Source organism: Thalassophryne amazonica, chromosome 7 (assembly GCF_902500255.1).
Source record: "Thalassophryne amazonica chromosome 7, fThaAma1.1, whole genome shotgun sequence".
Classification (NCBI taxonomy): domain Eukaryota; kingdom Metazoa; phylum Chordata; class Actinopteri; order Batrachoidiformes; family Batrachoididae; genus Thalassophryne; species Thalassophryne amazonica.
In genome coordinates this window covers 87,974,123-88,214,014 of record NC_047109.1, presented here as the reverse complement: position 1 = coordinate 88,214,014, position 239,892 = coordinate 87,974,123, and the positions used below count along the sequence as shown (strand labels likewise).

General features: G+C 42.2%; 4 protein-coding genes across 5 annotated transcripts; 2 read left to right on the top strand and 2 right to left on the bottom strand.

Moving 5' to 3' along the window:
- Positions 1–15,600: 15,600 nt before the first annotated feature.
- nkd2b (NKD inhibitor of WNT signaling pathway 2b) lies at positions 15,601–143,844 on the bottom strand. Of its 2 annotated transcripts, none has more exons than XM_034174964.1 (10): positions 143,520–143,844; positions 143,385–143,411; positions 143,205–143,296; positions 29,174–29,234; positions 26,110–26,237; positions 22,491–22,586; positions 22,260–22,407; positions 17,256–17,313; positions 17,042–17,166; positions 15,601–16,959 (listed from the first exon to the last, which is right to left on the bottom strand). In XM_034174964.1, exons 1-10 carry the CDS (start codon positions 143,542–143,544, stop codon positions 16,337–16,339), a joined length of 1,383 nt encoding a protein of 460 aa, XP_034030855.1. In that variant the 5' UTR covers positions 143,545–143,844; the 3' UTR covers positions 15,601–16,336. The 2 variants fall into 2 exon arrangements, with proteins under 2 accessions (XP_034030855.1, XP_034030856.1); XM_034174965.1 differs by having other exon boundaries at positions 22,266–22,407.
- Positions 143,845–171,632: 27,788 nt separating this feature from the next.
- Positions 171,633–196,679, bottom strand: trip13 (thyroid hormone receptor interactor 13). The gene is made up of 13 exons (XM_034174963.1): positions 196,385–196,679; positions 177,750–177,900; positions 177,538–177,664; positions 176,957–177,012; positions 176,791–176,881; positions 176,617–176,689; positions 176,475–176,538; positions 176,313–176,399; positions 174,701–174,807; positions 172,862–173,015; positions 172,178–172,290; positions 171,994–172,063; positions 171,633–171,917 (listed from the first exon to the last, which is right to left on the bottom strand). The coding sequence occupies exons 1-13, from the start codon at positions 196,456–196,458 to the stop codon at positions 171,822–171,824; spliced, it is 1,263 nt and encodes a 420-aa protein (XP_034030854.1). The 5' UTR covers positions 196,459–196,679; the 3' UTR covers positions 171,633–171,821.
- A 142-nt stretch (positions 196,680–196,821) lies between these two features.
- brd9 (bromodomain containing 9) lies at positions 196,822–211,480 on the top strand. Its single transcript, XM_034174962.1, has 17 exons — positions 196,822–196,952; positions 197,470–197,690; positions 197,772–197,891; positions 197,988–198,117; positions 198,260–198,317; positions 202,616–202,760; positions 202,864–202,974; positions 204,086–204,261; positions 204,388–204,520; positions 206,685–206,760; positions 206,886–206,981; positions 207,070–207,202; positions 207,308–207,419; positions 208,331–208,387; positions 208,484–208,589; positions 210,677–210,847; positions 211,182–211,480. The coding sequence occupies exons 1-17, from the start codon at positions 196,904–196,906 to the stop codon at positions 211,280–211,282; spliced, it is 1,995 nt and encodes a 664-aa protein (XP_034030853.1). The 5' UTR covers positions 196,822–196,903; the 3' UTR covers positions 211,283–211,480.
- A 3,565-nt stretch (positions 211,481–215,045) lies between these two features.
- Positions 215,046–234,236, top strand: zdhhc11 (zinc finger DHHC-type containing 11). The gene is made up of 11 exons (XM_034174961.1): positions 215,046–215,277; positions 219,472–219,690; positions 224,907–225,085; positions 225,476–225,577; positions 225,666–225,790; positions 231,651–231,806; positions 231,901–232,019; positions 232,094–232,143; positions 232,229–232,280; positions 232,358–232,436; positions 233,507–234,236. Exons 2-11 carry the CDS (start codon positions 219,472–219,474, stop codon positions 233,650–233,652), a joined length of 1,227 nt encoding a protein of 408 aa, XP_034030852.1. The 5' UTR covers positions 215,046–215,277; the 3' UTR covers positions 233,653–234,236.
- Positions 234,237–239,892: the final 5,656 nt, after the last annotated feature.

Sequence of the window (239,892 nt, the reverse complement as noted above, 5' to 3'; positions counted from 1 at the left end):
TTTTACGGCAGAGAAAACGCTTTTCAAGTTACTGAACGCGACTCAAATTAGAGCAGGGAGAGAAATGCTGGCCTCTTTTGTGTCAAGACTTGAGAGTGAGAATTAGTGAACCATTTTCCCTCCAGATTCGCTCAGTTTAGGGCTTAATCAAGCGGAAATTGGGACTAGAGGGCCAATGGGGGTGGTCAGGGTTGGGGTGCAGGGCCAGAATGGAGCAATTGTTCAGATAAAAGCCTCAAGTTGAGTCCGCTTTGATGTTCCTGGGGGGAATATGCTGGGATTTTACAGTAGCGGCTCACTCCATTACATTTTTGGTCGAAAAAAAAAGTGCAGGGATGACACTCCCACCTGTCATACTTCTGCAAATATAGATGAATTTTCCCTGTCTTTTCTCGCTTTGCATTCAAAAATTCTAAAACGTTTTTAATTATTAACAAATTCTTTAATGCAGGGAAAAAGTCAAATCGTCTCTGCGTTAAAGTTCTCACATTGACAAAGTGACTGCTTTTCTTACATTTATGTACTTGCAAATTAAGCATTTTTGGGTTTGGATGAAATATCTAAAGAAATCTCCAAGAAGTAAATAGATATTATTTCCAGATGCTTAGTTTAAACTAAACAATATAATAAAAAAATCTTAAATATTTAGCTGACAGTGACTGTATTCATAGTTACAGGCCAAAATATGTGTGATTTAATATTTTTTCAAACTGTATTCTTGTTCATTCACAGTGTGTCCACATTAAAGTGAGACCCCCCTCTGCAGACAGGCTCCCACTGATCTATTATGTTGCAAAGCCTTTCTCATGCATGCGCTGAATGAAAACAGTGAATTAAAGGGCTGAAGATAATCACATTGTACTGAAACTGCTGCACTCATGAAAATAAGTGGGACCAAAAAAAAAAAAAAGCCCAACTGTTGAATGTTAGGCTAAAATAGTCAGATCCATAAGTATTTCAACAGTTTTTGTCTGTTTTTTGTTATTTTCCTTCTGTATTTGTGGACTTCATATGTAGCAATCATAAAAAGTACAAACAATATGGTACTATGTGGTAAATGTGCCAGCAGCAAGCAGTTCAAAATCCAAGTGACCGTACAAGAAGGAGACTAGTGAGGGAAGCCACCAAGACATACTTACAACAACTCTGAAGAAGATATAGGCTTCTGTGATTGGAGGTAGTGCGCAGAGTACAACTTGTCTGTTGCATCATAAGTTAGAAAGTTTCAGGGTGGAGGGGCATGGACACACATGAACACATGAAATATCAGTTTGACAGAAGGCACATTGAAGCCTCCAGCTCTTGAATGAAAATCCTTCTTTGTTCGGCAGCACCGTGAAGCTGCCACTCGTGGTGCAACAGACACAAGTACCATGCACAGTTTGTCCAATACATGTCACAGAAGCCTGTATTGAGACTTGTGATGGGTGGCTTCCCTCACGAGTGATGATTTGTATTAAAATTAATCCTTATACCTAGTTTGCCTAATTATATACGGCTTTTAAAAAATATATTAAAAAAAATCTGTAATTCCTAAATGATTAATGCCATATTTTTGTTAAACCCCCTTGAATTAGAGTTGATGGTCTACACTACAAACACATCTTCGTTGTGCCATTCCAGCTCCAGGGGGAGGGTCCACTGGTCCTAGGGTCCACTGGTCCTAGCCTCTTTATATTATTTGATAGTGTATATTCCAACCCTAAACTTTTAAAGCTCACAAATAAATGTAATACTTTCAAATGGCTAACAAATCAGATACAGTTTTGTTCAGTTTACAAAAAATAAACCTGTGATTCTGTTGGCATACACCATTAATGACCTTTAATTGTGCTGTTGTCTATAAATCTGGTGAATTGAAAATCAACAAATAATGGTAATTCACCACAATTAAATAGGTTTTCTTTAATTGTCACACTTTGGTAACATTATTTAACCTACTTCAGCGCAACATATAGCATACTATAAATGTAAAAACAACTTCAATATGCTCTCCTTAGTACTAGGATTAGTCAACCTTAGGACTAGTGGGAAGTTCCCCAGCTCCAGTGGTGGTGCACAGGGGAAAAAAATTCAAAAACTTGCCTATGAACATGTCTGTATCCTCAATAAAATGAGGCAACACAAAGAAAAATGTGCAGAGCAATACTAAAAAAAAGAAGAGTATTTGTCGGGTTAAGAGGATAAAGTGTTACCTTTTCTGATTTTTATCCTGGACCAGGTGCACTCATCATGCGTCATGACGTCAAAGTTCCCACTTGCTGCTAAATCCTTGAGCCTCCCGCTCAATAAAATGTGGATAAACAATAATATTCTGAAAGCTAAAGTGTTTCATGCTTCCCCAGACTAAGTTTGGGTAGAAGCTGCTAGTTGTCAGTGCCAGTATAAAGTGGTTATTTGCATCAGGCCGACCCTCCCCTCGCCTTTCATAGCTAGCTGCTATTGTTTGTCTCAGTCGGAGCTCGGATTCAGTCTTTGCCTAAATCCCTGACGACCGGAGCAGGCAGGGAATGCTGCTTTTTCTGAGCCCTGCTGCCAATTAACAAAAGCATGCAGATATGAATCACAACAAAGAAACTATTATTTCCATCCCTTTTATTAAAATAAGCTAGCAACAAAGTGAAACAACATAACTATGAGTACAAACGTACAGGTTTCAGTCAGACAGGTGCATCTGAACCACAGTACAGTTAAACCAGTAGTACAGATGCAGTATAGTATAGCATGACGTGGTGTAAAAATATTATGGCAATTTTATTCTTTAATAGTTACATTTTCTTTTTCTTATGCTAGCTTGTCTTTCTATTGTGACCTCAATAAAACTACTGTGCCTTCGCGTGCTAAAAAAGTGCTGATAAACCAGTATTGAGACGGGATGTGAAAACATGTTTTTCTGATGATTCATGTAACTGAGACAAGGCCAAGTTTGTTTGTCTTATTGGGCAATCAGGAGACGAGGTCAAGTTGTTTTTCTCATTGAGGCAGGAGTGACACGTGTAGCTCAATCGGGGGGGTTTGTATGATATTTCCTTTTTAGGTCATGATCAGCTCTGGGATACAAGAAAAAACAAGACTGCAGGACGCAGGACAAGAAGTGGACCAATCAAGAAAGAATACTCGTACAACATCTTAGTGTAGTGATGCAATGTTTAGACAGAAACACAGATAGTATTTATCAATCAATCAATCAATTTTTTTATATAGCGCCAAATCACAACAAACAGTTGCCCCAAGGCGCTTTATATTGTAAGGCAAGGCCATACAATAATTATGTAAAACCCCAACGGTCAAAACGACCCCCTGTGAGCAAGCACTTGGCTACAGTGGGAAGGAAAAACTCCCTTTTAACAGGAAGAAACCTCCAGCAGAACCAGGCTCAGGGAGGGGCAGTCTTCTGCTGGGACTGGTTGGGGCTGAGGGAGAGAACCAGGAAAAAGACATGCTGTGGAGGGGAGCAGAGATCAATCACTAATGATTAAATGCAGAGTGGTGTATACAGAGCAAAAAGAGAAAGAAACACTCAGTGCATCATGGGAACCCCCCAGCAGTCTAAGTCTATAGCAGCATAACTAAGGGATGGTTCAGGGTCACCTGATCCAGCCCTAACTATAAGCTTTAGCAAAAAGGAAAGTTTTAAGCCTAATCTTAAAAGTAGAGAGGGTGTCTGTCTCCCTGATCTGAATTGGGAGCTGGTTCCACAGGAGAGGAGCCTGAAAGCTGAAGGCTCTGCCTCCCATTCTACTCTTACAAACCCTAGGAACTACAAGTAAGCCTGCAGTCTGAGAGCGAAGCGCTCTATTGGGGTGATATGGTACTATGAGGTCCCTAAGATAAGATATTTATGGGTTCAGGGAGGGTAGACAGGGTTCCTGCTCAGAGCCTGGTTGCTAGGGCAAACTAAGCGTGAACCCAGAGACTCTGTGTTATTGTTACTTTGGCTCATTCTCAGTATTAAAGGCGAGGTCAATCTGAGAACTGGACTGAGTCCTGGTCATCTTTCCCTCTCTCATCAATGGACGTGTGGGGTGTGACCGAGGTAAACTGTTAAACAATTTCATGTTGATGTTTTGGGTTTACAGTTGTGTGATGCTGTAGTAAAAAGATCAGCTCCAACAGTGTCTTGTAGTGCTGTACTTTATAGTAAAATGCATAATGTATATAATGAATGTTTTTTTCATTCGTGCAATGGAAAGAATATTTAATTTGGTGAAAGATGGAATGTTCCATTCAACAAGGCGAAATGCACTCATAAACATTTGTTATTTGTATTATCAAATGCCTAAAATAGATTCTTGTCACTTGATATTTTATTCATTTTAAACAAGAGAAAGGGATTTACATTTTGGTGTGCGTCACTGATCCCTTGACGTCAGCAGGTTCCAAACAGTCCAACATTAATTTTAAATAGAAGTCTAGTCAGGGGTCGAAATACATTTTTTAACCTACTTGCACTGGTGCTGGTAACAAAAAAATTACTTGCACCAAAAAAAAGTTACTTGCACAACCACAAGTCAGTCTTACATCAACCCTAAAACTCCTCCTCTGATGTGTCAGACTCTTTCTATCTGGGGAGAGTTTGAGGGGAGAGCAGCGGCAGCAGCAGTTTTTTTTTTCACGTGCGCGTGTGAACGAATCGTCCGTGAAGATTATTTTATTTATTAACTACACAGATGTATAATAAAACAAATGGTGACTGGTTTATAACACAATTATGACAGAGTTTCAGGGGAGAGAGAGCGAGGAACTACGGAGCCCTGGAAGTGTCATTGCAAAATGTTTTGCATGTGGAGAGAATGTGCGGACGATTTATTATATTGTGCGCTCGTTTTATGATATTGTGCGCACGTTTTATAATATTAAGCACTCGTTTTATTATATTGTGCACTCATTTTATTATATTGTGAGCACGTTTTAAGCATCGTTTGAGTAAAACAAGGGCACGATCTACTTAAACATGGCCACAATTTGTAAAAAGTGCACTCAACACTGTCTTGACACATAAATGTTGGGTATTAGCCAACAAACCAGGAGACAGTGTAATACATTTCCCCATTAGAAATGGATCTGGTCAGAGTGTATCATCATGGTTTGGGCACACAAGGACATATAGAGAACTCCAGCAGCTCAGTATGACATCATCTGGAGTTTAAGCACATTCAAAAGGATGCTGAGGGCAAAGCGTCTCCCAGTCATGAGGGAGACAATGTAGGTCATATTATGGAGTTCATTTTGAACGAAAGGAAAATGTGCACACATTTATTAATTATTGGGCTCAATTAACCCTCTGGGGTCTGAGGGCATTTTTTGGACAGTTCATTCGCCTGGCATAAATGTTTTATTATTGCTGTTAACAGCTCTCCCTGCATCCCACAATCAAGTTTTATGTCTCTTTTTTTCAGGACAACCGGTGCTTTCAGAATATATATTTTTGTTGTGTTTATAATAAAGGTTTACAATCAAAAAATAGGCAAGGAAAAAATAAAGCAAAAAATAATTTCCACACACATTTATTCAAAACACACAGCAAACTATAATAAACAACTGTTTTGACACTTTATAAAGGTAATTTGAGGTCTTGTGTGAAAGACTGGACAACAAAAAGGTTCAAACAATAAACACAAATGCACATTCTGAACAATATATACAAAATGGTCTATATGTTTTTTTGTCCATTGATATGGTAAACAGTGCTTTACACAGAGAAAGCAACAGAGTTATGCAGTAACATTCACATGCAAATTAGTGGAGCAATCCTGATAGTTACACACTCTTTGTTTGAGCAAACGTGAGATTGTCATCAGAGGCTCTCTGTCTGCTCCTGCTTTCACTGATCGCTGTGCGTAATGGTGCAGGGCGTAGTGAGTATGAACTAATAGTACGTACTCACTGGAGCACCCAGGGGGTTATTCAAACGGGCCAACTAGTAACATATCACTTCTGAAAACGATCTTTGGCTTTTCACGTGAGGTAAATCTGCCCTACGATTGGATTTTGGAAAACCATGTGACGGTGAACCAATTCCGATTGGACACTCACATTGCACACGTCATCACACAGCTTCTATGAGGAGTACAAAGATGGCCGATGGCTGGCTCGAACGTCTGCGGAGTTAACGTTTCAGCAAAAAAAAGAGTAAGTTTCTATCTCATATCATTCAAAAGTTATTTATAAGTTAGTAAAGCTTGACCTCTCCCAGGTTCTGTAAAGGAACCGCAGCGGCAGCCAATTTTTTTTTTCACGTGTGTGCACGAGCTAATCGTCCGTGAAGATAATTTTATTAACTACACAGATGTATAATAAAACAAATGGTGACTGGTTTATAACACAATGATGACAGAGTTTGAGGGGGAGAGAGAGGAACCGCAGCGAGCCAGTTTTTTTCTTTTCTTTGTTTACATGTGCGCGCGCAAACACAACAAATAGAGCACAGCAACTCTCTCCGTGTGTGAGAGTCATAAAACGCAGGAAAGACGAAGACAACACACTGGAAAATTTTTTTTTCCTTATTTATTCCTTTATTGGTTCATTCTACTGGTGCTTATAGTTGATAAAACTTGGATAAGTTACTTGCACCAGTGCAAGTGGAGTATAAATTACATGCACCGCTCGACTATATGTGCACAAACTAGCACATGCACGTACCATTTCGAGCCCTGCCAGTCCAATCCAAATTGTTCTCATTCAACTTGCAAAAAGTCAGATAGTTCAAAAAACAATCCTGACAATGTAGTCCATAGTTGCACAGTCTGCTTTTCTCAGTCCAGTGAAAAACTGCAACAGAATGTGTCGAGCTCTTCAGTGAAAAACTGCAACAGAAATGTGTCGAGCTCTCATCTGACAGCAGTTCCACTTCAGAGATGTACCAGCAAATAGTGAAAATGCCTCCAGATGGATTACTGCGTACTGTATTAGGGTTTGTATTTGTGTTAGAAGAATATACAGCTCCCGCCATGTTTGTTTTTCAGATAAGCGCCATCGCTGCTAGGGTGAGCACATTATAGCACGAATTGTATAGTACCAAATGTGCCCGCTAAACAGCTCTCTTGCACGGAAAGTGGAACCCATGGCAAAATGTATGAATAAGATTAGAGAATGGATTAGACAGAACTGTCTAATCTAATCAGAACTATACAGAACTAATTACTTGGAAGACTCCCTCAGGGAAACTGAGGTTCCAGTAGCATTGTACAGCAGCACACAGGGTAAGAAGCACACAGAGTAGCAAATGTAAAAGTAAAACTATAAAGGCATTTGCAAAATGTAATACAAATATATAAATACCAGAAATATTGCTCACAACTGGCTACTGTTTACTGGCTACTACTATTCCTCTCATTCCTGTCACCTGTCTTCCTGTTGCTCCTCCTCCCCCCGAGTGAGGAGTTGTACAGTTTGATGGGCCTGAGGGACAAAGGTGTTTTTCAGTCTGCTGGCCCTGCACTTGGTCACATGACATACAATCAACCAATCAAATGACAAGGATCTATTTCAGGCCGTTATATAAACTGTCTTATACTGTACTATAGTAAACTTTGCTATACAGCAGTGTATAGCATACTAGAGCAAAGGATAGAGTCCAGCATAGCATAGTATAGTATAAATGTTTTTTCATTTGTGAAATGGTAATAATATTTCATGAGGTGAAAGACAGAATGTTCCATCTTTCACCTCATAAAATATTCTTTCCATTAAATGAATGAAAAAAAAAATCATTTGTTTTATATAACGCCTGAAATAGATCCTTGTCATTTGATATTTTATTCATTTATAAACAAGAGGAAAGAGACCTACATTTTGTGTGTGTCACTGGTCCTTTGACACATGAAGAGGTTCCAAAACAGTCCAATATGAACTTTAAAATAGTAGTTCAATCCAGTCCAAAATTGTTCCCAGTCAACTTGCAAAAACATTCAGATAGTTCAAAAACAATCCTGATGATGTAGTCCGTACCTGCTACTGTGCGTTTTAAAACTAAGCGTTAGTGTGCGAGCGCTGTGGCCGCGGCTTGCAACAGCACAAAACGTATAGAACCAAAATTGCATGCTAAATATAACCAGAATTGCACGCTAAATGGAACATAATGGCAAATGGTATGAATAATCCATATCACGTGACATACAAACCACCAATCAAATGACAAGGATCTATTTAGGCATTATATGAAAAGCATAGCATGACTGATGTATGCAAGTGTTGTACTTTATAGTAAAATCCATATAAATGCTATAGGCTATACTAGTGTATAGTTGTATATCATACGGCAGTAAAATGCGCGATCACAAATGAGCACACCAGTGTAAAGTATACTGAAGCAGAGGATCAGTGGAGCAGTAGTAAAATATACTATCACATAGAGTAGAGTACTGTATACTGGAACTGAAGATACTGTATAGTATAGTATATCATCTTATGTCTTCTTATATCTTTGTATGAAAGTAGTATAGTATAGCATGACATGGTACAGTGCAGTGACCCACTTTATAGTATAGCAAAATACATAATAAATACTGTATTATACTATAATGTAGTAACATATACTATGACATACAGCAGGGTATCATATAATGATGCAGCGAACATCCGAGTATAGGAATATAATAGCAAAGTAGTCTTAGTATAGAGGCAGTATAATGGAGCATATGACATGGTATAATATGTCTCATACGACTAACACATTGTACTTTAATGCTATACTATGTTACACTACACAATGGTAAAAAATACTATCACATACAGTAGAGTACAGTATAGAGAGCAGAGGATAGTGGTATAGTGTCGCTAGTATTGTCTGTGGTGTCAAATACTATGGTATACAAATAATGAATGTTTATGAGTTAATGGTACAAATACGAGGTCTGTCATAAAGTAAGGGTCCTTTTTATTTTTTTCAAAAACTATATGGATTTCATTCATATGTTTTTTACGTCAGACATGCATGAACCCTCGTGCGCATGCGTGAGTTTTTCCACGCCTGTCGGTGACGTTATTCGCCTGTGAGCACTCCTTGTGGGAGGAGTCGTCCAGCCCCTCATCGGAATTTCCTTTGTCTGAGAAGTTGCTGAGAGACTGGCGCTTTGTTTGATCAAATTTTTTCTAAACCTGTGAGACACATCGAAGTGGCTGATGAGAGATTTTGAGGGTGATACTGTCGCTTTAAGGACTTCCCACAGTGCGAGACGTCGCGCAGCGCTCTCAGGCGCCGTCATCAGCCTGTTTCAAGCTGAAAAACCTCCACATTTCAGGATTTTTTTAAATGAAAGATGTGCGGACGGGTCCGCGCGTCGGGACGCAGCCGGCGCGGTGCGGCGGCACAGGAAAAACACCTCCGTGTTGATATACCATTTGTAAAATCCAGGCGGCTTTTGATGGCTTTCAGTGGAGTGAGTATATGAGAAATTGTTTAACAGCTGGACATGTTCCAACTTGTCCTTAAGGCTTCCAACAGAGGTGTTTTTTCAAACCATGTCCACTTCGATGTGTCTCACAGGTTTAGAAAAAATTTTGATCAAACAAAGCGCCAGTTCTCTCAGCAAACTTCTCAGACAAAGGAATTCCGATGAGGGCTGGGACGACTCCTCCCACAAGGAGTGGCTACAGGCGAATGACGTCACCGACAGGCGTGGAAAAACTCACGCATGCGCACGAGGGTTCAAGCATGTCTGACGTAAAAAACATATGAATGAAATCCCATATAGTTTTTTGAAAAAAATAAAAAGGACCTATACTTTATGGACAGACCTCGTATTTCATGAGGTGAAAGCTGGAACGTACCATTCAATGGGCTTCCACTGAAAGAATGTAAAAGAAATGTAATGAAAGAATGTAAAAACATTCATTATTTGTTTTATATAATGGCTAAAAATAGATTTTTGTCATTTTATATTTATATTTATTAATTTACAAACAACAGAATAGGACTTACAACTTTGGTGCGTCACTGCACTGACCATGTGTACTTCCAAAAAAAAACTACCTCCTCAGTGCAGCGAAAAAAAGCACATTAGAAATTAGTCCAGCTTTCCTTCTAACTTCCGCCTAACACTCTCATTGCCTCCATACTGCTTACAGCGCAGTTGTGTGTGTGTGTGTGTGTGTGCGTGTGTGTGTGTGTGTGGGTGTGCGCACATGCGCACATGTTCGAAGAAATTAGCACTGTCAATTAGCTTCCTGAAATCGTCATTCATCGCAAAAAAACCTCCACATGTTCAGCTAAACGCTGCTCCCACTAGTGGGCGAGGTTTGCAGCGTGCAATGGTACCAAACGTATGGAACCAAATTGCACTCTAAATGGAACTAAATTTGCACTCTAAATCGAACTAAACTTGCACTCTAAATGGAACCAAATTGCACTCTAAATGCAATGCAACACAAATGGGACGAATAAACCATGTCACGTGACATACAAAGCACCAATCAAATGACAAGGATCCACTCAGCTGTTACATAATAACTGCTATTTTATACTGCTATACTATATTATGCTATCGCACATTGCCCAGTGTGACTACATACTGTAGCATAGTATGCTATCCTGTACTAGTACAACTCCAATTCCAATGAAGTTGGGACATTGTGTGAAATGTAAATAAAAACAGAATACAATGATTTGCAAATCCTCTTCAACCTCAACCTCTTCTTGACTTTTTGTTTTTGTGAAAATATTTGCTCATTTTGAAATGGATGCCTGCAACACATTTCAAAAAAGCTGGGACAGTGGCAACAAAAGACTGGGAAAGTTGATGAATGCTCAAAGAACACCTGTTTGGAACATTCCACAGGCAAACAGATTAATTGGAAACAGGTGAGTGTCATAGTTGGGTATAAAAGTGGCATCTCCAAAAGGCTCAGCCGTTCACAAGCAAGATGGGGTGAGGCGTACCACTTTGTGAACAACTGCGTGAAAAAATAGTCCAACAGTTTAAGAACAATGTTTCTCAACAATTCAACTGCAAGGCATTTAGGGATTCCATCATCTACAGTTCATAATATAATCAGAAGATTCAGAGAATCTGGAGAACTTTCTACACGTAAGCGGCAAGGCTGAAAACCAACACTGAATGCCCGTGACCTTTGATCCCTCAGGCGGCAGCACTGCATTAAAAACTGACATCATTGTGTAAAGGATCTTACCGCGTGGGCTCAGGAACACTTCAGAAAACCATTGTCAGTGAACACAGTTCGTCGCTACATCTACAAGTGCAAGTTAAAACTCTACCATGCAAAGCGAAAGCCGTACATCAACAACATCCAGACACGCTGCCGCCTTCTCTGGCCCGAGCTCATTTGAAATGGACAGATGCAAAGTGTAAAAGTGTGCTGTGGTCTGATGAGTCCACATTTCAAATTGTTTTTGGAAATCATGGACGTCATGTCCTCTGAACAAAAGAGAAAAAAGACCGTCCAGATTGTTACCAGCGCAACGTTCAAAAGCCAGCATCTGTGATGGTATGGGGGTGTGTTAGTGCCCATGACATGGACAACTTACACATCTGTGATGGCATCATCAATGCTGAAAGGTACATCCAGGTTTTGGAGCAACACATGCTGCCATCCAAGCAACGTCTTTTTCAGGGACGTCCCTGCTAATTTCAGCAAGACAATGCCAAGCCACATTCTGCACGTGTTACAACAGTGTGGCTTCGTAGTAAAAGAGTGCAGGTACTAGACTGGCCTGCCTGCAGTCCAGACCTGTCGCCCATTGAAAATGTGTGGTGCCTTATGAAGCGCAAAATATGACAACGGAGACAGTGGACTGTTGAACAACTGAAGTCGTACATCAAGCAAGAATGGGAAAGAATTCCACCTACAAAGCTTCAACAATTAGTGTCCTCAGTTCCCAAACGCTTATTGAGTGTTGTTAGAAGGAAAGGTCATGTAACACAGTGGTAAACATACCACTGTCCCAGCTTTTTTGAAACATCTTGCAGGCATCCATTTCAAAATGAGCAAATACGAGTATTTGCACAAAAACAATAAAGTTTATCAGTTTGAATATTAAATATCTTGTCTTTGTGGTGTATTCAATTGAATATAGGTTGAAGAGGATTTGTAAATCATTGTATTCTGTTTTTATTTACATTATACACAACGTCCCAACTTCACTGGAATTGGGGTTGTACATAGTACAATATAGTACTGGATAGATGTCCTTGTACAGCTCTTGTGTTTGTTCTCAGAGAGGAAAGCGGTCCACTTATACTATGCTATGCTAACATCATGCGGTCAGTATAACCTTATGTGGTGCATGTTCTCATTTTTGCTGAGGGTCACTAACCACAGCAGATCAACTGTAGCTCCTCAGGTTGATTTGGTGCTGGTTTTGTGCAGGATGCCCTTTCAGACACAACTCTAGATGTGCAGGAAGACTGGAGCACAGGTGGGCCTTGAACCTCAGACCTTCTGGCTGTGAGACAGCAGCGCTCATACATTCTACCTCACAATACAGAATTCAATCCAGCTACAGGGGTTCCCTGATTTGCCCTCACCACGTGCACAAAGAAGAAAGTTCATTTCAAATACATTTCTTACTTTTGCTAAAAAGCCAAGTTGCTCTGAAAGAAAATAAAATGTCTACTTGTCGCCACCTAGTGGACAACTGATTCACCAGAAGCGACTCTTCTCATGTACAACCTTTGTTATTGGTCATTTTAAGCTACATTTAACTTCAACATCGCCTGCTCCTAATTTCCAACATAAATGTGGCGATTATCACCTGCAACAATCCAGACATGTCCAGCAGGTGGCAGTGTTTAGCAGGCAGCAGACAGGCCTGACATCTTAAACAAAAAAAAACTTTAATTTTGCATTGATGTGGTACATCAAAGTTAACACTGAATTCATTCATTCTTATTATATGTGCTTTTAATTTAGTAAATTAGAAGATGATAGCATTTTATGGATTTATTTATCTGTTCATTCACTCACTCTTTTTACAAGGTACAGTACACCACACCACACACACACACACACACACACACACACACACACACACACACACACACACACACACACACACACACACCCTTACACTTTTACTTTCCGGAAGCCTCCAAATAAATACAGCTTTAACTGACACACAACAACTGGCCAAGTATGGCATACATCAGGAATTGACTAGATGAGTAACAGGCTAATATTGACTGTAAAAATCCAACCCTTCATCTGCGTCATAACACCTGGGTAACAGATCAAGTAAAGGATTGCCTTTTGGGGTGAAATATGGTGGAGACCTTGTGTGCCTCATGGCCACATGACCAGAGTGTGTCAAGTTTGGTGATCTCAGAGTTGCTTCTCTGCTTTTTGCAGATGATGTGGTTCTGTTGGCTTCATCAGGCGGTGACCTCTGATGTGCACTGAGTAGGCTTAAGGTTGAGTGTGAAGCAACTGGGATGAGAGTCAACACCTCCAAATCTGAGACCATGGTCCTCTGTTGGATTGTCCCCTTTGGGTCAGGAGAGAGTTATTGCCTCAAGTGGAGGAGTTTAAGTATCTCGGGGTCTTGTTCATGAATGGGGGTAAGTCGGAGTGTGAGATCGACAGAGGGATTGGGACGGTGTCTGATGTTTTTCAGACGCTGTCCCGAACACTTGTGATGAAGAAGGACAAGGCTCTTAATTTAGAAGGGCAAGGCTCTTAATTTACCAGATGATTTACACTTTGATCCTCACCTATGGTCATGAACTTTGGGCAATGACTGAAAAAATAAGATCACAGATACAAGTGGCAGAAATGAGATTCCTCTGTCGCTTATCTGGGCTTACACGCCTGGACAGGGTGTGAAGCTCAACTGTTCAGGAGTCGAAAGGAGCCAGTAAGGACGCCCCCCTGGTCACCTCCCTAGGAAGGTCTTCTAGGCACATCCAACTGGGAGGAGGCCCCAGGGAAGACTAGGGATGGGTATCGAGAACCGGTTCCTTTCGGGTATCGTTAAGAAATGATTCGATCCACCGACATCAATAAGCTTTGTGCTTAACGATTCTGTTATCGGTCCTTCAGAGTGGCCGTTGTTTTGGGGGGTGTTTGTCAGGAAAATGATAATTTCTCTACATTGATTACATACCCTGCAGCGACTCCGTAATCAACTTTTCTGCAGCGCGGCTTTGCTTTGAACCTTGAACCAATCGAAGCAGTGGTTCGCAGATTGAAGCAATGCTTCGATCTATTGCTTCGTTTATTCTTTCTTTCTTTCGCTTAATTTTCTCCTGCTAAAACCCTAAAAAGCATACGTCTGTGAGTATTATTTACCTTTTCTATGTTAAACCGACCTGTTATGGTCTTCTGAAACAGTTGATAGATGTATTTTATAACTTAAAAACGGGAGCGACGCTAACGCGTTAGCATGTCTGTGGCATTTTCAATGTTAAAAGTTATTTAGCAGTTGCAGCTGTCATCACGTTCGGGTGCATTTGTTTTCAAATTGTAATATTTCTTAAATTTATTTTTGTTTATATATTAATAATCTAATGATTATTATATACAATTTTAGAGAAAGACAAAATGAACCTGAATAGAAACACAACAGAAAATATAAAAGCAACTAACAATGAACATACATAAATAAATACATACATACAGAAATAAATGTTTCCTGTGAACACCTAGTGACTCTTACTCCTCGAATTCATCCCTGTTTTATTTAAGTTGAATGATGACTTGTTTCGGTCAAACCATATTTTCAGTTTGTTAATTTCTTCAGTGATTTCCTCCAGAACTATCTGCCAAACTAGAAAACTGCTGCATCCTAGTAAGAGCAGAATACTACTGGAATGAATTTGAATAAGGAAAGTTGGGGGTTTTTTTCTCACTAAATGGATGCTGCACTCACTCCAGTTTATTGTCTGGAATAGTCCCAGATTGCATTTCAGAGCTTCTAGAATTGAAACATTTTCATGCAGGTTGTGTTGGGGAGTAATTTTGGATTTCAGCTTTTTTTTTGTTTTTCACCACTTTCATCCCTGAATATGATTTGTGATTCACTTTTGAGCGGATTAAAGTTACTAACTGGGACTCCTGTCTTGTTGCGAGAAAGAAATGAGAATCGTCCTCCGTTCTGTTCACACAGCTCCAAACGCTGCGCGACTCTCTGCCAAGTCAAAAGATAGAGTCCAGTCGGAATTAATAACTTCAAAGCGAAACACCGTTTTGTTTATTTTTATTTATGTCGAGAGATCAAGGATACAGTGACCAATTTCATATTTATTTACTTTAAGACTCAATGAAATACATAGAAAACCTGTAAAGCCTACTTTTAGTACAAAATTCACGAGGTATCGATAAGGGAATCGATAAGGAATCAGATCGATAAGCAGAATTGATAATGGCATCGATATCGATAAAATCTTATCAATACCCATCCCAAGGGAAGACTCAGGACACACTGGAGGGATAATATTTCCCATCTGGCTTGGGAACACCTCAAGATTCCCCAAGAAAAGTTGCAAGTCTTGGCTGAGGACAGGGAAGTGCGGGATGAGCTGCTTGATCTACTGCCATGGCGACCCGGACGCAGATAAGTGGCAGAAAATGACCTATGAAATGAACTGTGGCAGCAGTAGTGCGTTATGATAACTGAAATAAACAAACTAGCAGAAATAATGTGAATGAACTATATAATGTTTATTAAAATATATAAAAGACAAAATACATATATGCATAATTATATCCAAGATGAAATATGCATATACAGTGTAATAATTATACAGTAAAATGTGTTTACATATATAGAATTATACATATAGTGAGATATTTTTGCAATAAAACTGGCAGTGGTGATTTCAGACCCCCCAATAAACCCAAACAAAAAAAACAACTAAGCCCTCAGTCCACAGCAGGCCACCCCGAGGAAATAGCCTCCGTGAAAAGCTTGAGAGCAGCAGCACCGTTACACCTGAGATCCATGATTTGGAAAGGTCAAACAAAAAAACAACATGCCGACTCTGACACGTATAGCTTCAACAAACAGCATCACGAGGGGCGAGATGTTACCACAAAAGGATTCAGATCTGCTCCTTTCTTGTACCTGTGCCTTTCCATTGCTGCTGTCCGAGCAGAACATCGACAAAAACTTCAAAACTGTGTCATATATCTTTTGTTATTACACAGAAACTTCAGAAAAACATCCTTCCAATCCAGCGCGATCCGCCATCACACTACATGATTCCTTAGTACGTCTAATCTCAGGATATATTTGTATAGCTTGCAAGAGAGATTAAAAAAAGATCCTGGTCAGATGCTGTCCCCGCAAGTCACGTGGGGACTGTTGTAGGTCCTTGAGACTGGTGTGGTGGTGGTGGTGGTGGTTGGTCCTGTACTGGGTCAGTCTGTGCTCTGGAGATGGTCATGTCTGATGGTAATGATGGTAGTGGTGGTGGTGGTGGTGTTCGTGGTGATGGTGGTGCTCATGGCGTTGGACCACAGGAACCACAAACCCAGGGCTTCCAGGTGGGCCAGATGCCTGCTCTCGATCCAAGCTTGGTAGTACAGAGGGCAGCGGGGGTTGTTGCTGGAGGTGGGAGGGAGGGGACAGTGGGGTTTTGGATGGGGACACAGCCTCCCTGGATTTGGCTCTCAGGCGTTTGCTGTGGCTGTATTGAAGCGGGTGCTGGTGGTGGCCGGATGTTTGTGCCTGGTGAGGTAAATGGTACACGTCCTGACCGCCATGGTTTGTTGCATTGCCACTCTGCAGAATGGACTGCACTGGGGGGTGGTACCAGTGGCATTTAGTGGATTTGCCACCCGCACTGCCTCCATTATTACCTCCACTTCCTTTATAGGTTCCTTTGGGGGATTTGAGGAACTGTGCGCTCTTGTTTCGGGACTCTGTGGGGTTGCAGCTATCGCTGATGACCTGTGAGCGTCGCTGGTGAACCACTTGAGGTTCTGGCTCCTGGGAGCGGGAGCGGCTTTGGCTGTGGGAACTTCGAACATGAGTCTCCGGAGGAGGGCAGGAGGGAGTAGTTCCTGAAGGACAGGCAAGACACACAGGTCAGCATTTCATGTGCCATCTGTAATTCCACAGCGAAAGACAAGAAGAGACGCTAACCTTCAAATCTGGAGGTGTAGTTCTCTATACCAGCCAGGTCCAGGTAGTGATTCCTCCTCTCTGTGTTCTCATCCACACAGTAATGTTGACCTTCAGTGACTGGTACCTCATTGCTCTGGCCTTTGCTACCAAAAATGAGAAAAACTATCACAATTATTGATGGAAGGAGACGAATGGGAACACTGTTATCGATTCACACAAGGTGTGCATGAACCTGATATAAGAGGAGAGGCGTTTGTCAGCTGAGCGCACGTCCTCCTGGTGACAGCGTTCTGCAAGGGAATGTACAAAAACTGAGAACAGCAAACAGGAGCAAAATCCACAGATCGACGGCTGCTTCATTATATTCAGCAAACCAGCATCGTACAAACACTACTGGCCCAATGTGCAGCTCCAGTGGACCCTTTCAGAAGAAGGTTCTCACTAAAGGTGATAATGAATGTAGGAAAACTACTGCTGTTCCACATTTCCTACCTAAATTTGTTCTGCCATTCATGGGATTTGAACCTAAACCATCCAGCCATGAGGCTGTTTCTCTCATCTTTGAAATGCTTGTTATCTTTGAGCAAATCACAAAATTGGTCAACTTTAGGGTGTGTTGCCCACACATATCAACCCAGATAAAGATGTAAAGAATTTCCCTACCAGTGGCTAAGCTGTAATTCCATTTCCAGACCACTGGGGGGGGTGTTATCCATTTAACCAGAGGAGATGGGTTGTGGGTGCCAAAGCACAGTAAATGTATCCAAAAAACATGAATAAATTGTAGTTTTAAAAGATTGTGGTAACCCCCCCCCCCCCCCAAAAAAAAAACATCAACAACAACTAAAGCTTTTTAATAATTAATTTTCCACCATAGAATTTGGATGGAAATGAATTCTGCATTCATTCATTCTTTGCAGTGAAGTTTCAGATACAGTGTGTAACAAAGGCAGAGGATATACACATGATGTCATCACTGCCTGCATTTATTCATGCAAATGGTAAAATAGAAATGGTAATAGGGCTGAACGATTTTGGAAAATAATCTAATTGCGATTTTTCTCCTCAATATTGCGATTGCGATTTAATATGCGATTATTTTTCCCCTTCTTGTGCATTAAAAAAACCACACACACGCACACACAATAGAATTAATGAATCCGTTCATAATAAACAATTTTTTTTTTAAAGTGCAAACAACACAATGCAACACAACAACAATGCAAACAAACTGACTTTACTTGTTCAACTTTAGTTTTATGTAAGCCTATGTAGACCTACTCTTTTTAAACACTGAACTTTAAACACTGAACCTTATAGATTTATAACAATCTATAAATAAATACAATTACAGGTATAAAACAAATAAAGCTTACTGATCTCAACGTGGTGTTGCCTCGTGAGGTAGCAACTGTAGCAAGGCAGGTTCTGCACAATACCTGACACTGCGCTGCATCTTCATTTTTAAAGCCAAAATAATTTCACACAACTGACATGCTGCCCGTCTTTGGTACCAAACTTTGAGCTGTGTCCACTTCTGTCGAGCCTGAAGCCATTGTACAACAGGTTAGCGCAGTGCTACTGCTAACTACGCGTTGTGGCTGCTTTCTTTGCTCGGCTTGCACTTAAATCTCGTGCGTTACGAGATCACGTTTCAAATCGCGTCCTTTGCAATTAGGAAATCTCGTTCTATGATATCGCGATATTATCGTAAATGCGATTAATCGTTCAGCCCTAAATGGTAAATGGACTGCATTTATATATTGCTTTTCCATCTGCATCAGACGCTCAAAGCACTTTACAATAATGCCTCACATTCACTCCGATGTCAGGGTGCTGCCATACAAAGCGCTCACTACACACCGGGAGCAATAGGGGATTAAAGACCTTGCCCAAGGGCCCTTAGTGATTTTCCAGTCAGGCTGGGATTTGAACCGAGGATCTTTGGTCTCAAGCCCATTGCCTTAACCACTAGACCATCACCTAGTCTAGTAACACACATTCCTTTCATAATATAAAAGGAATGAGCGTTACACCAGGATCAAAGAGAGACAACATACTGTAGTATGTGTGTAGTGATGGCATTACAGTCAGACCGCAATGCAGCATGTCAGAGCATATAGTAATATAAGCAACAGGTTGGCTGTCATCGTGTCCCACATGTGATCATATTTACCATTATCTGAACAATATGCTAACACATGATAATGGAAAACAGGATGTGTGCACGCTATGATCCCTTGAGGGAATTAAACACAAAGATCAGAGACCTGTAGCAACAAAATAAGATCTGAATATATCCTGACCGGGGTAGTTGGGGGGTAGTTGTAAAACAGCTAACTGATCATCTGCAGATGAATGGTCTATTTGAAGAGTTTCAGTCAGGTTTTAGAATTCATCATAGTACAGAAACAGCATTAGTGAAGGTTACAAATGATCTTCTTATGGCCTCAGACAGTGGACTTATCTCTGTGCTTGTCCTGTTAGACCTCAGTGCTGCTTTTGATACTGTTGACCATAAAATTTTATTACAGAGATTAGAGCATGCCATAGGTATTAAATGCACTGCGCTGTGGTGGTTTGAATCATATTTATCTAATAGATTACAATTTGTTCATGTAAATGGGGAGTCTTCTTCACAGACTAAGGTTAATTATGGAGTTCCACAAGGTTCTGTGCTAGGACCAATTTTATTCACTTTATACATGCTTCCTTTAGGCAGTATTATTAGAAAGCATTGCTTAAATTTTCATTGTTACGCAGATGATACCCAGCTTTTTCTATCCATGAAGCCAGAGGACACACACCAATTAGTTAAACTGCAGGAATGTCTTACAGACATAAAGACATGGATGACCTCTAATTTCCTGCTTTTAAATTCAGATAAAACTGAAGTTATTGTGCTTGGCCCCACAAATCTTAGAAACATTGTGTCTAACCAGATCCTTACTCTGGATGGCATTACCCTGACCTCCAGTAATACTGTGAGAAATCTTGGAGTCATTTTTGATCAGGATATGTCCTTCAATGCGCATATTAAGCAAATATGTAGGACTGCTTTTTTGCATTTGCGCAATATCTCTAAAATTAGAAAGGTCTTGTCTCAGAGTGATGCTGAAAAACTAATTCATACATTTATTTCCTCTAGGCTGGACTATTGTAATTCATTATTATCAGGTTGTCCTAAAAGTTCCCTGAAAAGCCTTCAGTTAATTCAAAATGCTGCAGCTAGAGTACTGACGGGGACTAGAAGGAGAGAGCATATTTCACCCATATTGGCCTCTCTTCATTGGCTTCCTGTTAATTCTAGAATAGAATTTAAAATTCTTCTTCTTACTTATAAGGTTTTGAATAATCACATCTCATCTTATCTTAGGGACCTCATAGTACCATATCACTCCAATAGAGTGCTTCACTCTCAGACTGCAGGCTTACTTGTAGTTCCTAGGGTTTTTAAGAGTAGAATGGGAGGCAGAGCCTTCAGCTTTCAGGCTCCTCTCCTGTGGAACCAGCTCCCAATTCGGATCAGGGAGACAGACACCCTCACTACTTTTAAGATTAGGCTTTAAACTTTCCTTTTTGCTAAAACGTATAGTTAGGGCTGGATCAGGTGACCCTGAACCATCCCTTAGTTATGCTGCTATAGACTTAGACTGCTGGGGGGTTCCCATGATGCACTGAGTGTTTCTTTCTCTTTTTGCTCTGTATGCACCACTCTGCATTTAATCATTAGTGATTGATCTCTGCTCTCTTCCACAGCATGTCTTTTTCCTGATTCTCCTCCCTCAGCCCCAACCAGTCCCAGCAGAAGACTGCCCCTCCCTGAGCCTGGTTCTGCTGGAGGTTTCTTCTTGTTAAAAGGGAGTTTTCCCTTCCCACTGTCGCCAAGTGCTTGCTCACAGGGGGTTGTTTTGACCGTTGGGGTTTTTCTGTAATTATTGTATGGCTTTTGCCTTACAATATAAAGCGCCTTGGGGCAACTGTTTGTTGGGATTTGGCGCTATATAAATAAAATTGATTAGATTTGATTTGATTTGACTTGACCGATATTTGGGCTTGTTCCATAATTGGACGGGGACTACGATCATTAAAATTAATATGATTATGAAGTTCTCCAGTTTGCACATCCAACAGCAAAACGTAATGTCTCACAATGTGCATCATGTACAGATTAGCAAACAGAGAGCCATAAATTGTTATCTTCAATAACATGTAATCAGGATTCTGTGCTGTTAAGCATGGGGTTCCTCAAAGATTGTTTCTTGGCCTATTACAGTTTGGCTTGGAGGAAGCACATATTTGTAGCTATGGAATTTATTTTTGTTGCTATGCTGATGATCAGCAGATGTATATACCAGTACTTGCGTGAAAGATGATCAGGATAGCTCTTTTCATTTGCAAAATAAGATCAGACCATCTTTGTCTATGGTGGTAAGGTTTTGATTCATGCTTTTTCATCATCCAGAACTGATTACTGTAATGTTTTTGTTTCCAAGCCTACCACATAAAAGCATTTGAGGTCTTCAGATGATTCAGAGCATGACAGCTTTTTGACTGGAACACAAAAATTTGATGACATTACGCCATCTTCTCTGGCTACCTGTTCATGTGAGGGCTGATTTTAAAGTTTGGTTAATGACTGATTTAAATAATGAATGAGTGCACAGTTGAGCTGGGTGCCAATAATAATTCTCGATAGGTAACTTGTGTCTTATTGTTTTAATTTTGCTCCCATGTATGTACCATTTTTCTTTCCTGTATTTAAATACTATTTTAACAATTTGTGAGTTTTGTCCTTTTATTGCTTTTAATATTATGAAGCAGTTTGTATGATTGTGGAGAAAGCATTCTATAAATATAATTATATACTACTACATCATGGTATTGTTCTTTGCTGTCAGTAGTAGCTCCAAAGTGACATTTTAGACCACATTATTGTGTACCGTCTTGGTTTTAGGGATTATTTTGCCTCATCTAGGTAGTTTTTCAGAATTGTATTTGCTATTTGTGGAGACAAAGCAGCATTCAACAAGGAAATGAAAAATCACTGCATCAAAGCATCTGTAATGTTGATTTTATGCCTGACTGAGAACACGTGTAGCAAAGCAGAAATCTATTTTAATCCCATAAGGGGTTTAATATCAAAACTGCAACTCCAAGAAATAACACCATCTCCTGTGTCAGAGTATTCTAGTCACAATCAACATCTAGTATATAATGCATTTTTTTTAATTACCTTTACCTGTCCCTGTTTCTCGCCTGTGGCACTTTGGCTCTGGGGTGACGGTCAGCTTGACCCGCAGAGTTTTGCTCTTATTACTGCAGGAGTGATTGACAGAGGCGTCCACCACATCGTAGATGGTATGCATCAGACTGGACATGTCCTACAGTAATATGAAAATCAGTATTTACTGTAGGATATTTGACATTAGCTATAGGGAGAGAAAAAGGCAGATACGGCACACACCTCTTTAGTAACTTTCCCACTGTTGTCAAAATCGTAAAGGGTGAAGATCCACTCCTGACGATTATCATCTTCCACAGAAACATCACACTCCAAGTCCTGTGGAAGAAAAACCTGATGAAAACCACACTTTCATTCAGTGCAGTATGTGCTGATTTTGATGAATGCATAAAGGTCTAACTCCTAGGTTTGGTTTCATACAGTACAATTAAAGCAGGCTTTACACGCCACCATAATACGAAAGGAATGTGCGTTATGCCAGGATCAAAGAGCGACAACATACTGTAGTATGTGTGTAGTGATGGCATTATAGTCAGACCGCAATGCAGCATGTCAGAGCATCTAGTAATATAAGCAACAGGTTGGCTGTCATTGTGTCCCACAGCAGCATGTACTCAAGGTTCTGGAAATGGAGCAATATCTCCATCTCGTGGACATTAACTACAACCCCTGGCAATAATTATGGAATCACCGGCCTCGGAGGATGTTCATTCAGTTGTTTAATTTTGTAGAAGAAAAGCAGATCACAGACATGACACAAAACTAAAGTCATTTCAAATGGCAACTTTCTGGCTTTAAGAAACACTATAAGAAATCAGGAAAAATAATTGTGGCAGTCAGTAACGGTTACTTTTTTAGACCAAGCAGAGGGAAAAAAAATATGGACTCACTCAATTCTGAAGAATAAATTATGGTATCACCCTGTAAATTTTCATCCCCAAAACTAACACCTGCATCAAATCAGATCTGCTGATTAGTCTGCATCTAAAAAGGAGTGATCACACCTTTGAGAGCTGTTGCACCAAGTGGACTGACATGAATCATGGCTCCAACACGAGAGATGTCAATCGAAACAAAGGAGAGGATTATCAAACTCTTAAAAGAGGGTAAATCATCACGCAATGTTGCAAAAGATGTTGGTTGTTCACAGTCAGCTGTTTCTAAACTCTGAACCAAATACAAACAACATGGGAAGGTTGTTAAAGGCAAACATACTGGTAGACCAAGGAAGACATCAAAGCGTCAAGACAGAAAACTTAAAGCAATATGTCTCAAAAATCGAAACTGCACAACAAAACAAATGAGGAACGAATGGGAGGAAACTGGAGTCAACGTCTGTGACCTAACTGTAAGAAACCGCTTAAAGGAAATAGGATTTACATACAGAAAAGCTAAACAAAAGCCATCATTAACACCTAAACAGAAAAAAACAAGGTTACAATGGGGTAAGGAAAAGCAATCGTGGACTGTGGATGACTGGATGAAAGTCATATTCAGTGATGAATCTCGAGTCTGCATTGGGCAAGGTGATGATGCTGGAACTTTTGTTTGGTGCCATTCCAATGAGATTTATAAAGATGACTGCCTGAAGAGAACATGTAAATTTCCACAGTCATTGATGATATGGGGCTGCATGTCAGGTAAAGGCACTGGGGAGATGGCTGTCATTACATCATCAATAAATGCACAAGTTTATGTTGATATTTTGGACACTTTTCTTATCCCATCAATTGAAAGGATGTTTGGGGATGATGAAATCATTTTTCAAGATGATAATGCATCTTGCCATAGAGCGAAAACTGTGAAACATTCCTTGCAAAAAGACACATAGGGTCAATGTCATGGCCTGCAAATAGTCCGGATCTTAATCCAATTGAAAATCTTTGGTGGAAGTTGAAGAAAATGGTCCATGACAAGGCTCCAACCTGCAAAGCTGATCTGGCAACAGCAATCAGAGAAAGTTGGAGCCAGATTGAAGAGTACTGTTTGTCACTCATTAAGTCCATGCCTCAGAGACTGCAAGCTGTTATAAAAGCCAGAGGTGGTGCAACAAAATACTAGTGATGTGTTGGAGCGTTCTTTTGTTTTTCATGATTCCATAATTTTTTCCTCAGAATTGAGTGATTCCATATTTTTTTCCCTCTGCTTGGTCTAAAAAAGTAACCATTACTGACTGCCACAATTTTTTTTTCCTGATTTCTTATAGTGTTTCTTAAAGCCAGAAAGTTGCCATTTGAAATGACTTTAGTTTTGTGACATGTCTGTGATCTGCTTTTTTTTCTACAAAATTAAACAACTGAATGAACATCCTCCGAGGCCGGTGATTCCATAATTTTTGCCAGGGGTTGTATTAATGTACATACAACATAATTATGCCAAGAGCTCTAGTACTCAAAAATCCTCAGATGCAACTGGTGTTGCATTTCCCGTATTACATCGTAACTCCTTTTGCACAGCATCACATATATGTCATTGCATGGCAGAACAGCACAAAAGTAGGAACACACTGGAAGGCAAACACACACCTAAACTACACATGTGGTGGACACATAACGACACATTCACCCTTGCTAAAGTCCACCAGAATGCCACAAGTAATTTGTGCAAGGTGAAGGTTCCATGTTCGAAACCCCAAACAAGAGCAGCTAAAAGAAAGAAAACTGCCATGTGCCTTTAGATGACCATGTTGCTCCAGTGGTTGCTCCTAAATGGCTTCCAAGGTGCTCACAGGAAGCCATGTGTGAGCCAGAGAGAAGACAAAATAGGAAGAAAAAAAAAGTGTAGCGCTATCATAGTGTACTAAATATAAATGTACCAGAAGAATCTGAAAAACACTAATAGCCCCTTCAAACATAACACGAAGCTGGGCGAAAGAAGCAGGAACCAGCCGAAAAACACACTCGTGGGGCACTTAGAAAAAGTGGGGCCATTCGCACAGCCAGCTTGAATGTGGTAACCTGCTCTGTACTCTGATGCAGACTACGCGAATAGCCCTGCCTTTTCTAAGTGCCCCACGAGTGGTACTGGATGTTCGTAAGTGTCACCTGGACTTTGGCTGAGTCCGGCCGAGAGTGGGTCGAATGGCCATTTGTCCAGGATTCGATGACAATTGGCCACTGGTGTGAAGGTTGTCTCGATTGTGCCATTCAGCCACAGTTGGACATGGCTGATGATTTCATCCAGCTTCTCGGCTGTTTTATGATATGTCCGACCTGCGTTCGATACGCTGTGCAAATGCTGCGAACACTATCAGATGGCAGTGCGACCTCTTCTTGCACAACGTTTGAATAGGTTTCCGCCACGAGCATGTAGAGTGCATGTGTTGTGCCCGAACGGTTGTGGCGACTCCTGTACGAGGTGTTCAAGGTGGCTCCGATTTCTCACGAGTGGAATACGATTCCTCCTTCGTGCGCCAGCCAGCTTCATACGCGTTGTATGTGAAGGGGCCCTAACTCCAGTATAACCCGGCCAAATTCACTCACAACACTCGAGGATGTGTTCATGGTGTTTCAATGTGTTCAAAAGAACAAAAATGTTAAAACATAGTTTTATTTGTATCAGCAAAATGACCTCTGACCTCTGCACTCGTAGGAAGTAAGCTAAGAACAGCAGCATGGTCTTGCAGTGCTACAGACTCTTTTTATCTGAAGCTGCTTCAAACTGAGTGATGAGAACAATGAAGTACAGACAAAAGAATGGACTGAAACACACCCTTTAAGTGGTTGAGGGTGAACAACCACTCGAACAACATGAGCTGCAAATCAAAATTGAGACTACATTGTGACAGCTAACTCAACCACCTCACAACAATACATTACTGAGGTATCACACAACTGCTTACATCCAGACTGATGCGTTTCTTCCCTGGACCTTTGCTGGCATCTCTCAGTAGCTCCCGATCTCCATCCTCTGGGTGTACATACTGTAGGTAGCTCTCACAGCCCTCTGCCTTCTCCGGAGGAAGAACCACTGTCAACACAAAAGCGCGCACACACACACACACACACACACACACATGGTAAACAAACACACATCTCAGGTTCATGGTAAGTCCTTAAAAAAAGCCCACTCATTGGTGTTGCGCTGCATGACAGAAAAGGAGTTGAAAGACATCGCCTTAATAATAATGGGCATGTTGTAGCAGTAACATACTAAAATAAACCAATCAGAGTGGCACCCGCCATTACCTTTTAGACACTAGTGTGCCAAGTGATTGCACATTAATATTAAGAGAACACACTCAGAAGTAAGAAGTTTTTTGTTTGTTTCTTATCAAGGATGTAAGCAGAATCAGCAGGCAAAAGAGACATAAAGCTGGAAGTGTAGTGACTGCTGTGTCAGTTGGATTATTAAGGTAAGTTGAAAACTTCACTCTGACTAGAAATGTGCTGTTGTGTGCACATCACACATCATGAGACATGAACTTCTTTGACACACATTACCTATACCACTCACTCACTCACTCACTCACTCACTCACTCACTCACTCACTCACTCACTCACTCACTCACTCACTCACTCACTCACTCACTCATTCACTCACTCATTCATCTTCAACCACTTACTCCAATTAAGGGTCATGGGGAGAGGGGTTTGGAGCCTATCCCTGCATTCATAGGGCATGAGGCAGGGTACACCTTGAACAGGACGCCAGTCTGTCGCAGTGCCCATTATCTATACCAGTCAAGTAAAAATCATTGGCCTTTGAATTAGTTTAATATAAAACCCCAAACATATCTATCTGTAATAAATTTGGGGAAATATGACACCTTTAATGAACCAGACATATGCCTTAGTTTTATCCTGTGTAGCCATAATGCATGTGTTACACTCTTTAGCACTATTTGGATGGGGTTAATTTTATATGGGGAGGTGGAATAATGTAATATTACCATAAGACGTCTGTAATATTTGTGGCCAATTCATACAAGATAAGAATGCTCAGTATAAATGATAGAGATGGGAAAGGCTACTCAATAAACAAGCCTGACACACCTCTGTCTGTCTGCACATATATATATGTTATAGGACACGTTTTGACTGTAGTTCTGTTTTTGTCTAATGTTATCACTAAATAACACTAAATAAATAAACCTACCATCCCTGGTTCTCAACACCAGGCACCTAAGTGCCTCTACTCTACTCTATTCTACTCTTCTATTCTACTCTTCTTCTTCTTTCTTTTTTTTTTAGATATTTAGATATACCTTAGTATACACTAGAGTTCTACCTTAGAATTGGAATGTATTATAGAAGATATACCTTACTGAATTTTCATGGAGGGAAATGACCAGAAATAACTAGTTATTTCTGGTAATTTCACTAAAATGACATGGAGGTTATTTCTGGTAATATCCCTCCATGCTATTTAGTGATGTTCATCAGTTGTGCTTTGATTCTGACGTTTTGACTTCCACATTGTTGACCGCCACGCTTCACGCACTTCCTCTGTGTTAGCACATCTCATAGTCGCCAAATTGTACTTGTTGATAGTCGGTAGATAAGAATTTTATTTAAGTTGCGGAATTGACAACACTGTAGCTGACTTAAAGTTAGGGGAGCTATATTTAGCGGAAAGCATTTGGCCCACTAATGGTTTTTAAAGTTAGCTGAAAAGCTACAGAACAGTTACCTTTACTAATCAGCTGTTAGCTGAACTGTGCTCACCACTGCCTTAAACCTCTGCACAGTACTGCATGTTCCAACCTGATCTCATGGCAAGTTCCTGATGACGTCACAGAAAGTTATCTAATCTATTCGTTTGTGGTAACGTCACAAAAATGTAAAACATTTGTGATGGTATCACGAAATTATTTTGTGATGGTATCACAATATTTGGGGTGATGCTTAAGGTTAAAAATTGTGAATTAAACTAAACAAAATGAAACAAAACACTTGACTGTGCCATGAAAATGTAATGTATTTTGTGACGGCATCATAAAAACAAACAAACAAACAAAAAAAACAAACAAACCGTAATACTGGGCTGTATATTCTGTTTCTGTTCATACAAGTCAAGGTTGGCCTTGAACTTTTTAAATTTTAATGAAAAGAAAACAGAGGTGATTCTGTTTGGACCCAGTTGCCCCGGTGAGTCCTCCTCCGGTGCCTTAGGACCCTTGGAGGTTTATTATTGAGCTTGGTTTTAAGGTGGACAGTGATTTTAAGTTGGACAGCCAAATTAAAGCTGTGGTTAAGTCTGGTTTTTTATCATCTACAGCAGTTAGCAACTGTGAAATCTTTTCTGTCTAGGCAGCACTTTGAAACAGTGATCCATGCTTTTATTTCATCTTGTCTGGATTATTGTAATTCACTTTATGTGGGAGTCAATCAGTCGCTACCTTGAGTCTGCAGTTGGTTCAAAATGCCGCTGCATGACTTTTGACAGGAACTCGAAATGGAGATCCCATATCTCCTGTATTGGCCTCACTTCATTGGCTGCCTGTATATTTTAGGGTACATTTTAAAATTCTTATGTTCGTTTTTAAATCTCTTCACAGTGTTACCCCACCTTACCCCTCTGAGCTTCTCCATCCTGATGGACCGTGTCGGTCTCTCAGGTCAGCTGACCAGCTGCTCCTAGAAATACCGAGATCCAGAAGGAAGCTCAGAGGGGACAGGACCTTCTCTGTGACTGCTCCTAAATTATGGAACAGCTTGTTCTTATCTGTTAAAGAGGCCCCTTCAATGCCCATTTTCAAAATTCGTTTAAAAACCTATTTTTTTCTCCTTGGCTTTCGACCCCAGCAAGACTTAGTTTTAAATTGTATTTCTTATTAATTTATTTAAATGTATGTTTTAATGGATGTTTTAGTGTACAGCACTTTGTGTCAGCAGTGGTTGTGTTAAAGTGTTTTATAAATAAAGTTGGTATGGTATGGTAACAGACATGCTTCTCATCTTACCCTCTAGGGGGCAATGCTGATCCTCAAATTGTCCTTCATTCTGCTCGCCAGTTGGAAACTCCTGAGGAAGAAGGGGGTGGGGGTGCAAGATGTTAGTGGATCCAGAGTTCAGACCACAGACACACAGAAAATGGTTCCAGCTCAAGCATTTCCTCCTTAGAAGACTAGAATGGAGGCTCCACTTCACGCTGAACATCTACACACTTATTGTGTTTCACTGCACAGGACTCAGTCAAACATGGAAGAGTTTTCCTCAAACAGACCCTCAAAAAAAAAGAAAACAAACTCATAATGCACCTTATTAGCCAAGCCAACCTGTTTGTTGGTGTCATGGAGTTTTTGCTGCATTTCTAATTGAAAGCTCACTTCAGATGTTTTACATTTGGTTTACGTATAAAACAAACGCCACAATCAGCACTAAGCAACATGTGTGTATTTACTTTGTACTGAGTATAACTGCCAGATGGAAAATTCCACGCAGATAGGATGGAACTGATTAAACACATAACCATAGCCGGAAAACAAAAGGAGGGTGAAGAGGGGTAAAACAGCCAAAACGCTGCTGTCATATGAAAATAATCTATATGCTGCATAAAACCCAACTGCACTGCATTAATAACCGTCACACACGTGCTAATGCAGACACGCTTTAAGGCGAAGGGTCTGTCTCTCTCAGACGCACAATGATTTTTTAATTACAACTGGATTGTGGAAACAATGAAAATTAAGTACAGCACAGGCCCGACACCGCAAGAATTTAAACAACAAAATGATTCATTTTGTTTACGTCAGTCCTCCGAGCTGCTACACACACTGAAATAAAATCGCCCCGGGTTGAATCGAGGAGGCGTGTTCGAAACGGCACAAATAAAAAACAGATACACACTAGAAAGCTGAAGAACTCGGTATACCTTTTGCCATAGCTGAGGTTTGAGCAGCCTGAACATCTGCAGGCATTTAGGTGGACAAGCCCCTTCCCCTCCTGCCCCGTCCTCCCTCCCTCAGAGTAATGACAGCGCCAGGGCCTGTGGTTCTGTTTAACGATGATTACTCCTCACTTCAGAGGATGATACCTCCAGCCTGTAATCTGTACCTGACCTTCACCACTGGAGGGGGGAGTCGGTTGTATCCAAGGGGTCAAAGCTCGGACACCGGAGACAACGAGAGAATAAGAGCTTTGAGGGGAGGAGGCGATGCAATAAAGGCACAAAGGAAAGAGGGCACACACACGACAGGGAAGGAGAAAGAGGAAGAAATAAGCAGATAAGAGTGAGCAAGGGGAGAGGATTCAGCATATTAAAGGGGAGATTGGGCCTCACTAGAGGTGGTCGATACCGGGAATTTTGGTATTGATCCGATACCAAGTAAATACAGGCCCAGTATCGCCGATATCGATACCGATACTTTTTCATATTTAAGCTTCATAGATCCAAAGGATCCAAAAGACGTAGGATAGAATTTCGCCAAACATTGTACATGACAACAAAATACTTTATTATCACAATCAACATTTTTGTTTAAAAAAATATCACTCAACACAACTTAAAACAAAATCTCCTGAGGTAGAGGGCTGACAAACCACAATACAAGGGTGCGCTGCTCCGTGTTGTGTGACACAGCGCAGCGCTGCTCTTACAGACAGAGAGTAGACTTTGATGAATCTGCGTGTGCAGCAGTCAGTGCGTGTGGGAGAGAATAAAAGCTTGAGTATCGATCTTTTTACACGAGGATCGTTCAACATCAATACCAGCGTTGATATTGATATTATCGATATTAGGATCGATCCGCCCACCTCTAGGCACTGGGGTGGGGCTCAATGCCCCCCCCCAAAACTTCACTATTCACAGGTTTAGAGTATCCCAGAATCCTTTGCGTGCTGGGGAGGGAGGCTTAATAATGGCTCAGCTTAATGCTAACTTTAACACTGAAAATGCCATAGACATGCTAATGCGTTAGCATCAGTCCCATTTTAAAGTTATAAAATACATCTATCAACTGTTTCAGAAGACCATAACAGGTTGGTTTAACATTAAAAAAAAGTAAATATTACTCAGACATGTGCTCTTTAGGGTTTTAGCAGGGAAAAATTAAGATAAAGCGAAATAAAACAAAGAACCAACGAAGCAGCAGATCCAAGATCGAAGCAATGCTTCATTGGTTCAAGGTTCAAAGCAAAGCCGCGCTGCGGAAACGGTTGATTATACAGACCCGCTGCAGGGTCTGTAATCAATGTAGAGAAATGATCATTTTACTGACAAACATCCCCAAAAACAACGCCCACTCTGAAGGACCAATAAGGGAATCGTTAAGCAAAAAGGCCATTGATGTAGAAGGATCGAATCATCTCTTAATGATACCCGAAAAGAACCAGTTCATGACACATAACCCTAACAGCAACATTTTTTTATTTTTTTTAATAAAACTCACATTAAAGACTCACGATTATCTTATCAATGTCGGACTCTGTAGTTTTCTCTGGGCCCCTCCCCAATTGGACTGGGAGTGACATGTTTAGCCGCATGTTCTCCTTGAATTGCTGGCTGTCTGAGTGGTGTCCAAAAATGAGGTGGGCTTCATAGATAATTGGCAAAGCTTCTGGGGAAAACCTGGTCTTGTTAGGAGAGACGGCATCCATCCCACTTTGGATGGAGCAGCTCTCATTTCTAGAAATCTGGCCAATTTTCTTAAATCCTCCAAACCGTGACTATCCAGGGTTGGGACCAGGAAGCAGAGTTGTAGTCTTACACACCTCTCTGCAGCTTCTCTCCCCCTGCCATCCCCTTATTACCCCATCCCCGTAGAGACGGTGCCTGCTCCCAGACCACCAATAACCAGTAAAAATCTATTTAAGCATAAAAATTCAAAAAGAAAAAATAATATAGCACCTTCAACTGCACCACAGACTAAAACAGTTAAATGTGGTCTATTAAACATTAGGTCTCTCTCTTCTAAGTCCCTGTTAGTAAATGATATAATAATTGCTCAACATATTGATTTATTCTGCCTTACAGAAACCTGGTTACAGCAGAATGAATATGTTAGTTTAAATGAGTCAACACCCCCAAGTCACACTAACTGCCAGAATGCTCGTAGCACAGGCGGAGGCGGAGGATTAGCAGCAATCTTCCATTCCAGCTTATTAATTAATCCAACCTTCCTTTTCTCTCAAAAATTCTTGAAAGGGTAGTTGTAAAACAGCTAACTGATCATCTGCAGAGGAATGGTCTATTTGAAGAGTTTCAGTCAGGTTTTAGAATTCATCATAGTACAGAAACAGCATTAGTGAAGGTCACAAATGATTTTATGGCCTCAGACAGTGGACTCATCTCTGTGCTTGTTCTGTTAGACGTCAGTGCTGCTTTTGATACTGTTGACCATAAAATTTTATTACAGAGATTAGAGCATGCCATAGGTATTAAAGGCACTGCGCTGCGGTGGTTTGAATCATATTTATCTAATAGATTACAATTTGTTCATGTAAATGGGGAATCTTCTTCACAGACTAAGGTTAATTATGGAGTTCCACAAGGTTCTGTGCTAGGACCAATTTTATTCACTTTATACATGTTTCCCTTAGGCATTGCTTAAATTTTCATTGTTACGCAGATGATACCCAGCTTTATCTATCCATGAAGCCAGAGCGCACACACCAATTAGCTAAACTGCAGGATTGTCTTACAGACATAAAGACATGGATGACCTCTAATTTCCTGCTTTTAAACTCAGATAAAACTGAAGTTATTGTACTTGGCCCCACAAATCTTAGAAACATGGTGTCTAACCAGATCCTTACTCTGGATGGCATTACCCTGACCTCTAGTAATACTGTGAGAAATCTTGGAGTCATTTTTGATCAGGATATGTCATCCAATGTGCATATTAAACAAATATGTAGGACTGCTTTTTTGCATTTGCGCAATATCTCTAAGATTAGAAAGGTCTTGTCTCAGTGATGCTGAAAAACTAATTCATGCATTTATTTCCTCTAGGCTGGACTATTGTAATTCATTATTATCAGGTTGTCCTAAAAGTTCCCTGAAAAGCCTTCAGTTAATTTAAAATGCTGCAGCTAGAGTGCTAACAGGGACTAGAAGGAGAGAGCATATCTCACCCATATTGGCCTCTCTTCATTGGCTTCCTGTTAATTCTAGAATATAATTTAAAATTCTTCTTCTTACTTATAAGGTTTTGAATAATCAGGTCCCATCTTATCTTAGGGACCTCATAGTACCATATCACCCCAACAGAGCGCTTCGCTCTCAGACTGCAGGCTTACTTGTAGTTCCTAGGGTTTGTAAGAGTAGAATGGGAGGCAGAGCCTTCAGCTTTCAGGCTCCTCTCCTGTGGAACCAGCTCCCAATTCAGATCAGGGAGACAGACACCCTCTCTACTTTTAAGATTAGGCTTAAAACTTTCCTTTTTGCTAAAGTTTATAGTTAGGGCTGGATCAGGTGACCCTGAACCATCCCTTAGTTATGCTGCTATAGACTTAGACTGCTGGGGGGTTCCCATGATGCACTGAGTGTTTCTTTCTCTTTTTGCTCTGTATGCACCACTCTGCATTTAATCATTAGTGATTGATCTCTGCTCCCCTCCACAGCATGTCTTTTTCCTGGTTCTCTCCCTCAGCCCCAACCAGTCCCAGCAGAAGACTGCCCCTCCCTGAGCCTGGTTCTGCTGGAGGTTTCTTCCTGTTAAAAGGGAGTTTTTCCTTCCCACTGTTGCCAAGTGCTTGCTCACAGGGGGTCGTTTTGACCGTTAGGATTTTTCCGTAATTATTGTATGGCCTTGCCTTACAATATAAAGCGCCTTGGGGCAACTGTTTGTTGTGATTTGGCGCTATATAAATAAAATTGATTTGATTTGATCTTAGTTCGACACCTAAATACATATTTTGGTTGAACTCACCTCCATAACAATGCAATGTTGCAAACAAGTTGCCGCAAACGCTTGTTTACACTGACAACAAAATCTTGGCCTCCCCAGCGAGAACGTAATTACACGCAAGATTTGACACCATAAAAGTGTCAATTCTCACCAAAGCACCTTCAGAAAATTTGCATTTGGATTCAAAATCACAGCCTCTTTCAAATTCTGAAAATTCATGGGCATGCATGAGTAGATTTTGCTGCACTATCAAACAACAACGTTGGATTGTGCTTATTTTAATTGGAATTGGAAGTTGGAACAATAAGCTTCCCTGACAACAGACAGCCCATGTTCATATTCAATTAAACTATCATACCATAGAAGATATGCAACCTCCAGGCTTGTGTGACATCATCTGTAAATGTTCAAACATCCAAAGCATGATTCCTCAAGAGATGTTTGTCTACAGTTGCTCTAAAGGTAGCAAGAAAAATTCTGATTGGTTAATATTCAGCATGCAAGGTCCTAATAATGCCTGCAGTTGCCCAGCTGTTAATGGATAAAACCCTAAGTTGTACATTTCGCACTCATCACGATAGGATTAAGACAGATTAAGACAGAACACTAAAAATTAAACTTAAACAAAACAGTAATAATACCACACTCATTTTGCACTCATCATAAGGTTAGAATACAGTGCCCTCCTAACTTAGTATTTCACACATTTTAATTTGTTTATGCCATTTCAAATATAATACAAAAAATTTAAAGAATAAAATTTCTAAAATTATTTTCCTCTAACTCAAACTGAAAGCAAATCTCTAAAACTTGATAAACCCTATAAATAGTAATCAGTTTTATTGCCAGTTTTCTTTAGACAAGTTAGGGGATGGAAATATTAACATTTCCAACTCACTGAATACGTCTTAGACTTTATTTGCATCAATTATGAAGAAATACAAATGTTTCTTTCACCAAAACATCAAATCTAGGCTTTCACCTCACATGTACTTTCTGGCACATTGTAATCGATGTCGATTATTATTATTATGATTACAACTTCTACTATGCCCCTAGCCAGCGGCCCCCCCCCCCGCCAAAAAAAAAACAATATCTGGAGCCGCCACTGAAGCTCAGTTGGAGAAGTGGAGGTGGGTTTTTCCAAATTCTGAGAGGGCTTCTGGGAAAAAGGTAGAGACAACTGCTCCAAGTGTTTCCAACAAGTAGCAGCAGCCTTTAATGACAGAATACACACTAAATACCACATTGAATGTACTGCATATGTGTCCACATGCAGCCAGTTTCATCTTTTTGTGGTTTCTGTTGCCACGCTCTTTCTTTGCTAGATGCTTTTATATCCATCCATTGCACCACAGTCCCTTAATGAAGGAAAAATGAGCTCACAGACACTTTGTCTGGAAGCTCGTCTGGAGAAGCATCACCACTGGGGTGCAGTGTGACGTATGAGCATCTCCAAAGGAGAGACAGGACTCACTGCTGTTAAATATATTAAACAAGTCAATCAACCAACTGCCAACCAACTAAGAAAGAGGTCATGCTGGGCATGTGAGGAAGAGGGGGCACATGGCTGCACCCCCCCCCCCCCCCCCATTTGCTCATTACATCCACTGGCGCAACTAATGAGAGAGCAGCCTGCATCTGACCGCAGTCTGCACATGGCATCTACATCCACATCGCCCATCGCCCACGGTGTCAGCCTCAAATCTGCGTACCACATGTGTAATTAACTGCGTTCTGGCATCTCGACACGCTCATTCTTTTGCTATCAGATCACAAACTGCTCTGAAGCCTGTGCACAATGTGTTCGCGTTTTTGGCGCAAACACTTGGTGGTTGTTTTTCCCACCGGCGGTACACACCTGAATCCCATCAGACGTACCGTTCATCTCTGCAGTGCGTGATACTAATTAGGGGTGGAAGAGAAAGAAAAGCACACGTTTGAGGCAGTCATCTCGACAAGAATGAAACGGGAGATGATGAAGGTATTAGATCTCCATTGTGTGAAGAGCAGCGTGTTTGAAATCTGGCGTGTAAACAGCTTCTAACTCCCAGACACCTTGACATAAGAGAGAAAGACAGAGAGGGCTGCGATGTTTGTTCCTGTTTAATGCAGCACTTCTGCCAAGCTTCCCTAAAGCCTCAGTCTGCTGCCAGACTTTTATGTGGCATAAGGTAACCAGAGGAAGTTTTCATAGCTCTCTACCAGGTGACATCAGACATGCCCTTGCAGTCTCTCTCTCTCTCTCTGCATGCCTACCACTCATCCTCCTTCTGGAAAACACTGCACATCTTTGTTGTCATACCCCCCCCGCACCCATAAATATAAGCACACACACACACACACACACACACACATAGACACGCATGCACACATGCTGCTTTTAGTCTATTCTTCAAAATACTACATGCACCACTGATTGTGCAAGATGCATCCTTCGAAAAACAAGGAGGTTAAAATAGAGATTTGTTACACAGTACCCCCCCCGGCCTCCGGCTATGAAATATGGCAACTTGATCACACGTTTGGATCTGTATCCAACATACGCTGGGAAAAATAATACAAAAACAGGATGCCACCTGGAAGCAGGTGCGTATAATTATGAAGCTGCGTGGCTTTTTAAAAATATATCAGATTACTTCACTTTTATATAAAGATGTAATTAAAAACAATTTACTTTGGCACCGTCGAGGAAAAGCCACGTTACTTTTGTATGTTTAAGTATATGTTTAAATGTATGTATTTGTTATGTATTTGTTTGCGTGGGTTTCCTCCAGGTGCTCTGATTTTCTCCCACATCCAAAGACATGCAGGTTAGGCTAATAGGACAACGCAGTTTCGTTTGAACCCATGTGGGATTTGACCACTTCCGGGGACTCCTGTTGCGCAATACAAACACAGCATCACTTCACATGGATAAATGGTGTACTGTTTTGTTTTCGGCTGCAATCACTGAAGCAGTCACAAAAATGGGCAGGTTTTTTTTGGTTCCCAGTGGAGAAGGGAAGACGAGGCAAATGGAACACGTCATGTCAGTAAATAGCCTACAAAGGTAACTAGAATAGCTGCATTCTCTCACCTGCACAACCGCTTCGATGTGTTTGAGTTCCGGGTCATAAACAAACAGCAACACATGTCCGCTTTCCACCGCATGTTCACTTTTTCTTTGTATTTTCACTTTGTTTGCCCTGTAATTTGCCCAAAAACTCAAATCAGTCAATAATTTCACCTCCTTGGGAAGCATGATATCTTCCGATAATTCCATCAATTTAGAGATAAGGCGCATTCAGAGTGCTGCATATGCTTTTGGAGCTCTTGAGGAATGGGTGTGAAACCAAATGCAAGCTTTATAGAGTCTCTGTTCTTCCCTGTCTTCTTTACTCCACTGAGACATACACTCTATACAGAAGACATGTAAAGAAACTTACAACTGCCCAGCTCTGTCACTTGAGAAACATCATGGTTCTATCCTGGCAAGATCGTATCTGCAACGGCGAAGTTCCCGAAAGAGCTAATATGCAGAGTGTGGAGGCCTTGTTAGTCAAGAATCAGCTGCACTGGGCTGGTCATGTAGTGAGCATGTCAGATGATCGACTACCAAAAGCTGTCCTGTATGGTGAATTGACATCAGGTAAAAGGAAACGTGGCAGACAAAAACTTCGCTACAAAGATGTCCTGAAGCGCCACCTAAAGACAGCAGAAATAGATGAAGGAACTTGGGAGAAGATGCTGGTATCACTGTTGAATGGAAAAGAAAGGATGGAGAAAAAGGCACCTTGCAACTCCAACATAAACTTAGCCCTCATTGGGAACGATGGGCAGCCGAGAGAAAGAGAGAGAGAGAATTTGCCCAAAAACTCAGAGAGGGCTGTCCCCGGATGTAGGATTATTGCGTCATATGCGTCATATTTTAACCCTTTAGCGCCAACCCTCAAACAAGACTGCGCTGCCCAATTTGTGATTGTAATTTGACCACCGATGTGCATGTGAGTTTAAATGGACTGCATTTATATAGCGCTTTTCCATCTGCATCAGACACTCAAAGTGCTTTACAGTAATGCCTCACATTCACTGATGTCAGGGTGCTTCCACACAAGGTACTCACTACACACCGGGAGCAACTAGGGGATCAAGGACCTTGCCCAAGGGCCCTTAGTGATTTTCCGGCCAGGCTGGGATTTGAACCAAGGATCCTCTGGTCTTAAGCCCAACGCTTAACCACGAGACCATCACCTCTCCAGTTTGTCTGTCTTAATGTGGCCCTGCAATAGGGTGTACCCCACCCCACGCCCTATGACTGCTGGGATAGGCTCCAGTGCTCCCCGTGACCTTTGACTGGTGTAAGTGGGTGTACATCCATTCCTGCACTTGAGGCCAGCAACACATTCCAAAAAAAGTTGGTATGGAGGCAATTTATACTACAGCCAGTTTTCTTGAGACAAGTCAGGGGATGGATACATGATCATTTCTAATTCACTGAATTTGTCTTGGACGTCCTTTACATCAATCATTAAGAAAGCAGTATGTAAATCTGTGTGGTAAATCTGGGTCAAATAGGCACTATGGTTTATTTTAAAGGAGAGATGCACACCCCTAGCAGTCACCCTCAATGGAAATGTATAAAGTTTGTCTAACCTGGTACTAAAAATGACCTTCTTTTGATCTCAGTTGTGATAGATTTATAGTCAGGGTGACAGGTTTTGCCCGTTTCTGATTGGTTGTGTGAAAAGTCACTGCAGTGATGATATCAGTGTATTTCTGAAAGTTTCAGAGATTTTTAACTTAAAACGCTCAGTGCAGCAACACAAAAAAGACACTGGTGCAAAACTAGACCGGACTACTGCAATGTCCTATTCTCTGGCTTACTGGAGTCCAGCATTAGGGGTCTCCACATGGTTCAAAATGCTGCTACCAGAATTTTGACAAGAAGCAGAAAGTTTGACCAAATTACACAGATGATTTTGGTGTCCCTTCATTGGCGTCCTGTCTCTGTGAGGTCTGATTTTAAGGTTTTGTTACTAACTTGTAAAATTACTCATGGATTAGCGCCTCCCTAATAATCTGACCTAATTACACCCTGAGATGAGTTCATCAGTGAAATTACCTGCTGGAGTCAGTGGCTCCAAAGTAAACCTGCACCCTCTTGGCTCTTTCTGGAATACTTTGGACACCACTGTTCTATGACTTGCATCTTGACCATGATTCTGTAGGTGTTATACCGTAGAATCTACATATCAAATTTGCTGAGATCTCAGTCTGTTGGAGCCACAGGTTCTTTCCTACATTTAATGCATGAAATGCCTTTGGAGACAAATACTATTTATATTTATGGAAATACTGGAGGAGTGGGGTACAATTAGTTATACCTAACAGCTAACGTTAGCTTATCTAGCTGGCTGTAGCACCGTTTATCGTAGCTTACAAAATAATTGGTTCTTCTCTATTTGATAACCCACATTAATTCATACTTTTGTCCACATTTATTTTTATATGTATTTGTTAATACCGTTATTGTATGTTTAATTACGCTATTATACTTTATATACTAATTACTGTTTTTGTTTATCTTGTTAACTTGCTAGGTACCATTGGCTTATTAACGGCTAATTTAGCTCTTCTAAATAGAACTAGCTTATTTTTGTTATTTACAATTTTATTTTACATGGTGTAGATTTTTAATGATTCATCAGCTTATGTGTTCTTTTTAAAGATATAAATATACCTTAGTTCTTAGGTTTCCATTTGATAGCATATAGATTATGCTTTTTATTTTCCTACAGTATGCTAGCAGAGTTACTTTAGATAGATAGCAATACACATTACATCATAGCTTCTGTTTCTATAATAAAATACCATAACCATCACCAAATCTTCCCCTGTATTAATATTTAGGTTTCAGTACCTACTCCCGTATATTATATAGTACCATATTTATTGTATATGTTGTTTATTACCCTTAATATTTAAATTTAGTTATATATATATATATATATGATGTCTTTCTTATGTCTTATTATTTATTATTTTATATACTTTTTCTTGAGCCGCTTGGGTGGGTAGGGACAGTTCCCATGGGATACAAAAGCTTTTCAACCTGCCATCCCTGTTCTCAAGACCAGGCACCTAAGTGGCTCTACTCTACTCTTTTCTACTCTTCTATTTTACTCTTCCTTTTTAGATATTTAGATATACCTTAGTATACTAGCATAGTTCCACCTTAGAATTGGAATATAATATATAAGATATACCTTAATATATAAGATATACCTTACTGAATTTTTAGGACTTTCATGGGATTTATGTTGCAGAAAAGAATCAGATGGAAGTTTCTGTTCAGAGAACAGGAGGTCTTGTTTAATGGATATTGTACCTGAATGTCCGCCTTCACCTACTCTTGCTCCTTTCAAATTACATCCTGCTATTCACTTTTTTGGATAATGATGTATCTTGATGCCACAAATTTTTTTTTAAACATTCCAAAATTTCCCAATCAAAGTTCTACCACGCTACTTTTACCACCGCTTACACCCAATGTCAAGCTATGATTGGGTATACAGTTATGTTTTGCACCAAAAAAATGCCAGTCCGGCATCATAAATCGGCAATGGGAGACCACCTTAGAAAGCCTCAATGACCACCATGTAACTAATACTGCCACTTCTGCTGACAATTAATTGGGGGTTATTGTGGGGTTCCCCAGCGGTTAAAACGAGGACTGAGAAGTATCAATGCAAAGAAAAGAACACTTTGAAAAACAAACTGTATTCTCTTTGCCGCAGAATGAAACTGGAGAAGGAGTGGGGCCATTGAGAAATAAAAAGCTCCATTCCACAACAAACCAACTTGGCCTTGTCTCAAAACCAGATGTGAGCAGTTATGCTGGAGAGAGAGAGAGAGAGAGAGACTGATGATGAGGAGTGGAGAGAGGGGGAAGGGGCTGTGGCTGAAACATGAGGCCTAAAGAGAGAAGTCTGTTGCACAATGTTTGTCTCCACTATAAAAAAAAATTTAAAATAACGATGCTAGAAATGTAAGATACCTCCAACTCCATCTCTCTCTCTCTCTCTCTCTCTCTCTCTCTCTCTCTCTCTCTCTCTCTCTCTCGTTGATCATGCATCATCCTTTGGTACAAGAAGTGATAATAACTATTGTGTTTCCCGCGAACAACACAAACTGTTCAAACAATTCAACAATTCAAACACTGATGATGACTGGAGTGCAGTTTGAAGGCAAAATGAGGGTGGCGCGTGACATTCATGGCAGATTTTTTGACAGCCAAAAACATGCTCCATGAAAGTCACAAATATCACACACTAGCACATACTATTAAGAAACCTATTCAGATGCGTTGTCACGTTAAGAATGTCAGGAATGTGCCAAGAATGATGCAAATATGACATTAATAACACATCTTGCCTATGTGTAAACGCACATTTAAATAAATCACCAAGGATAAAAGCTTTATTCATTATAGAGGGAGTATTCAGCAGGGTGTGTTGTGTGGGCCGCTGAAGAGGAGGTACTGCTGGCCCACCACCACCAGAGGGCGCCCTGTCTGGAGTGCGGGCTCCAGGCACCAGAGGGCGCTGCCGCCTCACAGGAGCAGCCGGGGTGACAGCTGTCACTTATCGCCTACGACAGCTGTCACCAATCATCTGATCAGCAGGGGTATATCAGCAGGACGACACCTCCACCTCTTTGCTGAGATATCGCTCTACCTAGAAGGTACCGTACTCAGCCGACTGTGTTTTTTGACATTAACCCTTTGTTACTTTTGTGCATTAAATAGCAGACATTCTTCCAACGAGAGGTGGAGGTGGTTTTCCCGCCATACGGGTTGCTGGGTGCAAACGCACCCACATTTAACTGTTTTGTTCCTCGCCAGCAGTACCAGATCCGACACGCGGAGGCAGTGGCCACCTGGGAGTTCGGGACTTGGCGGCTCCAGTATTCCCGGGGTTCGGTGGCGGAGGAAATCGTGTGGTTCCGGTTCTGCTTTGGACAGACGTCTCTTATCTTCGAGCCTGCCCACGTGACACATTTTTGTGAATTGACTTCTTTGTCTATTGTTGTTATCCGTTGTGTTTGTTGTGCTTATTCACAACAGTAAAGTGTTGTTATTTGACTTCCTCCATTGTCCGTTCATTTGCGCCCCCTGTTGTGGGTCCGTGTTCCTACACTTTCACAACAGGGTGATCCGTATTGGCTTTGCGCACTCAGCCACAGATGCGCACTGAACAGCTGGACATCACGGCGGAGACGGGGTACTATTCACACGCCTCTCCAGACAGGTGACAGCCTGCAGGATCCTCTCACCCGGCGTGGGAAGTCGGGCTCGTTGAGTCGGGACGGTCTGGTCGGAGTGCCACGGAAGTGGTGATGCACAGGACAGTGGTGACGCATGGGCCAGGTCCCATCCTAGCTCACACGAAGGCACCACTCGCCCACAGCAAATCCGGGCCCGCATAACAATGATCTTTCCCTCTGCTGTTTCCTCAGTCTGGCCTGGACACCAGCTCTGGATCCACGCTTCCTTCTCCAGCCACGGTGCTTTGCTAGCAGCAGGTACTCAGGGGATGATGTGGCGCATACAAAATTTGGAGGGAAAAACTCTGCGTACCTGGCCCAGGTAACACAAACATTCTCCATATGCTCCTTTATGCGGAATAATGTGTGCCGATCATGACAGCTGAGACACAGTTAGTTGACATGCTTGATAAGGCAAAATAAAATATAAGACAGATCACAAAGATGCGAGAGAGTGGAAATGGAGCAGAGGCCAAGCAAACCACAGGTGCCATTTTAGTTGGATGTGAGGCCTTCATTCAAAGTATCAGCTATTGCCAACCAAACGATTCCCCCTAAAAACTGGTCCCCCTTGCCTTCACTGCGGATGCGTCATTTCAGGGCGTCAGCAGCGATTCACCAATTATCACTTTGTTTCTGCTTAAAACTGCACTCCAGTCATCATCTGTCTCAGTGACAGATATCTGAAGCTTTTGTACAACAATCATTTCCAGATAAATTCGGCATTATTTCATAATAAAAGATGGGGGGAGCAATCAGAGTGCGACAGCAGCATGTCTGAGTCTGACTCTCTGAGTCTGACTCTTTACATCCAAAGCGATCAAAGGGAATCATGTGATTATTAACCATCAGATGACAAAGTAAAACCTCTTAAATCATTCTAAAGTCAGTTTTAAGCAGAAACGAGGTGATAATCGGTGAATCGCTGCTGACGCTCTGAAATAACGCATGTGCAGCGAAGGCAGGGGGGGATTTTTGAGGGGGGAGCCATTTGGTCTGTGACACCGGGTCTCAATAGAAAACCTACGGATGATGTCTCGCAGGCTTTGTCCAGTAAATATACAGTCTGTGGCTGCGATAGACTCACCCACCCATTTGCATTTTTTCTGTTGAAGTCGGACACTCATTATGTGAGAAAATTGCACTTGGGAGTTGTAAATGTTCGGCCACAGACTTTTGTGTTTAATTAGTGTTAGATTAGTTTGTGTGATCTCATTACATTACAGATGCATCACGCAAGTTTGAAGCAGGAAAGAAGAGTCAGGTGCTGGTAAAACCACTCCACGTTTCTGATGTCAAACCTGTCAACTCCTCAACAATCACAACCTTGTCATTGCTCGACAGATAAGAATGTGCTTTTGTCTGCTAATTGGCTGTTTTATCTATGAATCAATCATTATACGTCTGTCCATGAATGGCAACGAGATCAGAACAGAATGCCATTCTGTCATCCGGACCGGCACCGTGTGGATAAGACGGCCCAGATACGATGGGTTCAGTGCAGTGAGATTCTCTCTGAGGTCAAACAGGAGGCAAAACCTCTCCCTTGGCAGAACATGAATCACGGCGTTGAAGCCCCTTTGGTTTTAGTTGAGTAACAGCTGTGGCGAGAGATGAGTATGCAGCATGTAAACCAGAGAAAGTCACCCGTCACCCCACCACTTATCTAACTCTCACTTTGATTGTGACCTGCTGAATGTCGTAAACAAAGATTAGCATCACTGCATGTGTCACCTGTGCTGTAATCAGATTGGCTTCATTATGGAGGGCTTTGACAGGGGGACAATGATGTAATGGAGGACCCACCTATCAGCTGTCACTGTGGCAGCTAAAGCAGGGAATGTGCTTCATACCACTGACCGGAATTACACTCATGAATCTGTGTTTGGCATATACACTCAACAAAAATATAAACGCAACACTTTTGGTTTTGCTCCCATTTTGTATGAGATGAACTCAAAGATCTAAAACTTTTTCCACATACACAATATCACCATTTCCCTCAAATATTGTTCACAAACCAGTCTAAATCTGTGATAGTGAGCACTTCTCCTTTGCTGAGATAATCCATCCCACCTCACAGGTGTGCCACACCAAGATGCTGATTAGACACCATGATTAGTGCACAGGTGTGCCTTAGACTGCCCACAATAAAAGGCCACTCTGAAAGGTGCAGTTTTGTTTTATTGGGGGGGGGATACCAGTCAGTATCTGGTGTGACCACCATTTGCCTCATGCAGTGCAACACATCTCCTTCGCATAGAGTTGATCAGGTTGTCAATTGTGGCCTGTGCAATGTTGGTCCACTCCTTTTCAATGGCTGTGCGAAGTTGCTGGATATTGGCAGGAACTGGTACACGCTATCGTATACGCCGGTCCAGAGCATCCCAAACATGCTCAATGTGTGACATGTCCGGTGAGTATGCCGGCCATGCAAGAACTGGGACATTTTCAGCTTCCAAGAATTGTGTACAGATCCTTGCAACATGGGGCCGTGCATTATCCTGCTGCAACATGAGGTGATGTTCTTGGATGTATGGCACAACAATGGGCCTCAGGATCTCGTCATGGTATCTCTGTGCATTCAAAATGCCATCAATAAAATGCACCTGTGTTCTTCGTCCATAACAGACGCCTGCCCATACCATAACCCCACCGTTGTGGGCCACTCGATCCACAACGACATCAGAAAACCGCTCACCCACACGACGCCACACACGCTGTCTGCCATCCGCCCTGGACAGTGTGAACCAGGATTCATCCGTGAAGAGAACACCTCTCCAACGTGCCAAACGCCAGCGAATGTGAGCATTTGCCCACTCAAGTCGGTTACAACGACGAACTGGAGTCAGGTCGAGACCCCGATGAGGACAACGAGCATGCAGATGAGCTTCCCTGAGACGGTTTCTGACAGTTTGTGCAGAAATTCTTTGGTTATGCAAACCGATTGTTTCAGCAGCTGTCCGAGTGGCTGGTCTCAGACGATCTTGGAGGTGAACATGCTGGATGTGGAGGTCCTGGGCTGGTGTGGTTACACGTGGACTGCGGTTGTGAGGTTGGTTGGATGTACTGCCAAATTCTCTGAAGCGTCTTTGGAGACGGCTTATGGTAGAGACATGAACATTCAATACACGAGCAACAGCTCTGGTTGACATTCCTGCTGTCAGCATGCCAACTGCATGCTCTGTTGTGTGGGCCGCTGAAGAGGAGGTACTGCTGGCCCACCACCACCAGAGGGCGCCCTGCCTGGAGTGCGGGCTCCAGGCACCAGAGGGCGCTGCCGCCGACGAAGGCTGTCAGGATGACAGCTGTCACCCATTACTGGACACAGCTGACTGCACTCAGGACGGAGTATATCAGCAGGACAGCGTCTCCACCTCAGTGCCGAGATATCGCCTTGAGCCTAAGGTAATCTTCTCTGCAGCTTATTTAAGTAAAATACTATAATACTTGTTAAACCTTTCAGGACAGCTGACTACCGAAAGCCGAGTGATCGGATAAGTACTCACCTTCCTGCTTATTGTGACAAGAGGTGGAGGCGGCTTGCCCCTCTCATCTACTGGGTGCGGTCGCATCCCAACCTGTGTGTTTGTGTTCTTTCCCGCCAGCAGTACCGGATCCGACGAGCGAAGGCAGTGGCCACCTGGGAATTCGGGACTTGGCGGTTCCAGTACTTCTGGGTTTCGGTGGCAGAGGAAATCTGGGTGGTTCCGGTTCGACTAGGACGGACGTCTCCTACCTCCGGCCTGCCCACAGGACACCAGCAGATTTCGGCTTACACCTCCAAATTGTGAATTATTGTATCAGTTGTGCTAATTTCACAACAGTAAAACTTGTTATTCACCTTTCTCCATTGTCCGTTCATTGCGCCCCCTGTTGTGGGTCCGTGTACCTACACTTTCACAACAGGGGGCGCAATGAACGGACAATGGAGAAAGGTGAATAACAAGTTTTACTGTTGTGAAATTAGCACAACTGATACAATAATTCACAATTTGGAGGTGTAAGCCGAAATCTGCTGGTGTCCTGTGGGCAGGCCCGAAGGTAGGAGACGTCCGTCCTAGTCGAACCGGAACCACCCAGATTTCCTCTGCCACCGAAACCCAGAAGTACTGGAACCGCCAAGTCCCGAATTCCCAGGTGGCCACTGCCTTCGCTCGTCGGATCCGGTACTGCTGGCGGGAAAGAACACAAACACACAGGTTGGGATGCGACCGCACCCAGTAGATGAGAGGGGCAAGCCGCCTCCACCTCTTGTCACAATAAGCAGGAAGGTGAGTACTTATCCGATCACTCGGCTTTCGGTAGTCAGCTGTCCTGAAAGGTTTAACAAGTATTATAGTATTTTACTTAAATAAGCTGCAGAGAAGATTACCTTAGGCTCAAGGCGATATCTCGGCACTGAGGTGGAGACGCTGTCCTGCTGATATACTCCGTCCTGAGTGCAGTCAGCTGTGTCCAGTAATGGGTGACAGCTGTCATCCTGACAGCCTTCGTCGGCGGCAGCGCCCTCTGGTGCCTGGAGCCCGCACTCCAGGCAGGGCGCCCTCTGGTGGTGGTGGGCCAGCAGTACCTCCTCTTCAGCGGCCCACACAACAGGACCCCCCCCTCAACGGGCGCCTCCTGGCGCACGACCGGGCTTGTCCGGATGGCGTCGGTAGAAGTCGGCCAGGAGGGCCGGGTCCAGGATGAAGCCCTTCTTCACCCAGGAGCGCTCCTCGGGGCCGTACCCCTCCCAGTCCACCAGGTACTGAAAACCCCGGCCCATTCGACGGACATCGAGGAGCCGGCGCACGGTCCAAGCCGGTTCCCCGTCGATGATCCGGGCAGGAGGTGGTGCCGGACCCGGGGTGCAGAGGGGTGAGGTGTGATGGGGTTTTATCCGGGAGACGTGAAACACTGGGTGAATCCGCAGTGAGGCCGGAAGCTGAAGCCTCACTGCGGCGGGATTGATGACTTTGACGACCTTGAAGGGACCGATGTATCGTTCTTGGAGCTTGGGGGAGTCCACTTGAAGGGGAATGTCCTTGGTGGACAACCACACTTCCTGCCCAGGACGGTACGTGGGGGCCGGGGCCCGCCGCCGGTCTGCATGTGTCTTCGCCCTCGTCCGGGCCTTCAACAAAGCAGAGCGGGCAGCACGCCACACCCGACGGCACTTCCGTAGGTGGGCCTGGACCGAGGGCACACCGACCTCTCCCTCGACCACCGGAAACAAGGGGGGCTGATACCCCAAGCACACCTCAAACGGGGAGAGGCCGGTGGCTGACGACACTTGGCTGTTGTGGGCGTACTCGATCCAGGCCAGGTGGGTACTCCAGGCCGTCGGGTGCGCGGCTGTCACACAGCGTAGTGTCTGCTCCAATTCTTGGTTGGCCCGCTCTGCTTGCCCGTTGGTCTGGGGGTGGTACCCGGACGAAAGGCTGACCGAGGCCCCCAGTTCCCGGCAGAAGCTCCTCCAGACATGTGAGGTGAACTGGGGACCGCGATCGGAGACGATGTCTGATGGTATGCCATGCAGACGGACGACGTGGTGGACCAGGAGGTCCGCTGTCTCCTGGGCCGTAGGGAGCTTCGGGAGGGCCACGAAGTGGGCCGCCTTGGAGAAACGGTCCACTATCGTGAAGACGACGGTGTTCCCTGGGACGGCGGGAGACCCGTGACGAAGTCCAGGCCGATGTGGGACCAGGGGCGATGAGGCACGGGCAGTGGCTGTAGCTGCCCTGAGGTCTTCTGGTGATTGGCCTTGCCCCTGGCGCAGGTGGTACAAGCCTGGACGTAGTCCCGGACGTCGGTCTCCAGGGATGCCCACCAGAAGCGTTGCCGGACGACTGCCACGGTCCTTCGCACCCCTGGGTGACAGGAGAGCTTAGAACCGTGACAGAAGTCTAGGACTGCGGCCCTGGCCTCTGGTGGGACGTATAGTTTGTTCTTTGGTCCGTTTCCGGGGTCCGGGACACGGGTCAGGGCCTCCCGGACGGTCTTCTCCACGTCCCAGGTGAGGGCGGCCACGATAGCGGACTCCGGGATGATGGGATCCGGGGGATCCGACGGTTCCGTTCTGACCTCCTCTTCGTGCACCCGGGACAATGCATCCGATCGCTGGTTCTTGGTCCCGGGGCGGTAGGTAATCCGGAAGTCAAAACGGCCAAAGAACAATGACCAGCGGGCTTGCCTGGGGTTCAGACGCTTAGCGGTCCTGATGTACTCCAGGTTCCGATGGTCAGTGAAAACCGTGAATGGCACGGCTGTTCCCTCCAACAGATGTCTCCACTCTTCGAGGGCCTCTTTCACAGCAAGGAGTTCCCGATTGCCGACGTCATAATTCCGTTCAGCGGGGGTCAACCTGCGAGAAAAATAGGCACACGGGTGAAGGACCTTATCGGTCTTCCCGCTCTGGGAGAGCACCGCTCCTATCCCTGAGTCCGAGGCATCCACTTCAACCACTAACTGGCGGCTAGGATCGGGCTGCACCAGAACTGGTGCAGACGAGAAGCGCCGTTTCAACTCCTTGAACGCGGCCTCGCACCGGTCCGACCAGGTGAAGGGAACTTTTGGAGAGGTCAGGGCTGTCAGGGGGCTAACTACCTGACTGTAGCCCTTAATGAACCTCCTGTAGAAATTAGCGAAGCCGAGGAACTGTTGCAGCTTCCTACGGCTAGTGGGTTGGGGCCAATCTCTCACCGCCGCAACCTTGGCCGGATCCGGGGCGACGGAGTTAGAGGAGATGATAAACCCCAGGAAGGACAAAGAAGTGCGGTGGAACTCACACTTCTCGCCCTTCACAAACAGACGGTTCTCCAACAACCGCTGCAGGACCTGACGGACATGCCGGACATGAGTCTCAGGATCCGGGGAAAAGATGAGTATATCGTCTAGATATACGAAGACAAACCGGTGCAGGAAGTCCCGCAAGACATCGTTTACCAACGCTTGGAAGGTCGCGGGAGCATTAGTGAGACCGAACGGCATGACCAGGTACTCAAATGACCTAAGGGGGTGTTGAATGCCGTCTTCCATTCGTCTCCCTTCCGAATCCGAACCAAATGATACGCATTCCTAAGATCCAGCTTGGTGAACATCTTGGCTCCATGCAGGGGGGTGAACACCGAATCTAACAAGGGCAACGGGTATCGATTGCGAACCGTGATCTCGTTCAACCCCCTATAATCAATGCATGGACGAAGCCCGCCATCCTTTTTACCCACAAAAAAGAAACCTGCGCCCATCGGTGAGGTGGAATTCCGGATCAACCCGGCAGCTAATGAGTCCCGGATGTAGGTCTCCATGGATTCGCGTTCCGGCCGTGAGAGGTTGTACAGCCTACTGGACGGAAACTCACTGCCTGGAACCAAATCAATGGCACAATCATACGGGCGGTGGGGTGGTAGCGTGAGGGCCAGATCCTTGCTGAACACGTCAGCGAGGTCATGGTACTCCGCTGGCACCGCCTTCAGATTGGGCGGGACTCGGACCTCCTCCTTAGCTTGGGAGCCAGGAGGAACCGAGGAACCGAGACACTCCCGATGGCAGGTTTCGCTCCACTGTACCACTACCCCGGACGGCCAATCAATCCGGGGATTGTGCTTCAGCATCCATGGAAACCCTAAAACCACACGGGAGGTGGCCTGAGTCACGAAGAACTCGATCACCTCCCGGTGGTTACCTGACACCACCAGAGTTACTGGAGGTGTCTTGTGCGTGATTGGTGGGAGTAGGGAGCCGTCTAGTGCCCGAACCTGCACAGGCGAGGTAAGAGCCACCAGAGGGAGCCCTATCTCCCTGGCCCATCTGCTGTCAAGCAGATTCCCCTCAGAGCCCGTGTCCACCAGTGCTGGGGCCTTCAGGGTTGAATCCTCATACAGGATCGTGACTGGGAGTCGTGTAGCAATGTGGGTGTGTCCCACGTGCATGTTTTGGCCCACCCCTGGCCCAGTCTCTAGGGGCGGGCGTTGGAGTTTAACCGCTCGGGGCAGTCGTTTGCCATATGCTCACTCGAGCCACAAACATAACAAGCTCCGTGGGCCCGCCTCCTTTGTGCTTCAGGTGCCCTAAATGTTGCCCTGCTCGTGTCCATAGCTTCGTCAGCAGGGGGAGCCGTAAGCGCACGGAGCGCCGGAACAGAGGAGCGTGGGGACGGCGGAACTCGACCGGACCCGGAAGGGAGAGGGACGACCCGTGCCTGGCCACGCCCTTCGCCTCGCTCCCGGCGACGTTCTTCTAACCGGTTGTCAAGCCGTATGACCAGATCAATGAGCCCATCTAAATCCCGCGGTTCGTCTTTAGCCACCAGGTGCTCTTTTAGGACCAGAGACAATCCATTTACAAAGGCAGCGCGGAGGGCAGTGCTATTCCAGCCGGATCTCGCTGCCGCGATGCGGAAGGCGACTGCATAGGCAGCTGCGCTCCGACGTCCCTGTCGTATGGACAGTAATGCGGTTGAAGCGGACTCTCCTCTGTTGGGATGATCGAACACCGTTCTGAGCTCCCGTACAAACCCGTCGTATGACTGAAGGAGCCGTGAGCTCTGTTCCCAGAGCGCTGTAGCCCAAGCGCGTGCCTCCCCGCGAAGCAGATTTATCACATAAGCTACCCTGCTAGCATCAGCTGCGTACATCACGGGACGCTGAGCGAAGACGAGCGAACATTGCATAAGGAAGTCCGCGCACGTCTCCACACAGCCGTCGTACGGTTCTGGAGGGCTTATGTATGCTTCAGGGGACGGAGGAAGGGACCGTTGAACGACCAGTGGAACGTCATTCTCACACGCAGGGTCCTCGGGAGGGAGAGCCGCAGCGGCGCCCGGAGGGCGCGCTTCCACTTGTGCGGCGAGAGCCTCCACCCTGCGGTTTAGGAGAACGTGCTGCTCGGTCATGAAATCGATCCGAGTGGTGAAAGCGGTGAGGATCCGCTGCAACTCACCGACTACCCCTCCCGAAGCCGCCGCTGCGCCCTGTTCTTCCATTGGCCGTTCAACAGCCGGTTGACGCCCCTCGGGATCCATGACGCTGGCCGAGATATCCTGTTGTGAAAGTGTAGGTACACGGACCCACAACAGGGGGCGCAATGAACGGACAATGGAGAAAGGTGAATAACAAGTTTTACTGTTGTGAAATTAGCACAACTGATACAATAATTCACAATTTGGAGGTGTAAGCCGAAATCTGCTGGTGTCCTGTGGGCAGGCCCGAAGGTAGGAGACGTCCGTCCTAGTCGAACCGGAACCACCCAGATTTCCTCTGCCACCGAAACCCAGAAGTACTGGAACCGCCAAGTCCCGAATTCCCAGGTGGCCACTGCCTTCGCTCGTCGGATCCGGTACTGCTGGCGGGAAAGAACACAAACACACAGGTTGGGATGCGACCGCACCCAGTAGATGAGAGGGGCAAGCCGCCTCCACCTCTTGTCACAATAAGCAGGAAGGTGAGTACTTATCCGATCACTCGGCTTTCGGTAGTCAGCTGTCCTGAAAGGTTTAACAAGTATTATAGTATTTTACTTAAATAAGCTGCAGAGAAGATTACCTTAGGCTCAAGGCGATATCTCGGCACTGAGGTGGAGACGCTGTCCTGCTGATATACTCCGTCCTGAGTGCAGTCAGCTGTGTCCAGTAATGGGTGACAGCTGTCATCCTGACAGCCTTCGTCGGCGGCAGCGCCCTCTGGTGCCTGGAGCCCGCACTCCAGGCAGGGCGCCCTCTGGTGGTGGTGGGCCAGCAGTACCTCCTCTTCAGCGGCCCACACAACATGCTCCCTCAAATCTTGCGACATCTGTGGCATTGTGCTGTGTGATAAAACTGCACCTTTCAGAGTGGCCTTTTATTGTGGGCAGTCTAAGGCACACCTGTGCACTAATCATGGTGTCTAATCAGCATCTTGATATGGCACACCTGTGAGGTGGAATGGATTATCTCAGCAAAGGAGAAGTGCTCACTATCACAGATTTAGACTGGTTTGTGAACAATATTTGAGGGAAATGGTGATATTGTGTATGTGGAAAACGTTTTAGATCTTTGAGTTCATCTCATACAAAATGAGAGCAAAACCAAAAGTGTTGCGTTTATATTTTGTTGAGTGTATATCATCCTAAACATATATGTTTGGTAGATGTCCCAACTGAAGGCGACAAAAATAAACTCCTTTTTGCATCATACCATATTATTTTGGCTACGAATTGTAGTTTGATATTGGGCCCATCTACACGGAGATGAGTTTAGGTGTAGGCTATCTGCAAAATTTTTGCATCCTAATGGCGTTTCATCCACACAGAAATACCATGTCCAGAGCCCAAAAACCACTAATTTTTGAAAACGGGTCCCAGGATGCATTATCTCAAAATGCTGCTTTTGCGTTTTCGTGTGTACAACCAATATGCAACCTTTGTGAAATGATGATGTCATAGCCCCACCTCTCTAACCTCAGCCTTAACCCCGGCCACACAGTCACAGTTCCACACACAGGTCTTGCATATATACTACAGCGATTTCAGTGATTTCGAGTGTATGCAGGTATTTCTTGAAACAGTGCTGTATTTACAGAACACTTTTTGAAAGTGACAAAGAATGTATCCATTTCCATGTTGACAAGGCCCTAGTATCAGGGATGTACAGGAAATGTGACATGTGTTTTTAAACAGTCAAGTTGACTAACAATAAAGGGCCTTTCACACCGAATCCGTCAGGCCAATGCGTCAATGGATCGGGATCCGTCGGATGACGTCAGATGTGTCGCTTTGGAAGCGGCAAAAAAAAAAAAAAAAAGTGGGGGGCGGAGATTGCCACATCACACTCTGGCTGTTTCCACAATCTGAAAAAGTTCAGCGATCGCCATCTTGAATTTGGGTCGCCTGAACCACAAAAAAGCTTTAAAAAACAGCAGTAGAACAATTCTCCCATCACCCTGCTGGGAGAAGCTTTTTTTTTCAGCTACTTTTCGGAGTGATGCCGACCGAGGAGGAGGATGGACGAGGAGGACCAACGATCGAACCGCGACAGCGGACCAAACCGCACGGAGAAGCTGGCCTTCAGGCATCATCACTGGGCAGACCGAGGCAGGCAGTCGGAGAGATGGAGCAGACCCACTCAGTTCGAAATCTTCCACTTTTTGGATATATACGAAGTCCCAGTTTGCCCAACGGAGTTTAGTTCTGCAGCTTTATCGAGGTGAGAATAATGTAAAAATAAAACGTGATGTTTACTGAACTGTGAAGGTTTAATGATCGGCTAAGGTTAGCTTAGCCTTTTAGCACAGTTGATCTGAGTGAACACTTTAATTTGTAAATGGTTCAGTCTTTTTATTTTTACCAAATAAAGCTACAGCTTTTTTCAGACACCACAAAAGCTCAACTTTAAATAACTTTTTTTTTCGGGCGTTTTTTTCCATCTTTTTTTCCCGTTTTTTTCTTTTATATATATATAAACTGTTTAGTGTTTCTTTATATTTAAAGAAATATTTTTATTTGTCCCAATCAGGGACATTTGCTGTGCAGACAACCAAACTTCCATTGATGAGCTGAACACCAAGAAGTCCAGTCGAAAGAAAACATCTCTGCTTTTCAGCAAAATCACCAGAGTTCAAACCTGCAGAAGAGACCTTCATCTGGTCCAGAGAATCCAGCAGAACATCACCTGCTTCTAAATAAAGGCTCTTTGAACAGCAACTATTTTATTATTTTTTAAAAAGCTGTTTCATTTTATATTTTAACAATAAATGAATGGATCATTAAAAAAATCAAAGTCAAAAGACATTTGCACAGGTAGAAGCTCTCCACTTATTGTGCTCAAATTCACATTTTAGAAATGACTGTCCTGATAGCAACATTAAAGGCAATTACATATTTTGGCGAAATTACAAGTTGAAATGACATATATATATAAATCATCATGAGGTTTGTCACAGAAATCCTACTTTACAATCACACTGCAGTCATTGTTATATTATTTCCTGTTGCATTTGTTGTGTGTTGGGGGCTTTGGCTGGATGTTTTTGTGTTGTTTTCTTTTCTTTGCTCTCCAGGTGGTATGCAAACTGGTTTTTGTCTGTGGAGAAGGTGCTGGCAGAAGAATCCTTCACCCTCATCAACATTATTGGCTGCACTTGTGGAGGATGTCCACGTGCAGGCCTAATGACTCGCAGCACCTGTGGATGACGCTCACGTGCAGACTTAAGGACCTTCAGCTGAAGCAGATAATTAGATGGCGTTCTGCATTTAAGCCATGAGTGGTTCAAGCAGAATTGCCGGGAACTCGACCTTTTGACGTTCGTTTGTGAGATGCTGAGGACCGCGCCTGGGTTTGACACATCGTGCCTGTGAAGGAGTACGGGTGAGGGACACATGCTGTCAGCACACATCAGAGGTGATTGATTGTCTGAATAAGTGTTAATAGTAATTTGGTATTTTGTTACGCAGTATATTTGAACATTGATGAGAATTGTGCAGCTCGCTTCTCACGGCCGTGGCGTGCGGACTGATGATCCTCCACCTGTTGTGAGAAGCTGCTCATTTACATAAAGCTTAAAGTCAGACCTGAATGTGTTGCTGATAGCGTGTGCCTTTGAAGGATATTAGTTGTAGCTGTTGACTTACCTCACCTCTTCTATCCTTCACAGAGTCAGTTTGTCGTGTCCACCTGGGGGGTGTTGGCGGTGAATTTGAGTCCAGAAGCGCCGAGCTTCGATCCCTTTGGGCGCTGGAGAGCGCGCCGTCCTTCACTCCGCCAGACAAGCCATATATTATGTTGTACACAATTATTGCACAGAAAGGGAAATAAATGTTTTGTTTTTGGAACCGCTTTCTGGTTATTTAGCGCTGGGTTCAGTCAGACGCAGGTCCGCTCCTCAACCCGCGTCGGCACATAACAGCATTTATAATAAACATTAGTATTTATTTACAGTGTCTGTTTTTCTGTTTGCTGTTCAGAACTAAAAAAAAATGTACAAATTTCCATGTTATTTTGTCTAAAAATAAATGTCTGAGGTTCCTTATGTTAAACAAGAAATGAAATAATCTGAAATAACAGGTGGTTTTAATTTACAGACGAAAGGTTTCTAAAGAACCATTTATTGATTTATTTAGCTATTTTAATTACAAGTGTTCTAAACTGTTTTTTAACAGTAATCAGAAATAATGAGGTAACAACAAAAAACATTTCGAAGGATTTTTCTTCAGAAAACTGCTTTATAAATGAGCAGTCCTGTGACACGTTTCTGTTTTGCACGGATCAGTGGTTTCTGCCATAGGTAGGACGCCCCTTCCAAGATGGCGGCCAATGCGGTTTCTGCCACCCGTCTTCCGTGTTTTGGCCCGACGCGTTGTTCCTATTGGACAACGCAAAGGTACGTCACAGCTCAGCAGGTCGGAAGTTGGACTGGCTTGAACTTTGACTCCGTCAGCCTGCTGACAAGCGGCAATGCACGCTCCCGTTAGATGCGTCGGTTTAGCTCGGCTTTTGACGTGACGCATCTGACGCATCTAAAACGCAACGTGTCTCATTGAAAATAATGCTTTTTAGACCGATTTTTGACGCATTTGATGCATCTGACGGATTCAGTGTGAAAGGCCCATAAAACATTTGAACTCATTTCGATAATCAAAATTCAGTGTGATCTTCCTCACGTACCACACCAGGTATCACTTTGAAATTTACATTTGCAAGTTATTATTATTATTATTATTATTATATCAGAGATTTCTCTTGTTTAAATAAATGCTCCAAAGGAGACACAGTGCTGAAATTTCCAAAAGCAGGCTTTAAAACTGGAAAAAAAAAATTACAACACAGACATGTGCACTGCTCCACCATTAGCATGATACTTCACATTTTTGGGCCACTGCTGCTACATTTATGCAGCACACACTGAACTAAATCTGTAAAGCTACAGATAGAAACTAATGTCTTCTACAAGTATGTCACCAGAAAATCTTAGTGTGAAGACAGCAGTCAGTCTTCTTCACATTGAAACCAGCTAGCGGCACCATTACTGGTTTGGCTAACCAGTGGCACACCAGATAAATTGCTAAGGTTTTTCCTAAAAACAGAGTAAAACATTATTAACATACTTTGTCTGGAAAGTCATTTTGAAAAATTTACATGTCTGAAATAACTTTTACATCATCTGCGTGCACTATAAAGAGGAGCACATCAAAGCAACAAAGACTTGTTAAGCTAGCGCTCTGTCCTCAAATCACATAAGCTACAGTTGGGCAGCAGCTCTTATTAGAGTTTTCAGAAGAAAAGACTGAGCCACACACAGATGAAGTGCTAGATGATGACAGACAGAAGCCAAACACCCAACTTTGAGTAGCTTTTTTTCATGTTCAATGGCTTTGAAGGCAAAAATGTACATGAATGGGTGAGTGAGTCAGTCCAACCTTATAATCCCATCACAGCCATATAATGAGGACAAACCCTATTTCATCTGGTGAACTTTGATGCACCAAATTGCTCAAAAAAGCAACTTTGTGTTGCCTATGGACCATCCATGGAGCTGTATATAAGAACTAGAGAGCGCAGTAGCGCTGAGCCGTGTGCCGACAAGGAAGCGTGATCGCCATTTTAATTCTGGGCAAGTTAGTGATTTGCGTGCATAGAAGTTCACTTAGTCTTGTCAAGAAACAGGTGGAATATGCCAGAAAGCTGCGCATGTTGGCAAAGCCACAAACAGAGGAATAAGGGAGACAATATTTCCTTCCATAAGTAAGTGGTTTTGGTTCTTCTTGTCACTTTGTGATATTTGAATGATAAACAGCTGTATGTCTCCTGGCGTACCTGTGTCGCCCGATGACATGGACCATTAACTCTTCACTTATGTCTAGTTGATATTTTCCACTGCTAGACCAATGTCTAGTTAAAATACTTGTCGTTAGTGATTAAAATTGTTCGACAAGACTGGGGATTTTTTTTAAATTTGCACCTTAAAATAATGAGATTATATTGACCCGCACTGTGCCGGTCACAGTCGCACCCACACCACTGACTTCATGAATAAAACTTGGTCAATAAAGGATAATTGTGTAAAAATATAATATATATATATAAATGTATTGTAATGGTTTTAGGAGCCGCGCTGCGTTGAACACAGCAGCTGCTCAGCCCAGCAGTGTAGCTTAACAGCACAGATCCGTGTAACTTTCAACACTAATATTTGGGAATGTGTGAGTATCAGAGTAAGTTTAATACTTTCCTGACATAATGTAATGTCATTTAATTTTACTGGCTCGATATCCAGGTCAAAATGGCATTTTAACATGTATTTTGCGAGCATTTTTCTGAGTGTGTTCAGTCGCGAATCTCCATTGAAAATGCATTAACATCCGGGTACTTCATCAGTATTTTGCCCGGTTAGGAGACGTTATGTCACTGTCCATGAAGGGATGTTTTCGTTTAGTGTGCAGCAATGGGACTGCGCTCTCTAGTTGTTATATGCAGCTCCATGGGACCATCCCATAGACATACTGCTGGACCACCTGCTGGATCATTTGTGGAAGCGCCTGTCTTCGTGAGTGTTGGTTACCAAGTTATGCAAAATTACTAGATGCTGATAAAAATTGTCAAAAATTACAATAAGCTGTGGTTAAAAACTCACATGTACGTACAACCCCATATCCGGTTGTTAAGTGTGATGTAACGCATCATGTGATTTTCAACTTCCGGCTCCAAACAAAAAAGGCGCGCTGTCATTAACATTGAGAACTGCACTGAGATGATCTGATCAGGCTGCACTTACACCGTTGCACACGGACAACAGCAATAACATCGCAACATAAAACTCTTTGTATATTGTGCCTAAAACTCTCCTGGATATATTAACTGGGTTTTTAGACGTTGTTACTTCGTTTATGTAAAAATGTCAGACGCTCAGGTTGTTCCTCCGTTATTTTCAATGGGAGTTGCTGTGAGCTGCGATCGCTTCCTGTTCATGTCGTTCGAGGAGAAAGTGAAGTTTGCACTTTAACATTCTGTTTATTGTAATAAATAATTTTTTATTAACAAACAGACATGTATATTTTACCTGTGCATAATAAAATATGTAAAGTAAAAGAAAAAAGGTTTTATTTAGTGTTCTGACCATAGAACCAGACAAATGCGGTTAACAGAGGTGGAGGCGGAGAAGGGAGGGACGGAGGTTTGTGCACAATGTAAACACAAACTAAACTGTAGATCCTTAAAAGGATCAAACAGACGTAACTTTAATTGTAAACTTCGAGGTCTTTGGACCCGGAAACAGATTTATCACGTGATGTCAGCGCTTAACAACTGGATAGGGACAATCTATCTATAAAGCAAGATGCGTCTGTGTGTGTCTGTGTGGCTCGCATATCTCTCTTGAGCATGGTACGATGATGTGCATCCTTTATTATGAAAATTTTGGGGATTAATTTTTAACACCTTCATTTTTAAGTCATCATTAACGCACCAGCTTTGATAAAGATCGTCGACAAAGTTGAGTCACCCACTGCCTTAAACAGATGCCTATCTCTAATGCATTCATGGGGTACAGTTGGAAGAAATAAATTAAAGAAATAAATGATACACAAATACTCTGAGAGATATGCGAGCCACAGACACACAGACAGACACACAGACGCTTCTTGATTTATTATCACAAGGCATAACGTTCTCATGCACCAACTTCGACAAAGATTGTCAACACCTTTCTATTGGAATACATACTTACTACGGGCACTGCACTAGCATGGAAAAATGTAAGGAAAAAAAAAGCAGTGGTCCTTACATTTACTTTGACTTCTGCTTTGTTGCAGACAGTATAAAAATATTTCATTTTCATTTTGTGTGAACATCTTCATTTCATTTGTTAATATTCATCCATTTCTGGCCTGCAGCACATTCTAAAAAATTTATGGGATTTATCACTTTGTAATGTTGCCATTCCTTCTCACAACACTTAAACAACATGTTAGCACCGAGGACACGGAGTGATAAAGTGTTCCAGGTGTCATACTGTTCACACCTCCTGCAAACATTTAAGGTGTGCAGCAGTACGGGCTCGTCGGTGTTAAATTTCCATTTCAAAATTCTCTACACTTTCTCGGTATTTTGCTTTGAATGGATGTTAATCTGGATTGCAATGTCAGAAAATGTCTTTCTTGAGCTTGTTTTCTTCTGGAGAAGGTAAAGTTGTAAAAGTAAAGTAGTAATAGTTCAGCATCATCCCTGGAAGTAAAGAAATCCAGCCAGCCATCTGAATCTAACACACAACTCACTGTACACTGTACTGCACATAAAACTGTACTGCACATAAGACCTTCCTGGGCACACGTATATTTTCAATGTTGAAAGTGGGGCATCTGAGATTCTGACTCACAGTTTGTCTGTCTGGTGGATTTGTAATGGCCTAAAGACGGCAGCAAAATTTGAGGAATGAACACTTTTGACCTTCTTTTTCAAATCTATTTTGTGTAGTGGCAGCAGTCGGCATTTCACTGAAATCCCTTCGGCTGCTTCCTTGTTTGCACTCGGGGTTGCCACAGCAAATCCAAGGTGGATCTGCATGTTGAATTGGCACAGGTTTTACGCCGGATGCCCTTCCTGACGCAACTCCACATTACATGGAGAAATGTGGCAGGGGTGGGATTTGAACCCGGAACCTTCTGCACTGAAACCAAGCGCATTAACCACTTGGCCACCACCCCTGCTGTACACTGCCCATAATACCTTCACTACCACCAGTCTGCTGTAAATTCCGAGTAGAAAGCACAACGAGCAGCTGCAGGTGCTGATGTGTGCTGAATGAAGGAGAACACCATCTGTTTTAGGGCTGTGATGCCAACGTGATGATAGAAGACCCAGAACAAGAAGAGTGAAATAGAGGAAATAGCTAACCAGGCAGATGACGCAAACAACCGCATTATTACACCCAAGAACTTTGGAAGCATAAATGGAATTGGTTAATTTTCCTTTTGCTTATGAAATATGAACCTAAAAGCAAAAGTGTACCGATCCACATTCGTGTTGAGTCACTGTGAATGAAATCAGACTGCAACCAAATTTAGACAGATGCCACCAACTTATGACAAAAGTTGATGTTTTATATGAATTAGTGTACAATTTCATGTATGTGATGGCTGCTGAATAACGACACTGCGTACAATGATTTTAGATCTGTGCAGTGAGGTTTTATGAGATGGTGCCATTTGCAACACCAATCAAACATAAAATGAACAAAGTATTGAAGGGAGTCTGGCTCAACACATCCTGCGACATAAACACAAACAAAAAACAAAACACAACGTGCTGCACAGTAAATTCATCCCAATGTGAATGACAAAAGAAATAAACCAATTCATTAAGGTTTAATGAAAAAAGTTTATATTTACACTTGTTTCACACTGCTGCTGGCAGCACAAAGATTACCGATTTGAAGAATTTCCATAAACCAAACTCAAACTGAATTGTGATGTCTAAAAATAGGTGTGATCCAAACCGTGACTTTGTAATATGACACCGCTGCTGTCCACATCTGAACACAGTTTTTATTCCAAAATTCATTCATTCATTCATTCATTCATCTTCTACCGCTTAGTCCATTTAAGGGTCGCGGGGGGCTGGAGACTATCCCAGCAGCCATAGAGTGCGAGTCGGGGTACACCCAGGACAGGACGCCAGTCTGTCGCAGGGCCACAAATAGACAAACACAGACACACCCACACACACACATACGGACAATTTAAAGATTCCAATCCACCTAACCCGCATGTCTTTGGATGTGGGAGGAAACCGGAGCACCCGGAGGAAACCAACGCAAACATGGGGAGAACATGCAAACTCCACACAGAAAGGCCACAGGAATTGAACCCACGACCTTCTCGCTGTGAGGCAACAGTGCTAACCACTAAGCCACCGTGCTGCCCTTATTCCAAAATTTCAGTATGAAAATTAACAAATAAATAAGAGATGGAGCACTTTTTGCACCAAACTCCACTTTAAAAAAAAAATCATCTTTCATCCTCCGCAAGCACGATGAAGGCTCAGGTAAAATCAAACAGACATTCTATTTTTTACAAATGGCTCACAAAGGTCATGGGTAGGGTTGGGTATCGGTTTGGTTTTATCCGATACCGGTGCCTACTCGGTATTTTTTAAACGATACCGGTGCTTAAACGGTTCTCGAACCGGTACTTTTAAAAAATACATAGCCAGGCGTTAGACACACGCTGTTAAAATGCAACAGTACTTGCTAATGCTAACCTAAGACACTTAATAATCAATATTTGTGGTTGGCATTAAACTAAACTTACCTGAAGAGGAACGGCTGCTGTCATCGTCATCATCGGTGATGTGCAACGCCACACCAGTAGGGCTGGGAGTGGGACTTTCTTCAATTTGCCCTGCAGCTCCTGCTACCGAAGTGCTGGGACGTGAAACGTCGCGCAGTTTATCAAACACCGTGCATTGTTCAGCTTTCAAATAAACTCCGTGACTAGCCAGATGCTTCATCAAATTTGATGTGTTACCCTCCCTTACATGCAATTGTTTTATGACATCTGTGGCCCGTCGCAGAGTCGTTGCCCTTGGGTGTGAAATGAAGCCAAACTTTGGAGCATTTCGCCTTCTGCATTTTTATTGATCCTCTCGCTATCAGTTCTCATCAGCTAATGCGGCGCTGACGTCACGCAGGTTGACGCCAGAACACCGTGGTCGGTCGCCCCCTTTCGGCTCATGAAAAAAAAAACGTCAGGCACCGAAATGAGGCACCGAAATTTTCATTCTTATTCGGTCTTGTTACTACCATTTACGTCGGAACCGGTGCTCTATTGGCACCGCGTTTCGATACCCAACCCTAGTCATGGGTGTCATTTAATGTTTGAGATCACATAAAATCATTCCACCTATTTTCCTTTTTAGTTACATATACAAGGTTCCCAGTTCGAATCCCACCCCTACCACATTTCTCCATGTAATGTGGAGTTGCGTCAGGAAGGCCATCAGGTGTAAAATTTGTGCCAATTCAACATGCAGATCCACCTTGGATTTGCTGTGGCGACCCCGAGTACAAAACAAGGGAGCAGCCGAAGGGACTTACTCTTTACATATAAAAGTCTTCCTTGCGCTGGTGCAAGGAGGACTTGGGAGCACCAGCACCCCTCCCCCGGTTGTAGAATTTTCATGAGACAACCTAGACTGGAAAGTTTGTTGTGCACAGAGAAGTTCTTCCCTGCAGTTTTTCCCACAAAATCCACATCCGTGCAAACATATACGAGGGCTGTCCGTAAAGTATAGGTCCTTTTTATTTTTTTCAAAAACTATATGGATTTCATTCATATGTTTTTACGTCAGACATGCTTGAACCCTCGTGCGCATGCGTGAGTTTTTCCATGCCTGTCGGTGACGTCATTCGCCTGTGAGCACTCCTTGTGGGAGGAGTCGTCCAGCCCCTCGTCGGAATTCCTTTGTCTGAGAAGTTGCTGAGAGACTGGCGCTTTGTTTGATCAAAATTTTTTCTAAACCTGTGAGACACATCGAAGTGGACATGGTTCGAAAAATTAAGCTGGTTTTCAGTGAAAATTTTAACAGCTGGTGAGAGATTTTGAGGTGATTCTGTCGCTTTAAGGACTTTTCACAGTGCGAGACGTCGCGCAGCGCTCTCAGGCAGCGTCATCAGCCTGTTTCAAGCTTAAAACCTCCACATTTCAGGCTCTATTGATCCAGGACGTCGTGAGAGAACAGAGAAGTTTCAGAAGAAGTCGGTTTCAGCATTTTATCCGGATATTCCACTGTTAAAGGAGATTTTTTTAATGAAAGACGGGTCCGCACGTCACAGGAAAAACACCTCTGTTGGAAGCCTTGAGGACAAGTTGGAACATCTCCAGCTGATAAACAATTTCTCATATACTCACTCCACTGAAAGCCATCAAAAGCCAACTGGATTTTAACAAATGGTTATCAACACGGAGGTGTTTTTCCTGTGCCGCCACGCCGCGTCGGCTGCGTCCCGACGCGCGGACCCGTCCGCACGTCTTTCATTAAAAAAATCTCCTTTAACAGTGGAATATCCGGATAAAATGCTGAAACCAATAAATGGTTAAACCAATAAGTTAATGTGAGGTGTGTCATGTGTTGGTATTTACAGATAAATGTGTTTTTGTAAAATATGCCATTTTTTTATTTGTAAAAAAAAGACATTTAAAAAAAAAACAAGTTGTAATTAGATAACCGTCTGATATAACCGGTGTCAAAATAAATAGAACACTGCCAACTACTGGACGCTCAGTACTAGGGCGAATACTGCCATGAACACTACTGGCCAGTAGATGGCAGTAGAGACCGTGAAAACTTGCCAAAACAAAATTCCAGATAATCCGTGTCTGCTATGTTTAAGATGCATGAAATTTAATACACGCAAACTGAATTTCAGACATCTTATATATATTACTCTGGAACAAAGACAACAGACAGTGTTTGACATAAGCAAAACATTAAAGAGCAAACAGGAATCGACTGCAATGATTCCAACTGAGAATAATGGATGAGCAACCTGAGCTTCTTCTGGCATTTTTACATAAAACAAACACAATAACAACATCTAGGCACAATATACAAAGAGTTTAATGATGTTGTCCATGTGGAGCCTGATCAGAGTGTCCCAAATGCATTTCTCCTGTCGTGACTGTACTGTGATTACCCATAATGCACCAGCAGCATATCCACACTAAAACCTTCAAAATTAGTGCATTACTAAAACTAAAACATATATCTGATATTTTCACTTTATAAAACTTCAGGCGTGATGTTAATTTAAATAACATGTCCGAAATTAGTTTGGTTAAAATTTGAACCATAAGTTAAAGCTGTATGGCTCTGGATGACTTGGGTGTATCAGTATGGGGTCAAAAGAAATGAGCCTTTTTTGTGATTTTAGATCTCATAGATGTTTGTAACTATTCAGCTTTGTTTACCACGTCTGCAAAAATATGTTGCCGGTCTAAAAATTATCGGACCAAAACTTATTGGAATATAATTAGTGTGATGATGGTTTTCAAATTTATCTAAAAAGCAAATTCGATAATGAAAACATTATCTCCGAAAATTATCGGTTAGCGGATTAGCGGAACTGTGCCCACCACTGCTTATATGCTACTTAACGCAATCTGGCCACGCAGTCGTAAAGTTGATCAAAACATCTTTCCAGCGCACTTAACAAACTTTCCAGACTGGATGACAACTGTGAGAAGACAACCCAGATCTATATAGAGCTGATGAATATATCTTGTATCTTGAATAATTTATTCAATTTTGTTTTGTTTTTTACTTTTACTGGATGTCAAATAGCAATTTTCACTTTTACTTGAGTAAATTTTTTTATGGTAATAACTTAGACTTTCAGTACTCTACTCACCACTGCAGAAAAGATATTGCTTTAATTCTGCAATAACAGTAACAAGACTTACACTGAAGAAATAGTTTAGCAATAGTAATAGTACAGTGGGCCTTTACGTGACCTGTTTCACAGACAAACATTTAATGGTCTAATCAAACAAAATTACAAACAGTCGGAACTGATAAGGAACACTGTAACACTGATTGATAAGAGCTAAAATAACTTGCCATAATAAATAAATGTGAATAAAATGTCACGTTAAAGATGCACACAGAAACTACACTGTACAGACTAAGAGTACAGATACACCAGATGACAAACAAGGCGAATGCATATCAAAGCCCATGTGGGATGGTGGTTAGACTCAAACAGGATGTTCCTCTGTTTCTGGCTTCCATGTGAAATTCTGTAAGCTCCCGCGCAGGCCACTGGCTCTGAAGACCGGCCAATGGAGTGCGCGCCCAGGCTGATAAAGTTGAGGGGATTTGTTCCACATTCCACAAGCTCTTTAAACAACACAGTGGACCTCAGAATGCCAGGTTGTTGGTGAGGTGGCTCGGATGCCAATCCCATTATGGTCCGAACAAGTTCCACCTCTCCTGCAGCTGCGTAGATGGTGTGTAACCGTCCAGCTGAACGGCATTTGAAGCAATCAGCTGCAATGACCTCACCGAGACGAGCGTTTGCACAAATCTACCCTTCAACAGGGTGTCTGTCAGCTCCAGCCAACAAGGCTTTGCAAGCATCTTTGCGCCTCAGCTGAGTGAAAGCGTTTTATCCCACACCGCCACTCTTGCATGCAAGGATACGTTGTGCACTGCGGTTAAGTGTCAGATTTCCAACTGTCTCCTAGGTACTGATATGTCACTTATAATTGCCCTCACCTGTGAGATAACCACCAACACCACTCTTTTCACTGCTCCTTTTGTTAAGCTGCGAGGTATTTGAGTCACGGCCTTGACAAGCAGGCCTGGCAGTTCATAGGGGCGAGGCTCTGCGGTAAGAAGCTGCTGGAGCTACAAGAGTTACAGTGCTCCTGCGGGTGACTGAGAAATGTAAACAAACCATGTTGGAAAGGACAGCTGCACACCAGTGTGGAAGAGCAACAACACCGCAGAGGCGGCGAGTGCAACCCAGAAACGACATCGTCCATCATGTCCGGCGCACACAATGACTTTTTGGTGGGATGTTTCACAGTCAGGTACATCAGTATTTAGAGAGTGACGCAACTGTTATACAACCCTAAATCAGACAAATATTTCACAGATATTTCATGTTCTGCGTGGTTAACTCCATTCCTTCATTGCAAGACTGAAACACATTGCAAAAAACACTTGTGACCGGGGCAATTTAGGGCTAGTAATGAAGTATTTAAAAAAATGTTATTTGAAACAGGTGATTGTAATCATGATTTGGTGCAAAAGCAGTATCCATAAGAGGCTGAGCTTCTGAGTATTTGGGGAACAACAAATGTGTGAGAAAATTATTGAAATCTTTAAAAACAATTTTCCTCAAAGAAAGATGGGGAGGAATTGGCATATGTCTCCCTCGATAGTGCATAATATCATTAAATGATTAATGGAATCTGGAGAAATTTCAGTGCATAAAGGACAAGAGTGTCTAAGCTGAACACCCGTGATCTCTGATCCTTTAGACAGCACGGCATCATTAACAGTCATTCATCAATAGCTGCTATAACCACATGGGCATGGGATTACCTTGGAAAAACTTTGTCAAGCACTACAACATGGAGTTACATTCATAAATGAAACTGAAATCTTTACTGTTCAAAAAGAAGCCTTATACTAACCTTGTCCAGAAGCTGCATCAATTCATGGTCAGATGTATCAGTATTGCAGGAATTTATTTTTATTAATAGATGTTATGTGTAGTAGGGGTGGTGGCCAAGTGGTTAATACACTTGGTTTCAGTGCGGAAGGTTCCCGGTTCGAATCCCACCCCTACCATATTTGTGTGGAGTTGTGTCAGGAAGGGCATCCGGCGTAAAATTTGTGCCAATTCAACATGCAGATCCACCTTGGATTTGCTGTGGCGACTCCGAGTACAAAACAAGGGAGCAGCCGAAGGGACTTACTTACTACAACCCCTGGCAATAATTATGGAATCACCGGCCTCGGAGGATGTTCATTCAGTTGTTTAATTTTGTAGAAAAAAAGCAGATCACAGACATGACACAAAACTAAAGTCATTTCAAATGGCAACTTTCTGGCTTTAAGAAACACTATAAGAAATCAAGAAAAAAAGATTGTGGCAGTCAGTAACGGTTACTTTTTTAGACCAAGCAGGGGAAAAAAATATGGAATCACTCAATTCTGAGGAAAAAATTATGGAATCACCCTGTAAATTTTCATCCCCAAAACTAACACCTGCATCATATCAGATCTGCTCGTTAGTCTGCATCTAAAAAGGAGTGAACACACCTTGGAGAGCTGTTGCACCAAGTGGACTGACATGAATCATGGCTCCAACACGAGAGATGTCAATTGAAACAAAGGAGAGGATTATTAAACTCTTAAAAGAGGGTAAATCATCACGCAATGTTGCAAAAGATGTTGGTTGTTCACAGTCAGCTGTGTCTAAACTCTGGACCAAATACAAACAACATGGGAAGGTTGTTAAAGGCAAACATACTGGTAGACCAAGGAAGACATCAAAGCGTCAAGACAGAAAACTTAAAGCAATATGTCTCAAAAATCGAAAATGCACAACAAAACAAATGAGGAACGAATGGGAGGAAACTGGAGTCAACGTCTGTGACCGAACTGTAAGAAACCGCCTAAAGGAAATGGGACTTACATACAGAAAAGCTAAACGAAAGCCATCATTAACACCTAAACAGAAAAAACAAGGTTACAATGGGCTAAGGAAAAGCAATCGTGGACTGTGGATGACTGGATGAAAGTCATATTCAGTGATGAATCTCGAATCTGCATTAGGCAAGGTGATGATGCTGGAACTTTTGTTTGGTGCCGTTCCAATGAGATTCATAAAGATGACTGCCTGAAGAGGACATGTAAATTTCCACAGTCATTGATGATATGGGGCTGCATGTCAGGTAAAGGCACTGGGGAGATGGCTGTCATTACATCATCAATAAATGCACAAGTTTACATTGATATTTTGGACACTTTTCTTATCCCATCAATTGAAAGGATGTTTGGGGATGATGAAATCATTTTTCAAGATGATAATGCATCTTGCCATACAGCAAAAACTGTGAAAACATTCCTCGCAAAAAGACACATAGGGTCAATGTCATGGCCTGCAAATAGTTCGGATCTTAATCCAATTGAAAATCTTTGGTGGAAGTTGAAGAAAATGGTCCATGACAAGGCTCCAACCTGCAAAGCTGATCTGGCAACAGCAATCAGAGAAAGTTGGAGCCAGATTGATAAAGAGTACTGTTTGTCACTCATTAAGTCCATGCCTCAGAGACTGCAAGCTGTTATAAAAGCCAGAGGTGGTGCAACAAAATACTAGTGATGTGTTGGAGCGTTCTTTTATTTTCATGATTCCATAATTTTTTCCTCAGAATTGAGTGATTCCATATTTTTTTCCCTCTGCTTGGTCTAAAAAAGTAACCGTTACTGACTGCCACAATTTTTTTTCCTGATTTCTTATAGTGTTTCTTAAAGCCAGAAAGTTGCCATTTGAAATGACTTTAGTTTTGTGTCATGTCTGTGATCTGCTTTTTTTCTACAAAATTAAACAACTGAATGAACATCCTCCGAGGCCGGTGATTCCATCATTTTTGCCAGGGGTTGTAATGGATGTTATGTGCACTGCACCAGGGACAAAAAGGACCATTCTTTTTTTTTTATCTGCAATAAGTCCAAAAGTCAGGGTCTATCATGGTAATGGAGGTGTGTCAGTGCTCTTGGGAAAGATTATTTATACTTCTGTGATGACAGCACTAATGCAGAAAAGTACACTAAGATTTTAGAGTAACATATGCAAATGATTGACTTAAGTTATGCACAAGACATATTGAGTGTCTTAGAAATGTTCATGTATCCACCCACCAACTGTCCAAAAAAAAAAAAAAAACTGGCTGTAAAAGTGATTATTTGTATTACGAATAATACTAATATTTACTTTGCGAAATTGATTTATTTTTGCTAAAGCACTTTTTTTTTCCCAAACTTTCTAAAACTGTTCAACTTTGTAAAAACCTTGTAACTGTTGAAATGGCAAAAGCATGGGTCACCCCTTTGAGTCTGGTCTGCTTCAGATTTCTTCCTCAATATCATCAGAGGTAGTTTTTCCTTACTCCTGTCACCTGTGTGCTTGCTCTAGGGCAGGGGTAGGCAACCTGTTCCAGAAAGAGCCATGAGGGTGCAGGTTTTCTTTGCAGCCGCTGACTCCACCAGGTGATTTTACTGATTAATATCACTTTGAGCAGATGGAATCAGTTAATCAGTGAAATCACCTGGTGGAGTCAGCGGCTGCAAAGAAAACCTGCACCCTCATGGCTCTTTCTGGAACAGGTTGCCTACCCCTGCTCTAGGGGTTGGCAAGGTTAGACCTTACCCATGTGAAGTGCCTTGAGGCAGCTTTGTTGTGATTTGGTGCTATATAAATGTCATAAATGTAAATAATACTTATGGCCTCTGAAAATGGAGGGGCTATGTATAAAAATTGCTGTCAATAATTAATTATTTTTAAAAATAAAATAAGCCCCTTCAGCTGCTCCCTTGTTTGCAGTCAGGGTCACCACAGCAAACCCGAGGTGGATCGGCATAAGTTTTACGCTGGATGCCCTTCCTAACGCAACTCCACATTACGTGGAGAAATATGGCAGGGTTTGAATCAGGAACCATCCGTATTGAAACCAATTGCACAAACCACTTGACCACCACCCCCGCCCCAATTTATTTTTTAAAGCCCTTTAACATAAAGCTGAAAAGCTGCACTTCAAACACATTGTGGTTGTTTTATTTCAGCTCCAGCGTGGTGGTGTACAGAGGCTAAACTACAAAAACAGACACCGTCCAAGTACTTACCGAGGTGTCTGTGTTTGTCTGTGATTAAAGTGAAGTCTAGGAAGGAGAGGATCAAGTTGCAAACGGGTATGATGCTTTGCAAATATGTTCTTCTTGCAGCAAAGCAAGTAAAACAAGAGTCTTGTTTGCACTCTACTACATACAACATCAGAAACTCAAACAGAAAACTGCAGATCCATATGACTGCCTCTGATAAATTGAGCTGACTGTATGCAGCCGTGACCAATCAGCCAGTAATGTAGCACGAACCTTCAACACATCCATCCGGGAGAGCAAACAAAGACGGATGGCTTTTGTGCTCCTGCTACTATTGCACTGAGTCCTCAGGGGAATCAGGCGTGCCAGCAGAGACAGCTAAAATACAGAGTACAGTGCAGCAGGATGCAGCGAACAACTAAGGTAGACAGACACGCAAGACTCTAATAACTCAACTACAACAGACTACCCTCTGGAAAACTTTCCAAACCACAGCTCCCATGTGACAACACTTCTTTGCATAATTGGCAGTGTTCCTGCTCAAAAGGACATATTTAAGGCTCCAGACCATCATACCGACATCGTATTGCTTGTCTCAGGCTGAAAAAAAAAATAGCTTGCCGTTGCAGATGGCAGTGGAGTTGTGACACTAAATATGCAACATGCTGCGAAAAAAAAGGTATAGTATATAAACACAGCACCTCTTTTTATCAGAGGCTGCGATGAGCCACTGATGTGACTGACCCACGCTGCCATTTGCACCAGCGTGTGTAGATCACTGTTCGCAACAACGATGAGAATTCTTGACATTTCAGGAACTGGCTCAGTTCTGAGTTGTGAAGTTCCTCACAGGGCTGGAACTGGACAATGTCTGGTGTTTTTTTCTGAGGATTTAAAAAATCCACTCCTGCTGGGTAGGAAGCAAAGGGGACTCCATGTTCTACAGACGACGTGAGGAAAAAAGCCCCAGTGAACAAAATGGGCAATGGCCAAATGGTCACTGGATGCAAAGTGTGAGTATATGACCTGCTGTTTCCCATGACAGAGACGATGAAGGTTAAAGCTACCGGGTGTAGGATTGCCAGGCAGCTACTATCAAATATACGATGTAGCATTCGTAATATCTGTTCATTAGTGGATAAATTACCTGCAACAACGAGTTGATTTGATTTTGTAAGCTTAGAATGAGACCTTCATATCTCTGTGGGAGCGGGCCTAGGGATGGGTATTGATAAGATTTTATCAATATCAGTGCCATCGATTATCGATTCCGCTTATCAATCCAATTCTTTTTCGATTCCCTTATCAATTCCTCTTGTGAATTTTCTGTGTACTAAAAGTAGGTTTTACAGGTTTCCTATGTCAACAACATGTTATTGAGTCTTAAAATAAATAAATATGAAATTGGTCACTGGATCCTTGATCTCTGGACATCAATAGAAATAAACAAAGTCTGTAGTTTTTGTCAAAAGCCTTTCTTTTCAGATATCAATGGGACAAATGTAACTCCATAGCCTCTGAACTGCGGTCTTGCAGCCGGCTGCACTGCACATCAACATCAATGCAATTCATAAAGAAAGGAGGACGTCTCATTTTGGGAGAAAAAAAAACGGTTTTGGTCGGTTGTAGTTTGTTGTCTGTATTACAACATTTGGAAAGAGGTGTCATTTGTTTTAACATGACGATTCGCTTTGAAGTTATTAATTCCGACTGAAATCATTTGGAGCTCTGCACTTAGTCCCACAAAGCAGGAACAGAACAGAGGACGATTCTCGTTTCTTGGCCGCAACAAGACAAGAGACCCAGTTAGTGACTTTAATCCACACAAAAATGACTCACGATTGACATCTTTAAATGGCTTTGAGAGGGGTTAATGAAGAAATTGCGGACCTGCCGCTTCTGAAAACCAGCTCGAAGCAGAGAACCAGCAGGTTGCAGCATTGCTTCATTGCTTCAAGCTTCAAGCAGAGCCGCTGCTTCATCAACGTAGAGAAATTATCATTTTCACAATAAACCTCCACAAAAACAACAGCTGCTCTGGCGCAATGTGAACTGAAGGGAATCGTTAAGCAAAAAGGCTAATGATGTCGGTGGATCGAATCATTTCTTAACGATTTCTTAAAAGGAACCAGTATTCGATACCCAACCATAAGTGGGCTCCACTCATGGAGACCGCCATGTTATGCCACCAATGTTGACACAGCAGCCCAGATGGGACATATTTACTCCACCTTTCGAACTTTGTAGCACGGCAGGAAAGTTTGACAAGACTAATTTTTTTGTGAAGTGGAGCATCATACATATTGCTTCTCACAAGCAAAGGCAAGGGAGCATGAATGCACTTGGTTTCAGTGCAGAAGGTTCCGGGTTCAAATCCCACCTCTGCCACATTTCTCCATGTAATGTGGAGTTGCGTCAGGAAGGGCATCCGGTGTAAAACCTGTGCCAATTCAACATGCAGATCCACCTTGGATTTGCTGTGGCAAAGGGAGCAGCCAAAGGGACTTACTAAACAAGCAAAAACGTAAAGAAGAAACAAAGTTCTGACTGACACTACAGGTTTTTGTCACACCTGAAAATCTGAAACACGATCGGCAGCAAGGTTCATGTTGTCATATGCTTACCCAGGTTTAGTTTGGCTTCACGTTGCAGTTTGGCGTTTACACAGAAGACATGCGAGGTCTATTAGATAATAAACCGACCCTTTTATTTTTATTTTTTAACTATATGGATTTGAATGACGTGCGATTACACCAATCATGCTTGAACCCTTGTGCGCATGCGTGAGTTTTTTCACGCGTCGGTGACGTCATTTCCCTGTGGGCAGGCCTTGAGTGAGATGTGGTCCCGCCCTCTCAGCTGAATTCCTTTGTTTCACATGCTGCTCGAGACGGCGCGCGTTGCTTTATCAAATTTTTTTCTGGACCTGTGAGGAATATCCGAGTGGACACTATTTGAGAAATTAAGCTGGTTTTCGGTGAAAAGTTTAACGGCTGATGAGAGATTATGGGGTGTTCCTGTCGGTGTAAGGACTTCCCACGCAGCGGGACGTCGTGCAGCACTTCCAGGCGCCGTCGTCGGCCTGTTTCGACCTGAAAACATCCTAATTTAAGGCTTAATTCACCCAGGACGTCGTGAGAGAACAGAGAAGATTCAGAAGAGGCCGGCATGAGGACTTTATGCGGACATTCCACTGTTTAAGGACATTTTGTAATGAAAGACGTGCGCGCAAATTCGCCAAGTCGTTTCCGTGATGACTCGGCAAATCTGTGTGTGCCGCGACAGGAAAAACACCTCCGTGTTGAAAACCATTTGTAAAATTCAGGCGGCTTTTGATGGCTTTCAACAAGTGAGTAACTGAGAAAATTGTTTAACAGCTTGGGCATGTTCCAACTTGCCCGTTAAGGTTTCCAACGGAGGTGTTTTTCCTGTCGCGACCCCCCGCGGTCGGGTCCAGCCCGACATGCGACTCTGCCCGCACGTTCTTTCATTACAAAATGTCCGTTAACAATGGAATGTCCGAATAAACTCCTCATGCCGACTTCTTCTGAAAGTTCTCTGTTCTCTGATGACTTCCTGGGTCAACAGAGCCTGAAATGTGGAAGTTTTCAACTTGAAACGGCGAGACGCTGCCGCCCTCGAAGCGCAGATCGCCGTCAGGCGCCGTGGGCCATCCTTACGGCGACACTACCAGACCAAAATCTCTCATCGGCCGTTAAAATTTTTACCAAAAACCAGCTGAATTTATCGAATGGTGTCCACTCAGTTGTGCCTTACAGTTTTGAAAAAATTTGATCAAACAAAGCAGCAGTCTCTGAGCCATTCCTAAACAATGAAAAAATCGACGAGAGGGTGGGCGACTCCTCACTCAAGACTGCCCACAGGGCGAATGACGTAACCGACAGGCGTGAAAAAACTCTTGCATGCCCACACGGGTTCAAGCATGTCTGCTGTAATCACACGTGATTCAAATCCATATGGTTTTGAAAAAAAATAATAAGGTCTGATACTTTCTAATAGACCTCGTACTTGGGTTGTGTCGTCATAAACTACGTAGCTGCATCTCTCAATATCTGATACTGACCGGTTCGTAGGCGTGCATCTGACATTGGCTTGTTGGCCATTTGGCGGAAAGTTACATTTGAATAGAGAACATCTGCATGCATCTTTTCAAAGTCGACTTTTACTTTGACTTCTGACCAAACTACAATTAAAAACTTTGTTTCCACCTCCCTCTTGTGCTTCTATGGATAATTTTTTATCACTGTTCAATTCTACTGCAATAGCATTATTACAATCAGAGAAAACTTTAATGGTGAGATAAAATATGACCACATTTTGCTGTCATTGTAATTCCATTGCCACAGAATTGCCCTTTTCTATTACAATCCGCCTAAGGACGTAATAAAATCATCAGTATTTATTTATTTGTCTGTCTGTTAGCAGGATTACGTCTAAACTACTGCACAGATTTTGACAAAATTTTCACCACAGACAGATATTAGACCATGGAAGACTCCCTTAAATTTTGAAGGTGATCCGGATCCCGATCCAGATTCTGGATCAAGTTTCACTTTATATAGGCTTTGAAGGATTACTGCTAGCAGGATTACGTCAAAACTACTTCACAGATTTTCACCAAATTTGCACTACAGATAGATATTAGGTCATGGAAGACTCCATTAAATTTTGAAGGTGATCTGGATCCAGATCCAGATTCTGGATCAAGTTTCACTTTATATAGGCTTTGAAGGATTACTGCTAGCAGGATTACGGCTAAACTACTACGCAGATTTTTGCGAAATTTTCACCACAGATAGATATTAGGCCATGGAAGACTCCATTAAATTTTGAAGGTGATCTGGATCCAGATCCAGATTCTGGATCAAGTTTCACTTTATATAGGCTTTGAAGGATTACTGCTAGCAGGATTACGTCAAAACTACTTCACAGATTCTCACCAAATTTGCACTACAGATAGATACTAGGGCATGGAAGATTCCACTGAATTTTGGAGGTGATTTGGATTCGGATTGGCAGACGTCAGAAATCTCTGATTGCTCTTGTTTTTTTCTTCTTCTACTGTTTAATGGGTGATGATAACCCACCTCACCTTCCTGTATTTGGTCCAAAAGTTCAAACTATCCAAAACATTTTCTCATACTGCAAACAGACCGAACTGTGCTTGAGCCTGATCCTGACTGAGACCACTGCTTTTGGTTGGGTCAAATGATGGGCTTTTAGTCCAGACCATGATCCGAGGTAGCTTTCACATCTACTATCTTGGTTCAGACCAAACTGAAAAGTCTGAACGTCTGGACCAACCAAGGTAGCTGTGAAAGCACCCTAAATCCTACCCTCTGGAGCATTAATGCTGCAGAAAGAGGGGAGAAAAAGAAAGTAGCACATGTGCTAATTTTTAATGCAGGACATTCTAAAATCATGCAAGTCTCATTCCTGTTTCTGTTGAATTATTCTCAAAGAAATTACAGTGCAAAAAAAAAAGGGTAGGGGGTGGTGGATACGGGCATGATGAATTACTTTTGAAAAGTTAGCTTGAAGACCAGAATTTTAAAAGCTCGTGGTGCAGAGCGTGAATTCTAATTCTCATTTGCAACACGTGACAGATTTGAGCAGAAACGACGTTTTGGAGGCCGCAGCCTGCCAGACGCCGGTAACATCTGTGCTTCCTCCTGCAGGGCCGGCCCTGCCATGTGTGCACTTTAGTGACCCGACAGACAAGCCATGTGTGTCTGAAACACTGTTCCCCAGTGTGAAATTCTGGAACGCAATTCATCCATGGCACAAGCAGAGATCAAAAGGCTACGGCGCAGAGGGCAGCTCGCCGTTTGCAGCATAGCAAAGAGCTGTGGCTTTCACAGCTGTAATTACCGGAAAGCAAGGCCGTGAGGCTGTGAAAGCGCACGGCGCTGACTTTCTTCAAACCCACTTTGCTTTGCTGCTTGCATATTCTTATCTTATCTTCGAGCGTCGGGGTACAAGTCTGCACACTGAAGCGGTTTTAGCCTCGCAATGAGGGCAGAAGCCCACTTAAAAGCACTCAGCGTGACACTTCATGTTTGATAAATGTTCTTGAAAGCAGGTTAACGTGTGACAAAGTGGAAGGTCTGATGTGTGGCAACAGTAAACGCTCTGAGATAATCAGGTGTTGCCAGGTTGGTGCAGGTTCAGGGCTGAGCAGATGAGGGATACCGGCATTCTTGGAGCGATCGTATCAGTCGGAGCTTCTATCAACGCGCAGAAGTAGGTGCTGGTGACAGAGAAAAGTCCCTGCTTTCATGTCGTCTAAACACACTGAGCTGAAACGCTTTCCAAAACCTACAAGGATCACTTTGCAGCAATAAGACAAACTAAAATCCAGGTTGAGGTGAACGTTGTTTCTATGTAAAACAAGTCTCGTCTGAGCAGATGGCGTCTCTGAAAGGCTCTCGGTAAGAGGTGAGGTGGGGGCGGCGCCTGAAGGAGAACTGCTGTTTGTTTGAAATGAGCCTTTAGGTAAACACGTTGCATGGCACACAGGGCCGGGTCATCTTTTGAAGTGGACGAGCTCGGGAAAGAAATGGGTGGGGGAAGAAAAGAAGGCTGCCTTCAGAGGAAATGAGAACACTGGCCTCTTTCAGCGCTGTTTCATCCTCTCCCTCCCTTTCTGTCACATATAGTGCACAAAAGGTGTGCGGGAATATAATACTCAGGATGTGAGAAGTTTTTGTTCTGCCATAGAGTCACGCCGCAATCTCACTTTACCCAATAAAAATGACCACAAAAATAAAGTGCCTGCTTTTAACGACGAGAGCCGCCAAGCGGGATTGATGATGATAACAGCAGGTTTGTGTAACAAAGGTGAATTTCCAGCGATATTCCCTGTCAGAGAGAGGAATGTGATGTGCAGAAGGAGGGCTGGATCTGTGTCTGCAGAACCCGATGCACGCTTTGAAGCCACTCGTGTGTTTCTAGAACTAACCACTTTCAGATGGGACTGCTGTGTTTTATGAGCTGATATGTACACATGTGCAGGCTGAGCTCAGAGTGAAAGCTCCCCACGATCTGGGTGTGTTTGATAAATCTCATGCTATATATGGGATACAAGACAAGACAGTTCAATGCGAACTTGGCACTAGGTGTGAACTGGGCTGGGGGGCAAACCCTGCCACTACCCCTAGCTCTAACCCCAAATCCACCCAACCTTAAATCCACCCCTAACCCTAATCCTAACCCTAAATCCAACCCTAACCCGAACTCTAAATCCACTCCTAACCCTAACTCTAAATCCAGTACCCCAACATTAACCCTAAATGCACCGCTACCCCTAACCATAAATCCACCCCTAACCCTAACTCTAAATCCACCCTAACCCTAAATCCACCCCAACCCTAACTCTAAATCCACCCCTTACCTTAACTCTAAATCCATCCCAACCCTTACACTAACCTTAACCCTAACCCTAACCCTAAATCCAGCCCTAACCCTAACTCTAAATCCATCCCAACCCTAACTTTAAATCCATCCTAACCCTAACTATAAATCCGTCGCTACCCCTACCCTAACTCTAAATCTACCTCTAACCCTAAATCCACCCCTTACCTTAAATCTAACTCCATCCCAACCCTTACTCTAAATCCACCCCTAACCCTAACTCTAAATCCATCCCAACCCTAACTCTAAATCCACCCTAACCCTAACTATAAATCCGTCCCTACCCCTACCCTAACTCTAAATCTACCTCTAACCCTAAATCCACCCCTACCCCTAACCCTAACCATAAATCCAACCCTAACCCTAAATCTACCCCAACCCTCTCTAACTCTGCTCCTAACCCTAACTATAAATCCGCCCCTACCCCTACCCCTAACTCTAAATCCACCCCTAACCATAACCCTAAATCCCCCCCTACCCTTAACCTTAACCATAAATCCAACCCTAACCCTAAATCTACCCCAACCCTAACTCTAAATCTGCCCCTAACCCTAATCATAAATCCACCCCAACCCTAACTCTAAATCCACCCCTTCCCCCAACCCTAACCATAAATCCACCATAACTCTAAATCCGCCCCTAACCTTAACCATAAATCCACCCCAACCCTAACTCTAAATCCACCCCTACCCCTAACCCTAACCCCACCCCAACCCTAACCCTAAATTCACCCCTACCCATCCCAAATTTGCATTTCTGTTTTCATCAGCAAAAATTTAATTCCAAGCCTTTAGACAAAGCCACCATAACGTCACCCATAGGTGTTCTATTAAGACCCGGAACAGCTGATCTGAAGCCCATATCTGGGAGTCACCAAAATGGCATGGCTACATCAAGACAAACCCAGAAATGCATAAGGAAGTGGACACTGCGCTCAGCAGTGTCACTCAAACAGACTACGCCCCTCATCATGCATAACTTTATGGCTTAAAACATTTTAAATTAAGAAGTTACAAAAACAGTCATCATCTGTACAGCTGTCATGGACAAAGAAACCACCTATGGAGACCAAAACCCTTTCTTGTACCAGGCTGTAAACATGTTTGTTTTTGCTCAACAGTTGGACATTTTAACATGGACATAAATGGAGCCAGCCTCAAGTGTCCAGACAGGGACAACTTTTCACCTTACGGGTGGGCTTCTTCTGAGACCAACAAAGCTTCCCGCTTGATCAGACGATAATCAAGGAAGCTATTAAAAAAGAAAAGGACTAAAAGAAAAAGGAAACAGAAAAAGAAATGGCCCTGTTAAATATCTAATTAAAATTTGGATTCTTAATTCAGTTTGTGAAAACAGTTATTTAATTCACTTTTTAAACTATGTTTTCAAATAGATATTCAAATCCAGTATTTATTTATGAACTGATTAATGTAAGTTTAATGAGGTTCAATGCTGTTTTTTTTTTACTTGAACTATTTACTGATTTGATTAGCAAATTCTTATTATTGCCCATTAAAATGTCAACTAATTAATTAATTTAGACTATTTATTTATAGATTATTTTTAATCAGGTGGTGGCCAAATGGTTAATGCGCTTGGTTTCAGTTCAGAAGGCTCCGGGTTCAAATCCCACCCCTGCCACATTTCTCCATGTAATGTGGAGTTGCGTCAGGAAGGCCAATTCAACATGTAGATCCAACTTGGATTTACTGTGGCGACCCCGAGTGCAAACAAGGGAGCAGCCGAAGGGACTTACTTACTATTTATAGATTATTTTTAGATAAACTCATTTGCAAATAAACGTTTTATGCCTATTATTAGTGTACAATTAGGTATTTATTAATTAATTAAAAGCTTTACTGCCATTTCAGTAACACTTGCGGCCATCCATAATACGTAACATTGCAGTGACTAAGTATCACAGGTGGCCTTTACTGGGTTTTTGGACCTTTTATTTTATTTATTTATTTTTGTTTTAAGCACACAGGAAGCCAGGGTTGGTGGTGGTGTGTGTGTGTGTGTGTGTGGCATTTCAGTCTGCAGCCTCAAACGTAGCAGGGCGTCAGGTTCAGGAATGTGGTGCAAGGATGAAGTTTCTAAGGATTTAGGAGTGACTCTGGAATTAATTCATACAAAAACACTGAGCAGAAAGTGAACGCAGCGTGCCAAATGGCCAAAGGAGGACACATTGAATCAGAATACAAACAACTGCAAAACCACACTTTACATTTAAATTTACAGTGACAATGACTGTATTTCAGTTCATCCCAGACTATTCATTCTATCATATATTCACTGGACTGTGCTGTTTAGCTTCCCGCAGCTTGTGATGTAGAATATGTCAGGTCAGTGTCTGACCTTTGTGGAGACAATCTCAAGTTTCCATGGGTTGAATTCAAGGATAATAAACTCACATCAAAAAAGAGGAATACCCTGTTCTGTTTAAGCAAACAAGTAAAAAACACAATTTACCTCTCCAGATGCACATACTTAAAGCAATGAGACATTGAACCAAAATCATCAGAGTTTCTTCTTATATGTTCATAGTAAAGTCACATACAAGGTCTGAAGCTATTTAATGTCACTGACTGCACCATCTGCAGTACGATCACCACGACTGATTGTGATTGATTTCAAATTATTACCAAAAAGGAGTATCCTGAAGCTACAGCTTATTATGCCAAAGTTTTACTAGTATTTTTTGTTTTACAAGGAGCAAAGACAAAACTAAGACAGTGACAGTTAAATAACTAAAATAACCTCCCCAAATACCATATGGTACCATTTGTAAATCAGGCTAAATAGTGCAGCGGATAACTGAAAACAAAATGTTCAAATGGTGATACAAAGCACCAGATTTGGCACAAATACACCTTAAACGTTACCATTTTGAAAAGTTCACTTGACTCTTCAATAGGCAGCCAGGTAGGGGTCAACTGAACAATTACACAGGGGCCAAAATTGAAAGGCTCCAATCATATTGAAAACTATACCACATTATTTGTCTGATCATAAACATTCCAAAAAGGTATAGTTTGTACTATCTATGACCAGTGTTGCCACAGTTACTTTGAAAAAGTAACTTAGTTACTTTACTGATTACTCAATTGTAAAAGTAACAAGTTACTTTACTGATTACTCAATTGTAAAAGTAACTAAGGTAGATTACTAGTTACTTTTTTAGTTACTTTTCCCAGCTGCCGACAACAACCCTCTGCCACCTCAACATGACAATGATACCTGTTTTGCCAAAACTCACTTTATAGTCACCCTTTCTTGACTTCAATGAAAATAAATACTTGTTTTATAAAAAGTAAAATAAAGACGTCTTTCTTGACCTCATATTTAACTGTTGACAGCACTGTAACAGTAAAACTTGCAATTTCGAGCCTACATTGTTTATAAAGGTAACTATTAAATTCTAACATTTTTCTAACATTTAAATTCTCTATAAACATTTTACTTGTTGAAATTATTATTATTTTAAGCAATATTAGTTGTAGTAAAAAACGGCTTCAAAATTGCACCTTTAATCTAGGGGTGTTGTGGAGGAGGGGGGCACATCCCTGTCCCACGCCCCCATTCCATCTAGATTCGCCCCTGCTTTGGCGTTTGAGCACAAAGAATGGATAACATTTATTTATGCAGAAAACATGACCAGATTTACAGGTAAGAAAGTTTTATTGCGTTTTCACATCATGTGGTCCTCAGAAAGAGTTTAGGTGCATTTCAGTGGAAAATAGTGTTAGTTGTTGACGCGTCGCGGAGGATCAGCTGTTTTTAACGAGACGATACAGAGCGGCTCAGCTCAGAATTCTAAATAAAGGAGGGAAAAAAGTATAAAAATGTCTTTGTAAAGCTCAGTGCAGGTGCTGATCACCGCGCTTTAAGAGGTGAGGACGAGTCGAGCAGCTGCAAAAAACCGCGGATTAAAAGCTCACAGCTCGCTTAAAGTGGGCAGTTCAGTCAAACCCCGACCTCCTGCCCACAGACCAAGTTTAATGCTGTTATCGACCCACAATGAAAAATAATAGTAACGCACAGTGTGGAGAAGTAACTTTAATCTGATTACTGATTTGGAAAGATTAACGCGTTAGATTACTCGTTACTAAAAAAAGTGGTCAGATTAGAGTAACGCGTTACCGGCATCACTGTCTATGACTAAATGTTATGGAGTTATGGGGTAAAAACAGCAAGATTGGTGACAAAGGTCAATTTCAGTTTGTACAGGGGTCAAAAGTTAAAGCAAATTATTGGTTGAGTTAATGGGGTTTTTAAAAAGAATAGTTTGCACCATGTGTCATGCTTAGTTATGTTACTGGGTAACAATGGACATCGACATTAACCATTACTTTGCAGACCTGTCAAAACTATTCCATTTATTCATCCTAATTAGCTCAACCAATAATTTGCACTACTTTTTACCAAAATTGGAGCAACTTTAGCTTATGACCCCTGTACAAACTGAAATTGACATTTCTCACCAATTTTTTTACCCCGTAACTCTATAGAAATCAGTCATACATGGTCCAAACTACAAACTTTTTGAAATTTTTTGATCAGATAAATAATATGGAATACTTTTCAATATGATTAGATCATTTTTAAGTTTTAATTCAAGTGGGCACTCCGCTTTTTCAAAAGAGTAATGTCTAAGGAGTATTTGTGCCACATTTGGTGCTTGCATCACAATTTGAATGATTCTTCTTTAAATATTCTCTTATCTGCTGCACTAAATCTAGGCAGCTCTCAAAAATCGAGTGACCATGTGAGGGAAGCCACCAACACAATCAATACAACTCTGACCGAGTTATAGGCTTAATTGGCTATGACTTGCTTTTTGCATCCTGAGTCACAGTTTGATGGTGGAGGAGAACAGAATGCAAGAAAAACAGATCAAATGTAGGCTCAAGTCTCGCTGTAGCTGAAATTTCACATCTTCTTTTGGAAAAAAAATCCTTCTCTTTTGCCCTCCTCTATGAAGCTGTATAACTGATAACACAATAGGCAAAAGTTGCACTATGTCCCGTTTCTCCAATCAGCCACAGAAGCCTATAATATGTTCAGAGTTGTTCTGGGTGTCTTGATGGCTTCCCTCACTCGTCCTCTTGCCATAAAATACCATACTGTTTGTATTTCTTTAACAGTGGATGTAAATGAGGTCTGAGACATTTTCAGTGACTTGGAAAATGCTCTGAAGAAAACTGGCTGTGAAAATGATGATTTACTGTAAATTCATTGAAGTGTTCCAACATATGTATCACAAGTACATTTTTATGTCTGTACTTTTTATTTTTACTGTTGCTGCGCAATAATTCGGAGAATGTATTCAGTTTCTAACTGTATATAATTGGTAAATTTTCATTTCTTTCTGAACACATTTTTAATTCTTGTCTTAAAATTCAAGAGTGCCAATACCTCTGACTATGACTCTACACAGATGAATGAAAACCTTCAGCCGCCTTGTTAAAACAACATAATCAATTAAGAAGTGAGCATCATAATGCCACCAACAAGCAGAATTGAAAAAATAGAATATTCCCTTGGCTCCTGTATGGCTTGAAAAATGAAGCCTGCTTGGAAAAGAGTTGAAGCTTTCTAAGGGGGGAAAGGGGTTTATGTGGACACATACCTTACGCACTAAAATGTAATAACCTTTGAGTCTCCCGGTGTTTTACTTGGCTGAGAGAAGCACAAGATCAAACACGGACTTGGATCCAGCAGCCGTTGCCAAAAATGTCATTCCTAAGCACTGGGCTCCAGCATCAGATATTTTCTTTCCTCTGGCAGACGCAGACCAGCGTTAACCCCCGGAGGAGCTGCCCCAAACATCCACCGGCTCACTTCTTCCCTAATCAGCAGAGGAAGTGAGGTCTCCCTGCTGTCATCAGTGACCACTCATGTCTAGGCCACGCGGGACAGGCAACATTTGGATGAAAATCACACAAGAAGGACAGATCTCCCCGTTCTGGACATGTCTTTCATTCTATTCTGTCCCATAATGCAGCAGAGCAACAGCGATCTGTCTCATAACCAGTGACATCAAACATCAGACAGCTCCAAAGGTTTCATCCATCTGTCTGCAAAGAACTCCAAAAATGAAGGAGGTGCAGTGACTGTCATTTCTCTTGTCTAAACACATACAATTCTTCCTTTGCGCTGCAAACATTTTTCTTTATGCAGCCGAATCGAGCCAAGCGTGCGTCATTTCTGAGGCTGAGGCAGCGTTTTGGGGTGACAGCAGTTGTCACCACATTGCTTCCTTAAACCCAAAAGAATCTGTCAGCCACCAATAGTTACTTTATATATATCAACACAATATGGCTTTTTTTATGACACTGTCTGCAGAATATCCTTATGACATGCTTTTTACAGGAAATATTTAAATATAACGCAATGCTAAAATACCCTCAGCTGTAATGAGCATTGTGTTCTTTATAATTTGCCATTGTTTAAGATCCTATTGTCTTATGTACAATTCTTTTGTACAAATACATGTTCAAATCAAGTCATCATTTGTTCATGTTGTGCAAATCAACTGTAAATCCCCATCTGTGCATTTGCAGCTAATAATAAGACAAATTTAACTCCATGGAAAGTTAGCTTTGAGTTAGCTTGCGAGCTAACATCTGCAAAATGTCTTGTAAATGACTTCAGGAGTGTTATCAGGTTGCAAAAACAGCATTTTCAGTTTTAGAAGTGTTTATTTCTCAATAGATTTTACATCATATGAGAACGAAGCTGTTAGCAAGTAGCTACACCAGGAAGTGACATCACCATGCTAACCTCGGCGAAATGTCTTGAAAATAAGTTCAGAGGTGTTATTAGGTTCCACAAACAGCGTTTTCAGTTTTAGAAGTGTTTATTTCTCAATAGCTTTTACATAATATATGAGAAACAAAGCTGTTAGCAATTTCCTACACCAGCAAGTGACATCACCATGCTAACCTCAGCGAAATGTCTTATAAATACGTTCAGAGGTGTTATTAGGTTACAAAAACAGAGTTTTCAATTTTAGAAGTGTTTATTTCTCACTAGTTTTACATAATATATGAGACGCATGTATACGAGGTCTGTTAGAAAAGTATCGGACCTTTTTATTTTTTGCAAAACCTGATGGATTTGAATCACGTGTGCTTGCATGAGCAACCTTGAACCTTCGTGCGCATGCATGAACTTTTTCACGCCTGTCGATTGCATAATTTTCTGGTAAGCAGCCTTTGTGTGAGGACATGTGTAGTGCGCTCGGTGGATTTTCATTTCTAGAAAAAAGACGGAACGACTGGAGCAGCGCCGCATCAAATTTTGCCAGAAACTGGGTGACAGCCAGGTGGAAACCATTCAGATGTCGTGTGACTATCCGGGAAATTGTGGAAGAGGTGGGCATGTCACAACATGTCCTGTGAGACTTCAACATGAAGGTGCTTTTGCTCCGCCGTCAGCTTCGGCACGAATTTCACCACCACTCTCTTCATGGCCAAATCTTCTGTCACAGTGGAATGTACCGAAAAAGTGCTGATGTCCACCTCTTCCGCAATTTCTCGGATAGTCACACGACAGTCCCACATCACCACAGTGTTCACTGTGGAAATGATCTGGTCATTTTAGCATGTTGATTGCCAACCGGAGCGTGGCTCACTCTCCACCGTTGTGCGGACGTCTTTAAACTGGTTGTACCGCTCCTTAATCTGTGTGATGCTCATAGCATCGTCACCGAAAGCCGTCTGAATCTTCCGAATGGTTTCCACCTGGCTGTCGCCCAGTTTCTGGCAAAATGTGATGCGGTGCTGCTCCAGTCGTTCCGTCTTTTTCCTTGAAATGAAAATCCACCGAGCGCACAACACATCCCACCCAAAGGCTGCTTACCAGGAAATGACGCAATCGACAGGCGTGAAAAAGTTCACGCATGCGCACGAAGGTTCAAGGTTGGCTCATGCAAGCATACGTGATTCAAATCCATCAGGTTTTTGCAAAAAATAAAAAGGTCCGATACTTTCTAACAGACCTCGTATGAACACACAAAACAAAGCGGTTTTGAAAAGAGAGCCACTGACGTCATGGTGCAGCTCTACTCTGATTGACTATCACCCGCGTCACTCAAAAACAAACGGATCAGATTGAAAGAGAATGTGTCTTTTTAACCTCTTAAAATACATCAAGGTTAGCCATCTTTGAACTTGTCTAAGGTCTGTGTCCCAAGAATGTTCCTTGTGAATTTCAAGAGTCTGGCAGTAATTAGACTGGACTTATGCTGAGCACAGACAGATGGACAGATGGATGGACAGACGGATGGACAGATGAACGAAAAGCCTTCGCAATACCTGATGGCCATATTTGATGGCCATTGGGTAAAAATGATAAATGGAGTGTGACAGCTCTTTGATGGCCAGTGAGGGTCCCCATTTTCTCAGATTGCATCCCAAAATATCCATGAAGTGATGTGTTGGACATATTGGACATATTGACCCTACCTTCTGTTTGTATGGATTATGTACAGTGATTTCTATGTGTAGTAAATTTTGACTAATTAACACAGGACTCAAAGGAGAACTTCCAGCAGAGCAGTAAGTAGAAGCTGAGTGAGGAATCGGAGTATCTGGGTTTGTGAATGTCATGGATCAAGACTATAATCCAGACATTCAATGACTTCCTGGACTCAACCATCAGAAGTGAGATGGTTGTGGTGTACGTGTTTAATTTGTAGAGATATTAACTTATCTCGGCAGTGGCATTCATAATTCCTCTGCCTTTGAGATTGGGAGATTCATGGGAACAGCTTATGGAGTCCTGAGGTTGGTGGACAGAGGTGTCCATATTTATACCATCCTGGTGCTTCCTGTCATACTGTACGGTTGTGAGACGTGGATGCAAACCAGTGACCTAAGGTACTAGGTCTCTCTGGAAGATCCTTGGAGTATTGCTGGAATGACATTTACTTAGGAAGACTCAGATTCTGAGTTTTACTTGCAAAATGAGAGAACATCAACTCCAACATTTTGGCTGTGTTGCACATTTCTCTGGACATGAGCCAGGAGGGAGGTGCTTTGATGCTGAGGACCCCAGTAGTTGTAGAAGACCAAGGGGATGGCCATTTTTCACCTGGCTCCCAAAGATGGATTGTTACTTTTTAGATGTGGGGTTGTCCGCCTGGATAGTTACTATCCAGGTCTCACAGTTTCACAGTATGGTGGGTGCAGGAGCACGTGGCACCCAGGCATGCTCCCAGACCTGACCTGACAGACATGCATCTGACATCAGAGTGTTGTCAATTCCAGCAACAGAGGAAAATTTTCATTTTGTTGCCAAATGGTGTCACACCCAGCAGCAACAACAAATCACCATCACCAAATGAACGTCCAGTATGGTGCATAATGTCAACCTACTTTGCTGGAACATTTTGATTCCAAAGTCCAAATTATATCATAAATAAATAAATAAAATAGCACTGTAAAGAAACCAAACTACGGTGGTGCAATTTGATCTTGACTACTACTTTAAGGAAGATCAGAAACTGGTTGTTTGGACAAAAATAACAAATCTAAATGGCCAATGTAAACTGAGCACTCTACTAGAGCACTGCGCGGGACTATATGCTTTGTCCCGCTTCCTCTGATATTCTGAGCATTCCCACCTGCACATACAGACCAACGTTTCGTTGGCCTGTATGTCTTTTGATGCACTGATCAGGAATAGCTTTACTATTTGGTTGTTTTCAGTTTAAAAACAGTTTCAGGTGACAGTTCAGTTGCTGTAAGCCCATATGTAGCAACTCGCTGCGCTGTGACACAAAGAGACGCAGACTCACTGCACCTCTCTGTTTGCTCTTGTAATGTTTGCTGCTCCTGTTAAATTATTTAATTTGAAAGTAGCGTGTGGACACGCATACTTTACACTATTCTCCTTTGTTGACTGAGTCATCTTGTCGCTTCTGTTCCCGCAGTGTTTATTTTTAACTGCCCAGTCCCGCCTGCAGCGAAGTTCTGACCGCCCACTCCCGCAAGATTTGCATTGGATCTCACCGAGAACCAATTGTAATGTAGCCGTGTCTACACTGTACTCAAAATGCCCCCTCTCCCCCCAACCAAGCAACTACATTTAAGCATTACCTGAGGTTGATGTACAATGATTCAATCTTGTACAAAAAGTTACACAATCTTAGAAATAATGGATTATTTTGCATTACACAAAAAGAATATGATAGTGCAGTTTACAAAATGTAAATTATCCAAAAAAATTATATACCTTCAAAGTACTTAAGGCATTTCCTCATAATCTGCCTGCAGTTTGTTCTAATGACTTTTGAGTCACAGGCAACACAAAGCACTCTTTGCCTCTCAGTCAGTCAGTCAGTCAGTCAGTCAGTCAGTCACTCACTCACTCACTCACTCACTCACTCACTCACTCACTCACTCACTCACTCACTCACTCACTCACTCACTCACTCACACAGATTAATGCGTGCAGAGAGAAAGTCCACCTCTGACTCAGAGGCAAAATCATGTGTCCAAAAACAAACACGCAAACATGGAAGAGCCTCTAAAACAAGCAGCTCGTACTTGTCACAAGTGTCGACGTGACCAGGTGATGGTGTTGACACGGACAGAGAACAGAACGTTCTCCTACTCCAAAGATAACCACTAAAGGTGTAACAATTAACCAATACAAATCAAACATTGAGTACGAAGTAAAAGATACGACTATATCGATATACGGATCTTGAACTGATCTAAATGGACTATGGACATGAAAAAATTAAAATGCACCACTAGATGGCGAAAACTTGTCCACAAGTAGTTTTGACCCCAACCATGGCCGAAAAAATTCACTTATGGACATAAATTTAAGTTTTTTGAAGCTTTAACATGCTCACTTCAACACCTACCATAAAATGTTACAATTAACAAAATAGGTAGCCAATTATTTATCATTAGAGTGATCCCACAATCTTTTGCTCTCCTGTGACATCACCATGCTGCCACTTCTATTATGATAAAATCTCTACTAATGAAATTTGACCAGTGAAAATAATGTAGGCCCATTTTTAAATATAAAATTGTAAGAACAAAGCTATTTTCTTCTTGTCTTGTAGTGATAGACAAAGAGTGAGGTGTGTTTTGATGATGAAGGTAAAAGTTTATATTTAAATGCTGAATTCAAAAGCTGTGTTTAATTCACACGTGCCTTTTGTAGGTTTTGACACCAAGGAGGCCACACGTCTGTTTCTAATGCAACATAATTACTAATGGATGATTTTCAGGTTGCGATAGAGCAGCCCCTACGTGCATGCGTGATGATGTCACAACCCTGTCCGGTTAGGGAGATGCAGTTTCGTTCAACAATAAAACTGTCAAGAAACTTTCTTGTGTGTGGGCGGAGTTGTGTGGAGGTAGGAATAGCCTTTTGAATGCTGGATTAACAATGTCAGTCGCACAAAGAAATCAAATAATAGTGAAAACATGTCCACTGCACCCAGAATGTTGATATTTTGGTGGTTGAACTTTCCTAGCAATGAATGTAAAGCCCTGGTCACACGGCACTAACAAAGGACACACAAGCCAAAAAGAAACAAGAAATCTGAAATTAAGTTGACTTCCCAAGACATCGTTTAACTGGCGTCCAGCTTTGATCAGTCAAGCGCTCTGTGAGGCATCATAACAACAGATCGGTCAGCTGCTCCGTGAGGCGTCATAACTTCCGATCCAGGGTTCTAGCTAGGATAAAATTTTAGCGTAGTGGTAATGTCAAGGGAGCGTAGCAACCAAGGGGGGTGGGGTTGCATGATGGTGTGGAAGGGGGGCTTTTGAAAATTTAAGCAAAAAATTGGTCATTCTAGGGGTACCCAAAGGGGAAAAGCCAGGTACGACAGTCCAAGTCCCTTCATCATGTCCAAAAGGCTGGGGAAGTTTGTTGACTGGGCACTCTCATTCTGGGTTAGGCAGTACATGGCCCTCAGTGAGGCAGTCGGAGTCTGTGGACATTTTTAAGTCAAGACTTAAAACCTATATTTATTCTCCTTCTTATGAGTAGTTTTTATTTTGTTATGTTTTATTCTTTTACTTCTATTTTTTGAATTTTTTTATTTTTATTTATTTATTTTAATTTTTTTATGTTGAACTGTTCTGTGTGAGGCACCTTGACACGGCTTTTGTTGTAATTTGGCGCTTTATAAGCTGATTAATTGAAAATGAACAACATTTTTATTGAGTCTAAAAGTAAATAAATATGAAATTGCTTACTGGATCCTTAAACTCTGGACATAATAAACTCTACATGGTGGATCCTTGATCCACCATGATCCTTGGATATAAACAGAAATAAAATCTGTTAGTTTTTGTCAAAAGCATTTCCTTTCAGACATTATTATTGGCATGAATGTCTTTCCATAACAATGAGCTGAGCTCTTGCAGCTGCACGTCAGGTTCATAAAGAATGCAGGACGTCTCATTTTGGGGAGGAAAAAAACGTTCAGGTCGATTGTAATTTATTGTCTGTAGTGCATCATTGTAAAGAGGTGTAGTCGTTTTTATTAAAGCGGCAATTCGTTTTGAAGTTATTAATTCCGAGCGGACTCTGTCTCAGCAGAGAGCCGCGCAGCTTTTGGAGCTGTGCCACGGAACGGAGGAACGATTCTCGTTTGTTGACTGCAACAAGACAAGAGTCCCAGTTAGTGACCTAATACACACAAAAGTGACTTGTGTGTGTATTTTATTGGCTTTGAGGGGGGTTAAGAAGCGGACTTACCGCTTCTGAAGAGCAGCGAATCAAAGAGCCACAAGCCATTGAATCGAAGCATTGCTTCATTGATTCATGCTTCAAACTGGAGTCACACTGCAGAAATGGTTGATTACAGAGCCGTTACGCTGTATTGACAATTGAAAATGATAGCGTAACGGGCCGTAACGCAAGTTTGCGCTAGCTAGAACACGGCAATCAGTTAGCTGCTCCATGAGGTGTCATAAGATTCGATCGGAGTCAGCTGCTCCGTGAGACGTCATAACAAGCTGTTGTTTCTAATGATGTCAAACACGCGACTGAGAGGCTCACTAACCAGAAGTCTCGGTTTCAAGATGGCAGCGCAACTTGAAATTGTCCATTGCTCACAATTCATTAATTTTCTATACCTGCTTAAACCAATCTAGGGTCACAGGGGGTTGGAGCTTATCCCACCAGTCACAACGTGAGAGGCAGGGTACAACCTGGACAGGACACCAGTCTACCACAAGATCCACATATACAACCCCTGGCAAAAATTATGGAATCACCAGCCTCAGAGGATGTTCATTCAGTTGGTTAATTTTGTAGAAAAAAAGCAGGTCACAGACATGACACAAAACTAAAGTCATTTCAAATGGGCAACTTTCTGGCTTTAAGAAACACTATAAGAAATCAAGAAAAAAAGATTGTGGCAGTCAGTAACGTTACTTTTTTAGACCAAGCAGAGGAAAAAATATGGAATCACTCAATTCTGAGGAAAAAAATTATGGAATCACCCTGTAAATTTTCATCCCCCAAATTAACACCTGCATCAAATCAGATCTGCTCATTGACATTGACCCTATGCCATGACATTGACCCTATGTGTCTTTTTGCAAGGAATGTTTTCGCAGTTTTTGCTCTATGGCAAGATGCATTATCATCTTGAAAATGATTTCATCATCCCCAAACATCCTTTCAATTGTCCAAAATATCAACATAAACTTGTGCATTTATTGATGATGTAATGACAGCCATCTCCCCAGTGCTTTACCTGACATGCAGCCCCATATCATCAATGACTGTGGAAATTTACATGTTCTCTTCATACAGTCATCTTTATAAATCTCATTGGAAAGGCACCAACAAAAGGTTCCAGCATCATCACCTTGCCCAATTGCAGATTCGAGATTCATGCACTGAATATGACTTTCATCCAGTCATCCACAATCCACAATTGCTTTTTCCTTAGCCCTTTAACCTTGTTTTTTCTGTTAAAGTGTTAATGATGCCGTTCGTTTAGCTTTCTGTATGTAAATCCCATTTCCTTTAGGCGGTTTCTTACAGTTCGGTCACAGACGTTGACTCCAGTTTTCCCTCCCATTCGTTCCTCATTTGTTTTGTTGTACATTTTTCGATTTTTGAGACATATTGCTTTAGGTTTTCTGTCTTGACGCTTTGATGTCTTCCTTGGTCTACAGTATGTTTGCCTTTAACACCTTCCCATGTTGTTTGTATTTGGTCCAGAGTTTAGACACAGCTGACTGTGAACCACCAACATCTTTTGCAACATTGCGTGATGATTTTACTCTCTTGTAAGAGTTTGATAATCCTCTCCTTTGTTTCAATTGACAGCTCTCATGTTGGAGCATGATTCATGTCAGTCCACTTGGTGCAACAGCTCTCCAAGGTGTGTTCACTCCTTTTTAGATGGCAGACTAACGAGCAGATCTGTATGATGCATGTGTTAGTTTGGGGAGTGAAAAATTTACAGGGGTGATTCCATAATTTGTTCCTCAGAATTGAGTGATTCCTATTTTTTCCTCTGCTTGGTCTAAAAAAAGTAACGTTACTGACTTACTTTTTTTTTCTTGATTTCTTATAGTGTTTCTTAAGCCAGAAAGTTGCCATTTGAAATGACTTTAGTTTTGTGTCAGTCTGTGATCTGACTTTTTCTACAAAATTAAACACTGAATGAACATCCTCCGAGGCCGGTGAGTCCATAATTTTTGCCAGGGGGTTGTAGACAGACAGTCCAGTTGAAGTTTCCATTTACCCTTACAAATCTAGTTGGCCTGAACCATCAAGTAACAGTAATGCAAAATTTATCATGTTGACCCAAGAAATTTACATTTAGCTCACTCAGCAAATTTTTTCTGGCCAAGTTAATGCATTTGCCTTGGTGGAAACACTTTCCATAATTTTATTATGTTCACGGAGCAAGTTAAATTTTAAGTTGTTGCATGTTATGTTAAAACTACATGATTTGAAAGTGTTCACCCATAAAACTTAGACTTATGTTCATGTAACAAAAAACCAACAACACCCATGGGTGGTTTTTGGAGTGCACACAGGAAGAAACAAGCGGGACGTGATCCCATGACCTTATTGCTGTGAGACAGCAGTGCTAACATGCTGCCATTGTTGACAATTAATAATTACTAACTGTGTACTCTACTAATACTTGATTTAAGGAAATACAGAATGTATGAGAAAGCTTTCTAGCTGTAATTTTCCTGTTCTACTGCTACATAATCTGCGTGCACAGTCAGAGATGTGCATGTATATTTACACACATTCCTCAGTCTAAGTACAAGTTGATAAATTCCATACTTTGCATAGAAACAGTTGATAAATGGGGCCCCTGGACTTCTTCTATGCTTTGCTTTTGGCTACTGTATGTGGTGCTGCCCCCCAGTGGTAGCACCAAAGTTATTGCAGCACAGTAGTAAAAATCTGAAGAAGACCCCTGATTTTTTCTGAAACACATATTGAAGGTAAGCAATGCAACTTTTTGCTTATTCTAATATATCACGGAAAATGAATGTCTACACTAAACAAAGCAGCATTTCATCAGATTTCATTGTTCTGAACCAAATGGAATAGTTCCATAATAAAAAGTATTGTTCCCAAATCATATCATAACCCATGTATCTAGCTACTAGTGTGTGTTGCCTGTGGGGTCCACGGGCTCTAGATTGAGTAATGTTTAAAAAATAGGTAGTTGACATTTTTCAAAGGTCGTAATAAATGATGCAAAATTTCAATGAGTTTAACTGAAACTGCAGGAAATTAAAATAAGAAAGTTCTGCGAATGCTTCTATTTATTATTTGGCACATTTAGTTGATGTCATGTTTTACAACTGGCAATTTTGAGATATTTCCTTTGTTCAGAGCGTGAGTGAGTACCAGGGATTGATTAATGGTGATATCAACATCCATTGTTCACTGTTGTTACTGATTTCTCCAAAAATATTAGTCCTATCAACTTTCCATTTTTGCGGCGTTCATCCTTGACCCAAAATACATAAGCAGAAGACACTTAATTTCTTTTCCTGATCAGGAGAGAACAAACGAGCGAGTCCCTTCGTCAAGAACCGTCATCTGCTCTGAAGGCCCCGCCCATTTGCTTCTCCTTTTTATTGAATATAGTTACATACAAGCATATACACTCAACAAAAATATAAACGCAACACTTTTGCTTTTGCTCCCATTTTGTATGAGATGAACTCAAAGATCTAAAACTTTTTCCACATACACAATATCACCATTTCCCTCAAATATTGTTCATAAACCAGTCTAACTCTGTGATAGTGAGCACTTCTCCTTTGCTGAGATAATCCATCCCACCTCCCAGGTGTGCCATATCAAGATGCTGATTAGACACCATGATTAGTGCACAGGTGTGCCTTAGACTGCCCACAATAAAAGGCCACTCTGAAAGGTGCAGTTTTGTTTCATGGGGGGGGGGGGGGGGTACCAGTCAGTATCTGGTGTGACCACAATTTGCCTCATGCAGTGCAACACATCTCCTTTGCATCATCCGTGAAGAGAACACCTCCCCAACGTGCCAAACACCAGCGAATGTGAGCATTTGCCCGGTTACGACGACGAACTGGAGTCAGGTGGAGACCCCGATGAGGACGACGAGCATGCAGATGAGCTTCCCTGAGACGGTTTCTGACAGTTTGTGTAGAAATTCTTTGGTTATGCAAACCAATTGTTTCAGCAGCTGTCCGAGTGGCTGGTCTCAGACGATCTTGGAGGTGAACATGCTGGATGTGGAGGTCCTGGTCTGGTGTGGTTACACGTGGTCTGCGGTTGTGAGGCTGGTTGTATGTACTGCCAAATTCTCTGAAACACCTTTGGAGACGGCTTATGGTAGAGAAATGAACATTCAATACACGAGCAACAGCTCTGGTTGACATTCCTGCTGTCAGCATGCCAATTGCATGCTCCCTCAAATCTTGCGACATCTGTGGCATTGTGCTGTGTGATAAAACTGCACCTTTCACAGTGGCCTTTTATTGTGGGCAGTCTAAGGCACACCTGTGCACTAATCATGGTGTCTAATCAGCATCTTGGTATGGCACACCTGTGAGGTGAGATGGATTATCTCAGCAAAGGAGAAGTGCTCACTATCACAGATTTGACTGGTTTGTGAAAAATATTTGAGGGAAATGGTGATATTGTGTATGTGGAAAACGTTTTAGATCTTTGAGTTCATCTCATACAAAATGGGAGCAAAACCAAAAGTGTTGCGTTTATATTTTTGTTGAGTATAGGAGTGACAATATCACAAAACAATGCAAAGACACAAAGTCTGGGCTCATGTTGATATGAAAACTGTTATGGCTTTGAGCCCTCAGTCTCCTAGGCTTCCCATAATAATGTCCAGCCCTGAACCAGTGTGCCGGTCACACCGCTCTTCCCTCAACGCTGAACCGTTAATTAAAGATGCACATCTGCGCTTAGCAAAAACATAACTCTAGCAAAACATTCTGTGCATTCTAGCAAAACAGTCTGCACATCCACTAAGCCGAAGATCATCTGCTCACTTTCTCGTGTGACAGTTTTAATGATTACTTGAACAGTTCAGTGTATATGATTGCTTTGACAATGAGTAATTATTTAAAAGAATAATGGTACATGAACTCTCACACATGCATATGTATATATGAAAAATAGAGAACAGAATCAAAGACAAGATCACAGAGAGTACATCAAAGACATTAATATTTGATAATCATATTGCTAATATATAGAAAACCCTGTCATTATTCCCCCCTGTTTATCGAATTTTAACGTCTACATTCACAACATCATCATCATAGAAACATCAAAAAGCTTACAGACAGTGTACTTAACCATCAGTTTTCCCCGTCTGGATGGGGTGACATAATCAATGTGCAGACTGTTTTGCTAGAATGTGCAGACTCTTTTGCTAGAGTTATTTTTTGCTAAGCACAGATGTGCATCTTTAATTAACGGTTCAGCCTTGAGGCACACTGGTTCAGGGCTGGACATTATTATGGGAAGCCTAGGAGACTGAGGGCTCAAAGCCATAACAGTTTTCATATCAACGTGAGACCAGACTTTGTGTCTTTACATTGTTTTGTGATATTGTCACTCCTATATGCTTGTATGTAACTATATTCAATAAAAAGGAGAAGAAAATGGGCTGGGCCTTCAGAGCAGACGACGGTTCTTGACGAAGGGACTCGCTCGTTTGTTCTCTCCTGATCAGGAAAAGAAATTCAGTGTCTTCTGCGTGATTATTTTCTGTCTGTTAACTGAGTTGTTCTTTTCAGGTCCAACTCTGAACAACTCTGACATCTCGGTCCTTTGAAAGCTGGGTGCCAATAGACCGGAAACTCGTCGGCCCGTGACAGAGGACACTCGCGCAAGAACGCGGCCACGGCCCAGGAACCAGTTCACACAGACCCTTTTCCGGGGGACGGGTCTCCTCCCTGACGGATCGACGCTTACCGGTGTGAAGGCATTCAAATTCAGCGGCAAAGTTTGAACACGGGTGAGAACTGAATTTCTTTACGTACACGTGGTGCGTGTGGCCGGGACCACCGCGAGGAAAAAACCCAGTAATGTCTTCTTGGTTCGTCTCTTTGCTTAAACACTGTAAGGTGTGAGGCAAAAGTCTGGCTGTAAAGCAAGATGCACATCTGCGCTTAGCAAAAGCATAACTCTAGCAAAACAGTCTGCACATTCTAGCAAAACAGTCTTCACATTGACTAAGCCAAAGATCATCTGCTCACTTTCTCGTGTGACAGTTTTAATGATTACTTAACAGTTCATGTATATGATTGCTCTGACAATGAGTAATTATTTAAAAGAATAATGGTACATGAACTCTCATACATGCATATATGTATATATGAAAAAGAGAGAACAGAATCAAAGACAAGATCACAGAGAGTACATCAAAGTGAAGACATTAACAATCAAAGTAAATACATTAATATTTGATAATCATATTGCTAATATATAGAAAACCCTGTCACATACCAAAGAGCAAATGTCAGCTCTCCCCAGTTTCTCCGTGATTGAAGATTAGATTATATTAGATGGAACTTTATTAATCTAATGGGTAAACTCCCTCAGGGAAATTGAGGTTCCAGAGCACTGTATAGAAGCACACAGCATCAAAAGTGAAAGAAAAAGGTAGACACACGCAGGTACACAGGGGCCAATTGGCTTTTAATACATAGATGCATTTTTTTTTTATGACAGATGGACTAATAAATAAATGTGAATAAAATGTCACGTTAAAGATGCACACAGAAACTACACTGTACAGACTAAGAGTACAGATACACCAGATGACAAACAAGGCGAATGCATATCAAAGCCCATGTGGGATGGTGGTTACTCAAACAGGATGTTCCTCTGTTTCTGGCTTCCATGTGAAATTCTGTAAGCTCCCGCGCAGGCCACTGGCTCTGAAGACCGGCCAATGGAGTGCGCGCCCAGGCTGATAAAGTTGAGGGATTTGTTCCACATTCCACAAGCTCTTTAAACACACAGTGGACCTCAGAATGCCAGGTTGTTGGTGAGGTGCTCGGATGCCAATCCCATTATGGTCCGAACAAGTTCCACCTCTCCTGCAGCTGCGTAGATGGTGTGTAACCGTCCAGCTGAACGGCATTTGAAGCAATCAGCTGCAATGACCTCACCGAGACGAGCGTTTGCACAAATCTACCCTTCAACAGGGTCTGTCAGCTCCAGCCAACAAGGCTTTGCAAGCATCTTTGCGCCTCAGCTGAGTGAAAGCGTTTTATCCCACACCGCCACTCTTGCATGCAAGGATACGTTGTGCACTGCGGTTAAGTGTCAGATTTCCAACTGTCTCCTAGGTACTGATATGTCACTTATAATTGCCCTCACCTGTGAGATAACCACCAACCCACTCTTTTCACTGCTCCTTTTGTTAAGCTGCGAGGTATTTGAGTCACGGCCTTGACAAGCAGGCCTGGCAGTTCATAGGGGCGAGGCTCTGCGGTAAGAAGCTGCTGGAGCTACAAGAGTTACAGTGCTCCTGCGGGTGACTGAGAAATGTAAACAAACCATGTTGGAAAGGACAGCTGCACACCAGTGTGGAAGAGCAACAACACCGCAGAGGCGGCGAGTGCAACCCAGAAACGACATCGTCCATCATGTCCGGCGCACACAATGACTTTTTGGTGGGATGTTTCACAGTCAGGTACATCAGTATTTAGAGAGTGACGCAACTGTTATACAACCCTAAATCAGACAAATATTTCACAGATATTTCATGTTCTGCGTGGTTAACTCCATTCCTTCATTGCAAGACTGAAACACATTGCAAAAAACACTTGTGACCGGGGCAATTTAGGGCTAGTAATGAAGTATTTAAAAAATGTTATTTGAAACAGGTGATTGTAATCATGATTTGGTGCAAAAGCAGTATCCATAAGAGCTGAGCTTCTGAGTATTTGGGGAACAACAAATGTGTGAGAAAATTATTGAAATCTTTAAAAACAATTTTCCTCAAAGAAAGATGGGGAGGAATTGGCATATGTCTCCCTCGATAGTGCATAAATATTAAATGATTAATGGAATCTGGAGAAATTTCAGTGCATAAAGGACAAGAGTGTCTAAGCTGAACACCCGTGATCTCTGATCCTTTAGACAGCACGGCATCATTAACAGTCATTCATCAATAGCTGCTATAACCACATGGGCATGGGATTACCTTGGAAAAACTTTGTCAAGCACTACAACATGGAGTTACATTCATAAATGAAACTGAAATCTTTACTGTTCAAAAAGAAGCCTTATACTAACCTTGTCCAGAAGCTGCATCAATTCATGGTCAGATGTATCAGTATTGCAGGAATTTATTTTTTAATAGATGTTATGTGTAGTAGGGGTGGTGGCCAAGTGGTTAATACACTTGGTTTCAGTGCGGAAGGTTCCCGTTCGAATCCCACCCCTACCATATTTGTGTGGAGTTGTGTCAGGAAGGGCATCCGGCGTAAAATTTGTGCCAATTCAACATGCAGATCCACCTTGGATTTGCTGTGGCGACTCCGAGTACAAAACAAGGGAGCAGCCGAAGGGACTTACTTACTACAACCCCTGGCAATAATTATGGAATCACCGGCCTCGGAGGATGTTCATTCAGTTGTTTAATTTTGTAGAAAAAAAGCAGATCACAGACATGACACAAAACTAAAGTCATTTCAAATGGCAACTTTCTGGCTTTAAGAAACACTATAAGAAATCAAGAAAAAAAGATTGTGGCAGTCAGTAACGGTTACTTTTTTAGACCAAGCAGGGGAAAAAAATATGGAATCACTCAATTCTGAGGAAAAAATTATGGAATCACCCTGTAATATTTTCATCCCCAAAACTACACCTGCATCATATCAGATCTGCTCGTTAGTCTGCATCTAAAAAGGAGTGAACACACCTTGGAGAGCTGTTGCACCAAGTGGACTGACATGAATCATGGCTCCAACACGAGAGATGTCAATTGAAACAAAGGAGAGGATTATTAAACTCTTAAAAGAGGGTAAATCATCACGCAATGTTGCAAAAGATGTTGGTTGTTCACAGTCAGCTGTGTCTAAACTCTGGACCAAATACAAACAACATGGGAAGGTTGTTAAAGGCAAACATACTGGTAGACCAAGGAAGACATCAAAGCGTCAAGACAGAAAACTTAAAGCAATATGTCTCAAAAATCGAAAATGCACAACAAAACAAATGAGGAACGAATGGGGAGGAAACTGGAGTCAACGTCTGTGACCGAACTGTAAGAAACCGCCTAAAGGAAATGGGACTTACATACAGAAAAGCTAAACGAAAGCCATCATTAACACCTAAACAGAAAAAACAAGGTTACAATGGGCTAAGGGAAAAGCAATCGTGGACTGTGGATGACTGGATGAAAGTCATATTCAGTGATGAATCTCGAATCTGCATTAGGCAAGGTGATGATGCTGGAACTTTTGTTTGGTGCCGTTCCAATGAGATTCATAAAGATGACTGCCTGAAGAGGACATGTAAATTTCCACAGTCATTGATGATATGGGGCTGCATGTCAGGTAAAGGCACTGGGGAGATGGCTGTCATTACATCATCAATAAATGCACAAGTTTACATTGATATTTTGGACACTTTTCTTATCCCATCAATTGAAAGGATGTTTGGGGATGATGAAATCATTTTTCAAGATGATAATGCATCTTGCCATACAGCAAAAAACTGTGAAAACATTCCTCGCAAAAAGACACATAGGGTCAATGTCATGGCCTGCAAATAGTTCGGATCTTAATCCAATTGAAAATCTTTGGTGGAAGTTGAAGAAAATGGTCCATGACAAGGCTCCAACCTGCAAAGCTGATCTGGCAACAGCAATCAGAGAAAGTTGGAGCCAGATTGATAAAGAGTACTGTTTGTCACTCATTAAGTCCATGCCTCAGAGACTGCAAGCTGTTATAAAGCCAGAGGTGGTGCAACAAAATACTAGTGATGTGTTGGAGCGTTCTTTTATTTTTCATGATTCCATAATTTTTTCCTCAGAATTGAGTGATTCCATATTTTTTTCCCTCTGCTTGGTCTAAAAAAGTAACCGTTACTGACTGCCACAATTTTTTTTTCCTGATTTCTTATAGTGTTTCTTAAAGCCAGAAAGTTGCCATTGAAATGACTTTAGTTTTGTGTCATGTCTGTGATCTGCTTTTTTTCTACAAAATTAAACAACTGAATGAACATCCTCCGAGGCCGGTGATTCCATCATTTTTGCCAGGGGTTGTAATGGATGTTATGTGCACTGCACCAGGGACAAAAAGGACCATTCTTTTTTTTTATCTGCAATAAGTCAAAAGTCAGGGTCTATCATGGTAATGGAGGTGTGTCAGTGCTCTTGGGAAAGATTATTTATACTTCTGTGATGACAGCACTAATGCAGAAAAGTACACTAAGATTTTAGAGTAACATATGCAAATGATTGACTTAAGTTATGCACAAGACATATTGAGTGTCTTAGAAATGTTCATGTATCCACCCACCAACTGTCCAAAAAAAAAAAAAAAACTGGCTGTAAAAGTGATTATTTGTATTACGAATAATACTAATATTTACTTTGCGAAATTGATTTATTTTGCTAAAGCACTTTTTTTTCCCAAACTTTCTAAAACTGTTCAACTTTGTAAAAACCTTGTAACTGTTGAAATGGCAAAAGCATGGGTCACCCCTTTGAGTCTGGTCTGCTTCAGATTTCTTCCTCAATATCATCAGAGGTAGTTTTTCCTTACTCCTGTCACCTGTGTGCTTGCTCTAGGGCAGGGGTAGGCAACCTGTTCCAGAAAGAGCCATGAGGGTGCAGGTTTTCTTTGCAGCCGCTGACTCCACCAGGTGATTTTACTGATTAATATCACTTTGAGCAGATGGAATCAGTTAATCAGTGAAATCACCTGGTGGAGTCAGCGGCTGCAAAGAAAACCTGCACCCTCATGGCTCTTTCTGGAACAGGTTGCCTACCCCTGCTCTAGGGGTTGGCAAGGTTAGACCTTACCCATGTGAAGTGCCTTGAGGCAGCTTTGTTGTGATTTGGTGCTATATAAATGTCATAAATGTAAATAATACTTATGGCCTCTGAAAATGGAGGGGCTATGTATAAAAATTGCTGTCAATAATTAATTATTTTTAAAATAAAATAAGCCCCTTCAGCTGCTCCCTTGTTTGCAGTCAGGGTCACCACAGCAAACCCGAGGTGGATCGGCATAAGTTTTACGCTGGATGCCCTTCCTAACGCAACTCCACATTACGTGGAGAAATATGGCAGGGTTTGAATCAGGAACCATCCGTATTGAAACCAATTGCACAAACCACTTGACCACCACCCCCCCCCAATTTATTTTTTAAAGCCCTTTAACATAAAGCTGAAAAGCTGCACTTCAAACACATTGTGGTTGTTTTATTTCAGCTCCAGCGTGGTGGTGTACAGAGGCTAAACTACAAAAACAGACACCGTCCAAGTACTTACCGAGGTGTCTGTGTTTGTCTGTGATTAAAGTGAAGTCTAGGAAGGAGAGGATCAAGTTGCAAACGGGTATGATGCTTGCAAATATGTTCTTCTTGCAGCAAAGCAAGTAAAACAAGAGTCTTGTTTGCACTCTACTACATACAACATCAGAAACTCAAACAGAAAACTGCAGATCCATATGACTGCCTCTGATAAATTGAGCTGACTGTATGCAGCCGTGACCAATCAGCCAGTAATGTAGCACGAACCTTCAACACATCCATCCGGGAGAGCAAACAAAGACGGATGGCTTTTGTGCTCCTGCTACTATTGCACTGAGTCCTCAGGGGGAATCAGGCGTGCCAGCAGAGACAGCTAAAATACAGAGTACAGTGCAGCAGGATGCAGCGAACAACTAAGGTAGACAGACACGCAAGACTCTAATAACTCAACTACAACAGACTACCCTCTGGAAAACTTTCCAAACCACAGCTCCCATGTGACAACACTTCTTTGCATAATTGGCAGTGTTCCTGCTCAAAAGGACATATTTAAGGCTCCAGACCATCATACCGACATCGTATTGCTTGTCTCAGGCTGAAAAAAAAAATAGCTTGCCGTTGCAGATGGCAGTGGAGTTGTGACACTAAAATATGCAACATGCTGCGAAAAAAAAGGTATAGTATATAAACACAGCACCTCTTTTTATCAGAGGCTGCGATGAGCCACTGATGTGACTGACCCACGCTGCCATTTGCACCAGCGTGTGTAGATCACTGTTCGCAACAACGATGAGAATTCTTGACATTTCAGGAACTGGCTCAGTTCTGAGTTGTGAAGTTCCTCACAGGGCTGGAACTGGACAATGTCTGGTGTTTTTTTTCTGAGGATTTAAAAAATCCACTCCTGCTGGGTAGGAAGCAAAGGGGACTCCATGTTCTACAGACGACGTGAGGAAAAAAGCCCCAGTGAACAAAATGGGCAATGGCCAAATGGTCACTGATGCAAAGTGTGAGTATATGACCTGCTGTTTCCCATGACAGAGACGATGAAGGTTAAAGCTACCGGGTGTAGGATTGCCAGGCAGCTACTATCAAATATACGATGTAGCATTCGTAAATATCTGTTCATTAGTGGATAAATTACCTGCAACAACGAGTTGATTTGATTTTGTAAGCTTAGAATGAGACCTTCATATCTCTGTGGGAGCGGGCCTAGGGATGGGTATTGATAAGATTTTATCAATATCAGTGCCATCGATTATCGATTCCGCTTATCAATCCAATTCTTTTTCGATTCCCTTATCAATTCCTCTTGTGAATTTTCTGTGTACTAAAAGTAGGTTTTACAGGTTTCCTATGTCAACAACATGTTATGAGTCTTAAAATAAATAAATATGAAATTGGTCACTGGATCCTTGATCTCTGGACATCAATAGAAATAAACAAAGTCTGTAGTTTTTGTCAAAAGCCTTTCTTTTCAGATATCAATGGGACAAATGTAACTCCATAGCCTCTGAACTGCGGTCTTGCAGCCGGCTGCACTGCACATCAACATCAATGCAATTCATAAAGAAAGGAGGACGTCTCATTTTGGGAGAAAAAAAAACGGTTTTGGTCGGTTGTAGTTTGTTGTCTGTATTACAACATTTGGAAAGAGGTGTCATTTGTTTTTAACATGACGATTCGCTTTGAAGTTAGTAATTCCGACTGAAATCATTTGGAGCTCTGCACTTAGTCCCACAAAGCAGGAACAGAACAGAGGACGATTCCGTTTCTTGGCCGCAACAAGACAAGAGACCCAGTTAGTGACTTTATCCACACAAAAATGACTCACGATTGACATCTTTAAATGGCTTTGAGAGGGGTTAATGAGAAATTGCGGACCTGCCGCTTCTGAAAACCAGCTCGAAGCAGAGAACCAGCAGGTTGCAGCATTGCTTCATTGCTTCAAGCTTCAAGCAGAGCCGCTGCTTCATCAACGTAGAGAAATTATCATTTCACAATAAACCTCCACAAAAACAACAGCTGCTCTGGCGCAATGTGAACTGAAGGGAATCGTTAAGCAAAAAGGCTAATGATGTCGGTGGATCGAATCATTTCTTAACGATTTCTTAAAAGGAACCAGTATTCGATACCCAACCATAAGTGGGCTCCACTCATGGAGACCGCCATGTTATGCCACCAATGTTGACACAGCAGCCCAGATGGGACATATTTACTCCACCTTTCGAACTTTGTAGCACGGCAGGAAAGTTTGACAAGACTAATTTTTTTGTGAAGTGGAGCATCATACATATTGCTTCTCACAAGCAAAGGCAAGGGAGATGAATGCACTTGGTTTCAGTGCAGAAGGTTCCGGGTTCAAATCCCACCCTCTGCCACATTTCTCCATGTAATGTGGAGTTGCGTCAGGAAGGGCATCCGGTGTAAAACCTGTGCCAATTCAACATGCAGATCCACCTTGGATTTGCTGTGGCAAAGGGAGCAGCCAACAGGGACTTACTAAACAAGCAAAAACGTAAAGAAGAAACAAAGTTCTGACTGACACTACAGGTTTTTGTCACACCTGAAAATCTGAAACACGATCGGCAGCAAGGTTCATGTTGTCATATGCTTACCAGGTTTAGTTTGGCTTCACGTTGCAGTTTGGGCGTTTACACAGAAGACATGCGAGGTCTATTAGATAATAAACGACCCTTTTATTTTTATTTTTAACTATAGGATTTGAATGACGTGCGATTACACCAATCATGCTTGAACCCTGTGCGCATGCGTGAGTTTTTTCACGCGTCGGTGACGTCATTCCCTGTGGGCAGCCTGAGTGAGATGTGGTCCCGCCCTCTCAGCTGAATTCCTTTGTTTCACATGCTGCTCGAGACGGCGCGCGTTGCTTTATCAATTTTTTCTGGACCTGTGAGGAATATCCGAGGGACACTATTTGAGAAATTAAGCTGGTTTTCGGTGAAAAGTTTAACGGCTGATGAGAGATTATGGGGTGTTCCTGTCGGTGTAAGGACTTCCCACGCAGCGGGACGTCGTGCCGCACTTCCAGGCGCCGTCGTCGGCCTGTTCGACCTGAAAACATCCTATTTAAGGCTTAATTCACCCAAGGACGCTCGTGAGAGAACAGAGAAGATTCAGAAGACGGCCGGCATGAGGACTTTATGCGGACATTCCACTGTTTAAGGACATTTTGTAATGAAAGACGTGCGCGCAAATTCGCCAAGTCGTTCCGTGATGACTCGGCAAATCTGTGTGTGCCGCGAACAGGAAAAAACACCTCCGTGTTGAAACCATTTGTAAAATTCAGGCGGCTTTTGATGGCTTTCAACAAGTGAGTAACTGAGAAATTGTTTAACAGCTTGGGCATGTTCCAACTTGCCCGTTAAGGTTTCCACGGAGGTGTTTTTCCTGTCGCGACCCCCCCGCGGTCGGGTCCAGCCCGACATGCGACTCTAGCCGCACGTTCTTTCATTACAAATGTCCGTTAACAATGGTAATGTCCGAATAAACTCCTCATGCCGACTTCTTCTGAAAGTTCTCTGTTCTCTGATGACTTCCTGGGTCAACAGAGCCTGAAATGTGGAAGTTTTCAACTTGAAACGGCGAGACGCTGCCGCCTCGAAGCGCAGATCGCCGTCAGGCGCCGTGGGCCATCCTTACGGCGACACTACCAGACCAAAATCTCTCATCGGCCGTTAAAATTTTTACCAAAAACCAGCTGAATTTATCGAATGGTGTCCACTCAGTTGTGCCTTACAGTTTTGAAAAAAATTTGATCAAACAAAGCAGCAGTCTCTGAGCCATTCCTAAACAATGAAAAAATCGACGAGAGGGTGGGCGACTCCTCACTCAAAGACTGCCCACAGGCGAATGACGTAACCGACAGGCGTGAAAAAACTCTTGCATGCCCACACGGGTTCAAGCATGTCTGCTGTAATCACACGTGATTCAAATCCATATGGTTTTTGAAAAAAATAATAAGGTCGGATACTTTTCTAATAGACCTCGTACTTGGGTTGTGTCGTCATAAACTACGTAAGCTGCATCTCTCAATATCTGATACTGACCGGTTCGTAGGCGTGCATCTGACATTGGCTTGTTGTCCATTTGGCGGAAAGTTACATTTGAATAGAGAACATCTGCATGCATCTTTTCAAGTCGACTTTTACTTTGACTTCTGACCAAACTACAATTTAAAAACTTTGTTTCCACCTCCCTCTTTGTGCTTCTATGGATAATTTTTTATCACTGTTCAATTCTACTGCAATCGCCATTATTACAATCAGAGGAAAACTTTTAATGGTGAGAGATAAAAATATGACACCTTTGCTGTCATGTAATTCCATTGCCACAGAATTGCCCTTTTTCTATTACATCCGCCAAGGACGTAATAAAATCATCAGTATTTATTTATTGTCTGTCTGTTAGCAGGATTACGTCTAAACTACTGCACAGATTTTGACAAAATTTCACCACAGACAGATATTAGACCATGGAAGACTCCCTAAATTTTGAAGGTGAATCCGGATCCCGTCCAGATTCTGGATCAAGTTTTCACTTATATAGGCTTGAAGGATTACTGCTAGCAGGATTACGTCAAAACTACTTCACAGATTTTCACCAAATTTGCACTACAGATAGATATTAGGTCATGGAAGACTCCATTAAATTTTGAAGGTGATCTGGATCCAGATCCAGATTCTGGATCAAGTTTTCACTTTATATAGGCTTTGAAGGATTACTGCTAGCAGGATTACGGCCTAAACTACTACGCAGATTTTGCGAAATTTTAACCACAGATAGATATTAGGCCATGGAAGACTCCATTAATTTTGAAGGTGATCTGGATCCAGATCCAGATCTGGATCAAGTTTCCACTTTATATAGGCTTTGAAGGATTACTGCTAGCAGGATTACGTCAAAACTACTTCACAGATTCTCCCCAAATTGGCACTACAGATAGATATAGGGCATGGAAGATTCCACTGAATTTTGGAGGTGATTTGGATTCGGATTGGCAGACGTCAGAAATCTCTGATTGCTCTTGTTTTTTTCTTCTTCTACTGTTTAATGGGGTGATGGAAACCCACCTCACCTTCCTGTATTTGGTCCAAAAGTTCAAACTATCCAAAACATTTTCTCATACTGCAAACGACCGAACTGTGCTTGAGCCTGATCCTGGACTGAGACCACTGCTTTTGGTTGGGTCAAATGATGGGCTTTTAGTCCAGACCATGATCCGAGGTAGCTTTCACATCTACTATCTTGGTTCAGACCAACTGAAAAGGTCTGAACGTCTGGACCAACCAAGGTAGCTGTGAAAGCACCCTAAATCCTACCCTCTGGAGCATTAATGCTGCAGAAAGAGGGGAGAAAAAGAAAGTAGCACATGTGCTAATTTTTAATGCAGGACATTCTAAAATCATGCAAGTCTCATTCCTGTTTCTGTTGAATTATTCTCAAAGAAAATTACAGTGCAAAAAAAAAGGGTAGGGGGGTGGTGGATACGGGCATGATGAATTACTTTTGAAAAGTTAGCTTGAAGACCAGAATTTTAAAAGCTCGTGGTGCAGAGCGTGAATTCTAATTCTCATTTGCAACACGTGACAGATTTGAGCAGAAACGACGTTTTGGAGGCCGCAGCCTGCCAGACGCCGGTAACATCTGTGCTTCCTCCTGCAGGGCCGGCCCTGCCAGTGTGCACTTTAGTGACCCGACAGACAAGCCATGTGTGTCTGAAACACTGTTCCCCAGTGGTGAAATTCTGGAACGCCAATTCATCCATGGCACAAGCAGAGATCAAAAGGCTACGGCGCAGAGGGCAGCTCGCCGTTTGCAGCATAGCAAAGAGCTGTGGCTTTCACAGCTGTAATTACCGGAAAGCAAGGCCGTGAGGCTGTGAAAGCGCACGGCGCTGACTTTCTTCAAACCCACTTTGCTTTGCTGCTTGCATATTCTTATCTTATCTTCGAGCGTCGGGGTACAAGTCTGCACACTGAAGCGGTTTTAGCCTCGCAATGAGGGCAGAAGCCCACTTAAAAGCACTCAGCGTGACACTTCATGTTTGATAAATGTTCTTGAAAGCAGGTTAACGTGTGACAAAGTGGAAGGTCTGATGTGTGGCAACAGTAAACGCTCTGAGATAATCAGGTGTTGCCAGGTTGGTGCAGGTTCAGGGCTGAGCAGATGAGGGATACCGGCATTCTTGGAGCGATCGTATCAGTCGGAGCTTCTATCAACGCGCAGAAGTAGGTGCTGGTGACAGAGAAAAGTCCCTGCTTTCATGTCGTCTAAACACACTGAGCTGAAACGCTTTCCAAAACCTACAAGGATCACTTTGCAGCAATACGACAAACTAAAATCCAGGTTGAGGTGAACGTTGTTTCTATGTAAAACAAGTCTCGTCTGAGCAGATGGCGTCTCTGAAAGGCTCTCGGTAAGAGGTGAGGTGGGGGCGGCGCCTGAAGGAGAACTGCTGTTTGTTTGAAATGAGCCTTTAGGTAAACACGTTGCATGGCACACAGGGCCGGGTCATCTTTTGAAGTGGACGAGCTCGGGAAAGAAATGGGTGGGGGAAGAAAAGAAGGCTGCCTTCAGAGGAAATGAGAACACTGGCCCTCTTTCAGCGCTGTTTCATCCTCTCCCTCCCTTTCTGTCACATATAGTGTGCACAAAGGTGTGCGGGAATATAAATACTCAGGATGTGAGAAGTTTTGTTCTGCCATAGAGTCACGCCGCAATCTCACTTTACCCCAATAAAAATGACCACAAAAATATAAAGTGCCTGCTTTTAACGACGAGAGCCGCCAAGCGGGATTGATGATGATAACAGCAGGTTTGTGTAACAAAGGTGAATTTCCAGCGATATTCCCTGTCAGAGAGAGGAATGTGATGTTGCAGAAGGAGGGCTGGATCTGTGTCTGCAGAACCCGATGCACGCTTTGAAGCCACTCGTGTGTTTCTAGAACTAACCACTTTCAGATGGGACTGCTGTGTTTTATGAGCTGATATGTACACATGTGCAGGCTGAGCTCAGAGTGAAAGCTCCCCACGATCTGGGTGTGTTTGATAAATCTCATGCTATATATGGGATACAAGACAAGACAGTTCAATGCGAACTTGGCACTAGTGTGAACTGGGCTGGGGGGCAAACCCTGCCACTACCCCTAGCTCTAACCCCAAATCCACCCAACCTTAAATCCACCCCTAACCCTAATCCTAACCCTAAATCCAACCCTAACCCGAACTCTAAATCCACTCCTAACCCTAACTCTAAATCCACCAGTACCCCAACATTAACCCTAAATGCACCGCTACCCCTAACCATAAATCCACCCCTAACCCTAACTCTAAATCCACCCTAACCCTAAATCCACCCCAACCCTAACTCTAAATCCACCCCTTACCTTAACTCTAAATCCATCCCAACCCTTACACTAACCTTAACCCTAACCCTAACCCTAAATCCAGCCCTAACCCTAACTCTAAATCCATCCCAACCCTAACTTTAAATCCATCCTAACCCTAACTATAAATCCGTCGCTACCCCTACCCTAACTCTAAATCTACCTCTAACCCTAAATCCACCCCTTACCTTAAATCTAACTCCATCCCAACCCTTACTCTAAATCCACCCCTAACCCTAACTCTAAATCCATCCCAACCCTAACTCTAAATCCACCCTAACCCTAACTATAAATCCGTCCCTACCCCTACCCTAACTCTAAATCTACCTCTAACCCTAAATCCACCCCTACCCCTAACCCTAACCATAAATCCAACCCTAACCCTAAATCTACCCCAACCCTCTCTAACTCTGCTCCTAACCCTAACTATAAATCCCCTACCCCTACCCCTAACTCTAAATCCACCCCTAACCCTAACCCTAAATCCCCCCCTACCCTTAACCTTAACCATAAATCCAACCCTAACCCTAAATCTACCCCAACCCTAACTCTAAATCTGCCCCTAACCCTAATCATAAATCCACCCCAACCCTAACTCTAAATCCACCCCTTCCCCCAACCCTAACCATAAATCCACCATAACTCTAAATCCGCCCCTAACCTTAACCATAAATCCACCCCAACCCTAACTCTAAATCCACCCCTACCCCTAACCCTAACCCCACCCCAACCCTAACCCTAAATTCACCCCTACCCATCCCAAATTTGCATTTCTGTTTTCATCAGCAAAAATTTAATTCCAAGCCTTTAGACAAAGCCACCATAACGTCACCCATAGGTGTTCTATTAAGACCCGGAACAGCTGATCTGAAGCCCATATCTGGGAGTCACCAAAATGGCATGGCTACATCAAGACAAACCCAGAAATGCATAAGGAAGTGGACACTGCGCTCAGCAGTGTCACTCAAACAGACTACGCCCCTCATCATGCATAACTTTATGGCTTAAAACATTTTAAATTAAGAAGTTACAAAAACAGTCATCATCTGTACAGCTGTCATGGACAAAGAAACCACCTATGGAGACCAAAACCCTTTCTTGTACCAGGCTGTAAACATGTTTGTTTTTGCTCAACAGTTGGACATTTTAACATGGACATAAATGGAGCCAGCCTCAAGTGTCCAGACAGGGACAACTTTTCACCTTACGGGTGGGGCTTCTTCTGAGACCACAAAGCTTCCCGCTTGATCAGACGATAATCAAGGAAGCTATTAAAAAGAAAAGGACTAAAAGAAAAAGGAAACAGAAAAGAAATGGCCCTGTTAAATATCTAATTAAAATTTGGATTCTTAATTCAGTTTGTGAAAACAGTTATTTAATTCACTTTTTAAACTATGTTTTCAAATAGATATTCAAATCCAGTATTTATTTATGAACTGATTAATGTAAGTTTAATGAGGTTCAATGCTGTTTTTTTTTTACTTGAACTATTTACTGATTTGATTAGCAAATTCTTATTATTGCCCATTAAAATGTCAACTAATTAATTAATTTAGACTATTTATTTATAGATTATTTTTAATCAGGTGGTGGCCAAATGGTTAATGCGCTTGGTTTCAGTTCAGAAGGCTCCGGGTTCAAATCCACCCCTGCCACATTTCTCCATGTAATGTGGAGTTGCGTCAGGAAGGCCAATTCAACATGTAGATCCAACTTGGATTTACTGTGGCGACCCCGAGTGCAAACAAGGGAGCAGCCGAAGGGACTTACTTACTATTTATAGATTATTTTTAGATAAACTCATTTGCAAATAAACGTTTTATGCCTATTATTAGTGTACAATTAGGTATTTATTAATTAATTAAAAGCTTTACTGCCATTTCAGTAACACTTGCGGCCATCCATAATACGTAACATTGCAGTGACTAAGTATCACAGGTGGCCTTTACTGGGTTTTTGGACCTTTTATTTTATTTATTTATTTTTGTTTTAAGCACACAGGAAGCCAGGGTTGGTGGTGGTGTGTGTGTGTGTGTGTGTGGCATTTCAGTCTGCAGCCTCAAACGTAGCAGGGCGTCAGGTTCAGGAATGTGGTGCAAGGATGAAGTTTCTAAGGATTTAGGAGTGACTCTGAATTAATTCATACAAAAACACTGAGCAGAAAGTGAACGCAGCGTGCCCAATGGCCAAAGGAGGACACATTGAATCAGAATACAAACAACTGCAAAACCACACTTTACATTTAAATTACAGTGACAATGACTGTATTTCAGTTCATCCCAGACTATTCATTCTATCATATATTCACTGGACTGTGCTGTTTTAGCTTCCCGCAGCTTGTGATGTAGAATATGTCAGGTCAGTGTCTGACCTTTGTGGAGACAATCTCAAGTTTCCATGGGTTGAATTCAAGGATAATAAACTCACATCAAAAAAGAGGAATACCCTGTTCTGTTTAAGCAAACAAGTAAAAAACACAATTTACCTCTCCAGATGCACATACTTAAAGCAATGAGACATTGAACCAAAATCATCAGAGTTTCTTCTTATATGTTCATAGTAAAGTCACATACAAGGTCTGAAGCTATTTAATGTCACTGACTGCACCATCTGCAGTACGATCACCACGACTGATTGTGATTGATTTCAAATTATTACCAAAAAGGAGTATCCTGAAGCTACAGCTTATTATGCCAAAGTTTTACTAGTATTTTTGTTTTACAAGGAGCAAAGACAAAACTAAGACAGTGACAGTTAAATAACTAAATAACCTCCCCAAATACCATATGGTACCATTTGTAAATCAGGCTAAATAGTGCAGCGGATAACTGAAAACAAAATGTTCAAATGGTGATACAAAGCACCAGATTTGGCACAAATACACCTTAAACGTTACCATTTTGAAAAGTTCACTTGACTCTTCAATAGGCAGCCAGGTAGGGGTCAACTGAACAATTACACAGGGGCCAAAATTGAAAGGCTCCAATCATATTGAAAACTATACCACATTATTTGTCTGATCATAAACATTCCAAAAAGGTATAGTTTGTACTATCTATGACCAGTGTTGCCACAGTTACTTTGAAAAAGTAACTTAGTTGCTTTACTGATTACTCAATTGTAAAAGTAACAAGTTACTTTACTGATTACTCAATTGTAAAAGTAACTAAGGTAGATTACTAGTTACTTTTTTAGTTACTTTTCCCAGCTGCCGACAACAACCCTCTGCCACCTCAACATGACAATGATACCTGTTTTGCCAAAAACTCACTTTATATTCACCCTTTCTTGACTTCAATGAAATAAATACTTGTTTTATAAAAAGTAAAATAAAGACGTCTTTCTTGACCTCATATTTAACTGTTGACAGCACTGTAACAGTAAAACTTGCAATTTCGAGCCTACATTGTTTATAAAGGTTAACTATTAAATTCTAACATTTTTCTAACATTTAAATTCTCTATAAACATTTTACTTGTTGAAATTATTATTATTTTAAGCAATAGTAGTTGTAGTAAAAAACGGCTTCAAAATTGCGACCTTTAATCTAGGGGTGTTGTGGAGGAGGGGGGCACATCCCTGTCCCACGCCCCCATTCCATCTAGATTCGCCCCTGCTTTGGCGTTTGAGCACAAGAATGGATAACATTGTATTTATGCAGAAAACATGACCAGATTTACAGGTAAGAAAGTTTTATTGCGTTTTCACATCATGTGGTCCTCAGAAAGAGAGTTAGGTGCATTTCAGTGGAAAATAGTGTTAGTTGTTGACGCGTCGCGGAGGATCAGCTGTTTTAACGAGACGATACAGAGCGGCTCAGCTCAGAATTCTAAATAAAGGAGGGAAAAAAGTATAAAAATGTCTTTGTAAAGCTCAGTGCAGGTGTGCTGATCACCGCGCTTTAAGAGGTGAGGACGAGTCGAGCAGCTGCAAAAACCGCGGATTAAAAGCTCACAGCTCGCTTAAAGTGGGCAGTTCAGTCAAACCCCGACCTCCTGCCCACAGACCAAGTTTAATGCTGTTATCGACCCACAATGAAAAAGAATAGTAACGCACAGTGTCATGGAGAAGTAACTTTAATCTGAGTTACTGATTTGGAAAGATTAACGCGTTAGATTACTCGTTACTAAAAAAAGTGGTCATATTAGAGTAACGCGTTACCGGCATCACTGTCTATGACTAAATGTTATGGAGTTATGGGGTAAAAACGCAAGATTGGTGACAAAGGTCAATTTCAGTTTGTACAGGGGTCAAAAGTTAAAGCAAATTAATTGGTTGATTTAATGGGGTTTTTAAAAAAGAATAGTTTTGCACCATGTGTCATGCTTATTATGTTACTGGGTAACAATGGACATCGACATTAACCATTACTTTGCAGACCTGTCAAAACTATTCCATTTATTCATCCTAATTAGCTCACCATAATTTGCACTACTTTTACCAAAATTGGAGCAACTTTAGCTTATGGACCCCTGTACAACTGAAATTGACATTTCTCACCAATTTTTTTACCCCGTAACTCTATAGAAATCAGTCATACATGGTCCAAACTACAAACTTTTTGAAATTTTTTGATCAGATAAATAATATGGAATACTTTTCAATATGATTAGATCATTTTTTAAGTTTTAATTCAAGTGGGCACTCCGCTTTTTCAAAAGAGTAATGTCTAAGGAGTATTTGTGCCACATTTGGTGCTTGCATCACAATTTGAATGATTCTTCTTTAAATATTCTCTTATCTGCTGCACTAATCTAGGCAGCTCTCAAAAATCGAGTGACCATGTGAGGGAAGCCACCACACAATCAATACAACTCTGACCGAGTTATAGGCTTAATTGGCTATGATTGCTTTTTGCATCCTGAGTCACAGTTTGATGGTGGAGGAGAACAGAATGCAAGAAAAACAGATCAAATGTAGGCTCAAGTCTCGCTGTAGCTGAAATTTCACATCTTCTTTTGGAAAAAAAAAATCCTTCTCTTTTGCCCTCCTCTATGGAAGCTGTATAACTGATAACACAATAGGCAAAAGTTGCACTATGTCCCGTTTCTCCCATCAGCCACAGAAGCCTATAATATGTTCAGAGTTTGTTCTGGGTGTCGTGATGGCTTCCCTCACTCGTCCTCCTTGCCATAAAATACCATACTGTTTGTATTTCTTTAACAGTGGATGTAAATGAGGTCTGAGACATTTTCAGTGACTTGGAAAATGCTCTGAAGAAAACTGGCTGTGAAAATGATGATTTACTGTAAATTCATTGAAGTGTTCCAACATATGTATCACAAGTACATTTTTATGTCTGTACTTTTTATTTTTACTGTTGCTGCGCAATAATTCGGAGAATGTATTCAGTTTCTAACTGTATATAATTGGTAAATTTTCATTCTTTCTGAACCATTTTTAATTCTTGTCTTAAAATTCAAGAGTGCCAATACCTCTGACTATGACTCTACACAGATGAATGAAAACCTTCAGCCGCCTTGTTAAAACAACATAATCAATTAAGAAGTGAGCATCATAATGCCACCAACAAGCAGAATTGAAAAATAGAATATTCCCTTGGCTCCTGTATGGCTTGAAAAATGAAGCCTGCTTGGAAAAGAGTGAAGCTTTCTAAGGGGGGAAAGGGGTTTATGTGGACACATACCTTACGCACTAAAATGTAATAACCTTTGAGTCTCCCGGTGTTTTACTTGGCTGAGAGAAGCACAAGATCAAACACGGACTTGGATCCAGCAGCCGTTGCCAAAATGTCATTCCTAAGCACTGGGCTCCAGCATCAGATATTTCTTTCCTCTGGCAGACGCAGACCAGCGTTAACCCCCGAGGAGCTGCCCCAAACATCCACCGGCTCACTTCTTCCCTAATCAGCAGAGGAAGGTGAGGTCTCCCTGCTGTCATCAGTGACCACTCATGTCTAGGCCACGCGGGACAGGCAACATTTGGATGAAAATCACACAGAAGGACAGATCTCCCCGTTCTGGACATGTCTTCATTCTATTCTGTCCATAATGCAGCAGAGCAACAGCGATCTGTCTCATAACCAGTGACATCAAACATCAGACAGCTCCAAAGGTTTCATCCATCTGTCTGCAAAGAACTCCAAAAATGAAGGAGGTGCAGTGACTGTCATTTCTCTTGTCTAAACACATACAATTCTTCCTTTGCGCTGCAAACATTTTCTTTATGCAGCCGAATCGAGCCAAGCGTGCGTCATTTCTGAGGCTGAGGCAGCGTTTTGGGGTGACAGCAGTTGTCACCACATTGCTTCCTTAAACCCAAAAGAATCTGTCAGCCACCAATAGTTTACTTTATATATATCAACACAATATGGCTTTTTTTATGACACTGTCTGCAGAATATCCTTATGACATGCTTTTTAACAGGAAATATTTAAATATAACGCAATGCTAAAATACCCTCAGCTGTAATGAGCATTGTGTTCTTTATAATTTGCCATTGTTTAAGATCCTATTGTCTTATGTACAATTCTTTTGTACAAATACATGTTCAAATCAAGTCATCATTTGTTCATGTTGTGCAAATCAAGGAATATCTGTAAATCCCCATCTGTGCATTTGCAGCTAATAATAAGACAAATTTAACTCCATGGAAAGTTAGCTTTGAGTTAGCTTGCGAGCTAACATCTGCAAAATGTCTTGTAAATGACTTCAGGAGTGTTATCAGGTTGCAAAAACAGCATTTTCAGTTTTAGAAGTGTTTATTTCTCAATAGATTTACATCATATATGAGAAACGAAGCTGTTAGCAAGTAGCTACACCAGGAAGTGACATCACCATGCTAACCTCGGCGAAATGTCTTGAAAATAAGTTCAGAGGTGTTATTAGGTTCCACAAACAGCGTTTTCAGTTTTAGAAGTGTTTATTTCTCAATAGCTTTACATAATATATGAGAAACAAAGCTGTTAGCAATTTCCTACACCAGCAAGTGACATCACCATGCTAACCTCAGCGAAATGTCTTATAAATACGTTCAGAGGTGTTATTAGGTTACAAAACAGAGTTTTCAATTTAGAAGTGTTTATTTCTCACTAGTTTTACATAATATATGAGACGCATGTATACGAGGTCTGTTAGAAAAGTATCGGACCTTTTTATTTTTTGCAAAAACCTGATGGATTTGAATCACGTGTGCTTGCATGAGCAAACCTTGAACCTTCGTGCGCATGCATGAACTTTTTCACGCCTGTCGATTGCATAATTTTCTGGTAAGCAGCCTTTGTGTGAGGACATGTGTAGTGCGCTCGGTGGATTTTCATTTCTAGAAAAAAGACGGAACGACTGGAGCAGCGCCGCATCAAATTTTGCCAGAAACTGGGTGACAGCCAGGTGGAAACCATTCAGATGTCGTGTGACTATCCGGGAAATTGTGGAAGAGGTGGGCATGTCACAACATGTCCTGTGAGACTTCAACATGAAGGTGCTTTTGCTCCGCCGTCAGCTTCGGCACGAATTTCACCACCACTCTCTTCATGGCCAAATCTTCTGTCACAGTGGAATGTACCGAAAAAGTGCTGATGTCCACCTCTTCCGCAATTTCTCGGATAGTCACACGACAGTCCCACATCACCACAGTGTTCACTGTGGAAATGATCTGGTCATTTTAGCATGTTGATTGCCAACCGGAGCGTGGCTCACTCTCCACCGTTGTGCGGACGTCTTTAAAACTGGTTGTACCGCTCCTTAATCTGTGTGATGCTCATAGCATCGTCACCGAAAGCCGTCTGAATCTTCGAATGGTTTCCACCTGGCTGTCGCCCAGTTTCTGGCAAAATGTGATGCGGTGCTGCTCCAGTCGTTCCGTCTTTTTCCTTGAAATGAAAATCCACCGAGCGCACAACACATCCCACCCAAAGGCTGCTTACCAGGAAATGACGCAATCGACAGGCGTGAAAAAGTTCACGCATGCGCACGAAGGTTCAAGGTTGGCTCATGCAAGCATACGTGATTCAAATCCATCAGGTTTTGCAAAAAATAAAAAGGTCCGATACTTTCTAACAGACCTCGTATGAACACACAAAACAAAGCGGTTTTGAAAAGAGAGCCACTGACGTCATGGTGCAGCTCTACTCTGATTGACTATCACCCGCGTCACTCAAAAACAAACGGATCAGATTGAAAGAGAATGTGTCTTTTTAACCTCTTAAAATACATCAAGGTTAGCCATCTTTGAACTTGTCTAAGGTCTGTGTCCCAAGAATGTTCCTTGTGAATTTCAAGAGTCTGGCAGTAATTAGACTGGACTTATGCTGAGCACAGACAGATGGACAGATGGATGGACAGATGGATGGACAGATGAACGAAAAGCCTTCGCAATACCTGATGGCCATATTTGATGGCCATTGGGTAAAAATGATAAATGGAGTGTGACAGCTCTTTGATGGCCAGTGAGGGTCCCCATTTTCTCAGATTGCATCCCAAAATATCCATGAAGTGATGTGTTGGACATATTGGACATATTGACCCTACCTTCTGTTTGTATGGATTATGTACAGTGATTTCTATGTGTAGTAAATTTTGACTAATTAACACAGGACTCAAAGGAGAACTTCCAGCAGAGCAGTAAGTAGAAGCTGAGTGAGGAATCGGAGTATCTGGGTTTGTGAATGTCATGGATCAAGACTATAATCCAGACATTCAATGACTTCCTGGACTCAACCATCAGAAGTGAGATGGTTGTGGTGTACGTGTTTAATTTGTAGAGATATTAACTTATCTCGGCAGTGGCATTCATAATTCCTCTGCCTTTGAGATTGGGAGATTCATGGGAACAGCTTATGGAGTCCTGAGGTTGGTGGACAGAGGTGTCCATATTTATACCATCCTGGTGCTTCCTGTCATACTGTACGGTTGTGAGACGTGGATGCAAACCAGTGACCTAAGGTACTAGGTCTCTCTGGAAGATCCTTGGAGTATTGCTGGAATGACATTTACTTAGGAAGACTCAGATTCTGAGTTTTACTTGCAAAATGAGAGAACATCAACTCCAACATTTGGCTGTGTTGCACATTTTCTCTGGACATGAGCCAGGAGGGAGGTGCTTTGATGCTGAGGACCCCAGTAGTTGTAGAAGACCAGGGGATGGCCATTTTTCACCTGGCTCCCAAAGATGGATTGTTACTTTTTAGATGTGGGGTTGTCCGCCTGGATAGTTACTATCCAGGTCTCACAGTTTCACAGTATGGTGGGTGCAGGAGCACGTGGCACCCAGGCATGCTCCCAGACCTGACCTGACAGACATGCATCTGACATCAGAGTGTTGTCAATTCCAGCAACAGAGGAAAATTTTCATTTTGTTGCCAATGGTGTCACACCCAGCAGCAACAACAAATCACCATCACCAAATGAACGTCCAGTATGGTGCATAATGTCAACCTACTTTGCTGGAACATTTTGATTCCAAAGTCCAAATTATATCATAAATAAATAAATAAAATAGCACTGTAAAGAACCAAACTACGGTGGTGCAATTTGATCTTGACTACTACTTTAAGGAAGATCAGAAACTGGTTGTTTGGACAAAAATAACAAATCTAAATGGCCAATGTAAACTGAGCACTCTACTAGAGCACTGCGCGGGACTATATGCTTTGTCCCGCTTCCTCTGATATTCTGAGCATTCCCACCTGCACATACAGACCAACGTTTCGTTGGCCTGTATGTCTTTTGATGCACTGATCAGGAATAGCTTTACTATTTGGTTGTTTTCAGTTTAAAAACAGTTTCAGGTGACAGTTCAGTTGCTGTAAGCCCATATGTAGCAACTCGCTGCGCTGTGACACAAAGAGACGCAGACTCACTGCACCTCTCTGTTTGCTCTTGTAATGTTTGCTGCTCCTGTTAAATTATTTAATTTGAAAGTAGCGTGTGGACACGCATACTTTACACTATTCTCCTTTGTTGACTGAGTCATCTTGTCGCTTCTGTTCCCGCAGTGTTTATTTTTAACTGCCCAGTCCCGCCTGCAGCGAAGTTCTGACCGCCCACTCCCGCAAGATTTGCATTGGATCTCACCGAGAACCAATTGTAATGTAGCCGTGTCTACACTGTACTCAAAATGCCCCCTCTCCCCCCCAACCAAGCAACTACATTTAAGCATTACCTGAGGTTGATGTACAATGATTCAATCTTGTACAAAAAGTTACACAATCTTAGAAATAATGGATTATTTTGCATTACACAAAAAGAATATGATAGTGCAGTTTACAAAATGTAAATTATCCAAAAAAATTATATACCTTCAAAGTACTTAAGGCATTTCCTCATAATCTGCCTGCAGTTTGTTCTAATGACTTTTGAGTCACAGGCAACACAAAGCACTCTTTGCCTCTCAGTCAGTCAGTCAGTCAGTCAGTCAGTCAGTCACTCACTCACTCACTCACTCACTCACTCACTCACTCACTCACTCATCACTCACTCACTCACTCACTCACTCACTCACTCACACAGATTAATGCGTGCAGAGAGAAAGTCCACCTCTGACTCAGAGGCAAAATCATGTGTCCAAAAACAAACACGCAAACATGGAAGAGCCTCTAAAACAAGCAGCTCGTACTTGTCACAAGTGTCGACGTGACCAGGTGATGGTGTTGACACGGACAGAGAACAGAACGTTCTCCTACTCCAAAGATAACCACTAAAGGTGTAACAATTAACCAATACAAATCAAACATTGAGTACGAAGTAAAAGATACGACTATATCGATATACGGATCTTGAACTGATCTAAATGGACTATGGGACATGAAAAATTAAAATGCACCACTAGATGGCGAAAACTTGTCCACAAGTAGTTTTGACCCCAACCATGGCCGAAAAAATTCACTTATGGACATAAATTTAAGTTTTTTGAAGCTTTAACATGCTCACTTCAACACCTACCATAAAATGTTACAATTAACAAAATAGGTAGCCAATTATTTATCATTAGAGTGATCCCACAATCTTTGCTCTCCTGTGACATCACCATGCTGCCACTTCTATTATGATAAAATCTCTACTAATGAAATTTGACCAGTGAAAATAATGTAGGCCCATTTTTAAATATAAAATTGTAAGAACAAAGCTATTTTCTTCTTGTCTTGTAGTGATAGACAAAGAGTGAGGTGTGTTTTGATGATGAAGGTAAAAGTTTATATTTAAATGCTGAATTCAAAAGCTGTTGTTTAATTCACACGTGCCTTTTGTAGGTTTTGACACCAAGGAGGCCACACGTCTGTTTCTAATGCAACATAATTACTAATGGATGATTTTCAGGTTGCGATAGAGCAGCCCCTACGTGCATGCGTGATGATGTCACAACCCTGTCCGGTTAGGGAGATGCAGTTTCGTTCAACAATAAAAACTGTCAAGAAACTTTCTTGTGTGTGGGCGGAGTTGTGTGGAGGTAGGAATAGCCTTTTGAATGCTGGATTAACAATGTCAGTCGCACAAAGAAATCAAATAATAGTGAAAACATGTCCACTGCACCCAGAATGTTGATATTTTGGTGGTTGAACTTTCCTAGCAATGAATGTAAAGCCCTGGTCACACGGCACTAACAAAGGACACCAAAGCCAAAAAGAAACAAGAAATCTGAAATTAAGTTGACTTCCCAAGACATCGTTTAACTGGCGTCCAGCTTTGATCAGTCAAGCGCTCTGTGAGGCATCATAACAACAGATCGGTCAGCTGCTCCGTGAGGCGTCATAACTTCCGATCCAGGGTTCTAGCTAGGATAAAATTTTAGCGTAGTGGTAATGTCAAGGGAGCGTAGCAACCAAGGGGGGTGGGGTTGCATGATGGTGTGGAAGGGGGGAGCTTTTGAAAATTTAAGCAAAAAATTGGTCATTCTAGGGGTACCCAAAGGGGAAAAGCCAGGTACGACAGTCCAAGTCCCTTCATCATGTCCAAAAGGCTGGGGAAGTTTGTTGACTGGGCACTCTCATTCTGGGTTAGGCAGTACATGGCCCTCAGTGAGGCAGTCGGAGTCTGTGGACATTTTAAGTCAAGACTTAAAACCTATATTTATTCTCCTTCTTATGAGTAGTTTTTATTTTGTTATGTTTTATTCTTTTACTTCTATTTTTTGAATTTTTTTATTTTTATTTATTTATTTTAATTTTTTTTATGTTGAACTGTTCTGTGTGAGGCACCTTGACACGGCTTTTGTTGTAATTTGGCGCTTTATAAGCTGATTAATTGAAAATGAACAACATTTTTATTGAGTCTAAAAGTAAATAAATATGAAATTGCTTACTGGATCCTTAAACTCTGGACATAATAAACTCTACATGGTGGATCCTTGATCCACCATGATCCTTGGATATAAACAGAAATAAAATCTGTTAGTTTTTGTCAAAAGCATTTCCTTTCAGACATTATTATTGGCATGAATGTCTTTCCATAACAATGAGCTGAGCTCTTGCAGCTGCACGTCAGGTTCATAAAGAATGCAGGACGTCTCATTTTGGGAGGAAAAAACGTTTCAGTCGATTGTAATTTATTGTCTGTATTGCATCATTTGTAAAGAGGTGTCGTTTTATTTAAAGCGGCAATTCGTTTTGAAGTTATTAATTCCGAGCGGACTCTGTCTCAGCAGAGAGCCGCGCAGCTTTTGGAGCTGTGCCAACGGAACGGAGGACGATTCTCGTTTGTTGACTGCAACAAGACAAGAGTCCCAGTTAGTGACCTTAATACACACAAAAGTGACTTGTGTGTGTATTTTATTGGCTTTGAGGGGGGTTAAGAAGCGGACTTACCGCTTCTGAAGAGCAGCGAATCAAAGAGCCACAAGCCATTGAATCGAAGCATTGCTTCATTGATTCATGCTTCAAACTGGAGTCACACTGCAGAAATGGTTGATTACAGAGCCGTTACGCTGTATTGAAAATTGAAAATGATAGCGTAACGGGCCGTAACGCAAGTTTGCGCTAGCTAGAACACGGCAATCAGTTAGCTGCTCCATGAGGTGTCATAAGATTCGATCGGTCAGCTGCTCCGTGAGACGTCATAACAAGCTGTTGTTTCTAATGATGTCAAACACGCGACTGAGAGGCTCACTAACCAGAAGTCTCGGTTTCAAGATGGCAGCGCAACTTGAAAATTGTCCATTGCTCACAATTCATTAATTTTCTATACCTGCTTAAACCAATCTAGGGTCACAGGGGGTTGGAGCTTATCCCACCAGTCACAACGTGAGAGGCAGGGTACAACCTGGACAGGACACCAGTCTACCACAAGATCCACATATACAACCCCTGGCAAAAATTATGGAATCACCAGCCTCAGAGGATGTTCATTCAGTTGTTTAATTTTGTAGAAAAAAAGCAGGTCACAGACATGACACAAAACTAAAGTCATTTCAAATGGCAACTTTCTGGCTTTAAGAAACACTATAAGAAATCAAGAAAAAAGATTGTGGCAGTCAGTAACGGTTACTTTTTTAGACCAAGCAGAGGAAAAAATATGGAATCACTCAATTCTGAGGAAAAAATTATGGAATCACCCTGTAAATTTTCATCCCCCAAATTAACACCTGCATCAAATCAGATCTGCTCATTGACATTGACCCTATGCCATGACATTGACCCTATGTGTCTTTTTGCAAGGAATGTTTTCGCAGTTTTTGCTCTATGGCAAGATGCATTATCATCTTGAAAAATGATTTCATCATCCCCAAACATCCTTTCAATTGTCCAAAATATCAACATAAACTTGTGCATTTATTGATGATGTAATGACAGCCATCTCCCCAGTGCCTTTACCTGACATGCAGCCCCATATCATCAATGACTGTGGAAATTTACATGTTCTCTTCAGGCAGTCATCTTATAAATCTCATTGGAAAGGCACCAAACAAAGGTTCCAGCATCATCACCTTGCCCAATGCAGATTCGAGATTCATCACTGAATATGACTTTCATCCAGTCATCCACAATCCACAATTGCTTTTCCTTAGCCCATTGTAACCTTGTTTTTTTCTGTTTAAGTGTTAATGATGCCTTTCGTTTAGCTTTTCTGTATGTAAATCCCATTTCCTTTAGGCGGTTTCTTACAGTTCGGTCACAGACGTTGACTCCAGTTTCCTCCCATTCGTTCCTCATTTGTTTTGTTGTACATTTTTCGATTTTTGAGACATATTGCTTTAGGTTTTCTGTCTTGACGCTTTGATGTCTTCCTTGGTCTACCAGTATGTTTGCCTTTAACAACCTTCCCATGTTGTTTGTATTTGGTCCAGAGTTTAGACACAGCTGACTGTGAACAACCAACATCTTTTGCAACATTGCGTGATGATTTACTCTCTTTTAAGAGTTTGATAATCCTCTCCTTTGTTTCAATTGACATCTCTCATGTTGGAGCCATGATTCATGTCAGTCCACTTGGTGCAACAGCTCTCCAAGGTGTGTTCACTCCTTTTTAGATGCAGACTAACGAGCAGATCTGATATGATGCAGGTGTTAGTTTTGGGGATGAAAATTTACAGGGTGATTCCATAATTTGTTCCTCAGAATTGAGTGATTCCATATTTTTTTCCTCTGCTTGGTCTAAAAAAGTAACCGTTACTGACGTTACTTTTTTTCTTGATTTCTTATAGTGTTTCTTAAAGCCAGAAAGTTGCCATTTGAAATGACTTTAGTTTTGTGTCAGTCTGTGATCTGCCTTTTTTCTACAAAATTAAACAACTGAATGAACATCCTCCGAGGCCGGTGATTCCATAATTTTTGCCAGGGGTTGTAGACAGACAGTCCAGTTGAAGTTTCCATTTACCCTTACAAATCTAGTTGGCCTGAACCATCAAGTAACAGTAATGCAAAATTTATCATGTTGACCCAAGAAATTTACATTTAGCTCACTCAGCAAATTTTTTCTGGCCAAGTTAATGCATTTGCCTTGGTGGAAACACTTTCCATAATTTTATTATGTTCACGGAGCAAGTTAAATTTTAAGTTGTTGCATGTTATGTTAAAACTACATGATTTGAAAGTGTTCACCCATAAAACTTAGACTTATGTTCATGTAACAAAAAACCAACAACACCCATGGTGGTTTTTGGAGTGCACACAGGAAGAAACAAGCGGGACGTGATCCCATGACCTTATTGCTGTGAGACAGCAGTGCTAACATGCTGCCATTGTTGACAATTAATAATTACTAACTGTGTACTCTACTAATACTTGATTTAAGGAAATACAGAATGTATGAGAAAGCTTTCTAGCTGTAATTTTCCTGTTCTACTGCTACATAATCTGCGTGCACAGTCAGAGATGTGCATGTATATTTACACACATTCCTCAGTCTAAGTACAAGTTGATAAATTCCATACTTTGCATAGAAACAGTTGATAAATGGGGCCCCTGGACTTCTTCTATGCTTTGCTTTTGGCTACTGTATGTGGTGCTGCCCCCCAGTGGTAGCACCAAAGTTATTGCAGCACAGTAGTAAAAATCTGAAGAAGACCCCTGATTTTTTCTGAAACACATATTTGAAGGTAAGCAATGCAACTTTTTGCTTATTCTAATATATCACGGAAAATGAATGTCTACACTAAACAAAGCAGCATTTCATCAGATTTCATTGTTCTGAACCAAATGGAATAGTTCCATAATAAAAAGTATTGTTCCCAAATCATATCATAACCCATGTATCTAGCTACTAGTGTGTGTTGCCTGTGGGGTCCACGGGCTCTAGATTGAGTAATGTTTAAAAAATAGGTAGTTGACATTTTTCAAAGGTCGTAATAAATGATGCAAAATTTCAATGAGTTTAACTGAAACTGCAGGAAATTAAAATAAGAAAGTTCTGCGAATGCTTCTATTTATTATTTGGCACATTTAGTTGATGTCATGTTTTACAACTGGCAATTTTGAGATATTTCCTTTGTTCAGAGCGTGAGTGAGTACCAGGGATTGATTAATGGTGATATCAACATCCATTGTTCACTGTTGTTACTGATTTCTCCAAAAATATTAGTCCTATCAACTTTCCATTTTTGCGGCGTTCATCCTTGACCCAAAATACATAAGCAGAAGACACTTAATTTCTTTTCCTGATCAGGAGAGAACAAACGAGCGAGTCCCTTCGTCAAGAACCGTCATCTGCTCTGAAGGCCCCGCCCATTTGCTTCTCCTTTTTATTGAATATAGTTACATACAAGCATATACACTCAACAAAAATATAAACGCAACACTTTTGCTTTTGCTCCCATTTTGTATGAGATGAACTCAAAGATCTAAAACTTTTTCCACATACACAATATCACCATTTCCCTCAAATATTGTTCATAAACCAGTCTAACTCTGTGATAGTGAGCACTTCTCCTTTGCTGAGATAATCCATCCCACCTCCCAGGTGTGCCATATCAAGATGCTGATTAGACACCATGATTAGTGCACAGGTGTGCCTTAGACTGCCCACAATAAAAGGCCACTCTGAAAGGTGCAGTTTTGTTTCATGGGGGGGGGGGGGGGGGTACCAGTCAGTATCTGGTGTGACCACAATTTGCCTCATGCAGTGCAACACATCTCCTTTGCATCATCCGTGAAGAGAACACCTCCCCAACGTGCCAAACACCAGCGAATGTGAGCATTTGCCCGGTTACGACGACGAACTGGAGTCAGGTGGAGACCCCGATGAGGACGACGAGCATGCAGATGAGCTTCCCTGAGACGGTTTCTGACAGTTTGTGTAGAAATTCTTTGGTTATGCAAACCAATTGTTTCAGCAGCTGTCCGAGTGGCTGGTCTCAGACGATCTTGGAGGTGAACATGCTGGATGTGGAGGTCCTGGTCTGGTGTGGTTACACGTGGTCTGCGGTTGTGAGGCTGGTTGTATGTACTGCCAAATTCTCTGAAACACCTTTGGAGACGGCTTATGGTAGAGAAATGAACATTCAATACACGAGCAACAGCTCTGGTTGACATTCCTGCTGTCAGCATGCCAATTGCATGCTCCCTCAAATCTTGCGACATCTGTGGCATTGTGCTGTGTGATAAAACTGCACCTTTCACAGTGGCCTTTTATTGTGGGCAGTCTAAGGCACACCTGTGCACTAATCATGGTGTCTAATCAGCATCTTGGTATGGCACACCTGTGAGGTGAGATGGATTATCTCAGCAAAGGAGAAGTGCTCACTATCACAGATTTAGACTGGTTTGTGAAAAATATTTGAGGGAAATGGTGATATTGTGTATGTGGAAAACGTTTTAGATCTTTGAGTTCATCTCATACAAAATGGGAGCAAAACCAAAAGTGTTGCGTTTATATTTTTGTTGAGTATAGGAGTGACAATATCACAAAACAATGCAAAGACACAAAGTCTGGGCTCATGTTGATATGAAAACTGTTATGGCTTTGAGCCCTCAGTCTCCTAGGCTTCCCATAATAATGTCCAGCCCTGAACCAGTGTGCCGGTCACACCGCTCTTCCCTCAACGCTGAACCGTTAATTAAAGATGCACATCTGCGCTTAGCAAAAACATAACTCTAGCAAAACATTCTGTGCATTCTAGCAAAACAGTCTGCACATCCACTAAGCCGAAGATCATCTGCTCACTTTCTCGTGTGACAGTTTTAATGATTACTTGAACAGTTCAGTGTATATGATTGCTTTGACAATGAGTAATTATTTAAAAGAATAATGGTACATGAACTCTCACACATGCATATATGTATATATGAAAAATAGAGAACAGAATCAAAGACAAGATCACAGAGAGTACATCAAAGACATTAATATTTGATAATCATATTGCTAATATATAGAAAACCCTGTCATTATTCCCCCCTGTTTATCGAATTTTAACGTCTACATTCACAACATCATCATCATAGAAACATCAAAAAGCTTACAGACAGTGTACTTAACCATCAGTTTTCCCCGTCTGGATGGGGTGACATAATCAATGTGCAGACTGTTTTGCTAGAATGTGCAGACTCTTTTGCTAGAGTTATGTTTTTGCTAAGCACAGATGTGCATCTTTAATTAACGGTTCAGCCTTGAGGCACACTGGTTCAGGGCTGGACATTATTATGGGAAGCCTAGGAGACTGAGGGCTCAAAGCCATAACAGTTTTCATATCAACGTGAGACCAGACTTTGTGTCTTTACATTGTTTTGTGATATTGTCACTCCTATATGCTTGTATGTAACTATATTCAATAAAAAGGAGAAGAAAATGGGCTGGGCCTTCAGAGCAGACGACGGTTCTTGACGAAGGGACTCGCTCGTTTGTTCTCTCCTGATCAGGAAAAGAAATTCAGTGTCTTCTGCGTGATTATTTTCTGTCTGTTAACTGAGTTGTTCTTTTCAGGTCCAACTCTGAACAACTCTGACATCTCGGTCCTTTGAAAGCTGGGTGCCAATAGACCGGAAACTCGTCGGCCCGTGACAGAGGACACTCGCGCAAGAACGCGGCCACGGCCCAGGAACCAGTTCACACAGACCCTTTTCCGGGGGACGGGTCTCCTCCCTGACGGATCGACGCTTACCGGTGTGAAGGCATTCAAATTCAGCGGCAAAGTTTGAACACGGGTGAGAACTGAATTTCTTTACGTACACGTGTGTGCGTGTGGCCGGGACCACCGCGAGGAAAAAACCCAGTAATGTCTTTCTTGGTTCGTCTCTTTGCTTAAACACTGTAAGGTGTGAGGCAAAAGTCTGGCTGTAAAGCAAGATGCACATCTGCGCTTAGCAAAAGCATAACTCTAGCAAAACAGTCTGCACATTCTAGCAAAACAGTCTTCACATTGACTAAGCCAAAGATCATCTGCTCACTTTCTCGTGTGACAGTTTTAATGATTACTTGAACAGTTCAGTGTATATGATTGCTCTGACAATGAGTAATTATTTAAAAGAATAATGGTACATGAACTCTCATACATGCATATATGTATATATGAAAAAGAGAGAACAGAATCAAAGACAAGATCACAGAGAGTACATCAAAGTGAAGACATTAACAATCAAAGTAAATACATTAATATTTGATAATCATATTGCTAATATATAGAAAACCCTGTCACATACCAAAGAGCAAATGTCAGCTCTCCCCAGTTTCTCCGTGATTGAAGATTAGATTATATTAGATGGAACTTTATTAATCTAATGGGTAAACTCCCTCAGGGAAATTGAGGTTCCAGAGCACTGTATAGAAGCACACAGAGCATCAAAAGTGAAAGAAAAAAGGTAGACACACGCAGGTACACAGGGGCCAATTGGCTTTTAATACATAGATGCATTTTTTTTTTATGACAGATGGACGGCCCTAGTTACCTGCACTGATAGGAGCTATAAGTTCACACAGGCTGCAGCCTCTGCAAACAATGCAACAGATGAGACCCCCCTTCCCACACCCCATCACCACCTTTAACCCCCCCCCCCCCCAAAAAAAATCACTCAACCCCAATCCTACTCCTCCTCCTCCTTGTCCTCTTTTCCTCTTACCCGCCTCCTGCCTCCATCCCGTCCCACTGCCACAGCCCCTCTCCCTGCTCCAGGATTTTGCTGTACAAACCAGGAACAGATGTCTGCCGGGGCCGTGCTGAAAGACCCCGCTGTTCTGGATGCCAGCCACATGCTTTTCATTCAGAGATGAAGGCTCACAGCTCGCCTTCTTGTGAAGCCAATTTTAAAAAAAAAAGGAATGGAAAAAAAACAAACTCTACAAATGCCTTCAAGTCTCTTCAAATGCATGAGCACCACCTTTCTGTCTCATCTCCTTCACACACTTCTCAGTGATACCACTGCAACAAGGGCGTGCTTTTTGTTGTTGTTTGTGACTATAGGAAGCAGGATTTAAAAGACAAGATATGTTGCTGTAAAAAACATATTTTATACATAAATAAAGCACTAAAACAAGATCAGGAAGAGGATGTGAGGCGCTGCACGGCTGCAGTAAGCGTGCAGAAATGACTGGTCTCCTGAAAAGTAAAAAAAAAAAAAAATATATATATATATATATATATATATATATATATATATATATATATATATTTATTTTATTTTTTTATTTTTTTTTGGGGGGGGGGGGGCGCAGCCCTTAAGATCACACAGATACACCCGTCACAGATCCAAATCAAACACCACTAACTCAAAATTAGCACAGTCCCTAGAAGATATATCCAAACGCCCAAATGCAAAATGATCCAAACAAAACACGATTGCAAAATGAGGACTTTTTGTTGAAAAAAAAGAGAGAGGGAGAGAGAGAGACTTCTTATTCATGGATTTCACCAGTGAGCTGTTTCCAAACGCTACTTTAACAACTAATTTATTAGCGATGGGTGAGTGCGACATAATTGCCAGTCAAAATATATTTGCTTCTCAACATTTTTTGGCACATCTAGCTGAATCCGTGGCTGAGTCTTTTGTTACGTGTGTGATGCTATTAAGCTTTCAAAGTGAATAATAAAGATCTTTGTTGTACGGCTTGAAAATGCTGACACACTCCCCCTTCGTGGGCCAATTCAAACGTCGGCGCTGAAAGGTTGAATTAACTTGTCATTATTTGGGCATTGGAGCGTGTCTGTCTGAAACTCCAACAGGAAGCGCGTTGCGGTTCGTCTGTCTGAGGTTGTGGCCTGAAATACATGACATCACAGAGCTCCTCTAACGGTAATTCTTAATTAATAATGACAGATAAGGTTTGCTTTTGGAGTGGGGGCAGAGTCAGACCAAATCCACTGCCCGTTTTTGGCTTGAGCTTATATTGGTATTCCTACAAACAAAAAACAAATGGCTTGTAATTGTAGGCGAACCACTTTAGGTGTTATATAGCACCATCTTTGGCGTCATATAGCACCTAAAAGTCCATTATAGCACCGAAGTGTATCCCTTGTGATCACTAGGTGGTTCCCCTATGATTACGAGACAAGGAACCACTTTTAGTGCTCTTTTCCACCATTTGGTTTGCGTGTGTGTGTGTGTGTGTCTAAGTGTACTTTGACAGGTATGATTAAGTCATAGGATTTGTCACAATGATTATTATTTGCAGGTTGAACAAAATCATCTTGTTTGCTGATGATGTCATATTATCTCTGGGCAACTGTGTAATTCAAGCGTAGCTTCTACATATCCTAGACAAGCCCTCTGTGATGTCACACAAAGGTTTTCTGAAGAGAGGATTTGAAGCCATTGGGAGGTGGTGGTGGTAGTGGTGGCGTAATGGTTTGCACATCAGACTGGGATGCCAGCGATCCGGGTTTGCTTCCCAATTGCACCCAAGCTCCCATCTGGCACTTTGAACAAGTGTGCTGGGGAGGAGTGAGACACACATCCCGTGGGCCCTTCTGGGAATAAGCTGCTAAGTGCTTTTGTTGGCTACCCACGTTAAATAAGAACCTCTTCTTCTGGGTAACTTAATGGGTAAAGGGTTGGAATTTGAGCAAGACCTGCATGATTTGGGCCGGACAAATGAAATCCAATCACGGCCCCCATGTTGTAGTTACCAAGCAAGCTAGCTAGCTGGCAGGCTAACTTTGGTTTGAATGACTGATTATCGCATATTTTTACAGACTGGGCAGTGGTTTTCATCATGGGTGGCGTGGGTTTGGGTCTTGTAAATTCTGATTGACATATTGTCTTTGTGACCCCAGTACTGTCTGCTACATAGTGGTAATGGTTGCTAATATACAAATTAAATACTTCACTCAACTGAAATACTGGCACATAAACATGGTCAAATCCACAGCAACTAGTGGCCTCTGTTAGAGGTTGAAGCTGGCACACTAACTTTCATTCAAAGTGACCACACCCCTTATTTATTCATAACTTTATGGCAAAAAAATTGCTTAAACAAATATTATATAGAAATTCACTCCATACAGTTGTCATGAGCAACAAACTATCTACAGAGGCCAAAATGTTTTGAACCAGGCTTTAGACATGTTTATTTTTGTTGTAAAGTTGGACATTTTAACATGGGGGGCTAAGGTGTGTGATTTGCTTATGTAGCCAGTCTCAAGTAATTCACGGAGGAGTAATTCACTTTGAGTTCAAAGTGTTTGCATTTCTGCATCTGCTTTCATATTTCAGCGCAGGAAGTTGCCACTTGGATTCAACAAAGTGACAGAGTCATAAATCTTACTCTGATCATGGACCAGACTTTTTCTTTTGAGGCACATCAAAGAGGTGACCAGAGTTACTCTTTTCCAAAACACTGAAAGGCTCAGACAAATTCTGTCTATGACAGATGCTAATGGTTTGTTCCAGGCTTACGTCTCATCCAGAATTCATTCCTGCAGTGTTTGTTTTTTTTTTGCGCTTGCCAGTTAGAAGCACCAAAAGTGTTCAGATGATTCAGAATGCAGCTGCTTGGGTGTTGACTGGGACAAGAAAATTTGATCACATCCACAAAAGACTCCGTCATGCACAATCACTCAGTTTTTGAGAAGTGACTATTCCAGAGAGATTTACCATAAAATACCATAGTGCGTGTACAACCCCTGGCAAAAATTATGGAATCACCAGCCTCTGAGGATGTTCATTCAGTTGTTTAATTTTGTAGAAAAAAAGCAGATCACAGACATGACACAAAACTAAAGTCATTTCAAATGGCAACTTTCTGGCTTTAAGAAACACTATATGAAATCAAGAAAAAAAGATTGTGGCAGTCAGTAACGGTTACTTTTTTAGACCAAGCAGAGGAAAAAAATATGGAATCACTCAATTCTGAGGAAAAAATTATGGAATCACCCTGTAAATTTTCATCCCCAAAACTAACACCTGCATCATATCAGATCTGCTCGTTAGTCTGCATCTAAAAAGGAGTGAACACACCTTGGAGAGCTGTTGCACCAAGTGGACTGACATGAATCATGGCTCCAACACGAGAGATGTCAATTGAAACAAAGGAGAGGATTATCAAACTCTTAAAAGAGAGTAAATCATCATGCAATGTTGCAAAAGATGTTGGTTATTCACAGTCAGCTGTGTCTAAACTCTGGACCAAATACAAACAACATGGGAAGGTTGTTAAAGGCAAACATACTGGTAGACCAAGGAAGACATCAAAGCGTCAAGACAGAAAACTTAAAACAATATGTCTCAAAAATCGAAAAATGCACAACAAAACAAATGAGGAACGAATGGGAGGAAACTAGAGTCAACGTCTGTGACCGAACTGTAAGAAACCGCCTAAAGGAAATGGGATTTACATACAGAAAAGCTAAACGAAAGCCATCATTAACACCTAAACAGAAAAAAAACAAGGTTACAATGGGCTAAGGAAAAGCATTCGTGGACTGTGGATGACTGGATGAAAGTCATATTCAGTGATGAATCTCGAATCTGCATTGGGCAAGGTGATGATGCTGGAACTTTTGTTTGGTGCCGTTCCAATGAGATTTATAATGATGACTGCCTGAAGAGAACATGTAAATTTCCACAGTCATTGATGATATGGGGCTGTATGTAAGGTAAAGGCACTGGGGAGATGGCTGTCATTATATCATCAATAAATGCACAAGTTTATGTTGATATTTTGGGCAATTGAAAGGATGTTTGGGGATGTTTCAAGATGATAATGCATCTTGCCATAGAGCAAAAACTGCAAAAAACATTCCTTGTAAAAAGACACATAGGGTCAATGTCATGGCATAGGGTCAGTGTCAACGAGTAGATCTGATTTGATGCAGGTGTTAGTTTGGGGGATGAAAATTTACAGGGTGATTCCATAATGTTTTCCTCAGAATTGAGTGATTCCATATTTTTTTCCTCTGCTTGGTCTAAAAAAGTAACCGTTACTGACTGCCACAATCTTTTTTTCTTGATTTCTTATAGTGTTTCTTAAAGCCAGAAAGTTGTCATTTGAAATGACTTTAGTTTTGTGTCATGTCTGTGATCTGCTTTTTTTCTACAAAATTAAACAACTGAATGAACATCCTCCGAGGCCGGTGATTCCATAATTTTTGCCAGGGGTTGTATTTCTTAATGATTGATGTGAATGAAGTCCAAGACATATTCAGTGACTCGGAAATGTTCATGTATCTGTCCCCTCAGTTGTCTCAAAAACGGGCAGTAAAAGTGCTCATAAAAATAATCCTTATATTTACTTTATAAAATGACAAAGTCTATGCTAGAAACACATCCACAGGGTTTCATTGTCAACCCAATTGAATGTCATTTCGTGATAGCGTCACGAAAAGTAAATTAATATATGGCTCTGATACGTCATGAAAAAGCACAAAATGCAGGGTAATGCGGGGGGGGGGGGTCTGTGGGGGTTATAGTCATGGTTAGGGTTAGTGGAAGGGGTAGGGTTAGAAATAGTAAAATAACTAATAATAAAAAAAAGGTATCAAGAAAATTTCAGTCATTTCATGACGGGGACACAAAAAAAAAAGCATGAGGCAAAACTTACTGTCCAAATACTTATGGACCTGGCCGTATGTGTTCTGAGGGTGTGGATTTGTTGGATTAAAACGGCATTAGTGAGAAGATTTACAGGTTTACACTGACCGATTTTTTTTTTTTGGCAAGAGCTTTGTTCCTGCTTGTTTTGTTTTTTTGGGGGGTTTATTCCCTCGTCACGCTCAGCAGCCCATCCCCCAGGACGAGGTTGGGGGATCAAGGGGTGAGGGTTCGGAGGCTCCACTGATATCAGAGACCTTTTATAACTCTCAGCTTTGTGCTTTGAAGTCACAGCCAGACAGCTCAGGAATCCAACTCCCCCAAAGAGGGTGGGGGCGGCGGGGGTCCCAGCTCAACTGTGTGTATGGAAGATCTCCTTCAATATAAAATCATAATTAATGTAAACTGTCACCGCACCTCCTCGGGCGGTGCAACGCAAAAAAAACAACAAAAAACAACCGGAAAAAATGTGGTGAAATCTGCGTTTCAACACAGAATCTGCAAATGTGTCAGAAGATGATCTGAGAAACATTTTCAACTTCTTTTATAAACGTACAAATCCCCAAACCTATAACTCAAATATTACATCAGGGAGGGAAAATGACAAGGTAAACGATTAACAATATGTGGGATCAAACAAGGAAGTGGTATTACTTTTTAACTCCGCAGATAAATTGAATGTGCTGAAAGGACGGCTATAGAAAAGGAAACTCTAAAGCGCAGAAGACGTTCCCTCAGGACATCATCTACTGTATCCCAACGCTAATGTAGCGGCTTGTTTCAAACAGCCTGAATAAAACAGCCGGTGTGTGAAAAATGCATCAACTCTGCAACACAATGAGCTGCTGCGGTGCCTGTTTCATTCATGATAGTGCATGAACACGCTCGCTCTGCTCCCACAGGTGGGAAGACGAGCTTGAGAATATGTATCTGCATGGACGAGACTCAAAACCTACTGGTTTCACCCTCCTCAAAGATTCAGACACCAGTGGAAAAATAAGGCCAAATAATGGACTTCACTTATCCAAAGTGGTGCTTCACATTCACACACCAACGTCAGTGTTCTGCCATGGAATTCAACTCAACAGCACATCAGGAGCATCTTGGGAATTACGTTTTTTTGACAAAGTGACCGTTGTGATTCCCCAGTCACACGGGGAATCAAACTGGAGATCCTCTGGACTGAGCACACCACTTTTACCAGTAGACCATCACCGACCGGTAGACAGGCAGAACATCTCACAGACTCACCGCTTTAACCAGTAGACCATCACCTCCCCATAGACAGGTAAAACATCTCACAGACTCACCTCTTTAACTAACAGACCATCACCTCCCCATAGACAGTTACAACATCTTACAGACTCACTGCTTTAATTCATAGACCATCACCTCCCCATAGACAGGTAAAACATCTCACAGACTCACCACTTTAACCAGTAGACCATCACCTCCCCATAGACAGACAGAACATCTCACAGACTCACCACTTTAACCAGTAGACCATCACTTCCCCATAGACAGGCAGAACATCTCACAGACTCACCGCTTTAACCAGCAGACCATCACCTCTCCATAGACAGGCAGAACGTTTCACAGACTCACCACTTTAACCAGTAGACCATCACCTCCCCATAGACAGGCAGAACATCTCACAGACTCACCACTTTAACCAGTAGACCATCACCTCCCCATAGACAGGCAGAACATCTCACAGACTCACCACTTTAACCAGTAGACCATCACTTCCCCATAGACAGGTAAAACATCTCACAGACTCACCACTTTAACCAGTCGACCATCACCTCCCCATAGACAGGCAGAACATCTCACAGACTCACCACTTTAACCAGTAGACCATCACTTCCCCATAGACAGGCAGAACATCTCACAGACACACCACTTTAACCAGTAGACCATCACCTCCCCATAGACAGGCAGAACATCTCACAGACTCACCACTTTAACCACTAGACCATCAATCAATCAATCAATTTTATTTATATAGCGCCAAATCACAACAAACAGTTGCCCCAAGGCGCTTTATATTGTAAGGCAAGGCCATACAATAATTACGTAAAAACCCCAATGGTCAAAACGACCCCCTGTGAGCAAGCACTTGGCGACAGTGGGAAGGAAAAACTCCCTTTTAACAGGAAGAAACCTCCAGCAGAACCAGGCTCAGGGAGGGGCAGTCTTCTGCTGGGACTGGTTGGGGCTGAGGGAGAGAACCAGGAAAAAGACATGCTGTGGAGGGGAGCAGAGATCAATCACTAATGATTAAATGCAGAGTGGTGCATACAGAACAAAAAGAGAAAGAAACAGTGCATTATGGGAACCCCCCAGCAGTCTAAGTCTATAGCAGCATAACTAAGGGATGGTTCAGGGTCACCTGATCCAGCCCTAACTATAAGCTTTAGCAAAAAGGAAAGTTTTAAGCCTAATCTTAGAAGTAGAGAGAGTGTCTGTCTCCCTGATCCGAATTGGGAGCTGGTTCCACAGGAGAGGAGCCTGAAAGCTGAAGGCTCTGCCTCCCATTCTACTCTTACAAACCCTAGGAACTACAAGTAAGCCTGCAGTCTGAGAGCGAAGCGCTCTATTGGGGTGATATGGTACTATGAGGTCCCTAAGATAAGAAGGGACCTGATTATTCAAAACCTTATAAGTAAGAAGAAGAATTTTAAATTCTATTCTAGAATTAACAGGAAGCCAATGAAGAGAGGCTAATATGGGTGAGATATGCTCTCTCCTTCTAGTCCCCGTCAGTACTCTAGCTGCAGCATTTTGAATTAACTGAAGACTTTTCAGGGAACTTTTAGGACAACCTGATAATAATGAATTACAAAAGTCCAGCCTAGAGGAAATAAATGCATGAATTAGTTTTTCAGCATCACTCTGAGACAAGACCTTTCTAATTTTAGAGATATTGCGTAAATGCAAAAAAGCAGTCCTACATATTTGTTTAATATGCGCTTTGAATGACATATCCTGATCAAAAATGACTCCAAGATTTCTCACAGTATTACTAGAGGTCAGGGTAATGCCATCCAGAGTAAGGATCTGGTTAGACACCATGTTTCTAAGATTTGTGGGGCCAAGTACAATAACTTCAGTTTTATCTGAGTTTAAAAGCAGGAAATTAGAGGTCATCCATGTCCTTATGTCTGTAAGACAATCCTGCAGTTTAGCTAATTGGTGTGTGCCCTCTGGCTTCATGGATAGATAAAGCTGGGTATCATCTGCGTAACAATGAAAATTTAAGCAATGCCGTCTAATAATACTGCCTAAGGGAAGCATGTATAAAGTGAATAAAATTGGTCCTAGCACAGAACCTTGTGGAACTCCATAATTAACCTTAGTCTGTGAAGAAGATTCCCCATTTACATGAACAAATTGTAATCTATTAGATAAATATGATTGAAACCACCGCATGCTGTAATCTCTGTAATAAAATTTTATGGTCAACAGTATCAAAAGCAGCACTGAGGTCTAACAGAACAAGCACAGAGATGAGTCCACTGTCTGAGGCCATAAGAAGATCATTTGTAACCTTCACTAATGCTGTTTCTGTACTGTGATGAATTCTAAAACCTGACTGAAACTCTTCAAATAGACCATTCCTCTGCAGATGATCAGTTAGCTGTTTTACAACTACCCTTTCAAGAATTTTTGAGAGAAAAGGAAGGTTGGAGATTGGCCTATAATTAGCTAAGATAGCTGGGTCAAGTGATGGCTTTTTAAGTAATGGTTTAATTACTGCCACCTTAAAAGCCTGTGGTACATAGCCAACTAATAAAGACAGATTGATCATATTTAAGATCGAAGCATTAAATAATGGTAGGGCTTCCTTGAGCAGCCTGGTAGGAATGGGGTCTAATAGACATGTTGATGGTTTGGATGAAGTAACTAATGAAAATAACTCAGACAGAACAATCTGAGAGAAAGAGTCTAACCAAATACCGGCATCACTGAAAGCAGCCAAAGATAACGATACGTCTTTGGGATGGTTATGAGTAATTTTTTCTCTAATAGTTAAAATTTTATTAGCAAAGAAAGTCATGAAGTCATTACTAGTTAAAGTTAAAGGAATACTCGGCTCAATAGAGCTCTGACTCTTTGTCAGCCTGGCTACAGTGCTGAAAAGAAACCTGGGGTTGTTCTTATTTTCTTCAATTAGTGATGAGTAGTAGTGATCAGCTTGGCTGATGCAAGCGCACATGATTAAAATCCATATAGTTTTTGCAAAAAATAAAAAGGTCGGATAGTTTTCTAACAGACCTTGTATTTAGCGGTATTAATATTCACATTTACATTATGAATATGTACGTATATGTACGTTATGTATTAAAATAGTGGTATTTAATTTGACAACCTTGTTTAACTCGTGAAATTTGCATAATTAAATCCCACGCGAATATTTGCACCTTTACAGTATTTGCAACAGGAAGGAGAAGCTCCCTTTATTTCTCATCTTATACATACAAACATGTTTTTACAAATCAGACAAGTGTAATTGTGTGTCTACATGGGTATTTACAAGCCTACTAATCTGTTTGATATCAGAGGAGGATAGGAAGCAGGGAGCAAAAATTCTCAACCCCCATGGGAGAAGTTTATCTAGCAGTTTCCCCTTTCATCACTTAAGGGATTACTCTGGCAGAGGAAATTGAAACTTGAGGGTGTGTGATAATAGCTGTGTAACAGTTAGTGCTTGTTGCTTATTATCAATGAAAAGAAAATACATAACGTTGATATCCAGATCAGAAAAAAATTAGCAGAATTCTCGGGGGGGGAACCCCCTCTATATACGGGCATGCAACCCCAATTCCATTGAAGTTGGGACATTGGTACTCAACAAAAATATAAACGCAACACTTTTGGTTTTGCTCCCATTTTGTATGAGATGAACTCAAAGATCTAAAACTTTTTCCACATACACAGTATCACCATTTCTCTCAAATATTGTTCACAAACCAGACTAAATCTGTGATAGTGAACACTTCTTCTTTGCTGAGATAATCCATCCCACCTCACAGGTGTGCCATACCAAGATGCTGATTAGACACCATGATTAGTGCACAGGTGTGCCTTAGACTGCCCACAATAAAAGGCCACTCTGAAAGGTGCAGTTTTATCACACAGCACAATGCCACAGATGTCGCAAGATTTGAGGGAGCGTGCAGTTGGCATGCTGACAGCAGGAATGTCAACCAGAGCTGTTGCTCGTGTATTGAATGTTCATGTCTCTACCATAAGCCGTCTCCAAAGTCGTTTCAGAGAATTTGGCAGTACATCCAACCAGCCTCACAACCGCAGACCACGTGTAACCACACCAGCCCACGACCTCCACATCCAGCATGTTCACCTCCAAGATCGTCTGAGACCAGCCACTCGGACAGCTGCTGGAACAATCGGTTTGCATAACCAAAGAATTTTTGCACAAACTGTCAGAAACCGTCTCAGGGAAGCTCATCTGCATGCTCGTCGTCCTCATCGGGGTCTCGACCTGACTCCAGTTCGTCGTCGTAACCGACTTGAGTGGGCACATGCTCACATTCGCTGGCGGTGGCACGTTGGAGAGGTGTTCTCTTCACGGATGATGCGAAGGAGATGTGTTGCACTGCATGAGGCAAATGGTGGTCACACCAGATACTGACTGGTATCCCCCCCCCAATAAAACAAAACTGCACCTTTCAGAGTGGCCTTTTATTGTGGGCAGTCTAAGGCACACCTGTGCACTAATCATGGTGTCTAATCAGCATCCTGATATGGCATACCTGTGAGGTGGGATGGATTATCTCAGCAAAGGAGAAGTGCTCACTATCACAGATTTAGACTGGTTTGTGAACAATATTTGAGGGAAATGGTGACATTGTGTATGTGGAAAAAGTTTTAGATCTTTGAGTTCATCTCATACAAAATGGGAGCAAAACCAAAAGTGTTGCGTTTATATTTTTGTTGAGTATAGGTTGAAGATGATTTGCAAATCATTGTATTCTGTTATTATTTATATTTTACACAATGTCCCAACTTCATTGGAATTGGGGTTGTATTTACAATTATATTATGCACTTACATTAAACTTACTAAATATTTACTAAACATTTACTATAAAGGTGATTTACGACTCCCTGCTATGTAATTAACAACGTTAGCTAATATCCATAGTTTCTCCAAAAATATTAGTCCTGTCAATGTTCCGTGTTGGCGGCATTCATCCATGACCCAAAATACATATGCACACCAAACAGCAAATGTCAGCTCTCCACAGTTTATTAGTGATCAAAGTTATATACACACACGCACAGAGAGCTTTTGGTCTTTTCCATGTTCTGCCTCAAGCAGGTGCTTCTATTTTTAGACATGCACAAACAGAGACAGTGGCAGAAGACATCAAACTCAATACACTTTTCAGTTTACGTATCAGCAACATGACACTTAACTAAACTGACTAAACCAATTGAACTATAAAACACAATATATCAATAACACTAACAACATTGTTAAACTAACATGAACCACAATAACAACATTTAAAAACTCAAAACCCTGAACTCTGTTCATTGTTTACTGGTTGGCTAAAATCGCTAATTTCTCCAAAAATATTCATCCTATCAACGTTCTTTTTTGCAGCGTCCCAAAATACATAAGCATACCAAACAGCAAACAGTCAGCTCTCCCCAGTTTCTCCGTGATTGAAGCTATACACACGCATGCCTGCACACACACAGAGGCCACGTGGCTATTATAATATAGATGAATGTTAAAGGGATTGTCTGGCTTTGAGTAATTTCTCCTTACTGCCACCTGTTGCTTTGGAGAATATTACACTCTAAAATGCAACAATTTAAGAGCATTTTCATGCGACTCCCACATGCAAGCCTGACTGAGGATTTCAGAGCAACTGGTGGAAGTCGATGCAAACTTTTATCATGTTACTTAACTGTGCAACAAAAATGTGTCATTATAGAACGTGATGACAATTTTTTTCACTCAACCTTCCTGCACTCTATCAGGTGTAGACTGTCAAAACAGAATTATCTGATACCTACTACTTATCTAACTCTGGTCAGTAAATGAGACCCTGACAAACTAAATGACATCATAAATCTGGATGATAACTTTGAGAGAAGTGAGGGTGGGACCCGCCTACTAATAAGTTTCGAGCTCCAGCCTTTGGTGGTTTTGCTTCAAGGGAGTGCGATGTGAAACTCCTCTGAAGCCGCGCACAGTTCTCCTTTAATTTGCCACGAGTAGGCGGTTTATAGCCCTGATATAATCCATAACTCTTCCACTATTACAACCACCCACCTGACGGACTGTCTGTCAGTACCTCTGTGTGAACTTGTAGTCTCTGTCTGAGAGCTGAGGAGTCTCGGGCCCCTTCAAAACGACACGCTAATTGAAGTGATGTAATGTTAGGCCACGGGGCCGCCCGCTGGGAGAAGAACGAGAATAGGAGGCATTGAGTAAAAGGACACGGCCCGGAGTCAGGGTGCCAGCAGCCACAAGAGCAAACGTTATATCCTCCAGACTGAAAAACCGCTACCTATCCCGTCTGAGTATGCGCTGCCGTGCCAGGACGCCTCACATGCACGGCTCACAGCTGTCATAAGCCATGCACGTACAGTAGGGGAATACACCACGGCGTGCAGAGATCACAACACGTGGCTCTGCAGAGACATTGAAATGTCCCCACACGCGCGTGTGCTTCACTTTCAGCCAGCATGATCGCCTCCCATCTTTAACAACGGCTTCCAAGTGCACGACGGACACGAGCCAAGCACATTTCTTTCTCCATAATCAGCTCTGCTGAAAACATGAATGATGCACACAGCGAGAAGAAAGGCAGACAGGGTTACACAATCCTCTCAGCAAAGGAGACATTTGCTTTATGATGCTTCCAACACACAGCGTACACTGAACAAAGGATAAGGAAAAACAAAAGTAGCAGTGGAATCAGATAAATGTCACTCAAAGTGTACAGACATCAACATGAGAACTACTGTAGGAATCTTTATCTTTATTGTAATTTTAGGTTACAACCATGATTTGTCTTCTGCAGGACAAACTGAAGACAATTAAGTGACCTCTGTGGTTGACAGTTGCTTTTTGACAAAATTACAATCCAGCCTACACAAAAATATATGGTGGTCTTCCTGCAATGACGGCTAAAGCCAAATAGGGATCAGTTAAAGAATACACAGGGGTTAACATTTTTAAATTCACCAATACTGTTAAATAGTATTCTACTTTATTTGTTTCATCATACAGATTTCAAAAAGGTATAGTTTGTACCAGCTAAGGCTGAAGGTTATGAAGTTATGGGGTAAAAACAGCAAAAATAGTAACAAAGGCCAATATCAGTTTATAGAGGGGTCAAAAATTCAAGTTTGTCCAATTTTGGTAAAAAAAAAAAAAAAAAAAAAAAAAAGTGAAGCATGCTACACAAAGGAATGTCCATGTGATAAAACATAAAAGAAAGACATTCTGCAGTGTTTTAACTCAACAGCAACACAATGCCTTCAACTCTGATGGTTGTTTTTTGATGGGTTAATGGACTTGGCTTATGGTAGAGTTTGTACTTGTTTGTTTCTTTTAAAAACTTTGCATAGTAAAATAGTTTCTGCTCAAATAGATTTACTACATTTGGTCCCAAACCAAGTCAACTCAAATCTGGGAGCATGTGGTGCTTTCTTGCTTCGCCCCATTCACAGCACCATCATATCAACTTGGGACCTGGATGGCACCCGCTCAGGCAAACAACCAGTCCAACCCCCCTTCTCAAAAGAGGACATCTATCTGCTGCAGCCAGGTGAAGAATGCGTGTCCCCTTGGCCTTCTCCAGTTACTGCTGTCCTCAAAACTAAATCACAATGTGCTGGAACATGCACAGAGAAACACATTATGTGACCAAAATCTGATGCTCCCTCACAATGCAAATTACATTCCTAATCTTAGTCTTCCTAAGTAAAGGATCAGTTGATACAAAGTCATTGCAGTGGTACCCAAGAATCGTCCAATGAGACCTGGTCCCAGACATCCACTCATCACTGATTAGTGTCCAAGTCTCACAATCATACAATAACATAGGTAGCACCAGGACCCGAAAAAGATATCAAACACCTCTGTCCAGGATCCTCATGACTCTGATTCCTCAGTCAGCTTCTTTAATGCCACAATCAAAGCATCCACTGATTCCACAAAGATCACAGCAATGTCCACAAAGTCAAGGTCAATAATCTACGCCTCGCCAAAACAAGCACCTAAGTCGCTGGTTTCCAAAACCCTATCCAACACCCAGTCCAAGCAAACATCAAACAGAGTAGGTGCCAGAACACATCCTTGATGCACACCAGTTTTCACTGCAAAAAACTTTGAGTCTCTGCCTCCGCTCAGCACTCACAGTATCTATGCATGGGCGGGCTGTGATGTCCAGCAACTTCTTGGTTCTCAGAATGTCCCAGAAAGCACCTTGAAGAAATTAATTGAACACTTTGCGACAATCAAAATCAAAGAAGACTGCAAAGAAGCACTGCCGATATTCACGACTACAGAGAATGAGGTCAGATAGTTCCACTGATGTGGATTTGGCACAATTTTTACACCAGATGCCTTTTCAGACGCAACTCCAGGTTACATATCTGGTCAGGTTACAAAAGTGGTCTTGAACCAGGAATGTTCTGTTTCGGAAGTAAACACTATAACCACCTCCACCACATGTTACCAACCATAAGATAACTAGTATTAGGCAAGGACTCCCAAGATATTAATCTCTAAACAGGACTTTCATCCCACACAAGGGTTTCTCTTTACCACTGTTACTTATGTGTTTGAATGGGGGGGTTGGTATTATTAGACTTCACTCTTGTGAAGTGCTTTGGGGTGACTTATGTTGTGATTTGGTGCTTGCTTACCTTTTGATTGTTGTTGTGTAATTCACACTCAGGTTGTTGAGTAATTGTTGAAGACTAGTTAAGTGTCATTTTTACTACTATAGAGAAAATCGGACATTATTCTGGGGTCTATTTGGGGAGGGACCAAATGTAGTGTCGAGAAAATCACATATTTTACTCTGCAGTGCAAAATATTGACTGTCAGCTTTGTCGAGGTCATCCCACATCCCCGATGAGGGTCTTGTGCCGGGTATTAATTATATGTGCTTTTTAAAAAACTACTAATGCAATTAAAGTTTTTGCAGATTAATAAACAGAACATGTATGAATCATGTCTTTTGGGCACCCACAGTTGAAATGATGGGACTTGTTCACTCTCTATGAATTCAGTTTGTGTTTTCTTTGTTGTCGTCTGCATATAAAATGATACCTGGACGTGTTTGTTCTTGTGATCCGGTGAGTTGTACCTCTCACATTCCTCCATCCCTCTGCGCAGGAAGGCGTTCACAACAAAACTGTCTCCTGAGACATCGAGAGGAGATTAAATTCACACATCCATCAAACTCAAAGGAACATTATTTGTCCAAGAAGACTCTGATCTCATCCTCACCTTCAGGGTTTTCTCTGCGCTTACACGCTGCACACACACACGGGGATGCAAAACACACCATCATTAGTCTTTATGCCGTCATGGAAACTGCTTTAAAATGTAATTCCTCCCGTTTTCGACTAAAACAGCTCTTACCGTGTTTGGACTGAAGTTTGCCCATTCTTTAATTCCTCTTCACTGCTCCGACATTCAAAAACAGTCACTCGTTCAGCACCGTCACATTGTGTTTGTTCAGCAAAAAGGAAACTTCATTCAAAAGTCGCTTACATCGGCTTTTCATTGAAATACCAGTTCTGTATGTGTTCTTTAAACCGAATCAGCGGAGGAGACAAGACTGCCCGAGTCAGACTCCCTGAGTCTCTGTCTCCACACGGACTGTGGAAGCGCTTTCAAAGAGTCCGCCGTCAAGTTACACAAAACCAGGGCGATACTTCCGGCGGCACTTTCAAAATAAGAGATATTATTATTATTATTATTGTTATTAATAATAATAATAATAATAATAATAAGGGGTAGGTGTATATAAGCTTTAGTTCTACCTACACCCTTTCAGTTGCATGGGTTGACTGGCTGAGAAATCAGTTTTGTTTTATTTTATTGCAAAGTGCAGAATAAACCTGAACTTGAATTATTATTATTATTATTATTATTATTATTATTATTATTATTATTATTATTATTATTATTATTATTATTATTATTATTATTTCTTCTGTGCTTTATTTAAGACCAGAACAAACAGACTCAAAAACAGTTTCTTTCCCAAAGCGGTAACTATCCTGAATTCCCGCATGCACTAACAATAATGTGCAACATTCCATCCCATAATGTGCAATATTTCTAATCTTTAACAATGTATATAATAACATACTTATTCTGCAATGTACATACCATCCAGGACCCCGTGCAATTTACCTTCTAATGTTTACATCGTTTATATATTTTTTGATAATTATTATTTGATATTGCTGCTTTTCTTTCTTATTTGCCTGCACTGAATTTGGAGTTGGCTCTTAATCTCATTGTTCATCGTATAATGACAATAAAAGGCATTCTATTCTAAACTCAGTAACATCACAGACCATGACAAAAAATGACATGACATGACATAACATCATAAAATATTTACAACACATATAAATGTTTGGAATGTAGGATATTACAATATATAGTATCTATATTGCATTATTATTATTATTAATTTAGGAATGATAATATTATTAAGATTTGCTGTTATATTGTAATAAGACAATAGAGATTCATCCATTCATTTTCTATACCCGCTTACTCCAATTAAGGGTCACGTGGGGTGGGGGTGCTGGAGCCTATCCCAGCAGTCATAGATTAGATTAAAGTAAATTAAATTAGACAGGATTTTATTAATCCCTTGGGAAGACTCCCTCAGGGAAATTGAGGTTCCAGCAGCACTGTATAGCAGCACACAGGGTAAGAAGCACACAGAGTATCAGAAGTGAAAGTAAAAAACCATTTGCAAAAATACACAAATATAAATACCAGAAATACTGCTCGCTACTGGTTTACTGGCTACTACTTCAATTTTTTTCAATTTAATTTCATTTATATAGCGCCAAATCACAACAGAGTTGCCTCAAGGTGCTTCACACAAGTAAGGTCTAACCTTACTAATCCCCAGAGCAACAGTGGTAAGGAAAAACTCCCTCTGAGGAAGAAACCTGAAGCAGACCAGACTCAAAGGGGTGACCCTCTGCTTGGGCCATGCAACAGACATAAATTACAGAACAACTCACAAAACAAATATACAGGAAATGCTGTTGGTGCACAGGACAGGAGGGTCTCCAGCACAAATACAACTTCCATCTCTGGATGGAGCCACACCTTAAACAGAGAGAAAAAACAGAATCAGGCATCAAAAAGACAAGAAATACAGTATAATTTGCCAGCATTAAACAACAGAAGAAATACTAAGGTGATCGCCGGCTGCTAGCCCTAAGCTTCACTAAAAGACCCAGAATTTAGGTAAAGTTGAGGCTGCGGCATGCTCCGTTTCCTAATAAAATGAATTAAAAGAGTAAAAAGTGTAAAACAAAACTATACCAATATACTAGCCATACAAAAGGGAAAATAAGTGTGTCTTAAGTCTGGACTTGAAAGTCTCCACAGAATCTGACTGTTTTATTGACGCAGGGAGATCATTCCACAGAACAGGGGCACGATAAGAGAAAGCTCTGTGACCCGCAGACTTCTTAGTCGCCCTAGGGACACAAAGAAGTCCTGCACCCTGAGAACGCAAAGCCCAGGCCGGTACGTAAGGTTTAATTAGGTCAGCTAGGTAGGGAGGTGCCAGTCCGTGGTGAACAATTTTATAGACTAGTAGCAGAACCTTAAAATCTGAATACTACTGTTCCTCTCCTTCCCGTCCCCTGTCTTCCTGTTACTCCTCCTCCCCCTGAGTGAGGAGTTGTACAGTCTGATGGTCTGGGGGACAAAGGAGATTGTCAGTTTGTTGGTCCTGCACTTGGGAAGGAGCACAGGGCATGAGGCAGGGTAAACCCTGGACAGGACGCCAGTCTGTCACAGGGCCAAGTGCAGACAAACACATTCACATCCACACACACACCTATGGTCAATTTGTAAGTCCCTTCGGCTGCTCCCTTGTTTGCATTCGCGGTCGCCACAGCAAATCCAAGGTGGATATGCATGTTGAATTGGCACAAGTTTTACGCCGGATGCCCTTCCTGACGCAACTCCACATTACATGGAGAAATTTGGTAGGGGTGGGATTTGAACCCGGAACCTTCTGCACTGAAACCAAGCGCATTAACCACTTGGCCACCACCCCGGCACCTATGGTCAATTTAAAGTTACCAATTCACCAAATCTGCATGTTTCATGTTTCGCAAACACGGAGAGAACATGCAAACTCCACACAGAAAGGCCACAGGTGGGAATCCATCCCATGACCTCACTGTGAGGCAACAGTGCTAACCACTAAGCCACTGTGCTGCCATAATATAATAAGATTTCTTTGTAATAATAACAACAACAACAACAAATAATAATAATAATAATAATAATAATATGGCAAACATTAGAAAATTAGTCATTATATATATTGAAGCTGATGACAGAACTATTGAAAAATATTTTACAGGAAATCCTCAAATGTTAACCCTGTCATAGCATTTAAATTTTGTCACTTTGTTGCGTCCACTGTTATTTTAACATGTAGAAATTTTCGCGTCATCGATCTTCAAACTTTTGTGGCTCGTCATTCACGTGATTATTTGCCCTGATTTCTACATTATACGAGGTCTGTCTGTAAAGTATAGGTCCTTTTTATTTTTTTCAAAAACTATATGGATTTCATTCATATGTTTTTACGTCAGACATGCTTAAACCCTCGTGCGCATGCGTGAGTTTTTCCACGCCTGTCGGTGACGTCATTCGCCTGTGAGCACTCCTTGTGGGAGGAGTCATCCAGCCCCTCGTCGGAATTCCTTTGTCTGAGAAGTTGCTGAGAGACTGGCGCTTTGTTTGATCAAAATTTTTTCTAAACCTGTGAGACACATCGAAGTGGACACGGTTCGAAAAATTAAGCTGGTCTTCAGTGGAAATTTTAACAGCTGATGAGAGATTTTGAGGTGATTCTGTCGCTTTAAGGACTTTTCACGGTGCGAGACGTCGTGCAGCGCTCTCAGGCAGCGTCATCAGCCTGTTTCAAGCTTAAAACCTCCACATTTCAGGCTCTATTGATCCAGGACGTCGTGAGAGAACAGAGAAGTTTCAGAAGAAGTCAGTTTCAGCATTTTATCCGGATATTCCACTGTTAAAGGAGATTTTTTTAATGAAAGACGTGCGGGCGGATTGCAGCGTCGGCTCGCAGCCGCCGCGACGCTCCGCCACAGGAAAAACACCTCTGTTGGAAGCCTTGAGGACAAGTTGGAACATCTCCAGCTGATAAACAATTTCTCATATACTCACTCCACTGAAAGCCATCAAAAGCCAACTGGATTTTAACAAATGGTTATCAACACGGAGGTGTTTTTCCTGTGCCACCGCGCCGCGTCGGCTGCGTCCCGACGCGCGGACCCGTCCGCACGGACCCGTCCGCACGTCTTTCATTAAAAAAGTCTCCTTTAACAGTGGAATATCCGGATAAAATGCTGAAACCGACTTCTTCTGAAACGTCTCTGTTCTCTCACGACGTCCTGGATCAATAGAGCCTGAAATGTGGAGGTTTTTTAAACAGGCTGATGACGCTGCCTGAGAGCGCTGCACGATGTCTCGCACCGTGAAAAGCCCTTAAAGCGACAGAATCACCTCAAAATCTCTCATCAGCCGTTAAAATTTTCACCGAAAACCAGCTTAATTTTTCGAACCGTGTCCACTTCGATGTGTCTCACAGGTTTAGAAAAAATTTTGATCAAACAAAGCGCCAGTCTCTCAGCAACTTCTCAGACAAAGGAATTCCGACGAGGGGCTGGACGACTCCTCCCACAAGGAGTGCTCACAGGCGAATGACGTCACCGACAGGCGTGGAAAAACTCACGCATGCGCACGAGGGTTCAAGCATGTCTGACGTAAAAACATATGAATGAAATCCATATAGTTTTTGAAATAAATAAAAAGGACCTATACTTTACAGACAGCCCTCGTATATCAATATTGCTTTAAATATCTGATTATGATTAAACGCCTAATAATATTATTTAGTCATGGTTATTAATGTTGATTTATTTAGTCGGAAACACATGCACCGAATCAATGTTAATAACACAAGACCTAAAATGATCTCTCAAAATTAACAAACAAATCAAGCAAGCAAATCATCACAAATAAAAATGTGCCATGTATGTATTTGCTACTTGATCAGATTCTACTTATTTGATTGTTATTTTTAGCTTTCTCTTGATGAGCTAATTTCATGAAGCACCCTGCACAGTGTTTCACAACTATCTGATTTCAATCATATTTAATAAAATGACTGCCTGCAGTCGTTTCGTTTTCCCAGAAATTAAACAAAACTCTTATTTTGAAAGCAGTTTTATTTATTTTCCTGTTTCACTCAGGATTGTTTGTTATTTTTATTTCAGCTCCACACTGAGCTGGAGGCTTATTTTATTTTAGTCCCCCGCTGCTGTCACCAGATTGATATCAATTTAGTGCTTATACTGTGAATTTCTAATAAAGACAGGCTTAATGTTGTGAAAATTTTACTGTTTGAAAAACTAAAGAGAATTGTAAAGTGTTATTTTAAAGAGCAAGAAAAAAAGATAAAAGAAAGACATGCAGAAAAGAAACAAACATTACACAGTTACACTGCTTCTGATTCATTTAAGCTACAGTGTGCAGAATTCTGTCATGTTGCTGGTCATGATATTGTTTCTCTTCATGTCTTCTTGTGTGATAAACAACCTGTATAATCCTCCATTTCACAAAAACTGGCTCTCAAATTGCAAAATAATAGCGTAATTTCCCTTTTTGGCGAGTGCATCAACAAAGTGGTGCAAGATGGCGGCCCCCATGTGGGAGCCCGTGCCCATGTAGGGATGAGTGGCTCACTCTCAGCTGATGAAAACACATTAGTTCAGTCCATTTCTGGGGGGAAAAAAACACACCCCTAAATCCTACATATGGCTTTAAAGGAGCGTTTCAGCTTTCTTTCCAAGTGTGTGCCAGAGGGTAAAACTAAAGGTCAAGTTGCTTTAATAGACCAGCAGCCTGTGCGCTTTTGTTGAACACATTGTTTATGAAAGAGAAGCAGGAAAAGGTCCCGCAGCCCAGCAGACATCAAGCGCTCTCATGGAGTTTGTTTCTCTTGGCAGGGTTCTAAAACAGAGCCTGGCTGCAGGACAGACGCCAAGAGGTATGAATATTCATCATGTGCAAAGGAACACACATTCTGTAAACACTCCACCGGCGCAGATTAGATCCAAAATGTGGAACGATGTGACTCTGACCTGTGCTTTGCATGTTTGATGTCACTGCCTGGCTGCTGCTGCCACAAAAGAAGTGACATGACACACTGTGAAGTCAGCATTATCCTTTGCATGGAGGAACATCAGAGAACAGTATTAATGCTGTGTGCCATCAGAGGGCTTTCTGTGAGGGCTCTACCGAGTCATCATCAGTGTCCCAGTTTCTGCTCTACACCTTGATGAATGTGCAGCTCTGTGGTCTCTCAGATCACTCTGTGCATGACAGAAGAAGCCGACGCTGACGCGCCTCAGCCCGCTTTCATCCTGCCTACCGTACCTAATTATCACCGGTTCTTTATGCAGCCTGGGTCCCAAGGTTCTGTCACTTAACCTTGCTTCTACTCTGGATGTAACAACTTGCTTTAAGTGGATGACAAACATATGGGCTCAGAAGTTAAGTGGGAGTGACTGTTCAGGGGCGGATCTAGATACAGGTGGTGGGGGGGGCTGTGACATGATTGGGTGTGCTGACAGCATACCACTCAAAAAACTGATGCATTGGATGAACGCAATTCAGTTATGAGCAGCATTTCCATGTAATAAATATATGTAGCCCCAACTCAAATAAAACGCATCCATGCAAGATAATTTAATTTAGTTAGGACTACATATGTATTAGATGGAATTCCTATTCATAATTGAATCGAGTTCATCCAATGAGTCATCTGTTTGTGATACACTCAAAAAAACTGACTCACTGGACTGGATTCCATTATCTTGCATGAATGTGTTTTATTTGAGTTGGGGCTACATATATTTCTTAGATGGAAATCCTGCACATAACTGAATTGAGTTCATCCAATGAGCCATTTTTTGAATGTACAAGGCAGACTGGAGTCATGCTCCCTGTAAAATTTTTAAAATCTATAACCTTTTTCCTGTATTCTACAGCAGTCTGGGAAGCTAAAGCTACTGTAATTACTTGACACTGGAATTGTCATTTTTAATGCACAATTTTTATTTAAACACTGTAAATCTTCTCTTCATGTATGTATTAGTGTTCATCAATCAGCTTTTGTTTATGCAAGAACTTTGTCATAATCTGTGTACCTTTGCCCAGTGACACCCCACTCCCAGATCCACTGCTTCCAGGGTGTCAGTTATGTTGGGACACTATAGGTCAGCCTTTTCCATCAGTCAGTCAACCAACCAACCAACCAACCAACCAATCATGTGTACTTTATTGCCTCTGCAGGAAAAAAAATCTGGGGGGGGGAAAGTGCCACAGCCTCTGCAGAACGGCAGAAAGACAACAACTCAAAAAGACAATAACACAATGATCAAAAATAATACAGAATAAAATGGATGGACAAAAATCATACCTGCCCTAAAATAATGAATAAATGCATGAAATATTACACCTATATCAAAAACTAAAATAAAAAAAAATGCAGATATACGGAATAAAAACATGCTATTAAACTATAATTCAATCCATTACAAAAAACAAAGCATATGAGCTTCTTGTTCTTCTTTTACTTTTGGCTGCTCCCGTTAGGGGTCGCCACAGCAGATCAGTCGCTTCCATTTCACCCTGTCCTCTGTATCTTCCTCTGTCACACCAACCACCCGCATGTCCTCCCTCAGCTCATCCATAAACCTCCTCTTTGGCATCCCTCTTCTCCTCCTGCCTAGTGGCTCCATCTTCATCATCCTTCTCCCTATATACCCTGCGTCCCTCCTCTTCTGGAGGGACCCAGGTGCAAACATGTGCAAACCATCTCAGTCTCTCCTCTCTGACTTTATCTCCAAACCGTCCCACCTGAGCTGTCCCTCTGATATGTTCATTCCTAATCCTGTCCATTCCCATCACTCCCAAAGAGAATCGCAACATCTTCAGTTCTGCCACCTCCAGCTCTGCCTCCTGTCTTTTTGTTAGTGCCACCATCACAAGTCGTACTCTTGCAGATATTCTTCTGTCACAAATCACTCCTGCCACCTTTCTCCACCCTGCCTCTCTTTTCAATTCACCTTTCTTCTTCACCTCTCCCTCTCCATTACTGTGGATAGTTGACCCCAAGTACTTAAATTAATCTACTTTCACCACCTCTACTCCTTATAACTGCACTATTCCACCAGGCTCCCTCTCATTCACACACGATTTCAGTCTAGGTTATATTGACGTTCATTCCCCTTCTCTCCAGAGCATATCTCCACCTCTCCAGGCTCATCTCAACCTGCACTCTACTCTCACTACAGATCACAATGTCATCTGCAAACATCATAGTCCATGGAGACTCCTGTCTGATCTCGTCTGTCACCATTGCAAAAAAGAAAAGGCTCAGAGCTGATCCTTGATGTAATCCCACCTCCACCTTGAATGAATTTGTCATTCCAACTGTGCATCTCACCACTGTCCTTGTACATGTCCTGCACCAGCCTCACATACTCCTCTGCCATTCCAGACTGCCTCATATAATACCACAACTCTTTTCTCTGTAGCCTGTCATGAGCTTTCGCTGAATCCACAAACATACAACAAGGCAACTCCTTCTGGCTGGAGCCTATCCTATAGCAGCCATCAGGCAAGAGGCTTGAATACCCTGGATGGGGCACCACTCTATCGCAGGACCACACACACACACACACACAGGGTCAAGTTAAAGTCTCACCTTCACCTAACATACATGTCTTTGGATGTGGGAGGAAGGAGGAGCACCCAGAGGGAACCTACGCCACTCAACTTTACATATGTCCCTGTAGTTACTGCAGCTCTGCACATCACCCTTGTTCTTAAAAATCAGAACCAGCACACTTTGTCTCCACTCCTCAGACATCCTCTCACTTTCCAACATTTTAAACAATCTAGTTAGAAACTCCACTGACAATCTTTCTGAAATATTTCCATGCTTCCAAGGGCATGTCATCTGAACTAACTGCCTTTCCACTCTTCATAGCTGTCCTCCCTTCATCCTTACTTATCCCTTACGCTTCCTGATTTACTCTCCCCACATCATCCAGCCGTCTCTCTCGCTCGCTCTCATTTTCTTCATTCATCAGCTCCTCAAGATATTCTCTTCACCTTCTCAACACACTCTCCTCCCTTGTCAGCACATTACCATCTACATCCTTTACCACCCTAACCCGCTGCACATTCTTTCCAGCTCAATCCTTCTGTCTGGCCAGTCAGTACAAGTCCTTTTCTCCTCTCTTAATGTTTAACTTCATTTACAGCTCGCTATATGCCTTTTCCTTTGCCACTTTTCATCCCACATCTCCATACACTTCTGTCTACTTTCATCATCTTTTCGGTTACCCCAATTTTTTTTGCCAACCTCTTTCTCCTTATACTTTCCTAGATATCTTCATTCCATAACCGAAGTTGCTGTCTTCCTTCCTCTGTCCAGATGTCACAGCCAGTACCTAAAGTCTCCAATTTCTTTTAAGGTTGCATCTCCTACACAGAATGTCATCCACTCGTGCACACCTTCCTCCCCTCTAATTCATCACTCTGTGCACCTCCTTCTCCTTAAAATAAGTATTCAAAACAGACATTTCCATCTTTTTTTTTTTTTTTTTTTACAAAATCTACCACCATCTGCCCTTCCGCATTCCTCTCCTTGGTGCCATATTTACCCGTTACGTCCTCATCGTCTGTGTTCCCTTCACCACCACCCATCCATCCATTCATTTTCTATACCCACTTATTCCAATTAAGGGTCATGGGGGGGTGAGTACCCTGCCTCATGCCCTATGATTGGGCATGAGGCAGGCTACACCCTGAACCAGGTGCCAGTGTGTCGCAAGGCCACATACAAAAACACACTCACACCCACAAACACCTACAGGCACTTTAAAGTTTCCAATCCACCTAACCTGCATGTTTTTGGATGTGGGAGGAAGCTGGAGTACCCGGAGGGAACTTACGCAAACACAAGGAGAACATGCAAACTGCACACAGAAAGGCCACAGGGGGACTCGATCCCATGATCTCCTCACTGTGAGGCAACAGTGCTAAGCACTAAACCACCATGCTGCCCGACATTTTTACAGTTACAAGGTTTTTACATATTTTACCAGACTTACTTAACAAATACAAGAAACGGAAAATGGGGGGGGAATATCTTGAGGAGGGGGGGGGGGGGGACAGAGGAGCAACAAAAGAGTCCTTAATTGAAGTAAAAAAAAAAAAAAGCAGTCAATCTTTGCTCTTTAATCTCTGTGTGTCCAGTTCCAGAACAGGTAGGTCCCAACAGGTCAGGCTTCCAGTCATTGGTGCAACAGGCAGGGCATTCTGAGAACAGCTCGGCACCCTGGGGTGCAGGACCAGCATCTATTAAAGGTCTTGGCAGTGCCTCGGACACAGAAAAAAAGAGACCAGAATCAGTCAGCCAATCCACTGCAGTCCACTCCATTCACCACTCTTGCATGCTTGGGTACACTCTCCACCACCTCATCTAACTCACTCCAGAAATTTGCTTTCTCCTTCATCTCATAACCTACCGGAGGGGCATATGCACTGATGACATTAATCATCACCCCTTCAATTTCCAACTTAAAAATCACCACCCTGTCAGACACTTGGTTAACCTCTAACACACTCTTAATATATTCTTCTTTGGCATGATCTGAACACCATTTCTCCTCCCATGCACACCATGATACAATAGTCTGAACCCACCTCTGATGCTCCTGGTCTTACTTCTCTTCCACCTGGTCTCTTGAAGACACACATGGTATGTCTACATTTCTCGTCTACATCATATCAACTAATTCTCTCCCTTTACCAGTCAAATGATCTGGCGTTTTCTGCCTCGTCATTGCAGCTCGGAGCGCGGCGCACCGAGCGTCCTTAAAGCCGTCCTTAAAGCTATAGTAACAGTCCTTATTCTCTGTGAAGCCCGTAAAATTTTCACCGAAAGCCAGATAAATTTTTCAAATGGTTTCCAGGTGCCAGTCTCTAACAGCTTCTGAAAAAATTCTGATGGAAAAAAAGTCCAAATCATTCCGCCATTTCCAGGCAATGAAAATCCGACGAGGGGGCGGGACCACTCCTTCCACCAGGCGTGCTCACAGGCGAATGACGTCACCGACAGGCGTGGAAAAACTCACGCATGCGCACGAGGGTTCAAGCTTGTCTGACGTAAAAACATATGAATCAAATCCATATAGTTTAAAAAAATAAAATAAAAAGGACCGTTATTTTATTGATAGACCTCGTAGTGTACATAGTGTTTATACTTTTTGTACTGTATTAACAATGTTTTTAAATGGAACAATTATGACAAAAATAACAATTATGAAATATGAATCATTTTTAAGTCTCGTGCGTACGAGTAACTGTATAGAAATTCTACTATCACCCTTTTTAACCTGTGCATTTTAACTTGTGTATGAAACACATACTGCCACTCAAAATAGATGTTGTCCCCAACATCAGGACCTTAACACACACAGCGTTGGCAAATACCACTGTCATCGTGCCAAATTCAAGTGCATAGTCAATCTTATTCAAAAGCTTTACAAACTGGAACTCTTTTCAGACATTCTGTTTGAGTAGGAACTCAGTCTCAAATGTGCATTAAAATAAAAATAAATAAATAAAATAAATAAAATTTGTCCTATGTATATTGTCATAAACACAAACAAGGTCCACATTTGTTATTGACAGTCATTCCTCTTTTGTCTCTGTAAATACAGTCTTAATGAAATATCTCACATTCAGTTTTTCAGTGTGAGTCTAATGTGACCTCATTTACTCAACTTCAGATAAAAAAAAAAAAAAATCACCAATATGTCAACATTGTCCATAAAACTCTTGAAAATAATAAGGATGAACACTGTATACCTGTGACATGGTCTGTTCTGGATATTAAGGGAAAGTCTGTACATTGTAACAAGCTGGTGTACCCAGTGTATCACAAGTGAATACTTTTGGTTTCCTCGATTCACATCTGGATCTCTGATTCACTTCATCAGGATCGCTGTAGGTAGGAGAAGTAGGCGGATGAGGTGAAGGAATGTCCTCTACCTGACCAATGTCGTCCTCTGGTGGCTGGTCAGCTTCTGCAACTTCAGACTGGGTCTCTCTTCAGGTTGGTTGTCCTGATGGGCTGGTTCTGTGGTCCTCTCAGGCTGTGGTGAATCAGACAAGTGCTCAGGTGGCGTGGCACTGATTAATATTCATCCGCATCATCGTTGTCCTCTTCTGAGAGGATCTCTGATATCTCAGCTGATCTTGTAATGGTCCTTTTCTTTGACTGAGGCTGCAAAGACGTCTCTATGGGCAAATGATCACATGGCAGTAGAAGATTACGATGTAAAGTTCTGGATTTGCCCTTGCTCCTCTCAGGTTTCAGTTCATAAACAGGAATGTCCTTGCTGGTTTCTCAGTTTTCCTGGACCCCCAAGTGGAGTCAAGTTCCTGACTAAAACACAATCACTGGGCAACAGGGTAGAATACCTCAACTTACTGTCATATAGTCTCTTATTCCTAACAGCAGCTTTCCTTGTATTCTCTCGTGTGATCTCATAAGCATCATTTATACCCTGTCTCCACTTCTGCACGTAGCTTTGATGGTTACCGTCACCCTGATCTGTGTTTGGGGATAAACTGAACAACATGTCCAACGGCAACCGTGGTGACCGTCTATAAAGTAAGTAAAAAGGAGAAAACCCTGTCACTTCACCTTTAGCAGCATTATAGATCATTTTGTTTAGTGAGTCTTTCCAGTTACTCTTCTATTTCTCAGGAAGTGTTTTCAACATCTAGATCAAAGTCCGGTTAAACTGCTCAACTTGCCCATTTCCTTGTAGGTGAAATAGAGGTTCTTGAGCCTGCAACCCCACAGTTCTCTTTCAGTTGGGAAAAAAGCTGGTTCTCGTATTCACCACCTTGATCATGGTGAAGTCTTTGGGGGAATCCAAACTTTAAGACATCGTCATGACAGATTTTGTCTGCCACTGTTTTACTAAACTTGTTCATGGTGGCATAAGCCTGGGTAAAACACCTTAAATGGTCAACAATAACAAGTACATACTCATAACCACCCTTACATTTGTTGATAACCACACCAGGTTTCTTGAAGTGTAAACAGTCAACAGAGACCAGTTCAAAAGGCTGAGCAGTAACTATACTCAACAAAAATATAAACGCAACACTTTTGGTTTTGCTCCCATTTTGTATGAGATGAACTCAAAGATCTAAAACTTTTTCCACATACACAATATCACCATTTCCCTCAAATATTGTTCACAAACCAGTCTAAATCTGTGATAGTGAGCACTTCTCCTTTGCTGAGATAATCCATCCCACGTCACAGGTGTGCCATATCAAGAAGCTGATTAGACACCATGATTAGTGCACAGGTGTGCCTTAGACTGTCCACAATAAAAGGCCACTCTGAAAGGTGCAGTTTTATCACACAGCACAATGCCACAGATGTCGCAAGATTTGAGGGAGCGTGCAATTGGCATGCTGACAGCAGGAATGTCAACCAGAGCTGTTGCTAATGTATTGAATGTTCATTTCTCTACCATAAGCCATCTCCAAAGGCGTTTCAGAGAATTTGGCAGTACATCCAACCAGCCTCACACCGCAGACCACGTGTAACCACACCAGCCCAGGACCTCCACATCCAGCATGTTCACCTCCAAGATCGTCTCAGACCAGCCACTCGGACAGCTGCTGAAACAATCGGTTTGCATAACCAAAGAATTTCTGCACAAACTGTCAGAAACCATCTCAGGGAAGCTCATCTGCATGCTCGTGGTCCTCATCGGGGTCTCGACCTGACTCCAGTTCGTCGTCGTAACCGACTTGAGTGGGCAAATGCTCACATTCGCTGGCGTTTGGCACGTTGGAGAGGTGTTCTCTTCACGGATGATGCGAAGGAGATGTGTTGCACTGCATGAGGCATATGGTGGTCACACCAGATACTGACTGGTATCCCCCCCCCAATAAAACAAAACTGCACCTTTCAGAGTGGCCTTTTATTGTGGGCAGTCTAAGGCACACCTGTGCACTAATCATGGTGTCTAATCAGCATCTTGGTATGGCACACCTGTGAGGTGGGATGGATTATCTCAGCAAAGGAGAAGTGCTCACTATCACAGATTTCGACTGGTTTGTGAACAATATTTGAGGGAAATGGTGATATTGTGTATGTGGAAAAAGTTTTAGATCTTTAACCATTACTTAAAAAGCCATCACTTGACCCAGCTATCTTAGCTAATTATAGGCCAATCTCCAACCTTCCTTTTCTCTCAAAAATTCTTGAAAGGGTAGTTGTAAAACAGCTAACTGATCATCTGCAGAGGAATGGTCTATTTGAAGAGTTTCAGTCAGGTTTTAGAATTCATCATATTATAGAAACAGCATTAGTGAAGGTTACAAATGATCTTCTTATGGCCTCGGACAGTGGACTCATCTCTGTGCTTGTTCTGTTAGACCTCAGTTCTGCTTTTGATACTGTTGACCATAACATTTTATTACAGAGATTAGAGCATGCCATAGGTATTAAAGGCACTGCGCTGCGGTGGTTTGAATCATATTTGTCTAATAGATTACAATTTGTTCATGTAAATGGGGAATCTTCTTCACAGACTAAAGTTAATTATGGAGTTCCACAAGGTTCTGTGCTAGGACCAATTTTATTCACTTTATACATGCTTCCCTTAGGCAGTATTATTAGACGGTATTGCTTAAATTTTCATTGTTACGCAGATGATACCCAGCTTTATCTATCCATGAAGCCAGAGGACACACACCAATTAGCTAAACTGCAGGATTGTCTTACAGACATAAAGACATGGATGACCTCTAATTTCCTGCTTTTAAACTCAGATAAAACTGAAGTTATTGTACTTGGCCCCACAAATCTTAGAAACATGGTGTCTGACCAGATCCTTACTCTGGATGGCATTACCCTGACCTTTAGTAATACTGTGCTAAATCTTGGAGTCATTTTTGATAAGGATATGTCATTCAAAGCGCATATTAAACAAATATGTAGGACTGCTTTTTTGCATTTACGCAATATCTCTAAAATCAGAAAGGTCTTGTCTCAGAGTGATGCTGAAAAACTAATTCATGCATTTATTTCCTCTAGGCTGGACTATTGTAATTCATTATTATCAGGTTGTCCTAAAAGTTCCCTAAAAAGCCTTCAGTTAATTCAAAATGCTGCAGCTAGAGTACTGACGGGGACTAGAAGGAGAGAGCATATCTCACCCATATTGGCCTCTCTTCATTGGCTTCCTGTTAATTCTAGAATAGAATTTAAAATTCTTCTTCTTACTTATAAGGTTTTGAATAATCAGGTCCCATCTTATCTTAGGGACCTCGTAGTACCATATCACCCCAATAGAGCACTTCGCTCTCAGACTGCAGGCTTACTTGTAGTTCCTAGGGTTTGTAAGAGTAGAATGGGAGGCAGAGCCTTCAGCTTTCAGGCTCCTCTCCTGTGGAACCAGCTCCCAATTCAGATCAGGGAGACAGACACCCTCTCTACTTTTAAGATTAGGCTTAAAACTTTCCTTTTTGCTAAAGCTTATAGTTAAGGCTGGATCAGGTGACCCTGAACCATCCCTTAGTTATGCTGCTATAGACGTAGACTGCTGGGGGGTTCCCATGATGCATTGTTTCTTCTCTTTTTGCTCTGTATGCACCACTCTGCATTTAATCATTAGTGATCGATCTCTGCTCCCCTCCACAGCATGTCTTTTTCCTGGTTCTCTCCCTCAGCCCCAACCAGTCCCAGCAGAAGACTGCCCCTCCCTGAGCCTGGTTCTGCTGGAGGTTTCTTCCTGTTAAAAGGGAGTTTTTCCTTCCCACTGTAGCCAAGTGCTTGCTCACAGGGGGTCGTTTTGACCGTTGGGGTTTTACATAATTATTGTATGGCCTTGCCTTGCAATATAAAGCGCCTTGGGGCAACTGTTTGTTGTGATTTGGCGCTATATAAAAAAATTGATTGATTGATCTTTGAGTTCATCTCGTACAAAATGGGAGCAAAACCAAAAGTGTTGCGTTTATATTTTTGTTGAGTATATGTTTGTGAACGAGGTTCTGGTCTCGTGGTTTGGTCTCTTGTTCTTAAGGCACACACACTTTCTCATTACATAATGTTACACTCCCGCCTGTTCCTGCAATGTGTATGTCCAGTCCCAAAATCTCTCACTGGTTATAAAGACAGCACTGCAACCACACCCTTCACAGGCAGCGCCCACCCAGACACACTGAACCACTTCTTTGCTTGCTTTGACCAACAAAGCAGCGACCCTGGAGAACCCCACCCCACCCCCACCCCCCACCTGCGTTGACAGCAGAGGACAGCCCCATCAAGCTGGAGCAGAACCAGGTCAGAACAACCCTGCGCCAAATCAACGTGAGGAAAGCTCCTGGTCCAGATAGGGTCTCTAGAAGAATCCTTAAGGACTGTGCAGACCAACTAGCAAAAGTCTTCACTCCCATCTTTAACCTCTCACTTGAACAGTCTATGATCCCCACCTGTCTCAAAACAGCTACCATCATCCCAATACCCAAGAAAAACACAGTGAGCTGCTTGACTGACTTCTGCCCGGTTGCTCTAACCCCTATAATCATGAAATGTTTTGAGAAACTCATTATCCCACACATTAGATCCATCATTCCTGCTGACCTAGACCAACACCAGTTTGCTAACAGAGCAAACAGGTCAACAGAAGATGCTGTGATCACAACTCTCCACACAGCCCTTACTCACCTGAACCATAAGAACCCATATGTAAAGATGCTATTCGTGGACTTCAGTTCTGTCTTCAATACAGTTATACCCTTTAAACTGGTTGAACAACTGATCAACCTGGGCCTGAGCAGCTCACTGTGTGCATGGATCTTGGACTTTCTCAGTAACAGACCTGAACACGTCATGATGGGGCTGCACATCCTCCATCCTCGTCCTGAACACGGGAACACCACAGGGATGTGTCCTCAGTCTTCTCTACTCCCTTTTCACTCATGACTGCACCCCCAAGCACACCATCATCAAATTCGCTGACGATACAACTGTTGTAGGGCTCATCACAAATAACAATGACACAGCCTACAGGGAGGAGGTCCAGCTTCTGAGTCAGTGGTGTCACAATAATAACCTGGATCTCAACATCAGCAAGACCAAGGAACTGATTCTGGACTTCAGGAGATCTACACACACAGAACACCATGCCATCTGCATTAACGGTGAGGAAGTAGAGAGAGTGCAGAGCTTCAAATTTCTTGGCGTGCACATCTTAGCTGACCTCACCGGGCTGTCAACATCTCCTGCCAGGTGGGGAAGGCCCAACAGAGGCTCTACTTCCTCAGGAAACTGAAACAGGCTCACCTCCCCCAACGGCAGCTGATTAATTTCTACCGAGCCACTATGGAGAGCCTTCTGACGTACTTCTGCCCAGTGTCGTTTAACAGCTGCACTGCAGAGGACAGGAAGAACCTTCAGCGGGTGGTGAGAGCAGCCGAGAAGATCATCAGAACCACACTACCCCCCTTAAATGAGACATACATCAGCAGCCTCCAGAAGAGGTCCTCTTCCATCTCAGGGGACCCCACTCACCCTGGTCACCTGCCCAATTCCCAATCCCTGTGACACCCAACCATCAGCATCATCATTACCATCCACCATCCAACCTCCCAGCTCATAAACCATCAGACACCTATTTCTGTAAAATTCGCACAAGCCACTTTTCATCTCAGCTGTATACGCAAATGCACTTTTTTATATTAGATATTTTTAAAAGTACTTATTTATTTATATTTTGAATATGTTTACTTTCTTTGCTGCCACAGAGGAGAGGATGCTAAACTGCATTTCACTGTATGAACTTTGTTTTTACAATGACAAGATATTGATTGACTGATTGTTTGAAACTCTGAGAATTTATGTCCGCATAATCATAGAAATGCACTGATTTTGTGTCTTCTCCTGTCCTGCAAGAGAAAAAAAAACTTCATTGAGGGTATTAATAAAGAGATTCATGGGGTTGTTTGCTGTTTTTCCTGGCCCGTATGTCTTTTGATGCAATGATCAGGGATAGCGTTCCTATTTCATTGTTTTCATTTAGTTTAAAAGACAGAAACTTTCATATGTCTGCGCCATACAATGGAAAAAAAATAAGTATTTGATCCACTGTTGATTTTTCAACTTCCCACTTACAAAGAATGGAGAGGTCTGTAATCTTTTTCGTAGGTACGCTTCAACTGTGAGACAGAAGACAAAAATCCAGAAAATCACATTGTATGATTTTTAAATAATTAATTTGCATTTTACTGCATGAAATAAGTATTTGATACAATACGAGGTCTGTCAATAAAGTAACAGTCCTTTTTATTTTTTCAAAAACTATATGGATTTCATTCATATGTTTTTACATCAGACATGCTTGAACCCTCGTGCGCATGCGTGAGTTTTTCCATGCCTGTCGGTGATGTCATTCGCCTGTGAGCACACCTTGGGAAGGAGTGGTCCCGCCCCCTCGTCGGATTTTCATTGTCTGGAAATGGCGGAATGAAAAGGACTTTTTTCCATCAGAATTTTTTCAGAAGCTGTTAGAGACTGGCACCTGGAAACCATTCGAAAAATTTATCTGGCTTTCGGTGAAAATTTTACGGGCTTCACAGAGAATAAGGTCTGTTACTACAGCTTTAAGTACCCCTTTAAGGACGCTCGGCACGCCGCGCTCCGAGCTGCGACGACGCGGCACAAGCCACCGGACCATTTCTAAACGGATGGCTCTGTGGATACGAGACCATCGTGTGCTCTTTCTCTGGTTATCACAAGAGCTGGACATCAGCCATTTTCCGGCAGATTTCACTTTTAACAAGAGATTTTGTCATGGAAGCCGCGCGGAGGCTTCGCGCGTAAAGACCGATTCGCTGATGAAGCGAGACAAAGGAACACCTCCGTTTCAGCGTGTCAGAGGACAAGATTGGACATGTCCAGCTCTCCACAATTTCACTGATACTTACTGGACTGGTAAGCATTGAAAGCCGAGATAGACATGTCCCAACTTGTCCTCTGACACGCCAAAACGGAGGTGTTCCTTTTTCTCGCTTCATCAGCGAATCGGTCTTTACGCGCAAAGCCTCCGCGCAGCTTTCCATGACAAAATCTCCGACAGGCGTGGAAAAATTCACGCATGCGCATGAGGGTTCAAGCATGTCTGACGTAAAAACATATGAATGAAATCCATATAGTTTTTGAAAAAAATAAAAAGGACCGTTACTTTATTGACAGACCTCGTAGAACTTGCTATTTGGTACAGAAACTTTGTTTCAAAATTACAGAGGTCAGACATTTTCTGTAGTTCTTGACCAAGTTTGCACACACTGCAGCAGGGATTCTGGTCCACTCCTCCATACAGATCTTCTCCAGATCTTTCAGGTTTATGGACTGTCACTGGGAAACACTGAGTTTCAGCTCCCCCCAAAGGTTTTCTATTGGGTTCAGGTCTGGAGACTGGCTAGGCCACTCTAGGACTTAGAAATGCTTATAAGTTGCCCTGGCTGTGTGTTTGGGGTCATTGTCATGCTGGAAGACCCAGCCATAACCCATCTTCAAGGCTCTTATTGAGGGAAGGAGGTTGTTTGCCAAAATCTCACGATACATGACTCCATCCAGCCTCCCTTCAATACAGTGCTGTCGTCCTGTCCCCTTTGCAGAAAAGCACCCACAAAAATGAGGTTTCCACCCCATGCTTCATGGTTGGGATAGTGTTCTTGGGATTGTTCTCATCCTTCTTCTTCTTCCAAACACGGCAAGTGAAGTTGATACCAAAAAGCTCTATTTTAGTCTCATCTGACCACATGACCTTCTCCCATGTCTCCTGTGGCTCATCCACATGGTCACTGGTGAACTTCAAACGGGCCTAGACATGTGCTGGCTTGAGCAGGGGGACCTTGCGTACCCTGCATGATTTTAAACCATGACGGCATAGTGTGTTACTAATTTAATCTTTGCGACTGTGGTCCCAGCTCTCTTCAGGTTATTGCCCAGGTCCTCCCATGTACTTCTACTCTGATTCCTGACCTTTCTCAGATTCATCCCCACGAGGTGAAATCTTGCATGAAGCCCCAGACCAAGGAAGACTGACAGTCATCTTGTTTTTTCCATTTTCCAATAATTGTGCCAACAGTTGCTGCCTTCTCACCAAGCTGCTTGCCTGTTGTCCTGTAGCCCATCCCAGCCTTATGCAGGTCTACAATTTTGTCCCTGGTGTCCTTAAACAGCTCTTTGGTCTTGGCCATGGTAGAAAGGTTGGAGTGGGATTCACAGAACATATGTGCTGTTCTTGACACCAGCTTAAAATATAACTCAACAATTAGGACCCACTGGTTACAGATGTTACATACAAACTTCTCTGTATAAGTTTGGAACTGCCCAGATATGGACCTATGTACATATAATTTATTGATGTACTCTTGAGTCTGGAATAAAGCCATTAATTACTATAATTATAATAATTATTATTATACTATTCTCCTTTGGTGACCGAGGCATCCTGTCGCTATAGATCCCGCAGTGTTTTTTTTAGCCACACACTCGAACAAGATTTGCAGTGGGTCCCACTGGACCCAATCCCAATGCAGCCCTCTACTTCATGGCCAAGGCTATGAATACTTATGTACGAGGTCTGTGAGAAAAGTATCCGACCTTATTATTTTTTTTAAAAACCATATGGATTTGAATCACGTGTGATTACATCAGCCAAGCTTGAACCCTTGTGGGCATGCGAGAGTTTTTCACACCTGTCGGTGACGTCATTTGCCTGTGAGCACGCCTTGTGGAAGGAGTGGTCCAGCCCCCTCGTCGGAATTCCTTTGTCTGAGAAGTTGCTGAGAGACTGGAGCTGTGCTTGATCAAAATTTTTTCAAAAACTGTGAGGCACATCCGAGTGGACAACATTCGAGAAATTAAGCTGGTTTTTGGTGAAAATTTTAACGGCTGATGAGAGATTCTGGATTGTTTCTATCGCCTTAAGGACTTCCCACGGAGCGGGACGTTGCGCAGCGCTCCGAGGCGACGTCGTCATCCTGTTTCAAGCTGAAAACCTCTAAATTTAAGCCTCTGTTGACCCAGGACGTCGTGAGAGAACAGAGAACTTTCAGAAGAGGTCGGAATCAGCAGTTTATCCGGACATTCCACTGTTAAAGGAGATTTTTTTAATGAAAGACGTGCGGACGGATTGGCGCATCGGCTCGCAGCCGGCGCGGCGCACCCGCCACAGGAAAAACACCTCCGTTGTAAGCCTTAAGGACAAGTTGGAACATGCCCTGCTGTTAAACAATTTCTCAGATACTCACTCAACTGAAAGCCACCAAAAACTGCCTGGATTTTACAAATGGTTATCAACACGGAGGTGTTTTTCCTGTGGCCGGCGCACTGCGCCGGCTGCGAGCCGACACGCCAATCCATCCGCACGTCTTTCATTAAAAAAATCTCCTTTAACAGTGGAATGTCCAGATAAACTGCTGATTCCGACCTCTTCTGAAAGTTCTCTGTTCTCTCATGATGTCCTGGGTCAACAGAGGCTTAAATTTGGAGGTTTTCAGCTTGAAACAGGATGACGACGTCGCCTCGGAGCGCTGTGCAACATCCCGTTCTGTGGGAAGTCCTTACAGCGATAGAAACAATCCAAAATCTCTCATCAGCCATTAAAATTTACACCGAAAACCAGCTGAATTTCTCGAATGGTCTCCACTCGGATGTGCCTCACAGTTCTTGAAAAAAATTTGATCAAGCACAGTGCCAGTCTCTCAGCAACTTCTCAGACAATGAAAATCCGACGAGGGGGCTGGACCACTCCTTCCACAAGGCGTGCTCACAGGTGAATGACGTCACCGATAGACGTGAAAAAACTCACGCATGCGCACGAGGGTTCAAGCTTGGCTGATGTAATCACACGTGATTCAAATCCATATAGTTTTTTTTTTTTAATAAAACTGTCGGTTTCTTTTCTAATAGACCTTGTACATGTGACTTTTTATTTTTAATAAATTTTCAAAATCTTTTTTTTTTTTACATTGTCATTATGGGGTATTGTGTGTAGAAGTTTGACAGAAAACATGAATTTCACCCATTTTGGAATAAGACCTCATAAAAAAAAAACATTGGTTTATCATCCCCACCCACATGCCAAAATCAGCCCGCATCCATTTATTTATTTATTTATATTTTGGTGAATTTCATTGACGGCGGTACAGCTGGTGCAAGAACCTTCACATCAGCAGGTGCTGTATGTGTCATTTTTATGGTTTGAAATGACATATGTTTGTTTCTAAGAAAAACATAAATAACTAAAAAAATATCTGCCCTCCCTCGCCACTTTTTTCTGATGTCAAGGATGATGAAGTAATGTTTTTGGTTGGTTTGTTTTTTTTTTTATTATTGGGGCCTAAGGTTGTAACGTAACAAAATGTGGAAAAAGTGAAGCGTTGTGAATACTTTCTGGATGCACTGTACAAAGTCCCTGTAAAGGTTTAATTAGATCACCAGCAATACATGCTGCAAATACTATAAAATGAAAGAAATGGTTCATAACTACACTATGCAATTTTTACATTTGGAAAACCATGGTTAGAGTTATTTTAAAGCTCTACCGCATGTGCCCTATTGATACCCATGTCACTGTCCTTTAGCAATTAAAAAAAAATTAAAAAATAATAATAAAACACTGGATGTCTTTTATACAACATAATTGTCAAATGTGAATAGAGAATTCAAAGGCTTGAAAGCGTGCAATATTTTAATATGCCTAGGGTCATAAAAAGTGACCTTTTTGAAATGCAAATCACACTTAAAACCGAACTGTTTCTTTATACATTTCAAGTTTTGCATCACTTTCTTTTTTTGTGGGGGAGGGGGGACATGAAAAGACCAAAGTTAATCTATCCAGTGATCTAAGGAGACAACATGATGTCTCTGGTACTAGGTCTCTTTAGAGGATCCTTGGGTACCAGTAGAATGACTCTGTGTCAAATGAACAGTCACCTGGGAGGCTCAGACGAGGAGCCCTGCGTGGGAACATCAACTACAGCATTTCTGGTTTGTGTCATGTTTCTCTGGGCATGGTTCAGCAGGTGCCTCTACTGGAGAATGCCAAAGGGACGCCCATGTTTCATCTCGCTGTAACGGACAGACCAGTGTCTACTTTTGGGAACTTGGCTTGGAGCAGTTGTCTGCCAGAATAATGCCATCCAAAACCCTTGGTGATTCTATGATGTTGTGGTCACAGCAATGCGTGGCACAGGTGCATGATCCTTGACCTAACTTGAGGCCAAAGCTGACCCTTCAAATTTTGAAATCCTTCTTATGCCAATGTTAGGTGTCAATCGAAAAGTAATAAAGGTATTCAAAACTTGGTTTCGATAAATCACAGCGTGTTTGCATGCTTTTGTGGACAGCTGTGTTCAGTTTTCCTCTCAACATGCCTATAACTTCATTCCCTCCCTCTGTGGATCACCTCTGGCACATGACTTGATATTCTACCGGTTGTATCTGAACAATGGCTGAGTCGATAAACATCACACTGCTTGTTTTATTCAGTTTTCTGACATTTTCAAACTGCTGGAAACAGTGATAAAAGCTGTCAACAATAAGCCCATTGACTTCTTCCTTCTAAAATTTGATGGCACTTTAACAGCTGCCTGCTTTTGGACAGACTACAGTCAAAAGAAAAAAGGCCTCCAGACAGAGCAATTATGGTTTTATTTACTGTTCCCATTCCCGTTGCTCTCCCTTTCACTTTGTGATCCTTGATCGGATTAGAGCAAAAGCAAAGCTTCCTCAAAGTTTCAACCCACATAAAAGCTCAGTGACAACTTTGCAGTTCATAAAAAGTTAGTAATTGAAGGTTGTGATTACAGCATAAAGACAGGATTCACATTTTTTATAGTTGTTGCTATGGTGCATCCGGTAAATATGGTTCAGTTCCAATGTTGCAGACCGAACAGGTCCCCCCTAAAAATCGGTCCACCCTGCCTTCACTGCACATGCATCATCAGCTGTGGTCCACTGATTATCACCTTGTTTCTGTTTAAAACTGCACTCCAGTCATCATCTGTCTCAGCCACAGATATGTGAAGCTTTTGTACAACAATCATTTTCACAAAAATTCAATATTATTTCATCATAAAAGACGAAGGAATCGATCAGAGCGCAGCAGCCAGGCAAGCTGCTAGCTGATGTGTTCACTGTGCGTCGGTCATATTAAAGCGTCACCAAGTATTGCCTCATTTCTGCTTAAAACAGCCTAGTTTCTGCTTAAAACTGACATTAGAATGATTTAAGAGGTTTTACCTTTATCTGATGGTTAATAATCCCATTAATCCATTTTATTGCTTTGGGTGAAGAGACTGTCTCAGAAAGTTGCTGTGGTCCGAAATGACTCATGCACAGTGGAGGCAGGGCGGACCAATTTTTAGGGGCAGAATCTAGCAGAGACACAGTCAAAAGTCACTCAAAACCAGCTTATTGTGTTTGGTTCAGATTTTCCCATTATGACATTTGCAGTCACCAACACTGACCCGTGTATGCTACAGATGGCCAAGATGAGACCCGGGAGCGAGAGCTATCTGGGTGGAGTCATTGCTATCGTGGACTAAAGGAGTGTGGAAGACATGGGTCACAACTGGGACACATGTTGTTTGCTCAGGAATAGTACAGCCAGGTCCATGAGTATTTGGACAGTGGCAAATACTGTAATATTGCTTCTGTACAACACCACAGTGAAGCTGAAATTAAACCAAAAAGGCATGCTTGTAGTGTAGACTTTTATTTTTAATTCCGATTTAATAAAAGCATCACATTAACCACTGAGGAATTACAACCACATTTATACACAGTCCCTGTATTTTTCAGAGCACATAAGTAACTGAACAAACTAGCTAAACCAGTATAGCTACTTGTACTACTTGTATAGCCAGTTTCCTTTGTCAGGAATGTTTCCAACTCTGAATGTGTTGGACTTCATTTATATCAATCTCTTAGAAATGCAAACAGTGTGGTACTGTATAGGTAAACCTTTCTGGAGCAGGCACTTCTCAAAAACTGTGTGCCCATGCAAGATGACTAGTGAGGGAAGCCACCAAGACGCCCATGACAAATCTGACGTAAGTACAGGCTTCCCCAGCTGTGATGGGAAAACTGCATCATGAAACTTTTGTCTGTTGCTTCAGCAGTCAGAGCTTCATGGTGGAACAGAGGAATTTCCTCAAGAAAAACTATCAAATCCAGGACCAAGTCTGTCATGCGCCTTTCGCCAAACTGGACCTTTAAATTTCCCTTCTTTTTAATGAAATCTTTCTGTTCCACTCCACCATAAAGCTGGACATGTAAATGGTGATTCAATAGATAAAAAATCTACTGTGCTGTTTCTTCAATCAAATCCCACCCCTGCCACATTTCTCCATGTAATGTGGAGTTGCGTCAGGAAGGGCATCCGGTGTAAAACCTGTGCCAATTCAACATGCAGATCCACCTTGGATTTGCTGTGGCGACCCCGAGTGCAAACAAGGGAGCAGCCGAAGGGACTTACTACTTACATATTCAGTGACTTGAAAATGTTCATGCATTCATGCACCGATTTATCTGAAGAAAACCAAATGTATGTTCTTTCAGCTTCTCCCTTTTTGCTGGGGGTCCACAGTGGAACAAATAAGGATCTGCATGTTGCTTTCAGCACAAGTTTTACACTGGATGCCCTACCAGACACAACCCCACATTACACGGAGAATGGGCACTGGTGACCTTGAACTGAGATCTCCTGTTTGGAAAGTACTTGGCCACTTCACTGCTCATGATTCCAATGAAAAATTATCCTTATATTTAGTTTACCCAGTTACTTATAGGAAACAGGAGTGTATAAAAATGGCTATAATACCTCATGGCTTAATTACACCTCTTGAAAAATAAAAATGTATCACTGCCCAAATACTTATGGATTTGACTGCAGCACAAAGTAAAATCTAAAATGATTTTTTTTTTAAAGTATCACTCCAAATCCACCAAAATAACTTAAACTTCATGCATAATGTAGCTGTGAGAGATCCAAGAAAGGTCATTTCAAAGGTCACACTGCTATGATCATGTATGAAAAGCGTGAACAAAGATTAACTCTGCCTTTGCACATTCAGAAACAGCTCATTGTATTCACCTTTTAAGTGGAATGAAAAAGCTGTTGGCCTATAACAAACAAAGAGTGCATTGTTTGAAGCTGGCAGCTGACATGCAAAGCAGCAGAGCGCTCACAGAATGCAAAACACGCTCGTACAAAGGAAGGTGAATCCTGAATCATTTCACCATCGCCTTACTTTCATCAGCAAGGTTATTATGCTTCTGCTCATGTCAGGTTTTTTGTTTTTGGCTCATAAGCATGATTAGTCATAAACTAAATCCTCCCTGCTTTTTCACAAAATCTGTTGAAACATTTGGGTTACAAATCAGAAAAGAGAGTTTTGGGTCAGATCTGAATTTACACTAGTTTATTGGCAAATGTTTAACTGTAGGAACAACAGCTCAGTTGGTGAAGCGGTTTTCCCACCAGCTAACGGAATGGCACATTTGATTCCCGAGTGTCCTCAAGAAGACTTTAAACCCCTCAACAGCGGTACAGTGACCCTTTTACCTGCACACAGATACGAATAAAGACGTGAGTCGAGCCGCTGCTCCTCCACGTCGAAAGGAGTCAGTTGAGGTGGCTCGGGCATCTTTTCCGGATGCCCCCTGGACGCCTCGCTGGAGAGGTGTTCCGGGCATGTCCCATTGGGAGGAGGCCCCGGGGGAAGACCCAGGACACGCTGGAGGGACTATGTCTCTCAGCTGGCTTGGGAACGCCTTGGGGTTCCCCCGGAGGAGCTGGGGGAGGTGTGTGTGGATCGGGAGGTCTGGGCGGCTTTGCTTGAGCTGCTGCCCCCGCGACCCGACTCCGGATAAAGTGGAAGAAAATAAATGGATGGATGGAAATTATAGACACTGTTTAACTAGTGCCATTAGATCATGTGACTATCTGCCATCATGGCTGGCAAGAAAGGTCACGTCTGGTTAAAACAGCTAGAAAAATAATAATAATGACCCCCTTCTTCAATATATTCTGTCACTCTGAATCTTCTGTCTTGAATGACATTGATCTTATGTTTAATCTGTGACCACATCAATTAGTGTGGACAAAATAATGTCATTTAATTCTACTTATTTCCATCAGATCTAGAAAAATTAACTAAATGGAGAACAGCAATGAGACAGAAGACATGGGATCTAATGTCCAGAAGTATGATTTATAGTAAATCATGGTAATGTGTTGTCATCTTTTCTTTGAATACTATCAGATAACTTCAGTCAAATTGTAAAGGAGGCATATTTGTTATTTTTACACCTCAGGCAAGTCCACAGGATTCCACTCCTGTGGACAAAGGAGGGCATGTGCTGCTCGGATTAATTTGTGAATTAATGTGAGCATTCATTCTTTCTGTACAATAACTGTGGAAGTTCATGATTTAATTCCAGAAGTAGTGAGAATCAGTCACGCCAGACCTGTCGTTCTGCTCTTTAACACATTATGTTTCCGTTTTGATTCAATAAAATTGGTTGTACACAGTGACGGCAGAAACATCTTTTTGAAACTATAACGAACAAAGCTCTTCAGAAAAAGATTCACTGCTATAACACTTTAAAGCACTACAATGACATGTATCGGACAGCGTTGCACATTTGAACCATTTCTGAAGTTGAAGCAACAAAAATGAGACACCTACCCTCATCCAGCACCGAGACGGGGTAAAGGAACAATAATTATTCCTAAATCGGTGGCCAATTTCACGTCTCTACTATTGTAATCTTGTAAATGTCGTATAAAACGTTTGAATTAGTATAACAATATCCGTGCACCCTCAAGTGGAATCCCAGTGACTTGATTAAATCTCCACAATGTGACAACTTCCACTGAAACAAAATGAGTTTATTACAAGGTTACATAAAAAAAATAAAGTTATTACAAATCCAAAAAAATTTAAAGGGGATTTGTTGTTCATTTAAATAAAGAACTACTATAAATGAACATATTCCTTGATGTTCATAACCTTTTTAAACACAATGAACACATGCACAACCAGAAAACTTGACGAAACAAATGCATGTTAAATGGTTTGGTTAAATTTCAAACAAACAACTAATTTTCCATTTCTGTGAGATATTATGACAAAGAAATGTCAATGCCTTTAATATGTGATATTAAAAAAGGGGTATATCTGAAGTTAAAGCTGCACGTTGACACAAAACAAGAGAATTCCAGCAATGACCATCCCATTGACAAGCGCTGTTGGAAATGTCTGATTTGGTTTAGTTTTATAGCACCAACGCGGTTTCCTGAAGGAATGCTCTGAGTTTTTATGTTAAACATGTTACTGTCACAAACAGAGCCAATGCTTTTAGGATAACATCACAAACTAACTAGTGTAGCTTCACACCAGTTCATGAAACCTTGTTTTGTGGGAGGGGGCTACCATATGTTTTTAGAAACCATTGATCAGGTTGGATTTTTCCTCTTTCTGTTTATCCACTGTGCAAGCCATCGCTTCCAGAAACTTCTCAAGAGTGGCCGTTGGTGTCTGCAGGCAAACAAATTTTTTTAAAATGACAGCAAGACTCTTCCCAACACTCTGTAGAACAAACTTAAATAATTACCTTTACAAAAAGGGCGTGGGCTAAAAACGGTAATTTCCTGAGGGCTCGACCACTCAAACCTTTACTTTTTCTGAAAGAAAAAAAAAAAAGAAGAAGAAAGAAAACAAAATCAAAACAATATTTTTAGTATGTTTCTGTTCAACTCTGATTAGGGTACTGTTGCATTGTGAGAGTATGCACTCACAGAGCGATGTTCCTTAGGAGCAGACTGTGTTCAGACACCTCACTCTCTGCAAAACCCATCGTCTCCAACTCAAACAAGGTAAAAAGCTGCTGCCGGGGGTAGATTATCTGACACTGTGAACATTGCAAAGGATTAAGCTTCAACACAATAATAACAATAACAATTCACCATATTAAATTGAAACCAATACTTTAAAGAAAAAGATGCCAACATGGTCCACAATGGGAAGCTCACTGGTTCTAACATGCATTTATTAGAATCAAGGAGATAACTTTTTTAAAATCAAGTTACTGATGAGAATTTTGCAAGCTGACTCATTAACTCCATTATGCCAATGCTTGCACTGCTAATCACAGGGAATAATAATAATAATTATTATTATTATTATTTTGCGTCAGCTCTAAAAATAATTTGTGGAGTTCTATCAAATGAAGTGCATCCCTCGTGACTGTAGCACAGCATTCTAAAGAATGTTTTGAGTAAATGATGTTCAGTTCTACAAGATTCCTACAGCATAGAAAATCTAATAAACATACTTTTTTTTACTTTGAACCAATATGAGAGAACAGTTTCAATCTTTAAAGAACAAGTATCCTGGGTGAAAAAATTGACTGATTATGGATACAAGAGTTTTACAGAGGACAGCAAGTCTGACTAAAACGTTGCTCCATTCATCACCATCACCTTCATCAGCTCCTCCAGGCAGGAGAGGTAGATGTTATAGATGCCATTCTCAGATGGAGGGCCAATGTACTGCTTGATGTCAGCTCTATCCACAAACGCCAAGTCAATCTTTTCTGTGACATTGGACGTCGTTAGGATCACAACATTGGGATGTCTGAAACATAAAGCAATATTCAAAACTGCAAAATAAACTGTAGTATTACAAGAATATAATAAGGATTTTAATTTCATATTAACAAAACAGTATTCACTGCACTATACTTTTTCCACATTTTGTTTGTGGATGAAATTCATTTGTTTCCTCAAAATTCTACACACAATACCCCATAATGACAATGTGTAAAAAGTTTTTTTTTTTAAGATTTTTGCAAATTCATTGAAAAACAAAACAAAACAAAAAAAACTGAGAAATCACGTGTACCTAAGTATTCACAGCTTTTACCATGAACCTCAAAATTGAGCTCAGTTGCAGCCCCTTTCCACTGATCATCCTTGAGATGTTTCTACATTTTAATTGGAGTCCACCTGTGGTAAATTCAGTCGACTGGACATGATTTGGAAAGGCACACACCTGTCTACATATATGGTCCCACAGTTGACAGTGTTTGTCAGAGCACAAATTAAGCATGAAATCAAAGGAATTATCTGTGGACTTCCGAGACTGTCTTGAGGCACAATTCTGGGGAAGGGTACAGAAACATATCCACTACTTTGAAGGTCTCAATGAGCACAGCGGCCTCCGTCATCCATAAATGGTAGAAGTTCGGATTTACCAGGACTGGTCCTACAGCTGGAAACTCATCTAAATGGAGCAATTGGGGGAGAAGGACCTTAGTCAAGGAGGTTATCAAGAACCTGATGGTCACTCTGTCAGAGCACCAGCATTCTTCTGTGGAGAGAACCTTCCAGAAGGACAACCATCTCTGTAGCAATCCACTAATCAGGCCTGTATGTTCGAGTGGCCAGACGGAAGCCACTCCTTAGTAAGAGCCACATGGCAACACATCTGCAGTTTACCAAAAGGCACCTGAAGGACTCTCAGACCATGAGAAACAAAATTCTCTGGTCTGATGAGACAAAGATTGAACTCGTTGGTGTGAATGCCAGGTGTCATGTTTGGGAAAAAAACAGGCACCATCCCTACAATGAAGCGTGGTGGTGGCAGCATCATGCTGTGGGGATGTTTTTCAGTGGCAGGAACTGGGAGACTAGTCAGATTGAGTGAAAGATGAATGTAGCATTGTACAGATACATCCTGGATGAAAACCTGCTCCAGAGCACTCTTGACCTCAGACTGGGGCAACGGTTCATCTTTCAGCAGGACAATGACACGAGGCACACAACCAAGATATGGAGTGGCTTCAGGACAACTCTGTGAATGTCCTTGAGTGGCCCGACCAGAGTTTAGACCTGAATCTGATTGAACATCTCTGGAGAGATCTGAAAATGGCTGTTCACCAACGCTCCCCATCCAACCTCTTGGAACTTGACAGATGCTGTAAAAAGAAATGGGGAAAACTGCCCAAAGATAGGTGCACCAAGGTTATGGCATCATTTGCAAGAAGACTTGAGCCTGTAATTGCTGCTAAAGGTGCACCAACAAAGTATTGAGCAAAGGGAGTGAATACTTACGTATGGGTGATTTCTCAGTTTTTTTATTTTGCAAAAATTAAAAACAAGTAAAAATTTTTTCATGTTGTCATTATGGGGTGTTGTGTGTAGAAGTTTGAAGAAAATCACAAATTTAGTCCATTTTGGAATAAGGCTGCAACATAATAAAATGTGGAAAAAGTGAAGTGCTGTGAATAGTTTCCAGATGCATGTACATGCTGTGCTGACCGTTTAATTTGGTCCAGTTGAGTGAGTACCGAGTTAACCACTCTGATGGCATCAGAAGGTTCCGTTCCTGCCTGGGAGGCATTTCTGGCAGCTGTTAGACTCTCCACCTACCCACCACAAAATGGACTCAAAATAAGAACATTTCCTTTTTTCCATATCAGTCACTAAGTGTCTTTATTAAACAGTAAGGGCAGCTAAACGTCACACCCAAGTACATTCAATCGTTAGGAGGCCGCAAATATCAAAATGCATAATGTAGAGTGGGGGGGTGCAACCAGTCGCTGACCAAAAGGGTGATAAAGGGTGTCATCTGCTTTCCTCAGTCCAGTGAAAAATCGCGACAGATATTTGTTGAGCTCTTAATCTGACAGCACTTGTACTTTAGGCTTGTACCAGCAAGTCCTGTCAATGTCTCCAGATGGTTTACGGTGTACTGGATTTGTTTGTTTTTTTGTGTGTTACAAGAATAAGCATCATCAATAAAACAAACTGCGCCACGTTTGTTTTTAAAGTAAGCGGTTGCCGCTCGTTTAAGTGTGCACCGTGATCGCGGTGTGCAATAGCACAAAACGCACAGCACCAAAATTGCAAGCTAAATAGAACCAAAATCGCATGGTAAATGGAACACAACGGCAAATTCTTCGACTAATCCATATCACGTAACATACAAACCATCAATCAAATGACAAGTATCTATTTATGTGTTTTAGAACAACAAATAAGTGGTTAGCACTATTGCCTCACAACAAGAATGTTGTGAGATCACTTCTGACCTGCTCCTTTATGTGTACAGTAAGCAGGTATATAAAATGAATGAACAATAAATACAATCAAAATGTTGACTAGAGAATCAGTATTTAGCTTCTGAGATTGCCTTAGAATGCAGGAAAAAGGCTATATTTGAAAAAAATTTCCTTCAGCACAACCAGCCAAGCCCCGACAGAGACGGTGACAAAATAACTATACTTGTTTTCAGTGTGGAAGGTTCCAGGTTCAAAACCACCCCTACCAATTCTCCATGTAATACAGTGTCAGTAAGGGATCCAGTGTAAAACTTTGGCCAAATTCTTATGCAGATCCACCTCGGATCTGCTGTGATGACCCCAACTGAAAATGGATTATGGAGACCCCAGAACCACGCAACCCCGGAACCAGCGATCTTAGAACCACTACACAAAACTTATGAAAAATCTCCTGGGTTCCCCCCGCCATTTCTAACACTGAACGGCATGTACTCTTCAAACTGTCTTAAAGTCCGCTGTAGAAAACACACAGTGCTTTGCAGCGTGCACAATGTAGTGGCGCCAAGATCACAATGGTACCGCTGGTACCGAGATTGTTTGTTTCCAAGGTCTCCAGTTACTGTGAAAGCATCAGAGCAGCTGAAGGAACTGGCTTACACCCCCCCTCACCTGAAGCTTGATCCGTCCCACTAATTTGCATTTTTAAAATGGTAGAATGATGCACCATACAGCAGGAATATGTACCAACAGGACACCAAAATGAAGGAAAGCCACTAAATGGTTATTGAAACCTTGACAGGGTTTGGGTTGTGTTGGACGGATGACAATTTTTTTGATTATGAATTGAAAGGGGGGGGGGGGGGTAGTACCTCATCGATCAGAACAAAAACAAGAGCATCTTTGTCATCTATCAGTTGTTGGATCTTCTGAAACATCTTTGTGACCAGCTTGCCGCTCTGTAACAAAAGCAGTTAGCTGTCAAAAACAATACCAACAGAGTAAACGCAATTATTCAAACAGCCAAAAAGTACCTCAGAGAACCATTTTGAGAACAAACTGTGGCTGTTTATCTCTATAAATTGTCCATAAGTATACCTGTGGGGAAAAGAGTGCATGGTGAAATGAAAAGAACAGATGTTATTTGCCGTTTGAATCAAATGGGTTCTCTCATACCGACTTGACAGTCTAATTGACAGCTTCTGGGCAAGAGCTTTACACAGTGATGTCTTCCCTGTGCCTGGGGGTCCTAAATAAGACCAGAAACAGCACAAATGCACAAATCACTTATTCATCGATGCACAAAATGCATGATCAAAAATAAATATAAATTTCTGAGTAGTTATTTACCATGAAGAAGAACAACACGGTTCCATGATATCAGGTTGCTGTCTACATTTTTGTCTGAGAAGTAAATTGTTGTTGTGACATAATCTAAGAGCTGGGGAAACAACAAGTTGCTAAGAAGTATAAACATTAAAATAAATTTATTATCATATGCTTATGCAGTTCTTACCTGAGTTTTGACCCCATCATCATATACCAGACTGTCCCAAATTCCATGAAACTCCGCTGTGACAAAATAAATAAAGCTTTTCCAAGAATGTAGGATGGACATAATTTTAATTAGACCAAAATTAAAATATTTTAAAGTAGCATAGAAGCAAAATAAAAATTAAACACAGCAACTGAATGTGTAGTGTGTTAAACTTTCTAAAGAGCATGTGCTAGAAAAACTACACTTTTCTACACAATTTGCAAAAAGTATGCGTACTCCAAACATAACCTGCCTTTTGAGAACAGTCTTGTTAAACTTCATGTGGCGCCGTCTTAATGTGATGCATGCTGGACTTGACACCACATACATCACACAAAAATGCAGCCGCAATTTCTGTGGCGCTGCAGAACGTCACCATTTCGTATAACATTAAAACCTTGTTGGTTCAAGGCACCTCCAGTCAGGCCTTCTCCAGCTGTAGCAAATACATACCAAATCTGTGCCGACAGAACTATGACCTAATTGACTAATATCAATAACACCTGCACCGTGAGTTGTTTTTTCAAACTTTGCTGTCTTTTGCAGCATCCCAAAAATACCTGCTGGGAGCAACCAGTGATTGGCTGCTGAAAGCTCCTCATCATCTTCCAAACTAAGTGTGCTAGGACCGTCTTCATTCAGAGCGAAGACATGAATAGCCAGAGAGCAGCTCTTCAAATCAAGGGGCTGCATGGGGAAAAACATTATTGTCACTTCTGCAAAAACAAATGATGCAACAGAGTGAAAACACTTCAAAATAAAATTGCATTACCATTTTCTCTATATCAACCACGGCCACCGATTCCACATTCTTCTGGAGAAACTCTTCATCAAACTCTGTCCATCTGTAGCTTCCAAAAACCATGCTGTGGCGACTCAGCAGAGTCAGAATATGCATCCTCACCTCACACGGTTTAGCTGTGCTGAAATATAAACAGGAATGGAAACAAACGCAAATAAACGCAACCACTTAAAATCTCTACAAGGGATGCACTAATGGATTCCTTTCAGTTCACCTATGATTATTTACACTGTCAATACCAGCACCAACTTCAAATAATTTCTTAACTGATTATCTGTCAGTCATTGCTTAGCTTAATCATTTTCTGTAAAAATGATATGAGTGGGTGGGTGACTGAGTACTTTAGGCATCTCAGTTTGTGTAAGCAATGACTCAAAACTAGCTCATCGTATTAAGAGAGATCATGATGCTGAAGTGATTAGATAGCAGTTAACTTTAATGCACTGTATCAGCCCAAAAAGCAAGTTTGTTAAGCCTGTGTAATATCTCAGAGATGTGTCTGCCACCTGGTGGAAGGTTAGTGGATATGGATGGACTGTAGAAAATTAGGAATAGCTCTGGTTGAATTTACATGTAGTTTTTCTGCCACCTGTTCAACACTTGGCACATCGTGTGCATTCAGATTATCTCTAACCACTGAAGCCTGCCGGAATTAAAGAATTGATAGAATGCACAGTGCATCCGTCAAATATTCACAGCACTTCATTTTTTCCACATTGTTATTTTGCAGCTTAAGGGTGATTCTTTAACTACAGGCACTATTGGCCTTGTAAATGTAATTTCCACCACACCATTGCCTTACAATATAAAGCGCCTTGGGGCAACTGTTTGTTGTGATTTGGCGCTATATACATGTGCTCTGATTTCACTGTTTATCTCCATAGAAACTACCCAAACAATCTTTCATACAAACTGTTTAAAGGGACATTACAGTGTTGTGGTGGAAATTACGGCAATAGTGTGGGACAACTACATTTTGTTTAAAAAAAAATCACAACAATTGTATGACATTGAATACCCCAATTATGTTTTGATTATTTTACTGATATTTTACTCAGAGATATTTTAAAACATTAGAAAAAACGTTTCTTTACCATTCATTTTTATCATTGAAGATCAAAAGTCTGGGTGTGGGACAAGCACAAAACAGCAATATTTGCATATAATGATGCTGAAAAAAGGTGAAAAAGTAATCATAAACTACTAGAACAAATTTCTTAACACACTTTCATTGTAAAGATAACTATAAAAGTGTGAAATTCCCCTTTTTTCTGTTTTTCATACAATATGATCAAAGGACATAATAAGTGCCCATAGTCTAAGAATCACCCTTAAACCAAATTTATTAAAAATAAAAAACTAACAAATCATGTACATAAGAATTCACATCCTTTGCTCAATACTTTGTTGATGCACCTTTGGCAGCAATTACAGCCTCAAGTTTTCTGAAATATGATGCCACAACATTCTCGCACCTATCTTTGCGCAGTTTTGTCCATTCCTCTTTGCAGCACCTCGCAAGCTCCATCAGGTTGGATGTGGAGTGTCGGTGCACAGCCATTTTCAGTCTCTCCAGAGATGTTAAATTGGATTCAGGTCTGGGCTCTGGCTGAGTCACTCAAGGACATTCAGAGTAGTCCTGAAACCACAACTTTGATATCTTGACTGTGTGCTTAGGATCATTTTCCTGCTGAAAGATGAAATGTTGCCCCAGTCTGACGGTTAAGAGCACTCTGGAGCAGGTTTTCATCCAGGATTTCTCTGTACATTGCTGCATTCATCTTCCCCTCAATCCTGACTAGTCTGTTGGGAAAGTGTAAGTACACGGACCCACAACAGGGGGCGCAAATGAACGGACAATGGAATAGGTCAAATAACAACACTTTACTGTTGCGAACGTGCACAACAAACACAACAGATTACACAATAGATCAAAGGTCAAATTACAAGGTGTCGTGTGGGCAGGCTCGAAGATAGGAGACGCCTGTCCAAAGCAGAACCGGAACCACACGATTTCCTCCGCCACCAGACCCCGGGAATACTGGAGCCGCCAAGTCCCGAACTCCCAGGTGGCCACTGCCTCCGCGTGTCGGACCTGGTACTGCTGGCGAGGAACAAAAACACAATTAAACGTGGGTGCGTCTGCACCCAGCAATCTGCACGGCAGGGAAGCTACCTCCACCTCTCGTTGGAGAAAAAGTCTGTTATCACTCACAAAAATCACAAAAAAAGGCTTTCTATCAAGCAGTCAGGCTGAGGATATTACCTTTCAGGTAGAACGATATCTCGGCAAAGAGGTGGAGATGACGTCTTGCTGATATACCGATGCAGATCAGATGAGTGGTGACAGCTGTCACAGGTGATGAGTGTCAGCTGTCACCCCGGCTGCTCCTGTGAGGCGGCAGCGCCCTCTGGTGCCTGGAGCCCGCACTCCAGGCAGGGTGCCCTCTGGTGGTGGTGGGCCAGCAGTACCTCCTCTTCAGCGGCCCACACAACAGGACCCCCCCCTCAACGGGCGCCTCCTGGCGCCCGACCAGGCTTGTCCGGGTGGCGGCAGTAGAAATCGGCCAGGAGGGCCGGGTCCAGAATGAAGCTCCTCTTCACCCAGGAGCGTTCTTCAGGTCCGTACCCCTCCCAGTCCACCAAATACTGGAAGCCCCGGCCCATCCTACGGACATCCAAAAGCCGGCGCACAGTCCAAGCCGGCTCGCCATCGATGATCCGGGCAGGAGGCGGTGCCGGACCCGGAGTACAGAGGGGTGAGGTGTGATGTGGTTTGATTCGGGACACGTGAAATACAGGATGGATCTGGACTGATGACCTTCTGGATTTTGAAGGGACCGATGTAACGGTCCTGTAACTTGGGGGAGTCCACTTTGAGGGGGGATGTCCTTTGTCGACAACCACACCTCCTGCCCTGGCCGATACGCAGGGGCCTGGGTCCGCCGACGGTCTGCATGGGCCTTTGACCTCATCCGGGCCCTCAGCAAGGCAGAACGGGCGGCACGCCACACCCGACGGCACTTCCGTAGGTGGGCCTGGACCGAGGGCACACCGACCTCTCCCTCAACCACTGGAAACAAAGGCGGTTGGTACCCCAGACATACCTCGAAAGGGGAGAGGCCGGTGGCTGACGACACCTGGCTGTTATAGGCATACTCGATCCAGGCCAGATGGGTACTCCAGGCCGCCGGGTGCGCGGCTGTCACGCAACGCAGGGCCTGCTCCATCTCCTGATTGGCCCGTTCTGCTTGCCCGTTGGTCTGGGGATGGTACCCGGATGAGAGACTCACCGTGGCCCCCAGTTCCCGGCAGAAGCTCCTCCAGACGTGCGAGGAGAACTGGGGACCGCGATCTGAGACAATGTCTGTTGGGATCCCATGCAGCCGGACGACGTGGTGAACCAGGAGGTCCGCTGTCTCCTGGGCCGTCGGGAGCTTCGGGAGGGCCACGAAGTGGGCCGCCTTGGAGAATCGGTCCACTATCGTGAAGATGGTGGTGTTGCCCTGGGACGGCGGGAGACCCGTGACAAAATCCAGGCCGATGTGGGACCAGGGGCGATGGGGCACGGGCAGCGGCTGGAGCAGACCCGAAGCCCTGCGATGGTCAGCCTTGCCCCTGGCGCAGGTGGAGCAGGCCTGGATATAATCCCGGACGTCGGCCTCTAGGGACGCCCACCAGAAGCGCTGCCGGACAACTGCCACGGTTCTTCGCACCCCTGGATGACAGGAGAGCTTGGAGCCGTGACAGAAGTCCAGGACTGCAGCCCTAGCTTCTGGTGGGACGTAAAGTCTGTTCTTCGGCCCAGTTCCGGGGTCCGGGCTTCGTGCCAGGGCCTCCCGGACGGTTCTCTCTACGTCCCAGGTGAGGGTGGCCACGATAGTGGACTCCGGGATGATGGGTTCCGGTGGATCCGACAACTCCGTTTTGACTTCATCTTCATGTACCCGGGACAAGGCATCTGATCTCTGGTTCTTGGTCCCGGGACGGTAGGTGATCCGGAAGTCAAAACGGCCGAAGAACAGTGACCAGCGGGCTTGCCTGGGATTCAGCCGCTTGGCGGTCCTGATATACTCCAGGTTCCGGTGGTCAGTGAAAACCGTGAATGGCACGGACGTTCCCTCCAACAGATGTCTCCACTCTTCAAGAGCCTCTTTCACCGCAAGGAGTTCTCGATTGCTGACGTCAAAGTTCCGTTCGGCCGGGGTCAACCTGCGGGAAAAATAGGCACACGGGTGAAGGACCTTATCGGTCTTCCCGCTCTGGGAAAGCACAGCTCCTATCCCTGAGTCCGAGGCGTCCACTTCAACCACTAACTGGCGACTAGGAACGGGCTGCACCAGAACGGGTGCAGACGAGAAGCGCCGTTTCAACTCCTTGAACGCGGCATCGCAACGATCCGACCAGGTGAAGGGAACTTTTGGTGAGGTCAGGGGGCTAACTACCTGACTGTAGCCCTTAATGAACCTCCTGTAGAAATTAGCAAAGCCGAGGAACTGTTGCAGCTTCCTACGGCTAGTGGGTTGGGGCCAGTCTCTCACCGCCGCAACCTTGGCCGGATCAGGAGCGACGGAGTTGGGGGAGATGATAAACCCCAGGAAGGACAAAGAGGTGCGGTGGAACTCACACTTCTCGCCCTTCACAAACAGCCGGTTCTCCAACAACCGCTGCAGGACCTGACGTACATGCCGGACATGAGTCTCAGGATCCGGAGAAAAGATGAGTATATCGTCTAGATATACGAAGACGAATCGGTGCAGGAAATCCCGCAAGACATCATTAACTAATGCTTGGAACGTCGCGGGGGCGTTGGTGAGGCCGAACGGCATGACCAGGTACTCAAAGTGACCTAATGGGGTGTTGAATGCCGTCTTCCATTCGTCTCCCTTCCGGATCCGAACCAGGTGATACGCATTTCTAAGATCCAGTTTAGTAAAGATTTTGGCTCCATGCAGGGGGGTGAACACGGAATCTAATAATGGCAAAGGGTATCGGTTGCGAACCGTAATCTCATTCAGCCCCCTGTAATCAATACATGGACGAAGTCCGCCATCTTTCTTGCCCACAAAAAAGAAACCTTCCGCCATCTTTCTTGCCCACAAAAAAGAAACCTGCCCCCATCGGGGAGGTGGAGTTCCGGATCAGCCCAGCAGCTAATGAGTCCCGGATGTAGGTCTCCATTGATTCGCGCTCAGGTCGTGAGAGGTTGTACAGCCTGCTGGACGGGAACTCAGCGCCTGGAACCAAATCAATGGCACAATCGTACGGACGGTGCGGGGGAAGAGTGAGTGCCAGATCCTTGCTGAAGACGTCAGCAAGATCGTGGTACTCAACCGGCACTGCCGTCAGATTGGGCGGGACTTTGACCTCCTCCTTAGCCTGGGAACCGGGAGGAACCGAGGATCCTAAACACACCCAATGGCAGGTTTCGCTCCACTGAACCACCACCCCAGACGGCCAATCGATCCGGGGATTGTGCTTTAACATCCATGGGATGCCCAAAATCACGCGGGAGGTGGCAGGAGTTACAAAAAACTCAATCTCCTCCCAGTGGTTTCCAGACACCACCAGAGTTACTGGTGGTGTCTTGTGTGTGAGTAAAGGGAGGAGGGTGCCATCTAGTGCCCGCACCTGCAATGGCGTAGGAAGCGCCACCAGAGGGAGCCCTACCTCCTTTGCCCATCTGCTGTCTAGCAGATTCCCTTCTGACCCCGTGTCCACCAGTGCTCGGGCTTGAAGGGTTAAATCCCCACTCAGGATTGTGACTGGGAGTCGTGTGGCAATTTGTGTGTGTCTCACTTGAATGTCTTGACCCCCCCTTAGCCCAGTCTCTAAGGGCGAGTGTTGACGTTTTGGCCGTTTGGGGCAGTCTCTCTGTGTGTGCTCTGTTGAGCTGCAGAGAAAACACTCTCCACGGATCAGCCTCCCCATTTTGGCCCTGTGCATCTCCCTAACAACGTCAACAGGGGGAGCTGTTGCCCCACAAAGCGCTGCGGCTGTGGAGCGTGGGGAGGGCGGCCCCTTTTCGAACCCGGAAGGGAGAGGGGCGGCGCGTATCCGGTCACGTCCTTCGCCTCGCTCCCCACGGCGTTCCTCTAACCGATTGTCTAATCGTATAACGAGATCAATAAGCCCGTCTAAATCCCGCGGTTCGTCCTTAGCCACCAGGAGCTCCTTCAGGACCAACGACAGTCCGTTTACGAAGGCGGCGCGGAGGGCAGTGTTATTCCAGCCGGACCTCGCAGCCGCGATGCGGAAGTCGACTGCATAAGCAGCTGCGCTCCGGCGCCCCTGTCTCATTGACAGCAGCACGGCTGAAGCGGTCTCTCCTCTATTTGGGTGATCGAACACTGTTCTGAACTCCCTCACAAACCCATCATATGTCAGAAGGAGCCGTGAATTTTGCTCCCAAAGCGCTGTAGCCCAAGCGCGTGCCTTGCCGCGAAGCAGATTAATTACATAAGCTATCTTGCTAGAATCAGTCGCGTACATGACAGGACGTTGTGCGAAGACGAGCGAACACTGCATAAGGAAGTCCGCGCACGTCTCCACACAACCTCCGTACGGCTCTGGAGGGCTTATGTATGCTTCCGGGGAAGGTGGGAGGGGTCGTTGAACGACCAGTGGAACGTCACTGTTACGCACAGGGTCGACAGGAGGGAGAGCCGCAGCACCTGCACGGCGAGAGCCTCCACCCTGCGGTTAAGGAGGACGTTCTGCTCGGTCATTAAATCCAACCGAGCCGTGAAAACGGTGAGGATCCGCTGCAACTCACCGATCATTCCTCCTGCGGGCGCCTGTGCGCCCTGTTCTTCCATTGGCCGTTCAACAGCCGGTTGACGCCCCTCGGGATCCATGACGTTGGCCGAGATATCCTGTTGGGAAAGTGTAAGTACACAGACCCACAACAGGGGGCGCAAATGAACGGACAATGGAATAGGTCAAATAACAACACTTTACTGTTGCGAACGTGCACAACAAACACAACAGATTACACAATAGATCAAAGGTCAAATTACAAGGTGTCGTGTGGGCAGGCTCGAAGATAGGAGACGCCTGTCCAAAGCAGAACCGGAACCACACGATTTCCTCGCCACCAGACCCCGGGAATACTGGAGCCGCCAAGTCCCGAACTCCCAGGTGGCCACTGCCTCCGCGTGTTGGACCTGGTACTGCTGGCGAGGAACAAAAACACAATTAAACGTGGGTGCGTCTGCACCCAGCAATCTGCACGGCAGGGAAGCTACCTCCACCTCTCGTTGGAGAAAAAGTCTGTTATCACTCACAAAAATCACAAAAAAAGGCTTTCTATCAAGCAGTCAGGCTGAGGATATTACCTTTCAGGTAGAACAATATCTCGGCAAAGAGGTGGAGATGACGTCTTGCTGATATACCGATGCAGATCAGATGAGTGGTGACAGCTGTCACAGGTGATGAGTGTCAGCTGTCACCCCGGCTGCTCCTGTGAGGCGGCAGCGCCCTCTGGTGCCTGGAGCCCGCACTCCAGGCAGGGTGCCCTCTGGTGGTGGTGGGCCAGCAGTACCTCCTCTTCAGCGGCCCACACAACATAGTCTCCCAGTTCCTGCCGCTGAAAAACATTCCCACAGCACGATGCTGCCACCACCATGCTTCACTGTAGGGATGGTGCCTGGTTTCTTCCAAACATGACACCTGGCATTCACACCAAACCGTTCAATCTTTGTCTCATCAGACCAAAGAATTTTGTTTCTCATGGTCAGAGTCCTTCAGGTGCCTTTTGGTAAACTCCAGGCAGGCTGTCATGTGCCTTTCACTAAGGACTGGCTTCCATCTGGCCACTCTATCATACAGGATTGCTGCAGAGATGGTTGTTCTTCTGGAAGGTTCTTCTCTCTCCACAGAGGAATGCTGGATCTCTGACAGAGTAACCACAGGGTTCTTAGTCACCTCTCTGACTAAGACCCTTCTCCCCTGATTGCTCAATTTAGATGGGCAGCCAGCTGTAGGAAGAGTCCTGGCGGATCTAAATTTCTTCAGTTTACAGATGATGGGAGTCACTGTGCTCATTGGGACCTTCAAAGCAGCAGAAATGTTTCTGAGCCCTTCCCCAGATTTGTCCCTCAAAACAATCCTGTCTCAGGGGTCTTTAAAGAATTCCTTTGACTTCATGCTTGGTTTGTGCTCTGACATGCACTGTTAACTGTGAGACCTTATATGTAGACAGGTGTGCGCCTTTCCAAATCATGTCCAATTAACTGAATTTACCCCAGATGGACTCGAATTAAGCTGTAGAAACATCTCAAGGATGATCAGTGGGAACAGGATGCACCTGAGCTCAATTTTGAGCTTCATGGCAAAGGCTGTTAATACTTGATTTTTAGTTTAGTTTTTTTTCTTTTTTTTATAAACTTGCAAAAATGTAAAAACAAAAAAAACAAAAAAAACTTTTTCACATTATGGAGTCATTTGTCATTATGGAGTACTGGTATTGTGTGTAGAATTTTGAGGGGGAAAAATGAATTTCATCCATTTTGGAATAAGGCTGTAACATAAAAAATTTGGAAAAAGTGAAACACTGTCAATACTTTCCGGATGCACTGTACTAAATCAAAAACAAGTTCTCTCAGAAGAGAAGTTCCAGTACGAGCCTCTAAATATACAGTGTGGCATTCCCCAGGGAAGTATCCTTGGACCATTATTGTTTCTTTGCTATGTAAATGACATGTCAATCAGTGTCAAATGTAAACTATTACTATGATGATGACAGTGCACGTTTGATCCCTGGTAAACATTTGACAATAGCACAGAACCACTCTATAAAATTAAGAGTCATGCCATCTGTGGTTGACTAAACTGTCACTCAACCTTGATAAAACAGAGTCCATGCTGTTGGATGCCAGAAGAAAATTAAATAAAATTCAAAATGTCACTGTTAAATGCAATAATAACAAAATTAGTAAGAAAATAAATGGTTACTTATTTGGATACAATTGTGGATAACTCCCTTTCTTTTAAACGAATGGTAAACAACATTATCAAAAAGGAAAATTCAAGATTGAACTTTTTGTAAAGAAATTCATCTGTTCTAAACAAAAAGCAAGAAAACTCTATATCCTTCATTCAGTGTCACTTGGATTACACTGGATTTTTTTAATGCAGGGACCCCAGTGAAAATAAGCAGAACATTAACTCTGCTTTCTTGGGCTGTCCCGGTGCAATCAAACATGTGATTGTATGATTTTTCAGTATTTATGTTTGTGTCACTTTACTGCACCATATATTCATTCTGGGATGTTCTCTGTTATTGTGCTTATGCTTGCATACTATTGACTTGGTTGCGGCCACGTCACTGCCAGTTTACTTCCGCCTCAGCTCCATCTCTGGTGTGAAAATCCGCGGCTGTCAGAGTGTTTTACCATAGAGATACATTTTGTATGTGGGAGTGGTATTTGCTCTTGTAGTCCAGATTTAAGTAATTATTTGTTTGAATTTCCTTATATGTGTGTTGTTGGCAGTGGTGGGCACAGATAACCAAAAAATTAACTTTGATAACAGATAATCAGATAACCGAAAAGTTATCTTCGATAAAGATAAAACAATAAACCACCAAAAAATATATCGGAAGTTACAGATAGCCGATAACAGATAAATTCCAAAATTGTCTCTGGTACATTTAATAATAAAACGGATTTAAGTTTTAATACCACAATAGCTTCTAGTAATATTAAAAGTAACAACAGACCCAAACAATGAGACCACACTTTCGTCTTTGAACATTCTGCCCCTGCTGGGAGCACTTGTTTACTACAGCGCTCCGAGCACAGAGGCACTCTGAGAGCAGCCATAAAGCCAACTCTGTATCAATCACAATGCTCTGGTCAGGCGGAGGCCTTGAAAAATATAGTCATGCTGAGTTATGGTTTTGATTTATAAATAACATTAATACCGATAGAATAACTCGATTAATGTCAATTCTGTCATTTGTACAAGGTTAAAATATAGCATATATCTTTTAATGTTGAATAATGCACTAATTCTGAGGTTTTGTAACAAACACAGACAGATCGCAAAGGATTCTGGGTAAAAGTGCCTCTGCTAAACACTGATTGGTTCAGTCATTCATTATGTAAACCAATACGTTAATGTGACGTCTGTCGTGTGTTGGTGTTTACAGATAAATGTGCTTTTGTAAAATATCCCATTTTTTTTTTATTTGTAAAAACAGGCATTTTTACGGAGCCCTGGAAGTGTCATCGCAAAATGTTTTGCATGTGGAGAGAATGTGCGCACGTTTTTTGATGTTGTAAAACGTGCTTTACACTGTGCGAGATGATTTTTCATGCAGGAATTTTTTGGACCGAGTTTCAGGTTAATCGTGCTTCCTGCATCGTGTAGTGTACAAGGAGTAACAAGCCACATTTAACATCTCAGGACCACCTCCTGATCGCCGATCGTATGGTCCAATGAAAATCAAACCCATTTGATATTATTCTGGTCGGCCGTCGTGAGGGTATCCTGCTGCTGAAAAGCTACAAGCATCTAACCGCTCGCACTGTGCATGTGCAAACACCGCAGAGCTGTCTTGTAATGTTATTTTATTTATTTTTTGCTGTTGTTTTGCTTTGTTTTTAAACTTCATTTGTAAAAAAAAAAAAAAAAAAAAAAAAAAAAAGCCATTTGCAAAGCCAAAAAGTTGATTTGACAATCGTCTGATATAACCGGGGTCAAAATAAATAGAACACTGCCATCTACTGGTGCCCAGACACTTAGTACTTAGGGCGAATACTGCCATGAACACTACTGGCCAGTAGATGGCAGTAGAGGCCTTCAAAACAAAATTCCAGATAATCCCTGTCTACTACATTTAAAATGTGTGGAATTTAACAAACGCAAATACAATAACAACGTTTATAAACCCAGAGAAAATATTCACGAGAGTTTTAGGCACTAGAGTTTAATGCTGTTGTCCGTGGAGCCTGAACAGAGTGTCTGAAATGCAATTGTCCTGTCGTGAACGTACTGAGATTACATGATCCTACCCTAATGCACTGCTGGGCACAGCATGTGCTCACAAAACCTTAAAAATTAGCACATTACTTTAAAACTAAAACATATATCTGATATTTTCACTTTATAAAACTTCAGACATGACAGTAATTTTAAATAACTTGTCCAAAATTAGTTTGGTTAAAATTTGAACCATAAGTTAAAAATATATGCCTCTGGATGACTTAGGTGATATTGCCAGCATATCGGTATGGTGTTAAAGGAAATTATTTTTTTTTTTTTTGGCCATTTCTCCTTTGTTTACAGAGGATAGAGACACTTTTCATAGAAGCAGCTCTCTTCTGTTAGCAGAGGGTATAACTGTCCATTTGTTACAAAACTTTTAACAGGTAGGTGGTGAACTGACTTTAAATTTAAAAAATGCTTGTCGCTGTTCAGCTTTGTTTACTTTATCGGTCTATAAGTTATCGGACAAAAATTAATCGGAAGATAATTGGCCCGATAATGGTTTTTAAAGTTATCTAAAAAGATAATCCCATAATGAAAACATTATCTTCGATAATTGTCTGTTATTGGATTATCGGAAGTGTGCCCACCACTGGTTGTTGGGTCCTTAGTGTGTCCTTTAACTATTCAGAGGGTTTGGATAATATCGCCCAGGAGCGACATAAAAACAAATTAGCAGCAGCAGGACCGCCATCTCGTCTGTAGCTGGACGATGGAAAAATGAACCCACACAATGGACAGATGTTCAATATCTTGATATTTATTCCTACCTCATAGACACACCAGATATGTTTGTATTTTATATCATTTATGTTGCGTATGCATTGTGAACTGCTGGTCCAGGAGGGGCCAGCTGCTGATTATTTTCCCAAAGTGACGCATGACTGATGTGACACATAATCCTCTTGGTTTAATTTTAATTTTCTTTCTGGCTTTGTGTTGAAAAAACTCACATCAACTTCGTTGTCCTTTACTGAATGTTTACACACCAGCCGGCATTGCTCAGCATGTTGCTAAGAGCTCACAGACAGAGTACTCGAATGTGCAGCTGAGTCAATAGTATTAAGTTCTGTGATGTCGTCTTTAAAGTTATGCTTATATTTATGTGCATGCTTTAAGTTCACCACTTGTGCTGGAATAAGTGCAACATGGATAGATTTCCTGGGTTGTATGAGCTTATATGATTTTATGTGTTTGTATGTGTCCAAATCATTTTGTGTATGCTCTTTTTTTTTTCGTTGATGAAGTATTTATGATTTTATGCTCTGTAGCTGCGATTGCACCAAATAAAATGAAATAATGCCCCATTTTTGCAAAGTTCATAGACTGCAGTTAATTTTTACATATTATGTCTGTAATTCCTTTTAAGAGTGATTTTTTTCCTCATTGTTTTGTGCTTCTGAGAGCCTGTGTATGTTTTGCAAAATTATACATGTGGTTAAATGCAGTTAATTTACATAAATGAATCGCGCACCTTGTAATTAACTTTATATGGAGTGAAACTGTCATTTCAGGTGGTAGGGCAGACCGGGGTAATTCCATAACCAGATTTATTTTCTCCCCCTCTAGCTGCCACCTTATCGTGGTGGGGGAGTTTGCGTACCCGGATGATCCTAGGAGCTATGTTGTCGGGGGCTTTGTGCTCCCTGTAGGGTCTCCCAAGGCAAACAGGTCCTAGGTGACGGTCAGACGAAGGGCAGTTCAGATCCTCCATGACCAGTAAAAGATCAAGGACCGAAACGTCGCCCGGTATGGCGGAGCCGGGGTCCCACCCTGGAGCCAGGCCTGGGGTTGGGGCACGCGCGCGAGCGCCTGGTGGTCGGGCCTTAGCCCATGGGGCCCAGCCGGGCTCAGCCCGAAAGAGCGACATGGGCCCGCCCGCCCTCCTGTGGGTTCACCACCTCCAGAGGGGGCCATGGGGGTCGGGTGCAGAGAGGATTGGGTGGCGGTCGAGGGCAGGTGGCCCGGCAGCCCGGTCCATGCTCAAAGCCCCTGGATGTTGGGACGTGGAATGTCACCTCGCAAGGGGGGAAGGAGCCTGAGCTTCTGCAGGAGGTTGAGAGATACCGACTAGAGATAGTCGGGCTCACCTCCACGCACAGCTTGGGCTCTGGTACCCAACTCCTGGAGAGGGGCTGGACGCTTCATTTTTCTGGCGTCACCCACGGGGAGAGGCGGAGAGCTGGGGTCGCATTGCTCATTGCCTCCCAGCTCAGTCGCCAAGTGTTGGAGTTCACTCCGGTGAACGAGAGGGTTGTGTCCCTAGGTCTCTCACTGTTGTCTCTGCCTACAGGCCGAGCGGCAGTGCAGAGTACCCGACCTTCCTGGAGTCCCTGGGAGGGGTACTAGATAGCACTCCGACTGGGGACTCCATTGTTCTCCTGGGGGATTTCAACGCTCACGTAAGCAGCGACAGTGAGACCTGGAGGGGGGTGATCGGGAAGCACAGCCTCCCCGATCTGAACCCGAGTGGTGTTCAGTTGTTGGCCTTCTGTGTTAGTCACAGTTTGTCCATCACGAACACCATGTTCGAGCACAAGGGTGTCCATAAGTGCACGTGGCACCAGGACACCCTGAGCCGGAGGTCGATGATCGACTTTGTAGTCGTATCATCTTACCTTCGGCCATGTGTCTGGGACACTCGAGTGAAGAGGGGGCAGAGCTGTCGACTGATCACCACCTGGTGGTGAGTTGGATCCGCTGGGAGGGGAGGAAGCCAGTCAGACCTGGCAGGCCCAAATGTATCGTGAGGGTCTGCTGGGAACGACTGGCGGAACCCTCTGTCAGCGAGGTCTTCAACTCCCACCTCCGGGAAAGCTTCTTCCAGATCCCGGGGGAGGTTGGAGACATGGAGTCCGAGTGGACCATGTTCTCCACCTCCACTGTCGATGCGGCTGCTCGTAGCTGTGGTCGCAAGGTCTCTGGTGCCTGTCGTGGCAGCAATCCCCGAACCCGGTGGTGGACACCGGAAGTAAGGGATGCCGTCAAGCTGAAGAAGGAGTCCTACTTATCTTTGTTGGTAGGTGGGACCCCAGAGGCAGCTGACAGGTACCGGCAGGCCAAGCGTGCCGCAGTCCGTGCGGTCACAGAGGCAAAAACTCGGGTCTGGGAGGAGTTCAGGAAAGCTATGGAGGAGGACTATCGGTCGGCCTCGAGGAGATTCTGGCAAACCGTCCGACACCTCAGGAGGCGGAAGCAGCTCTCCATCAGCACTATTTACGGTGCAGGTGGGGAGCTGTTGACCCTGACTGGGGATGTTGTCGGGCAGTGGAAGGAGTACTTCAAGGATCTCCTCAATCTCATCGTCACGTCTTCCGAAGAGGAAGCAGAGACTGGGGACTCAGAGGCGGACTCATCCATTACCCAGGCCGAAGTCACCGAGGTGGTTAGAAAGCTCCTCGGTGGCAAGGCTCCTGGGGTGGATGAAATCTTGTCTGAGTAAGTCTGAGTTAAGTCTCTGGATGTTGTGGGGCTGTCTTGGCTGACACGCCTCTGCAACATCGCGTGGCGATCGGGGACAGTGCCTCTGGATTGGCAGACCGGGGTGGTGGTCCCTCTGTTTAAGAAGGGGGACCGGAGGGTGTGTTCCAACTATAGGGGAATCACACTCCTCAGCCTCCCCGGTAAGGTCTATTCCAGAGTACTGGAGAGGAGAATTCGACCGATGGTCGAACCTCGGATTCAGGAGGAGCAGTGTGGTTTTTGTCCTGGTCGCGGCACACTGGACCAGCTCTACACGCTCCATCGGGTGCTCGAGGGTTCATGGGAGTTCGCCCAACCAGTCCACATGTGTTTTGTGGATCTGGAGAAGGCGTTCGACCGTGTCCCTCGGGCACCCTGTGGGGAGTGCTCCGGGAGTACGGGGTCCGGGGCCCTTTGCTAAGGGCTATCCAGTCCCTGTACGACCGCAGCAGGAGTTTGGTTCGTATTGCCGGTAGTAAGTCAAACCTGTTTCCAGTGCATGTTGGCCTCCGCCAGGGCTGCCCTTTGTCATCGGTTCTGTTCATTATTTTTATGGACAGAATTTCTAGGCGCAGCCAGAGGGGGTCTGGTTTGGGAACCACAGAATCTCGTCTGTGCTGTTTGCGGACGATGTGGTTCTGTTGGCTTCGTCAAATCAGGACCTTCAGCGTGCACTGGGGCGGTTTGCAGCCGAGTGTGAAGCGTCCGGGATGAAAATCAGCACCTCCAAATCCGAGGCCATGGTTCTCGACCGGAAAAAGGTGCTGTGCCCTCTTCAGGTCGGTGGAGTGTCCTTGCGTCAAGTGGAGGAGTTTAAGTATCTCGGGGTCTTGTTCACGAGTGAGGGACGGATGGAACGTGAGATTGATAGACGGATCGGGGCAGCATCTGCAGTGATGTGGTCGCTGTATCGGATGGTCATGGTGAAGAGAGAGCTGAGTAGGGGGGCAAAGCTCTCGATTTACCAATCAATCTACGTTCCGATCCTCACCTATGGTCATGAGATTTGGCTCATGACCGAAAGAACGAGATCGTGAGTACAAGCGGCCGAGATGAGTTTCCTCCGCAGGGTGGCTGGGCGCTCCCTTAGAGATAGGGTGAGGAGCTCGGAATCAAGCCGCTGCTCCTCCACGTCGAAAGGAGTCAGTTGAGGTGGCTCGGGCATCTTTTCCAGATGCCCCCTGGACGCCTCGCTGGAGAGGTGTTCCGGGCACGTCCCACTGGGAGGAGGCCCCGGGGAAGACCCAGGACACGCTGGAGGGACTGCATCTCTTGGCTGGCTTGGGAACACCTTGGAGTTCCCCCAGAGGAGCTGGGGGAGGTGTGTGTGGATCGGGAGGTCTGGGCGGCTTTGCTTGAGCTGCTGCCCCCACGACCTGACTCCGGATAAAGCAGAAGAAAATGGATGGATGGATGGATTTATTTTCTCCTGGTTATGGGTCTTTGGGATTGGAGGGGAGAAAGTTATATTTCAGGTATATTTTATAACAAGGCTTCTGACTGGCTGTTGACCTTTGAACCTGTCTGGCCAGAAATATGGCAGTTGAGCAGACAACAAAAAAATAATCCATATTTTTAGGGTCCAAAACTACACCATCCAAGCTTTCATTTTGGTAAGTATATTTTATAAACTCTCAAATAATTGCATAGAATTGATATGTTTTCAAAATAAAGGATCTAATAATGTAAAAATAGATATTATATCTTGACCTGCAGACTCAGTTGTAAAATGATTTTGACATATTCTCAACACTGTGAATGGGGTAAATCTATAGTGACAGTTACACATCAAAAAACAACACCTAGAAATAAAAGAATGACAAAATTGTCTGGACAAAGGCCAAGTTGTTAGTGCAGTGTTTTTGGATCTTAAAAAGGCCTTCGATACTGTCGACCACAAAATCTTATTAAACAAGCTCCAGTCCTTCAAAATCTCATCCAGCACACTACAGTGGCTGAAAACATATCTTGAAGGCAGACAACAATGTGTTAGGGTGAATGGGAGTAAATCAAGCCTGAAGCCTAATAACATGGGGGTACCGCAAGGTTCTGTGCTTGGACCTTTGCTGTTCACCATGTATATAAATGACCTTCCAGACTGCTGCAAAGGCGTAAACTGTCAGCTCTATGCCGATGACACAGTCATCCATGTGTCTGCCAAAACTTCCACTCAGGCAGGGCAGCAGCTGACCCAGGCCTTATCTCACATCTCCTCTTGGCTTGAGCAATTACACTTAACCCTAAATGTAAAGAAAACTGTTGCCGTGTGTTTTTCTATCAAATCACAACCTTTAAATGACTCCTTTGTCGTATCCATTAATGATGAAATAATCCAAGAGGCAATAGAAACAAAATATCTTGGGATCATAATTGATAGCAACTTAAAGTTTCAAAGTCATGTAAAGTACATCTGTAAAAAAGTAAAACTAAACTTACGTTGCTTTCGCTTCATAAGACAGGAGCTGTCACATCAAGCTGCTCTGCTGTACTTACATGCCATGATCTTCTCCCATCTCTCATACTGTCTCACCTCATGGTCACAAACGTCTGCATCCACGCTCAAGCCTGTAATATCTTTGTACAAGCAGGCTATCAAGGTGTTTGACAGAAAGCCTAAGAGGTGGCACCATTGTGATATCATCCAAAAGCACAAACTTTTTACATTTGAGAATTCTGTACATTTTTGCACACTGAGGTTGTTTTTTAAATGTCTACATAATCATGTGTCACCACTGTTCTCTGGTTTGGCTGTCAGACGTCAAGGCTCTCTCAGACCAAACACCAGAGCCTCTGTGAGTGGGGACTGTGTGGTTCCAAAGCACAGAACATCTTTTGGACAGTCCAGCTTCTCCTCTGCTGGAGCCCGACTGTGGAACTCACTCCCCACACATTTAAAACTGCAGACTGATATGACCACCTTTAATAGGCGTGTGAAACTGTGGCTAAAATCAGGACAGAACTGTGCACATGGTGATGTATAAAATGAAATGTATCGTATATGAGTATAGTAGGTGCAATTGTGTAAATTTTGTATTGTGTTAATTCTAAAAGCCCTCTATGGACAGGTGTTGAAAATTAGCATATTTTGCTATAACACTTAAAACATGACAACCGGTGACATCCATATCCCTCCATATGACCGCTTTCAATGATATGACGAACTACTGTCTGCAATTTGAATCACTGTCCAGAATCTGAAAAACTGTCCACACTTAAGTAGTAATAGCTTTTACATGGGCAAGTACATCATTAAATACAGTGAAATTGAGGGGTGGGAGGGGGTGAAATGAGGGTTGGGGTGGATGGGGCAAGGGCACTTGACATATCTGGGCAGGTGGCGTGGTAGGGGGTGAAATGAGGGTTGGGGTGGATGGGGCAAGGGCACTTGACAAATCTGGGCAGGTGGCGCCAAAATACACTTGCCCATGTAAAAGCTATTACTGCTTAAATGTGTTATTCAGATTCTGGACAGTGATTCAATTTCCAGACAGTAGTTCGCCATATCATTAAATACAGTGAAATTGAGGGGTGGGAGGGGGTGAAATGGAGGTTGGTGGGCATGGGGCAAGGGCACTTGACATATCTGGGCAGGTGGCACCAAAATGCACTTGCCCATGTAAAAGCTATTACTGCTTAGATGTGGACAGTTATTCAGCGCAGAAAATCAGAATTTTTTAAATATTATTTGTACAGTAGTCACTTGTCATTTTGACTATTTTTTAATTTTTAAATTGTTTTTGTCATTCTTTTATTTCTCGTTGTAGTTTTTTGATGTGTAACTGTCAGTTCTTTTCATAACCGTTTTTGCAGCACTTTTTTTTTTTTTAACCTAAAGCTGTGACTAGAGTGAGGTGTAAGGAGTTGACAGATTTAATTCAAAGCACAAGTCTAACAAATGAGTATATGTCTGTTTACGCTTTCCATATTCTGTCGTATTTTTGGTTTTAGCATCAAAACCAAATCATTGTTTTATTTTGGATTTTTAAAGGTAAAATTCAACAGGGCACGTTTATTTCCATTTTAAAAATATTTTTTTGCCCATAATACAACCAGAACTGCTTCATCGCGAATTACTGTCTGAATAATGAACTACTATCTACTGTCTAACTTCACGCCGGTCGGTCTGCCCTATTTATCTTCAGACTACTTACCAGTGGGGTTTAACATGGACCTCCACATGGACGTTTGTTTTCTGATGTCCAGCATCCACTCTGTCATCCTCCATATCTGAAAAGCTGCTGGTAATCGTGATATTTTTAGCAATAATATTTATTCTATGTAAAAGTGCACTTTTATGCTACACCGCTAGCACTGACAAAGTTAGCTAACAGCGGGCAAAACTTGTTCCGGCTAAACTAGTTAACACAACTCGAACGTCAGCGTTTTCAAAGGTTACACCAAACAAATTTTACTGACCTCACAGCATTTACGTTGTCAGTATGTTTAACTGCAGCGACCAAAGCTTTTTTTTTTTTTTATTAAATCATTAATTATTTATTTATTTATTTATTTTTGCAGCGTCAGTGTTCTGCTCAAAATCAGCGCGCAATGGCTTCAACCGGAAGCACTGCTGCTGTTGTTTTGCACATGCATGACGTCACATCCTTTTCCTTTTGTCCGCCACTGCAGCGCACAACACCGCACACTAATAAAATATAAAATAAGACGAAATGGGGAAGAAACACAAGAAGCATAAACCGGAATGGAGAACTGTTGATGGTATCTTAAGTTTTCTATTTCGTTTATATAATCACAGTATCTTTGGTTTCCGTTAGCTAGTATAGAGTTCAGTGGCTTAGAGTTTGCATAGCTGGATAGCTCAGCTAGTCTGGGTAATGCTAATTTTGTTTTTCCTCAGGTAATATTGTGACTGCCATAATTTTGTGTAGAAACTGACTTCTCTCGCTGACTCTTTCAAGTTATTTGCTATTGATGTTCTAGAATACCTCAGCAGGCTACAGAATTTAACACTTTTGCATGGAAAGTATTCACAGCACTTCACTTTTTCCACAGCCTTATTTCTAAAATGGATGAAATTTATTTTTTCCCCTCTAAATTGTACACACAATACCTCAAAAAATGTTTTTGAGATTTTTGCAAAGAAAGCAAACAAACTGACGTTCATTGACAGTGACGCCCCCCCACCCCCCCAAAAAAAAATATTCAAGTATGCTTATCACGGTCATGCCAGCCACAACACTCTTATTTTTACCATTGTGTTTTCATTTCTTTATAGATTATGAGGACAAGGCTCTTGAAAAACCCCTGAAGCTTGTGCTGAAGGTTGGAGGAAGTGAGGTAACAGAACTCTCTGGTTCTGGACATGACTCAAGCTATTATGATGACAGATCAGACCATGAGCGAGAACGGCACAAAGAGAAAAAGAAGAAAAAAAAGAAAAAGTCTGAAAAAGACAAAGACAAGTATGTGGACGACGACGAGCGAAGACGTCGGAAGGTTTGTCCACAGAAACGTATTCTTTCACTGTCATGATGCAGTGTGTGGTGCCTTTTGTCAGACTACACTTTCTTCCCATAGGAGGAAAAGAGGAAGAAGAGAGAGCGAGAGCAGAATGAATCGGAGGTAACAGGTGCTGCAGGTGCTGGTGTGCCAGTTGAACCTTTTACTTTGTCAAAAACCTTACGTATTGGAGTAGAGGTGAGCAAACCTAACTTCAACCTGGCAGCATGACCGCAGCCTTCTTAGTGATGGTTTAAACAAAGTGTTGTTTACATTTTACGTGTTTTCTATCAGCCAGAAGAGAAGAAGAAAAAGAAAGAGAGATTTGACATTGAGTCTGAGGTGGAGGAGTTTCACCCTCCCGTAAAGGTGGAAGTAGAGCAGCAAGGGGACAGGCCGGTCCGAGCCTGCCGGACACAACAAGGCAAGGGCTTCCCCTGTAGAGTGACAATATCACATTTTTCTGCCAGGCAAATAGTTTGTTCTGTTGTTCAGTGATAAATGTAATGATGAACCATTCTTTTTTTTGTTTTGTTTTGTTTTTTATCCATATCTACCCAAAGTAGAGAATGAATCCACTCCTCGTCAACAACTGCTAGAGCACTTCTTGCGCCAATTGCAAAGGTGAGAAGGATTTATTTTTATATATATATATATACACACACACACACATATATATATATATATATATATATATATATATATATATATATACGAGGTCTATTAGAAAAGTATCCGACCTTATTATTTTTTTCAAAAACCATATGGATTTGAATCACGTGTGATTACATCAGACATGCTTGAACCCTCGTGGGCATGCGAGAGTTTTTTCACGCCTGTCGGTTACGTCATTCGCCTGTGGGCAGTCTTTGAGTGAGGAGTCGTCCACCCGCTCGTCGATTTTTTTTCATTGTTTAGGAATGGCTCAGAGACTGTTGCTTTGTTTGATAAAAATTTTTTCAAAACTGTAAGGCACAACTGAGTGGACACCATTCAATAAATTCAGCTGGTTTTCGGTAAAAATTTTAACGGCTGATGAGAGATTTTGGTCTGGTAGTGTGGCTTTAAGGACGGTCCACGGCGCCTGACGGCGATCTGCGCTTCGAGGCGGCAGCGTCTCGCTGTTTCAAGTTGAAAAGTTCCACATTTCAGGCTCTGTTGACGCAGTAAGTCGTCAGAGAACAGAGAACTTTCAGAAGAAGTCGGCATGAGGAGTTTATTCGGACATTCCATTGTTAACGGTCATTTTGTAATGAAAGAACGTGCGGGCAGAGTCGCATGTCGGGCTGGACCCGACCGCGGGGGGGCGCGGCAGGAAAAACACCTCCGTTGGAAACCTTAACGGGCAAGTTGGAACATGCCCAAGCTGTTAAACAATTTCTCAGTTACTCACTTGTTGAAAGCCATTAAAAGCCGCCTGAATTCTACAAATGGTTTTCAACACGGAGGTGTTTTTCCTGTCGCGGCGCACACAGATTTGCCGAGTCGTCACGGAAACGACTCGGCGAATTTGCGCGTACGTCTTTCATTAAAAAAATGTCCTTAAACAGTGGAATGTCCGCATAAATTCCTCATGCCGGCCTCTTCTGAATCTTCTCTGTTCTCTCACGATGTCCTGGGTGAATTAAGCCTTAAATTAGGATGATTTCAGCTCGAAACACGCCGACGACAGCGCCTGGAAGCGCTGCGCGACGTCCCGCTCCGTGGGAAGTCCTTACACCGACAGAAACACCCCATAATCTCTCATCAGCCGTTAAACTTTTCACAGAAAACCAGCTTAATTTCTCGAATAGTGTCCACTCGGATATTCCTCACAGGTCCAGAAAAAATTTTGATAAAGCAACGCGCGCCGTCTCGAGCAGCGTGTGAAACAAAGGAATTCAGCCGAGAGGGCGGGACCACATCTCACTCAAGGCCTGCCCACAGGGAAATGACGTCACCGACACGCGTGAAAAAACTCACGCATGCGCACGAGGGTTCAAGCATGATTGGTGTAATCGCATGTCATTCAAATCCATATAGTTAAAAAAAAAAAAAAGGGTCGGTTTATTATCTAAGAGACCTCGTATATTCTTTAAAGGCAATTTTGGGGTCAGCCTGCGTTGATGTACTAAGTAAAGTAGAAATCCACAAAAAGACCTGTTTTTCTTGTTGGACTTTGTGTAGATTGGCAAAGCTTCTGGGGAAAACCTGGTCTTGTTAGGAGAGACGGCATCCATCCCACTTTGGATGGAGCAGCTCTCATTTCTAGAAATCTGGCCAATTTTCTTAAATCCTCCAAACCGTGACTGTCCAGGGTTGGGACCAGGAAGCAGAGTTGTAGTCTTACACACCTCTCTGCAGCTTCTCTCCCCCTGCCATCCCCTCATTACCCCATCCCCGTAGAGACGGTGCCTGCTCCCAGACTACCAATAACCAGCAAAAATCTATTTAAGCATAAAAATTCAAAAAGAAAAAATAATATAGCACCTTCAACTGCACCACAGACTAAAACAGTTAAATGTGGTCTATTAAACATTAGGTCTCTCTCTTCTAAGTCCCTGTTAGTAAATGATATAATAATTGATCAACATATTGATTTATTCTGCCTTACAGAAACCTGGTTACAGCAGGATGATTATGTTAGTTTAAATGAGTCAACACCCCCGAGTCACACTAACTGCCAGAACGCTTGTAGCACGGGCCGAGGCGGAGGATTAGCAGCAATCTTCCATTCCAGCTTATTAATTAATCAAAAACCCAGACAGAGCTTTAATTCATTTGAAAGTTTGACTCTTAGTCTTGTCCATCCAAATTGGAAGTCCCAAAAACCAGTTTTATTTGTTGTTATCTATCGTCCTCCTGGTCGTTACTGTGAGTTTCTCTGTGAATTTTCAGAACTTTTGTCTGACTTAGTGCTTAGCTCAGATAAGATAATTATAGTGGGCGGTTTTAACATCCACACAGATGCTGAGAATGACAGCCTCAACACTGCATTTAATCTATTATTAGACTCAGTTGGCTTTGCTCAAAATGTAAATGAGTCCACCCACCACTTTAATCATATCTTAGATCTTGTTCTGACTTATGGTATGGAAATTGAAGACTTAACAGTATTCCCTGAAAACTCCCTTCTGTCTGATCATTTCTTAATAACATTTACATTTACTCTGATGGACTACCCAGCAGTGGGGAATAAGTTTCATTACACTAGAAGTCTTTCAGAAAGCGCTGTAACTAGGTTTAAGGATATGTTTCCTTCTTTATGTTCCCTAATACCATATACCAACACAGACTGCAGGCTTACTTGTAGTTCCTAGGGTTTGTAAGAGTAGAATGGGAGGCAGAGCCTTCAGCTTTCAGGCTCCTCTCCTGTGGAACCAGCTCCCAATTCGGATCAGGGAGACAGACACCCTCTCTACTTTTAAGATTAGGCTTAAAACTTTCCTTTTTGCTAAAGCTTATAGTTAGGGCTGGATCGGGTGACCCTGAACCATCCCTTAGTTATGCTGCTATAGACGTAGACTGCTGGGGGGTTCCCATAATGCATTGAGTGTTTCTTTCTCTTTTTGCTCTGTATGCACCACTCTGCATTTAATCATTAGTGATTGATCTCTGCTCCCCTCCACAGCATGTCTTTTTCCCGGTTCTCTCCCTCAGCCCCAACCAGTCCCAGCAGAAGACTGCCCCTCCCTGAGCCTGGTTCTGCTGGAGGTTTCTTCCTGTTAAAAGGGAGTTTTTCCTTCCCACTGTTGCCAAGTGCTTGCTCACAGGGGGTCGTTTTGACCGTTGGGGTTTTTCCGTAATTATTGTATGGCTTTGCCTTACAATATAAAGCGCCCTTGGGGCAGCTGTTTGTTGTGATTTGGCACTATATAAATAAAATTGATTTGATTAGATTTGATTTAGATAGGGTCTTGTAAAGTAATTAGGGTCATAACAAAGGACCAAAAGATCAGACACCTGTACAGCTGTGTCCTAAGGTTATCACAACCAAATGATTAATGAAGAGATGCTCCTTTTCTTTCTTGGATTTGAAAATGTGTGTGTGTGTGTGTGTGTGTGTGTGTGTGTGTGTGTGTGTGTGTGTGTGTGTGTGTGTGTGTGTGTGTGTGTGTGTGTGTGTGTGTGTGTGTGTGTGTGTGTGTTTTCTTTTTTTTGTTCGTTCATCCTGGTAGACATGTTTTAACCTCGTGAAACGGTGGGTTGAAAATTGAGTTTCCATGAACTGATCTTAGTTGATAGGATCACAAAGTTTTTCCCAGAGAGAAAGAATATACACAGTACAAAAAAACCTCCAACTGTTTTCTTGTCATGCTTCCTTATTGCACCCAGAATATCAATGAGTCCTTTATCTTTTGTAGCAATTTTTTTCCAACTGTAAGTTGTGCTGTTCAGGAGAAATTCTGTCCCCCTGCCAAACTTGTGTATCTTAAAACTCAAGAAGTGTAAAACTTTCAAAATCAAATTTGTATACATTAACACTGGGTGGTCAAAGCTCTGCATGCCAAAAAAAAAAAAAATCACGCATTTCTGACCTTTACTGAATTTTGGGGTTTCAAGTAGAAAATAAAATGCACACATCACCCACTAGATGGCAACAAAAGCTGCTCAATTGTGCGGCAAAGTCTTGACTGTTATTCATTTGAGAAGTTAATTTTTGGTGAAAATAAGATGGGCTAACAGCCAAAACATCAACTTACAGCTATGTCCCTTCCCCTTGTGGGCAACTTATTTATTTATTACTTACTTATTTTTATTTGTTTTACTCTTAAAATGTCTCTTAAGTGTGGTTTTGCAAGCTTTGATAAATGCAGTCTCAGATCAAACTTGGGTAACATCTTGTTGAAATTTGTGCACGAATGACCAGATGAGAACTTTTATCTCAGGATATGCCCTGAAACATTTTGGTACAAGTCATGATGGCTTTTTTGCTTTTGCAGAAAAGACCCCCATGGATTCTTCTCATTTCCGGTAACAGATGCAATCGCTCCTGGCTACTCGACGATCATCAAGCATCCCATGGACTTCAGCACTATGAAAGACAAAATTATAAACAATGAGTACAACACAGTTACAGAGTTTAAGGTGAAGACACTTCTGAACATAACTTCAAAATTTAAGGGGTGATGGTTGATTGAACAAGAAGGCAGTCTATGTAAAGTGGTCTGAACTCTTTATTGTCCTTCAGGCGGATTTTAAGCTGATGTGTGATAATGCAATGGTGTACAACAGGCCAGAGACTGTCTATTACAAAGCCGCCAAGAAACTACTCCATACAGGATTCAAAATGATGAGTAAGGTAATGTGGTTATATAAACACAAAGATCTTTTAATGTGAGTAAAATGTAATATTTCGAACTTGCTTTATTTCCCTCTGCATTAACCTTTGATCATAAAGTTGTACTTATGTTTACTCCATCATCCTGATTTGAACTTCAGCACCCTGACATTAGGGTGAATGTGAGGCATTATCTTAAAGCGCTGTGAGCATCTGATACAGATGGAAAAGCGTTATATAAATGTAGTCTATTTACCATTTATTTTATATGGAATGGATCAAATTAGTTGTCCTCTTAGAGGACTTACTTTGCATTGATCTTCTGTTGCTATATGTTTTTTTTTTGTTGTTGTTGTTGTTGTTTTTTTTTTTGTTGTTTTTTTCCCCCTCACATCAGTGTGGGAAATGTGCCCCAAGGTCCAGTAGATTGTTGGGGTTCAGTGTCTTTTTCGAGAACTAGAAATGTGGTTGCATGCAAAGGTTAATCTTTATTACTATCTCTATGACTTCTTTTGATTTTCGTGTTATTTGCACATCAGTGGACTACAGGTTTGATTGGGTGGCTGACAGTCGGAGCCACTGTTGGTCTGTCAGCACCCAGCATCGGTACATATTCCTAAATCTGACCTAATGTCTTTGATTTCCCTGTTGTTTTTACTTTGGTAAAAGAGCATCATTTTCATAGAGTTGCGTCACTTTTAATAGTAGGTTTCCCTTCCTACACTTAAGCACAAATAAAGAGTGGACCAGTGTACCTTGGAACATTTGTTCTGTCTGGCAGCACTCTCTTTAGTTGCATATACAGTATTGTTCCTCCACAAGGCGAACAGCAGGATTCTGGAGATGTTCCATAGATTGTACTTTGATGTTTTATGCTCTATATTCAAATACAACTCATTTCATTTTAATAGTCCAACCAAAACATTGACTTCAAGAATTTATTCTGTTTGGCAGTAGACTGTGATAGAAAGTATTGATGTGACTTCATGTTTTACGATGACCTTTCCATCTTAAGATGAATTGTGGTTATCAGTAACTTTATGATAATAATCAACAATCTTTTCTTAAGTGTAAATTTGCCAGTGGAGCAGAATAAATGGTTACCATTTTGTCTCCTCTGCTCTCTTTACAGGATCGGCTGTTGGCACTGAAGCGAAGCATGTCTTTCATGCAGGACATGGATTTTACCCAACAGGCAGCCATTTTGGGAGATGAAGATCTTACAGCTGATTTACCTCCTCCAGAGATAATCCCTGTTCCTGTGGAATCAACTAAGAGGTCCAGGAGACAACCAGCCAAAGACATGAAGTAAATCATGGGGTAGACTTTGTGATCTCGTAATTTGTGATCTTTAAAATTTAGCTCTTTTATTTATGTAAGAAATCTCATTATCAGTTTTGTGGTAACCTGGAACATTGTTGCTTCTAATTTCAGTTACCTGTTTGAACCAGAGGGAAATGCTTGTAGTTTGACTGACAGCACAGCAGAGGAGCATGTTCTGGCACTGGTGGAACATTCTGCAGATGAAGCTCGGGATCGTATCAACCGATACATGCCCACCTCTAAGGTTTCAGTTTTTTAATTCATTGTATTATCAATTCAAAAATACCATTGTTTCCAGGCTTTGGAAAAGCTAAAGCATATACCTTGCAAAATATAGTGAGCACCATAGACAGATAACTGAGTCCATCCCCTTGCACGTGATAAACATAACAACTCAAAAACAGTAACTGCTATCATCTTGTAATTCACCAAATTAAAAGGGCATATAATAATTATAACCCTTTTCAAATCTGGATCTACGCAAACTGCAATTTTCTTTTGCTTAAGTAATATCCCACAGATGTGTCTGCCATCAGCTGGATGCATAGTGGGTGCTGAATTGATGATGGATTAGAAACAGGTGTAGGTGTCAGTGAGAGTGAGAGACGGTTTCTGCAGAGAAATGTACTAAATCAGTGATGTAAGCCATTAATTCCTGATTGTTTCACAGTGGTTACATTCTAAAACACATATAACAAGATTATACCTCCACAGAACCCAACAGAAAGGAATTTATGATTTCAGTAGCAAAAGAAAAAAGATTGTTGAGAGAGAGATAGGGAGTGAATAGGGTCTGTGAGAGAGAGAAAACCTATGTCCACAAAATTATATTTAATCAGAAAAATAAACTTATTTTCTGACTGTTTTGTAGTGGTTATGCTGTAAAACTGACAGAACACACATCCCCACAACCCTGCAGGAAAGATTTTGTATGACTGTAGCCAAAGCAGGTGCTTCTGTTTTCCCTCTGTGTCACATACATTTGGTTTTCAAATTGCATGTAGCTTGAAATGAGCTTGTTTGTCAGCTTCCTTCATTTCCAAAAGGCCACTGCTGCTTGTTCCTTTTCTTTTCCTTTTCTCTTTTAACCAGCTAAAGACAACCAAAGAAAGTTATAGGGGAACTACAGGATTAAAGAGCACAACAGTGTCTGCCCACTGTTTTAAGGGCTCGAGGTTTGGAAGCAGAAATCCCATTTATTTTCTCCATTGACATTTCAGAAAATCCTTATATAAAGCATTTTAAGCCTTGAACCAAGCCAATCAGCTACATTTAGTGAACAGTAAATAACAGCCACCCATGACAAAAGATGTCAAAAGTAGCAAATAATGGAAAAAATAAAATAAAGAAATAAAATTCTGTAACCTCCTGTCAAGCTGGATTCAAACTCAGCACAGCAAAAACATGTTCATACACACTAAATGCACTGCTCTGTAGGGTGAGCTGCTCATTTTGGCTGAGTGTACCAGCAGTGAAACAACTGGTTACATTCTGGTTTACGGGTTTAAATAAATATTTACCTTGTAACAGCGACATTCGCCAAACGGAGACGTTGCCATTTCAGTTTCAGATTCTGGGTAGTGTAGTTCTTTTTGGTGATGTCACAAAACATGTTTTTGTTTAAATAAGATTAATATCATTCAGACTTGTGTTTTCTTCAGCTGCAAATACCATCATCACCTAACATCATAGTTATTATTGAGTTTATTTTTTGAGTTTTTTATTTTTACAACTTTTTATCTTATCTAAATCACTATTAATGGGATTTTTTTTTCTCTACAACCATACTGTTGAGCTCTATTTTTTAGATGTTCTTGAATACAAAATTTAATTTGGGAGAGAAACATTTTTAATGTCTCCATTGTTAACTTTAAAGGCTGACATCATCACTGGATAAACGCAGGCTTTCAGGCAAGCTAAAAACCATCATTCGAAAGAAATATCTACTAGTATGGCGAGGATCCTGATAGAGGAAACCGTCTGCCTGTTTACCTCAATAAATGTAGAGAAACCTTTAAAAAGGACTGATTTATATGTACAGGTAGAATCTTGGCCTCGCCTTCTTCAGTTTGGCCAATATCGATCTCTTCTAAGTCCAATCAAGTGGATTGTTGATGAGAGGCTCATTTTTCTGCTTACAGCAGGAGTGAACACCGCATCAGCAATCAATTTGTAATGATAAAGAAAAGGTGGCTGAGGTGAAACCCCAGAGTCCCCCTTTAGAAATGTGTAAACTTTTCTTTTTAATGCAAAATTGTTTACTTTTGTTTAGGATTTATCCAGAAAATAACCTGAGAAATAGGACTAAAGGTTCACCTGCAACTACACGGTGTGTTGTTAGAATCATTGATTGAGATTTGACTTTCACTACAGCTTTTATTAACAAATGATCCCTTTTCTGCTTTCAGATGGGCTACTTGCGTAAAGACACAGATGGTTCTGTTCTCTATACTGTTGTAAATCAACTGGATCCAGATGCAGAAGGTTCAGTATTACTCTGTGGCCTTTTAATCTTGATTTGTGCTGTTTTCTCTTGGCCTGTATTACACAAGTATCATCTATGGAAAAAAAGCTGATAGACTTTTAGGCTTTTCTGAATGTTGTTGCAGAAGAGGAGACCCATAAGGTGGACCTGAGTTCTCTATCAAATAAGCTTCTGCCTGGACTAACGACTTTGGGCTTCAAAGATGACAGGAGACATAAAGGTCCGTTACTGGTGACAAGAAATCGCACTCACTGTTAAAATCTGTCATCAGTGGCTTATAATCAATTGTTTGTTCTTGCATTATGTAGTTACATTTTTGAGTAGTGCCTACAACATTCAGAGCCTTCAGAAGAACTCGATCTTTCCGGATCTACTACCCGATGAGGTGGACATGCTTTATTCAGCCTATGGGGATGACACTGGAGTGCAATGTGCTCTTAGGTAGGGATGCTTCTCTGACACAGCTGAAAGTGCGTGTAGATTTTCTGATGATAAATTTCCATTACTTGTTCCAACTTGTAATTTTTTTTCCACTTTTACTCAAAGCATACAGGAATTTGTCAAGGGCTGTGGAACTGTCACCAAGCGCTGGGTCGATGGGCTTCTGGACAAAATGACTGCAGGCGATCACACATCATCTGTCAATCAAATCCGGCAGGTATGTGATTTGTGCTATAGGCATGTCTCAGAGGCTGGTCCTGGTGGTTCATATTTAAAAACACCTTCAGTCACATATTTCTAAAAGTTATGCCAGTAGGCTTGCCAAGTAGCACCATGTAAAATTTGTCATTCTTCACTGTGAGACAGTGACATTTTGCAGTGTGTGTCATGTCCCAGTATCTCTAACTAATGATGTTTTTGATCACCGTCCTAACCCCATGTATATATTATAAAAAGCTGTCCAATCTCTTGATCTTTTAATTCTACTTTTTTTAAGCCTTTCCATCTCTGCATACCAGAAATTGCTTTTCTGCCAACTCAGACTTAAGTTCAAAGGTCAGAAGACTGAGCTGAGTCCGCTTAATATTTTTATGTGCTTTATAAAACGGTCAATTCATGTTATTTTTGCACTGTCTCACTAAAAGCTTTCCTCATATAATAAGACAATGACTTTTTTCCTTCCTCCTAGACTTTTGTCCTACTCACGTTGCTGAAGATTCCCGCCCCGCCTTCCTTATCAGTGTTCACTCTCATTTCCTTGTCTCAGTTAGAATGCTGATATGCTGTGATTTATTTATTTATTTATTCATTCATTCATAACTTTCAGATTACCTAATGTATCCTTAGTTACTACTGCAGCATCTGTCTGCACTGTAGATGACAGCATTTTAATGTTTTGGCACATATTACCACCCAAATGGTCATTATGGAGCAGCTAAATCTTGAATGCACTTTATGTAAATGTTCTTTGATCAGAGGATGTCTGAGATGTTACAGTTTGCATGTCTGAGAGGATTTTGACTAGTTATTTTCAATATTGCACACATCTATTCCAGGGAAGGATTATGTTGACCTTCTGAACTGTATTTGAGCTCCTTTATATAAGACAGATGTGTGTTTACATTTCAGAAAAGAAACATGATGTTGAAACCTGATGAAATCAAGAACAACATTTGTGACATACAGGTATGCATTACTCAGTCAGTGCTGACATAATGTTTGATTTCTTATAAAGCTGTAACACCACCACGTGACAAACTGTTTATCTGTATTTATATTTAGATGGCAGATTGTACTGGCTTGATGGAGAGCGGATCGGTGCTGGACTTCATGTCAATGAAGAACTATCCTGATATGTCTCTGGACATATCCATGTTGAACTCTTTAGGTGATTATTCCCTTAATCACTCTCATTACCTACATTTATACACATACAAATAACATAATCATAATGATGTTTTGGTAGCAGTACAAGTAATGTGGTTTTGGAGGTAGTCTTCTCTGATTATGTTAATGTGGTAATGCTCGTAGTCACAGTAAACATAACGTCATTGATATGCTACTTACTTGTACCATTGAAGAGCATTTTAATATTATAAACTCCTTACAATATGTAAAACTCAACAGTAAGGTTTTTTTTTTTTATGTACTTTGACAATGACCATATTGTCCACGTACATGATGGATGCAGCATACATGTTGGTATTTGTCCCTCCCTGTCTATCCCCTAATTTCCATAAGATTTCTACAACACAAACTTTTCTGCAGTTTAAAGAGAGATGTAGCCACCACTTAATAATTGGTGTTTGATTTGCAAACAGTCCGTGTCTGTGAGCTGTTCTGTTAAATGTGCAATAAAATAACTCCTCAGAACATAGGAAAATATAAATAATGACAGTGTTAACACAGTGCAGAAACAAATGGGTGATTCTTAGACTACGGGCACTTATGTCCTTTGATCATATTGTATGAAAAACAGAAAAAAGGGGAAATTTCACACTTTTATAGTTATCTTTACAATGAAAGTGTGTTAAGAAATTTGTTCTAGTAGTCTATGATGACTTTTTCACCTTTTTTCAGCATCATTATATGCAAATATTGCCGTTTTGTGCTTGTCCCACACCCATACTTTTGATCTTCAATGATAAAAATGAATGGTAAGGAAACGTTTTTTCTAATGTTTTAAAATATCTCTGAATAAAATAATCAAAACATAATTGGGGTATTCAGTGTCATACAACAGTTGTGATTTTTTTTTTTTTTAAACAAAATGTAGTTGTCCCACACTATTGCCGTAATTTCCACCACAACACTGTAATGTCCATTTAAACAGGTTGTATGAAAGATTGTTTGGGTAGTTTCTATGGAGATAAACAGTGACATCAGAGCACATGTATATAGCGCCAAATCACAACAAACAGTTGCCCCAAGGCGCTTTATATTGTAAGGCAATGGTGTGGTGGAAATTACATTTTCAAGGCCAATAGTGCCCGTAGTTAAAGAATCACCCAAATATTATAATGGGAGTATTGTTTGTTTTAGCATACTTTATTTATTGTCACTGTATTTGGTAATGGTAAACAGTATTTCTGTTATAATTTTCTTCACACTTTTAATTGGACTTTCATATAACTTGGTACAAATCCTTGTTACAGGTTGATAATATGAATGTTGTAAATTGTACAAGATTGACAGCATGGCAGAGTTATGTTGCTTGATTAACAAACCTAGACAGTGCCAGTTTCATGGGTTGTTGCCTGCATTCTCATATTTTAAAAGGAATTTCGGGAAACTTGTTACCATTCCCTTGAAATGTTACCAGAATGTAGCAAGCACTTGTACCAAAGCAGCATTTGCCAGCAGGGGATATTGTGCTCTCAAAACAGTCTTGTTTACTTTGTTGATGCACTGCTGGATGTGGATCCACCTTAATACCTTTTGTCTGTTCCATATCTTGCCAATACCTTTGGGTACTCTGGTTTCCTTCCTCCATCAAAACTTTGGACATCATGGTCCTGTCACCACCCATGACAAAGGCAGTGTCTCTAGCAGAGGTGGAATGAAGCCACCATCAAGTCACTTTCAAGTTGTGAATCAGCAAGTCTCAAGTCATAATGACCACCATTTGTTTGCAAGCTGACTTGAGACTTGACTTGGGATTTGCAGATTGATGACTTGAGAACGACTTGACAGTGACTTCGCCCCACCTCTAGTCTCTAGACCTAGAGGTGGTTCCAGGAGTGCCAGACTTCGGCTGCCATCTGCTCCTAGTGGTTGGATTGTATCTAACTATAATCAGTATGGGTTAAATGCAGATACCAAATATTGTATGTACAATGACAAAATATAGGCTCTGCCTCTAAACATACTGAAGCAGAGGAACAAACTGGGTTTCTGCGTAGCTTGTGTACACGTTTGTAGGAACAGTGTGGTTTATTTCCTACAGTGACACTGCCTTTAATTTTTCTTCATCAGGTAAAACTGTGAAGAAGGAGCCGGGCAATGAAGAGGGCCAACAACACTTTGACGATGCAGACAAACTCCTGCAAGAGTTCCAAGAGGCTCAGGTGGATAGAGTTGGGTCAAGACCCTCTTCCAACCTTTCCTCCCTCTCCAATGCCTCAGAAAGGGACCAGCACCACCTAGGTATCAGCAACAACAGCAAGAAACATATTAGCTTCACTTTTTGGGAATATTTGTAAATTTCTACTGTTATTATCTGTGGTGTATTAGATGTCGAAAGAAGACTAATTGTAATCACGATGCAACATGTTGCTTTATAGCTCTGTTGCAGTAGTACACACTTCTCACACACAAAAAGCAGCCCTGCATGCCCTGTTTCTGTATCGGGTCACTATAACTGACATGTTGGAAATGCATTGTGTCTATGTGTGTGTGGGTGAGCAGGGGCATGTTTTCCTTGGAAAACTTGCTTGTATTTGTTTTTTCCACATGAGACTGACATTACTTTAATCCACAGGCAGCCCAGCACACCTTGGTGTTGGCGATCAGCCCGAAATGGTTCATGACCCCTATGAGTTCATGCAGTCTCCAGAGCCAGAGACGACCAGCAGCAGCTGACCACATACATCACTTTTTTCATCTTGGTGCCAACAGAACCACCTACTCTGTGTTCGACGTTAAAACCTGTGGGCAAAAGCAGGAACCTCTAACCAGTTCTGAATGCTTTAAATATGATTGTACAGTGTGTAGTTTAATTTTATGGGTTTGTAAGAGTGCAGCAATTGAAAAATAAAATGCTTGCACCTGTGTTTTTAAGTATGTGTGGTTCAATGAGCAATTTAAAAGTAGTAAAATGCTACCACCCACATTAGATAAAGTAGCAGTGGTAGCTCTAGCAACTGGGTGATTCTTAGACTACAGGCACTTATTATGTCCTTTGATCATATTGTATGAAAAACAGAAAAAAGGGGAAATTTCACACTTTTATAGTTATCTTTACAATGAAAGTGTGTTAAGAAATTTGTTCTAGTAGTCTATGATGACTTTTTTACCTTTTTTCAGCATCATTATATGCAAATATTGCCGTTTTGTGCTTGTCCCACACCCAGACTTTTGATCTTCAATGATAAAAATGAATGGTAAAGAAACGTTTTTTCTAATGTTTTAAAATATCTCTGAATAAAATATCAGTAAAATAATCAAAACATAATTGTGGTATTCAATGTCATACAACTGTTGTGATTTTTTTAAACAAAATGTAGTCCCACACTATTGCCGTAATTTCCACCACAACACTGTAATGTCCCTTTAAACAGTTTGTATGAAAGATTGTTTGGGTAGTTTCTATGGAGATAAACAGTGACATCAGAGCACATGTATATAGCGCCAAATCACAACAAACAGTTGCCCAAAGGCGCTTTATATTGTAAGGCAATGATGTGGTGGAAATTACATTTACAAGGCCAATAGTGCCCGTAATTAAAGAATCACCCAACTATGGACTTATCTAGTGTTTTTACACCATCAAATCCTCAGAGCGCTACAGCGCTAGGGGTAAAGAAGCAATCATTTATGCAAATCATGGTGAGGGGGGGTGAAAATGTCAGTTTAAGAAGAAACTGCCTCAAATAGATTGTTCCATGCAATATACAAACAGATTTAATTTTATTTATGTAATTCCACTCCTGAATCCAAGCACCATTTCTGGAAGGGCTCTGTGTGCTTCTGGAGTCAGGAGGATCTGAACCTACTTGAATCGAGTGTCTTGGCTGCCAAGTAACCTTAGAAACTACTTAATCTTAAATGGTTTAGGGTTTCTGAAATACATAAAAACTTTTCTTTTTTTTTTTAAACAATACTTGCGCTTCGAGAACATGGCTTTGCACACTTTCAGAAGTTTTAACACTGCAGCAGAATTCTGTGATAACTCAGGTTCAATTCTGGAGTATGTTTGATTCACAAAGTGAAATGAATATAATAAAACCAAGCCAATGTTCTTCAGCAGAACATTTCGACAATACACAGTTATAAGTGTTTTATTTCTTAAATCAGATGTGACATATTTGGTAGGCAGAATTATTGTATCTTCTGGGAGCATAAGGTAAAACTCTTTCAAGAGTTGTAAACCATGACTGTCTGAGCTAAGAATAATCATTCAACACAAAGCCAGAGGCTCACATTTTAGAACATTCTTTGCTATTGTTAGACCAAGGTTTGTTTTGTTTTTTGTCATAAAGTTATCAGATTAATGGCTCTGTCTGCAAATCTCTGCAGTTGGTGGTGAAAGTTTTAGAAAAAGTTTTAGCTTCATACCTTATTTAGTTTGGGTGTGATGCATAAAATTTGGCAGTTTCAATAATCACTTAGGATCTTTTCATGGCAGCTCACCGAAAAACTATTTTGTACCCTGTGATAATGTGGCACGTGGTTCAAAAACCAGATTCAGCTGTCACAGCTTTTTCCTAGTTTTATTGCTATATCTTGGCCAGCTGAAATACAAACAAATGTTCCTGCACAGGTTAACTACAGTCTTTGTCAAGGAGCCATGTTCAGTCCAGTTTTACTCGTCATATACAGTAGTGTTCAGAATAATAGCAGTGCTGTGTGACTAAAAAGATTAATCCAGGTTTTGATTATATTTCTTATTGTTACATGGGAAACAAGGTACCAGTAGATTGTCACCAGGGCTGCGCCTTGTCACCAATCTTGTTTGTGATATTCATGGACAGGATATTGAGGCGTAGTTGAGCGGGGTGGTCCTTCAGTTTGGTGGGCTCAAAGTCTCATCACTGCTTTTTGCAGATGATGTGGTCCTGTTCATTCATTCTACTTTTTTTTACTAATAGCCCAGTTTCATAGCCTTAAGAGTGTGCATATCATGAATGCTTGGTCTTGTTGGATTTGTGAGAATCTACTGAATCTACTGGTACCTTGTTTCCCATGTAACAATAAGAAATATACTCAAAACCTGGATTAATCTTTTTAGTCACATAGCACTACTATTATTCTGAACACTACTGTACATTCCACCATTAGACAGTGATGAAAAGAAGTACTCTGACATAATATTAATACCATACTCTCTGTTTCCAGAAAAAATATGAGTATGAGCATCAAAATGCATTTGAATTACCAAACGTAGGTCCTGATTATGCACAATGGACCGTAAATTATATTCATGGATTCTAATCATTGATGCATTTCATGTTTACATTACAGCTGGTAAATAATAGAGCCAATGATACTCTTCTGTTAAAGAAAAACCTACAATGGTCGGCAGGATTGGATAAGCGGTCAGATAAACTACCCTTTCCCGGGCCACATTAACCACCTCTGACTGGTGGAGATATAATCTCTCCACCTAGTCCTGGGTCTTCCCTGAGGTCCCCTCCCAGCTAGACGTACCTTGAACACCTCCCTATGGAGGCGCCCAGAAGGCATTCTTACCAGATGCCAAAACAACCACAGCTGGGAGCAGCTCCTTACAAATAACTGAGCTTCTCACCCTATCTCTAAGGGAGACACCAGCCACCCTCAGGGGAAACCCTATTCATCCATAGTCCCACAGTATGTCCCGGGGTACCTGATCATATGCCTTATCCAAGTCCACAAAGCACATGTAGACTGGATGGGCATACTCCCAGGCTCCCTACAGGATCCTTGTAAGAATGAAGAGCTGGTAAGTTGTTCCACGGCCAAGACAGAACCCACATTGTTCCTCTTCAATGTGAGGTTTGACTATCGGTTGAACCCTCCTTTCCAGCACAACTTTATCAGGGCGGCTGAGTAGTGTGACACCCAGTAATTGTCACACACTCTCTGGTCCCTTTTTTTTTTAAATATGTGGGCCACCACCCCGGTTTGCCATTGACGCTGTCCCAGACCTCAACGCAGTGTTGAAGAGACACCTCATCCAAGACAATCCCTCCACACCATTCCTTCAGTCAATGTTTCTGGAAGGATCTCTTCAACCTTCTGGGCTTTGCCACTGCAGTGTTGTTTGACAACCTCAGTTACTTCCACCAGGGAATTTCCTCTTGCAGACCAGTAAAGCCTTTTTCATATAATTTATTAATTATAGTGAACTCATCTACATATTTTACAGCTCGCCATGTTCTGCCCAAAGCTGATTGGCTCAGCCAGCTGCCTGTTAGCTCTTGATTGGCTGAGCACAGCTGAACGTACTGAGGTACTCTGCAAGACCAGACATGGCCTTTGAATAAACTGCTAAATCACATTTTCATTGATCTTTCTTTCTTCTCCTTTTTTGTAAACGATCATACACCTGCTTTTCAGGTTTGCATGTTTTTTGTGTCCCTAAGAAGCCACAACTGTCATAATCAGCGACGGTTCGCTGCGCGTGCGCAGTGCAGCCGTTGCCATAGCGCCGCTCGGACCGGTCGACTTCACGGTGACGGATATTTTACTTTTTGTTCATGTTTACTGGGATTTAGTTTCTGCTCTCCGCTTTTCTTTGTTGTGCGAAAGTTTCTGACTGAAACACCAGCTCGGCTGCTGCTGTTCTTGTGAAATGAAGCGGTGAAAATGTTCCTTTGAACAAGAGCCCAAACCACTTTAGCAGTCAGCTGTTTGGTTTTAACTAATTTACCAGGGTAAGTTAAAAAATAATAAACTTAATATAGACTTATCCTATTTGTCTTCATTGATATGCGCCTTTAATCTATTTATCTTTTTAATTTTAATCTTTCATGCGCAAGCGAACAGCATAAATAAGAAAAAAACGGGATCTCGAACACCTTAAAATTTGAAAACTTAACTATTTTGTCAGGTGTGACTGGGCTTTTCTGTACACACACACACACACACATATATATATATATATATATATATATATATATATATATATATATATATATATATATATATATATATATTCGCTTGGCGTAGTTTAAAAATGTCACAGAATTTCAGACCTGGAGTTAAAAAATCCAAACGTTTTACCCAAGTTATTTATTTTTAAAGGAATTTATCTCCCAAAGAGAACTTTTGGAAATAGTTTCAGATGTTGACTCGAGCTTCTGAAATTTGGTATTTTTGTTTGATTGAAAGGATTAATGATTAACATAATCAAGTCATTAATTCATTGCTAATGAATAGCACGTTGTGGATTAACTGTTTTCTTTAGACTAAAATCTATATACACATTACAACCTGAAGTGACCAGAACAGTTTATATTATTGCACATCTGTGACATCTGATTGTCTGAGTAATTATAAATACATTAAATTTGGTATGGTTAATCTTGAATCAAGAATGTTCCCCATAAACTTGAGTCAACTGTCCAGATAAAGACTGGCTGTGGCCCTCCTCTGAAAATGTATATCCAGATCACTTAAATTGATAATGTAAACTTAATTTATGTTGGAGCCATTGTCCATGGTTGTGTACTATACTGTCCATGTCTTGGCTACTTTTCAAAAAGACCAACAGAAATGGCTGATGTAGATTTTCACTTTGACCAATAGGTGATTTCACTGATTTCCACTTTGATCAAAAGGGATGAGTGTGTCAGTGAAATCACCTGCTTGTAGAACTGAAAACCTGCACCCTCTTGGCCTTTTCTGGAACCAGTATGAAACAGCTGTTTTACAGCCTGTGTACACATATAGAGGTATAATTTCTGGCGTGACTAAGCATTTTCTACTCTGCAGTTCATTCATCTACCCTGATTTGTTATTGTGTCGGAGAGCAAAAGGTGATTATCTTACACTGCTTATTTCTTGTCACTGATCACCCCCAAATGGAGTCATCTGGAGCTAAAAACCTGCATTTAATATGTATAGTGCATCCACTTCATTTTTTCCACAATTTATGTTGCTGCCTTATTCCAAAATGAAGCAAATTCATTTTTACCTCCAAAATTCTACTCGCAACAACCCATAATGACATGAAAAGTATGTTTGACATTTTTACAAATTTAGTAAAAATAAAAAAAAACCTCAGTAATCATGTGTACATAAGTATTCACACCATTTGCTCAACACTGAGTTGATGCAACTTTAACAGCAATTACAGCCTCAAGTCTTCTGGAATATGATGCCACAAGCTTCGTGCACCTATCTTTGGACAGTTTTGTCCATTCCTCTTTGCGGCACCTCTCAAGCTCCATCAGGTTGGATGGGGAGCATCACAGCACAGCCATTTTCATATCTCTCCAGAGATGTTCAATCGGATTCAGGTCTGGGCTTTGGCTGGGCCACTCAAGGACATTCGCAGAGTTGTCCTGAAGCCACTCCTTTGATATCTCGACTGTGTGCTTAGGGTCATTGACCTGCTGAAAGATGAACAGTCACATCTGAAGTCAACAGCGCTCTGGAGCAGGTTTTCATCGAGGATGTCTCTGTACATTGCTGCATTCATCCTTCCCCCATCCTGACTGGTTTCTCAGTTCCTGCCTCTGAAAAATATTCCCACATTCACACCAAAGTGTTTAATCTTTGTCTCATCAAACTGGAGAATTTTGTTTCTCATGGTCTGAAAGTCTTTCAGGTGCCTTTTGGTAAATTCCAGATGGCTTCCGTGTGCCTTTTACTAAGGACTGGCTTCTGTCTGGTCACTCTACCATACAGGCCTGATTGGTGGATTGCTGCAGACATGGTTGTCCTTCTGAAAGGCTCCCCTCTCTTCACAGAGGAATGCTGGAGCTCTGACAGAGTGCCCATTGGGTTCTTGGTCACCTCCCTGACTAAGGTCCTTCGATCGCTCAGTTTAGAGGGGTGGCCAGCTCTACGAAGAGTGCTGATAGATCGGAACCTCTTCAGTTTACAGATGATGGAGGGCACTGGGCTCATTGGGACCTTCAAAGCAGCAGTAATGTTTCTGTACCCTTCCCCAGATTTGTGCCTTGAGATAATCCTGTCTCAGAGGTCTGCAGACAATTCCTTTGACTTCATGCTTGGTTTGTGCTCTGACATGCACTTTCAACTGTGGGACCTTATATGTAGACAGGTGTGTGTCTTTCCAAATCATGTCCAATCAACTGAATTTACCTTAGGTGGATTCCACTTAAGCTGTAGAAACATCTCAAGGATGGTCATTGGAAACAGGATGAACCTGAGCTCAATTTTGAGCTTCATGGCAAAGCCTGTGAATACTTATAGGGAAGCAAATAAGTATTTGGTCCACTGTTGATTTTGCAAGTTTTCCCAGCTACAAAGAATGGAGAGGTCTGTAATTTTTATCATAGGTACACTTTATATGTACACTATTATAGGTACACTTTATATATATTACATTATATGATTTTTAAATAATGAATTTGCATTTTATTGCATGAAATAATAATTTGATACAATAGAAAAACAGATCTTAATATTTGGTACAGAAACCTTTTTTTGCAGTTACAGAGGTCAGACATTTCCTATAGTTCTTGACCAAACTTGTACACACTGCAGCAGGGATTTTGGTCCACTCCTCCATACAGATCTTTTCCAGATCTTTCAGGTTTTGAGTTTCAGCTCCCTGCAAAGATTTCCTGTTGAGTTCAGGTCTGGACACTGGCTAGGCCACTCCAGGACCTTGAAATGCTTCTTACGGAGCCACTCCTCTAGCTGTGTGTTTTGAGTCATTGTCATGTTGGAAGACCCAGCCACGACCCATCTTAAATGCTCTTACTGAGGGAAGGAGGTTGTTTGCCAGAATCTCGCAATACATGACCCCATCCACCCTCCCTTCAGTATGGCACAGTCGTCCTGTCCCCTTTGCAGAAAAGCACCCCCAAAAATGATGTTTCCACTCGCATGTTTCACAGTTGTCACAGTGTTCTCTGTGGTGGTGTTCTCTTCCTCCAAACACAGAGAGGGGAGTTGATCCCAAAAAGCTCTATTTTGGTATCATCTGCCTCTTCTGGATCATCCAGATGGTCACTGGCAAACTTCAAATGGGCCTGGACATGTGCTGGCATGAGCAGGGGGACCTTGCGTGTCCTGCAGGATTTTAAACCATGACGGAGTAGTGTGTTACTAATGTAATCTTTGTGACTGTGGTCCCAGCTCTCTTCAGGTCATTGACCAGGTCCTCCCATGTAGTGATGGGCTTTCTCAGAATCATCCTTACCCCACAAGGCAAGCTCTTGCATGGAGCCCAGACTGAGGAACAGTCATCGTGTTTCTTCCATTTTCAAATGATTCTGTCAATTCAACAGTTGTTGCCTTCTTACCAAGCTGGTTGGTTATTGTCCTGTAGCCCATCCCAGCCTTGTGCAGGTCTACAATTTTGTCCCTGGTCTCCTTAGACAGCTCTGTGGTCTTGGTCATGGTGGACAGGTTGGAGTATGATTGATTGAGTGTGTGTGTAAACAGGTGTCTTTTATACAGGTAACGAGTTTAAACAGTTACAGTTAATACAGGTAAAGAGTGTAGAATATGAGGGCCTCTTAAAGATAAACTAACAGCTTTGACAGAGCCAGAATTCTTGCTGGTTGTTTTTATTCTGTATCTCACAGTTTAGTGTACCTACAGTAAAACTTACAGACCTCTCCATTCTTTGTAGGTGGAAAAACTTGCAAAGTTAACAGTGGATCAAATACTTATTATCTTCACTGTGTGCACGTGTGATTTCTTAGTTTTAATATTTTTAATAAATTTGTAAAAATCTCAAACCTTCTCGCATCGGTATTACGAGATATCGTGTAGAATTTTGGGGAACAAAATGAATGGAATAAGGTTGTAACATAACAAAATGTGGAAAAGGTGAAGCACTGTGAACACTTTTTGGATGCAGTAATCCTGGATGTTGTGCTTGCTTACTTAACTAGCTACATCTGTCCTTCCCCTCTGCTGCCCAGATGAACTGTTTCAATCAAAAGCTAAGACGGCTATCTCCCATGCGTGACAGCAGTACCAATGATCTGGTTCCCTCTAAACCTCCCAGGGTCAATGGGTGGCTGTGGCCACCTCAGATTTTCCAAGTGGTTGCCTGGTTGGTGTACCTCTTCCTCACTGTAGTCGGCTTTGGCATATATATTCCTCTTCTACCTCTGCCATGGACCCAAGTGGCATATGCTGTATCCTTAAAGCATTTGAAACCTTCCTTACCTTATGTTCATTAATTCACACAATCACCACTAGTGGGCATTCATGTCATGCAAACGTAAAGACCATCATCTATTCAACTATATGAATTCAGTGTTTTTGTTTTGTTTTTTCCTCAGTTATTCTTAAACTCTTACTCTTGAATCCAGGGACCTGTGATCTACAAACCTGGACTGTCAGAGGTGAAGCAGTCATAATAGTCTATGGAATCTGATGTGTGGGCATTGTCTGGGTACACTGCAAGTTGTTGCTTAATGTTGTGTGTACAGCTGAAAGGGTCTTTCAGATTTGAATATTAAGCTAAAAGTAGTCCCTGCCATTATTTTCTTGTGCTGCTGAATAATTGTATAGAGATGTCACTGTCATGGAACTAGAGCTGATCACTGGTGTTGTCACAAGTTGAATGTTGCATGATGCCAACACAAACTTATATTATTGATGATTTTCTCTGTCCAGCAAAGTTGATCTTGTGGCTGTTCTTTGTCACCCACATAAGATACTATACCAGAGTGGACAGTGAAATAAAACTAACATATGGTTTCAGTGGAGACATCCAAATGACACAAAAGCGCATATACATACATACATCATCATCAATCTTAGGGGCTTAGACATCATTTTAAATAAAATCAATTAGTCAGGTTTTCCATGCGAGTATGTGAGATCTGAAAAGCTGTTAGTACAATGTGGTGTCGCTGCATTGAAAACCTAAAAAAAAAACTAAATTCAGTTAAATGTAATACAGTACTAAACTGATTTGTGTTTCAAATCTCTTGTGAACAGAGCCAAAAGAAAGTTTACATCATTGTTCACTTACTTATGGACATACAGTCAACAAAAATATAAACGCAACACTTCTGGTTTTGCTCCCATTTTGTATGAGATGAACTCAAAGATCTAAAACTTTTTCCACATACACAATATCACCATTTCCCTCAAATATTGTTCACAAACCAGTCTAAATCTGTGATAGTGAGCACTTCTCCTTTGCTGAGATAATCCATCCCACCTCACAGGTGTGCCATATCAAGATGCTGATTAGACACCATGATTAGTGCACAGGTGTGCCTTAGACTGCCCACAATAAAAGGCCACTCTGAAAGGTGCAGTTTTATCACACAGCACAATGCCACAGATGTCGCAAGATTTGAGGGAGCGTGCAGTTGGCATGCTGACAGCATGCTGACAGCATGCCAACTTTTTATTGGGGGGGGGATACCAGTCAGTATCTGGTGTGACCACCATTTGCCTCATGCAGTGCAACACATCTCCTTCGCATAGAGTTGATCAGGTTGTCAATTGTGGCCTGTGGAATGTTGGACCACTCCTCTTCAATGGCTGTGCGAAGTTGCTGGATATTGGCAGGAACTGGTACACGCTGTCATATACGCCGGTCCAGAGCATCCCAAACATGCTCAATGGGTGACATGTCCGGTGAGTATGCCAGCCATGCAAGAACTGGGACATTTTCAGCTTCCAAGAATTGTGTACAGATCCTTGCAACATGGGGCCGTGCATTATCCTGCTGCAACATGAGGTGATGTTCTTGGATGTATGGCACAACAATGGGCCTCAGGATCTCGTCACGGTATCTCTGTGCATTCAAAATGCCATCAATAAAATGCACCTGTGTTCTTCATCCATAACAGACGCCTGCCCATACCATAACCCCACTGCCACCATGGGCCACTCGATCCACAACATTGACATCAGAAAACCACTCACCCACACGACACCACACACGCTGTCTGCCATCAGCCCTGGACAGTGTGAACCGGGATTCATCCGTGAAGAGAACACCTCTCCAGTGTGCCAAACACCAGCGAATGTGAGCATTTGCCCACTCAAGTCGGTTACGATGACGAACTGGAGTCGGGTCAAGACCCCGATGAGGACGACGAGCATGCAGATGAGCTTCCTTGAGACGGTTTCTGACAGTTTGTGCAGAAATTCTTTGGTTCTGCAAACTGATTGTTTCAGCAGCTGTCCGAGTGGCTGGTCTCAGACAATCTTGGAGGTGAACATGCTGGATGTGGAGGTCCTGGGCTGGTGTGGTTACACGTGGTCTGCGGTTGTGAGGCTGGTTGGATGTACTGCCAAATTCTCTGAAACGCCTTTGGAGACGGCTTATGGTAGAGAAATGAACATTCAATACACGAGCAACAGCTCTGGTTGACATTCCTGCTGTCAGCATGCCAATTGCACGCTCCCTCAAATCTTGCGACATCTGTGGCATTGTGCTGTGTGATAAAACTGCACCTTTCAGAGTGGTCTTTTATTGTGGGCAGTCTAAGGCACACCTGTGAACTAATCATGGTGTCTAATCAGCATCTACCAACACAGAGCAGAGTAGCTACCTAAACTCTGTAAGGGAGTTAGAGTATCTCGTCAGTAGTTTTACATCCTCTTTGAAGACAACTTTGGATGCTGTAGCTCCTCTGAAAAAGAGAGCTTTAAATCAGAAATGTCTGACTCCGTGGTATAACTCACAAACTCGTAGCTTAAAGCAGATAACCCGTAAGTTGGAGAGGAAATGGCGTCTCACTAATTTAGAAGATCTTCACTTAGCCTGGAAAAAGAGTTTGTTGCTCTATAAAAAAGCCCTCCGTAAAGCTAGGACATCTTTCTACTCATCACTAATTGAAGAAAATAAGAATAACCTCAGGTTTCTTTTCAGCACTGTAGCTAGGCTGACAAAGAGTCAGAGCTCTATTGAGCTGAGTATTCCATTAACTTTAACTAGTAATGACTTCATGACTTTCTTTGCTAACAAAATTTGACTATTAGAGAAAAAATTACTCATAACCATCCCAAAGATGTATCGTTATCTTTGGCTGCTTTCAGTGATGCCGGTATTTGGTTAGACTCTTTCTCTCCGGTTGTTCTGTCTGAGTTATTTTCATTGGTTGCTTCGTCCAAACCATCGGCATGTTTATTGGACCCCATTCCTGCCAGGCTGCTCAAGGAAGTCCTACCATTATTTAATGCTTCAATCTTAAATATGATCAATCTATCTTTGTTAGTTGGTTATGTACCACAGGCCTTTAAGGTGGCAGTAATTAAACCATTACTTAAAAAGCCATCACTTGACCCAGCTATCTTAGCTAATTATAGGCCAATTTCCAACCTTCCTTTTCTCTCAAAGATTCTTGAGAGGGTAGTTGTAAAACAGCTAACTGATCACCTGCAGAGGAATGGTCTATTTGAAGAGTTTCAGTCAGGTTTTAGAATTCATCATAGTACAGAAACAGCATTAGTGAAGGTTACAAATGATCTTCTTATGGCTTCGGACAGTGGACTTATCTCTGTGCTTGTTCTGTTGGACCTCAGTGCTGCTTTTGATACTGTTGACCATAAAATTTTATTACAGAGATTAGAGCATGTCATAGGTATTAAAGGCACTGCGCTGCGGTGGTTTGAATCATATTTGTCTAATAGATTACAGTTTGTTCATGTAAATGGGGAATCTTCTTCACAGACTAAAGTTAATTATGGAGTTCCACAAGGTTCTGTGCTAGGACCAATTTTATTCACTTTATACATGCTTCCCTTAGGCAGTATTATTAGACGGTATTGCTTAAATTTTCATTGTTACGCAGATGATACCCAGCTTTATCTATCCATGAAGCCAGAGGATACACACCAATTAGCTAAACTGCAGGATTGTCTTACAGACATAAAGACATGGATGACCTCTAATTTCCTGCTTTTAAACTCAGATAAAACTGAAGTTATTGTACTTGGCCCCACAAATCTTAGAAGCATGGTGTCTAACCAGATCGTTACTCTGGATGGCATTTCCCTGATCTCTAGTAATACTGTGAGAAATCTTGGAGTCATTTTTGATCAGGATATGTCATTCAAAGCGCATATTAAACAAATATGTAGGACTGCCTTTTAGCATTTACGCAATATCTCTAAAATCAGAAAGGTCTTGTCTCAGAGTGATGCTGAAAAACTAATTCATGCATTTATTTCCTCTAGGCTGGACTATTGTAATTCATTATTATCAGGTTGTCCTAAAAGTTCCCTAAAAAGCCTTCAGTTGGTTCAGAATGCTGCAGCTAGAGTACTGACAGGGACTAGCAGGAGAGAGCATATCTCACCCGTGTTGGCCTCTCTTCATTGGCTTCCTGTTAATTCTAGAATAGAATTTAAAATTCTTCTTCTTACTTATAAGGTTTTGAATAATCAGGTCCCATCTTATCTTAGGGACCTCGTAGTACCATATTACCCCATTAGAGCGCTTCGCTCTCAGACTGCGGGCGTACTTGTAGTTCCTAGGGTTTGTAAGAGTAGAATGGGAGGCAGAGCCTTCAGCTTTCAGGCTCCTCTCCTGTGGAACCAGCTCCCAATTCAGATCAGGGAGACAGATACCCTCTCTACTTTTAAGATTAGGCTTAAAACTTTCCTTTTCGCTAAGGCTTATAGTTAGGGCTGGATCGGGTGACCCTGGACCATCCCTTGGTTATGCTGCTTTAGACGTAGATTGTGGGGGGGTTCCCATGATGCACTGTTTCTTTCTCTTTTTGCTCCGTATGCATCACTCTGCATTTAATCATTAGTGATCGATCTCTGCCCCCCTTCACGGCATCTCTTTTTCCTGTTTTTTTTCCCTCAGCCCCAACCAGTCTCAGCAGAAGACTGCCCCTCCCTGAGCCTGGTTCTGCTGGAGGTTTCTTCCTGTTAAAAGGGAGTTTTTCCTTCCCACTGTTGCCAAGTGCTTGCTCATAGGGGGTCGTTTTGACCGTTGGGGTTTTTCATAATTATTGTATGGCCTTGCCTTACAATATGGAGCGCCTTGGGGCAACTGTTTGTTGTGATTTGGCGCTATATAAGAAAAAAGTTGATTGATTGATTGATTGATCTTGATATGGCACACCTGTGAGGTGGGATGGATTATCTCAGCAAAGGAGAAGTGCTCACTATCACAGATTTAGACTGGTTTGTGAACAATATTTGAGGGAAATGGTGATATTGTGTATGTGGAAAAAGGTTTAGATCTTTGAGTTCATCTCATACAAAATGGGAGCAAAACCAAAAGTGTTGCGTTTATATTTTTGAGTGTAGTTATGGAGAACAAGCTTTCAGTCTTGTTCATGTTCTACTTGCATTTATGACTTTTGCTCACATTTTGGGATGTTTGCCTACTTTGATTCCTTTGTTCCTTGACCTTTACTGGATGCAGCTGATTGGCATATTGTGTGTCGTGCACTTCATTGCGCATATTGCTGCAGTGACTGTAGATCCGGCAGATGCCAATGTGAGAGCCAAACTCAACTATTCCAGTCCAGTTCCATTGTTTGACCGGACAAAGCGAGCCCATGTCATCCAGGAACTACACTGTTACCTGTGTGACGTCAAGGTGTATGTATGCAAGCAATGGCATCGTGTGTGTGTGTGTGTGTGTGTGTGTGTGTGTGTGTGTGTGTGTGTGTGTGTGTGTGTGTGTGTGTGTGTGTGTGTGTGTGTGTGTGTGTGTGTGTGTGTGTATATAATTATAATTGTATCATTGGCCCTCACTCCTTTGTAGAGATCTTATGTGATCACCTTGTCTTTCCCCTCAAACATTATCTGTAAAATGTACTGTTTTCTTCCCATTTGTATTTTATGTCATTGTAAGCAACTTTTTAAATGGGAGGGCTGTGATGTGGAGTGAGGGTCTACAATCTCATCTTTTAATACATTTACATATGATACATTTTTCTACAGTTCAAAAATATTTAGTGGTGATTAAAATAATTCATTTTCATTTAGAGGCAACAAAACAAAACATTGTCGTGTTTGCAACAAGTGTGTGGAAGACTTTGATCACCATTGTGTATGGCTGAACAACTGTATAGGAGGGAGGAACTACTGGTAAGATGCTTTGGATGAACTTGAAACATTGTTTGATGGGGAAATGTAACCTATTCATGTGAATTAATGTTTATTTTATGCCCTTCAGGTTGTTCTTTGTGGCACTAACCTCTGCTACACTAGGTGCCCTGCTACTTATTGCTGTCATCTTGTTCATATTTATTCAGCACTACCTGGATCCAAACAGCTTACGGACCGATCCCCAGTTTGATAGTGAGTCATCAGAATATTTAATTGGCTCTATCTGACTAGAGATAAGATGTAGAAAATGATTATATATCATCATTTACCAAGTGTACCGGTGCCAGCCTTTTCCCCAGGTTTCATGAAAGTATAAAATGTTCACTATTTATACAGTCTGCTCACTAGCAAACCAACAAACACTAATGGCTAAAAGAGAGGGGGGAGAATCTATATAAACCACAACTGATCTCTTCAAAGGTTAGTGTAGATCAGACTCGACCAGGTGATTTCACTGATAAACTGATTCTATCTGCTCAAAGTGATGTTTATCAGTGAAATCACCTGGTGGAGTGGGTGGATGCAAAGAAACCTGCACCCTCTTGGCCATTTCTGGACTCAGTTTGACACCTCTGGTGTAGATGACCTTCTTTGTGGAATTCCGCTCCTCTTTCCATGACAAAAACTCCTGTAACAGTGGAATGTGCCGTTCATTTCTAAACTGGACGCTGTCTTGATCCGGTATGTCGTCTGACTAGCACAGGGATTGTGAAAAGACGTGGACATCAGCACTTTTTCGGCACATTGAGACAGACGTGCGGAGGAGTTCCGCGCGTCGCGGTGGAGCCGCATGTCACAAAGCAACGCCGTGATGAAGCCTCACAGGACATGTTGGGGCATGTCCAGCTCATGCTCAATTTCTCGGATAATCACACGACTGAAAACCGACAGCCGTCTGAAAGCTGTCCTGTGCCGCGTAATGAACGGCTCCGTGGTGCGTCCCTCCGCTTTTCTTTCCATGAAAAAAAACTCCTGTAACAGTGGAATGTGCCGAAAAAGTGCCAATATCCACACCGTCTGCCTTTTTGTGAAAGTCGGACGATGTCCCGGATCAACAAAGCCTTCACGTTGGAAATGATCTGGTTGTTTCAGTGGGGTTTGAGCTTGTCGATCGGCGCTCGGAGTGCGGCACGTTCTCAGCAGTTGTGGGCGGTCTTTAAACCGTCTGGATCACTCCTTAATCTGTGTAATCCCCATAAAATCGTCCCTGAAAGCCATATTAATTTTCCGAACGGTGTCCACCTGGAGGTCTCTCACAGTTTCTGGAAAAAAACTGATGCAGCAAAGCTCCAAATCGTTCAGACATTTATTTGCAATAAAAAAACGACAAGAGGGGTGGACCAGTGCTCACACAAAGCCTGCTCACAGGCGAATGACGCAACCGACAGGCATGAAAAAACTCACGCATGCGCACGAAGGTTCAAGCTTGGCTGATGCAATCACACGTGATTCAAATCCATATGGTTTTTGAAAAAATAAAATGGTCGGATACTTTTCTAACAGACCTCGTGTGTGTGTGTGTATATGTGTATATATATATATATGTGTGTGTGTGTATGGGGCAGCACGGTGGCTTAGTGGTTAGCACTGTTGCCTCACAGCGAGAAGGTCATGGGTTCAATTCTCGTGGCCTTTCTGTGTGGAGTTTGCGTGTTCTCCCCGTGTTTGCGTGGGTTTCCTCCGGGTGCTCCGGTTTCCTCCCACATCCAAAGACATGTGGGTTAGGTGGATTGGAATCTTTAAAATTGTCCTTAGGTGTGCGTGTGGGTGTGTCTGTTTGTTTGTCTATTTGTGGCCCAGCGACAGACTGGCGTCCTGTCCTGGGTGTACCCTGCCTCACGCCCTATGACTGCTGGGATAGGCTCCAGCCCCCCGCGACCCTTAATTGGACTAAGCGGTAGAAGATGGATGGATGTATATGTGTGTGTGTGTGTGTGTGTGTGTATATATATATATATATATATGTATGTGTGTGTGTGTGTGTGTGTATGTACACTCAATAAAAATATAAACGCAACACTTTTGGTTTTGCTCCCATTTTGTATGAGATGAACTCAAAGATCTAAAACGTTTTCCACATACACAATATCACCATTTCCTAGACCATTGTCTAAATCTGTGACAGTGAGCACTTCTCCTTTGCTGAGATAATCCATCCCACCTCACAGGTGTGCCATATCAAGATGCTGATTAGACACCATGATTAGTGCACAGGTGTGCCTTAGACTGCCCACAATAAAAGGCCACTCTGAAAGGTGCAGTTTTATCACACAGCACAATGCCACAGATGTCGCAAGATTTGAGGGAGTGTGCAGTTGGCATGCTGACAGCAGGAATGTCAACCAGAGCTGTTGCTCGTGTATTGAATGTTCGTTTCTCTACCATAAGCCATCTCCAAAGGCGTTTCAGAGAATTTGGCAGTACATCCAACCAGCCTCACAACCGCAGACCACATGTAACCACACCAGCCCAGGACCTCCACATCCAGCATGTTCACCTCCAAGATCGTCTCAGACCAGCCACTCGGACAGCTGCTGAAACAATTGGTTTGCATAACCAAAGAATTTCTCCACAAACTGTCAGAAACCGTCTCAGGGAAGCTCATCTGCATGCTCGTCGTCCTCATCGGGGTCTCGACCTGACTCCAGTTCGTCGTGGTAACCGACTTGAGTGGGCAAATGCTCACATTCGCTGGCGTTTGGCACGTTGGCGAGGTGTTCTCTTCACGGATGAATCCCGGTTCACACTGTCCAGGGCAGTCGTGTGGGTGAGTGGTTTTCTGATGTCAATGTTGTGGATCGAGTGGCCCATGGTGGCGGTGGGGTTATGGTATGGGCAGGCGTCTGTTATGGACGAAGAACACAGGTGCATTTTATTGATGGCATTTTGAATGCACAGAGATACCGTGACGAGATCCTGAGGCCCATTGTTGTGCCATACATCCAAGAACATCACCTCATGTTGCAGCAGGATAATGCACGGCCCCATGTTGCAAGGATCTGTACACAATTCTTGGAAGCTGAAAATGTCCCAGTTCTTACATGGCCGGCATACTCACCGGACTTGTCACCCATTGAGCATTTTTGGGATGCTCTGGACTGGCGTATACAACAGCGTGTACCAGTTCCTGCCAATATCCAGCAACTTCGCACAGCCATTGAAGAGGAGTGGACCAACATTCCACAGGCCACAATTGACAACCTGATCAACTCTATGCAAAGGAGATGTGTTGCACTGCATGAGGCAAATGGTGGTCACACCAGATACTGACTGGTATTCCCCCCCACCCCAATAAAACAAAACTGCACCTTTCAGAGTGGCCTTTTATTGTGGACAGTCTAAGGCACACCTGTGCACTAATCATGATGTCTAATCAGCATCTTGATATGGCACACCTGTGAGGTGGGATGGATTATCTCAGCAAAGAAGTGCTCACTATCACAGATTTAGACTGGTTTGTGAACAATATTTGAGGGAAATGGTGATATTGTGTATGTGGAAAAAGTTTTAGATCTTTGAGTTCATCTCATACAAAATGGGAGCAAAACCAAAAGTGTTGCGTTTATATTTTTGTTGAGTGTGTATATATATATATACGTGGCTGATGGCCACGTTCCTCTGTCCTGTCTCCTTTTATGTTATATGGTTGTAATCCTTTAATGATGCATCTTAAGTCTCCTTGAAGGGCTGTTTCTGGCACTGCTTGCTATGCTGCAGTTCAAAATGTTAGTTTCTGGTGGTTTGGCATGTGAACCATACATGGCCCAGCGATGTTTTGACTGCACCAGGATGTTGTAGATGCCGGACAAGCCAGCATAGGTGACACGCCTCCGTGCCTGGGATCTTGGCTTGGCACTTCATGCCAAGATGTTTTCTAATGCAGGTAGTGTGGAGGTGTTTAAACTTGCTACATGTGTATGGCTGCTTAGCTGAAACATTTGTCTTTGCATGTGCTTTGCTTGCTTTGTTTTATTGTTCATATGGCCAAAGCAGATGATTACCCCATTGAGTCTGACCTGCTTGAAATTTCTTTATATAATCAAAATGCTTGAAGTTTTGTTTTTTTTTTTTTCCCTCCTTCCCTCTCCTTTACCACTGTTGTCAATGTGCTTTCTCAGAGGCTTGTGTGAAATGAGAAGGGGGGAACTTATGTTGTAATTTGGCATTGTATAAATGTAATTTAATTTCAGCTTTCTTGCATTACATTAGCAGATCGTCCATGTTTCAGTGTTCTGAGGACTACAGCTCGGTAGACCTTTGTTTGGAGGCTGAAGTCTGTTGTGGTCTCTGCTGAAGGCGACACTAGCAAACACTGCATTCAGTCACTACTTGTTGATAGTGACTTTGGGTTGTGAAACAGGCTGATACATTGCTGCAGCCTTCAATTTATTCATTATTTGGTACAGATGATTTTTGCAAGCCTCAAAACCTGTCAACAGTTTGTTGGATCTCTGTTTTAAAGGCAGCATTGAGGGCACAGTCGATTAGGAAGTCATTGATCATGTCTGTCATAACCTTGTTTTTTTTTGTGTTTTTTTTTTTTTTTTTTTTTTTTTTTGCTTGAAGTCTCCTGAGGATAAACAGTGAGCCATGAGTGCTGTATCTGATGTTGATGTCTGCTATGTCCATGTCTCTGAAGGGGTCCATCAACATACCGGAAAAGGATGGATTTCAAGGACATCCTTCATCTCACACAGGTTTAGTTTGGTAGTGCTTCACTGATCCCAGTGTGTTTTTCTTCATAGCTGACTTTGGGTCATCTATGTTGTTTGTTCTCTCGGGGCTGCTTATCTCTGTGCAACCTGTTGAAGATTTTCAAAACTCCACATTGCCCATGCTGCTTCCACATGCTTGTTGTCCAACACGTGGACTCGAAGTGCTTTTCCAAGGTGTATGCAAAAGACTGCATTACATTGCTGTTCTTCAGTTTGCTGACATTTAAACATTTTAGTGCAGAGGTAAATCGGGAAAAGACACTCTTCCACCGCAGTTGACTTCCAGCTAAGGTCAGTAGCTGTGTAGCAGGGTTGGATGAAGACAATGCAAATAAAATGTTCCAGGAATGTGCAAAAATTATCAGCCTTGAACGTCTCTCCCCCACCCCACCAGTTTGTAGGATACAGGTATGTGTGTGTTACATCTGTAGTCCCTGCAGATGTAAATTAGCTTTAAGCTAACTCTGGTACAATGCATCAAATGGAAACATTTGATGCATGGAAACATACACGCATACATACACACACATATATATATATATATATATATATATATATATATATATATATATATATATATATATATATATATATATATATATATATATATATATATATATATCCGGAGTCGGGTCACGGGGGCAGCAGCTCAAGCAAAGCCGCCCAGACCTCCCGATCCACACACACCTCCCCCAGCTCCTCCAGGAGAACCCCAAGGCGTTCCCAAGCCAGCCGAGAGATGTAGTCCCTCCAGCATGTCCTGGGTCTTCCCCGGGGCCTCCTCCCAATTATATATATAATATACAATGCATCAAATGTTTCCATTTGATGCATTGTACCAGAGTTAGCTTAAAGCTAATTTACATCTGTAGCCCCTGCAGATGTAAATTAGCTTTAAGCTAACTCTGATACAATGCATCAAATGGAAACATTTGTTGTTGTTTTTTTTATTGTACATGGTCCCTTTACAAATAAACAAAAGAAAGAAAAGATGTGCAGTTGCACAGTGGAGCTCATCTCGATGGGACACCTCACCCATCAAGATGAGCTCCCCATTGAAGAAAACCCACCTAAGTTTTGTCTTTACATAAAATACAGTAAAATGTGTATTTTCAATTTAAAAAAAAAAAGTAAAGACTTACATGTACGTGTTGTCTTTAAAGCAAAATATTGTCATTGGATGACTGGAAGCTCATCTCGACACCCGTAACTCTCGGTTTATGCTACGGGGAGCTCATCTTGACAGAACATCGGGTCATATCATCTCCTGTCCAGCGCCCCCTGCTTGGCAGGAGTACAGTCACTGGAGTTTTGTATTTCTCTGCTTGTTCTTGTAGGTGTTATGGGGAATTGCACCTGGCTAGTGTTCTTACCATTAGCGTCCGTTAAGACGACTTCAGCTGGCCTCCTTACATTGGCCTTCATTACGGTCATGTTGGGTGTGATTTGCCTGATCCTGGTTGGTCACCTACTGGGCTTTCAGTTTTACCTCTGTAAGTAACAATCTTCCAGACTGGCTTTTCTGCCCTCTGTTTTCTTTTTCTGTTCCCCTTGTTGAGTTCATTCATTCTCTTCTCGGCTGATCAGTGTATAAAGGCATAAGCACCTATGAATATGTAACGATGAAGCGCCAAAAAGAAACTCAAAGACAAGCGTGTGAGGGAGAAATCCCCCATGATGCCAAAAGACATAAGACAGTGGCACAGGTGAGACCTGGTTCCTGCTTCTCACTGTCACTTGTCTTCATTCCACGTATCTCAAATTCATATTTCTTTAACAGAACGAAGAGAATGCCGATGTCTGTGAGACATCGTTATCACAGAATTCAAGGTAAATGTAATCAATTAAGACTGATGTATTTTGAACTGTTTGTGGGGGAGAATGATGATTATTCCCACTTTTGATTTTCCTGAAGTATTTGCAAAAATGAAGGCCCACACACCAGCCGAACTTCCATCTGCAATGAGGTAAGAATACAGTATTTAGCCAGGATTGTTTATCGGAATTTTGCCACATTCTGTTTCACTTATTTATTTTGTTTTAGCTGGAAACCTGTAAGAAGTTGGCAGAAAAGGAAAGTGGTTTCTATCACGGCTCAAAAAAGCCCACAGAGAATATGATGGGTAAGTGGCTGCTGCTCACGATAGTCAAGAGTAAAAGTTGTATTATCATATTCTATATACAGTGTGTATTAAAGGAGAACATGAGTATTTTGTCAACCTTTTTTGGGGGGGGGGGCGGAGTAGTGTCAACTTTTTACTTGGGACAGATGAGATTTTTATTAGTGCAGTTCTAACTTGGAATTTCAAAGTGTCACAGGCTAAACAGCTTCTTAATGCAATTATACAGGGCAAGCTAAAAAAATACTCTGTAAACTCCTTTTTTAAATCACTGAACAGGTGAAAACAGAAGTGTCTTGTAGTGAGGTTTACTCATTGTCAGGGAAACAGTTTGTCTTTTTCTCTACCTCTTATTTGTAATATTTGTCTTGTGCATGTCAGACTATCAGTTATGCATTGATGTTTTTTGAAAGAGGAACCCTTTTGAGTTAAATGTGTGTGTGTGTTTACTTAGCGTGCTGTATTGGTCCTTCTGTCTGTTTGGCAGCACTGTTCTCCAGAAATATTTCGTATGAATTGTTATTGGGGGACTCATCTCTGTTGTAAACACAAGAACAGTTTACTGTGCGTTATTAGGTTGCCCTGTATAGGTACATTATGTAGCTGTTTAATCTGCATTGGCATTCAAAATCAATACGACACTGATTAAAATTGTCTCCGTCCCCAGTGATAAGATTAACCCCAGAATACTCTAAGTAAAAATAGAGCTGAGGTTGAAAAAATATCAGGGTTCTCCTTTAACAAAGGTTTTTCAGCTTAACAAGTTAGATTTTTCATCACTAGACCTTAAAGATATTGTTTTGCAAACTGCTATTTCAGATCAATTTATGTAGTGCCAAATCACAACATAAGTCACACCAAGACACCTCACTGCTGTAAGGTCTAACCTTACCCACCCCATGATCAAGCTCAAATGATACAGTATTAAAAACAAAGGCAGTATTTGTTGGACTTGAAATTGTTTTCTGGTCACTTGGTCTGATTGATCTGTTAAGCGGCTGTGGTTGTAGCCCATTCAATAATTTTGCAACTGAGTTAAATCTCTTCCTCTTTTTGTTTCTCTTTTCTAAAAGAAATGTCAGTGAACAGCATGAAAAGCTTGAAACCTGAAACTGTTGGAGAGATTCAGAGTGCTGCTGTGACATGTGTTGAACAAAGTCCTGGGGTGCAGGACCCAATGGGCAGCTCCATTATGACTCCATACAAGACTCTGCAGTAACGTGTGTGTCTGTCAAACTATTTATCAAACATGGTCGTATTACGTGAATCTCCTTCAAAAGGACTGAAAATGAATTGAACTTTGCATCAAAGTTAGAATCAAATCAGCCTAGTGGAAACTTTGAATAAAGGTGGAATAACTGTCGAATAATAATTTAGTTCATTTTTACATAGTTTTATGACCGTTTTATGTATGTATGAGAGCAGCACTTCATTGTAACTTGCACAGAGGATTTGTTTTACTGATCTTCCTGAAAACTGGATTTGAGTGTTTGGTGAGATATGCAGTTGTGCACTATGTATTGAAATCTGTGAAAATGAATCATGTTCCCTGAAGAGCCAACAGACTGCAGGTTTGCCTTCCAAGTGTGTCACACACTGTAGTTAATTTCACTAAATGCTTCTCCTCTACATGGAGTAAGATCATAAATCACTTTTGTTTTTGGGTGGAATGAAAACCTGCAGACCTTTGGCCTTCCATTGCACATCACTGTGTCTTTGGCATAATGCATGATCTACATGTGAGCCAAACAAACGCTACCTTTTCAAAAATGGGTTGTGTAACCAGTTTATCTTCATCAGTTTTAAATTAACATCGTTTACATGTTTTAACTTCATTTAACAGTAAAGTATAAATTTTATACATATGTGCGCGTGTTGTTTTTAATTGTAGCATATTACATTCACCACACGAGGGCGCTATTGAAGCAGTTTGTAGTTGACATGCTGTTTTCTTTATATACAGTGAGGAAAATAAGTATTTGAACACCCTGCGATTTTGCAAGTTCTCCCACTTAGAAATCATGGAGGCGTCTGAAATTTTCATCTTAGGTGCATGTCCACTGTGAGAGACATAATCTAAAAAAAAAAAAAAAAAAATCCGGAAATCACAATGTATGATTTTTTTTTTTTAATTATTTATTTGTATGTTACTGCTGCAAATAAGTATTTCAACACCTGTGAAAATCAATGTTAATACTGGGTACAGTAGCCTTTGTTTGCAATTACAGAGGTCAAACGTTTCCTGTAGTTTTTCACCAGGTTTGCATACTGCAGCAGGGATTTTGGTCCACTCCTCCATAAAGATTGTCTCTAGATCAGCCAGGTTACTGGGCTGTCACTGAGAAAGATGGAGTTTGAGCTCCCTCCAAAGATTTTCCTTTGGGTTTAGGTCTGGAGACTGGCTAGGCCACTCCAGAACCTTGATATCCTTCTTACGGAGCCACTCCTTGGTTATCCTGGCTGTGTGCTTCGGGTCATTGTCATGTTGGAAGACCCATCCACGACCCATCTTCAATGCTCTAACTGAGGGAAGGAGGTTGTTCCCCAAAATCTTGCAATACATGACCCCGGTCATCCTCTCCTTAATACAGTGCAGTCGTCCTGTCCCATATGCAGAAAAACACCCCCAAAGCTTGATGCTTCCACCCCCATGCTTCACAGTAGGGACGGTGTTTTTGGGGATGGTACTCAGCATTCTTCTTCCTCCAAACACGGCGAGTGGAATTAAGACCAAAAAGTTCTATTTTGGTCTCATCTGACCACATAACTTTCTCCCATGACTCCTCTGGATCATCCAAATGGTCATGGGCAGACTTAAGATGGGCCTGGACGTGTGCTGATTTAAGCAGGGGAACCTTCCGTGATGTGCATGATTTTAACCCATGACGTCTTAGTGTATTACCCACGGACCTTGGAAACAGTGGTGCCAGCTCTCTTCAGGTCATTGACCAGTTTCTCCCATGCAGTTCTGGGCTGATTCCTCACCTTTCTTAGGTACATTGATACGCCACAGGTGGGATCTTACATGGAGCCCCAGTCCGAGGGAGATTGACAGTCATGTTTAGCTTCTTCCATTTTCTAGGTAGGTGTTGAAATACTTATTTGCAGCAGTAACATACAAATAAATTGTTAAAAAAAATCATACATTGTGATTTTCAGATTTTTTTTTTTTTATTTTTTTATTTTTTTTTTTAAGATTATGTCTCTCACAGTGGACATGCACCTAAGATGAAAATTTCAGACCCCTCCATGATTTCTAAGTGGGAGAACTTGCAAAATTGCAGGGTGTTCAAATACTTATTTACACTTATTTCCTCACTATATATATATATATATGAAGCAGCAGGACCTTCGTGGCCGGGACGACGGTGGGGGATCGATCGAACCCACGCGACTCGCACAAAAGACCGTTCCTCTACCAGGTCAGCCAAAGGGGAACTCCCCGTTAGCCAAGCTAGCGGGAACGTCTTTTCAATTGGGACCCAGGACTTTCATCCCGCTACACATCTCCCCACCATTTTTGACTTCGTCCCGCTACACATCTCCCCACCATTTTTGACTTCGTCCCGAAGTCACAGGTGCATGTTAGCATACTCTGTGACCCACATCCTGTTCGGGGACGCCAGATTGAAGCAGCAGGACCTTCGTGGCCGGGACAACGGTGAGGGATCGAACCCACGCGAACCCACGCCCCAAAGGGGAACTCCCCATTAGCCAAGCTAGCGGGAACGTCTTTTCAATTGGGACCCGGGACTTTCATCCTGCTACATATATACAGTCACTTGCCCAGTTCCGGATCATTGCCAGTTCTGGATCACTGCTGTAGTTTTTGTACCGCTGTTTCTCGTAATCAGCACAAATAAGCTAATACTTGGTACCAATGGAAAGATTGATGTTTTGTCTACAAATGACCACAAGCTTGACCGGATCCAGCCGTCCTTGTGATCAGCAGAGGAATCAAAACATCCCGGTGTCTGCGGTGTTCGTGCTTTTTCTGATTCACTCATTCCTGCAAGTTTTAAAATAACGATCTCTAAAACGTACCAAAGGTGAGTTAGCCATTCGGTGTTTTTGATTCTAGAGTGGGAAAATACTTACTTACTTGGGTAGAAAATGTCAGTGTTTTATGTCTTGCTGTTTAATTGCTGCGCACATCTCTGACGCGAAAATTTGCCAGTTCCGGATCACTTGAAGCAGCAGCCTCGTGTCTGTAGTTGAGTCATGTGGACTTTGGGGGTCATCTCGACATCGCGAATGGACATGAATGTGGGGGCTTTTACTTTTTAATTCGGGAGAAATCTCACCTCCACACTTCATTTTTTGCTCGTAAAAATGTATAACGGCGCTTTTCGAAACGAAGTAAATTCGCATTTAATAAGTATTATTTCTATCATTTTGTGTTCAAAACACATTCTCGGGCACAGTGTGTATCATTCTGCATTAGAAGGGCTCCAGCCAGATGCCAGGAATGACCCCAGAGTGTCGTGATCCAGAACTGGCAAAAGTGATCCGTTTCTGGCAAATGTTTGCGCCACACATAATGTGGCTTCATACTTTAAGTAGAAGCGCTACTCCACCCAGACTTTTTCAGCTAAATAACATCCAAATACCCAATACAACAATACACAAAGGACATTCAGTTACATTATGGCGCCGTATAACGGGACTTTAAAAAAGGTGATCCGGAACTGGGCAACCGTCTGTATACACACTGTCAGAATTAAAAAAAAAAAAAAAAAAGCTGCCATCGTGAATTGGCACATTTTAAGTGTTTTCTGTAGCTTGACGTTTTTCACCTTGCTTCTAATTGATGTGTATTTTGTGTCCTTTGTACTGCATGGTTACTGAAGGTGTTGCATAATGGCATCCATGTCCAGCCTGGCTGTATAACATGAGTACACTGGACAGCAGAGGGGTCCATCATTTGAGATTAAATCTGAGAGGTCTCAGGCATGAATGCGCCATGATTAGTGGTCAGTGACGTACCTTATGTATATACTAAAAGACAACTGTATGTGTGGGTGGGTACAGTGCATCTGGAAAGTATTCCCAGCACTTTACTTTTTCCACATTTTATGTTACAGCCTTATTCCAAAATTAAGTAAATTCATTCCCCCCCCCCCTCCAAATTATACTCACAACACCCCATAATGACAACATGAAAAGTTTTTTTTTTCTGTAAATTTATTAAAAATAAAAAACAAAGAAATTGCATGTTCATAAGTATTCACAGCCTTCACTCAGTACTTTGTTGATTCACTTTTGGCAGCAATTACAGCCTCAAGTCTTCTTGAATATGATGCCACAAGCTTGTCACACCTATCTTTGGACAATTTTACTCATTCCTCTTTGCAGCACCTCTCAAGCTCCGTCAGGTTGGATGGGGAGTGCCGGTGCACAGACATTTTCAGATCTCTCCAGAGATGTTCGATCTGATTCAGGTCTGGGCTCTGGCTGGACCACTCAAGAACATTCAGAGTTGTCCTGAAGCCACTCCTTTGATATCTTTGCTGTGTGCTTAGGGTCAGTGTCCTGCTGTAAGATGAACCACCACCCCAGTCTGAGGTCAAGAGGGCTCTGGAGCAGGTTTTCATCCAGGATGTGTCTGTACATTGCTGCATTCATGTTTCTCTCAGTCCTAGGGAAAGATGTCAAAGTTCCTGCCACTGAAAAACAACCCTACAGAATGATGCTGTCACCGCCGTGCTTCACTGTGTTGTTGTCTGGTATTAACTCTAAAGAGTTCACTCTGTCTCATCAGAAAATTTTGTTTCTCATGGTCAAAGGTCTCCAGTCACTTAGTTTAGACAGGTGGCCAGCTCTAGGAAGAGTACTGGTGGATCCCAACTTCTTCTATTTACGGAGTATGGAGACCATTGTGGCCATTTGGACCTTCAAAGCATTATTAGTGATTGACCTCTAGTAAACTTTACTGGAGAATTCCAGAGCCCACCAACATATGTGCACCACGATTAGTGCCAATCAAAGTGAAAAACTTATATTTTGACCCCCAATGACATTGATCAAAATGATTGATCTTTGGTAAACCTGACCTTGCTGGCAATTCCAGACCCCAGCTTTAAGCGTTTAACAAGTTTGGTGTAAACTGAAGTGAAAAACTTAAATTTTTTTTGTTTTGAAAACAATGACACTAATGGCAGACTTTTCTGGGGAATTCTGGAACATACCTCCATGTTTGTGCCAGGTTAGATGTAGCTGGAGTGGAAAAACTTTTGTTTTACTCCAATGACCTTGACCTCTGCCAAAACGGTTTAAGGGTAACACTTGGGCTGCCTATCTGTAACATACTGTATCAAGTTTGCTGGATTATGGTCATAAAAGGACATGGAAAGAACAGGAGAACAAACAGACAAAATGTTGTTCAAATTACAGTGTTTACATTCTAATTTAGTTATGGGCATGTCATAGTGAGATGCTGAAACCTCTCACCTTTGCAAAGTAAACAGTTTTGAATGTGTCAGCTTGTCAAATTACTATTTCTGTATGGCCAGTGACACTCAAATGTTCATATGTGACTGAAACGAAAGAAAATGTTTGCCAGATTCAAAATGTCTCATGGTGCTTGTGTGTGCTAAAAATAATTTATGCATAGCAGAAAACACAAGGAAAGTGCTTCAGAAGAGGAAAGCAATGACAGATTGTAGGAAAGATCAAACTTTAAAAAAAACATTACAAGACTTTACATGAGTTGAAGAAAGAGGGGAGTTGAAGAAACAAGCTGCTTTCCCAAAGAGATGATCACTGTTTATGCTCTCTCTGGTGTTTGCACATGGACAGTGCGAAAAGTTGGACGCTTGTAGCGCTTCAACAGCTGACTCGTTTGGATCTGTGGCTTCCTTTGATGCTCCCAGAAGCGATCATGTGTTAAAACGCAAAATCAGCTTGTCAGTAGTTGCAAGTGTACCGGAGACAATACTGGAAGTTATCGGTTATCTGTAGCTTCCGATAAATTTTTGGGTGGTTTATCGGTTTAGCTTTATAAAAGGTAACTTTTCAGTTAGCTGACTATCTGTTATCGAAGCTAATTTTTTGGTTAGCTGTGCCTACCACTGGATATGGACGCACAATATGCAGCAGGTGGTGCATAGTGTGCGATACGAATGCATAACTTGCACCACCTGGTGTATATTACTCATCCGTATCACGTATTAGTATCACTTTACCGAGGTGTTGCTAGGCCGGTAGCGTAGATTTACGTCGACGCTACCTGGCTATACCTGCTCGCAGTAGCAAATGAGTATCGACATACCCGCCCGCTGTGTGTAAACAAATGACATCATAGCACGCCGCCCAAGAACTGTCCGCAGAGGAAAAGATAAAAAGGCGAGAAGTGTGTGTTGGTCCCAATATGGATATTCCGGATGATTTTCTCATGGATAGTATGACAATGAACAACAGCCAAAGCAGCCAGCTTGATAAAGGACACACTGGCTAATTT

Excerpts from the sequence above, each read along its gene's own strand:
- brd9 (XM_034174962.1), top strand. The coding sequence starts at position 196,904 with ATGGGGAAGAAACACAAGAAGCATAAACCGGAATGGAGAACTGTTGAT. Across the intron at positions 197,691-197,771 it reads ACGAGCGAAGACGTCGGAAG|GAGGAAAAGAGGAAGAAGAG; the intron begins GTTTGTCCACAG and ends TTCTTCCCATAG. Across the intron at positions 206,982-207,069 it reads AGATGACAGGAGACATAAAG|TTACATTTTTGAGTAGTGCC; the intron begins GTCCGTTACTGG and ends TGCATTATGTAG.
- trip13 (XM_034174963.1), bottom strand. The coding sequence starts at position 196,458 with ATGGAGGATGACAGAGTGGATGCTGGACATCAGAAAACAAACGTCCAT. Across the intron at positions 176,690-176,790 it reads CCGTGTTGTTCTTCTTCATG|GACCCCCAGGCACAGGGAAG; the intron begins GTAAATAACTAC and ends GGTCTTATTTAG. Across the intron at positions 173,016-174,700 it reads CAACTGGACCAAATTAAACG|ACATCCCAATGTTGTGATCC; the intron begins GTCAGCACAGCA and ends TTTATGTTTCAG.
- nkd2b (XM_034174964.1), bottom strand. The coding sequence starts at position 143,544 with ATGGGCAAACTTCAGTCCAAACACG. Across the intron at positions 143,297-143,384 it reads GCGCAGAGAAAACCCTGAAG|GAGACAGTTTTGTTGTGAAC; the intron begins GTGAGGATGAGA and ends TCGATGTCTCAG. Across the intron at positions 17,167-17,255 it reads CGCCTCTCCTCTTATATCAG|CAAAGGCCAGAGCAATGAGG; the intron begins GTTCATGCACAC and ends CATTTTTGGTAG.
- zdhhc11 (XM_034174961.1), top strand. The coding sequence starts at position 219,472 with ATGAACTGTTTCAATCAAAAGCTAAGACGGCTATCTCCCATGCGTGAC. Across the intron at positions 232,020-232,093 it reads GACATAAGACAGTGGCACAG|AACGAAGAGAATGCCGATGT; the intron begins GTGAGACCTGGT and ends TTTCTTTAACAG. Across the intron at positions 232,281-232,357 it reads GAACTTCCATCTGCAATGAG|CTGGAAACCTGTAAGAAGTT; the intron begins GTAAGAATACAG and ends ATTTTGTTTTAG.